We start from the raw sequence: 288358 nt of genomic DNA, 5'->3' as shown, positions 1-288358 counted from the left end.
CAGGTTACAGGTTGCCCTGAGGTGTTTATTTCTTCAGAGTAGCTGGGTAGGGCCTAGAGCACCCATAGCCTCCAGGTATGGATAACCACAGTCTTTTCTGTGACACCATGTATGCTGTAAAAATACCATTATTTTCTGTGTCTGATCACATGAAATCGGTTGAAAAGCATTGTTCTATAAGTCCAGCCAGAAAAGAGAACTACTTCACCCTCAAGCTTCCTTGCTAAAACCCAATCAGTCCAATCAGCCTGACCTGGAAAAACAGAAAATTCGGAAAGAGGAAAGATTGAGACTGAAGCCTGAAAGATCTTTCTTAAAATTTGGGGGCCTTTGTTGTTTAAGAGTCCTGAGTTAGGGAATACTTAGGGGAACATAATAAGTCCCATCTCACCTGACCATTAGTTTTGAGAGGAATCCCAAGGTAGACTGAGTGGCAGCAGAGTTGGTAGAAGGAGGAGAATAAACAGTCCCTAGCATTTAGTTAAGGAAGTAAAGGAGAATAAATAAGGGAAGTTGGCCTAAAACTGGGAAAGTCCTCTAAGGACTTAAAGGTAAGCTACTCAGGCAACCATCTCCCCAACCAAAAAAATCAGTCCCACTATTTAAACTGCTCTTGAATGAGAGACATCCAAAGAAGGAATTCAAGTCACATAACCAAGAGGTAGAAGGAGTTTGGAATAATCCTAAATTGAAGAACATATACAGTGGATCAGAATAAGAAAAATAATCTGCGTGAACAGTTAATTCTTGATTACTCACACTAATGAATATGAAGTAGGCAGATTTAACCAAAAACAAGATTAAAAAAAATTGTCCATGTTTGATTTTTATGTTTCAATTTTTAAACTGTTTTATGTAAATCTGTACTCCTTAAAATACACACACACACACACACACACATCTGAAGCAGGGTCTCACTCTGTCACCCAGGCTACAGTGTAGCACAATTTCAGTTCATTGCAGCCTCGACTTCCCAGGTTGAAACGATCCTCTCACCTCAGCCTCCCAAGTAGCTGGGACTACAGGCATGCACCACCATGCCTGGGTAATTTTTGTATTTTTTGATAGAGACAGGGTTTCACCATTTTTCTCAGGCTGTTATCAAACTCCTTTACTCCTGGTCTCGATCCACCCTCCTCGGCCTCCCAAAGTGCTAGGAGAACAGACGTGAGCTACCACACCTGACCGTGTATTCCTTAAATATATTTTTATGAACTGACAAAGTAAAGTGCTCCTGTAATATGTTCAATATTTAGTGAAACTATATAACCATGGCATTAAAAATTATCTTAATCCACAAAAAATATGTACGGATAACTAAAATAATTTTGCTTTCATACAAGCATTTCTTTAATATGTATGTTTTAGAATTAGTAGAGTATCTGTACTACCAAATGTGCTGGTATTTTAAGCCCCTGAGCTGTCATAAATTTTTAGAATACATTGGGAAGGCATAGACCAAGCCTGTCTGCTCATAATTGGGCTCAGAGCAAAACCCCTCAGGTAATATCTTTCAAAATATTTCTGTTCACAGTCCCTGTGGCATTTGATGAGTCAATTTGAGTTGTGGCTCCCACAGATTTCAAGACCGTAAAGAAAGAAGCATACATCTATATATTTATTTAATCATTATTCAGGCAAGAACAAATCACCCTTCCCAATTCTCTGTAAAGGACTTTTATTTTTGATACTATGGAAGGTTTCATTCAAAGTAGACTATAACAAAGCCTATCAGAGGCATTTTCATCTCTTCTTATAGTATCAAATATAGAATGAATTAAGTATGAACTGAATCAATTATATTTTTTGGTTCAGTGATATAGAAAAGCATTGCTTTTTTTAAAAAAAAAAAAAAAAGTAATTCCTATGGAAAGCTTTCACTCTTTGTGAAAGATGCATAGGTTTGGAGTTCCCAATTATTCTACCCATGGCATAATACTGGACAGGTCACTTCTACATCTCACTGAACTTCCTGAAAAGTAGCTGCCATATCTAAAAAGCTATTAAAAATAATGTTTATTTATTTAGCATTTATTATGCACTAGCCTCTGTGCCTTACATTAGATCCTTTAATTAAGCGATTACCTTCCATTAGATCCTTTAATTAAGTCTCAATTTTAACATATAAAATGTGTACAAATAAATGGGATATTGTAAATTACTAAACAAGGACAAGATTTGTAATGTAATAATATAATAAGGAAAAATGGACATTTTAGGACTATAATCCAAAGTGCTTGAGAGGGCAGTCTACCCTTGGAAAATTTGCTGACCTTAAATATCAAATGTCCTTTTTTCACATTTAGCATGTTCTGTGCCCTTGTGCATGATATGCAGTTATTCTGCACTTAATAAAACAATGTTACTGTTCTTGAACTATTTCACAATTTATAGAGAGGATTATGATATATTATCTGTTAACTAATTTCGCTATGAATGGGTGTAGTAGGCAGAATAATTTCATCACCTTAAAAATGACGACCTCCAAATCCAGAACCTGTGATTATGTTAGGTTCCATGGCAAAGTGGAATTAAGGTTTTAGATAGAATTAAGGTGGTTAATCAACTGACTTTGAGATACTGTGATTAATGTGGATTATCCAGGTGAGCCCAATGAAATCATAAGTGTCCTTAAATGGGAATCTGTGAGGCTGAAGACTCAGAATTAGAGAGAGGGCATCTTGAGAGAGAGATTCGATCGGCCCTTCCTGGCTTTGCTGACATCGTGATTTTAGCCCAGTGAGGCCTATTTCAGACATGTGACTTCCAAAACTATGAGATTAATAATATGTGTTGTTTTAAACCACTGAATTTGTCATAATTTCTTAGATGAGCAATAGGAAGCCGATACAACGTTGTTCTCCAGTATATCATTTATGTTTGAATTAGACATTATGCAGTAAGAATAGATAAATTACTAAATATATTACAAAATACGATGTCTTAAACTAACCTAACAATTATATTTATTATATGTTTTCCTTAAAAGAAAAATAATATAATATTGTGGAGATTATAACCTATAGAGATAAAACCCATGCTAAAGCCAGTACAAAACATAGAGGAAAATAAAATTGCACTGTTGGGGACAATGTTATTTATAAGTACACTATAATACGTTCAATATGCACATCGCAAACCCAAGAACAGTGGTTCTCAAACTCAATGGTCTCAGAAATACTTTGCATCTTTAAAAATTAGCACGTGCCTGAAAGCCCTTTTGTTTAGCTGGGTAATATCTCTTAATATTTACCTAATTAAAAATTAAAACTTGGAAACTTTTAAACACAAGCAGAGACTCCATTAGCTGTCAGGGCAATGAGATCGTCGCACATCATGCAGACCCTGGAAAAACTACTGTACACTCATAAGAGAAAATGAATTTTAAAAGACAAAATACCTCTAGTGTCATTACAAAAATATTTTTAACTCCTTGAACCCATAAAAGGATACAAAGGACCTCCAGGGACCCCAACATGATACTTCCTAGCATCAATAAACTTTAAAATAATCATATTTACAAACAAAACTGGTATAACTATTAATAAGGAGGATAAAACAGAATACTAAGAAGTATTCAAATAACTCAAGAAAGGGCAGAAAAAAACTTTTATGAAACAAATACAAAAAAAGTAAGATAATAGATTTCAAGCCAAGCATATTGATATACTAAAAACAAATAGTCAAAAGACTCCAGTTAAAAGGCAGACATGGTTGGGCGTGGTGGCCCATGCCTGTAATCCCAGCACTTTGGGAGGCTGAGGTGGGTGGATCACGAAGTCCGGGGATGAGACCATCCTGGCTAACACGGTGAAATCCCATCTCTACTAAAAATACAAAAAGTTAGCCAGGCATGGTGGCATGCGCCTACAGTCCCAGCAACTGGGGAGGCTGAGGCAGGAGAATCGCTTGAACCTGGGAGGCGGAGGTTGCAGTGAGCCGAGATCGCGCCACTGCACTCCAGTCTGGGTGACAGAGCGAGGCTCCATCTCAAAAAAAAAAAAAAGGCAGACATTGGGAGAAGCACTTCTGATACTGGTGGAGGCTCTTGACTAGGAGTTGTCCAGGTTCTTGTCGTGTTGAAAAAAGAATTGAAGAAAATGCACAAACAAAGCAATGAAAGAATGAAACAACAAAAGCACAGATTTACTGAAGTGAAAGTACACTCTATTGCGTGGGGGCAGGCTTGAGCAAGCAGCTTAAGAGCTCTGGTTGCAAATCTTCTGGGGTTTAAATACCCTTTAGAGGTTTCCTGTAGGTTACACCCTATGTAAATGAAGAGTTGGCTCATGATCAATCAGAGGTTGAAGTGAAGGCTCAGCTTCTGACCAATCAGAGGCTGAAGTAAAGTTACACCCTATTGCAAATGAAGACTTGGCCTGTGACCAATCAGAAGCTGAAGACTCCTTGTCTCCAAACCCTATTCTCCTGCCTCACTTCCTAAATGGTGAAGTTAGAACTTTGCCTCCGTAAATCCAATCCTCCATAAAACAACAGGAAAACGGGGGAAAAAAGGTCTTTGTAAACTTTTGCAGAAATCCTAAATTAACCAAAGTCTTGCAAAGGCTACTGTATATTTAAGAAAATGGCTGAATCTCAGTAAGAATAGTAAGCTTTGTAACTTTTTAACTTGCCCTATACTCCATCCACCTCTCCCAAGCTCCGTGGCATACTTGAAAACCAGCAGACTCACAACCATGGTACTTGTAAAAATCAGCAGTATACCAGTCACTGGAGGGGACAGAACAGTTTTGGAATTAACAACAACAAAGCTGCATCCCCAGAGATCTGTTACTAGTTGACCTGTCAGGCAGGTCTCTGACAAAACTAGATTCATAGGACATGTCTTTACTTGACCTCAGAATATACAGTGGCAATTGCTTAACATTGCAGCTGCCTGAGACAGAGATCCCATTTGGAGTAAACAAGAGACTGGTCCAAAAACTGAAAAAGAGGCCAGGTGCGGTGACTCAAACCTATAATCCCAGCACTTTGGAAGGACAAGGTGGGATGATTGCTTGAGCGCAGGAGTTCAAGACCAGCCTGGGCAACAGAGTGAGACTTTATCTCTATTAAAAATAAAAATAAAATTAGCTGGGCTTGGGGGCATGTGCCTGTAGTCCCAGCTACTCGGGAGCCTAAGGCTTCTTGAGCCCAAGTGATCAAAGCTGCAGTGAGCTAGGATTGCACCACTGCACTCCAGCCTGGGCAACAGAGCAAGACCCTGTCTCAAAAAAAAATAATAAGTTAAAAAAAAAAACTGAAAAGGAAAATTAGGGAAATGAGATATACACAGAAGACTTGCTTTGAAAAGCTCTGTCATATTCTTGGAGCTGTAAAAGGCCACATGCATATGCAGAATTGTGCACATGCCCAGGTACAATCTGCAGAGGCCCTAATCTCTCATTTTTGTTTGACCCTGAGGATCTGAGAAAGCAGGAAGTTAAAATGAAAGCAGAGTTTTTAACTGATGGAGAATTGAAATTATGCCCCAACATATACATAAAGCCCTGGCAAAGGGAGAGAGATATATTGGTTCAAGGCATTTAAAAAGAAGTCTTGACCCATACATCACCTGATAACTAGCTAATGAAGTAGAAATTTCATAAATATAGACTTTAGATAATTATCACAGCAAAGTCATAACCGAAGAGCAACAGTAAATGATGGAGAGGGAAGAATATGAGTTACCATATTAACAGTACCATGAAAATGTACACTTGTCAACAAAAAAATTGTCAGGTGAAGAAATCAGGAAAGTGTGGATTGTAAACAAGGGGAAAAAGCAATCAATAGAAACTGCCCCTGAGGAAGCCCAGATATTAGACTTGCTATACAAAGGCTTTAAATCACCCATTATAAATATATTCAAAGAACTAAAAGAAGTGATGTTTCAAGAATTAAAGAAACTTTCCCCCCACTTCCTGGCTGCCTAAGGATTGACTGCCATCACAAACAAAACAGTAACTATTTCCACGAGGAAGTTCATGACCTATCAACTACTTCAGAGGAAACAAATGGGCATCAATGTCCTTCACCCTGGGAAGGCAACAGTACCTAAGACAGAAATTTGGGGGAAGCGAGCCAAAATGTACAATACCACACTGGATGTCATCTTTGAATTTGGATTCATAACCTATTTTAGTGGTGGCAAGACAACTGGCTTTGGCATGATTTCTTGGATTATGCAAAGAAAAATGAACTCAAACATAGACTTGCAAGACATGGCCTGTATGAGAAGAAGACCTTAAGAAAAACAGCGAAAGAAATGCAAGAACAGAATGAAGAAAGTCAGGGGGACTGCAAAGGCCAATGTTGGTGCCAGCAAACAGTGAGCTAGAGCAGGAGTATAGATTCTGCAATGACTAATGACTTTATCTGTGCTGACTGCATAGAGTTTTCACAAAAGGATTAATAAACTGAAAAAAAATTAAGAATTAAAGAAAAATATGAAAACAATGTTTCTCACCCCCCAAAATATTAAGATATTATTTAAAAACACAAAAAACAAAAAAATTATTGAAATGTACAAAATCTGAAATAAAAAATTCATGAGAAAGGCTCAAAAACAGATTAGAACTAGAAGAAAAAAAATCAGTAAATTGCAGATATGTCAAATGAGATTGTATAGTATGAGAAACAGAAAAAATAATTAGGAAAAAGTTAACTTCATTTAGCCAGGGATACAAGTATGGTTCAACATACATGAGTCAATAAATGTGATATATAACATTAACAGAACCAAAGAAAAAAAACCATATTACATTTCAATAGATACTAAAAAAGCATGTGATAAAATTCAACATCCCTTCCTTCATGGAAAAAAAAAACCCCAACAAACTGGGTATAGAAAAAACATACCCCAAAATGATAAAGGCCATATATGACCAACCTGCAGCTAACATCATACTAAACGGGGAAAAATTGAAAGCTTTCATCTACAATCTGGAAAAAGACAAGGATGTCCACTTTCACTACTCCTATTCAACATAGTACTGGAAACCTTAGCCAGAGCAGTTATGCAAGAGAAAGAAAGACAGGGCATCCAAATTGGAAAGGAAAAAGTCAAATTATACTTGTTTGCAGAACCATGATCTTATATTTAGGAACATAGAAGATCGAATACAGTAAAGTTGCAGGATACAAAATCAACATACAAAAAATCAGTAGCATTTATATATGCAGTGAACAATCTGAAAAAGAAATCAAGAAAACAATCGCATTCACAATAGTTACCAAACAAAAAAACAAAGAATAAATTTAAGCAAAGAAGTAAAAAAAGTCTACAAAGAAAACTGTAAAACACTGGTGAAAGAAATTCAAGAGCACACCAAAAAATGAAAAGATATTCCATGCTAATGAATTAGAAGAATATTGTCAAAATGTCCATACTACCCAAAGTGATCTATAGATTCAATGCAATCCCCGTTAAAATACCAGTGACATTTTTTACAGAAATAGAAAAAAATTGTATGAAACCACAAAAAGATCCTTAATACTCAAAGCAATCTTGAACTTTCAAAGAAAAGAAAGAAAACCAAAGAAAGAAATCAAAGAAAGAAAACCAAAGCTGGAGGCATCCCACTGTCTGACTTCAAAATATACTATTAATACAAAATATAATATTAACACAAAGCTATAGTAGCAAAAACAGCATGGTACTAAAATAAAAACAGGTACTAACATAAAAACAAATAGACTGATGGAACAGAATAGAGAAGCCAGAAATAATCCACATATCTACAGTGAACTCATTTTCAACAAAGGTGCCAAAAACATACATTGGGAAAAGGACATTATCTTCAATAAAAGGTGCTAGGAAGACTGGATAACCACATGCAAAATGAAACCAGATTCCAATCTCTCACCATATACAAAGTCAAATCAAAATAGATTAAAGAATTAAATGTAAGACATGAAACTACTAGAAGAAAACATTGGGGAACGCTTCAGAACACTGATCTGGACACAAGATTTTTTTTAATTTTTTTTTTTTTTTTTTGAGACAGAGTCTTGCTCTGTTGCCCAGGCTGCAGTGCAGTGGCATGATCCCAGCTCACTGCAACCTCTGCCTCCCAGGTTCAAGCAATTCTCCTGCCTCAGCCTCCTAAGTACTTGGGATTACAGGCATGCACCACCACGCCCAGGTAATTTTTGTATTTTTTGGTAGAGACAGGGTTTCACCATGTTGGCCAGGCTGGTCTCAAACTCCTGACCTCATGATCCACCCACCTCAGCCTTCCAAAGTGCTGGAATTACAGGCATGAGCCACTGTGCCCAGCTGGGCCAAGATTTTTTGGATAAGACCCCTGAAACACGGGCAACAAAAGCAAAAACAGACAAATTGGATTATATCAAGCTAAAAAACTTCTGCACAGCAAAGGAAACAATCAAGAGTGAAGAGTCAACCTGAGGAATGGGAAAAAATATTTGCAAACTATTCATTTGATAAGGGATTAATAACTAGAATATATAAGGAACTCAGTAGCAAAAAAGCAAATACAATCCAATTTTAAAATGAACAAATGATTTGACAGGCATTTCTCAAAAGAATACATGCAACTGATCAACTCCACTAATCACTGAAGAAATGTAAATCAGAATCACAGTGAGATATTATCTCACCCCAGTTAGAATGGCTATTTTCAAAATGACAAAAGATAACTGTTGGTAAAGATGCAGAGAAAGAAAACTTATACACTCCTGAGGGAAATGTAAATTAGTACAGCCATTATGAAAAAAGTATGGTGGCTGCTCAAAAAAAACTAAAAATAGTACTACCATCTGATCCACCAATCTTGCTGCTGGGTATATTTGCAAAAGAAAGAAAATCAGTATGTTGAGGAGATATCTGCACTCCCACATTTATTGCAGCACTATTCACAATAGTCGAAATATGAAATCAACCTAAGTGTCCATCAATGGATGAATGGATAAAAAAGGGGTGGTGTGTATAAACAATCAAGTAGTATTCAGCCATAAAAAAATGAAATCCTATCATTTGATACAACATGAATAGAATTGGAGGATATTATAATAAATAAAATAAGCCAGGCACAGAAAGACAAGTATCACTTGTTCTCACTCACATGTAAGAGCTAAACAAACAAACAAAAATTAATCTCATAAGAGGTAGAGAGTAGAATGGCAGTTACAAGGGTGTGAGAAGCATAGAAAAGAGAGGAAAATGGCTGGGCATGGTGACTCAATTGCCTGTAATCTCAGCACTTTGGGAGGCCAAGGTGGGCAGATCACAAGGTCAGGAGATCGAGACCATCCTGGCTAACACAGTGAAACCCCGTCTCCACTAAAAATACAAAAAATTAGCCGGGCATGGTGGTGGGTACCTGTAGTCCCAGCTACTCGGGAGGCTGAGGCAGGAGAATGGTGTGAACCCAGGAGGCAGTGCTTGCAGTGAGCTGAGATCACGCCACTGCACTCCAGCCGGGGCGACAGAGCAAGACTCCATCTCAAGAAAAATAAAAAAGAAAAAAAAAAGAAAAGAGAGGAAAATGAAGAGAAGTTGGCTAACAAGTACAAAATTACAGAGAGAAGGAATATGTTCTAGTGTTCTATAACACAGTAGTGTAAATACATTTAACAATAGTTTATTATATATTTCAAAGTAGCTAGAAGAGATTTGGAATGTTCCCAACACAAGAAATGATTAATGCTTGAGGTGATAAATATCCCACTTACCCAAATGTGATCATTATACATTGTATGCATGTGTCAAAATACCATATGTAACCCAGAAATATGGGTAATCATTATGTATCCATTTTAAAAAATTAACTTTATTTAGAACCTTAGAGACCTGCAGGACACCATGAAGCCCACCAACATACACATTATAGGAGTTCCAGAAGAAAAAAGAAGAGAAAAAGAAAGATTATTTGAAGACATAATTCCCATAATTTCTAAATTTGATTTTTAAAAATTAAACTGTGTATTCAAGAAGCGCAACAAATTCCAAGTAAAATAAACCCAAAAGAGATCCATGCCTAACCGTATCATGGTCAAACTGTTGAAAGACAAAGAAATAGCCTTCAAAGCAGGAAAACAGCTCATTACATACAAAAGATTCCTTTTTTTTTTTTTTCAGACAGAGTTTCGCTCTGTCGCCCAGGCTAGAGTGCAATGGTGACATCTCGGCTCACTGCAAGCTCCACCTCCCAGGTTCACGCCATTCTCCTGCCTCAGCCTCCAGAGTAGCTTGGACTACAGGCGCCCACCACCATGCCCGGCTAATTTTTTTTTTTTTTTTTTTTTTTGTATTTTTAGTAGAGACGGGGTTTCACCGTGTTAGCTAGGATGGTCTTGATCTCCTGACCTCGTGATCTACCTGCCTCGGCCTCCCAAAGTGCTGGGATTACAGGAATGAGCCACTGCACCCGACCAGGATTCATAATAAGATTAACACCTGACTTCTCATCAGAAATCTCAGAGGACAGAACAAAACTGGCAACAGCTTTCCAATATTTGGGTTAATGCTGAAAGATCACCCAGGACAGTTATTCCAAAACTTTAGCTTTCAAAATGTCTGCTATTCCATGTTTATAGGAGCACGCAGTTGTAGGCAGTCATGTAGCTAAGGGACATTTTAAGGACCTAGGATGCTTCTACCACTAGCATAAGAGGAAATCATATATATATACACATATAATGTATATATATTATGTATATATATGACATTATGTATGTGTGTGTATACACACACACACAAAATGTACTTGTGAGGCAGGACAATAGGGTCTAGAGACAGGAAGCCTTTACTTTAGTCTCCAATTTGTCGCAGGCCAAGTCTTCATTTCCATAGGGCGTAACTTCACTTCAGCCTCTGACTGGTCAGGGGCCAAGCCTTCACTTCAGCCTCCAATTGGTTGAGGGCCAAGTTTTCATTTGCGTAAGGTATAACTTCATTTCAGAGTCCGACTGGTCACATGCCAAGTCTTCATTACCTATGGTGTAAAAAATAGCAAATCTCTAAAGGGTACTTAAACCCCAGAAGATGTGCACCTGGGACTCTTGGCTTGTTCAAGCCTGCTCCCACCCTATGGAGTATACTTTCACACTTCAACAAATCTATGCTTTTGTCTCCCATTGCTGTGTTTGGTATTTTGTCCAATTCGTTGTCCAATAAACCAAGAGCCTGGATAACTCATAGTCAAGACCTTCCACTGGTAACAGTTACATTTACTAAACACATTTCTCTTGCCTCAATTAAGGGCTAGAGTCTGCTGCCAGGGCCCATTTAGAGTATTTTCCACAATGATGATGATATTAGTAGGGATGATGTCATCATTACAGTCAGGGCTAATATTACTAACACTTAAGGACAGGACCACACTTAACTAAATCCCTCCCAGTGATTGCAGTAGAATCCTCAGGGGAGATTAGGAAATGATGTTATAAACTGCCATACATTATATAGACAAGTACAGGTTCTCAATATCTTCCCCCATCTCCTCATGTCAGGGGAGTAAAGAAAACTTAAGCAAGGCCCCTCCTCCAAATGATACAACCTACCCCCTATGACTCCCAACCCAGCCAGATGTCCCCAGACAGATTAGAAGAAAAAAAATCCCTTTTATAAACTGAGAAACAGTGACAGTAGGAGCAGAAGCAAATTCTTCATTCTTTACCATCAACTAAAAGATGGCAGAAGAAAAACTGCTATAAAATGTGAAGCCTCTTTCCAGAGTTTTAAAATTTCTTTTCTATTTAAAACAACTTATGTTTTTAAGGTAAAGAGAACATCAAACAAACTGCATGTTTTAAATGCTGTTGAAATGGTTTTTAATATCCTTTATTGTCCTTACTGGTTGCTATTTTGTAGAATAAGTAACAACTCTGACAAGTTTTATAGGAGTTTTAAAACACATTTTAAAATATTGAACTTCTTTTTTTTTTTTTTTTAATAAGATAGAGATGAGGCCTCGCTATGTTGTCTAAAATGCTCTTGAACTCCTGACCTCAAGTGATTCTACCACCTCAGCCTTGCAAAGTGCTGGAATTACAGGTATGAGCCACTGCACCCAGCCTCGGCCTTCTATTTTTATGTTTAAGATTTCCATAAACCTTTTTTTTAAAAAAGCGAGAGCCAGGTAACAAGTATGGGGAAAAAACTGTGCCTTATATCAACAATTTTGCTAATGTTAGGCTGAAAGATGGTGGATGCCTAGAGTTTAAATTATGTTTAATCAAAATCAATATTTCTCAAAAAAAAAGAAAAAAATATGTTAACAAAGAATTTGATACCCAGCAAAACTATCCTTCAAAAAAAAAGGGAGAAATTAAGATACTTCCATATAAACAAAAACTGTGAGGATTTATCACTAGCAGACCTGTCGTGCAAGAAATACTAAAGGGAATCCTTCATGCTAAACTAAAATGATACTAGAAAGTAACTTGAATCTATACAAAGAAATAAAGAGTACTGGCAAAGATAACTACATAGATAAATATAAGAGGCAATATAAATATATTTTTGTAACTCTCTCCTCTTCTCATATTAAAAGACAACTATGTGAAGCAATAATTATAAAGCTATGCTGATGGGCTGATAAAATATAATGATGTAATGTGTATGACAAAAAGAGTACAAAGAAGTACAGGGAGACAAGCTACACTGGAGCACACATAGATGTGTTTTGAAACTTAGTTGGTAGTAAGCCAAACTAGATTCTTGTAAATTAAGAGGTTATTTGTTATTCCCAAGGAAACCATAAAGAAAATGACTTTTTAAAATATATTAAAGAAACAATGGAGGGTTAAATGGCACAGTAGAAAATTTCTCTCTCAGTTCAGGTTACTATAACAGAATACCACAGACTATGTAGTTTAAATACTAGAAATTTATTTCTCACAATCTGAAGTCTGGAAGGTTTGAGATCAGGGTGCCAGCATGATGGAATTCTGGAGACAGCCCTCTTCCTGGTTCACAGATGGCCATCTTTTTGCTGTGTTCTCACATGTCAGATAGTAGAGAGAGAGTGCAAGCTTTATTTTGTAAAAATTAACAAACTTATTATGAGTTATTTGGCAGTTGTTAAGGGACCTAAAATCACCTGAACAATTTCAGAAAATAAAAACAAAGATGAATGCTATCGGAGAAACCCCACCCCCGATATTCAACATGGGTTCTTTTCTATTTCCCTAAGCATTGGCTGGTCTGAGACATAAAGAGAAAGAGTACAAAAGAGAGAGATTTTAAAGCTGGGTGTCCGGGGGAGACATCACATGTCGGCAGGTTCCATGATGCCCCCCAACCATAAAACCAGCAAGTTTTTATTAGCGATTTTCAAAAGGGGAGGGAGAGTACAAATAGGGTGTGGGTCACAGAGATCACATGCTTCAAAAGGTAATAAAATATCACAAAGCAAATGGAGGCAGGGCGAGATCACAGGACCACAGGACAGGGCGAAATTAAAATTGCTAATGAAGTTTCGGGCACACATTGTCACTGATAACATCTTATCAGGAGACAGGGTTTGAGAGCAGACAACCAGTCTACCAAAATTTATTAGGCGGGAATTTCCTCATCCTAATAAGCCTGGGAGCACTATGGGAGACTGGGGCTTATTTCATCCCTTTGTCTATGACCGTAAAAGACAGCCATCCCCAAAGAGGCCATTTTAGAGGCCTACCCTTGGGGTGCATTCTCTTTCTCAGGGATGTTCCTCACTGAGAAAAAGAATTCAGTGATAGGTCTCCTATTTGCTTTTGAAAGAAGAGAAATATGGATCTGTTCTGCCTGGCTCACCTGCAGTCAGAGTTTAAGGTTATCTCCCTTGCTCCCTGAACATTGCTGTTATCCTGTTCTTTTTTCGAGGTGCCCAGATTTCATATTGTTCAAGCACACATGCTCTACAAACAATTTGTGCAGTTAACGCAATCATCACAGGGTCCTGAGGCGACATACATCCTTCTCAGCTTACGAAGATGACAGGATTAAGAGAGTAAAGACAAGCATAGGAAATCACAAGGGTATTGACTGGGGAAGTGATGTCTCCCATGAAATCTTCATAATTTATGTTCAGAGACTGCAGTAAAGACAGGTGTAAGAAATTATAAAAGTATTAATTTGGGGAACTAATAAATGTCCATGAAATCTTCACAATTTATGTTCTTCTGCCACGGCTTCAACCGGTCCCTCCGTTTGGGGTCCCTAACGTCCTGCAACAAATACAACTCTATTTCAAGTACAAAACAGACCAATGAATTTTAACAGAATACGCACAAAAAAAATCACTGATAAGGTTTCAGATTACATACCAGAATACACCCTTTAAAAAGCTACCACTTGTACATAATTCCATTGAGAAAGAACAGTCTCGTGAAGAAATGGTCCTGAGCAACTGAATACCCATGTACACAAGAATGAAGGTGACTTTTACCTAATACCATATGTAAACATTAACAAAGACCTATATTTAAGAGCTAAAATTGGCCAGGTATGGTGGCTCAAGCCTGTAATTCCAGCATTTTGGGAGGCCGATGCGGGCAGGTGGCTTGAGCCCAGGAGTTCGAGACTAGACTTCAACAATCCAAACTTCAGTTTTCTTATCCTTCTCTATTGCATACTTTTTATTTCATTAATATCTACCCTTATCTTTGTTTGTTTTTTTGAGAGACAGTCTCAAAAAATGTGTGGTGTGTATAAACAATCAAGTAGTAGTCAGCCATAAAATTGTCACCCAGGCTGGAGTGCAATGGTGCGATCTTGGCTCATTGCAACCTCCACCTCCCAAGTTCAAGCAATTCTCCTGCCTCAGCCTCCCAAATAACTGGGATTACAGGTGCAGCCACACCTACACCCACACCCACACTCAGCTAATTTTTGTATTTTTAGTAGAGATGGAGTTTCACAATGCTGGCCAGGCTGGTCTTGAACTCCTGACCTCAGGTGATCCACCTGCCTCAGCCTCCCAAAGTGCTGGGATTACAGGCATGAGCCTCCATGCCCAGCTGATCCTTATCTTTATTATTTCATTTCTTCCACTTTTCTTGGGTTTACCATCCTGGGTTTGGGGAGGTTTTTGTTTTTTAGTTTGTTTTTTGTCCTTTCAAATGTATCTTCCTTTTTTTAACTTTTGTTTAGGTACATGTGCAGGTTTGATATGTAGGTAAACTGTGTATCACAGGGTTTTGGTGTGCAAATAATTTCATCACCTGGGTAATAAACATAGTACCCAATAGGTATTTTTTTTTCCATTCCGTCTCTCTCCTCCCACCTTTCATACTCTGGTAGGCCCCAGTGTCTGTTGTTCCCATCCTAGTATCCTTGTGTTCCCATTTTATAGCTCCCCCTAATAACATGTGGTATTTGGTTTTCTATTCCTGTGTTACATTGCTTAGGATAATAGCCTCCATGGCTCCATCCACATTGCTGCAAAGGACATAATCTCATTCTTTTTTATGGCTACATAGTATTCTGTGGTCTATATGTACCACATTTTCTTTATCCAGTCTATCACTAATGAGCATTTATCATTAATGAGCATTTCCATCTCTTTGCTATTGTAAAAGATGTGCTACAATGAATATACATCTGCATGTGTCTTTCTGATAGAATAATTTAGACTCCATTGGGTATACAATCAATAATGGGATTGCTGGGTTGAATGATAGTTCTGTTTGAAGTTCTTTGAGGAATCACCATACTGCTTTCCATAATGGCTGAACCAATTTACACTCCCACAACAGTGTATAAGCATTCCCTTTTCTCCACCAACTTGCCAGTACCTCTTTTCACTTTTTCACAAAAGCCATTCTGATTGTTGTGAGATGGTATCTCATTGTGGTTTTGATTTGCATTTATCTAATGATTAGTGATGTTGGGCATTTTTCATACACTTGTTGGCCACATGTATCTCTTCCTTTGAAAAGTGTCTGTTCATGTCCTTTGCCTACTTGTTAATGGGGTTGTTGTTTTCTTGTAAATTTGTTTAAGTTCCTTACAGATGTTGGATCTTAGTCCTTCATTGGATGCATAGTTGGCAAACATTTTCTCCCATTCTGTAGGTTGTCTGTTTACACTGTTGATAGTTTCTTTTGATGGGAAAAAGCTCTTTAGTTTAATTAGATCCTAATTGTCAATTTTTGTTTTTGTTACAATTGCTTTTGGCATCTTCGTCATGAAATCTTTGCCCCATTCCTATGTCCAGAATGGCATTTCCTAGGTGATCTGCCAGAATTTTTAAGGTTTTAGGTTTTACATTTAAGTCTTTCATTGATTTTGAGTTGATTTTTGTAAGCGGTGTAAGATAGAGGGCCAGTTTCAAATTTTTCCGTATGGCTAGGCAGTTATCCCAGCAACATTTATTGACTAGGGACTCTTTTTTTTCCCCATTGTTTGTTTTTGTCAGCTTTGTCGAAGACCAAATGATTGTATGTGTGTGGGATTATTTCTGAGCTCTCTATTCTGTTCCACTGGTTTATGTGTCTGTTTTTGTACCAGTACCATGCTGTTTTGGTTACTGTGACCCTTCAGTATAGTTTGAAATTGGATAATGTGATAACTCTAGCTTTGTTCTTGTTGCTTACAATTGGCTTGGCTATTTGAGTTCCTTTTTGGTTCCATCTGGGTTTTTAAATAGTGGGATTTTTTCTTTTTTTTTCCTTTTTTTTTTTTTCCCAGAAACAGGGTTTCACTGTGTTGCCTAGGCAGGCTCTCAAACTCCTGAGCTCAAGCAACCCACTGGCCTTGGCCTCCCAAAGTGCTGGAATTACAGGTGTGAGCCACCATCTGTTTTCTAATTCTATGAAGAATGTCACTGGTAGTTTGAAAGAAATAGCAATGAATCCTCTAAATTGCTTTGGCAGTATGGCCATTTTCACAGTATTGATTCTTCTAATCCATAAGCACAAAATGTTTTTCCATTTGTTTGTGTCATCTCTGATTTGGGTAGTGTTTTTTAATTCTCATTGTAGAGATCTCTTACCTCCCTGCTTAACTGTATTCCTAGGTATTTTATTCTTTTTGTGGCAGTTGTAACTGAGATTGCATTTCTGATCTGGCTGTCAGCTGGGATGTTGTGGGAGGAATGCTACAGATTTTTCTGTTGATTTTGTATCCTGAAACTTTGCTGAAGTCGTTTATCAGATCAAGTAGTTTTTGGGCAGAGACTATTGAGTTTTCTAGATATAGAATCATGTGGCCAGGCATGGTGGCTCACGCCTGTAATCCCAGCACTTAGAGAGGCCAAGGCAGGCAGATCACGAGGTTAGGAGTTCAAGACCAGTCTGGCCAACATCGTGAAACCCCAAATCTACTAAAAACACAAAAATTAGCTGGGCATGGTGGTGTGCACCTGCAGTCCCAGCTACTCAGGAAGCTGAGGCAGGAGAATCACTTGAAACCAGGAGGCAGAGGCTGCAGCGAGCCGAGATCGTGCCCCTGCACTCCACCCTGGGCAACAGAGCGAGACTCCATCTCAAAAAGGAAAAAAAAAAATCATGTCATCTACAAACAAGAGTAGTCTGACTTCCTCTCTTCCTATTTGGATGCCTATTATTTCTTTCTCTTATCTGATTGCACTGGCCAGGACTTCCAATATTGTGTTGAACAGGAGTGGTGAAACAGGGCATCCTTGTCTTTTGCTGGTTTTCAGGGGGAAATATTTTCAGCTTTTGCCCATTCAGTTCACTGTGTCTCAAGATGGCTATTGTTTTTAAGTATGTTCCTTTACTGCCTACCTTATTGAGGATTTTTGACATAAAGGAATAATGAATTTTATAGAAAGCCTTTTCTGCATCTATTAATCATGTGATACTTGTTTTTAATTCTTTTTTACTTTTATTTTATTTTATTTTTTTGAGACATAGTGTTGCTCTTATTGCCCAGGCTAGAGTGCAATGGCACAATCTCAGCTCACAGCAAACTCCACCTCCCGGGTTCAAGCAATTCTCCTACCTCAGCCTCCCAAGAGCTGGGATTACAGGTGTCTGCCACCATACCCAGCTAATTTTTTGTATTTTTAGAAGAGACGAGGTTTCACCATGTTGGCCAGGCTGGTCTTGAACTCCTGACCTTAGGTAATCCATCTGCCTCAGCCTCCCAAAGTGCCGGGGTTACAGGCATAAGCCACCATGCCTGGACTGTTTTTAATTCTTTTTCTGTGATTCATCAAATTTATCAATTTGCATATGTTGAACCAACCTTGCATCCTAGGGATTAAGCCTAATTCATTGTGGTGGATTAGTTTTTTGATGTGTTGTTGGATTTGGCTTGCTAGTAATCTGTTAAGGATATTTGCATGAATTTTCATCAAGGATATTGGCCTGAAGTTTGTTTTTTTTATTTGTTTGTTTTTGTTTTTGTTTTTGTTTTTGTCATATCTCTGCCAGGTTTTAGTACTCAGGAAAATGCTGGCCTCATACAGTGAGTTGGGGAGGAGTCCTTCCTCCTCACGTTTTTGGAATAGTTTCAGTAGTAAAGGCACCAGCTCTTCATTATACATTAGGTAGAATCTGGCTGTGAATCCTTCTGATCTTGGGCTTTTTTGTTATTATTGATAGGCTTTTTATAACTGATTCAATTTTGGAACTCATTATTGATCTGTTCAGGGATTCAATTTTTTACTGGTCCATTCTTGGAAGGTTGTATGTGTCCAGGAATATATCCATTTCTTCTAAGTTTTCTAGTTTGTGTGTTTACAGGTGTTCACAGTAGTGTCTGATGCTGTTTGTATTTCTATAGGATGAGTGGTAATGTCCCATTTGTCATTTCTAATTGTGTTGATTTGGATCTTCCCTCTTGTTTTCTTTATTAATCTACCCAGCAGTCTATTGATCTTACTAATTTTTTCAAACAGCCAATTCCTGGATTCATTGCTCTTTTCTGTGGTTTTTCATATATCAATTTGCTTCAGTTCAGCTCTGACTTTGGTGATTTCTCACATTCTGCTAGCTTTGGCATTGGTTGCTCTTGCTACTCTAGTTCTTCTAGTTGTGATGTTAGGTTGTTAATTTGAGATCTCTCTAACCATTTGATGTGGGCATTTAGTGCTATAAACTTCTCTCTTAACACTGACTTAGCTGTGTCCAAGAGGTTCTGATATGCTTTATCTTTGTTCTCAGAAGTTTCAAAGAATGTCTTGATTTCTGCCTTAATTGTTTAGCCAAAATTCACTCAGGAGGAGGTTAATTTCCATATACTGGTATGGTTTTGAGTCATTTTCTTAGTATTAATTTTTATTTTTATTGTGCTGTGGTCCAAGAGTGTGATTGGGATGATTTCATTTTTTTGAATTTGCTGAGTATTATTTTACGTACAATTGTGTGATCAATTTTAGAGTATGTCCCGTGTGACAATGAGAAGAATGTATATTCTGTTGTTTGGGGGTGGAGAGTTCTATAGCCGTCTATTAGGTCCATTTGGTCAAGTGTTCACTTCAGGTCCTCAATATCTTTCTTAATTTTCTGACTCAATGATCTAATACTGTCAGTGGGGTGTTGATGTCTCCCAACATTTTTGTGTGGGTATCTAAGTCTCTTTGTAGGTCTCCAAGAACTTGCTTAATGAATCTGGTCACTCCTGTGTTGGGTGCATATATATTTAGGATAGTTAGGTCTTCTTGCTGAATTGAACGCTTTACCATTATGTAATGTCTTTCTTTGTCTTCTTTGATATGTTTGGTTTAAAGTCTATTTTGTCTGAAATTACGGTGGCAACTCCTGCTTTTTTCATGATTTCCATTTGCTTGGTAGTGTTTCTCCATCCTTTTATTTTGAGCCAATAGGATATCATTGTGTGTGAGGAAGGTCTCTTGCAGAGAGTATACCATTGGGTCTCCCTTTTGTTTTGTTTTGTTTTTGAGAGAGGGTCTTACTCTGTCACCTAGGCTGGAATGCAGTGGTAAGATCTCGGCTTACTGCAGCCTCAACTTCCTAGGCTCCTACCTCAGTCCCTAAAATAGCTGGGACCACAGCCACATGCCACAATGCCCAGCTTAATTTTTCTATTTTTTTGTAGGGACAGGGTTTCACCATGTTGCCCAGACTAGTCTTGAACTCCTAAGCTCAAGCAATCTGCCCACAGGATCAAATCTGCAGACTCAATCTGCGCATATCAATACTAACCTTGAATATAAATGGGCTAAAGGCCCGAATTAAAAGGCACTTGTGTTGTTAACTGGTTGTTATATAGACTTGTTTGTGCCTTATAGTGTCACTGGTCTGTGTACTTAAGTGCATTTTCATAGTCATTACCAGTCAGGCTGGTAATGGTCATTCCTTTCAATATTTGGTGCTCCTTTCAGGGCTTCTTGTAAGGCAGGTCTGGTGGTAACAAGTTCCCTCAGCATCTACTTGAATGAAAAGGATCTTATTTCTCCTTCACATATGAAGCATAGTTTGGCAGGATACAAAATTATTGGTTTAATTTTTTTTAAAGAAGTTTGAATATAGGCCACTAATCTCTTCTGTCTTGTAGTGTGTTGCTGGTGAAAGGTCCACTGTTAGCCTAATGGGGTTCCCTTTGTAGGTGATTTGCTCCTTCTCCTTAGCTGCCTTTAACATTTTTTTCTTGTATTTCAGTCTTGGAGAATCTGATGATCATGTGTTTTGGGAATGGTCTTCTTGTGTAATAACTCATGGGGGTTCTCTGCATTTCCTGGATTTGAATGCTGGCCTCTCTAGAAAGGCTGGGGGAGTTTTCATAAATGAAATCTTAAGATATGTTTTCCAAGCTGCAAGCAAGTGTGCTTTCTCCTCATCTCTTTCAGGGATGCCAGTCGCTCATAGATTTGGTCTCACTACACAAACATGGATTTCTTAGAGGTTTTGTTCATTCTCTTTTACTTTTTTTCCTTTATTATTATCTGAGTGAATTATTTCAGAGAGCCAGTCTTTGAGCTCGGAGATTCTTTTTTCAGCTCGGTCTATTCTGCTGTTAGTACTTCCAATTGCATTATGCAATTCTTATCGTCTGTTTTTCAGCTCTATCAGATCAGTTTGGTTCTTTTTCATAATAACTATTTCATCTCTGAGCACTTGCATCATTTTATTGTGATTCTTAGCTTCCTTGAAATGGGTTTTGACATTTTCCTGAATCTCAAGTATCTTATTGTTTAATATAACATCTTCAAATTGATACTGAGGTAATTGATTTTTAGTTTTTCTTCTTTTCTAATGTGTGCACTTAATGCTATCATTTTCTTCCTGATCACTGCTTTGGCTGCATCACACAAGTTTTAATACATTATATTTTTGTTATGACCCAGTTCAAAATATTTCCTAATTTCCACTGTGAATTCTTCTTTGACCCTTGGTTATTTCAAAATACATTAAAAATTTTTCGGGCCGGGCGCGGTGGCTCAAGCCTGTAATCCCAGCACTTTGGGAGGCCGAGACGGGTGGATCACGAGGTCGGGAGATCGAGACCATCCTGGCTAACACGGTGAAACCCCGTCTCTACTAAAAAAATACAAAAAACTAGCCGGGCGAGGTGGCGAGCGCCTGTAGTCCCAGCTACTCAGGAGGCTGAGGCAGGAGAATGGCGTGAACCCGGGAGGCGGAGCTTGCAGTGAGCTGAGATCCGGCCACTGCACTCCAGCCTGGGCGACAGAGCGAGACTCTGTCTCCAAAAAAAAAAAAAAAAAAAAAAAAAAATTTTCAAATACATTTTGAAAATGTTGTGGGCTGGGCATGGTGACTCATGCCTATAATCACTTTGGGAGGCCAAGACAGGAGGATTGCTTGGGCCCATGAGCATTTTTTTTTTCAACTAACTGGGCATGGTGGCATGTGCCTGTGGTCCCAGCTACTTGGGAGGGTGAGGTGGGAGGATCATTTATGCCCAAGAGTTCAAGGCTATGGTGAGATCTGACTGTACCACTGCACTCCAGCCTGGGTGGCAGAGCAAGACCCTGTCTCAAAAATAAATGTTACGAAACAATTTCTAGTTATGGTGCTGGTAACTGATTCCTGGCTTAACTGCACTAGGGAAGGGACGCAAAAATTCTATATGCATTTAATCCTTTACAATTTGCAAAACTTGCCTTATGGTCTACCATATATCCAATTTTTGTAAATGTTCCACATTTGCTCAAAATGTATGTTTAGTCCACAGTTGTTTGGGGTATGTGTGTGAGATAGAGAGAGAGACAGACAGAAAGTGAAAGAGATGCCAAGTTTATTAGTTGGGTTGTTTAAATATTCTATATGGTTTTAATTTTTTGTCTGCTTATTTTATCAATTACCAAAAAAAAAAAAACCTTCATTAAAATATCTTACAACAATGATTGGTACTAGGTACAAATTAGGAATTGTTAGGTATCCCAGTAAACTAAACCTTTTATCATTACAAAATGTCCTTTAGTATCTCTTGCTATGCATCTTGATCCAACGTCTACTTTGTTATACCACCTTTCTTTGTTTAGTGTTTGCATGATGTATCTTTTTCATCATTTTTACTTTCAACTTTTCTTTACTCTTTAATGTTGTTTGCTTTGGTTTGTTTGAGACGGAATCTTGCTCTGTCACCCAGGCTTGTGGAGCTGCCCAAGGCCTTGGGAGCCCACCCCTTGTATCAGCAGGCCTTGCATGTCAGACATGGAGTCAAAGGAGATTATTTCAGAGCTTTAAGATTCAGTGACTGCCCTGCTGGGTTTCAGACTTCCATGGAGACTGTAGCCCCTTTATATCAGCCAATTCTCCCATTTGGAATGAGAGCATTTACCCAATGCCTGTATACCCACTGTATCTTGGAAGTAACTAAATTGTTTTTTATTTTACAGGCTTGTAAGTGGAAGGGACTTGCCTTGTCTCATATGAGACTTTGGACTTGGACTTTTGAGTTCATGCTGGAATGAGTTAAGACTTTAAGGAACCATTGGGAAGGCATGATTGTGTTCTGAAACATGAGAAGGACATGAGGGTTAAGGGGTGCTGGGGTGGAATTATATGGTTTGGCTCTGCGTCCCCAACTAAATCTCATATTGATTTGTAATTCCCACTTTCAGAGGAGGGACCTGGTTGGAGGTGACTGGATCATGGGGGCGGATTTCCCCCTTGCTGTTCTTGTGATAAGCAGTGAGTTCTCATGAGATCTGATGGTTTAAAAATGTGGCACTTCCCCTTTCTCTCTCTCTCTCCTGTCATCAAGTGAATATGTGCATGCTTCCCCCTTTGCCTTCTGTTGTGACTGTAAGTTTCCCAAGGCCTCACCTAGTCTTGACTCCTCTATAGCCTGAAAAACTGTGAGTCAATTAAACCTCTTTTCATTATAAACTACCTAGTCCCAGGTAGCTCTTTATAGCAATGTGAAAATGGACTAATATACTTGGTTAGCAGTATTCTTAGGTATTTTATTCTTTTCATAGCAATTGTGAATGGGATTGCATTCCTGATTTGGCTCTCAGCTTGACTGTTGAAAGCTGGAGGCATCATGCTACCCAACTTCAACCTATACCACAGGGCTACAGTAACCAAAATAGCATAGTGCTGGTACAAAAACAGACACATGGACCAATAAAACAGAATCGAGAGCTCAGAAATAAGCTGCATACCTAACATCCATCTGGTCTTCAACAGCTGACAAAAATAAACAATGGGGAAAGAAATATCTGTTCAATAAACACATCTGACAAAAGTCAAATATCCAGCATCTACAAGGAACTTAAACAAATTTACAAGGAAAAAACAACCCCATTAAAAAGTGGGCAAAGGACATGAACAGACACTTCTCAAAAGGGAACATACACACAGCCAACAAGCATATAAAAAAAGCTCACCATCACTGATCACTAGAGAAATGGAAACCAAAACCACAATGAGATCCCATCTCACACCAGTGAGAATGACTATGGTGAAAATGTCAAAAATAACAGGTGCTGGTGAGGCTGTGGAGAAAAAGGAGAGCTTATACGCTGTTGGTGGGAGTAGAAATTAGTTCAAACACTGTGGAAAGTAATGTGGCAATTCATCAAAGAGCTAAGAACAGAGCCACCATTAGACCCGGCAATCCCATGAATGGGTATATACCTAAAGGAATATAAATCATAAAGACATGTACACATATATATTCATAGCAGCAGAAGTTACAATAGAAATGATAGGGAATCAACCTAAATGCCCATCAATGACAGATAAAGATAATGTGAAACATATACACCATGAAATACTAGGCAGTCATAAAAAAGGATGAGATTATGCCCTTTGCAGCAACAAAGCCAAATACCACATGTTCTCACTTATAAGTGGAAACTAAATGATGAGAACACATACACACATAGAGGGGAATGACACTGGAGCCTACCAGAGGGTAAAGGGTGGGAGGAGGGAGAAGATCCAGAAAAATAACTAATGAGTACTAAGCTTAATACCTGGGTGATGAAATAACCTTACAACAAACCCCCCATGACTTGAGTTTACCTATTTAACAAACCTGCACATGTATCCCTGAACTTAAAATAAAAGTTTAAAAAAACTCATTCCATTATAGAGAATATAAATATTAATATAGCAATCTTTAAATCCACTATAACACTGTTTGCTATTATCCAAGTCTCTTATTGTTCCTTTGTGTTTCTTCTCATGTGTTCTTTAGATTATTTTATTATTTATGATTATACAGTCTTATATGATTCTTTTTTTTTTTTTTCCTTTTGAGATGGAATCTCCATCTGTCACCCAGGCTGGAATGCAGTGGCACAATCTCAGCTCACTGCAACCTCCGCCTCTCAGGTTCAAGCGATTCTCCTGCCTCAGTCTAAGTAACTGGGATTACAATCATGAACTACCATGCCCGGCTACTTTTTTGTATGTTTAGTAGAGACGGGGTTTCACCATGTTGGTCAGGCTGGTATTGAACTCTTGACCTTGTGATCCTCCCACCACAGCCTCCCTAAGTACTGGGATTACAGGCGTGAGCTACCATGTCTTTTTTTGAGACAGAGTCTTGCTGACATGCCCAGGCTGGAGTGCAATGGCGCGATCTCAGCTCACTTCAAACTCTGCCTCCTGGGTTCAAGTGATTCTCCTGTCTCAGCCTCCTCAGTAGTCGGGACTATAGGCGTGCACCACCGCGCCCAGCTAATTTTTGTATTTTTAGTAGAGATGCGGTGTGACCATATTGGCCAGGCTGGTCTCCAACTCCTCACCTCAGTGACCCGCCCACCTTGGCTTCCCAAAGTGCTGGGATTACAAGTGTGAGCCACCACACCGAGCCAACATTCTTACATGATTCTCTTAGTGGTTTTCCCAGAGATTACAACATGCCTTCTGGACCACTTGAGTTGAATATAAGTTAGAAGTTTTACTACTTACTACGATAATGAAAGGAAGTTAGAATACTTAACTCCATTTGCCCCCTTACCAAAGTTACATATTATTTTGTCACAAATGTTAATACTCATAAGCCCATAAGAGTTTATTTAGTGTTTATTTGAATTTGTGCATATACATTATCCTTAATGCTCTTCATTTCTTCTTGCATCTCTAAACTTCCATTTTTGATCATTTTTTTCTGTCTAAAGAACATTCTTTTGTATTTCCTTTCTTGAGTGTCTGCCAGTGACTGGTTTCTGCTTTTGAAAAATACCTTAATTCTGCCTTGTAATTTGGAACATTTTCCACTAAATACAGAATATCATGTTTGCATTTATTTCATTTTAGCAAGTTGAAGATAGATTCCTATTGTAACCGCCTGGATATCATCTGACAGTCCTATTGTGGCTCCTTTTTTGGTAATATGTCTATTTTTTTCCTTTGGATAGCGTTAAGATTTTCTGTCTTTGGTTTAAAGTAGATTTATTGTGGCTTTTCTAAGTGTGAATTTTATTCTGCTTGGTGGTAACAGTTTTTCCTGAATCTGTTACTTAATTCTTTTGTCAGTTTTGAAAAAATTCTAAACCAAGTATCCTTTTATGTTGTTTCTACTCTATTTTAAAATCTCTATTCTTCTGGTACCCCACTATACATACATAGATTTTTCAACATATCCAATATGTTTCATTTATTTTTTTCAGTGTTCTTTATCATTTTATCTGTGGTTGCTTTGATATAGATTTTTTTTTGAACTATCATCTAGTTCTTCACTTTTCTCTTCAACTAGGTTGACTCATTTTAAAATCCATTCATTGAGCTCTCAATTTCCATTAATGTAGTTTTCATTTCTACAATTTCCAATGGACTGTTTATTGACACTTTTAGTCCCTGCTGAAAATCTCTATCTTGTCTTTAATCCCTTGAAAATAATTATCTTAATTGTTTTACAAATATATATCTGATAAATTCATTATCTGAACTTTATATTCATCTCTTTCTATTGCCTATTGTTTCTCTCGTTGTTTGGTAACATGTCTTTTGTGTGCATGGTTATTTTTGATGGAGCAGAACATATTGCATATGAAAAATCGCAACAATTATTTGAGACTCTGCGTGATATTATTTTCCTGTACAGAGGATTTACTTTTGCTTCTGGAAGGCAGCTAGTCATCCAGGGACACTAACAATGCTTTATCCTAGTGCTTTAAAGCTTTTGGCCTCAAGAACACTTTGCCTCTTTAAAGTTATTGAAGACCTCAAGTAGTTTTTTTTTTTCTTCTTCTTCATGGGTTCCATCAATATTACCAAAATAGAAATTAAAAGATACTTTATTTATTTTTTTATTTTGAGACAGAGTCGCGCTCTGTCACCGCGGCTGGGGTGCAGTGGCATGATCTCCGCTCACTGCAACCTTCGCATCCCACTTTGAAGCGATTCTCCTGCCTCGGCTTCCTGAGTAGCTGGGATTACAGGTGCCTGTCACCACACCCAGCTAATTTTTGTATTTTTAGTAGAGATGGGGTTTCACCATCTTGCTCAGGTGCTCTTGAACTCCTGACCTCAAGTGTTCTACCTGCCTCAGCCTCCCAAAGTGCTGAGATTACAGGTGTGAGCCACCACGCCCAATCTGATATATTACTTACTAATTAATGAAAAAATAAACTCATTGTATATTGGCATGTTTAACACATTTCTATTAAAAAAACCTGTATTTTCCAAAATTTTAAAAAAATAGTGAAAAGAGTAACATTGCAAATCTCTTCAATGTCTAACTTAATAGAATACAGATGAATTCTCTTATCTGCCTCTATATTCAAATGGCTAAAATGTTACTTTGGTTGAAATATGGGGGAAAAATCTAGCCTCATAAAGATATATATGAGGAAAGAGAGGAGTATTATTTAAATAGCCTTTTTAGATAACTTCAGATCAATCATCCAATGATATCAAATCACTGGATATTCCTTGATACTAGACCAACACTCAAAAAGTGGTAGTTTCTTTAAGTTAAAATGTATAACCTAGTTTCAGTGGGGTCAAGATGGCCAATTAGAAGCAGCTACAGTGCTTTGTACTCACGGAGAGTATAAGGGTCAGAGAAAGCAGAAAGAAACATGAAAATGGCTCAACAGACAAAGACAGGTTTCTTTTGGAGAATAAACCAGAGACAGGCTTCTGGCTGATTTAGGTCAGGAGCATTCTCTCTTACAGACTAAGGGTATTTAAGGGTTTAAGGAGGAAGAGCTTATCGCAGGCTCGGAATGTTTCTGGAAGGGAGTTTAACTCAGGACTGGAATGTTTTTGGTCAGAGACGTCTTTGTGGTTTATGGTCATGCTAACATTAGGCATTAGGCTGAGTGTTTGGGGCTGAATTGAGGCGGTTTTTTAATCAAAGGGAACTTAAAATGCTGCTGTTTGTCCAAGACGGCAATGCTCCTGCTCTGTCAGAGAGGAATGAAAGGGGTGAGTAAATACAGCACCTTCAACTGAAACATCCAGGTACTCACATTGGGACTGATCAGGGAAACAACTCGACCCACGGAGAACAGAGAAAAGCAGGGCAAGGTGACAGTCTACCCAGGAGCTACACACAGCCAAGGGAACCCCTGGCCCCAGCCGGAGCGGCGAGTGAATGTGTGACCCCAGGAAATCACACTTCTCCCATGGATCTTTGCAACCCTTGGATGAGGAGACCCCCTCGTAAACCCACTCCACTAGGGCCTGGGGGTCCGACACAATGTTGTCTGGAGCCTCAGCAAAGCAACTGCTCAGGCAGTCACAAAGACCCAGGAGCTTCACATATTCCAGCCCTGGGATCTCCAGCAAAAATGACTGCAACTCAGGCAAGGTAGGAGGTCGGTACATACCCCTAGGAAGAGGACTGAATCCAGGGACCCTCATTTCCACAACACTTCATAAGACTGACTGGCTTGGAATTCCAGCTAGCCACCGGCAACAGGGTAGCCCCTGCCTGGGACAGAACAGAGCCAGGGCTGGGTGGGGGCAGGGGCGGGGGGTGGGGACGGACTGCCATCTTTGCTATTGGAGATTCAACAGTTCCAGCATGCCTATGGGCTTTGGAGAGCCCAAACAGTCCAGACAAGAAAGGGATCCCCCAACACAGCACAGCTGCTTTACCAAAACATGGCCTGGCTGCTTATTTAAGCAGGACCCCCATCCAATTCCTCCTCAAGGGGCAGGAGCTCCTAGCTCGGTCCTTCAGCCACCTCGCCCATATTCTACAGACAGCTCTGCTCTCTCCCTAGGATGGAGCGCCTGGGGGAAGGGGTGGGCCACCACCTTTGTTGTTTGGACCACACAGCTATTCCAGCCTGCCAGCTTTGGGGAGTCCAAATGGTACAGACAGGAAGGGACCCCCCAGCACAGCACAACTGTTTTCCCAAAGTATAACCAGGCTGCTTCCTTAAGTGGGACCCCAATTCATTCCTCCTCACTGGGCAGGACCTCACAGCTGGGGCCTCCAGCCTCCCTTGCCCATATTCTATGGACAGAGTTTTGATTTCTCCTTGGGACAGAGTGCCTGGGAGGAGGGGCAGGCTGCCACCTTTGCTGTTTGGGCAACTCGGCTACTCCAGCCTGTGGGATCTGGAGGGTCCAAGCCAACTGAAGCATAGGTGGTTCCCTAGCACAGCACGGCTGTTTTGTCAGTGTGTGGCCAGACTGGTTCTTAAGTAAAACCCTGATCCATTCCTCCTCGCTGGGCAGGTCCTCCCAGCTGGGGCCTCCAGCTACCCCCCACCAGTGTTCTATAGTGAACAGAGTTCTAATGTCCCCCGGGGATGGAGAGCCTGGAGGGCAAGGAGGGTCACTACCTTTGCTGCATAGGCACCTCAGCTGATCCAGCCTGCAGTCCTTAGAGAGCCCAAACTGATCAGAGGCTGAAGGGATCACCCAGCGCAACACAACTATTCTACCAAAAAGCAGCCAGACTGCTTCTTTAAATGGATCCTTGATCTTGTTCCTCCTGACTGGGTGAGACCTCCCAACTGGGGTCTCCAGTCACCTCCTACAGGTGCATTTGGGTGGGCAACAGGTCAGTACCCCCCTATACAATGGAGCTTCCAGAGGGAAGGGATAGGCTGCCACCTCAATGGTTTCATAGCTTTCACTGGTGATACCTCCAGGTACTGGAAAAACCGAGGTGACTAGAGTCTGGAGCAGACCACCAGTAAATTGCAGCAGCCCTACAGAAGAGGGGCCAGACTATTAAAAGAAAAATAAACAAACAGCAACAATACAAAAACCCTATCCAAAAGTCAACAACCTCAAATATCGAAGGTCAATAAGCCCACAAAGATGAGAAAGAATCAGCACAAAAAACACTTAAAACTCAAAAAGCCAGAGTGCCCTCTTTCATCCAAATGACCACAACACCTCTCCAGCAAGGGTTCTGAACTGGGCTGAGGCCGAGATGGCTGAAATGACAGAAACAGGCTTCAGAATGTGGATAAAAACGAACTTCAGTGAGCTAAAGGAGCATGTTGCAACCCAAGGCAAGGAAGCCAAGAATCATGATAAACAATGCAAGAGTCGACAGCCAAAATAGCCAGAATAGAGACGAATATAATTGACCTGATAGAGCTGAAAAACACACTACAAGAACTTTACAATGCAATCACAAGTATTAACAGCAGAATAGACCAAGTGGAGAAAAGAATCTCCGAGCTTGAAGACTGTCCTTCTGAAACAAGACAGGTAGACAAGAATAGAGAAAAAAGAATAAAAAGCAATGAACAAAACCTCCAAGAAATATCGGCTTGTAAAGAGACCAAATCTACAACTGACTGGGGTACCTGAAAGAGATGGGAAGAATGGAATCAACATGGAAAACCTATTTTATGATATCATCCAGGAGAACTTCCCCAACCTAGCTAGACAGGCCAAAATTCAAATTCAGGAAATCCAGAGAACTCCAATAAGATATTCCTTGACAAGATCATCCCCAACACACACAATCATCAGATTCTCCAAGGTCGAAATGAAAGAAAAAATGTTAAGGGCAGCCAGAGAGAAAAAATGGGTCATCTACAAAGGGAAGCCCATCAGACTAACAGTGGACCTCTCTTAGCACAACTCTTACAAGCCAGAAGGGATTGGGGGCAAATATTCAACATTCTTAAAGAAAAGAAATTCCAGGCCAGGCGAGGTGCTCACATCTGTAATCCCAGCACTTTGGGAAGCTGAGGTGGGCAGACCACTTGAGGCCAGGAGTTCGAGACCAGTCTGGCCAACATGGTGAAAGCCTATCTCTACCAAAAAATACAAAAATTAGGCGGGCATGGTGGCACACTGCCTGTACCCCCAGTTACTTGGGAGGATGAAGTGGGAGAATCGCTTGAATCTGGGAGGTGGAGGTTGCAGTGAGCTGAGATTGCGCCACTGCACTCTAGCCTGAGTGACAGAGTGAGACCCTGTCTCCAAAAAAAAAACTCCAGCCCAGAATTTCATATCTGACCGAACTAAGCTTTAGAAGCAAAGGAGAAATAAGGGAAGGGAAAAATCGTTACCAGCCACTACAAAAACATACTGAAGTACACAGACCAGTGACACCATGAGGCAACCACACGAACAAGTCTGCAAAATAACCAGCTAGCATCATGATGACAAGGAAAAAAAGAAAAAAGAAAAAAAGAAAAAAAAAAAAAAAGCAGGGGTTGCAATCCTAGTTTCTGACAAAACAGACTTTAAAGATCAAACAAGATAAAGGAGGGTATTACGTAATGATAAATGGTTCAATTCAACAAGAAGACCTAACTATCCTAAATATATATATACACCTAATACAAGAACACCCAGATTCATAAAGCAAGTTATTAGAGACCTTCAGAGACTTTATCTCCCATGCAATAATAGTGGGACACTTTAACACCTCACTGACAATAGTAGACAGATCAGCAAGACAGAAAATTTACAAAGATATTCAGTTCCATAAAATATGGAAAAAATCCAAAATCTGAAACATTTCTGGTCCCAAGCATTTTGGATAAGGAATACTCAACCTATAGAATAATTTTAATGCCACTGCCTTGATTTATATTAAGGTTTCAGTAGTTTCACCCACCATTGCTTTTGCACTGTCAATGCAAATATCTGCACAGTGAAAAGGGCAAGTACTGTCTTAATATTTTTACTATAGTTTTGTCATTGTGAACCCCTTGAAAGTTTTTGAGTACCTCCAAAAATGTGTGGGCCACAGTTTGCAAACTATGGCTTTATTCCAATTATGCATTGAGATTATTTAAAACTGGGTATTAGTCCCTGTGAGAATAGGTCTATTTTTTTTGAAGAGGCTAAATTTTATTTAAGAAATTGTGTATACCAATAACTAAAATCATTTTTAAAGGCACTCTGATGAAACTGCATTTTTCAGCCTTACAGGACACCCTGGACAGTTTTTACTCTAGATTTCAATGTCATCCCACCCTGCTTCTTCCTTCACCAATACTGAAGGAAGTTCATTTTGCTCCCTGCCAGTCACACAGGCAGATAGGAGAGGCAGGTATGGCCTTTGTTTTCAATAGTTCTTGATTCTTTGATGTGAAGTGCAGTAGCACAGTCATTTAAACTCAATCCCACTTCTCTGCATCTTATAAAGTAAAACAGCTAAAAGGAGTAAAATAAGAAGGCAATGCTTGTGGGATGTAGTGTATATTGGCAGCACAGTCCTCATTACTATTTACATAATTGTTTCTCCTGTTTAATCATTTCTTTTGAAGGCAGTGGATTTTAGTCTTGTTTTTGTTCTCTTCGATTTATCAATCTCAGACATATTGGGTTTGTCACACATGGTCAGAGAAGAAGCAGAGTAAGTTGCATGAGTGAGTAGAGGCTGGTCTGTGCAGTGACCACAGCCAAGTGTAGAATAGGTCTATTTTTGGTTCAATCCTGCTTCTGAGCTGTGGCTCTTTGGGTTCTAAACAAAAACTTAGACATTTACCATCACCCCATACCTTGATAGGCTTTGAACTCCAAATGTCTGTGAAAGGTCTGCTTTACTTCTCACTTAACCTTCTGGATTTACCTACTTTTCTTTATCTTGGTATCACAAACTCTCATTCCTTGTTAGCTCTTTAGAGTCAGCATATACATTTAAAAAAAAATTTTTAGACTAGTATTTCTAGTTGTTTTCAATGGGAGATTTGGTCCAAACTATCAAAACTGCAATTGCTTGCAGCTTCTAGGCATTAAACTGTTTCTTATGGTTTTTGTTAACTATAAAAATAAACAATGCTTGTGGTAAAAAAATAATAATAATACAGATATACAGTTTAAAATGGTAACTTCTCTGTCCCTACCATGTCGTCCCATTTTCTAATTCCTGGCCTCCTGCAAAGAAATGCACTTTCACAAATTTGGGGTAAGTACTTCCACTCTTTTCTCTATACATTTATATACATATATTTTTACAAATACACATTTTTTAAAGTATAAATGAGTTCATGCTACATTTTTACTTTTCCTAATTTCTCTCTTACAGAGTAATCTTTACTTTTTAGTTAACTCAATGATAAATAACAATAATTAACATTTTTTAAGTGGTTACTCTGTGTCACGCAGAGTCATGGGTGCATTAATGGATTATTTCATTTGTTCTTCACTACAGTCTTGTGAAGATAAGTGTCGTTACCATTTTACAGGTCAGAAAACTGAGTTTCAGTGAAGTGAAATATACCTACTCAAAGGTACACAGCCGATATATTTTAGTGTGGATGTTAAACCTGAATGTGTTAATTAAACTTTGTCAACATTTTAATGCTATCATATTTCTGAAGTGTATACTATCATGCAGTGTAACATTTACAAAATATCTTCTAATGGTATAAACATGCTCTATACCAAGGTCAGTTTCCTGGTTTTGACATTTTACTGTATCAGATGTAACAAATTGCAGAAACTAAGTGTAGGGTATAAGGGGCCATTCTGTACTGTCCTGTCAAATTTCTGTGTGTCTATAATTATTTAGAAAATAAAGAGTCACTAAAAACTTACATAGGGTATGATTCCATTTAGGTAAAATTTTTGAAATGGCAAAATTATAGAGAGGCACAATAGATTAGTGGTTGCCAGAGATGGTAGAGGGGGAGAGAGATGTGTATGTCTTGTAAGTCAACACCACAGATCTTTGTGGTTGTGAAAGAGCTCTGTATCTTGATTATGATAGTCATTATACCAATCTATACATGATAAATTGCATAGGCCTCCCCACCACACACACATAGTTGTGTATATAAAATGGGCAAAATCTGAAAAAAAACTGTGCATTACACCAATGTCAGTTTCCTGGTTTTGTTACCATATTATATGTATGTAAAATATTACCATTGGAGGAAATGGGGTGAAGGGTATAGGAGACCTCTTCTTACTATATTTGAAACTTCCTGTCAATCTATAACTATTTCAAAATAAAAAGGAAACATAATTTAACAAGTACACCAAAACACTCCTCAAAAAACCACTTCGGACAAATGTTGGTTTATCATATTGTAAAGTAACCAGTTAGAGTGAATTGTTTTCATTAGGAATTACTGGTTTTTTGCAGTCAAACCAAACTTGTCAAGACTGTAATACTGAAGAAAAGCAATGGAGGGGCAATAAGTACAAATTGCTTCAAGAGTCAACTAAAGGCCAGGTGTGGTGGCTCACACCTGTAATCCCAGTACTTTGGGAGGTCAAGGCAGGAGGATTGCTTGAGACCAGGACTTTGAGACCAGCTTGGGCAACATAGGGAAACCACGTCTCTATGTGGAAAAAAAAAAAAAAAAAAAAATTTTTTTAAGTCAATTAAAGTTCTGAGTTAGGTATTTGGAATTCAGGTAATCAAATTTTCCTCTTTGGAGAAAATTATTCTTTTTTTGGTTAGGGTTGATTTCACCAACTTTAAGATCCTCCCCAGTGGAAAACTGCATATATTAAACAACACATGGAAAGCAATAATAGCTAAACTTACCTGGCTATTACTACCCACCAGGCACCATTTTATGTAATTATGCCCATAAACACATATTAAGCTCAGAATACTCTGCTGCAGATGTTTTAATATTCCCATTTTATTGATAAGGAGAAAGCAACAGAGTTGCTTCACAGGAATGTAGCAAGTTGTAAAGAGTTTCTGCTATAGCTAAATTTCTAGACATCTTTTAAGTCTCATACTTTGGGTTTTTACAAAATTTCTCCAATGAAAAGAATATTATCTTAATTATTGTCATTAGCATTAGTTTGATGGACTATTTGCTTTATTTAATGGACCATTTGCTCATCTGCTCTATTTTGCTCACGAGGCAGAAAATATAAGAAGCAACAATATTTTGAAAAGTGTGCTTTCTTTCCTTGGGTTCAAATAACAAGAGTTAACCTGAGAGAGAGAAAGAATAGGAAATTTGGAATTTGAAACCAAAGGGAAGGAACTGATATTTAACTTACCACAGTTTCTCCAACATGTTTGCGATAACAAAAATAGCTGATCTCTGAAGACCTCAGAAGCCCTAATCTTTGATATTATTTTTGTAACTCCAGTGCCATGACACCATCCCTGGGGCAACACGGTAGTGGGGAAACGGAGATATGCGTCAGACATGAAAGGCAGGGGAAGAATGCCGTCAACTCATAGGCACTGCTGGGGTAACACAGGCTGGCAAGCGCGAGGACATCCGGAGGCCGCCAAAGGCTCAAGGACTTCCCGGAAGCAGCCGAAGCGCGGGCGCAGGGACTTCCGGGAGGCAGCTAGTGGCGCATGTGCTAGCGCTTCCGGGCGGTAGCGCGCTGTGTTGTTGGCGGCTCCCAGCCTGCCTCAGCTGCAGCAGCGGGAAGCTCAGCGTCAAGCCCTTGTAGTCCTGTGCGATGGCATCGCGATACGACAGGGCGATCACTGTCTTCTCCCCAGACGGACACCTTTTTCAAGTTGAATATGCCCAGGAAGCGGTGAAGAAAGGATCCACCGCGGTGAGGAAGCGACTCCCGGACTATTCCTCCCTCTGACCAGTCAGGCCATCGTTACTCCACCCCTCCATCCTAGGAGCTCGAGAGAGGAGATTCCCACACTTGTGAAAATTACTTTGTTCTTTTTATTTAGGGAGACAGACTTTTGAGAATTGGGCTAGAAGTGGCAGAGTAAAAGTTGGTAGATTTCCCCGATCTCTGCTGTTCAACTCCTCCTCTTTAATGGTAGCTACAGATGCAAAACTAGGGGTGTGTGTGTGTGTGTGTGTGTGTATGTTATGTGTTAATGCTGTGACTGACAATAGGGAAATAAAAAGCTTCTAATGTGTAACAGCTATCTGAATGCTCGTGGTCCAGTTCCTCGGTAGTTCAGAGACCCCTGAACTGTTAAAAGTTAACAGTTGCTTCATGTTAGGAACTATTTTTTAATAACAATTAAGATAAAAATAAAAATTGGCCACACCTGCCCCCAAATATGGACTAAATCAATATAAAATTAAAACTCTTGTTGACGAAGAAATGATTAAAAACACAGTTCAAATACACGCGTTAAAAATATCCCAAAATTGCCAGGCGCGGTGGCTCACGCCTGTAATCCCAGCACTTTGGGAGGCCGAGGAGGGCGGATGACCTGAGGTCGGGAGTTTGAGACCAGCCTGACCTACATGGAGAAACCCCGTCTTCACAAACTTGTCCTAATATTTCGCAGCCTTTTAGAGGCTCAAAAGCCCAAAAACTTCCACTTTTTTGTCCACTTAAAAAAAATGTTGAAGTTCCTTGAGAGATTATACCCTACCTTAAGCTTAGATTTATGTATCCACATTACTGAAAAACTTAACAAATACTCAGGGTAGGAGTAATACTGCTGCCAAGTTTTAACTACATTCAATAATTTTAGTGATTTATAAAAATTAAAGAGGACAAAAGTGCCCTAGTGACACAAGATCTATTATCCCAAATCTTCTAAGTCCTCGCCTATGAATTAAAAGGATCGGATATTTTTATTCTCTCGATTTCATGAGCATGTTTGTTGTGTACTTTGGAAATTGAGCCAGTAGCTATGAGAATACACAGTATGTTTCTAAGTCTAGCAGTGTCTGTATTTTCTGACTTTCTTTGTTAAAGAAGGAAATAATTCACTTTCATTATAAATCTAACAGATGTAAGTGGCAAAAAAAAAAAAAACAACACTAGAAGAAGAATCGTTTTAAAAGTATTTTTCTATTTAATTGGGCCCACCAGTTTTGCTTCTGTTTTACAAGTAATTTTTTTAGAATTATAAATTTAAGGAAAGCCTGATGTAGCTTAAACCAAAAGGGTACCATTTTGATAAAAACAAAAAGTTATATAATCCCCAGCATAGCATGTAGCATATGGTTAGAAAATAATGCCCAAGTTTTAGAACCTAAAATAAAGGGAGTAATAGGAGAAGACTGGGGTGTAATAAGAAACCACATTGGCTCATTTAACATGTTTTAAGAGTGCTGTAGAACTGATTGATGGTTCCTTTGTAATGAGCGGTAAAAGGGTAAGGATATAAAAATACCTATAGTGGGCATTTTTAAAGATACATTGGAAGAATGAGACACTTTTGTCTTAGAATTCTGAAATTATAATTTGCATGTTTGCATGGAGTTATTCATTGTGTTTCCTTGAGAGTGCTATGACCTTTTACATAGGGTAAAGTTTTTTAATGGCACTTGATTATTAAAACATGTCACAAAATATTCTATCTAGAAGTGCAGATTGATGTTATGAGTTATAAATAAGCCGAGGTTGACTAGCTTTGACCAGTATGTAGATGTGATATTATTTAGTAATGTAAGAGTTATATGGGCCACAATAAAGGCTTTGTGTTCTACTTCCTTGTTGATGATTATCTGATAGCAAGAAAGGAGACAAGAGACTTGTTTTCTTTTTGCTTTAGTTCCCTTTTCTGTAAATGCAAATTTGTTTGAATAACATTTTGCAGAAGTAATACCTTTCTTCTTAGGGAAAAGAAATGAATCTTTCACAATATTCCCGTGAAAACGGTAAGATTTATTATCATTCCTCGTTTTGTCCTTTCTGTGACCCCAAACTGTTATTAGCTCTGTATTTCCTACTTTATCTAATCTCAGCTCCACAATCTAGCCATCAAAGTCTTCCATAATCCTATCCACCCTCTTAATTTCGGAGGCAGCTTCTTGGCTTCACTAATAGGTGTTGCTGCCTACAGAAAGGGGAGAGAGGAAAGGGGAAACACCTTTCTTTCTGCTGCTCTGCATCTTATTTATCCTTTAATAATCTCTGCACATTTGTGCTCTATAATGAAGCCTTCTCTGATCCACTCCAGTCATCTTGGATCTTTGTCTTTTCTGAATTTATAATCTGTACCACAGAATATTGTACAGTATTTACTATTTGACCTGATATTTTCTTTAATTTCAGGTATATTTAATAGTCTCACACCAACTGGATAGTAAGATCTCTGAAGATCTAGACAGTATAATTCCTTTTTCTATTTCTACTACACAATATACAGTAGAGGGGCTAAGAAGGCAGTAACTAACATTTAAGAAATACTTTTACCAGGCATTTTGTATATATTATCTAACATTAGGTACAATGTTTAATCCCCTTTTATTATATGTGAAACTATGATTCAGAAGCATATATAGCTTGCTGAAAGTACCCAGCTGGAGAGCGATGGAACTCATATTTGTAATTATTTTGTTCTAGTTCCAAAGCCCCTGCTCCTTGCATTGTAGCATGAAATTTGTTCAATAAATGTTTATATATTAATTAGCTTCCATTATCATGAATGTAGAAATCAGATATGTATCATCTAAGGCAATTAACTTCGTGAAGCTTCAGTTTCTGTAATAGTAAAATAGGTATCAAAATAGCACTTGCGGCTGGGCATGGTGGCTGATGCCTGTAATCCTAGCACTTTGGGAGGCTGAGGCAAGTGAATCACTGGAGATCAGGAGTTCGAGACCAGCCTGGCCAACATGGTGAAACCCCATCTCTACTAAAAATACAAAAAATTAGCTGTGCATGGAGGCACGTGCCTGTATTCCCAGCTACTTAGGAGACTGAGGTGGGACAATTGCTTGAACCCAGGAAGCGGAGGTTGCATGAGCCGAGATTGTACCAGTGTACTCCAGCCTGAGTGACAGAGTGAGAATCTGTCTCAAAAACAAACCAAAAAAAAAAAAATTGCACTTGCTTCATAGAGTTGATGTGAGAGTTGAATGAGGTAATAATGCATGTGAAGCATCTTAAACAGAATCTGGTTCAAAGAAAGTACTTAATAAATTGTAGCTATTATTATTTACTATTATTTGTTTTCTCTTTTTTTTCCATTTTGTCTGCAGTGCTTCTCACACATTCATTTATTATTTCAAGACATTTTGTGTTGAATACTTACATATGCTAAATGTGATGCTAGGTCACGTACAAGATAGATAGCATCACATACAAGATAGATTTGATCCCTGTCCTCAGAGAGCCTACTATCTATCGGGAAAGTTAGATAATTACATAAATAGTCCTAACAAAACCTGAATGAGTATTAGGGTATGAGGCATTATGGGAACCCCAGGTGTTGGAGAGGCCCCTCTGAAGAAATAATACTTAAGTGGACGTCTGAAAGATGAGAGGTTGTCAAGTGAAGAAGTGGAAGGAGAAAGAGTGAAGAGTATTTTTGACAAAGGAAATAGCTTGTGGGAAGGCAAGTAGAAAAAGACAGCTATGTTCTATGAACTGAAAGGCATTCAGAATTGTTGAAGCAATGGAAAAATAGAAATAGATGAAGCTAGAACCTGGTGCCAGATCATGGAATGCCTTTAAACCATGTAAGTGAGGATACACTGAATGAGAGACCTTGAAATGTTTTGATGTGGCTATTGTCAGTCTCCAGATTATTGCTTTTCTGTTATTCTATTAACAGACTACATTTGTCCAACAACAGAGATACTCACATGACCTAGGTAGAATCATTCGTAATTTCTATCTTCCTGGCCACAATGATGAGCATGTCACTCAAATCTAGCCAATGATAAGTTCACCCTTAACAACTCTTCTGACTAGAGACAGTGGTAGCTTTTATTCTCTGGGAGAATTGATGGGATGTGAGTCCAAGGTTCCTGGTGGCCATGCTTTTACTATACAGAGAAACGCTTTCCACATTAGGAAAGCAAAAAGCCAATATGCAAAGAGTGCATATTAAAGTCCCTAGATCCTTTTGTCTCATGTCTAGCTCTGTGCTATGTTGATTTGCTTAGTGACAAATGGTCCCTATATAAGCTTTAAGTAAAGGAATGCCACATTCAGACTTTTTCTTCTCCTCCTCCTCTTCTTCTTCTTCCTCTTCTTCCTCTTCCTCTTCCTCATTTTATTTTCCAAATATTTCTCAGGCTACCTATTACCTGTGGTCAGTGAATTGGATGAAATCAAGACTAGAGACAGGGAGACCAGTTAGGATTCTATGGAAATAGTCTAGATGAAAGATAATAACTAGCTTTTACTAGACTTGGGGAGAAAGTGAAAATAAGGCAGCTTCCAGAAAAACATTAAGCGGTATACTTATTACAATTTGATGGTTATATGGATGGTGTTGACAGAGGTATAGGAGAAGGAGGAATAAAAGTTGGTGTCCCTGTTTCTGGAGTTATAAATTGTTGTCTTGTGACCAATAAATTTAATTTGATTTATTTCAGTTGTGAGAATATTTTGAGATTTTTGTTTTAGTCCTAATATATATTAAATTGTTACAATATCCCATGGCTTGTTAAGAAGGCATATTCCCTATAAAGTTTAACATTTGTTCATTTGATGAGGATAGGATATGGAAGGAGGATGGCTGATTTGAAATATAATGGTTAAGATAATATAATGATATTATATTATACATTATATTTATTATACATTATATTTATTATGATATAATAAATATAATGGATAAATTGATAAGAAATTAGAGAACAATAAAAATGGTACTGCCATTTACTTAGCGAATGTAAAGCACTAAGTTTTGGGGGAAGATAACTGTTTTGGACCTGCTGAGGTTGAGGTGCTTATGGAAACTGCAGCAGACAGACTTTAAAATGGCCTCCAGTGATCCCCACCTTCTGGTGCTCATGCCCGTGTATCCTTGTATAACCTTCCTCCCTTAGATGTGGGCTGAACTTAGTGACTTGCTTTTAAGAATGGAATAGGTGAAAGTGACGAATGTCACATCAGGGATTAGGTTGCAAAGAAACGGCGACTTCATTTTGTTCACCCTTACTTGCTGTTTTCCTCGCTTACTCTGGTGAAACCCAGCGCCATGTTGAGTTGCCCTCTGCAGGGCCCAATGAGGCAAGGAACTGAAGGAAACGTTTGTTCAAAATCTGGTACAGAACTGAGGTCCTTAGTCCAACAGCCCAGGGGAACTGAATCACATGGCCAACAACCATGTGAGTGAGCGTGGAAATGGGTCCTTCCCCAGTCAAGCCCAGAGGTGTGTGCAGCACTGGTAGACAACTTGATTGCAGCCTTATGAGAGATCCTGAGCCAGAGGCCTTAGCTAAACTGTGTCCTGATTCCTGAACAGAGACTGTGAGGCAGCTGAAAAATACATGTTTGACATTTGAGAGGTTGATCTTAGCTGGAAATAATAATTTTGAAGTTCATTTTTTTTCTCCCCTATTAAAAACCTATATTGAAGGTCAAGTAAATGCATACTCTTGAGTACCCTTCTGTGTTCAATAAGACTATAGACTGTGCAGAGGATAGTCTGCAACTGAACCTTGAGGGAACTTAATGTCCTGTGTAATTAACTTGACTAAACTCTGAGAGAAGAGGGATAGAAACCAGGCTGTTATGGGCTGAGGGATGATGACAATATTTGGCTTAAAGGGCTTGAAAGAAAAAAAGTGAGATTAAAGAGGAATGGTCTTAAAATTTTAAGATAAAAGAGATTAACATAGGTTTCTGTTTGTTGAACTTCTCACTTTGTTCGCATGGTGTTTTCCTGATCTGGCTTGTTTGTCTCTGTACTCTTGTAGCTTACTGAGCTTTTAAAAGATTGTTACTTTTTAATTCTTTGTCAAGAAATTCATAGATCTCCAAACTTTATTTTGTTCCTTTGGTAGTATCATGTTTCTCTGATTGTTTATGATTCTTGTGGCCTGGCATGGATGTCTGCACATTTGAAAAAGTAAGTTCCTCTTCAGATTAGCTTCAGCAGGAAAAGTTCTTCACGATTTGGTCCATCCGGAGATTTGGGGTGGGCCTGCCACTAGAGTCCTTTGGCAGGCTGGCCTGATGCCTAGGTCAGCAGGCAGGCTGACTTGGCACCAGAGGTGCGAGCCTTGCACCAGGGCTCACTGGGGTGGGCCTGGAACCTGAGTCCACAGAAGCAGACCTAGAGCTTGGATCCATGGGGTCCATGGTAAAGTCAGATACTCACGTTACTCTCCTTACCACACATGGATGGTGTCTCTCTCTGCACTGTGTTGCTGGGCCTTGAAGGACAGGTGATGTGGATAATGTGAATTGTCTTTCCCACTCTCTTCAAAGTGTCTTTTTATATTTCTGTACTTTGGTCACTCACCTGGATTCTTTTGTTCTTAGGGAGTATTTTCACACATAGTAGTACAAACTGGTATTTCTGCTGGGAGATGGGCATGGGACACTCCTATTCTGTCATCTTGCTGATGTCACTCCCCTAATTTTTGTGATGAATATATTGTTTTGAGATTTTGGCATCAGCCTTCATAAATGAGGAATTATTGGTTCTTTTATTTATTTAGAAAATGTTGTATTTGCCAGATTTTAACGTTGTTAAATAGTTTTACTAAAGGGTTAGGAACATCCCCACTTTCATCTGCATCATAGAAAAATTTAAATAGCACAGGAATTACTCGTAACAAAATTAGCAATAATTCATCCATGAACTCTCTAGGTCTGACACTTGATTTGAAGATTAGTTCTTTTCTGAAATTATCACGTTTGTTAGTGAAACAGAGTTTTCTGTCTTTTCTTGAATCAATATGGTCAGTTTAAAATTTTTCTACTCTGTAATTTCTTTTAATCAGATTTTCAAATTTATTAACTTAAGGTTATAATTTTTAAATTGTTACTTTTCCACACTTGTATGTGTTTCTTTCACTCTATTCCCTTCCTGATGAGATTAACTGAGAGATATATTTTAATTATTTGCTTAAAATAACCAACTCTTGGTATTATTTATCAGTTTTATTGTTTTCTCCGTAACCATTAATTTTTGCTTTTTTCTTTTTTTTTCCCTTAAGCTTAGCTGCAGTATTTTTATCCCTTTTTGTACTTATTGATTTAATTCATTTTAATATTTTTTCTTACTTGATTAAAAAAGTAAAATTATAAATTCTCTCCTGAACATAATTTTGACCGCACTCAAAATACTTCGATATTAACATATTCATTATCAACATTTTCTAGTCTGTATTGGTACTTTTAATTTCTTTACTAAGTCAAAAATTATTTATGAGAGTTAGAAATTGTTGTCATGTGACCAATAAATTTAATTTTATTTATTTCAATTGTAAGAATATTTTGAGATTTTTATTTTAGTCCTAATATATATTAAATTGTTACAATATCCCGTGACTTGTTAAGAAGGCATATTCCCTATAAAGTTTAGCACTTGTTCATTTGATGAGGATAGGATACGGAGGGAGGATAGCTGATTTGAAATATGATGGTTAAGAAAGCGTTCTTGGATAAATTGGTAAGAAATAAGAGAACAATAAGAACAAAAGCCTAGTTCTTTTTTTTTTCTTTTTTCTGTTTCTTTTTTTTTTTTTTTGAGAAAGAGGCAGTGGCGTGATCACGGTTCACTGCCTTGAACTCCCAGGCTCAAGTGATTCTCCCATCCCACCTCAGCCTGCTGAGTAGCTGGAACTACAGGTGCGCATCACCATGCTCAGCTAATTTTTTTATATTTTGTAGAGATGGAATCCCACTATGTTGCCCAGACTGGTCTGAAACTCCTAGGCTCAAGCAATCCTCCCACCTCAGCCTTCCAAAATGCTGGGATTATAGGCATGAGCCACCACACTCGGCCAGGCCTAGTGCTATATTTAATCTATTCTGTATTTTCATTTCAATAATGCTAATTTATAACACATTTTATATAGTGATATTGTACAAAGCAATTATAAACACCAATACCTATGCCAAAATTTTTAGATTACCCCTATAATACAGGACCAAAATTCTAAACTTTCCTCTAAAAAATAGGAGAGAAAAAGGAGCAATAGTCTTCCTACTTGTTTTCTTCTTGTTTGAATAGAGGCTTTCTAGGCCGGGCGCGGTGGCTCACACCTGTAATCCCAGCACTTTGGAAGGCTGAGGCGGGTGGATCACGAGGTCAGGAGATGGAGACCATCCTGGCTAACACAGTGAAACCCCATCTCTACTAAAAATACAAAAAATTAGCCGGATGTGGTGGTGGGTGCCTGTAGTCCCAGCTACTCGCGAGGCTGGGGCAGGAGAGTGGCGTGAACCCAGGAGGCGGAGCTTGCAGTGAGCCCAGATCGTGCCACTGCACTCCAGCCTGGGCGACAGAGAGAGACTCTGTCTCAAAAAAAAAAAAAGAATAGAGGCTTTCTTTATCAGTAATGAGTAATGTTGGGTAAGGACATTTGGTCTTTCTCTTGGCTGCTTGTGGCCCCTGTCTTAACTTAGATTATTTGGGCAGCTAAAACAAAAGACAATAGGCAGCATACTTTATAAACAACAGACATTTATTTCTCACAGTTCTAAAGACTGGGAAATCCAAGATCAAGGCTGATTCAGTGTCTGGAGAGTACCCATTTCCTAGTTCATAGTTAGAACTTTCTTGCTGTGTCCTCACATGGTGGAAAGGGCAAACAAGCTCTCTTGGGCCTCTTTAATAAGGGCACGAATCCCACTCCACTGTCGTGATCTAATCACCTCCCAAAAGCCCTACCTCCTGATAGTATCACCTTAGGGGTTAGGATGTCAACATATGAATTTGGGGGGGATATAAACATTCAGACTACAGCAACTCAATCCCTATCCCTCCAAATTGTGAAAACTTTTACAGAATTTTATCTATTTAACTTTCTTTACTACTATTAATACTACCAGCACTGGTACTGCCGCCTTTATAAAGAATCCACATGGATTCCTGGCATCTTCTTTCATTTTGCTTAATTTTGCACTATATAGCGGATTCTCAAATGACATTGTTTTGTTCAACATTCTTTTGTTATAACATTGATGAGAAAAAAAAAATGGATTCCCACCAAAGGCCACTCTATATGGAGTTTGTTAGTCTTCCCCATGTCTACATGGGTTTTCTCCAAGTACTCCAATTTCCTCCAACATCCCAAAGATGTGTGTGTTAGGTTAATTGATGTGTCTAAATTGTCCCGGTCTGAGTGAGTGTGTGTATGAGCACAGCCTATGATGGAATGGTATCCTGTCTGTGGTTGGTTCCTGCCCTGTACCCTGAACTGCTGCGATAGGCTGCAGCCACCTGTGATCCTGAACTTGGATAAGCAGATTGGTCTTATTCATTTTGGTCTTCTGTGTTCCCTTTTCCCATAAAATGAATGAATGAATACAAATTATTATAAAATAAAAATTTATAAAGTATATAATAATCATACAGATGCACAACAGTAAACAGGTATGAAAGCACTTAGTGAGCTTGTCATAGACCTTATTGTTTGTTTTTAAACTGAATGGTGGTAGGAGATGCTCCTTAAAATTTTTGCTTTGCAAACGTTTATTCTTTGATTTAACCCACCACCACTGTGACTGCTGTCACTCATGGATTCATCAAAAATTGGATAAATTATTATCATACTTTTTTTTTTTTGAGCTTGAGTCTCACTCTGTTGCCCAGGCTGGAGTGCAGTGGTGCAATCTCTGCTCACTGCAAGCTCCGCTTCCTGGGTTCAAGCGATTGTTCTGCCTCAGCTTCCCGAGTTGCTGGGACTACAGGCACCTGCCGCCATGCCCGGCTAATTTTTGTATTTTTAATAGAGACAGGGTTTCACCATGTTGGCCAGGCTGGTCTCAAATTCCAGACCTCAAGTCGTCCCCCTGCCTCAGCCTCCCAAAGTGCTAGGATTATAGGTGTGAGCCACCGCACCCAGCCTTGTCATATTTGTTTTTATTAGTGTTTCTTAAATGTATATACAGCTCACAGTTATTTCAGTGTTTAATATTAGAGGTGTTTTAGGTCTTTGTTTAGAAGTTTGGTGATGTTTTTGTGACCAGAAATATTTCATATGAATCTAACTCCTGTTTATATTAATTAGGAGTGATAAAATTGGTTTCATTATACATCATTTCTTTATAGTTGCAATTTTCAAGAACCTGTCAATGACATTAAGTGAGGACTTACTGTATTTAGATAGCGCTTTTTCAGGTATATTGTATGAGATTAGGACACTCATAATTTCAGCACTGGTGGTATTTCCTTTGCAATTTCTACCTATTTGTCTTCTTTGCTTTGAGTCTGGGGAATGTATCTCCAATAAACCTATACATATGCAGCTGTTTTCTAGAAGGTTACTTTTCTTGTTTTTATTGAATGCTTAAGGAGAAGTCATTTCCCCTAAGTCATATGTTAGAATAACTTGGTTTTATATTTAAAACTGACATCTGAATATATATATGTATTTTCATGACTTGACAGGTCGGAATTCGAGGTACCAACATAGTTGTTCTTGGAGTAGAAAAAAAATCTGTTGCCAAGCTTCAAGATGAAAGAACTGTGAGGAAAATTTGTGCCCTTGATGACCATGTCTGCATGGCTTTTGCAGGTACTTATGGACCTACAATATGATGCATAGTGTCTTACTGTAGTAGGGCAATACAGTTACCTCAGTGCTGCAGTTGTGCTATATTTATAAAACGTGTGGAGCTGTTCTACAAACAATATATCCTATGTTTTAAAGCAAATACTAACTTTGTAAACCAGGATTTTTGATAAAGTACAAATGTTAAAAGATATATATGACTTTACTTCAAAATTTAGGTAGCTATTTTCTTTTCAAAACTTTTTATTTTGAAATAATTACAGATTTAGAAGAAGCTACCCAAAACATAGAAAGTCACCTTTACACAGTTTCCCTAAATGGTAACATCTTTAAAAACAGTAAATTGAAATTTGGTGAGAGCGTATTCAGATTTTGCCAGTTTTACATGCATTCACTTCCATGTTCATGTACATGTGTACAGTTTTTTTGTATTTGTTTTTGTTTTTGAGGCAGAGTTTCACTCTAATTGCCCAGGCTGGAGTGCAATGGCACGATCTCGGCTTACTGCAACCTCCGCCTCCCTTGTTCAAGCGATTCTCCTGCCTCAGCCTCCCGAGTAGCTGGGATTACAGGCATGCATCACCACACCCGGCTAATTTTGTATTTTTAGTGGAGATGGGATTTCTCCAAGTTGGTCAGGCAGGTCTCGAACTCCCAACCTCAGGTGATCCACCTGCCACAGTCTCCCAAATTGCTGAGATTACAGGCATGAGCCACCACACCTGGCCTGTGTGTGCAGTTTTATTACAGTAACCACATATGTAGATTCATGTAGTCATCACTACAGTCAAGATACATAACTCTTCCATCACCACAAGGCTACCTCATGCTATTTCTTCTCACCATCTCTACTTTCTGGAAACTACTCTCTATTCTGTATCTCTATAATTTTGTCATTTTGAGAATGTTATATGGATAAAGTCATATAATATATAACCCTTTCAGATTAATCTTTTTTATTCAGCATAATTCCCTTGCAGTTCATGCAAGTTGTTGCATATATCCATTCCTTTTTATTACTGAGTAGTATTCCATGGAATAAAGGCACCAGTGGGTTTGTTAACTCTTCTACTGAGGGAATTTGAGTTACTTCCAATTTTTGACTGTTATAAATAAAGCCTCTATGAATATTTTTGTACAGATTTTTGAGTGAGAGTAGGATTTCATTTCTCTGGGACAAATTCCTAAGAGTATAGTTGCTGGATTATATGATAATCCATGCTTAGTTTTATGAAACACTGCCCGTCCAGAGTGGTTATACTATTTTAAATTCCAACTAGCAATATATGAGTGATTCATTTGCTCTGTGTTATTGGCATTTCATATTGTTGCTTTTCTTCATTTTTTTATATTCTTATACATGTGTAGTGATATCTAATTGTAAGTTTAATTTTTATTTCCCTCATGGCTAATAATTTTGAACTTATTTTTTATGTGCTTATTTGCCTCTATACAGCAAATAAGACATGCCTCTTGTCTTTTTTTTTTTTTTTTTTTTTTTTGCTCATTTTCTAATTGGGTTTTTTTTAACTGTAATTTTATATTGAAGTTTAACAACCTCATTCAAGCCATGCATGATGGTGCACATCTGTAATTGCACCTACTCAGGAGGTCAAGGCAGAAGAATTACTTGAGCTTAGAAATTTGAGTTCCGCCTGGGCAACAGAGCAAGATAATCTCTCTTAAAAAATAAAAAAATAAAATAAAAACTTCATTCAGAAAAACAAAAATGGCTTTATTATACTGTCTTTAAAAAGGAGTTATCTTTTCACAAAACAAGTCTTAATAAATATAACAACACTGAAACATCCAGGCATGGTGACTCACGCCTATAATCCCAAGATTTTGGAAGGCTGAGGCAGGCAGATCATTTGAGCCCAAAAGTTCGAGCCAATCTGAGCAACGTGGTGAAACCTCATCTCTAAAAAAATACAAAAATTAGCTGGGCATGGTGGCGTGTGCCTGTAGTCCCAGCTATTTTGGAGACTGAGCTGGGAAGATCCATTGAACCCAGCAGATTGAGGCTGCAGTGAGCTATGATCACACCACTGTATTCCAGTCCAGGCAACAGAGTGAGACCCTGTGTATTAGTCCCTTCTTGCATTGCTATAAAGAAACACCTGAAAAACAACAACAACAAAAAAGAAATACCTGAGACTGGGTAACTTACAAAGAAAAGATATTTAATTGACTCACAGTTCCACGGGCTGTACAGGAAGCATAGCAGCTTCTGCTTCTGGGGAGGCCTCAGAAAGCTTTCAATCATGGTAGAAGGCAAAGGGGGAGTGAGACATCTCACATGGCCAGAGCAGGAAGAAGAGAGAGAGAAGGGAGAGGTGCCAAATACTTGTAAATGATCAGATCTCGTTAGAACTCTATCACAAGAACATCTTTGGGGGATAGTGCTAAGCTAGTCATGAGAAACCACCCCCATGAGCCAATCACCTTACACCAGGCCCCATCTCCAACATTGGGGATTACAGTTGAACATGAGATTTGGGTGGGTACAGAGATCTAAACCATATCACCCTGTCTCAAAAAAAAAGAAAAAAAAAAAAAAGATTGAAACCATACAGAGTATTTTTTCTGATCAAAATGGAATGGAACTAGAAATTAATAGCAGAAGGAAGACTTGAAAATCCACAAACAAGTGGAAGTTAAGCAATATATTCCTAAATCACCCATGGGGCAGTGAAAAAAAAAATCACAAGGGAAATTAACAGATAACTTGAGAGAAAGGCAAATAAAAGCACAACCTATCAAAACTTGGGGAACGTATTGAATGTAGTGCTAACAGAAAAATTTATAACCATAAACACTTACATTAAAAAAGAAAGATCTCAATTCAACAACCTGCCTTTATACTTTAAAACTAGGAAAATAAGAATAAACTAAGTTTAAAGCTAGTAGAAAGAAGTAATAAATCCCTGATGACTCCTTCCCATAGATTGTATATCATATTGTCTGTTAGCATGTAGTGTTTTCAGTTACTTTCTACTGTTATAAAATACTGTGGTACTAAATTTGAGAAAAAGAAGCATAAAGACCAGGACATAGATAAATAACAGAATAGAAAAACAAAAGAGAAAAATAACAAAACCAAGAGTTTGTTCTTTGAAAAGATAAACAAAACTGACAACTCTTTAGCTAGACTGTCTAAGAAAAGAAGAGAGAAGACACAAGTAAAATGAGAAATGAAGAAGGGGACATTAGTGCCAGTTTTACAGTTTTAATTCTTAAAAACAATTTTAAGAGAGTACTGTGAACAACTGTACATGGACAGAATTCCTTACAAATTACCTTGCTCAATAAGATATATTAATAGAATCTGAGCAGACACAATAAGACATTGAATCAGTTATCAAAAACCTCCCAACAAAGAAAAGTCTGGGATCTAACGACTTCACCAGTGAATTCTACCAAACGTTTTAATGAAGAATTAATAGCAGTCCTTCTCAAACTCTTCCAAAAAATTAAGAAGTAAACACTTCCAAGTTTATTCTATGAAGTCAATATTAACATGATGCCAAAGCCAAAGACATTACAAGAAAAGAAAACTGTAGACAAATATCCCTTATGAGCAGTGAGCAAAAATCCTCAACGAACTACTAGCAAACCAAATTCAGAACAATAAAATAATAATACATCATGACCAATTTGGATCTATTCCTGGAGTGTAAGGATGGTTCAACATATGAAGATCAATCAATGTAATGTACCACATTAGCAGAAGGAAAGAAAAAAGCTATATAATTATATCAATAACATAGAAAATGCATTTGACAAAATTTAACATTCTTTCTTGGTAATGGTGCCCAACAAACTAGAAATAAAAGGAAGTCACCACAACATAATTCAGGCTATCTATGTAAAAAATTCACAGCTGACATCATACTCAGTTGTGAAAGATTGAAAACTTTCCTTCTAGAAACAGAAAGAAGATAAGGATGCCCACTTTTACCACTGCTATTCAACATAGTAATGAAAGTCTTAGCCAGAGCACTTAGGAAAGAAAAATAAATAAAGGTATCCAAATTGGGAAGGAAGAAAAATCATCTCTATTCACAGAAGACATGATCTTATATAGAAAACTAAAGATTCCACCAAAAACGTTGCAAATAATAAAGAAATAGAGCAAATTTGTAGGACACAAAATCAACACCCCAGAGTAATTTCTTTCTTTTTCTTTTTAATTTGAGATAGGGTATCACTCTGTCACCCAGCCTGAAGCACAGTGGCATCATCATAGCTCACTGCAGCCTTGAACACCTGGACTCAAGCAACCCTCCCACCTCAGCTTCCTGAATAGTTGGGACTGCAGGTGTGTGCCATTGCACCTGGCAATTTTTTAATTTTTATTTTTGTAGAGGCAGGATCTCACTATGTTGCCCAGGCTGGTCTCAAACTCTTGGCTTCAAGTGATCCTCCCAGCTCAGCCTCCCAAAGTGTTACAATAAAGGTGGGAGTCACCACACCAAGCCCCAAATCATTTCTATGTACTGACAATGAACTGTCAGGAAAGGAAATTAAAAAAAACAATTCTGTTTACAATAGTATCAAAAAGAATAAAATACTTATTGGGAATGAATTTAAGGAGGTAAAAGATTTGTACTCTGAAAAATGCAAAACATTGCTGAAAGAAATTGAAAAAGACACAAATGGAAAGATATCCCCCATTAATGGATTGGAAGACTCAGGATTATTAACATGTCAATACTATCCAAAGCAGTTTAGATTCAGTGTCATCCCTAACAAAATTCCAATAATTTTTTAAATAAAAAAGAATTATAACATTCATATGGAATGACAAAACAATTTTGAAAGAGAAGAGCAATCTTGGAGGTCTCACATGTCTTGTTTTTGAAATCTACTACAAAGATACAGTAGGCAAAACAGTTTCATGACTGGCTTAATGAAAGACATGTAACTAATGGAATTGAATAAGAGAGCGTAGTAATAAATCCTTGCATATATGATACGGTCAAATGACTTTTATCAAGGATGCCAAGACTGCTCAGTGGGGGAAAAGACAATCTTTCAAACAAATGGTGCAGGGGAAACTGAGTATTCGCATAAAAAGAATGAAGTAGGACCCTGCCTAACATCACATACAAAAATTAACTCAAAATGAATGGAAGACCCAAACATAAGAGCTAAAACTATAAAGCATAGTGGGAAAGCTTCATGAGATTAGATTTGGAAATGATTTCTTGAATATGACACTAAAAGTACAGGTGAAAAAACAAGTCGGACTACAAAAAAATTATTTCCTGTACCATGTGGAACTCCACTTAGTAGCAGAAATTTTACATTATGATTGTATCCTCCATATAAAATTGTGGCACGGGTTGAACATACCCAATTGGAAAATCCAAAATGTTCCAAAATCTGAAAATTTTTGAGCACCAACATGATGCTCAAAGGAAATGCTCATTGGAGCCTTTTGGATTTTTGACTTTCAGATTAGGGATGCCCAACCAGTAAGTATAACGCAAATATTCCAAAACTTGGAAAAACATCTGAAGCACTTCTGATCCCAAGCATTTTCAGATGAGGGATGAGGGATACTCAACCTGTACATATTTAAGAGCACTAGAGTGAATACTCATTTTTTTCTGTAGATTGTTCATTTTTAAGCAAAGTGAAATTGTAATTCTAAATGTAAATTTTAATTTGATTCCTTTTTTTTTTTTTCCCAGAGACAGGGTTTCACTTTGTCACCCCCAGTAGGAGTACAGTGGCATGATCGTAGCTCACTGCAGCTTTAAACTCCTGGGCTCAAGCAATCCCCCTGCCTCAGCCTCCCAAGTAGCTAGGACTACAGGCATGTGCCAGCATGCCCTGCTAGCTTTTTGATTTTTTTGTAGAAACAGGGTCTCTCTGCATTGCCCAGGCTAGTCTCAAACACCTGGCCTCAAGCAAGTCTCCTGACTCATTAAATGTAAATTTTAATTGTAATTTGTTAAGATAGAATTTGTTCTCTGCTAGCCAATTAATAATAATCTTGCTACTTATTAAAAACAGATGTACACATAACTATGTTGCTCATATACTTTGACAAATTTATCACTATTTTTTCCTTGAATCAGTTATATTACTACTTTCCTAAGTATGTTACTTTTGTTTCCTCAGGCTTGGATGATTTACATTGTAAAGGGGAAATACATATTCTGTTTGATCATATTTCAAATTGAGTGACGTTTTCATCCATAGGAAAACCTATAAATACATATTCTGTTTGATCGTATTTCAAATTGAGTGACGTTTTCATCCATAGGAAAGACTAAATCAGTGTCTTACCATTTCTTTCTCATCGATAACATTTGCAAAGGGAAAAAGAGAATCAGTTTCTCTTCATTTAACTGAGTATCTGATTACAATTTCTACCCAACCTACGAGTGATGATTAAGAGTAGCATATTCATATTAACTATCTTCAGGGACTGAAGATTCTTCCAGGTTTGTAGAAACAGGATTAGAAATGGTGTGGAAGGGAAACAAGAATTTGTGACAGCAAAAGACCGGTAATTTTGTTAGAAATGACTACGCTTCCAAGATTTTGTGAATGCACTTTCTCGGCAGTTTAGTTAGTATTAAGAGAGTAGGGAAAGAAACAAAATGGACGTGGAAAAGTCAGATGCTGAAGTTTAATACAAATGTTTGCAACCTTGCATCAGTTAAAGTTCATGGTCAGTTTGTTACTCTTTTGATAAAAACTCTTTGTCTCCTTACAGAAGTGTTGAGAATTAATCACATGATAGTTTGGTATTGCAAGAGCAAGGTCAAGTGTTTTCTATTTTAACATTCTTCATTTTCAAACTCTTGGTTTTAGACAAAACACTGAGAAGTGACATGTCACAGTTGTGTTAATGGAGTTTGAATTCAGGGAATATATATTTGATAATTAAGTAATATTCTTGTTTTCATAAAAGAAATCAAGTTTACCATTAGTGTGTAAACTAGTATTCTTTAAAACATCTTATATAAAAAACAAATAAGAATGGATCAACTTAAATCTTGAAATAAATCAGAATGTAGTACACAGGACACTTTATCTTACAAATATTTTTAAATTAGCATGTATTGAGAAAAGGATAAGAAAGATTTCATTGTGGCTAAAATCCATTTGACAAGGAAAAATGTATTGTAAAAAATATGTTTTTGTAGTTTTTGTGAAGTTTTGACAATTTTTATAGGACTTACTGCTGATGCTAGAGTAGTAATAAACAGAGCCCGTGTGGAGTGCCAGAGCCATAAGCTTACAGTTGAGGACCCAGTCACTGTAGAATATATAACTCGCTTCATAGCAACTTTAAAGCAGGTAAGCTAATATTCTAACATACTTTGTCAAGCTCTCTCCTTTTTCATCATTTTAAGTCCTATCATAGAAGTACTACAGTTATTCCAACCACGTGGTCTATTAATCTATTAAATTTCTTATTCCTCACAATTACTTTATATTCATATTTTTATTCCAGTAAAATGGATTGATTTAATCACTAGAAATCTTGATCAGTATTAATTCTGGGAATTATATTCAAATTAAAAAAAAAACAGTAAGTCTGATCTTTTAAGGAGATTTCTATGCTTCTGGAGATTAATACAAAGTGTTCTTTAAAGTTTTCCAGAGAAGTACCCTTTTTCTTTCTTTTCTTTTCTTTTCTTTTTTTTTTTTTTTTTTTTTTGAGACAGGGTCTTACTTTGTTGCCCAGGCTGGAGTGCAGTGGTGTGATCTTGGCCCACTGCAGCCTCGACCTTCTGGGCTTAAGCAATCCTCCCACCTAAGCCTCCTGAGTAGCTGGGACCATAGGCATATGACACCATGCCCAGCTATTTTTTGTAGTTTTTGTACAGATGGGGTTTTGCTATATTGCCTGGATTGGTCTTGAATTCCTGAGCTCAAGCAGTCCACCTGCCTTGACCTCCCAAAGTGCTGGGATTATAAGTACAAGCCACGGTGTCTGGCTTCACCTACAACTTTACTGTGGTTTGAATGTGTCCCCAAAAAAGTTTGGGTTAGAAACTTAATCCCTGATGTTACAATGTTGAGAGGTGGGGACTAATGAGAGGAGTTTAGGGTTTCACCATCATAAATGGATTAATACCAATTATAAAAGAGCTTAAGGCTGCAAGTTCAATCTCTCGCTCTCTCTCTCTCATCTCTCTTGCCCTTTCACCTTCTGTGATGGGATGACATGGCATGGCATGAAAGCCCTGGCTAGATGTAGCCTTGTCAGTCTTGGACTACTCAACTTCCAGAACTGTAAGAAGCAAATGTCTATTCTTTATGAATTACCTAGTCTCAGGTGTTCTGGAATGCAGCACAAAATGGACTAAAGCAAAACCTAAGCATAACTGATCAGATATGATTTCTCCTCAATCCATGCATAAATACATAGCTTAACAGTGAGTATAATCATGATATCTAAACTGTTTTTTTACTAATTTTAAATATATTTTATATATGAAACATTGTCTTTTTAGTTATTATTCTAACTATGTAATACTGTTTCTAGTTGCTATGTCATAATTTAGTTACATTGTTCCTGGTTTCTTTCATTTTTCTTCTCTCTCTTATTCTCTCTCTGCTACTGTAATGATAATACTCTTTCCCACAGCTTTTGTTTTTATTTTTGGAATTATGTTGTTAAATTTTTTTAGTATAGGATTACTAGATTAAAAATTGTAATTGGTTTTAAGATTTGTTTTTTATGTGGCTAAATTGCTTCTTATAAAGATTGAGACTATTTTTATTGTGCAGCTAGCAATGCATAAATGTACCCTTGAAGAATCATGAACATTAGATTTTCATTTTTCTTTTATTTTGCAAATAAGTATCATGTAGTACTCTAACAGTTGTTTTAATTTGTGTCTTATAATTGGTGATGAGGTTGAACTATTTTTCCACCTGTTGGTTTGCTGATTTCATTTCTCCTTTTGTAAGCTATCTTTTCATATGTACTCAAGTGGTTAAGAGTATGCCTTCAGGAGCCAGAATTTTGGAGTTTACATCCTGGATTTGCTACTTTTTAGTTAATGCCTTGGGCAAACTATTTTCCTACTTTACCTTTAATTTTTTTTTATTGGTAAAATGAGCATTACAATAATATGAACTTTGTTAACTTGCATTATGGAGTAAATGATTTAAGACATTTTAGGTATTTAGAACACTTCTTGGCATGAGTTTTACCATTTTTATTTTATTTTATTTTATTTTATTTTTATTTTTTGAGACAAATGCCTGCTCTGTCGCCCAGGCTGGACTGCAGTGGCCTGATTTCGGCTCCCTGCAACCTCTGCCTCCCAGGTTCAAGCAATGCTCATACCTCAGCCTCCTGCGTAGCTAGGATTACTGACACATGCTACCACAACTGTCTAACTTTTGTTTTTTTTGTAGAGACAGGGTTTCACATGTTGGCCAGGCTGGTCTCGAACTCCTGAGCTCAAGTGATCTGCCCGCCTCAGCCTCCCAAAGTCCTGGGATTATATGTGTGAGCTACAACACCTGGCCAAATTTTACCATTTGTTTTCATAGAGATTTTTAATAAACTCATTATGTATCCTTTATATGTAAGTTTTAACTTATTAGCTTATTAAAAAATTGCCCTATTTTGGTTTCTTGAAATTTGTTAATGCAGGTTGCAAGGAAGTCCAACATTACGTTATTCTACTTATTTTATTTGCTTTGATTTTCCTAATCATTAAAAAGACATTCACCAAATACAAGGAACAGAACATTGTATACACAAAATTCCCAATTGTAGTTTTTAGGTTTTCTTCCAGAAATATCAAGGCTATGCAGAGTGTATTTACGGAAACATAGTCATGTGAATGGAATTACCACTGAGAAGGCCTGGGGCTCTCCGGCAGAAGATCGATATCTCATATGCACCTTTTGTAGTTTTGGTTTTTTTGTTTTTTTACTTGTTTTTTGTTTGTTTTGAGATGGAGTCTCACTCTGTCACCAGGCTGGAGTGAAGTGGTGCAGTCTTCTCAGCTCACTGCAACCTCCGACTCCCTGGTTCAAGCGATTCTCCTGCCTCAGCCTCCTGAGTAGCTGGGATTACAGGCACGTGCCACTACGCCAAGCTAGTTTTTGTATTTTTAGTAGACACGGGGTTTCACCATGTTGGCCAGGATGATCTCGTTCTCCTGACCTTGTGATCCACCCGCCTCAGCCTCCTGAAGTGTTGAGATTACAGGTGTGAGCCACCGCCCGTGGCCTACTTTTTCATCTTAAGAAAATGATTCATTAGGCTAGGCACAGTGGCTTATGCCTGTAATCCCAGCACTTTGGGAGGCCAAGGTGGGCAGATCACTTGAGCCCAGAGCCCAGGAGTTCAAGGCCTGGGCAACATGGTGAAACCTCATCTCTACAAAAAATAGCTCTATAAAAAATAGCTGGATATGGTGGTGCACACCTGTAACCCCAGCTATACTTGGGAGGCTGACACAGGAGAATCGCTTGAACCCAGGAGGCAGAGGTTGCAGTGAGCCAAGATCATACCACTGTACTCCAGCCTGGGTGACAGAGTGAGGCGCTGTCAAAAGAAAAGAAAAGAAAAGAAAAGGGTTCCTTAAGGAAATAAAAGAGTCTTCCCTCTAAGGTATATTTACAACAGCTACTTTATACCTAGGTGTGAACTAGGACATTAGGAAGTAGTCAAAGCAATTTTGGGCAAAAAGAATAAAACTGGTGGCATCACACTACCTGAAATCAAAATGTATTCAGAGATATAGTAACCAAAATAGCATGGTGCTTTTGTGAAAAGCAGACACATCAGCCAATGGAACAGAATAGAGAACTCAGAAATAAATCTACATACATTCAACTGATTTTCAGTAGGGATGCCAGAAACGTACATTGGAGAATGGACAACCACTTCAATAAACGGAGCTGGGAAAACTGGATATGCAGAAAAAATGAAATGAAACCTCTGTCTCTCTCTCACCATATACAAAAGTCTACTTAAAATGGACTAAAGACTTTAATGTATGATCCAAAACTATAAATCTACTAGAAGAAAATATAGAGGAAATGCTTTAGGACCTTGGGCTAGGCAAAGATTTTTATGGATAAGACTTTAAAAGCACAGGCACCAAAGACAAAATTATTTGCAAAATATTCATTTGACAAGGGATTAGTATCTAGAATGTACAAGGAACTAAAAACAACTGAAAACCAAACAAACCCAAATAATCTTCCTGAAAAAAATGGGCAAATGAACTGAATAGACGTTTCTCAAAAGAAGAAATACAAATGACCAACATGTATATGAAAAAAAATCACTAATCATCAAATAAATGCTACTCAAAACCACAGTGATGTCATCTCACCTCAGTTAGAATGGCTATTATCAAAAAGACAAAAAATAAATGCTGGCAAGAATACAGAGAAAGGGGAACTCCTGTACACTGTTGGTAGAAATGTAAATTAATACACACATTATGGAAAATAGTATGGAGGCTCCTCAGAAAACTATTAGTAGAAGTAGAACTATCCTATAATCCCACAATCCCACTACTGGGTATTCATCCAAAGGTAAAGGAATCAGTATATCCAAGAGATGTACACACCCCTGTGTTTATCACAGCAGTATTTACAACAGGCAAGATATAGAACCAGCCTAAACATTCATCAACAGATAAATGGATAAAGAAAATGTGGCATAGAAACACAATTGAATACTACTTAGCCATAAAAAAGAATGAAATTCTGTCATTCATTATAATGTGAATGAGCCTAGAGGACATTGTGTTATGTAAAATAAGTCATGCAGAGGGAGACAAATACTGCGTGTCCTTATTCATATGTGGACACTAAAAAAGTTGTGTTTGTAGAAATAGAGAATAGAATACTGTGTGTGTGTGTGTGTATATATATATAAAATATATACATCTATAACAAATATATAATATATATAAATAAAATATACACACACAGTATGCTATATAGAGTGTATATATGTATCTATATATATATTTAAAATATACACATACACAGAGTATGCTACTCTATGTAGATTTTGTTTTTGTTTTTTTGAGACAGGATCTCACTCTGTCACCCAGGCTGGAGTGCAGTGGCATGATCTCGTCTCACTGAAGCCTCAACCTCCTAGGCTCAAGTGATCCTCCCACCTCAGCCTCCTGAGTAGCTGGTACCACAGATGCACACTACCATGCCTGGCTAATTTTTTATTTTTGTAGAGACAGGGTTTCCCTATGTTGCCCAGGCTGGTCACGAACTGTTGGGCTCAAGCGATCTGCCTACCTTGGCCTCCCAAAGTGCTGCAGGCATAAGCCACTGCATCCAACCTAAAAATAAATATATATATTTTAAAATACATATAATAAAATTGGAAAATAAGAAAATGGATATGATATATAGACAAGACCATGAAGAAGGCTGATGTTAAGCTATTTCAAGCCACAGTTACATACAGTTATATACAGCCACAGAATTATTTATAGTTATATAAAGTTGCCTAAAAATTTAATCCTTAGACCGGGCGCGGTGGCTCATACCTGTAATCCTAGCACTTTGGGAGGCCAAGGCAGGCAGATCCCCTGAGGTTAGGAGTTCGAGACCAGCCTGGCCAACATGGTGAAACCCTGTCTCTCAAAAAAAAAAAAAAATTAGTCCTTAGCTTTCTGTCAGGAATACTTCTTTGCATGACTTTTGGCGCACAAGTCTCAGTGTGAATTCTACTCCTTAGAGCACAAATTCCAGGAAGTTCCCTGCCACTAAAGTAAAAAGACATACAATTGGTTTCCAGTGACCCATTGTCTGTGAGGAAACAGCATGCTCTTCTTCAGGATAAACAAAGGTTTTCTTGTCTTGGGAATGAAAGAAATGTTTTACTTGGGTTTTTAATTAGAGATAACCTAGGATATAGTGAACAGAATGTCCTTGATAAAAGTAGTGTCAAGTAACAATACTTGATTATAATAGTAACATTTATAATGTCCCTCAAGGTAAGCCGAGGACGTTTCCAAAGCACAGCTTATTGAAATCAACTTTACTAAGAACCAAAATGTATGGCACAGGTCTCTGCTATATTAGAGATTACAGTCTAGTGATGTTACCAAATATATACAAAGCAACAAGAAAGCGATTTTAAGAATATATATAGGCCGGGCCTGGTGGCTCATGTCTGTAATCCCAGCACTTTGGGAGGCCAAGGTGGGCAGATCACGAGGTCAGGAGATCGAGACCATCCTGGCTAACATGGTGAAACCCCATCTCTACTAAAAATACAAAAAAAAAAAAAAAAAAAATTAGCCTGGTGTGGTGGTGGGAGCCTGTAGTCCCAGCTACTCAGGAGGCTGAGGCAGGAGAATGGCGTGAACCTGGGAGCGGAGGTTGCAGTGAGCCGAGATCACGCCACTGCACTCCAGCCTGGGGGACAGAGCAAGACTCCATCTCAAAAAAAAAAAAAAAAAAAAGACTGTATGTAAATAAGCCTATGATTTTATTGTATAGACTGTGTAGCATAATTTTTTAAAATTTTATCATGAATTGAGATTGCTCCAGAAAGGGTCAGGAAAAAGATCATTAGTATATGTAAAATAAGAATTAGGGAAGTGGATCATTTGGGCAGCAATGCTTTATTATTAGAATTTTTATTTTGTAAGTAATAAAATTTACTAAATTTAATTCTAAAAATACATTTTATTTTTCTAGAAATATACCCAAAGCAATGGACGAAGACCTTTTGGTATTTCTGCCTTAATTGTAGGTTTTGATGATGATGGTATCCCAAGATTATATCAGACAGATCCTTCTGGTACTTATCATGCTTGGAAGGTGAGTCATGAATTTATTAATACTTTTTTTAGAAGTTTAGTAAATATTCAATGTAAATGCTTTATTGCTTTGAGAGACATGACAAAATTATTTTGCATTAAATATTGATGTTGGTACGAACTTTATAAATGTAACTATTCAGCTCATCAGAAACTACAATGATTTTGGTTGGATAAAGAAACACCTTAATTTTGTAAGCGCAAGGTCTTTTGAAAAGATGTGACCAAAGTAAGTGTTTATAAGTGGTCAAGTAAGAGAAATATCCAGTTCCTATTTATTATTATTACAAATTAATATTGTACCATGTAGATGCTTGCTTCAAGCAGAAATAATCTTTCTACTTTTAACAAAGAATTAGATGGACATTTAAATTCCTACTGAAATATTTAATGCATCTTCTCCATTCTAGGAGAGTCAGAGCACCCTAAACTATGAATCTATACTCATGTGCTAGTAGGTAGCAATGATCTCTGTATAATTCCTAGCATATAGTTTGTTTTCTGGATAAGTTGTTATTCTTGTTTTGACACCCAACTACAGTAATGACTTTGTTTAATGGTACACTCAAATCCAATACAAAAGTATAGGGCTCAGCCAGGCATGGTAGTACACACCCATGGTTCCAGATACTTAGGAGGCTGAGACAGGGGGATTGCTGGAGTCCAGAATTTTGAGGTTACAGTGAGCTATTATTGTGTCTCTGCACTCCAGCCCAGGCGGCAGAGCAGGACCCTGTCTGAAAAACACCAACCAAACAAACCGCCCCCTGCCCCCGGCAAAAAACACTGCTAGAGCCCAGAGAAACCTAGCTTCTAGGAGCGAATTTTTGTACATTCCTATATATAAGAATAAGACTATACTACAGAATCCAATATAAGTGATTTTGACTTTATTAAAAGTTAAATACCCATATTTTTAATAGTTTTCTAGAAAGTTGATTTTACTCTTATTAAGAGCCAAATAAATTAGTGGAGAAATATTGCCATGGTCTTTATGCTTGTGTTAAAGAAAGAATTTGATTTGTGCTGACCATATTAATAAGATACTATTTTATAAACTGTTAACCAGGTAGTAAAGCAGTGAATTATTCTTACAACAAATATCAGAATACTTATGTCAGTGGAACGTATCCTTTTAATCTGCCTGAGTAATCTAATTAGTAATCAGAAGGTATAGATTTACATGATGAAGTATCAGACATTTTTTTCCTGTCAACTAGAGATCTCTTACCTATACTAGATTTCTTGTCTCCTAAATCTGTGCCCTAAACAAACCAAGTTACTACACTCAATCTTTAAATATTTTGAAGCCTGCCATCTTCTGTTTGCATTTATCATTACATCATTACCCTTTATTTCTGTAACATAACACAACATTTTCCAGGTTTACATAATTTTTCTGTTTTAATTTGATTGCTTCTTGGGGACGTACATAGAAGAATTTTATTTTATCTCAGTCAGTTAGGAAAATTATGGAATTTTTTAGTTGTTGAGAATTTTGTTGATCATCTTGGTCTGAAACTCTGCTCTGCTCCGGTGTCTTCAGTTCTCATGGTGGGACAGGAGGATATGAGCACTGTGCCCTCGCTTGCATACATGTGGATACCCCACTGTCTACATTTTATGAAGTGCACTTTCTTATGGGATTTTGGTTGAAGGAAATATTATGCAGCTTTTAAAAAAATCATCTTTAACAAAAAACATTTGAAAACCTTTTTTATTTTATGTATTTGGCAACTGAGATTTAGGGGTTAAGTGATTTTTGTTGCTATTGTTAAGTTTACCTTCCCAGCCTGGTGTGGTAGCTCACTTCTGTAATCCCAGCACTTTGGGCAGCCAAGGCAAAAGGATTACTTGAATGCAGGAGTTTGAGACCACCCTGGACAATGTAATAAGACCCCACTTCTACGAAAACAATTTTAAAAATTAGCCAGGCATTGGTGGTGCACACCTGTGGTCCCAACTACTTTGGAGGCTAACGTGGAAGGATCACTTCAGCCCAGGAGTTTGAAGCTCCAGTGAGCTAGGATCATACCACTGCACTCCAACCTGAGTGACAGAGCGAGACCCTGTCTCAAAACAAAAAAGTTCACATTCCTAGTTAATAGCAATATTGAATTAGAACTCAGAGTGTTCTATTTATTTCATTCTATGTTGTTTGCATTACATCATGCTACTTCTGACTTAGCATTTTCAGGCCAAATTTTTTACGTCAAATTATTTTCTGTGCGTGTTATATAAATTCTAATATCCATTCTTGGAAGGTGGAATACAATCTTCTGACTTGATTCCACTTCTGGGAACTGTAACATTTTAACTATGAGATCAAGTTTTTCTTTTTTTGTTTGTGTCTGTGTTTTATTTTTTATGTCTGTTTGTTTTTTACTCTGACATACTATACCAAGTAACCTGGTAAAATGTTGCAATAGACTGTTGAGAACACAGCTATGGTACTGACCATAGTTTGCAATGCTATTTTGTAGGCTTATGAGGTACAGGTAGCGGAAAAGATAGAATGGGTAGGAGAAATAGGAAGTTATAAATGTAAACACTGGCCACATGACCTGTCGCAGAAATGAGAATAGAAATAGCCAATACCAGCACTTGGGTTTTTTGAGGTTCTCTATCTGGCATGTAACACAAATTTTATTTATGAAGACTAGGCCTTTAATGATCCTGCCCTAATGGGTAATAGTGCCTTCCATTAACTTTTTTCACTTTACAGGGGAATGCTAAGAGAAGCCTCCAGAAAATCCTTTGAATTTTAGATACCTCCTCCCTGGTCTTATTGTATAATGGTAACTTTATTCCCATTGATAATGAAAACAAATTATACTGTCGTTACAGTAACCCCTTATTTGCCTGTTGGTTCAATAACATGAGGAGTCCAAATCGGCTAAGTGGCAATCTTAGCTCATAGTTCAGTGAACTTATTATGTCCCCTGATAGAAACATCCTCCCCACTTATCTCCCTTTCTTTTCCTTGGGAACTAGAACCTTGAAACTAGCAGAACCAAGTGGGGACAAAAGACAAAGACTTACAAGTGGGCCATTAAGGGTATTCATGAGGGCCGGGTGCGGTGGCCCACGCCTCTAATCCCAGCACTTTGGGAGGCCGAGGCGAGCGGATCACGAGGTCAGGAGATGGAGACCATCCTGGCTAACACGGTGAAACCCCGTCTCTACTAAAAATACAAAAAATTAGCTGGGCTTGGTGGCCGGCGCCTATAGTCCCAGCTACTCCGGAGGCTGAGGCAGGAGAGTGGCGTGAACCCGGGAGGCAGAGCTTGCAGTGAGTCGAGATCACGCCACTGCACTCCGGCCTGGGCGACAGAGCGAGAGTCCGTCTCAAAAAAAAAAAAGAGTATTCATGAGACACATCTATTCCTTAGTTCCTAGATTTGTGGGCATGTGAAAAATGAATTACTAGTTTATGGCTCAGGGTACATACAGGATCTTATAGAACAGAACCCTTGCCCTGTAAGATGTCACACAGCTGCTGCTGTAACTGAGTCTTCATAGCCTATTCTAGAATTCTGTCAGGCTGGCTAATTCAAGGTGATGAGAGAACATAGTAAAACCAATGAATCTCATGAACATAAGACAATTCCCCTACTTCCTCACAATCAGTTCCTTGCTCAGAGGCTATATTTTCTAGGATACTGTGATGGTGAAGAAAGCTATTCAGGTCAGCTAAAGTGGTGCATGGCAGTAGTCCTAGCTACTTGAGAAGCTGAGGCAGGAGAATGACTTGAGCCCAGGAGTTCCAGGCTGTAGTGCACTATGATCATGCCTGCAAATAGCCACTGCACTGCAGCCTGGACAACATAGACTGTTTCTAAAAAAATGAAAGGAAGTATTCAGTTAAGTCCACAGGTGGGAGAGCTGACAGAAGCACTTGGCACAAGTAGGGGAAACTTATATCCTGAGTAAGTTTCTCTTTCATTGAGGGCAAGCTGCTGCCCTTTCCATGGCAGAAAAGTCCAACAAACTCAGTCAGCGCTGTTGACAGGTTGCCATGAAGCTCCTCCAGTATCCAGATAAAAAAACAGGGGTACAGTAAGGAAACACTCATTTTTAGATTTTTTTTGTTTATACATTTTTATATTGAAGAAGATATTTTAAAATTTTTGGCAGATAAAAATTGTATATATTTATGGTTGTAAGTGTGATGCTTCGATATGTGTATACATTGTGGCATGATTTAAATCAAGCTAATTAGTATACCCATCATCTCACGTACTTATTTTTGTGATGAGAATATTTAAAATCTAGTCTCTTTAAGCAATTTTCAATATACAGTACATTATTACTAACCATAATCACCCTGCTATGCAGTAGATCTCCAGAATTTCTTTCTCTTAACTGAAACTTTGTACCCTTGAACTAACAACTTCCCATCCCCTTTCCCTCCTCCACCCTCCCCTGTTAACCACCATTCTGTTCTCTGCTTCTATGAGTTCAGTTTTTTTAGGTTCTACATATAAGTGAGATCATAAAGTATTTGTCTTTCTGTGCTTGGCTTAAAAGAAATTTTTAAAATAGAGTAACAGGTTCTGGTGCTTGACCAATTACATTAAATTAAATTAACAAAAAACTCTCCTACTGTAAACATCTGCAATACTAAATGATTACTAACATTTTTAATGCATAGCTAAAGACAAAAATAAAATCCTAAAGGTCCAGAAATAAGGAACTGAATACCAGAGTAATAAGCATGTGAATTGATAACTCTGTACATAGTGATATTATAGTGCAGGATTCCCAAAGATTATTCATCATCAAAAGTATAAAATATATAAACAGCCCATCATTTAACAAGTATTCAGTCTATAAACACTGAATTTTTGTTACATATTAAATACTGTTCTGGGTTATGGGAATATAGAGGTGAACTCAACAGATGAAAATTCCTGCCCCTATGAAAAAGGGAGGAGGACAGACAATATAAAAATCTGACAATATAAAAGGTGGTATATATATATATGCTGTGAGTAAACTAAGACAACAAGGTTAGGAGGATTGAGAGTGACTGGTATATACAAGGTGGTCAGGGAAGGTCCCTTTGCAAAGGAGACATTTGAACGGAGACCTAAAGAAAGTGAAGGAGCAAGCCAGCCAGTTATTTGCTTTGGTGTTCCAAACACAGAAACAAAAGGGCAAAATCCCAAGGCAGTAGCATGTTCCATATTTATAAAAAATAGCAACTAGGCTATTATAGCTAGATTTCTATGCTAGAGCATACAGGCTAAGCATCTATAATCCAAAAATTAGAAATCTGAAATGCTTCAAAATCTCAAACTTTTTGAGCACCAACATGACTATGCTACAGCAAGTCAACAACAAATACAGTGGTAAGAAATGAAGTATTCAGGGGTAGGGGGCTAGATCTTATAGGACTAGAAAGTCTTGGATAGGTCTTACAATATTAAAAAAAAAAACTGATGTAGAAAGCCATTTGAAGTTTTTACATATTGGAATAACACAATCTGATTTATACTTTTAATGTGTCTCTCTAGCTGCTATATTGAGAATAGATGGTAGGGAACTTAGGGTAGAAGCAGGGAGATAAGTTACAGGCTATGTTCAGTAATCCAGGCAAGAACTGATTTAGTTTAGAGGCATTGGGCCAGGGAAAGGTTGGGAAGGACCAAGCATCGTCTACAAAGGAGAAGAACTCAGAGACCAGTGTTCTGGATCCCAAGCAAAAACAGTATTTGAAGAAAGAGTTATCAATTTACTCAATTTCATCAAGTAAAAAGAGGACTGTGAAATGAATGAATTTAGCGATGTGCAGGTCATTGGTGACCTTGACAAGAACAGCTTGGATGGAGTGATGGTGATGAAAGCATGATGGAGTGGATTTAGAAGAAAAAGGCTCATACCTGTAATTCCAGCACTTTGGGAGGCCAAGGTGGGAGGATCACTTGAGGCCAGGAGCTCAAGACCAGCCTGGGCAATATAGTGAGAGCTCGTCTCTACAAAATTAAAAATAAATAAATAATAAAAGAAAAGCGGAGAGGGAAGATCAAGAATCATTAAGGAGTTCTAAAACCATCAAGTGAAAGATGGCTGGGAAAAGGATATTCACGTGGTGCCACATATTACTTGTTAATCACAAAGTTGTGGCAGACACCACCATCACCATCAAACTTAGCATCTCCTATAAAAGGATAAACTGGCATTGTATGCCTCCTGCTCTGATGCAATGGAAAAGAAATAACATGACCTTAGTAGTAGTATTGCCATTGGATTTAACCTAAACCTGATTGAGGGAACAGTCAGCTGAATCTCAGTTGTACGGCATTCTACAAGATATTTCAAAAATGTTAATGTTAATGAAAAACAAAATAAAGGCATGGAAACTTTTCTAGTTTAAAGGACACTAAAGAATTAATGCAATCCATGATTTTTGACTGTATACTGGATGTGGGAAAAACAGATGCAAAGGACATTTTGAGGACAACCAGAGACTTAAATATGGACTGTATATTAGATAATGTTGTGTCTGTTTTAAATTTTGGGGGTGTGATGATTATAATGTAATTATATAAGAGAACAACTTTGTAGGGTTTTGTGGCGGGGGGAGTTGTTGGGGTTTTTTTTGGTTTGTTTGTTTTTTTTTTTTTTTTGAGATGGAATCTCTGTCACCCAGGCTGGAGTGCAGTGGTACCATCTCAGCTCACTGCAGCCTCCACCTCCCAGGTTCAAGCGATTCTCCTGCCTCAGCCTCCCAAGTAGCTGGGATTACAGGTGCCTGCCACCATGCCAAATTAATTTTTAGGAGAGATGGGGTTTCACGCTGTTGGCCAGGCTGGTCTGGAACTCCCGACCTCAAGCAATCCACCCACCTTGGCCTCCCAAAGTGCTGGGATTACAAGGGTGAGCCACCGTGCCTGACCGAGAACAACCTTGTTTTAATGAGATAGATGCTGAAATATTTAAGGATGAAATATAATGACATCTGCAACTTCAGCATTGAAGTGTGTGTGTGTGCATGTGCACGTGTGCACACATGAACTCATGCCTGTATCTGAATTGAGAGAAGTAAAGCAGATACCTCAAAATGTTAGTAGTTCATGAATCCAAGCAAAGAGTGTGGTGTTAGTTGTTTGTTGTACTTTACACTTTTCGTAAATTTAAATTTTTCCAAAATAAAAAATTGAAGAAAAGGAAATAGGAAGTAAAAATAGTGCTTTTAAGAAGTTTGGCTATAAAGGGGAGCAGACAAACGAACAGTAGCTAGAGGAGAATATAGGTTCAAGGGAAGTTTTTTCCCCCCAAGATTGACAGAGCTATAGGATTCCTTCATTCAACAACAGTATTAAGCTCTTACTATGTACTAGGCACTCTTCTGGACACTGGGGATAGCGGTGATAAAAAAAAAAAAAAATTCTCTACATTTTAGAGATTAGAGAAAGATAAGCAAAACATACGGTTTTTAGATGGAATTAGAATCTACCCAGATGATTCATTTGACCTGCCTGATTTGGTACCCATTGTTTAAATCTGAAGAACTATGGCCAGGCGTGGTGGCTCACACCTGTAATCCCAGCACTTTGGGAGGCCGAGGCGGGTGGATCACCTGAGGTCAGGAGTTCGAGACCAGCCTGGCCAACATGGTGAAACACCATCTCTACTAAAAAAAAAAAAAAAAATACAAAAAATTAGCCGGGCCTGGTGGTGCATGCATGTAATCCCAGCTACTTGGGAGGCTGAGACAGGAGAATTGCTTGAACCCGGGAGGTGGAGATTGCAGTAAGTCAAATTCGTGCCTTTGCATTCCAGCCTGGGCAACAGAGTGAGACTCTGTCTCAAAAAAAAAAAAAAGAAGAAAAGAAAAACTGCAACGTTATGAACTTTCAAACAGGTCTGTGTGGAATCCTTATTGTGTATGAGTTGCTTGGCTTTATATGCTTAAAGTCTTTGGCCAAATATGATATAAAGTAAAAAGTGGCAGATTTCAAAATGTGATCTGCAAACCCCTGACCCATTAGGTAAAAACTGTTTTCCTAATTATACTGAGACAATATTTTCCATGTTCACTGCATGGACACATACACTGATGACATAAAAGTCATCATGGATAAAATTGCTGGTATCTCGGTACCCAGCTGTGTTAGCTCTCACTTTTTTCTTTACCACCATACATTTGCAGTTAAAAACTCAAAAAATTTGACTTTCACATGAATTCTATTTGATGAAACTGTAAGGATTGTTAGTTTTATCAAATCTTGACTCAGGTATATATCTTTTAACATTCTGTGTGATGAAATGGAAGTAGTCATAAACATGTTTGCTGCAGGTACAGTGAATGTCTCGAGGAAAAGCAGTTTTGTGATTGTTTGACTTGCAAGCTAAAACAGCCCATTTTTTATGGAACTTTATTTTTACTTGACAAAACAATAAATAACCATGGTTATTAGGACTTGGAGATTTGGCAGGACATATTCTCAAGGATGAGCAAACTGAGCCTGTTACTTTAAGGAAACAACTAACAGTTGTTGCCAATGATAAAATTCAAGTTTTCAAGCAAAAATTATAATTTTGGAAAACATGTATTTGCCACAATGAGTCTGAGAGTTTCTTTGTGAAAAATTAATAAGCATGATTATTTAATGTTTTAGAAATCACATGGGTCAACATTTAGAAGATCTGCATAATTCAGTAAACTAGTTTTCCAAATGAGCAAGCATGATATTACAAAATCTTGCAAGATAAAATACCTATTCAAAGCAAACATTATGTAGGTTTTACCAGTCCCTATTGACTATTAGAAATTAAAACTGAGAAATTTTAAAATACTAATTTATTGTAAAATAATAAAAAACCAAGAGACTTTAATATAACAGTAAAAAAGTTTATTTATGTGGTTGCAGATTTTAATTTGCAATTAACTACCACCTGTTGAGTGGAATATCCACACTTTTCTGAGAAGGGCATTAAAATATTCCTCCCTTTTCTAACTATATATTTGTGTAAGGTTATACTTCAGCCATAATAACATATTGTAATATGTTGAATGCAAAACAGATAAAAGAATTCAGCTTTCATGAAGCCAGAGAGTAAATATATTTACAAGACAAATATATTGTAGACGGTAAGTATATTTGTACCACTCTTCTCAAAAAAATAGTTTTGTTTTAGGAAATATGATTTTTTCCAAAAACATGTTTATATTAACATGTGTTGTAGATGGAATTGGGCCCCCCAAAATGCATACATTGAACCCCTAACCCCAAAAAATTGGGCCTTCAGGGAGATAATTAAAGTTAAATGAGGTTGTAAGGATGGGACCCTAATCCCATGGAATTGATGTCCGTATAAGAAGAGACAGAGACAACAGAGAGCTCTGTCTTTTGCACGAACATGCGGGTATGTACACAAGAAGAAAGGCCTTGTGAGGACACAATGAGGAAGCAGCCATCTGCAAGCTAGGAAGAGAGCCCCCACCACAAACCAAAATTGCTAGCACCTTGACCTTGGACTTCTAGCCTCTAGAACTTTGAGAAAGTAAATTTCTGTGGTTTAAGCCACCTGGTCTGTGGTATTTTGTTGTGATATACCAAGCAGACTAATATAACGTGTAATGGGCTTATTTTTAAATGAATTAATTTTTTAAAAATTTTTCTTAGTTTCAGTTTCTAATTACTGCATCTGGGATCTGATTTTACACCACTTACACACTGATAAAATTCGCCTGCTGCTGTTTCATGGATACTGGCAGAAGACAGAAGACCCTCTGGGTCAGAAACAAAAGACCTTATTACTCATGGCACATCAAACAGCATGAGCATCAGCATATTTGCATAGATTCCCTTTATCCCCAAGACCCACGGAGTTGATGTAATATGGCCTGGTTGAATGCTGTGCACAAAGTTGGTTTGCTTCACAGCTAAGGAACATCAAGCATGGAGAGTCTCCTGGTTTTATAGCAAGCAGTAAGCTAGCCTGCCCTTTATCTGAGGAAAGACATCTTTGTCTCAGGATTACCAGCTGCATAGACAACCCTGAAAAACAGAGGCTTGTCTGGGAGCCCAAGGCACGCGATATCTCTCAAGAATAATACAATAAATACCAAAAAGTATAACACAAACAAAAGCACTTTGGAGTTCTCAATAATTTTTAAGAGTATAAATTGCTGATCTGTAGCAGGGATCAGAAAACTTCTTATACGGCCAGATGGTAAATATTTTAGCCATGTAGGCATTGCAATCTCTGTTGCAACTACTAAACTTTCCCATAGTAGCATAAACTAGAAATAGACCAGAAATAGATTTACATAAATAAATGGGCATTGTGATGTACAAATAATGCTTCGTTTACAAAAGCAGGGAACTGACTTGCAGGCTATAATTTTCTGACTCCTAGGCTATATATAGCATTGGTTTATATGTGTGTAGCAATGTGATACTAACCTTATAGAGGAGGTTTCCTGAGCACAGGGTTAAGCTGCGTGTGGAAATAATTGGTCTTAGGGTCCAGTTGAGAAGCCATAAGCCACTTGGGATATCCAATCCATTATTATGTAATAATACATCAATTTAAAAAGTACTCTGACGTTCTCTTAAAAAAGAGAAGCCTCTGTTGGTCACACTTTGCTTCCAACTACCACCCCATTTCGCAGCAAACAGCATGCATTTCATGATGGTGCCAGTTTCTCATGCCTGTGAAGTGCCGTTGGTGGCACAGAGGAAGCAGATGGATACGATGGGTCTTCTTAGTGATAGCCAAGAAACCCTGAACCTGGGGAATCTACCGCTTTTGTAATAGGCAGTGAACAAGCTTCTTTTTCTGCAGAAAGATGTGACCTTATTCCTCAAGGTTGTTGGCTACTAATACAGTCCTGAGGAATAGCGCCGTCAAGAGTGGTCAAGGCCAAGTGTTCTTGGCACAGCCAGAAAGAATGTGCGCTCTAATTGTCAACAGTGTGATTCTGTTAAAATTTAAGTCAGATCAGGTCACTCCTCTGTTCAAAATCCCCTCTTGCCTCCCAAGTAAGTCAGAGTAAAAACCAAAGCCCTTACAGTGGTCTAACTTTATCTGGCCCCCACCTTAACTCTCCAACCCAAAGCTTATTAACTCCTCCATTGCTTTCGTACTCAGCCACGCTGGCCTCTTTACTGTTCTTCAAAGGCCAGACATGTACCTTCCTCAGGGCTTTTATCTTTTGTTCTTCCTTATTGTTTCCTCTGCCCAGAGCTTGCATGGTATCTGCATGGCTACCATCCTCACCCTCTGAGTGAAGCCCCTCCTAACTGGCCTTTCTTCCTATCTTGGCTTTACTTCTCTCCTAACAACTAACGTACTGTTTATTTTACATATTTCCTTGTTTACCTTGTTTATTATCTATTGCTCCCCCTCTAAGCTTTAAGGTCTTTGAGTGCGGGGATTTTTGTCTACTTTTTTTTTTTTTTTTTTTTTTTGAGACAGAGTTTCGCTCTTGTTACCCAGGCTGGAATGCAATGGCATGATCTGGGCTCACTGCAACCTCCACCTCCCAGGTTCAAGTGATTCTCCTGCCTCAGCCTCCCGAGTAGCTGGGATTACAGGCATGCACCACCATGCCCAGCTAATTTGGTATTTTTAGTAGAGATGGGGTTTCTTCATGTTGGTCAGGCTGGTCTCAAACCCCTGACCTCAGGTGATACACCCCCCTTGGCCTCCCGAAGTGCTGGGATTACAAGTGTGAGCCACTGCACCCGGCCTTTTGTCTACTTTTTATACTGTTGACACACAAGTGCTTAGAATTGAACCTTGTATACAAGGTGGCCATACGTATTTAACAAATAAATGAATACTAGATAATAACATAATGCCGTCTACTTGATTCTCAGCTAGAAATCTTCTCTCCCTTTGAACTTTTGAGGCATTAGTAATTCTTACAGCTTTTTAGAATTGTTTCATTTCTTCTCTTGACAAACAATTTAGTAAGGGAAGTTTGTGTTTTAAGCATTCAAGGTTCATTTTACAGCAAACACTAATCCTACATTTTAGAGTGAAAACATAATATTTATAGCATTCAGATCATGAAATGATGCCTCTAAATGCCTACTTTGACTATAATCCTATTTTACTGATTTTTCAAAATAATATTTTATAGACATTTAGTGGCAGGAATTGAATATGTTCTTGCTTATTAGTTCTAAGATATTGGTATTTAAGTGTGTATCTAAGAAGTTGTACACATTTTTAAAAATATTCTTCCTGGCCGGGCGCGGTGGCTCAAGCCTGTAATCCCAGCACTTTGGGAGGCCGAGACGGGTGGATCACGAGGTCAGGAGATCGAGACCATCCTGGTGAACACAGTGAAACCCCGTCTCTACTAAAACTACAAAAAACTAGCCAGGCGAGGTGGCGGGCGCCTGTAGTCCCAGCTACTCGGGAGGCTGAGGCAGGAGAATGGCGTGAACCCGGGAGGCAGAGCTTGCAGTGAGCTGAGATCAGGCCACTGCACTCCAGCCTGGGCGACAGAGCCAGACTCCGTCTCAAAAAAAAAAAAAAAAAAAAAAAAAAAAAAAAAAAAAAAAAAAAAAAATATTCTTCCTTTCACTTACAATATAGCTTGTAGATTTGTAGGAATGCCAGTCTGGCCATTAGCACTAAAATTTTAGATTTAAAACTTTGTTTCAGTTTACTATGTATTTCTTGAAAAGCTTGCACTTTTTAAGTTTTTAAATAAAATTAGCTCTTAAAGAACATTGATGAAAACTGGCATCTAATATGCTGTGCATTGAAGTGGTTACTTAATTTAAAAGCTATTCTGGCCGGGCGCGGTGGCTCAAGCCTGTAATCCCAGCACTTTGGGAGGCCGAGACGGGCGGATCACGAGTTCAGGAGATCGAGACCATCCTGGCTAACACGGTGAAACCCCGTCTCTACTAAAATACAAAAAAAAAAAATTAGCCAGGCGAGGTGGCGGGCGCCTGTACTCCCAGCTACTCGGGAGGCTGAGGCAGGAGAATGGCGTGAACCCGGGAGGCGGGGCTTGCAGTGAGCTGAGATCCGGCCATTGCACTCCAGCCTGGGCAACAGAGCTAGACTCCATCTCAAAAAAAAAAAAAAAAAAAAAGCTATTCTATGCTATTTTAAGGAGACCCACATGCACAGACTTAAGCCCCACCCTGATTAATGATGTTAATGATTAAGGGGCATGTTTTGCTCTTGTCAGTATGGGCCATAATGTTTCAAAATGGTAAGAACGTTAACTATGTTGTATACTTCCAAGCAGTGTTTCTCAAAGTGCATTTGTTTTAATGTCAACAGGTATTAGGTAAACAAGCTCTCTAGCTAAGTAATTTTTTTAGCTATTTAAAGAAATTTAGTAAGTTTTGTTACCAAAGTACATCTGGATCTGCTAAAAAGCATTTAAATATTCTAGAAGCAGGTAAAATAGTAGTCCCCAAGATTACTTGAATGTAGAGCCCTGTGATCATAGATCCTTTCTCTACTCTGATGTTTTGTGGGATTCACTTTGGAAAATGCTGCCATAAAAACTTAGAACCTCAGGGTTGAAAAGACTTTAAAGACTGTTTAATATATTCATCCAATTTATTGTTTCTGACAACACTTGACCAGTTTTGCCTTCTTTTTATATTTCAAAAATAATGGAAATTGTGATTTATTTATTGTGAGTAGAGTTTTTTGTTCATTTCCCCATCTCTTTTTCTTAGTGTGGGAGAGCGCACTGAAGATTTACTCTGGAAGTTAGCAAGCCTTCAGATGAGAAAAGCTGATTTGCACTTGTCAGCAGAGACCTTGTCCTTCCTTAGGGTCACAGAGCCTCATGGGAAGATTATTATCTTTTAGGATATATATTAGGAAGTGCCATTTTTATAAGCATTTGTTGAAGGGAAGGGATCAGGATTGGGCAGAGGGAGACATTGGACTGCATTGTAGTCGCAGTAAAGGCTTCAGTTGACACCATGGAGTGCTCTGGATCTGTAGTGGCTCATCAGAGCTGTTCTAATTTGGGGTGAAAGGACTGCACATTGATACTCTTCATCACTCAGTCAGTGTAGGCTGGCCCTGGAAGAGCACATGACCTTCCCTGAGGGAGCTCTTGTTAACCAGGGAACCTTCCCAAGAGAGGTAAGAGCTAAGGGCTGTCTGCCATTACCACTTCCAGTAGCCACAGGAATAAGGTTTTTGTTTCTGGAGGTGTATGGGGCAGTGTGTCACAGGATGCACTTCCGAGATCTGTCAGTGAGGTTGTTTTTGTCTCCTAACAACAAAGACCTGATGATTCTTAACACACAGGATTGATTTTTCTCACATAATGAGAAGTCTGAAAGTAGGCAGATGCTGTATTTGTCTCTTTTAGTCTTAGTCTTTTTCCATGCTCTCAGGATGGCTGCTAGAGCTCTAGCCAATATGTCTGCATTCTAGGAAGCAAAGATTCCTAGGAGCTTCACCTAGTGACTTCCACTTGTGTATACCTATTTGTAAGAGAAGCTAGAAAGTGACATTTTTCAGCAGTCACATTGCCTAGAGTTCTGTCACAAAGGAAGAATGGATATTAGGGTTGTCAGCTAATAGTCTTTGCTGTAGAAAATCATCATTAATCTGAGAAGGCAGGTAGGAAAAGCATTGCAAAACTACCAGAGTCATTATTGAAGTGGATTGGGGTGGGTGATGGGGCAAGGGAGGGTGGGGATATGAGTGTGGCAAGAACAGGCTAGATTTTAGAAAACAAGTCGGGTGGGTAAGAGTTTAAAATTTTGACATTAAGAATTGGAAAAAGTGGATAGGAAAGTCACCAGAAATGTGCAGGGTAACCTTAAAGGCCCAATGAAGTTTTGGATAAACCGCTACCTGAAGCCACTAACTGTGTACTTCCTCTCTGGGTAGTAACTAGTTATCAAAAAACAAACAAACAAACAAAAAAACCTAGCAGCAAATAGACTTCAAAGTCACGCCAGGCTGAAGGCTTTACCTATGATCTTGGTGAAATTTCAAGGCCACAAAATTTAATTTAGAAGTTTCAACAACTACTTATATTAATCATCTGAAATATAATGGCATAGAAAAAGTTATATGAAGTAAAAAGAATCTTTTGCTAACCAGAATAGTATATTGTTATATAATGTAATATAAATGGTGTGTTTTCATATTTATGTCCTAAAATCTCCTTTGAGATCTCTTTCCCATAATCATAATACTAAACAGTTGGCCAGGCATGGTGGCTCACCTGTAATCTCAGCACTTTGGGAGGCCGAGGCAGGCAGATCACCTAAAGTCGGGAGTTCGAGACCAGCCTGGCCAACATGGTGAAACCCCATCTCTACTAAAAATTAAAAAATTAGCCAGGCATGGTGGCAGACATCTATAATCCCAGCTACTTGGGAGGCTGAGGCAGGAGAATTGCCTGAGCCCAGGAGGCAGAGGTTGCAGTGAACCAAGATCACACCATTGCACTCCAGCCTGGGTGACAGAGCGAGACTCTGTCTCAAAAAAAGAAAATAATAATAATAATAATAAACAGTTATAACTGAGACATTCCCCCATTTAATGCCAGTGAAAGGATAGGCCTTTCTGTTTATTCCTTTTACTCTGTAATCATCCTAGGAAAGGGGCATGTGGCAGCATAATGTATCAAGTTAAAAGCTTGGCTTGTTGATTCAGACCACAGTTTCAAAGCTTAGCTCTTCTGCTTACTCTCTGTATGATCTTAGTCAAGATTACTTGAGTCAGTAATTCACAAACAGCTGATTTTGTCCCACCTAAGAGACATTTGACAATGTCTTTGACAAGAGATATGTTTGGTTGTCACAACTGGGGTGGGAGTTGCTGCTGGCATTTAGTTTGTGGAGCCAGCTAAAAATCCCACAGTACACAGGACAGCCCTCACAACAGAATTAACTGGCCCAAAATGTGAACAGTGCTGATATTGAGAAACCATATTTAAACCTTTCCAAGCCTCCATTTCTACATCCAAGAATTGGGGTTAGTAACAGTACCTATTTAATCATTTTCGTGATGGTTAAATGAGATAATCCATGTAAAGTGCCTGACACATAAGTGTTCTGTTAATATAAAATTTAAAATCTTATTATCATCATTATTATCATCACGAGTACTAATCTGGATATTTAGGCTGAATTAAAACAATATGCAGCCTTCTACCTATGGCCATGCAGCCAGGAAAATCCATTTGCATTTTTCCTTCATCTGATGAAAATGTGTAAAGACCAAAGAAAAGAGGAATAGAATAGACGCCCTTCTTGCTTAAGAGTCAAAGAAGATAATGAATCAATTAGGTTACCACTATACTTATTCTAAAATCTACAAAAATGATGCTCAGCCCAACTTAGGGAAAAAGCTTTCTTCGTGTTGATGTCGTTTTTTCCCCTCTCTTTGCTTTCTTCTTTTTGTACCATGTTGTAAAGTTATAGCTTCTTGCCTCTCCACATCTTTTCAAGTTTCTACTTTTTAAAATCCTTTCTGAGCCAGGCACAGTGGCTCATGCCTGTAATCCCAGCACTTTGGGAGGCCAAACTGGGAAGATCACATGAGTCCAGGAGTTTGAGACCAGCCTGGGCAACATAGCGAGACCCTGTCTCTAAAAAAAATTCTTTTTTAAATTAGCCAAGTGTGGTGCCACATACCAATAGTCCCAGCTACTTGAGAGTCTGAGGTAGGAAGATACCTTGAGCCCAGAAGGCCAAGGCTACAGTGAGCAGTGATCATACCACTGTACTCCAGCCTGGGCCACAAAGTGAGACCCTGTTTCAAAAAATATGTAAATAAAATAATTTCTGGTTATCAAGGATTTGGGAGACATTATACTGATAGAAAGCATTAGCCAGGACAAAGCATTGGTATATTTAAAAGAAAAGGTTGGCCAGATATTGTGGCTCACGCCTGTAATCCCAACACTTTGGGAGGCTGAGAGAGGAGGCTCACTTGAGGCCAGGAGTTTGAGAACAGCCTGGGCAACATAGCAAGACTACCAAAAAAATAATCAGCTGAATGTGGTGACGCATACCTGTAGTCCCAGCTGCTCAGGAGGTTCAGGTAGGAAAATCACTTCAGCCCAGAAGATCAAAGCTGCAGTGAGCTATAATTATGCCACTACTGCACTCCAGCCTGGGCAACAGAGTGAGATCCCATCTCTAAAACAAACAAAAAAAAGGAAAATAAAAACCATGCCACCATTACAGACTATTCTGATAGCAACCAAATGAGCTACTGAAATGTTTGCTACGTTTTCAGATCTATAATTTTCATTTGGTAATTTTATTAAGGTATACTGGAGTAAACTCTAAACCTCTAAATTTAGTAACCATAACTTCATTCATACTGCAATGATATTTATAAATTAACTTTTGTTTTTCAAGGCAAATGCAATAGGCCGAAGTGCTAAAACTGTTCGAGAATTTCTAGAAAAGAATTACACAGAAGATGCCATAGCAAGTGACAATGAAGCTATCAAGTTAGCAATAAAAGCTTTGCTAGAAGTAAGTGATCTAATAAAGCATATTCAGGAAATCATGAATTTTTTTTCTCATCCATTTTTGTTTATTAAACACAAAATTTGCTGAAATAATTCTAATAGCATACTTGTTCTACATTAGGTTGTACAGTCTGGTGGAAAAAACATTGAACTTGCTATAATAAGAAGAAATCAACCTTTGAAGGTAAGTCATTAACCAAAGAGGAAAAAGTATCTGTAGTATAAAGTATTTTGACAAAAGTTAAAAGGTTGTTGGCCTCTAGGCTTCCGATATAATGTTGTCCTTCATTAATGTCAAATAACCTCCACTCATTTCTGACTGTCTACTGGTTTTTTGTTTGTTTGTTTTTTCTGTGTTTTTTTTTTTAATAGAGACAGGGTTTCACCATGTTGCCCAGGCCGGTCTCTAACTCCTAGAATCAAGTGATCAGCACGCCTTGGCCTCCCAAAGTGCTGGGATTACAAGTGTGAGCCACCGCACTCGTCCTGTCTACTGATTTTTATGTATTCCCATTACTTTACATTTGAAAGTGCCTTGAGCGTCTTGTGAGACTTAAAGTTTAATACCTAGCATGATAACCTTTCCATATTTCTTTGTGCCAAGTCTAATGTTATTGTATATATAATGTCTGTCAGCCATTGTGGGTGAAAACTGCTGGACTACAAAATAAAATATTCAGGATATTGTGATAGAGGACCCACTGGCTAAAGAGCATTTGAAATGTAGTTCACTATTGTTCATTAGGTAGAACCAACCATGCAATATAGTTTGCCAACTAGCTCTCTTCAGCTGAGATTGTACAAAAGCATTCAAAATTTGGGAAACTATATTAGAAATGTACTTAAAGGATTGTTTTATACTCAAACATGGCAGTGTATGCCTGTAATCCCAGCTACTTGGGAGACTGAGGTGGGAGGATCACGTGAAGTCAGGAGTTCAAGACCAGCCTTGGCAACATAACAAGACCCCCGTCTCTATAGAAAAAAATAATAATAATAATAATTAAATTTTAAAAAAAGATTGTTGCCGGACGCGGTGGCTCACACCTGTAATCTCAGCACTTTGGGAGGCTGAGGCGGATGGATCACGTGAGGTCAGGAGTTCAAAACTAACCTGACAAACACGGTGAAACCCCGTCTCTACTAAAAATACAAAAAAATTAGCTGGGTGTGGTGACAGACGCCTGTAATCCCAGCTGCTTGGGAGGCTGAGGCAGGAAAATCACTTGAACCCAGAAGGCAGAAGTTGCAGTGAGCCGAGATTATGCCAGTGATCTGGGCAACAGACCAAGATTCCATCTCAAAAAAAATTTTTTTTTAAAGATTGTTTTACATGTATCTTTTCTTTGGTTTTAAGGAAAATATTTCAAGTAGTATTAAAATTAGTACCATCTGGAGCAGTGAGTTTTTTGTCTGTTTCTGTTTTTGTTTTTGTCATCGTGGTTGCTTTGACATCAATTTCCTACCTTTTATTATTCAGCTAACAGATGGGATATGAGGATAAGACAGCAACAAAGTTTCAATAAATAAGAGAAATGGGGATAGGATGGTGGAGCATGCCCCTGCAGAGCCCCACATAAATCACAGGGTGCTGAGCACGGAGTGTGGAAATGGGTTTTATCCAGGTTTTTGTCACCTGTGCTGCTAAGAGCCCAGGGACAATGCAGCAACACCATAGGGGTACAGAAACCACTGAGGCCAGAGTTTGCCTGTTCCGCTCCATAATATACCTGTGCGTGTACACATAGACATACACACACACACACACACACACAGAGTTATACACGTATTTTTGCTTATCAGTGGTAGAATGGTATGCTTACTGACAGCAGCGTTATACTGTCTTCCACATGATACTTTAGGATAGGCTGTGTAGGGAACAGAACACATGCTTTGGAGTTGGTAGACTAGGATTAAGTTCCAGCAGATACATTTGTTTAACAATATGACCTTGAGCAAGTTGCTCTGATCTTCAGCTTTCAGTTTTCTTCCCTATAACATGAGTCTAATGATAACTTCATCAAAGGGCTGTTGTCATAAGTAAATGAAATGGTGTGAGATAGTAGTATCCTTTCTAGTAGGTGCTCATTAAATGGTGTTTTACAGATTGGAGGTTTGTGGCAACCCTGTGTTGAACAAGTCTATCAATGCCATTTGTCTAACAGCCTGTGCTTACTTTTTGTCTCTGTCATGGTTTTGGTAATTCTCAGAATATTTCAGACTTTTTAATTATTACTATTATATATATAATATAGTAACAATGTAATTTTTATGTAATGGTGATCCATGATCAGTGATCTTTGATATTACTGTGCTAATTGTTTTGGGGTACCGTGAACTGCACCCATGTAAAACAGTGAGTGAGCTTAATGAATAAATGTTGCATGTGTTCTGACTGCTCCACTGACCAGCCATTTACCCGTGTCTCTCCCTCTCCTCAGCCCTCCTATTAACTGAGGCATAACAATGTTGAAAATAGACCAGTTAATAACCCTATAAGGGCCTCTAAGTGTTCAAGTGAAAGGAAGAGTCTCATGTCTGTCATATGAGTTTTAAATTAAAAAACTAGACTTGTTAAGCTTAGTGAGGAAGGCATGTCGAAAGCCAAGACAGGTAGAAAGCTAGGCCTCTTGTGCAACTTATTCAAATTGTGAATGCAAATGAAAAGTACTTAAGAAAATTAAAAGTACTTAAAGAAAATTTAAAGTGCTACTGCAAGTGAACACATGAATGATAAGAAACTGAAACAACCAGGCCAGGCGTGGTGGCACGCACCTGGCCAACATGGCAAAACCTGTCTCTACTAAAAATACAAAATTTAACCATGTGTAGTGGCACGCACCTGTAATCCCAGCTACTCTGCAGGCTGAGGCAGAAGAATCGCTTGAACCTGGGAGGCAGAGGTTGCAGTGAGCTGAGATAGCACCACTGCACTCCAGCCTGGGCAACAGAGTGAGACTCCATCTTAAAAAAAAAACAAACCAGCCTTGTTACTGATATGGAGGTTTTAGTGGCCTGGCTGAAGATCAGACCAGCCGCAACATTTCTCTAAGCCAAAGCCTAATCCAGAGCAAAGTCCTAACTTTCTTCAATTCTATCAAAGCTGAGAGGGGTGAGGAAGCTGCAGAAGAAAAGGTTGGAGCTAACAGAGGTTGGTAGGTTGGAGCTAACAGAGGCTGGTTCATGAGGTTTAATGAAAGAAGCCACCTTCATAACATAAAGGTGCAAGGTGAAGCAGCAAGTACTGATGGAGAAGCTACAGCAAGTTATCCAGAAGATCTAGCTAAGACATTTATCTTCAGTGAAGGTGGTTATACTAAACAACAGATTTTCAATGTAGATGAAACACCTTTCTGCTGGAAGAAGACACCATCTTTGATAGCTAGAGAGGAGAAATCACCTCACTGCCCGGCTTCACGGGACAGACTGTCTTGTTAAGGGATAATGCAGCTGGTAACTTTAAGTGGAAGCCAGTGCTCATTTACAATCAATGGACGGCAGCACATCTATTTACAGCATAGTATACTGAATATTTTAAGCCCACTATTGAGACCTAACACTCAAAAAAAAGATTCCTTTCAAAATGTTACTGCTTATTCACAGTCCACCTAGTCACCCAGTAGCTCTGATGAACATGTACAAGGAAATTAATGTTTTAGTGCCTACAAACACATCCTTTCTGCAGCATGTGGATCAAGGAATAATTTTGACTTTCAAGTCTTATTATTTAAGGAATATGGCCAGGCATAGTGGCTCACACGTGTACTCTCAACACTTTGGGAGGCCAAGGCAGAAGGATTGCTAGAGGCTAGAGGTTTGAGATCAGCCCAGGCAACATAGTTAGACTGGGTCTCTACCAACATTGGCTGGGCACAGTAGCTGATGCCTGTAATCCCAGCACTTTGGGAGGCTGAGGCGGGCAGATCACTTGAGATCAGGAGTTCAAGACCAGCCTGGCCAACATGATGAAACCTCGTCTCTACCACAAATACAAAAATTAGCTATGTCGTGGGGGGAATCTGTAATCCCAGCTACACAGGAGACTGAGGCAGGAGAACTGCTTGAACTCAGGAGGTGGTGGTTGCAGTGAGCCAAGATCGTGCCACTGCACTTCAGTCTGGCTGACAGAGTGAGACTCTGTCTCAAAAAAACAACAACAAAAAAAGTCCCGGCACAGTGGCTCATGCCTGTAATCCCAGCACTTTGGGAGACTGAGGTGGGTGGATTGCTTGAGGTCAGGAGTTCAAGACCAGCCTGACCAACATGGTGAAACCCTATCTCTACTAGAAATACAAAAATTAGCCAGTCATGGTAGTGGGCATCTGTAATCTCAGCTACTCAGGAGGCTAAGGCAGGATAATCGCTTGAACCCTGGAGGCAGAGTTTGCAGTGAGCCAAGATTGTACCATTGTACTCCAGCCTGGGTGACAGAGCAAGAAAAAAAAAACTAAAACAAACCAAAAAAAAAAAAAATTAAAAAAACAAAAATATCAACATTAACAGGAGTTTAGAATAAGTTGATTCCAACCCTCATGGATGACTTTCAGGAGTTCAAGACTTTAGTGGAGGAAGTCACTGCAGATGTGGTACAAATAGCTAGAGAACTAAAATTAGAAGTGGAGCCTGAATATGCAACTGAATTGGTGCAATCTCGTGATAAAACAGATGATAAGTTGCTTCTTAAAGATTAGAAAAGAATGTGGTTTCTTGGATGAAATCTACTCCTGGTTATGATGCTATAAACATTGTTGAAATAACAACAAAAAATTTAGAGTATTATATAAACTCAGTTGCTAAAGCAGTGACTTGGTTTGAGAAGATTGACTCCAGTTTTGAAAAGTTCAGTTGTGAGTAAAATGCTGTCAAACAGCATCTCATGCTACAAAGAAATTTTTTGTGAAAGGAAGAGTCTATCGATGTGGCAAACTTCATTGTTGTCTTATTTTAGGAAATTGCCACAGCCACTTCAACCTTCAGCAACCACTAACTACCTTGATGAGTCAGCACCATCATCATCAAGACAAGACCCCACCAGCGAAAAGATTACTACTTGCTGGAGCCTTACATGATTGTTAGCATTTTTTAGCAATAAAGTATTTTTAAATTAAGATATGTTGATTTTTTTGGACATAATGCTATTGCACACTTAATAGACTACGGTATAGTGTAAACATAACTTTAATATGCACTGGGAAACCAAAACATTCATGTGACTCAATATTTGCCTTACTGCTGTGGTCCCGAACCAAACCCACAATTTTTCCAAGGTATGCCTGTATGTGTATTCATAAACAGAGAATATCAATGTGTAGTCAGTTTTAGTCATTTATTCTGGCTTAAAGCAGCTACTGTGTCTTTTTACCTTAGATTAAAATTTTTAAAGAATGTAAAGAATGTTATGTAAAGCTTGTCATTTTCTACAACTATTAAACAAAAAATTTACCTTTCACTGTAATGTTAGGCCACCAAAATATGAAGAGAAGTGAGTTTGTCAGTAGTAATATTAAGCACTTTCTCCTTCCTCTATTCCTTCTCACCTGGTTTTCGAAAATCTGTTAGAAGTTGTTTTTGGCGGCCGGGCACAGTGGCTCATGCCTGTAATCCCAGTACTTTGGGGGTCCGAGGCGGGTGGATCACCTGAGGTCAGGAGTTCGAGACCAGCCTGGCCATCATGGTAAAACCCTATCTCTACTAAAAATACTAAACATTAGCCGGGCGTGGTCGTGGGTGCCTGTAATTTCAGCTATTCAGGAGGCTGAGGCAAGAGAATTGCTTGAACCAGGAGACAGATGTTGCAGTGAGCCGAGATCGTGCCATTGCACTCCGGCCTGGGCAACAAGAGCAAAACTCCATCTAAATAAAATAAATAAATAAATAAATAAAAGTTGTTTTAGGCAGACATTTGAAAATAGTTTCTACTGAAAATTGAAAATTCTCATTGGAAAAAAATTAGTTCCCATTGACCTGAGGACAAATTAAAGTAAGCAGAGGTTAATGTGTTAGAACAAACGCTTTTGTCTACAAGTTAAAACAAAACAAAAAAACTCCAACTCATAGTGACTTAAACAACAAGAAATCGTTTTATTTCACAGATGAAAGTATACACCTGCTCCAGACATAGTGTGTTTAACAACACGATGATGTCCTCTTGGATCTAGATTTGTCCTGTCCCTCCACTCTGCAATTTTCAATATTGGCTTCATCCTAAAGTTAGTTTGTTCTACTAAGGTTGATTCCTCTCATGACCACCAGAGGCAATCAGAATGATTTATTTTCCTGTTAATCTCTTATGGGAGAGGGAGAACTTCCCTAACTTTGGAATGTAAGTCCCTGCCTTTAATCTGATTGGAAGACTGAAGACATCCTCAGAACAGTCTCCAGAAGATTCTGTTTGCTGGTTGGCTAAATGCTAAGCAATGGTATAGAATGGATGTTTGGGTAATCAACCATAATGTATTCTCTAGGAAGTTTTTCAATGTCTTCAGAGTCTGAAATTGCTTAACTGAAAATTATTTTAAAATAGACTTGCATCTGGTTTTAAACCAATTTTGCCAAATTTCGACATACATAGAAATCGTCTCAATTATGTTTCTTTACAGAGTTTTAATTTGTGGATCTTGAATAACTTTGATAGATTCCACATGAAAATATTATAAATCCTATTGCATTCTCAATTTTGATAAATCTTTGTGTGGGATACAGTTCAGTGAAGTGATCAAAAGTGGAGCTATGGCTGGGCATGGTGGCTCATGCCTATAAGCCCAGCACTTTGGGACACTGATGTGGGTGGATCTCGAGGTCAGGAGTTCAAGATCAGCCTGACCAACATAGTGAAACCCCATCTCTGCTAAAAATACACACACACACACACAAATTAGCTGAGTGTGTTGGCGGGCACCTGTAGTCCCAGCTACTTGGGAGGCTGAGGCAGGAGAATCACTTGAACCTGGGAGGCAGAAGTTGCAGTGAGCCAAGATCACGCCACTGCACTCCAGCCTGGGCAACACAGTGAGACTCTGTCACAAAAAAAAAAAAAAAAAGTGAGGCTCTAGAGCTACCCTAGTTCAAATTCTAGCTCTACCATTTCCCAGTATAAACAAATTACTTCTCTGTTTCTGTTTTCTTATCTGTGGATTAATAGCCTTTCCACATATGGTTATGATGAGTACTGTATTATTAAATTAGAAAAACACATAAGATATAAGAAATGTACTGAGTAGTATAAACCTTTATTTTTTGATCCTTCTTCTTAAGCTGATTTTAGCGGTGGACTGGTTTCCTAGTTATTCTCTGACCTGTCCTTGGCAATTCCAGTTGTATCTAAGTTACTAAGAAGTAAATAGTATTTACTAAATATGAAAAACATGAAATCTCTTAATTTTACAAATGTACTTCTTAAATCACTGACTATGAGCTGAAATTTTAACACTTTGACAGGAAATAGTTTGACTTAAGCTATATAAGTAGACTTCTACAACTTCAGTTTCTGGCATTATGCTGGATTAGGTAATATAAAAACTCTTCTGCTGTAAAACACCAGGACAATCCTAGATGAAATATAACTAGTTCTTTAAAGACATAACTGAGCTTCTGCAAGAACTAAAAGAAAATCCCCAGGGACCAAAAATGAAAAGTACACTGAAAGCCAGAGGTAAACATTTGAACTAAACTGCCCTGGAGAAGGATACTTGTCTTCCCTAGCCTAGGAAGTTGGATATAAACACCTACTTGGGGCCAGGAATCAGTAGAAAGGTAGAACTTTAAACATTATCTCATTTGATGCCAGGATTCTTCCATGAAAAGATGGACCAGGCTGGGCAGGGTGGTTCATGCCTGTAATCCCACTTTGGGAGGCCAAGGCAGGCAGATCACCTGAGGTCAGCAGTTTGAGATTAGCCTGGCCAATGTGGTAAAAACCCATCTCTACTAAAAATACAAAAAATTAGCTGGGTGTGGTGGTGTGCACCTGTAGTCCCAGCTACTCAGGGAGCTGAGGCAGGAGAATCGCTTGAGCTAGGGTGACAGAGGTCACAGTGAGCTGAGATCACACCACTGCACTCTGGCCTGGGCGACAGAGTAAGATGCTGCTTCAAAAAAAGTGAGATCTGAGCAGTGGCTCACACCTGGAATGCCAGCATTTTGGGAGACTGAGGCAGGAGGATAAGTCCTTATTTATCAATAATAACATTGAATGTAAGTGAACTAAACTCTCCAATCAAAAGATATAGAACGACTGAATGGATTTAAAAAAAAAAAAAAAGACCCAATGATCTGTTGACTATGAAAAACATACTTCACCTATAAAGATAACCATAGACTGAAAATAAAGAGATGGAAAAAGATATTTCATGCCAATGGAAACCAAAAAAGAGTCAGAGTCGCTATACTTATATCAGAAAAAATAGATTTCAAGACAAAAACTATAAGAAGAGACAAAGAAAGTCACTATATAATGATAAAGGGGTCAGTTCAGCAAGAAGATATAACAGTCTTAAATATATGTGCACCCAACACTGTAGAACCTAGATACATAAAGTAAACATTATTAGAGCTAAAAAGACAGATAGATTCCAATACAATAATAGCTAGAGACTTCAACACCCCATTTTCAGCACTGAACAGATCTTCCAGACAGAAAATCAGCACAGAAACATCAGCCTTAAACCGCACTGTAGACCAAATGTATCTAATAGATACTCACAGAGCATTTCATCCAACAGCTGCAGAATATGCATTCTTCTCCTCAGCACATGGATCATTTTCAAGGACAGACCATATTTAGGTCACAAAATAAGCCTTAAAATATTTAAAAAATTGAAATAATATCAAGCATCTTCTCTGACCACAGTGGGGAAAAAAAACTAGAAATCAATAACTAGAGGAATTTTGGAAACTATACAAATACATGGAAATTAAACAATATGCTCCTGAATGACCAGTGAGTCAATGAAGAAATTAAGAAGAAAATTGAACATTTTCTTGAAACAAATGATAATGAAAACCTAACGTATCAAAACATATGGAATACAGTGAAACCATTACTAAGAAGGAGGTTTATAGCTATAAGTACACACATCAAAAAAGAAAGGACACCAAAAAAAAAAAAATAGGTGTTCCATGTTCATGGATTGAAAGAATCAATGTTTTTAAAATGTCCATACTACCCAAAGTAATCTACAGATTCAATGCAATCCCTACCAAAATACCAATGATATTCTTCACAGAAATATAAAAAATAAAATAAAATCTATATAGAACCTCAAAAGACCCAGAAGAGCTAAAGCTCAAAGCTGCCCTAAGCAAAAAGCACAAAACTGAAGAAATCATATTGCCTGACTTCAAATTATGCTACAGAGCTATGGTATCCAGAACAGCATGGTTCTGGCATAAAGACAGACACATAGATTAATTAAACAAAATAGAGATCCCAGAAACAAATCTACGTATCTATAGTGAACTCATTTTCGACAGAGGTGCTAAGAACATACACTGGGAAAAAGTCTCTTCAATAAAGGGTGCTGGGAAAACTGGATATCTATATGCAGAAGAATGAAACTAGACCCCTATCTCTCACCATATACAAAAATCAAATAAGAATGGATTAAAGACTTAAGCCTGTGACCTCAATCTATAAAACCACTACAAGAAAACATTGGAGAAAATCCCCAGGACACTGGTCTGGGCAAAAAATTCTTGGGTAGTACCCTACAAACACAAGCAACCAAAGCAAAAATGGACAAATAGGATCACATCAAGTTAAAGAACTTCTGCACAGCAAAGCAAACAATCAACAAAGTGAGGTGATAGCCCACAGAATGGGAGAAAATATTTGCAAGTTTACCCTCTGACAAGGCTTTAATAACCAGAATGTATAAAGAGCTCAAACAACTCTATAAGAGAAAAAACAATAATCTGATCAAAAAATGGGCAAAGGATTTGAATAGACTTTTCTCAAAAGAAGACATGCAAATGGCAAACAGGCATATAAAAAGGTCCTTGGGCTGAGCTCTTGCTTGTAATCCCAGCACTTTGGGAGGCCAAGGCGGGAGGATCCCTTGAGCCTAGGAGTTTCAGACCAGCCTGGACAACACAATGAGACCTTGTCTCTATAAATATAATAATTTAAAAATTAGCCTGGTGTGGTGGCGTGCTCCTGTGCTCCCAGCTACTTGGGACGCTGAGGTGGGAGGATCACTTGAACCTGGGAGGTCGAGGCTGCAGTGAGCCACAGTTGTGTCACTGTACTCCATCCTGGGCAACAGAGCAAGACCCCATCTCCAAAAAAAAAAAAGGTGATAAACATCATTGATCATCAGAGAAATGCAAATCAAAACTACAATAAAATATCATCTCACCCCAGTTAAAATGGCTTATATCTAATAGACAAGCTATAGCAAATGCTGGCAAGGATGTGGAGAAAAGGGATCCCTCATACACTGTTGGTGGGAATGTAAATTAGCACAACCACTATGAAGAATAATAGTTTGGAGATTCCTCAAAAAACATAAAATAAAAGTACCATGTGGTCCAGCAATCCACTACTGGGTATATACCCAAAAGAAAGGAAATCGGTATATTGAAGAAATAGCTGCACTCCCATGCTAATTGCAGAACTGTTCACAATAGCCAAGATTTGGAAGCAACCTTAGGGTCCATCAACAGATGAACGTATGAAGACAATGTGGTACTTATACACAATGAAGTACTGTTCTGCCACAAAAAAATAATGAGATCCTGTCATTTGCAATAACATGGATGGAAGTGGAGATCATTATGTTAAATAAGGCAGGCACAGAAAGACATTGCATGTTTTCACTCATTTGTGGAATCTAAAAATCAAAACAATTGAACTCATGGAGATACAGAGTAGAAGGATGGTTACTAGAGGCTGGAAAGGGTAGTGGGGGGCAGGGGCAGGTGGGGATGGTTAATAGGTACAAAAAAATAGAATTTATAAGACCTAGTATTTGATAGCACAACAGGGTAACTATAGTCAATAACAATTTAATTGTACATTTGAAGATAACTAAAAGAGTATAATCAGATTGTTTGTAACACAAAGGATAAATGCTTGAGGGGATAGATACCCCATTCTCCATGATGTGGTTATTATGCATCGCATGCCTGTATCAAAATATCTCATGTACCCCATAATATATATACCTACTATATACTCAAAAAATGAAAAATAATTTTTTGAAAAGGCTTTTTCAGGCTAGGTGCAGTGGCTCGTGCCTGTAATCCCAGCACTCTGGGAGGCCGAGACAGGCAAATTGATTGAGCCCAGGAGTTTGAGACCAGCCTGGGCAACATGGCGAAACCCTGTCTCTATGAAAAATACAAAAGTTAGCCAGGCGTGGTGGTTCACACCTGTAGCCCCAGCTACTCCAGCTGCTGAGGCAGTAGGATCGCTTGAGCCCGGGCGGCAGAGGTTGCAGTGAGCTGTGATCATGCCGCTGTACTTCAGCATCAGGCAACAGAGCAAGACCCTGTCTCAAAAAGGAAAAATAAAATGAAAGATGCTTTTTCAAAGGAGGAAATTAGTTCTTCCCCAAGTAATACCACACCACTTTATTCAGGTTTTTATTGTAATGATCTATTTATATGCCAGTTTTTTTCCACTAAACTGTGAACTCCTTAATAGCAGGTAAGAATTATATTCTTCCACTTTACTTTCAGAACCCATGGAACTCCCAGTAATTGCTTGATGGGTAAATTCATTTCATAAACGTTCATTTCATAAAACGTTCAATTAACATATTTTATGTAGATTATTGACAAATACAGATTTTCTGACACACATCTTTATAGGTGAGATGGAAAGAGTTCTGGAGTTGAAATAAGAATCAGAGACCTAATCTTTAATCCTTCTTTAACCTTTGGTCAAATATAATTCAGCTTTGTGAATCTACATTTTCTTATATATAAATTCTAGTGATGGACTAATTACTAAAATCCTTCACATCTCCAACATCTTTGAAAACTTGCCTTTCCATGAAGTTGATCATTTATCAATTTAATAGATACCTCTTTTTGGTATTAAGATCATTACATTTAGATTTTTGTATTCACTGAAGTTAATAATTGCTGTCTTGGCCAGGCGTGGTGGCTCAGGCCTATAATCCCAGCACTTTGGGAGGCTGAGGCGGGCAGATCATTTGAGGTCAGGAGTTCAAGACCAGCCTGGTCAACATGGCAAAACCCCGTCTGTACTGAAAATGCAAATCTATCTACTAAAAATACAAAAATTAGCCAAGAGTGGTGACACACACCTGTACTCCCAGCTACTCAGGAGACTGAGGTGGGAGAATCGCTTGAACCCGACAGGCAGAGGTTGCAATCACATCACTGCAGTCCAGCCTGGGCGACAGGGAGAGACCCTGTCTGAAAAAAAAAAAGACAAAGAAATTGGCAACCTGGCCGGGCGCGGTGGCTCAAGCCTGTAATCCCAGCACTTTGGGAGGCCGAGACAGGCGGATCACGAGGTCAGGAGTTCGAGACCATCCTGGCTAACACGGTGAAACCCCGTCTCTACTAAAAAATACAAAAAACTAGCCGGGCGAGGTGGCGGGCGCCTGTAGTCCCGGCTACTCGGGAGGCTGAGGCAGGAGAATGGCGTAAAAACCCGGGAGGCAGAGCTTGCAGTGAGCTGAGATCCGGCCACTGCACTCCAGCCTGGGCGACACAGCGAGACTCCGTCTCAAAAAAAAAAAAAAAAAAAAAAAGAAATTGGCAACCTGGTGTCGAACCCCTGACCTCAAGTGATCCGCCCAACTTGGCCTCCCAAAGTGCTGGGATTACAGGCATAAGCCACCAGGCCTGGCCAATAATTGCTGTCTTATAGCCACAAGCATGTAACCTTGGATCTACTTGTGAACAGTACAACAGAAAATCAAACTACACTGCAAATTCTTACAAAAATAAAACCTTTTTTGCTTTCTACTTACAGGACATAAAGTAGCGTAAATTATCTTTTCCCATCTCATTTGGCTATTCTATAAACTGATCAAATCATTAAACCCTATCAGAGAATCACACAGTAGGGTGCAGTTTGGAGAGTTAAATGAGTCTTTGTTCATGAATAAAATTAAGCCTCGCATTAAAATGTTTTTGGAGCTACATGCACATATAGGAATATAATGCAGTATCGCTTTTTGCCCCACTTTCTTTTTTAGCACAGTGATAGTAGAAATGTCAGAGATCTGGCTTTGCCCGTAATTGTTATTGCTCTTAGACTTTTAAAATGCTTCATTGTATATTTGAAGTTACAAAATATAAAGTTATACATAGAAAATATAAATTTATTAAATATTGGAATTCTTCATATTGTAAATATTTAGATATTATTTGTATAATTGACATTTGATCTTTAAATTTTTTTCTCTTTTCAGATGTTTAGTGCAAAAGAAGTTGAATTATACGTAACTGAAATAGAAAAGGAAAAGGAAGAAGCAGAGAAGAAAAAATCAAAGAAATCTGTCTAATTCTTAGGATGACCACTGGGAACTCTTAATGTTTTGTTTTATTTTACTGCCTGAGGTTGTTTAGTGAAATTTTAGAGGAAAACAGTTACTTTGAAGCATTACATGTAGTACTCGTGTGATGTTTGGAAAATGCCAGATTGGTGGCTGTCTTCATTCTACTACATAGTCAAACATAGGTTTATGTGAAGATTTGCTTTGAAAGGGAATTTCAGTAATTGTTGAGAGCAGTCATAATTCCACATAAGCCTGAGACTCTATAATTTGTCCAGTGTCTTACTTATCTTCATATATGCAAATATAATTTTTAAAAATTTTTAATTAAAAAATTTAATAATTTGGTGATGTTTGAGTATTGACTATCAGTTAAGGACATAGCTATTCCAAATAAACTAAATATAATATGGAGTTGCATTTCTCAAAGAATGACAAAAGCATCCTTATTTAAGAACTGATGAGTTCTTAAAATTTTGTCAGAGCCTTCTTCATTTTACAATATTTCATTATTTTTGTTTTACCTTTTTCATTTTACAAGTTGCAATATACTGTTTTGTTCATGGAACAAATGTAGGCCGAATTCAAACATGCAATTAAAGTATGAGAAGAGCTTCTAAGGGCATCTTAACAGGATGCTACATGAAAATAAGGAAATAAATTAATACATGTAACTTTTAGTTTAGATTTTTATTTTATCTCAAGTATGTCCAGTGTGTTTGGTTTGTTACATGTTCCATGAAATATCTGAGTATTGGTATTGTGGTAGGCTTATTGGGGGAACAAGAAAAATATAAAAAGTGATCTCTGCCCACAGAGGATTTAATCCAAATGGTCCACAAAAGGAATGTGCTTAATTCTTATAGTGAGTTTATATTTTTGAAAATAAAGGCTAGTAAATATTCTTTCTATTGTTTTAATTAATTGTTTATTTATTTCAGAGGTGAGGTCTCACTATGTTGCCCAGGCTGGTCTCAAACTCCTGGCTTCAAGCAATCCTCCTACCTCCATCACCCAAAGTGCTGGGATTACAGGCTGAGCCACTGCACCCGGTCTTAACGTTCTTTTTTGAAAACAAGGAAAGAGGTTGAGATTTTGCAGAGGAATGAAAATAGTAGGGGAAGGCCAGGCGTGGTGGCTTATACCTGTAATCCCAGCACTTTGGGAGGCTGAGGCTGGCGTATCACCGGAGGCCAGGAGTTCAGAACCAGCCTGGCCAACATGGCAAAACCCCGGGTGGGTTGGGGTTGGTTTGGGGATGAAACTGTTCCACCTTAGATCATCAGGTTCTCATAAGGAGCCCGCAATCCCTCGCACTTGCAGTTCACAACAGGGTTCACACTCCGATGAGAATTTTGTTTGTTTGGTTGTTTGTTTGTTTGTTTGTTTGTTTGAGACAAGTCTCGCTCTGTCACCCAGACTGGAGTCAGTGGCGCAATCTCGGTTCTCTGCAACCTCCGCCTCTTGGGTTCAAGTGATTCTCCTGCCTCAGCCTCTTAAGCAGCTGGAACTACAGGCATGTGCTATCACGACCAGCTAATTTTTGTATTTTTAGTAGAGACGGGGATTTTGCCATGTTGGCCAGGCTGGTCTTGAACTCCTGGCCTCAGGTGATCCACCCACCTCGGCCTCCCAAAGTGCTGGGATTACGGATGTGAGTCACCGTGCCTGACCTCCTATAAGAATTGTTACTGCTGCCGCTGATCTCACGGGAGACAGAGCTCAGGTGGTAATGCTCGCTCCCCGCATACCCCACTCACCTCCTGCTGTGCAGCCGGGTTCCTAACAGGCCACGAACTGGTACTAACCCACGGCCCTGGGGTTGGGGACCCGCAATCTAAGGGATATGGTTGCAATTCCATCCCTTATTTTTTTACTTGACAAGTACTCATACAATACCACAGTCACTGCATGCCAGACACTGTTTAGATTTCTTTGCAAATATTAACATTTAATTATCTTAACAACTCTGAGACAAGTTTTACAATTTATGCCCATGGTGCTGATGCTTATAGTGCTTTGCCACCACAAGTGTCCATCAGAATGGAAACATTTTTCATTGCTCACCAATCTCTCCCTCACAAGGATGTATCATGAGAAGGAAGAGGTTTTTTTGAATCTCACTAGCTTTATTACTCCTGTGACTCAGTTCTTCTTAGTTATCAGAGTCTAATTGGGTTTAGCTCAGCTGATTTATTCTACTTTGGAAATCATAGCATTGTTTTGGTCAGGTTTCACTGATCCGTACAAAATGATTTTCTGTTTAATATGAAGTTCTTTTGTTTGTTTGGTGTTTTGTTTGTTTTTAGATGAGGGCTCTGTCACCCAGGCTGCAGTAGAGTGATGCCACCTTGGCTCACTGCAACTTCTGCCTCTTAGGTTCAAGCAATCCTCCCACCTCAGGCTCCTGAGTAGCTGGGACTACAGGTGCTTGCCACCACACCCTGTTAATTTTTTGTATTTTTAAAATAGAGACAGGGTTTTACCATGTTGCCCAGGCTGGACTCGAACTCCTGAAATCAAGAGATCCACCTAACTCGGCCTCCCAAAGTGCTGGGATTACAGGCATGAGCCACTGTGACCATACCTAATGTGAAGTGTGAACCAAAAAAAAAAAAAAAAATTCAAACGTTATTGCTATTTAAAACGTTACTTTGGCCAGGCACGATGGCTCATGCCTATAATCCCAGCACTTTGGGAGGCCAAGGCGGGTGGATCACCTGAGGTCAGGAGTTCACAACTAGCCTGACAAACGTGGTGAAGCCCTGTCTCTACTAAAAATACCAAAAAAAAAAAAAAAAAAATTAGCCTTGGCCGGGTGCAGTGGCTCACACCTGTAATCCCAGCACATTGGGAGGCCATGGCGGGTGGATCACCTGAAGTCAGGAGTTCGAGACCAGCCTGACAAACATGGAGAAACCCTGTCTCTACTAATAATACAAAATTAGCCAGGTGTGGTGGCACATGCCTGTAATCCCAACTACTATGGAGGGTGAGGCAAGAGAATCTCTTGAACCTGGGAGGCGGAAGTTGTGGTGAGCCGAGATTGTGCCATTGCATTCCAAACCTGGGCAACAAGAGTGAAACTTCACCTCGGAAAAAAAAAAAAAAAAAAAGCCGGATGTGGTGGCACATGCCTGTAATCCCAGCTATTCAGGAGGCTGAGGCAGGAGAATAGCTTGAACCCAGGAGGTAGAGGTTGCAGTGAGCCGAGATTGCACCACTGCACTCCAGTCTGGGCAAAATGAGCGAAACTCCATCTGAAAAAAAAATGTTACTTTTACTGGCCAGGCAAAGTGGCTCATGCCTATAGTCCCGGCACTTTGGGAGGCCGAGGTGGGCAGATCGCTTGAGGTCAGGAGTTCAAGACCAGCCTGACCAACGTGGTGAAACCTCATCTCTACTAAAAATACAAAAAAATCAGGCAGGCGTGGTGCATGCCTGTAGTCCCAGCTACTCAGGAGGCTGAGGTAGGAGAATTGCTTGAACATAGGAGGTGGAGGTTGCAATGAACTGAGATTGTGCCACTGTACTACAGCCTGGGTGAATAAACGAGACTCTGTCTCAAAAAATAAAATAAGACAGGGTGCAGTGGCTCACACCTGTAATCCAGCACTTTGGGAGGCTGACACGGGTGGATTACCTGAGGTCAGGAGGTCAACACCAGCCTGGCCAACATGGCAAAACCCCATCTCTACTAAAAATTCAAAAAATTAGCTGGGCATGGTGGCGGATGCCTGTAATCCCAGCTACTTGGGAGGCTGAGGCAGGATAATCGCTTGAACCCGGGAGGCAGAGGTTGCAGTGAGCCAAGATCGCACCACTGCACTCTAGCATGGGCTACAGAGTGAGACTCTGTCTCAAAAATTAATTAACTAATTTAAATGTTACTTTTATTTTACCAAGAGAAAATCCCCCAATATTCAAGTACTTTATGTTTTTTCTCTCTCATGTTGCCACGGTGAGATGATCACAAACATTTGATTTTAGAAATTACCTAAACAACTTATCTTTCCAGCATTAGATTATGGTTAAGTAGGTAGACAGAAAAATCTGTCACTACAGGTATGGAAATGCTGGATAACATCTAACAAATATGCTTTTAAATGCATAGGTAAGGCCAGGTGCAATGGATCACACCTGTAATCCCAGCACTTTGGGAGGCCAAGACAAGAGGATCACTTGAGGCGAGGAGTTTGAGACCAGCCTGGGTAACATGGTGAGACTCTCATCTGCAAAAAAAAAATGTGAAAATTAGCTGGGTGTGGTGGTGCGCATCTGTAGCTCCAGCTACTTGGGAGGCTGAGACAGGAGGATCACTTGAGCCCAAGAAGTGGCTGCAGTGAGCCATGATCCTGCCACTGTACTCCAGTTCTGGGCAACAGAGTGAGACCCTGTCTCAAAAAAATTGTAAATACATACAGACGTACATACATATATACGTGCATAGGTAAACTCACAAGAAGGGATGGGAAATCAGGGACTGAAAACAGAAAGATATGAAAATCAGAGAAGGCATGTGAGCAGTTGCTGGTGCTGCTGTGGATACGGTTGTGTCGGCACAGGGAATAAGCATAATAGAGACTAGAAACACCCCGATGCTTACTGGATACTTGGTTTATGGCAGTTAGCATTGCATATCAGTGGGCAAAGGATAAGCTCTTCAATAAACAATGATAGGACAACTGGTTATTCATTTGAAAAGAAAGAAAATTGAACCTCTGGCTGTGCGCAGTGGCTCATGGCTATAATCGCAGCACTTTAGGAGGCCGAGGTAGATGGATCATCTGTGGTCAGGAGTTCGAGACCAGCCTGGCCAACATGGCGAAACCCCATCTCTACTAAAACTACAAAAATTAGCCGGGTTTGGTGGCAGGTGCTTGGAATCCCAGCTACTGGGGGGGCTGAGGCAGGGGAATCACTTGAACCCGGGAGGCGGAAGCTGCAGTGAGCTGAGATGGCGCCATTGCACTCCAGCCTGGGCGACAGAGCAAGACTCTGTCTCCAAAAAAAAAAAGGAAAGGGCCGGGCGCGGTGGCTCACACCTGTAATCCCAGCACTTTGGCAGGCCAAGGCGGGCGGATCACGAGGTCAGGAGATTGAGACCATCCTGGCTAACATGGTGAAATCCCGTCTCTACTAAAAATACAAAAAATTAGCCAGGTGTGGTGGCGGGCACCAGTAGTCCCAGCTACTCAGGAGGCTGAGGCAGGAGAATGGCGTGAACCCTGGAGGCGGAGCTTGCCATGTGCTGAGATCAAGCCACTGCACTCCAGCTTGGGCGACAGAGCGAGACTCCGTCTCAAAAAAAAAAAAAAAAAAATTTTAACCTGTACTTAATACTATTTTTAAAAGTCAATTTCAGGTGGATTAAAGACCTAAATATAAAAAATTAAACTTTAAAACTTTAGAAGACAATATAGAAAAATATCTTTAAGATCCTGGAGGTAAGGATAGATTGTCTAAACAAGATGAAAGGTGTCAATACTTAAGGAAAAGATTGATAATTTAACTACCTAAAAATTAATGTAAATTTTTCTACATCGAAAGAGACCATAAAGCAAGTGAAAAGACAGGCTACAAATAGGAGATGTTTGTAACACATATAAATGACAAAAGATGTGTGTCTGGAATTATATAAAGAGCTGTTGATTGAAAAGAATATGCTGTACAACAGAAAAATGACTCATGCCTGTAAACAGTTCACCTCTAACAGTTCAAATGTTATTCCTATTTAAAATGTTACTTTTACTCATTTTACTGAGAGAAAATCCCCAACACTCAAGTACTTTATGTTTTTTCTCTCTCATATCCCCAAGGTGAGATCATCACAAATACTCAGTTTTAGGAATTACCTTAACAACTCATCTTTGCAGCATTAGATTATGGTTAAGTAGGTAGAAAAAACTTTCACTACAGGTATAGAAATGCTGGATAAGATCTAACAAATATCCTTTTAAATGCATAGGTAAGGCCAGGTGCAGTGCCTCACACCTGTAATCCCAGCATGTTTAGAGGCCAAGGCAGGAGAAGAAAAAACCTAAATGATTTTCTCTTATGAGGATCCTATTAAATATTAAATGATGTTCTACCAGACTAATAAAGGAAATGTATATTTATACCTAGGGTGAGATACTATTTTACAGCCATCAGATTGACAAAAATTAAAATGACCGTATAAAGTGTTTGTGAGCATGTGGAGCCAAAAGAACTCTTTATCTATTGCTGTTAGAATTGTAGACTAGGACAACTGCTTTTGGCAGCCTGTGAGTGATACCTGGCAAAGTCAAAGGGGTATGTGCCTTTTAGCTAGCAATCCGGCTCCCAGATATGTAAGGCTACAGAAATTTGCAAACTATCTCACACAACAACACGACAACAGTTAATACAAAAGACTCCTTGTGATCCCCAAATATGCGGGAATTTTCTCATCACCAGCAATCAAGCAATCAATTCTGCAGCAAACATCAGTTAGGCGTCCTTCAATTCCATTCCTACACTATCTACCTGGAAACAATATCAGATCCCACAGGTTGAGGGCTCAATCCCCAAGACTGCCCCCTCACCCCGTTCAGATACCCGTTGCAGTCCAGGCCTCCATAACTTCTGACCAACCCGTCAGTTGCGGTTCCTGCAGCCCTCTCTTTGGGTTCCATTAATTTGCTAGAGTGGCTCACAGAACTCAGGGAAACGCTTCCTTACATTTACCGATTTGTTACTAAGTATATTTTAAGTATATTTAAGTATATTTTAAAGGATAAAGAACCAGATGAAGAGATACATAAGATGAGGGCTGGGTACAGCGACTCACAGCTGTAATCCCAGCACTTCCAGAGGCTGAGGCAGGCAGATCACTTGAAGTCAGAAGTTCGTGACCAGCCTGGGCAATATAGGGAAACCCCCGTCTCTACTGAAAATGCAAAAAATTAACTGGGTGTGGTGGCACAGACTTGTAATCCCAGCTACTCAGGATGCTGAGGCACAAGAATCACTTGAAACCGGGAGGCTGAGGCTACAGTAAGCTGAGATCACACCACTGCACTCCAGCCTGGGTGACAGAGCAAAACTGTCTCCAAAAAAAAAAAAAAAAAAGGCCAGGTGCAGGGGCTCACTCCTGTAATCCCAACACTTTGAGAGGCTGAAGCAGGTGGATTACCTGAGGTCAGGAGTTCAAGACCAGCCTGACCTATGTGGTGACACCATGTCTCTACTAAAAATACAAAAATTAGCTGGGCGTGATGATGGGCACCTGTAATCTCAGGTACTTGGGAGGCTGAGGCAGAAGAATAGCTTGAACCTGGCAGTAAGCCGAGATCGTGCCATTGATTGCACTCCCCGCCCCAGCTGACAGAGCGAGACTCCATCTCAAAAAAATAAAAAAAGAGAGAGACACATAGGATGAGGTCTGGGGGAAGGGACGTGTACCATCTAGGAACCTCCATGTGTTCAGCTACCCGGAAGCTCTCCAAACCCTATTATTTTGGGGTTTTATGGAGGCTTTATTACATAGGCATGATTGATTAAACGGTTGGCCATGGTGATCAATTTAATCTTCAGCCCCCTCCCCTTCCTGGAGGTCATGTGGTAGGTCAGAAAGTCCCAATCCTCTCAGCCTGCCTAGGTCTTTCTGGTGACCAGCTCCCATCCTAAAGCTGCCTAAGAGCTGCTAGCCATCAGTTAATCACTAGCACACAAAAAGATACCACTGTGGAGAGTCCAAAGATTTTAGGAGTTGTACTCTAGAAAAGGAGATGAAGCCGGGCGCGGTGGCTCACGCCTGTAATCCCAGCACTTTGGGAGGCCGAGGCTGGCGGATCACAAGGTCAGGAGATCGAGACCATGGTGAAACCCTGTCTCTACTAAAAATAGAAAAAATTAGCCGGGCGCAGTGGCGGGCGCCTGTAGTCCCAGCTACTCGGGAGGCTGAGGCAGGAGAATGGCGTGAACCCGGGAGGCGGAGCTTGCAGTGAGCCGAGATCGCGCCACTGCACTCCAGCTTGGGTGACAGAGTGAGACTCCGTCTCAAAAAAAAAAAAAAAAAAAAAAGGAGATGAAGACCAAATATTTGACAGTATCACAGGAGGCATTCAGACACATAGCACCTACTTTGGAGGCTGAGGTGGGAGGATCACTTGAGCCCAAGAGATGAATACTGCAGTGAGCCAAGATCCCATTATTATGCTACAACCTGGGTGACAGAATGAGACATCTGTCTCAAAAATAAAAATAACAAAATCCCAATATAGTTGTGCTTTTCATTTTTCTTACTGTATAGGTGATGTTGAGCATCTTTATGTTTGTGTGAAAGCCTTTGAATTCTCCTTCTGTTAGTGATTGATCTCATTTGTTTAATTTTCCTGTGAGTTTTTGGTTTTTTTCCTTACTGATTTGTAAGAGCTTCTTCTTTTTTTTTTTTTTTTAATCCCTTTCTTTGTAAGAGCATTTTATTTGGGAAATTACCCTTTTGCCTATGTATTAAGGTAATGCTAGCTACTATAATAGATGAACCTACATAATAGAAGCTTATTTCTCAATATCAAATCCTATTGCTGATAGAACTCCTCTAAGTCAAAATCTAAGAAATGCTCTCCTTCCATTTAGTGGCTCTGCCATTTTCTTTCTTTCTTTCTTTCTTTTTTGAAATGGAGCCTCCCTCTGTTGCCCAGGCTGAAGTGCATTGGCGCAATCTCAGCTCACTGCAACCTCTGCCTCCCTGGTTCAAGCAATTCTCCTGCCTCAGCCTCCTGAGTAGCTGGTACTACAGGCACCGACCACCACGCCGGGCTAATTTTTTTTTTTCTTTCTTTCAGACGGAGTCTCTTGCTGTTGCCCAGGCTGGAGTGCAGTGGCGCGATCTCGGCTCACTGCAAGCTCCGCCTCTCGGGTTCACGCCATTCTCCTGCCTCAGCCTCCCAAGTCGCTGGGACTACAGGCGCCCGCCACCGCGCCCGGTGATGTTTCTGTATTTTTTGTAGAGACGGGATTTCACCGCATTAGCCAGGATGGTCTCCATCTCCTGACGTCGTGATCCGCCCGCGTTGGCCTGCCAAAGTGCTGGGATTACAGGCATGAGCCATCGCTCCCGGCTCTGCCATTTTCAAACACTCACGAGATTTCTGTGTCTATCTGCATTAAGCCACCAGATAGGAAAAGAGTTTGGAGGATCAATTGTGACTTAAAACAAACAAACAACAACAAAAACAAAAACAGCAAGTTAAAGAGAGAAGGGAACATCCTCAACATAATACAGTGCATTTTGGCAAGCCCAAAACTAACATCATACTCAATGGTGAAAAACTAAAAGCTTTTCCTATAAAATAAAGGATGCCTACTTTTGCCACTTTTATTCATCATAGTATACGAAAGAAGGAAGAAGAAAGAAGGAGAAGAAGAGGAAGAGGAGGAGGAAGAGGAAGAGGATTTTGATGATGAGGAAACTGAGGAAAAAGTGCCAGTGAATAAATATATATGAGATACTTCTGCCAAGAATGCACAAAATTCAAAACAGAATGGCAAAGATTTCTGCCAAGAATGCATAAAATTCAAATCAAAATGGCAAAGACTCAAAAACCATCAACACCAAGATCAAAAAGACAAGAAGCTTTCAAAAAAACAGGAAAAAAAAAACCTCCTAAAACACCAGAAAACCTAGTTCTGTAAAAGACATTAAAGCAAAAATGCAGATATAGAAAAAGGTGGTTCTCTTTCCAAAGTCGAAGCCAAGTGCATCAATTATGTGAAGAATTGCTTCCAGAAGACTGACCAGGAGGCTATTCAAGATCTCTGGCAGTGGAGGAAGCCTCTTTAAGAAAATAGTTTAAACAGTTTTTTTTATAAGTTTTCCATCTTATTTCACTTTTGTTAACAGTTGATATTTGGCTGTCCTTTTATAATGCAGAATGAGAACTTTCCCTACTGCATTAATAAATGTTGTCCAGGTTCCATTGCCAAGAATGTGTTGTCCAAAATTCCTGTTTAATTTTTGTTGTTGTTGTTGGTTTGTTTGTTTTTTGAGACGGAGTCTCGCCCTGTCGCCCAGGCTGGAGTGCAATGACGCCATCTTGGCTCACTCAACCTCTACCTCCTGAGTTCAAACTATTTTCCTGCCTCAGCCTCCTGAATAGCTGGGATTATAGGCACCCACCACCACACCCAGCTAATTTTTGTATTTTTAGTAGAGACAGGGTTACACCATGTTGGCAAGGCTGGTCTTGAACTCCTGACCTCGTCATCCGCCCGCCTCGGCCTCCCAAAGTGTTGGGATTACAAGCATGAGCCACGTGCCCAGCCTAGTTTTTAAAGATGGAACTCCAGCCTTTACTTGGTTTTAAGTATGTATGGAATATTATGATAGGACATAGTAGTAGTGGGGATCAGACATGGAAATGGTGGGGAGACAAAATTATACATATGAAATAAACTCAGTATTTTAATAAAGTAGCACATTTTCTATTGAAAAAAAAAAAGTTCCCCAAATAACATTTAGTTGGTGAAATACAATCCTTTCTATGAAATACATAAAACAGGTGAGCGATCATGCATGTGAGGTTGGCCTGGCTGCACTAGGAATTCAGGGACAATTCAAGGCCATCTAATTCAGGCATGGTACTTGCATTTTGCTGCATCATGTTTTCTCTATGCCTATTTCAGTTGAGATCTTTTGGTTGAAAGAAACAAAGGTTAACTCAAGTGACCTCAAGGACACAAGGAAATAAAGGTTCTTGTGAAGAAATACAAAACTGGGAACTGCGGCATTGTTTTGCCTGCTAGGAACTGGCAACCCTAGCAACCCTAGGAATGTCAGCATCAAGAGCTTTTGTATCTTAGCTGTATTATTGAAGCAATAGCTGGATTAGTTCCTTTCTACACATCTGTTCTGTTCTTCTCTCTTTACCATATCTGACTTTGTCAGCCTCGTTTTATTTCTTTAACTTATTTCCTATGCGAACTCATAGCTTCTTCTTTTTATAACTTTCTGACATGTACATGTGCATTACGGTCTCTGTAGCTTCTATTTAAATTTTGATCATGTAGTTTCAGCTTTTTTTTTTTTTTTTTTTTGAGACAGAATCTCACTGTGTTGCCCAGTCTGGAGTGCAATGGCACCATCTTGGCTCACTGCAACCTCTGCCTCCCAGGTTCAAGTGATTCTCCTGCCTCGGGCTCCTGAGTAGCCAGGATTACAGGCTCCTGCCACCAAGTCAGCTGATTTTTTTGTATTTTTAGTAGAGACAGGGTTTCACCTTGTTGGACAGGCTGGTCTGGAACTCTTGACCTCAGGTAAGCCGCCCACCTCGGCCTCCCAAAGTGCTGAGATTACAGGTGTGAGCCACAAAACCCAGCCAACCTTTCATAGTTAACTTTCCTCCTCTTTCCGAAGTCTCCAGTTCCAATTCTGCAAAGAGTAAATGTGCTTAGACCGGCTGATATTTTTTGTTTCAGGGTCACTGTGGTCAGTCAAAGGATTGGCTGTCCTTGGGACTGCATCCTGTTGTTTGTCCAGACAGCAGTGAGAGCAGTATAGGGTCAAGTGGTCCCAGCTGGGGATGTCTTTTGTGTCACTAAAACAGTTCTCTTGCAAGGGACTGTGGATGGGGCAGGCATCGTGACTTACTTGTGTACACACATGCTTCTCTCGTTGAAAAGACTTTTCTCTTTTTTTTTTTTTTTTTTGAGACAAGGTCTCACTATGCCACCCATGTTGAAATGCAGTGGCATGATCACACAATACTACAGCCTCAACCTCCTGGGCTCAAGCAATCCTCCCACTTCAGCCCACTTCAGTAGTCAAATAGGACTACAGGTGCGCACCACATGCCCAGCTAATTTTGTTTATTTTCTGTAGAGACAAGTTTTCACTATGTTGTCCAGGCTCGTCTCTAGCTCCTGGACTCAAGTGATTCTCCTGCCTTGGCCTCCCAAAGTGCTGGGATTACAGGAGTGAGCTACCATGCCTGACCCTGGAAAGACTTTTTTTCCTCTTCTTTTTATGAAGCTGACTGTGGAAATGTCTCATGACTCACCACAGTAATTTTCCTCCAAGGTGCCTATTCTCAGGCTCAGTTAGAGGCCTTACCTCTTTATTGTAACCTGTATCACATTGTCTAGTAATCCCATCATCTTTGTGTCTCCTGTTAGATTGTGAGCGTCTCACACTCGGATCTGTAACCTTACAGTCTGTGGCCTCAGTGTATGATGACTAAAAAAGCAAGCTTTAACTTGATTGAAGTATTAGGCAGGGAGTATTATTCACTCCCTGAAGAAAAAGAAGGGAGTGGGGACGGATTATTCTTTTTGACAGTATTGACAGTAAAGGTGTGCAGCCCAGTGACTCATGCCTGTAATCCCAGCACTTTGGGAGACTGAGGCGGGCAGATCACCTGAGGTCAGGAGTTCGAGACCAGCCTGGCCGACATGACGAAACCCCATCTCTATTAAAAATACAAACATTAGCTGGGCTTGGTGGGGCGTGCCTGTGATCCCAGCTACTCGGGAGGCTGAGGCAAGAGAATCACTTGAACCTGGGGGTCGGAGGTTGCAGTTAGCTGAGAACGTGCCATTGTACTCCAGCCTGGGTGACAAGAGTGAAACTCTGTCTCAAAAAAAAAAAAAAAAAAGGTTATCCTTATTAAGAACTGGCTTTTGGCCAGGTGCAGTGGCTCACGCTTGTAATCCCAGCACTTTGGGAGGCCAAGGCAGGCAGATCATCTGAGGTCAGGGGGTTCGAGACCAGCCTGGCCAACATGGCGAAACCCCATCTCTATTAAAATACAAAGATTAACTGGGCGTGTTGGCACACACCTGTAATCCCCGCTACCTGGGAGGCTGAGGTAGGCGAATCACTTGAACCCAGGAAATGGAGGTTGCAGTGTGCTGAGATCATGCCACTGCACTCCAGCCTGGGTAACAGCGTGAGACTCTGTCTCAAAAAGCAAACAAACAACAACTGGCTTTGGTGGGAAAATGTATGCTATTTGGCAAAGGAGCAGCCTCAGCAGTTTCCCAAAGCTTATCTTCCTAAAACTCCTTGTGCAATGTCATTTAATCAAATGTTCCCGGTTGGTGAAATTTGTAAAACATTGCCTTAAAGAAAGTAAAGCAGGCTGGGTGTGGTGGCTCATGCCTCTAGTTCCAGCTACTCTAAAGGCTGAAGTCAGAAGACGGCTTGAGCCCAAGACTTCCAGGCTGCACTAAGCCACCCAGCCTGGTCCATAGAGTGAGATCTTGTCTCAAAAAACAAAGCAAAGTAAAGCAGTTTTCTTTACTGCAGAGGTTATCAAAATGTGGTCTATCTACCCCCAGGTGTCTGAGTCCATTTCATGAAGTACATGAGGGTCTTAATTATTTTCATATAATACTAAGATGTTTGCTTTTTTCACTGTGTGGAAAAAACACTATGTGGTATTATACTTCTACTGACGGCATAAAGGCAATAGTGGTTTATATTGCTGGAGCTTTAGAACAGCAAGGTAGTGACACTGTGATGGTTAGTTTCATTATTATTATTATTTATTTATTTACTTTTTTTTTTTTTTTGAGACAGAGTCTTGCTCTGTCACCCAGACTGGAGTGCAATGGCATGATCTCAGCTCACTGCAACCTCCGCCTCCTGTGTTCATGCGATTCTCTGCCTCAGCCTCCTGAGTAGCTGGGATTACAGACATGTGCCACCACGCCCGGCTAATTTTGTATTTTTAGTAGAAATGGGGTTTCTCCATGTTGGTCAGGCTGGTCTCGAACTCCTGACCTCAGGTGATCTGCCCACATCGGCCTCCCAAAGTGCTGGAATTACAGGCGTGAGCCACCATGCCCAGCCCATTATTACTATTTTGAGACAAAGTCTTGCTTTGTTGTTCAGGCTGCAGTGCAGCGGCGTAATCACGACTCATTGTAGCCTTGACATCCTAGGCTCAAGCAATCCTCCTGCCTCAGCACCTCCACGCACCTACTGCCCCCACCCACATCCACCTTCAACAACTGCTGTGACTACAGGTGCGTGCCACCAAACCCAGCTAATTTTTAAAAAATTTTTTGTGGAGACGGGGTTTCATTATGTTGCCCAGACTGGTCTTGAACTCCTGGGCTCAAGTGATCCACTCACCTAGGCCTCCGAAAGAGCTGGGATTATAGGCTTGAGCCACCACGCCCAGCAATGGTTAATTTTAGATGTCGGCCGGGCGCGGTGGCTCACGCCTGTAATCCCAGCACTTTGGGAGGCCGAGACGGGCGGATCACGAGGTCAGGAGATCGAGACCATCCTGGCTAACACGGTGAAACCCCGTCTCTACTAAAAAATACAAAAAAACTAGCCGGGCGAGGTGGCGGGCGCCTGTAGTCCCAGCTACTCGGGAGGCTGAGGCAGGAGAATGGCGTGAACCTGGGGGGCGGAGCTTGCAGTGAGCTGAGATCCGGCCACTGCACTCCAGCCTGGGCGACAGAGCGAGACTCCGTCTCAAAAAAAAAAAAAAAAAAAAAAAATTTTAGATGTCAATTTGGCTAGGTGAAGGGAAGCCAAAATAGCTGATACACCATTTTTTATGGGTGTGTCTGTGAGCTGTTTCTGGAAAGAGATTAGCATTTGAATCAGTGGATTGAGTAAAGAAGATCTGTTCTCACCAATGTGGGTGGACACCATTCAACGGGCTGCAAATCAGATAGAACAAAAAGGCAGAGGAAAGGTGAATTAACTCTCCTCTGGAACTGGGACACTCTTCCGCTCCTGCCTTGGACATCTGAATTCCCAGTTATTGGGTCTTTGGACTCTGGGACTTGCAGCAGCAGCATCCCCAGGTTCTCAGGCCTTCAGCCTTAGATGGAGAGTTAACCCATTCTGAGGCCAGCTTGCAGGTGGCTATCATGGGACTTCTCATAGTTGTGTGAGCCAATTCCCCTAATAAATCCCTTCTTATCTATCTTTGATCTATCTATCTATCTACCTATCCAGCTATCTATATGTTATTGGTTCTTTCTCTCTGCAGAAACCTAATGCAGACACCAAACTTTCCAGTAGTACTGCATATTGTACGTGTATAGTAGTAATCGTATTATTTACTGCCAACTACTCAGTTTAAAAAGAGGCAGTTTTACTTTAAAATGTTCTCGATGAAGCAGTAAAAAATCATATCTTTTAAATATTCTGTGCAATATAGTGGGGAGCACACATAAAATAGTTCTACTCTTTACCACAATAAGATGATTGATATGAGGAAAGGCCTGTGTGTGATTGTGGGAATTGCCATCTGAACTAACCACTTTTTCATGAACCGCTGTTTCTTACTTGAAAGAACAACCAACAAACTATTTTTGCTCATACTTGGTTACGTGGCAAACATTGACTCAAAAATGAAAATAATGAAACTCACTGTTAAGAAAACAACTGATGGCATTTATTGCCAATGACAAGGTTCAAGATTTTAAGCAAAAATTAGAATTTTGGGAGACTTCTGTATACAACTGTGAGACTGACAGCTTCCCAAGACATAAAGCTGATGAGACCGATGGTGTTATTGAGAAAAATAAATTTTTGGTATTGTATAATGAAATATGTCAACCTTTGGAAGATCTGAATAACTCAGTGAATCAATATTTTCCGAAGACATGCAGAATTCAATAAAACCATGCATGAGTAAAAGATCCAATCAGAGGTCTAATGTAATCAATGAACTCCAATGTGACAAAGTATGAAAAGTTAATAGATAGGATTTCAATTTCTGTACTGGAACTCACCTTGAAGAAACTACCACTTGTCAAGCTTTGGTGTAACATAAGGAAGAATATCATCCACAACGATCTGAAAAGGCTGTTAAAATACTCTTTCTTTTTCTAACTACCTTACTGGTGTGAGGCCACATTATCTTCAAATACTTGAACCAAAATAATATATTGCAACAGAGTAAATGCAGAATCAAGATGCAAAATCCAGCTGTCTTCTACCAAGCCAGACATTAAAGATATTTGCAACAATGTCACTCTTTCACTGTTTTTTTTTTTAAATTATAGTTATTTTTAATTAAAAATATTTATAAGGCTGGTTGTGGTGGCTCACATCAGTAATCTCAACACTTTGAGAGGCAGAGGCGAGAGGATTGCTTTAGTTCAATCGTTCGAGACCACCCTGGGCAACATGGTGCAACCCCATCTCTACAAATAATATGAAAAAACGAAAAAAAATTAATCAGGCGTGGTGGCACACACCTGTAGTTCCCGCTACTTGGGAGGCTGAGGAAGGAGAATCACTTCAGCCCAGGAGTTAGAGGCTGCAGTGAGCTATGATTGCACCACACTGCATTCCAGCCTAGGTGACAGAGCCTGTCAGAAAAACAAAAACAAAAACAAAAAACAGATTAAAAAAAAACAAGGCTGGGCATGGTGGCTCATGCCTGTAATCCCAGCACTTTGGGAGGCCGAGGTGGGCGGGTCAAGAAGTCAGGAGTTCAAGACCAGTCCAGCCAGCATAGTGAAACCCCATCTCTACTAAAAATACAAAAAATCAGCCGAGTATGGTGGTGTGTGCTTGTAATCCCAGCTACTCGGGAGGCTGAGGCAGGAGAATCAGGTGAATCCAGGAGGCGGAGGTTGCAGTGAACTGAGATTGTGCCATTGCACTCCAGCCTGGGTGACGCTGCAAGACTCCGTCTGAAACAAACAAACAAACAAACAAAAATTAAACATATTTTTTGTGAAATGTTATAAAATATTGGTAGTGTGTGTGCTAGTTATCAATTTCTTGTCTCTCAGCTATAAAGCCACCTTCCTTTGCTGTCCTTTGTAATAGTGGAGCCTAGACCCTGTCCTGATAACATTTCTTTGCCCACTGGTGAAATGTGAAGTTGCGTCAACAGAAGTCACTGAAGTGTTTCATAGAGTGAGAGCAGTAGGTAGCTACTTGGCTTCTGGATTCTGGTACTCCATTATTATTTATTATTTAGTGCACATGAACCCCACTTACTCCCTCCAGCCAGCTTTCTCCATCTTCAATGGCTTTATAGACCTGCAATGGGCCATTATGTCTGGCAAATTTCTTCAGTCAGCCGGCTAGTATTCCAGGCTCTTTTCAAGAGGTCTAATCCTCAGCCCTGGGGAATGGCCCTCTGCCAGTCCTTGGTTTTACTTATTGTCCACTCTCCCTCTGGAGGGAGTATGTGCCTTTTTGCACCTGCCACTTCTTGATGCCTCAGGCTCCTCTTCTACCCTGTTTAGAGTTAATTGCCATCTACTAGCTAATCTTTTTTTTTTTCTTTTTAAATACAAAGTCTCACTCTGTTGCCCAGGCTGGAGTGTAGTGGCACGATCTCAGCTTACTGCAACCTCTGCCTCCCGGGTTCAACCAATTCTCATGCTTAGCTGGGATTATGGGTATGCGCCACCATGCCTGGCTAATTTTTGTATTTTTAGTAGAGAGGGGGTTTCGCCATGTTGGGTAGGCTGGTCTTGAACTGCTGACCTCAAGTGATCCGCCCACCTTGGCCTCCCAAAGTGCTGGGATTATAGGCGTGAGCCACCGTGCCCAGCTACCAGCTAACACTTCTTTATATTAAAATATCGCTCTTTAGATAACTAACGCAATAACTGTCTCCTGACTGGATCCTAGCTATAGAACATGTAATGAGGCTTGTATAGTTATTTTAAAACAAACTAATTAAAAATTTATACGTTTCTCAGTTTTAATTTCTAACATGGTAAATAGTGATAGATATAGTCCATATAAAGAAAATATTTAACGCTTTTAAAAGTGTAAAAATAGGCCTGGTATGGTGGCTCATGCCTGTAATCCCAACACTTTGGGAGGCCACGACAGGTGGATTAGGTCAAGAGTTCTAGACCAGCCGGGCCAACATGGTGAAACCCCATCTCTACTAAAAATACAACAAAAATATAGCCAGGCGTGGTGGCTCCTGCCTGTAATACTAGCTACTCGGGAGACTGAGGCAGAAGAATTGCTTGACCCCGGGAGGCAGAGGTTGCAGTGAACCGAGATCGCGCCACTGCACTCCAGCCTGGGTGATAGAGTGAGACTCCACATCTAAACAAATAAATATGTTTTAAAATAAATAAATAAAAGTGTAAAATTTTCACGAGATGAAAAAGTTTGAGGGGCGGGTCCAGTGGCTCATGCTTGTAATCCCAGCACTTTGGGAGGCTGAGGTGGGAGCTTTGCTTAGGCAAGCCAAGGAGTTCAAGACCAGCCCGGGCAACAAGGTGAGACCTTGTCTCTCTTAAAAATAATAATAAAAAATAAAAATGTTGAGAACTGCCGCTTTACTGCAAGTCTTCTCTGAGGCTTTGATACACTAAAGCACATTGCAAATCTGAATTTAAACCCAAGTCTAATATATATAAAGCTGTAGGAGGCAGTGAGGTTGACAACTTGTAAGTCTTGAAAACTTGAAATCTTTCTTTTTCCTGGTTCAGAAGTTCCTCTTTAAAAAATAGAAGAAAGAGGCCGGGCGCGGTGGCTCAAGCCTGTAATCCCAGCACTTTGGGAGGCCGAGACGGGTGGATCACGAGGTCAGGAGATCGAGACCATCCTGGATAACACGGTGAAACCCCGTCTCTACTAAGAAATACAAAAAACTAGCCGGGCGCGGTGGCGGCGCCTGTAGTCCCAGCTACTCGGGAGGCTGAGGCCGGAGAATGGCGTGAACCCGGGAGGCGGAGCTTGCAGTGAGCTGAGATCCGGCCACTGCACTCCAGCCTGGGTGACAGAGCGAGACTCCGTCTCAAAAAAAAAAAAAAAAAAATAGAAGAAAGAGATCACACCTTATCAGATAACAATGTAATTAAAATGTAATATATTTGCTGGAATTACTTGACCGTGAAGGGAAGATATAATGGAAAGCTTGTTGATGCTTAAAAGATGAAGTGTCTCTGGAGAGCAGTAGCTGGGAAAAAATAAAAGAGAGGTGATGGTAGGTGAGAGATTTTAGCCCAGTTACAATGAAACCTCACAGTAGTGTGTCAGAAACTGCAAGTTAAACAGTAAAATAACCCAGGCCCTTTTGTTAAGGAACTTATGGTGTCCTGGGAAGACAGGGAAGTAATGAATATACCAGGAAGTAATGAATATACACAATGAAGGACATTTGTTGGGAAGAGGGTCAAGGAAGACTTTCCTGGGAAAAGCTCTTCCGCTACCTCATTGCCTGGCAAGAGGCGCATGGTGTCATGAGGAGATCAGTGTGGGAAGACAGGGGTAGCTAGAGTGACGCCAAGCAGAGGTCACATCTCAGGACGGAACTTCTATTCTATATTAGGATTTTACTCTTGAGGCATTGGAAGCGTGTGGTAGGGTGTCTGAGGGGGCCATAAAAAGTTTTTTGTTTGTTTGTTTTGTAGAGACAGGGTCTTGCTATGTTGCCCAGGCTGGTCCCCAACTCCTGGGCTCAAGGAATCCTTCTGCCCCGGCCTCCCAAAGTGCTAGAATTACAGGCATGCACCATGATGCTTGGCCAGAAAGTTTTTACCTACGGAAGAACAATTAAATGTTTCTTTTAGAGAGGCAAACAAACAATTAAACCACTTGAGAAACTACTGTATCAAGAACAAGACTAAGAAGCATGTTATTGTTATTATTCAACATTTTTCTGGAGCTGTAACTAATCAATACAATAATACTACAAAAACACATAATCTACAAATTTATTCATTCAAGGCTGGGCGTGGTGGCTTATGCCTATAATCTCAGCACTTTGGGAGGCCGAGGCGGGTGGATCACCTGAGGTCAGGAGTTCGAGACCAGCCTGACTAACATAGTGAAACCCCATCTCTATTGAAAATACAAAATTAGCCAGGCGTGTAATTAGCTGGGCGTGGTGGTGGATGCCTCTAATCCCAGCTACTGCAGAGGCTGAGGCAGGAGAATCACTTGATCCCAGGAAGTGGAGGCTGCAGCGAGCTGAGATTGTGCCATTGCACTCCAGCTTGGGGAACAAGGGCAAAACTTCGTCTCAAAAAAAAAAAAAAAAAAAAAAATTCAGTCAGCCAGCAAATATTTATTAAGCACTTACTATGGGCCATGCACTGTAAGAATACAGCAATCAGCAATGAACAGCAGTAAGAAGATCCCTAGCTTCAGAAATAATCATTCTGGAAGAGAAAAAGTTGAAATCCTACTGGTCTGTCAGCATTTCATCTAGTAACTCTTTCATCTTGGCTTCCTGACTTCACTCCTTTTGCTTGTTTTCACCCGCCTCTGCAGCCTCTCCTACTTCACTAGTTCCCTTTATTGACTTCTTTTTCTATGCTACTGCTAAATGCTGAGGTTTGATGTGGGTTCTTCTCTCTTCCCCACACCTTTTCTTTGTTAGTGATAACACTCAATCCCATCACTTTAAGTAACATCTATACTGTGTCAGGAAGTGCGGGCATCGGGGTAACGTAAAACCTAGACTGCATTTCACTTTCAAGTTCCTTTTGATCTTTCCCATCAGAGCTGTTTCACCTCTAGTCTTCCCCGTCACTGTGAATAAAATCATGAAATCACCCTCCACCCAAGTTCTTAAGCAGGAAATGTTGGAGACGTTCATAACTGTTCACTCCCTCAGCTACTTTATTTAATCTACCGCTAAGATCCATAGGTTTTTACCTCTGTGGATTGTGCTTTTTGCACTGCAGTTTTGCATTGTTGAAATGTGCCATCTGAGTCAGGTGTGGTGGCTCATACCTGTAATCCCAGCACTTTGGGAGGCTGAGGCTGACACTTTGGGAGGCTGGGGCCAGGAGTTTGAGACCAGCCTGGACCACATGGCAAAATCCCATCTCTACTAAAAAGACAAAAATTAGCCAGGTGTGGTGATACACACCTGAAATCTCAGCTACTTGGGAGGCTGAGGCAGGAGGATCACTTGAACCTGGGAGGCGGAGGCTACAGTGAGCCGAGATTATGCCACTGCACTCCAGCCTGGATGACAGAGCAAGACTCCATCTCAAAAAAAAAATTTTTTTTTTAGTCAGATTCTCATCCTGTTGCCCAGGTTGGAGTACAGTGGTGTGATCTTGGCTCACTGCAGCCTCAACCTCCCTGACTCAAGCGATCCTCCTGCCTCAGCTTCCTTAGTAGCTGGGACTACAGGCACACGCCACCACACTTGGCTAACTTTTTTAAAGTTTATTGTAGAGATAGGGTTTTACTATCTTGCCCACGTTGGTCTCGAACTCCTGAGCTCAAGTGATCCGCCCACCTTGGCCTCCTAAAGTGCTGAGAATGTAGGCATGATCCACCGCACTCTGCCGAAAACCATTTCTTCTAGTAGAATGGTAACTGACAATGTAAAAGAAATGAGTTAGAAAAATCACTATTTTGCAGCGATCATAGTGATAATTAATTCAGCTAAGAGTCATGAATGGATACTAAACTTAATAGGTGAAATCTTAATGAAGAACAGGATATTTTCATAGTTGCAAATATGTTTCACATGTTTATTATTAATTACAGAGAGGAAAAAATATCACTTTACATAAGAATCCTGGCAGATATCATCACGAATAAATGGCTACGTTTAGTGTAAACGATGGTAAGATAGACCTACATCTTATGTCTCCTAATGTGATACAAAAGTCATAACATCATTTATATAGTATCCTGTCAAAATGCATAACTTCAGCTGGGCATGGTGGCTCATGCCAATAATCCCAGCACTTTAGGAGGCTGAGGAAGGAGGATCACTTGAGTCCAGGAGTTTGAGAACAGCCTGGGCAACATAGCAAAACCCTATCTCTTACATTAAAAAAAAAAAAAAAATTAACTGGGCATAGTGGTGCACAACTGTCGTCCCAGCTACTTGGGTGGCTGAGGTAAGAGGATCGCTTGAACCTGTGAGGTCAAAGCTGCAGTGAGCCATTATTGTGCCACTCTACTCCAGCCTGAAAGACAGAGCAAGTGAGATCCTGTCTCTTAAAAAAAAAAAAAAAAACAGTCTGGCGGGTGACTCACACCTGCAATCCCAGCACTTTGAGAGACTGAGGTGGGCAGATAACCTGAGGTCAGCAGTTCAAGATCAGCCTGTCCAACATGGTGAAACCCCTTCTCGACCAAAAATATAAAAAATTATCTGGGTGTGGTGGTACACTCCTGTAATCCCAGCTACTCGGGAGGCTGAGGCAGGAGAATCACTTGAACCCAGGAGGTGGAGGTTGCAGTGAGCCAAGATTGTGCCGCTGCACTTCAGCCTGGGCGACAGAGCTAAACTCCGTTAAAAAAAAAAAAAAAAAAAAAAGATGTATATATTATCGAAGTATTTAGGGGTAAGGGAAGGGGCATATCACAACTTATTTAAAAGTAGTTCAGGATCAAAGGTGTGTATAGAATTGGTTCTCATTATTTAAGGTAGTTATGTTCTTTAAAGGCACAACTAACACTGAATTAGCCAACACTGAACTGCTGCTCCTACAGGAAATAGAGTTAAGCTCCTTCGAGCCTCTAGTCATGACATTTTTGACCACTGACCAATACCTGACCTTATTTCATGTGTGTTTCTGTTTAAAGACACTTTATTCAATATAGATTGTTGATTCATTAACATTGAACTAAGTCAACAGCACTGTAACTCATGCTTGAAGAAGCTTCTCTAACGTGTGCGTTATCTCTCTGTAAGCGTAGCTTCTTTGCACTTAGGAACACTAAACAGCTCTTCAACACTTTGCCTGGGGGCTGTTTTATACAGCAAAATCACCAACAGAAAGCACAAAAATGTGAAAAACATGCACTAAGTAGACTACCAAAAAAAGGCACTTGTTTACAGTATAAGAGTGAAAATAAGAGGCAGAGTGTTACCTTTTTCAGTCTCAGCTGGAAATATGCGGATCAGGCAACTCAAATTTGTATTGCTCTGTGCATATCTACAAAACATAGCAAAAGTGCTTTGATGGATGATTGATTTGGGGGTCATGAATAAATTTTAGCAAGTAGACAAATTCACAAATACAGAATCTACAAATAATGAGGACTGAAGGTATGTGTGTTTGTGTGTGTGTATACACATACATACAGACACATATATACACACGGAAAGAGAGAGCAAGAGCAAGTGGTAAAACAAATCAAAATGTTAAGCATTAGTGAACCTGGGTGAAGGATATGTGAGAGTTGTAAGTAGTATTTACTTTTTGTGAGACAAAAATATAAAGAACCTGGCACTAAATAGACTGCAAAAAAGGACACTTGTTTGCAGGGTCTCACTTTGTCACCCAAGCTGGAGTGCAGTAGTACGATCAGGGCTCACTGTAACTGATACCTCCTAGGCTCAAGTGATCCTTCCAACTCAGCCTCCTGAGTAGCTGGAGCTATAGGCACGTGCCACCACATCCAGCTAATTTTTAAAATGTTTTGCTATGTTGCCCAGGCTGGTCTCAAACTCCTGGGTTCAAGCAATCCTCCCGCCTTAGCCTCTCAAAGTGCTGGGATTACAGGTGTGAGCCATTGTGCCTAGCTGCAAGTAGGACTTCTTGCAACTCTTCTCTAAATTTGAAATTATTTGAAATGAAAAGTTTAGAAATTCAATAAATTCATATTACTCCTCAGCTTAAAATATTTAAATTGCTTTCATGTGCACATCACACATCCTTTAAGATCCTGAAGAGTTCAGGCCCTTATCTGCCTCTCCAACATAATTCAGGCCACTGTCCCTCCAGCTTACTCTGACCAGTCTCAGAGGCTTTCTTTTAATTCCTGGAACACTTCCCTAGCTCCGTATCTAAATTAGATCCTGTTTATTATTTTCTTTCAAAGCACAGCATTTATCACAATTTGTAATTATACATGCAAACAATTATGTGTTCTTGTTTAATAAATGTTATGTATAAAATAATAATTATGAAGACATTTTAGAAATGGGGAATTATTTAGGTGACCTGATTTAAATGTTTAGGCATGGAAAATTATTTAGGTAGAGTTAAGTTCTACATTACAAACAAAATTATTCATACACTGCACAGAGTAGCAAACATAAAATGGACAAGAATTAGAAATAATATGCAAATGCTTGATGTGATGGTTCATGCCTATAATCCTAGCACTTTGAGAGGCCTCAAACAGGAGGATTGCTTGAGGCCAGGAGTTCGAGACCAGCTTGGGCAACAAAACAAGAGCCCCGCTGTCTGTACAAAAATAATAAAAATGAATGAAGTACTATACAAAAATGAGAATTCAGGAATAATGATGGAATTATAAACAGATGAAAATTAGTAAGTTTTTTAGGCTGCTTTTAGTAAGAGAGAAAAATAATACCACTTCAAAGACTGATTAATTACAATGTTAATGCTAAACAAATATTTTAAATAAAAATCTCTGGCCAGCCATGGTGGTTTGGCCCTGTAATCCCAACACTTTGGGAGGCCAAGGCAGGAGGATCATTTGAGGTCAGAAGTTTGAGACCAGCCTGGGTAACATGAGATACTGTGTCTACAAACCAAACCAAAAAATTAGGTGGATGTGGTGGTGTGAACCCTGTAGTCCCAGCTATTTGGGAGGCTGAGGTGGGTGATTGCTTGAACCCAGGATTTTGAGGGTGGAGTGAGCTATCATGGCACTACTGTTCTCCAGCCTAAGAGACAGAGAAAGACTCTGCGTCTAAAAAATAAAATAAAATAAAATAAAAAATTGACTAGAGTATAGAATGAAGAAGGAGCAAGGCTGGTGGTGTGGAGGGAACCCAGTTAGAATAATTCAAGTGAGCATTCTTGGGTATGAATTAAGAGAGTGGCAGTGGGAATGAGAGACTGATGGATTCTGGGGATATTACAGATTTGATTAAGAGATTGACAGGATCTAATGACTGATTGAAACAAGTGAAGAATGGGAAAAACTCAAGGTCTTTTTTTTTTTTTTTTGAGACAGTATCCCTCTGTCGCCCAGGCTGGAGTGCAGTGGTTCGATTTCGGATCACTGCAACCTCTGCCTCCTGCGTTCAAGCAATTCTCCCTGTCTCAGCCTTCGGAGTAGCTGGGATTACAGGTTCCTGCCACCACGCCCCACTAAATTTTGTATATTTAGTAGAGCCGGGGTTTGGCCACGTTGGCCAGGCCGATCTCCAACTCTTGACCTCAGGTGATCCGCCCTCCTAGGCCTCCTAAAGTGCTGGGATTACAGGCGTGAGCCACCGCGCCTAACCTCAAGGTCAATTCTTTTTTTTGAGACGGAGTCTCGCTCTGTCGCCCAGGCTGGAGTGCAGTGGCGCAGTCTCAGCTCACTGCAAGCTCTGCCTTCCGGGTTCACGCCATTCTCCTGCCTCAGCCTCCTGAGTAGCTGGATTGCAGGCGCCCGCCACCACGCCAGGCTAATTTTGGTCAATTCTTAATTTTACATTTTGGGTCACTGGAGGGAGGTTGATCTAGTTCACTGAAATAGGGACCATAGGAGAAAAAGCAGGTTTGAAGGTGAGATATACTCGGCTTTCTGTATCCTTGGGCTGCATATCTGCAGATTCAACCAAGTGCGGGTTGAAATCTGCATACATGGAGAGGCAACTGCTGACCGTTTAGGTTGAACTTGTGGGACACCCAGGTGCAGACACTAGGCAGTTGTTTGTACAGGTCTTGAGGCCAGGAGAGAAATCTGGGGTCAAAGATACAGGAAGTCAAAAACATATAGATAGAAATTAAGCCATGGAAGTAAATGTCATCACCCAAGAAAAATATAGACTGAGAAAAGAAAGCTGAAATATTTAAACCCCTATTACTATATGAAGAATTGTAGGAGGCACCAGGGGTACACAGACAGGACAAAATTTCTGTCTCTGAGGTGCTAAAGCTTGGGAGTGGGATAGGAAAGGGTCAGATAAGTGCTTTTTGTCAGGTATCTACTAAGCATTCGGTTCTCTCTTCTCCTCCTCAAATTAACATGACACAGCCCACTAAACTATGGGAGAGGATAGGCAAGAAAAACTTGAATAACAATAGAATGAGTGCTATGATAATGTGCTATGGGATGGGGAAGAGAGGCTTAGGTTATTGACTTTTGAAGTCAGATAGGAATTGGCCAGGTAGAACATGGGGAAGGTCTTTGAAGAAAAGTAAAATAATATATGCAAAGTCATGAAGTCAAGAGAGACCTTGGGATATTGGCAAAATTCCAGTACTTCCCTATGCTGCCATTACAAGGTGCCCATGGCTACATGGCAGAGTAGAATTGATTGGACAATTTAATAGGTGCCAGATCATAATGAACATTGTATGCCATGCTACTTGAGATTTTATCCTGTGGGCAACAGGTGGATATTAAGAAGTGGTATGTAGGAGAGTTGTAAAATTAGATTTGCATTTTAGGAAGATTGTCCTAGAAACAGTGGGACACATAGATTGGTTTGGAGGAAGGGAGAATGATCAGAAAGGAATTTACACAAGTTCCCACCACCACAAATATCCATCTACCAGTGTCTATGGCCAAGAACTGTGCCTTCCCTTCTCTTGCTGTAGATGAATGGTCTATGGCTCTTATCGAAGCTCAACCCCTCCACTTGTGCACCTAGATTAAAAAAAAATTTTTTTAGAGATGGGGGTCTCACTATGTTGCACCAGCTACAGTGCAGTTGCTAATCACAGGCAGAATTATAGTGCACTACAACCTCAAAGTCCTCAAGTGATCCTCTACCTCAGCTTCCCAAGGAGCTGGGACTACAGGCGCACATTTGTGCACTAGATTTTATCCCTTTTTTTGCCTTCAAGGACATGGTTCCAACAATTCAAATATTCCTCTTTATTCCTCTATCAGCAGTTTTCCCTCCCTACTGGAACACTGTCATCAGCATACAAACATGTAGTTATTGCAAAGAAAATCTCTTTCTTGACCTCATCTCTTCTCCCATGGCCCCATTTTTTTCTCCCTTACTTTGCATTATAACTTTACATTTCCATCCATTCTTTCATGATCGTGCCCTAAATAGGCTTTCATGCCCACATTCCACAGGACTACTCTTGTCAAGGTTACCAGTGACGCCCACATCGTGTTGCTCTATTGAACAGGCACTCCCTAGTCCTCATTTTATTTGGCCTATCTGCTGCATTTGATACAGTTGATCACTCTCTTCTCTAAAGTTAACTTTTTTGTTTTTTTTTGAGACAGAGTCTTACTGTGTTACAGGCTGGAGTGCAGTGGCGCGATCTTGGCTCACTGAAACCTCTGCCTCCTGGGTTTAAGGGATTCTGTGCCTCTGCCTCCCAAGTAGCTGGCACTACAGGCACATGCCAACACATCAGGCTAATTTTTGTATTTTTTGTAAAGATGGGGTTTTGCCATGTTGCCCAGGCTCTTCTTAAACTCCTGGCCTCAAGTGACCCACCCGCCTCGGCCTCCCAAAGTGTTGGTATTACAAGCATGAGTCACTGTGCCCAGCCTGACTGATGTATTCTTTATTGCCAAGCTTATAGTAAGCACTCAATAAATGTTACATAGATGAATGACTGAAGGTAGGTAGAGAGGAGAGGCTTTTGAAAATAATATAATTCAAGAAAATTGGTGTTATAATACAAAGTATAAAGTTCAGTGTTTGCAGAATCTTTTTTTTTTTTTTTTTTTTTTTTTTTTTTTTTTTTTTTTGAGACAGAATTTCGCTCTGTCACCCAGGCTGGAGTGCAGTGGCCGGATCTCAGCTCACTGCAAGCTCCGCCTCCCGGGTTTAGGCCATTCTCCTGCCTCAGACTCCCGAGTAGCTGGGACTACAGGCGCCCGCCACCTCGCCCGGCTAGTTTTTTGTATTTTTTTTAGTAGAGACGGGGTTTCACCGTGTTATCCAGGATGGTCTCGATCTCCTGACCTCGTGATCCGCCCGTCTCGGCCTCCCAAAGTGCTGGGATTACAGGCTTGAGCCACCGCGCCCAGCCGGCAGAATCTTTTACAAAATAAATATTATTTTGGGGATTTTTGGCTCTTGAACAGTCTTATTACTTTTTCCACACTTAATGCGAAGTGAAAAGAAATGATTACACACTGAGAAAATAGCCTGTCTTCTTAGGTTAAGACAGTATTTGTAATAAGCTTCTGCTTGGCCTAGCTTCAGCAAGCTACCATACTTGTCCAGGTTCATGAGATCCATTAAAGGTACTTGGATGCTATGTTGAGGAGACTGGAGAGTATTTAGCTGTGCTTACAGATTTCAATTCTCACTAAGAATATATATTTTAAGAAAAAGTTTGTCTTAATTTTTGATTATGCAAATATGACACATTTACTGCAGGAAAATTTAAAAATGCAGAGAGACAAAAATTATCACTTAGAATGTCTCTAAATAGAAATATCTTCCATTAATAGTTTTGTGTGTAATCTAATTTTTTATGAGAATCTGTTTATTGGCTAATAATTGTTTTTTTCTTTTTCTTATCTTTTTTTTTTCTTTTGAGATGGAGTCTTGCCCTGTCACCCAGGCTAGAGTGCAGCAGTGCGATCTCAGCTCACTGCAACCTCCGTCTTCCAGGTTCAAGCGATTCTCCCACCTCAGCCTCCCAAGTAGCTGGGATTACAAGCACACACCACCACACCCAGCTAATTTTTGTATTTTTTTTTTTTTTTTTTGAGACGGAGTCTCGCGCTGTGTCACCCAGGCTGGAGTGCAGTGGCGCCATCTCGGCTCACTGCAAGCTCCGCCTCCCAGGTTCACGCCATTCTCCTGCCTCAGCCTCCGAGTAGCTGGGACTACAGGCGCCCGCCACCACGCCCGGCTAGTTTTTTGTATTTTTAGTAGAGACGGGGTTTCACCATGTTAGCCAGGATGGTCTTGATCTCCTGACCTTGTGATCCACCCGCCTCGGCCTCCCAAAGTGCTGGGATTACAGGCTTGAGCCACCGCGCCCGGCCTAATTTTTGTATTTTTGATAGAGACGGGGTTTCACCATGTTGGCCAGGCTGGTCTTGAACTCCTGGCCTCAAGCAATCCTCCTGCTTGAGATCTCTCAAAGTGCTAGGATTAGAGGCAGGAACCACCACATCAGGAATTTGCATATTATAAACAATTATAAGAAAAATGTGAGGCTCACGCCTGTAATCCCAGCACTTTGGGAGGCTGAGGCAGGAGGATCACTTGAGTCCAAGAATTTGAAATCAGCCTTGGCAACATGTTGCCAAAATTACTTTTGCACCAACATAATAGTTAGACCCTTGTCTTTGCAAAACAAACAAACAAGCAAAATTAGCTAGGCATGGTGGCCTGTGGTCCCCAGCCACTTGGGAGGCTGAGGTGAAAGGATTTCTTGAGCCCAGGAGGTTGAAGCTGCAAGTGAGCCATGATGCCCTCACTGAACTACCCTGGGTGACAGAGACAGGGATACCCTGTTCTCCCTTGCACAACCCCACACCCACCCCGCCCTGCCCTGCCGAAACACACACACACACACGTACTCACACACACACATACTCACACACGCCAGAGAGAGAGAGAGAGAGAGAGAGAGGAGAGAGAAATGCATAAGGTTAACTTTATGAAAACATATAGTTCCCCAACCAAGTCTCTTTGTAATTTGATGGTGGAGGCTAATTACCTACCTAATTACACAAAGTATGTGAGTTGAGGGTGGGGGTCTAGTGGAAATTTAGAAAGGGAGAGTCCTCGAAACAAACTTTGATCCTTCCGTACCCAAGTAACGATTGAAACATACTATATGGAGGGGAAAAGAAATCAGGGATAATTTGCCCATTTAATGAAGAACATATCTAAGATTCAAATACACTACACTATTTTGCTTCACTGAAAATGTTGCATAACTTCATTCAATTCATGACCTTAGCAAATATTTATTAAATGCCTTTTATGCTCAGGGCATTTTGCCAAGGGCACTGTGGGATACATGATTAATCAGACGTTTTTGGAGTAATGGAAAGAGATGCACTTTGGCATCATACTGACGAGTTCGAATTCCAGCTTCTTGGAAATATTACTCTTTTAACTGCAGTTTTTAAGTTTGTAAAATGAAGCAGTTAGAAAAAGGAAATGCATCTTTCACAGGAGGTGCTCAATAAATTGAGTTTTTCTCTCCCCAACTCCACTTTGAGGCATCTGCTAGAAGGTAAGTGATCAGGGAATTCACCATAGAAAGGGAGGGAGTGTGATTGATTTGGGTCATGAGATGGATTTAGACTCGTCAAGAAGTGAGAGACAGGACAGGTGGTAAGTGTGTGGACTTTACTAGATCTTGTGAGTAGATCTTATCTAAACGTGCCGGCACACGTTTACAGAGAGGTAGAAAAGCAGGAGCTGTAACTGTCAGGTTGCCTGCTATTTTAGTTCACTTGGGCTTCTATAATGAAATATCATAAACTGGGTAGCTTATAAAAAGAGAAGTTTATGTCCCATAATTCCAGAGTTGGGAAGTTCAAGATCAAGGCAGATGCGGTATCTGAGAGTCTTACTTCCTAGATAGCAGTCTCTTTACTAAAACCACACATACTGGAAGGGGTAAGGGATCTTTCTGAGGTTTCTTCTTCTTCAAAAAAAATTTATTTATTTAATATATTTAACTGACAAATAATAATTGTATGTATTTATGAGGTATCATGTGATGTTTTCATGTGTCATGAAATAATTAAATCAAACTGACATATTCATCACTTTAACATGATTTGTCCTGAATGGAATCCCATTCATGAGGGCTCCGCCCTTATGATCTAACCACCTTTAAAGGCCCCACCCTCTAATACTATCAACTTCAGCTTTAGCATTTTAACAGTCAGTTGAGGGTATAATCCCAACACTTTGGGAGGCCCAGGCAGGAGTTCAGGAATTGGAGACCAGCCTGAACAACATAAGGAGACCCCGTTTTTGCTAGGCACAGTGGCGCTCCCCTGTAGTTCCAGCTACTCGGCAGTCTGAGGTAGGAGAATAGGAGGATCACTTGAGCCCAGGAGGTGGAGGCTGCAATCAGCCAATGGTGCCACTGCACTCCAGCCTGGGTGACAGAGTTAGATCCTGTTTCCAAAACAAAACAAAACAAAACAAGAAACACAACAACATTCAGATCATAGCATCTGCCTACTTGTAAAATCTCCTTTCAGTGCAGTGTCGGTTCGTACAAACATACAATATTATGACTTTAGCTTGAAATTAAGGCATCTTCTCTGACTGCATTACAAAGAAGCAAGTTTTTTCATATCGATTCAGTCAACACCTTTTATTTATCCAGATAATGTCTAGGATCGCACTTAATATCTAAGTGCTAGAATCTAATTATATAGGTATCAAAAAGCATTAGGTTTTGAAGACAGACACACAATTTTAATGTTTCGAGGTGACAGAGACATCTACAGCAGCACCAGAGAAGAAAAGATTTTCCATTTAAGATTTTAGGCAGTTTAACTCTAAAATGTGAAAATAGGCACATCTCACACACTATAAAACTATACACCATTTTAATTTTTACAACGTCAATTCTAGTAGAGACGGGGTTTCACCGTGTTAGCCAGGATGGTCTCGATCTCCTGACCTCGTGATCTGCCTGTCTCGGCCTCCCAAAGTGCTGGAATTACAGGCGTGAGCCACCGCGCCTGGCCTTCAACGTCAATTCTAATTACTAATTTTAGCAACGCTTCAGTAACGCTTCAGTGTGAAGACACCAGAGAAAACCAGTGAAAATGCGTGATTGAATTCTTATTGAGTCACTCTTCTCGGAAATCAGTCCTCCCCATTTTCTCCTTAAAAAATAGAATCCTGGAGATAGTCTAGTCCTGGCTTTTCGAGGAACAAACAACGGGGGACACAGAGAAACACGGATGCCGCAGTTTTCTAAGTGCGGCTTGCCCCTCCCACGTGATAGGTTTCTGGTATCGCCCCTCCTTGCTGGGGATTCAGGGGAAAATTCTAACGCTCCGTGGAGCCGTCCCCAGTGACGTCACGGGCGCGGCTCCGCTCCTTGACCAATCACGCGGCTGGATCCCGGGGAAGCCCGGGGCGGCGGCGGCGGCCTGGGCGCGTGCGCGAGGTCTCCGCGTGGCTATATAAACATGGCTGGCGTGGCCGCGCGGAGGGGCCGTGCCAAACGCGCGTAGGGGTCTATGGGCGCTCTGTGTTCGTAGTTTTGAAATTTCTGGCGGGGGAGCCGCTGCGCAGAGTAAGGCTCGAGGTGCGAGCTACGACCTTCCGGGAGCCGCACGTCCAGGCTCCGCAGCAGCGGGACCCGAGCGTGAGGCGCCGGGCTGAGGCAGCGCACGTGTGAGCGCCGCTGAGGAAGCTGCGAGAGGTCGGGCGGGTGTCGCTCCGGGGGCAGCCCAGGCTCGCGCGGACGGGAGGAAGGTCCGGGACGCGCGTGTCCTGCCGGGCAGCCGGCGCCCGTCACTGGTTTCGCTGCTGCGGCCCCCGCGCCTCTCCCCAGCGATGCTGTGGAGCCCGAACCGCACCGGAGTCGGCTGCCACGCGCCAAGCCTCCCCTCACCTCTGCTCCTGGAACCGCAGCGCCGCAGCTGCTGCTGAGCCCCTGGGGGATGCCCGCCGGCCTCACCGAACCCGCCGGCGCCGCTTCCCCGGCTGCTGTGAGCGCCTCGGGGACCGTGACCATGGCCCCGGCCGGGGCGCTGCCGGTGCGAGTGGAGAGCACTCCTGTGGCCCTGGGCGCCGTGACTAAGGCTCCTGTCAGCGTCTGCGTGGAGCCCACGGCGTCCCAGCCCCTGCAGTCCCCCGTGGGGACCCTGGTGACCAAAGTGGCTCCGGTCAGCGCCCCTCCTAAACTCAGCAGCGGCCCTAGGCTGCCTGCTCCTCAGATAGTCGCCGTGAAAACCCCCAACACCACGACGATCCAGTTTCCTGCTAATTTGCAGCTTCCTCCAGGTATGTTGATCACCCTTTCCAGCCTCGTCTGTCGGTCCAGCTGGCGGTGATGGGAAAAGTCGTAGCCCCAGATTGCTCCTAAAAAAACCTCTGAGCCACGGGAACGTTTCATAATCTTGACTTTACAGTGAACACATTCTTTTTTGTGTCATTACTGCGTGGTTTTTCTTTTCATATTTAAGGAAAGAATCTTTTCACCTAAGTCACACAGTAAAAAGCTATATCAAACTAATTTTCGGGGGAGGGCTTTCAGGCACTGACTCTTAGGTGGGGGAGATAATATAGCTAAAGTTAATTTCCATGTGGAGGAAGGACCAGTTTGTACCGTGGATTTCCATACGCTTAGATGTCGAAGTGCGTTGTACTTATTTTATTAATTATGAATGAATGAATGAACGAATGAGGTATGGTTTCGCTCTGTTGCCCAGTCTGGAGTGCAGTGACGCGATCACGGCTCACTGGAACCTCGAACTCCTGGGCCCAATCGATCCTCCCGCCTTGGCCTCCCAAAGTGCTGGGATTGCAGGCGTGAGCCACCGGGCACGGCCTAACGGTGAAGTTCTTGTGTATTAAAACTGAAAGAGATTTTTAAATTTAACCAAGTCAGAATAGTTTTACCGCTTTCTAGTACCAAGTACGAATAATGCTGTTCCTGCACAATCTTTAAATGTCTTAATGATTCTAACTTTCAATTAGCAGAATCCCTGACTGGGAACACGTGCCACAGTTGACAAACAGATCAGAGTCACGCAATTGTTACAGTTGCAATTGAAGCTGTCCGATGAATGCTACTGTTAATGAGTCACTACTTTCTATCCTAAGGCTTTTTACTCTGTTGCGCTGTATTTCATGATTTCTATAAAGGTTTTGCTTTGTGATAATTTACATATTGTAAATATGCTGAATGATTTTGGGGTGTTCAGTCTTTACTGAAAGTCTCTTGGAATTTGCTTTCTATTAATTTTGTTTAGCAGTTATTGGAACTCTGACCTGCAAAGATGGTAAAAAAAAAAAAAAAAAGGGGAAGCATTGATTCAAAAGATTCTATAACCCTTAATAAAATGGCAGGGGTCCTTTTTGTATGTAATATTGTTGTTAGTCATACACGTTGTGAATAGATTATGTTTTTCACTTTTTATGAAGTTCTATTTCAGTTTTATATGGTATACAAGGTATGTAAAACTGTTAAGGCAGTGTTACAGCAGTGTGCAGCACCTAATACATTATTTGGCAGTTCTAAATTGTTATTCTACGTTGTTATTCTGCATATATGTTTATAAATTAGTTCTGAATGTGTTAGAATGAAATCACCGCCTAATTTGTTAAACTGTAAATCCTATCTAGTCACTGAAGTTTATTTATAAATAATCAAAAAAAAAAAAAAAAGTATTAAGAAAGAACTGTCGGAAAGGCTAAGGCACGAGAATTGCTTGAACCTGGGAGGTGGAGGTTGCAGTAAGCCAAGATACCTTGCCAGTGCACTCCAGCCTGGGCAACAGAGCGAAACTCTGTCCCTCCCCATCCCTTCCCACCCCCCACAAAGAAAGAACTGTCAAGAGTGAAAACTTTCTGGTAAGTGAGAGTGAATCACTTACTGGAGGATTGGGGCCTTACCATGCTAAGCACTTTTAACAAATTATTTATATTCTTTTATTTGTTGGTCATAATAGACAGGTAGCAAATAAGGAAAGAGGTATCTAAGAGTAAATAATTTGTCCAATGCCAGGCAACCCATAGGTGTCAGGGGGAGTTTTAGCTCAGGTCTGTTTAACTCTATTCTTTCCACAACTCTATGCTTATTTTTTACTTGTATGTGTATGGTATGCGTCATTGAGTGTCAGTAATGAAAGGTGATTCAGAGAACTTTAGATTCCAGTCTTTCATTTTATATACCAAGGAACCAAAACTGAAACTTGGCAGAGTTAAATAGTAGCAAACTAGGACCGTAGTCTAATTATATTCATGGCACTGTATTAAATCATTGCATGCTATTTACCTCTGAGAAACCCCTACAAAAGAGAGAAAGAAGATAATTTGTCTTTAGGAATTGGTCGTTATAGAGGAAGTGGGATTTTGCTTTTGGGAATTTCTGCTGACATGTGGCAGAAGGGTGTACTAATTACATCTGTGCTCTTATTGGGCAGGATAAGACAAACAATAATTGAAGAATGAAATGGAAAGACTGATTAAAGTAACTTTTTAAAAACGTTATGAATCTTGTACTATTTCTTTTCTTTCTTTCTTTTTTTTTTTTTTTTTTTCCTGAGACAGAGTGTCACTCTGTTGCCCAGGCTGGAGTGCAGTCGCATGATCTAGGCTTACTGCAACCTCTGCCTCCCAGGTTCAAGTGATTCTCCCGTCTCAGCCTCTCGAGTAGCTGGGATTATAGGCACACACCACCAGGCTCAGCTAATTTCTATATTTTTAGTAGAGATAGGGTTATACCATGTTGGCTAGGCTGGTCTCGAACTCCTGACCTCAAGTGATCTGCCTGCTTTGGCCTCTCAAAGTATTGGGATTACAGGCGTGAGCCACTGCGCCGGCCTGAATCTCGTACTATTTCTTTTGCATACCAAGAATTAGTGCTTGATTACACAAGGGTGCTTATATATGTCAGTTCCTCATTTTCCAAGATAATCAATACTTTAAGTATTTGATTCTCTTTACTTCAGAATTTCATCTATGAACAGAACTGGTTTAAAATATATATATATATATATATATATATATATATATATATATATATATATATATGTGCACCACAGGTTTTTCTAGGGAGCAGGAACTGGAAATAAAAAGTATGCACAAGAGGGTGTTTGAGGAAATATTAATAAAAGGTTTGCAGTAATTTCTTCAATCTTCTCTTTTGTGAACGTGGGGTTTTAGGCTGAACTGTGGTTCTTTCTCTTCTTGATATTCTTCATCTTGTCTATCACCTGTTTGAGAATGATAAGCAAGGACTTGATTCCTTCTTTTAGGTCATCAACTGGGATAAATTCCGCATGATAGTTGTACTGTGCAAAGGTGTGAAAGTTACTTATGAAGCACTGAGGTCCCTTTTCGTCAGCCTGTCTTCATGCTGAGACAGGGCATAGAATTTACATCTCTTCCCAACTTAGAGATCCAGTCCTTGGATAAGTTCTTTGTTTCCACTCTGTCTTTATCAAAGGGATACAGTGTACATGATCACCACCTCCACAGTTGTCACAGTGCTGCTGGGCTTCATGAAATGAGGGGTATTCTTTTCAGTGTTCACACACCATCCACTGGTTGATTTTTAGACTGTAGAGTCAGCATAAAGTGATAGTGGCCGTGGCGTTATTCTGTCAGTAGTCAGCCCTCAGGAGAAAGTGCTGGTGCTCCTCTCCTAAGGCTCTTCCTCAAGGTGAGGTTAGGTTCTGCTACGTTTCCATTTGGGTGCCATGCTTTCACCCTCATAGTACTCCCACACTTTGTTTTCTTTTTGATTACAAGGTCCACAGAAGCAGGGACTCTCTGTCACTGTTATTCTCAGGGCCTAGTAAGTTGCACACAGAGAAGGCACTTAAGTATTTGAATGTAGGCATATGTGGAGAGAGTAGGGGGCAATAGGTCTGTAGCCCCTAAGGGATTCTGAGGGCCATCACACACATCAGTGTGTTGAGTTTTGATTTCTTTGCTTATTCTACTTACAAAAGCAGTATATATTCATGTGAAAATCACTAAAATGTAATTTCCACTTCAAAGTATTATAATTAACAAACTTGTGGTGTGTTTTTTTTGCCTTTTTTTTTTTTTTTTTTTTTTTTTTTGACGGAGTTTCGCTCCTGTTGCCCAGGCTGGAGTGCAATGGTGCAATTTGGCTCACCACAACCTTTGCCTCCCGGGTTCAAGCGATTCTCCTGCCTCAGCCTCCCGAGCACCTGGGATTACAGGCATGCGCCACCACGCTCGGCTAATTTTTGTATTTTTAGTAGAGATGAGATTTCTTTATATTGGTCAGGCTGGTCTTGAACTCCCGACCTCAAGTTATCTGCCTGCCTCGACCTCCCAAAATGCTGAGATTACAAGTGTGAGCTGCCCAGCCACTTGTTTTTTTTGGAGACAGAGTCTCACTCTGTTGCCCAGGTTGGAGTGCAGTGGCACGATCTCAGCTCACTGCAACCTCTGCCTCCCAGGTTCAAGCAATTCTCATGTCTTAGCTGCCAAGTAGCTGGGATTACAGGTGTGTGCCACCACACCAGGCTAATTTTTTTCTTTTTAGTAGAGACAGGATTTTGCTATGTTGGCCAGGCTGATCTTTGAATTCCTGGCCTCAAGTGATGTGCTGATCTCAGCCTCCCAAACTGCTGAGACTACAGGCATGAGCCCCTGTGCCCGGCCTATTGTGTCTTTTAAGTGTTAGTGTGTCTGGAGTTGGTTCCTTCTGGTGGGTTTGTGATCTCGCTGACTTCAAGAATGAAGCTATGACCTTCGTGGTGAGTGTTACAGCTCTTACAGATGGCACAGACCCAAAGAGTGAGCAGTAGCAAGGTTTATTTTGAAGAGCGAAAGAACATAGCTTCCACAGCGTGGAAGGGGACCCGAGCAGGTTGCCGCCACTGCTGGCTGGGGTGGCCAGCTTTTATTCCCTTATTGGCCCCTCCCATGTTCTGTTTCTTTCCTATCAGAGTGCCCTTTTTTCAGTTATCCCTGTGATTCGCTACTTCTAGGATCCTGCTGATTGGTGCATTTTGCATTTTACAGAGTGCTGATTGGTGCCTTTTACAGAACTGATTGGTGCATTTTACAGAGCGCTGATTGGTGCATTTTACAATCCTCTTGCTAGCTACAGAGCGCTGATTGGTGTGTTTTTACAGAGCACTGATTGGTGCATTTTACAATCCTCTTGTAAGACAGAAAAGTTATCCAAGTCCGCACTTGACCTAGGAAGTCCAGCAGGCTTCACCTCTCAATCCCCCCTCTAAACAGGACACCCCAACTGCTGTTGGGAATTGGGCAATGACCGCTCTAGTTACTTCCTGCTGGATAGGGGCGAAAAAGGGGCCCTGCAGTTGTAGTGTCCTTCAGAGGTGAACTCTCTAGGCCAGTCAAAGGGCCAGTGGGTTGGTCCAGGGGTCCTCAGTAGAAGTTGTGAGTTGAGCTCATTTGGGGTTCCATTTGTAAGACCATCTGTAGCTTGATGACCTCGATCCTGGAGGAAACAAATTGACAAGGAGGTTAAAAACACAGGTCCCGAAGGCGAGTAATAGCAAGATGGCTGTCACAGGACCTAGAAAGGGGAGAAGCCATGTCGCCCAACTCCAGAGTTTGGGATGAGTTTGAAAGGCATTGTTTGATTTCAGAAGCCTTTTCCTGTAAATGCTGGGTGGCATCTCATACTGGTTAGTATAAAAGCAACACTTCCCCTAAGAAGGTGCAAAGTCCTCATTTCTCAGTAGTGAGGAGGTCTAGGCCTCAGTGGTTTTGGAGAGTCACTGCTGCCAAAGAGTCTATTTGGGATTGTAGAGTAAGGATAGATTTTGTTATTGTTTGCAAACTGTCTGAGAAATCCTTTGAGAGTGTGTGGTAGTAGGATAATGAAGTAGATAAACTGGCTATTCTGGTTCCTGTAGCGGTGGCCATTCCTAACCCTATAAGTAGCGGTATTAGTTGTATGGCCCTGCGCTGACGGACTTGAGTTTTGAGGGGCACTGATAGGGTCTGATTTTCTGGGGCAATGTCAATGTTGGGACTTAGAAAGACTAAGCTGCAGGTGCCTGTCTAGTTGGGAGGCAGATATAGGTTGAAGATCCACATAAGAATAATATGGCTTGGCTGGGTAGACAGAACTGGTTGTGTATGTTAAAAAGGTATATGAATTTGTTGTTTTCGTTTTCCCATACTCCTAAAGTACTTGCCAAGGTAGCTCCGGTGAGTGGCTGGAAAGGGGTGTTGGGAGCAAACTGAGTGGCTCCCTGTGTTCTATTTTCCCACTGGAGAAAAAACTATTTTGTATCTACTAGGAAGCATTCAAGAGAGTAATTGAAAGAGGAGATGAGAAGGCATTCACTAGTGGTGGGGGCGCTGCTGCAGGGGGTCCAGAGGTGAATGGTCATGCAGGGAGTATGTTTGCCATTACAAAACCTGAACTGTTTGTTAAGCAGGGAGGAAGTGATGATTTTGGGAGGCCCTGAGAAGCAGACAAACCATCTGAATGGAGCTGTTTGGGTGACTTGGAAGTTGCTATGATCAGTTGGGGCTTGAAGTTGTAGGGTGTAATTATGCTGATGGGATAGTAGGTGCCCCAGGGCCAGGCCTGATAACAGGTTGCGCTGGATGCATAAAGGGGCTTGGAAAGTTAAGATGGTATTTGTGGTTACAGGGCCGTGTATGGGCTTTTAATTGCTCGTGTGAATTATTTCATGAATTAGGACTTTAACCACTTCCTCAGCCTTCTCTGTCTTGCAGTGGAAGGCTTCTGTCCAATTTATAAAGGTATCAGCACAGATCAACAAGTATTGAAATCCCCTTGACTTAGGCATATGGGTGAAGTCTGACTGCCAGTCCTCTCCAGAATAGTGTCCTATTCTTTGTTCCCCCAGAGGGGCCTTATGATGGACCAAGGGATTATTCCTTTGGCACACCTCACAGACTTTGACTACTTGCTGGATGGTCTGGAGGAGATTTGGCCCTGTAAATAGGGATTTGGCTATTTGATGAGTGTTCTCAATACCTATATGAAAAGTTTGGTGGAGGGTCTTAAGTATTTTCCACTGGCTCACTTTGGGTATGAATACCTTTCCCCCTTCTGTCATTAACCACCCCGAGGGGAGAAAACTGTGCCCCGGTGAAAGTCCCCATTCTGTTTCAGTCGGAGAATACTGGGGCTTAATCTCTTGGAGAGGGTTGTTCCATACCAAGGGTCCTTCCATAGGTATTCCTAACAGGAGGTTCTGCCTGGCAGCAGTTTTGGCCTCAGAGTCTGCCCGATGGTTTCCTTCTGCCTTTTTTCCTTCCCCTTTTTGATGGCTTTGGCAGTGTAAGACTGCCACCTCCCTGGGTTTTTGCATTGCGTGCAATAACTTCATGATTTCCTTGAGGTATTTAATGGGGGTTCCCTCAGAGGTTAGGAACTCCCTTTCTTTCCATATTGCAGCATGGCCATGTAGGATTAGATAAGCATACTTGCTATCTGTATACACATTTATTCTTTTTTCCTTTCCCAGTTCTAAGGCTCAGGTAAGTGCCGCTAGTTCTGCTAGCTGGGTGCTGGTCCCTTGGGGAAGAGGCTTACTTTCAAGTACTGTTACATCACTAACTGTGGCATAACTTGCCCTTCGTATCCCATTCTCCACAAATGGACTTCGTCGATATATAGGTTAAGGTCAGGATTAGCTAAGGGGACTTAAAAGAGATCCTCTTGGGCAGCATAGGTCTGGGCCACAATTTGTTGGCAGTCATGCTCGATTGGTTCTCCATCCTCTGGGAGAAAAGTAGCAGGGTTGAGGGCTGCACACATACATATTTGAAGCACTGGTCCCTTAAGGAGTAGCGCCTGATATCTAAGCGGGCAGTTGTCTGATAGCCATAAACTTCCTTTGGCACCTAGTATGCCATTTACATCATGAGTAGTACAGACAGTGAGATCCTTTCCTTGTATTATTTTGATAGCCTCTGATACTAAGATGGTCACCACCACAGCTACCTGTAAACAGTGAGACCAGTCTTTTAGTACTACATCAATTTCCATACTTAGGTGTGCCACTGGTTGTGAGATTGTCCCATGAGTTTGAGTAAGTGCTCCAAGAGCTATTCCCACTCTCTGTGGCATATAAAGAGCAGCTTTGTCCTGTGGGAAGGCTTAAGGCTGGAGCTTGTTCTAGGGCCTGCTTTAAGGTTTTGAAGGCTATTTTTGCCTCTGGTTCCCATTCTACTAGATACAGTATTTGCCCTCTGGGTCTCCTTGATTAGTGTATGGAGTGGCCTGGCCATCTTGCTGTAGCCGGGGATCTGTAGTTGGCAAAAGCTGGTGATCCCACGGAACCCCTGCAACTGTTTTAATGTCCTAGGGCAAGGATAAGCCAGTATAGGTTGTATTCGTTCCTTGCTGAGGGCCCTGGTTGCTCTGGCTAAGATTAGGCTTAGATATTTGACTTGTTGTAGGCAGAGCTGGGCCTTCAATTTAGACGCCTTGTACCCTTGCTTAGCTAGAAAGTTCAAGAGATCTAGAGTAGCCTGCTGGCATGAGGCTTCTGAACTGGTAGCCAAAAGTAAATCATCCACATACTGAAGGACCAGAGTGCCCGGACTTGAGAAGTGGCCTAGGTCTTGTGCCAGTGCCTGACCAAACAGATGAGGGGTATCCCTAAACCGTTGAGGCAAGACTGTCCACATAAGTTGGGATGTGTGGTCTGTGGGATCCTCAAAGGCAAAGAGAAACTGGGAGTCAGAGTGCAGGGGAATACAGAAGAAGGCATCCTTGAGGTCCACAACAGTGAACCATTCTGCTTCCTCTGGTATTTGAGAGAGCAGGGTATAGGGGTTGGGTACAACTGCATATAGAGGAATTACTGCCTCATTGATGAGTCTAAGATCTTGCACTAGTCTCCACTGACTGTTTGGTTTTTGTACTCCTAGAATTGTGGTGTTGCAGGGACTGCTGCATTTTCTTACGAAGCCTTGAGCTTTTAAATGTCTAACAATATCCTGTAATCCTTTATGAGCTTCAGGCCTTAAGGGATATTGCCTTTGATAAGGAAAAGTGGTGGGGTCTTTTAGCCTGATTTGGACTGAGTGGCATTTTTTGTCCTTCAAATTGTCCTTCCAATGCCCAGATTTCAGGGTTGATTCCCTCCTCAAGTAGGGGACAACAAATGGGTAACTGGTTTCCCATATTCATGCAGATAATAACTCCAGCTTTGGCTAATATGTCCCTCCCTAATAAGGGTGTGGGACTTTCAGGCATAACAAGAAAGGCGTGTGAAAAGAGCAAAGTCTCCCAATTACAACTGAGCAGGTGGGAGTAATACCTGGTTACAGGCTCTCCCAGGATTCCTCAGATGGTAATGGACCTTGAGGTTGGCTGCCTGGGGCAGGAGATTAACACTGAGAAGGCTGCGCTGGTGTCCAGGAGGAAGTCAATTTCCTGGTCCTTGATGGTTAAATTTACCGGGGCTCAGTGAGGTTGATGATGTGAGCTGGTGCTTGCCCTGAGCACCCTGAGTCCTGTTGTTGGGTCATCTGGTTGGGGGCTCCTGTCTCAGAGAACCTTTGTTTTCTAGGGCAGTGTGCCTTCCAGGGATTGCCTTGGCATAGTGGACATGGGTGAGGGGGCAGCTTGTTTCTCATTGGACAATGTTTTTTACAGTGTCCTTGCAAACCACACTGATAACAAGCCCTACCGGGTTATTGCCCTGCTCCATTTTCTGTCCTCCGTGAACCATCAAGGTTTGTTTGTCTGAGGGCCATGACTAAAGCTGCGGCCTTTCTCTTATCTCGCTTTTCCTTTTCGTCCTGTTCCTCTTGGTCCCTATTATAGAACACTGAGGTTGCCAGGTTTAATAATGCCTCCAGATTTTGTTCAGGGCCCAGGGGTTGCTTTTGGAGCTTTCTCCTGATATCTGCAGCTGATTGCATAATAAACTTACCTTTGAGGATGAATTAACCCTCGAGGGAGTTGGGTGACAGGGGAGTATATTTTCTTTAAGGCCTCCCATAGCTGCTTTCGGAAGGCAGTAAGATTTTCTTCCTTTTCTGGAATTATGGTGGACATCATTGAATAATTCATGGGCTTTTTCCTAATTCTCCTTAGTCCTTCTAGAACACGGGTCAACAGATGTTTGTGATTCCAGACCCCATGATCTGAGTCTAGATCCCAGTGGGGATCCATACTGGGGATGGCTTGCTGACCGGTAGGGAATTTGTCCCTTTCTTTGGCTGTCATTCTATCATTTACTTGACTAAGAGACCAGGTATCTCCAAACTCTCGGGCTGCAGCTAAAGCACATTCTTCTTATTAAAGGCCAGGGTTTGATCTAACAATAGCATGACATCTCTCCAAGTGAAGTTGAAGGTTTGCCCTAGACCCTGTAGGACATCTGTATACCTATCAGGATTATCTGAAAACTTCCCCAGGTCTACCTTCATCTGCTTTAAATCAGAGAGGGAGAAGGGACATGTACCTGGGTTGGGCCAAATTCCCCTCCCCCTACAGCTTGAAGGGGACATAACCGATAGCCTGGGGGTTTTTGCGGTCCCTTGGAGATTTCTTGCTGTTTCCTTCTGGGTGGGGGAGATAAGAGGAGGCTTATCATTAATAGGAAGGGGAGCTGTAGGGAGGCTAGGATATGGAGGTAAGCTGAGAGGTCCTCCTGTGGGATGTGGATTGCAAGCTTTGCATAGTTGTGGATTATCCTTCAATGAAAAGAAAGCTTGAACATAAGGTGTTTCACTCCATTTGCCTTCCCTCTTACAGAAAAGGTCAAACTGCAGGATAGTATTGTAATTTATACTTCCCTCAGTTGGCCATTTTTCCCCATCAGAGAGAGAATATTGGGGCCAGGCGTAGTGCAGAAAAAAATAAGCCACTTCTTTTTCAGGGTTTTTGGGTCAAATTGGTTCCAATGGCTTAGGATACATTTTAAGGGTGAGCCTGTTGATGCCTGAGTGTTTTCCGTCTGAAAGAAAAAACCGCCCATGTATTTTTTTTTTTTCTCCCCCTACCCAAGACCCACACGGTCCCTGGACCCTGCTGTTTGGAATAGTTGCGCTCACCGAAGCAACAGCGGAAACACTGGTTTTCCTCCTAGACCACAAAGGGGACCAAGGAAGGTTGGATTTAGTGGCATTCTCGAAAACCTGTACCCTTGCCTTTTCTCTTAGACCACAAAGAGGACCAAGAAAAATCGGATTTAGTGGCCTTTACTGACACATTCTCGAAAACCTGTTAGAGTCCTAAGCATTTTCTCTTGTTGGTATTGGGACCTTACTCTTGTCCTATAAAGATGATATGCCTCAAAATGGAGTGGAGGGTCATACCCCGAGGGAGGGAAGGGATCTCCAGGGTTGGAAGAGTGACGCTTTTTGTCCTCTCTTCTTATCATATGAATAGGAAGGATATAATTTCTGAGGCTCCCCATATCCTAGCTTCGGAAATAGCCTTTGTTAGGTCTGCTAGTCTGAGGAGGGATCTTAAAATTCCAGATAGTCCCCCCTCTGTGAAGGGGCTTTGGGCAAAAATTATGTCTTTGATCGGTGAGCCTGTGTGTCTAAAGAAGGGAACAGAGTCCTGAAATTAATTATTTATTATGAACAATGAACTAATATTTATACCTTTTTTAAATTACACTTTAAGTTCTAGGGTACATGTGTGCAGGTTTGTTACTCACACATACATATGCCATGTTGATGTGCTGCACCCATTAACTCGTCATTTATATTAGGTATATCTCCTAATGCTATCCCTCCCACCTCCTTCCACTCCACGACAGGTCCCAGTGTGTAATGTTCTCCATCCTGTGTCCAAGGGTTCTCATTGTTTAATTCCCACCTATGAATGAGAATATGCAGTGTTTGGTTTTCTGTCCTCATGAAATTTTGCTCAGAATGATGGTTTCCAGCTTCATCCATGTCCCTACAAAGGACATGAACTCATCCTTTTTTATGACTGCATAGTATTCCATGGTGGATATGTGCCACATTTTCTTAATCTGGTCTATCATTGATGGACATTTGGATTGGTTCCAAGTTTTTGCTATTGTGAATAGTGCCGCAATAAACATAACGTGTGCATGTGTCTATATAGCAGCATGATTTATAATCCTTTGAGTATATACCCAGTAATGGGAAGACTGGGTCAATGGTATTTCTAGTTCTAGATCCTTGAGGAATCGCCACACTGTCTTCCACAATGGTTGAACTAGTTTACAGTTCCACCAACAGTGTAAAAGTGTTCCTATTTCTCCACATCCTCTCCAGCACCTGTTGTTTCCTGACTTTTTGATGATCGCCATTCTAACTGCTGTGAGATGGTATCTCATTGTGGTTTTGATTTGCATTTCTTTGATGGCCAGTGATGATGAGCATTTTTTCATGTGTCTGTTGGCTGCATAAATGTCTTCTTTTGAGAAGTGTCTGTTCATATCCTTTGCCCACTTTTTGGTGGGGTTGTTTGATTTTTTTCTTGTAAATTTATTTTAAGTTCTTTGTAGATTCTGGATATTAGCCCTTTGTCAGATGGGTAGATTGTGAAAATTTTCTCCCATTCTGTAGGTTCACTCTGATGGTAGTTTCTTTTGCTGTGCAGAAACTCTTTAATTAGATTCCATTTGTCAATTTTGGCTTTTGTTGCCATTGCTTTTGGTGTTTTAGACATGAAGTCCTTGCCCATGCCTATGTCCTGAATGGTATTGCCTAGGTTTTCTTCTAGGGTTTTTATGGTTTTAAGTCTTTAATCCATCTTGAATTAATTTTTGTATAAGGTGTAAGGAAGGGATCCAATTTCAGCTTTCTACATATGGCTAGCCAGTTTTCTCAGCACCATTTATTAAATAGGGAATCCTTTCCCCATTTCTTTTTTTGGTCAGGTTTGTCAAAGATCAGATGATTGTAGATGTGTGGTATTATTTCTGAGGGCTCTGTTCTGTTCCATTGGTCTGTATCTCTGTTTTGGTACCAGTACCATGCTGTTTTGGTTACTGTAGCCTTGTAGTATAGTTTGAAGTCAGGTAGCATGATGCCTCCAGCTTTGTTCTTTTGGCTTAGGATTGTCTTGGCAATGCGGGCTCTTTTTTAGTTCCATATGAACTTTAAAGTAGTTTTTCCAATTCTGTGAAGAAAGTCACTGGTAGCTTGATGGGGATGGAATTGAATCTACAAATTACTTTGGGCAGTATGACCATTTTCATGATATTGATTCTTCCTATCCATGAGCATGGAATGTTCTTCCATTTGTTTGTATCCTCTTTTATTTCACTGAGCAGTGGTTTGTAGTTCTCCTCGAAGAGGTCCTTCACATCCCTTGTAAGTTGGATTCCTAGTATTTTATTCTCCTTGAAGCAATTGTGAATGGGAGTTCACTCACGATTTGGCTGTCTGTCTGTTACTGGTATATAGGAATGCTTGTGATTTTTGCACATTGATTTTGTATCCTAAGACTTTGCTGAAGTTGCTTATCAGCTTAAGGAGATTTTGGGCTGAGACGATGGAGTTTTCTAAATATACGATCATGTCATCTGCAAACAGGGACAATTTGACTTCCTCTTTTCCTAATTGAATACCCTTTATTTCTTTCTCTTGCCTGATTGCTCTGGCCAGAACTTCCAACACTGTGTTGAATAGGAGTGGTGAGAGAGGGCATCCCTGTCTTGTGCCAGTTTTCAAAGGGAATGCTTCCAGTTTTTGCCCATTCAGTATGGTATTGGCTGTGGGTTTGTTATAAATAGCTCTTATTATTTTGAGATACATCCCATCAATACCTCTCAATACAATTATTGAGAGATTTTAGCATGAAGGACTTTTGAAATTTAAGGTCTTTTCTGCATCTATTGAGATAATCATATGGTTTTTGTCTTTGGTTCTGTTTATATGCTGGATTACGTTTATTGATTGGCGTATGTTGAACCAGCCTTGCATCCCAGGGATGAAACCAACTTGATCGTGGTGGATAAGCTTTTTGATGTGCTGCTGGATTCGGTTTGCCAGTATTTTATTGAGGATTTCTGCATTGATGTTCATCAGGGATATTGGTCTAAAATTCTCTTTTTTTGTTGAGTCTCTGCCAGGCTTTGGTATCAGGATAATGCTGGTCTCATAAAATGCGTTAGGGAGGATTCCGTCTTTTTCTGTTGATTGGAATAGTTTCAGAAGGAATGGTGCCAGCTCCTCTTTGTACCTCTGGTAGAATTCAGCTGTGAATCCGTCTGGTCCTGGACTTTTTTTGGTTGGTAGGCTATTAATTATTGCCTCAATTTCAGAGCCTGTTATTGGTCTATTCAGGGATTCAACTTCCTGGTTTAGTCTTGGGAGGGTGTATGTGTCCAGGAATTTATCCATTTCTTCTGGATTTTCTAGTTTATTTGTGTAGAGGTGTTTATAGTATTTTCTGATGGTAGTTTGTATTTCTGTGGGATCGGTGGTGATATACCCTTTATCATTTTTTATTGCATCTATTTGATTCTTCTCTCTTTTCTTCTTTATTAGTCTTGCTAGAGGTCTCTCAATTTTGTTGATCTTTTCAGAAAACCAGCTCCTGGATTCATCGATTTTTTGAAGGGTTTTTTGTGTCTCTATCTCCTTCAGTTCAGCTCTGATCTTACTTATTTCTTGCCTTCTGCTAGCTTTTGAACGTGTTTGCTCTTGCTTCTCTAGTTCTTTTAATTGTGATGTTAGGGTGTGGTGTCAATGTTAGATCTTTCCTGCTTTCTCTTGTGGGCATTTAGTGCTATAAATTTCCCTCTACACACTGCTTTAAATGTGTCCCAGAGATTCTGGTATGTTGTGTCTTTGTTCTTCTTAGTTTCAAAGAACATCTTTATTTCTGCCTTCATTTCGTTATGCACCCAGTAGTCATTCAGGAGCAGGTTGTTCAGTTTCCATGTAGTTGAGCGGTTTTGATTGAGTTTCTTAATCCTGAGTTCTAGTTTGATTGCACTGTAGTCTGCGAGACAGTTTGTTATAATTTCTGTTCTTTTACATTTGCTGAGGAGTGCTTTACTTCCAACTATGTGGTCAATTTTGGAATAAGTGTGATGTGTGTATGCTGTTCATTTGGGTTAGAGAGTTCTGTAGATGTCTATCAGGTCCGCTTAATGCAGAACTGAGTTCAATTCCTGGATATCCTTGTTAACGTTCTGTCTTGTTGATCTGTCTGATGTTGACAGTGGGGTGTTAAAGTTTCCCATTATTATTGTGTGGGAGTCAAAGTCTCTTTGTAGGTCTCTAAGGACTTGCTTTATGAATCTGGGTGTTCCTGTATTGGGTGCATATATATTTAGGTTAGCTCTTCTTGTTTAATTGATCCCTTTACCATTATGTAATGGCCTTCTTTGTCTCTTTTGATCTTTGTTGGTTTAAAGTCTGTTTTATCAGAGACTAGGATTGCAACCCCTGCCTTTTTTTGTTTTCTATTTGCTTGGTAGATCTTCCTGCATCCCATTATTTTGAGCCTATGTGTGTCTCTGCATGTGAGATGGGTCTCCTGAATACAACAAACTGATGGTCTTGACTCTTTATCTAATTTGCCAGTCTCTGTCTTTTCATTGGAGCATTTAGCCCATTTACATTTAAGGTTAATACTGTTATGTGTGAACTTGATCCTTTCGTGATGTTAGCTAGTTATTTTGCTCGTTAGTTGATGCAGTTTCTTCCTTGCATCGATGGTCTTTAAAATGTGGCATGTTTTTGCAGTGGCTGGTACCGGTTTTTCCTTTCCATGTTTAGTGCTTCCTTCAGGAGCTCTTGTAGGGCAGGCCTGGTGGTGACAAAATCTCTCAGCATTGCTTGTGTGTAAAGGATTTTATTTCTCCTTCACTTAGGAAGCTTAGTTTAGTTGGATATGAAATTCTGGGTTGAAAATTCCTTTCTTTAAAAATGTCGAATATTGGCCCCCACTCTCTTCTGGCTTGTAGGGTTTCTGCCGAGAGATCCACTGTTATTCTGATGGGCTTCCCTTTTTGGGTAACCCGACCTTTCTCTCTGGCTGCCCTTAACATTTTTTCCTTCATTTCAACTTTGGTGAATCTGACAATTATGTGTCTTGGAGTTGCTCTTCTCGAGGAGTATCTTGGTGGCATTCTCTGTATTTCCTGAATTTGAATGTTGATCTGCCTTGCTAGGTTGGGGAAGTTCTCCTGGATAATATCCTGCAGAGTGTTTTCTCACTTGGTTCCATTCTCCTCGTCACTTTCAGGTACACCAATCAGACATAGATTTGGTCTTTTCACATAGTCCCATATTTCTCAGAGGCCTTGTTCATTTCTTTTTACTATTTTTTTCTCTAAACTTCTCTTCTGGCTTCATTTTATTCATTTGATTTTTAATCACTGATAGTCTTTCTACCACTTGATTGAATCAGCTACTGAAGCCTGTGCATGCGTCACATAGTTCTTGTGCCATGGTTTTCAGCTCCACCAGGTCGTTTATGGTCTTCTCTACGCTGTATATTCTAGTTAGCCACTCATGTAATCGTTTTTCAAGGTTTTTGGGTTCTTTGTGATGGGTTCGAACATCCTCCTTTAGCTCAAAGAAGTTTGTTATTACTGATCGCCTGAAGCCTCCTTCTCTCAACTCGTCAAAGTCATTCTCTGTCCAGCTTCGTTCCGTTGCTGGCGAGGAGCTGCATTCCTTTGGAGGAGAAGAGGTGCTCTGAATTTTAGAATTTTCAGCTCTTCTGCTCTAGTTTCTCCCCATCTTTGTGGTTTTATCTACCTTTGGTCTTTGATGATGGTGACGTACATATGGGGTTTTGGTGTGGATGTGCTTTCTGTTTGTTAGTTTTCTTTCTAACAGTCAGGACCCTCAGCTGCAGGTCTGTTGGAGTTTGCTGGAGGTCCACTGCAGACCCTGTTTGCCTGAGTATCACCAGTGGAGGTTGCAGAATGGCAAATATTGCAGAACGGCAAATGTTGCTGCCTGATCCTTCCTCTGGAAGCTCCGTCTCAGAGGGGCACACAGCTGTATGAGGTTTCAGTCGGCCCCTACTGGGAAGTGCCTCTGAGTTAGGCTACTCGGGGATCAGGGACCCACTTGAGGAGGCAGTCTGTCTGCTCTCAGATCTCAGACTCCGTGCTAGGAGAACCACTACTCTCTTCAAAGCTGTCAGACAGGGACGTTTAAGTCTGCAGAAGTTTCTGATACCTTTTGTTCCACCATGCCCTGCCCCCAGAGGTGGAGTCTACAGAGGCAGGTGGGCCTCCTTGAGCTGTGGTGGGCTCCTCCCAGTTCAAGTTTCCCGGCCGCTTTGTTTACCTACTCATACCTCAGCAATGGCAAACGCCCCTCCCCCAGCCTTGCTGCTGCCTGACAGTTTGATCTCAGACTGCTGTACTAGCAGTGAGTGAGGCTGCATGGCGTGGGGACCTCTGAGCCAGGCACGGGATAAAATCCCCTGGTGTGCTGTTTGCTAAGACTGTTGGAAAAAACACAGTATTAGGGTGGGAGTGTCCCAATTTTCCAGGTACGGTGTGTCACAGCTTCCCTTGGATTCCTGGGAAAGGGAATTCCCCTACCCCTTTCGCTTCCCGGGTGAGGCAATGCCCCCCCAGCTTCAGCTCACATGCCATGGGCTGCACCCACTGTCCAACAAGCCCCAGTGAGATGAACCTGGTACGTCAGTTGGAAATGCAGAAATCACTGGTCTTATACATCACTCACCCTGGGAGCTGTAGACTGGGGCTGTTCCTATTTGGCCGTCTCGGAACCTCCCCCCAAAATTTATACTAGCAATCATTCTTATAAGAGAAACTGGAAGAGCACCAGGGACAGGTAGTGATTTTTAGAAGCGGGACTAGCCTCGGAGAAGAGAGGTGGGAGGAAGTTTTTCTCATAGGTGTTAGGACCCATGAGGCAAGGGTCAGGATAGATTGGATAGATGGGCTAGTCTTGCTTGGGCTACGTAACTTTGAGAGTTCCACTCATGGCTGTAGGGTCAACCACCTTTTTGTGGGGATCCCAGAGCTGGATGTCTTTCCTCTCTGTCAACCCTTGGCTCAGCCCAGAAGTACAGGAAAAGTGGAAGCTGGTTCCAGGCAAACCAACGCTCTCAACTCCAAAGAGTCTGGAGTTGTTAGAGAGCCCTTTCCCAGAAAACCTGACACTGAGTCTTTAGTCCTGTGGCCACGCTAGTCACTTTTAACTGGCCAACAGGTGCCCAGTGTTTAGCCCTCGAATTCTAAGGAAAAATGGGACAGAATAGCAAGCAAAAGGTGTCTGATGGTACTCACCACATGGCGATACCCTGAATGAGTCCCCAAGATGTGTCCAGAGTTGGTTCCTTCTAGCGGGTTCATGGTCTCGCTGACTTCAAGAATGAAGCTGTAGACCTTCGCGGTGAGTGTTACAGCTTAAAGATGGCACAGATCCATAGAGTGAGCGGTAGCAAGGTTTATTGTGAAGAGTGAAAGAACAAAGCTTCTACAGTGTGGAAGGGGACCTGAGCGGGTTGCCGCTGCTGGGTGGGGTGGCCAACTTTTATTCCCTCATTGGCCCCTCCTATGTTCCATTTCTGCTGTATCAGAGTGCCCTTTTTTTCAATCTTCCCTGCAATTGGCTACTTATAGGATCCTGCTGATTGGTGCATTTTGCAGAGTGCTGATTGGTGCATTTTATAGAACGCTGATTGGTGCATTTTACAACCCTCTTGCTAGCTACAGAGCACTGATATGTGCATTTTTGCAGAGCACTGATTGGTGCATTTTACTGTCCTCTTGTAAGACAGAAAAGTTCTCCAAATCCGCACTTGACCCAGGAAGTCCAGATGGCTTCACCTCTCATTAGTACCTATAACTGCTTCATTTTTTCAACTGCATAGTAGTCCACTGTATTGACATAATATTGTTTTTTGTCCACTTGCCTATTTGCAGGCATTGATACTATTTGAACTACTTTCTGCTGTTACAAATGATGCTGTGATAAACGTCTTTGCATGTATATTTTTGTGCAGTTTGGAAACGTGGATTTTTATAGGATAAATTGCTAGAAGTGGAATTGTTGGTTCAAATGGAAATATTTCAATAGGCATTGCTCAATTCTGCTCTCCAAATACTGTTTAAATATGTAGTCAACAGTATTAATACTTAATTTTAGAAAACTACCCATGGAATCTAAGAAGTCATTTTTCAGACATTAATTAATGGTAAGAGTTTATGAGCGTTGTTATTGAGGGGGAAGGTAGGATTTGAGTGTAGAGATATGTAGGCTGGATGATATTACCAGTGTAAGGATTTGTTACTTACTGAATGACTATGGTTAAGAAGGCTTTTGTTACCTTGAAGTAAACTAGGTATATGATACATAGTTGCCTAGAAGGTTCAGTCCAAGACCACAGAATAAGGCCTAGATGGTATGCCAATCAAGTTTGTAGATAATAATGGGCTCGGAGGGTTGGCTTTTTGTGGAATGTAATAGAGTATAGCAACATAGGAGAGAACATTGGTCCTGGAGTTTGAATCCCAGCTCTACCACTTGATAGCTTTGTAATCTTGGGCAAGTTATTAATCTCATTGTTTTTGTGTTTTTATTTATTTATTTATTTATTTATTTATTTATTTATTTATTTATTTTTAGATGGAGTCTCACTCTGTCGCCTAGGCTGGAGCACAGTGGTGCGATCTCGGCTCACTGCAACCTCCGCCTCCTGGGTTCAAGCGATTCTCCCTGCCTCAGCCTCCCGAGTAGCTGGGACAACAGGCACACCACACCTGGCTAATTTTTTACTTTTAGTAGAGATGGGGTTTCACCATGTTGGCCACGCTGGTCTTGAACTCCTGACCTCAGTTGATCCACCCGCCTCAGCCTCCCAAAGTGCTGGGATTACAGGTGTGAGCCACCGCACCCAGCCTAATCTCATTCTTTTTTTTGTGTGTGTGTGTTTTGAGACAGAGTTTTGCTCTTGTTGCCCAGGTTGGAGTGCAATGGCGTGATTTCACCTCACTGCAACCCCACCCCCACCCCACCTGGGTTCAAGTGGTTCTCCTGCCTCAGCCTCCTGAGTAGCTGGGATTAAGGCATGTGCCACCATGCCCAGTTAATTTTATATTTTTAGTAGACATGGAGTTTCTCCATGTTGGTCAGGCTGGTCTTGAACTCCTCATCTTAGGTGATCCACCTGCCTTGGCCTCCCAAAGTGCTGGGATTAGAGGTGTGAGCCACCATGCCTGGCCTAATCTCATTCTTAATGTTAGCTATATTGTTTCTAAAATATGGTTAATACCTTCTTAAAAATATCATAAGTGTTAAATAAAATAAGTATACAGAGTCTGCATATCGCAGAACTCTGAGGAACACCATTTATGTGGAATACAATGTTGTACAGCAGAAATGTCATGAATATTTAAGGTACTTATACAGCATTTGGTGATAGGTACTCTGTGGTTGCTATTTAGCTAACATGTATGAGAATAACACCAAATTCTCAGCAGTCTAAAAGCACGGGTCTTTAAGTTACCTCAGTGCCTACCTATCCCTATTTTTTAAATTAAAATGATGATGCTTATTGTAGAAAATTTGGAAAACAGAAAAATTACACAAAAATATTACCCCCCCCCCCAAAGTTTTGAGTGTATTTTAAAACTCTTCTTTAAAAAAAAAAAAAAGACAGGGCTGGGCATGGTGACTCACACCTTGTAATCCCAGCACTTTGGGAGGCCGAGGCAGGCAGATCACTTGTGGTCAGGAGTTCAAGACCAGCCTCGCCAACATAGCAAAATCTTGTCTCTACTGAAAGTACAAAAACAAGCCAGGCATTGTGGGGCATACCTCTAATCCCAGGTACTCAGGAGACTGAGGCACGAGAATCACTTGAGCCCAGATGTATGCAGTGAGCCGAGAGTGTGCCTCTGCACTCCAGCCTGGGCAACAGAACAAGACTCTGTCTCAAAAAAAAAAAAAAAAAAAAAAAAAAAAGAAAAAATTGAGACAGGGTCTTGCTCTGTCACCCAGACTGGAGTGCATTAGTACAATCAGGGCTTACTTCAGCCTGACTTCCCTAGCACAAGCAATTCTCCAATGTCACCCACCTGAGTAACTGGGACTACAGATGTGCCTCACTATGCCCAGCTAATTTTTTTTTTTTTTTTTTGGTACATTTGGGATCTCACTGTTTCCCAGGCTGGCCTTGAACTCCTGGGCTCAGGCGACCTTCCTGTGTTGGCCTCCTAAAGTGCTGGGATTACAGGCGTGAACCACTGCACCTGGCCCCTAATCTCTTTAAATGTCATCTTTATTGAGGTAAAATTTTTGTTAAAAAAGAGGAACCTAGGCTGGGCGTGGTGGCTCACGCCTGTAATCCCAGCACTTTGGGAGGCCGAGGTGGGTGTATCATGAGGTCAGGAGATCAAGACCATCCTGGCCAACATGCTGAAACACCGTCTCTACTAAAAATACAAAAATTAGCTGGGCATGGTGGCGCATGCCTGTAATCCCAGCTACTCTGGAGGCTGAGGCAGGAGGATTGCTTGAACCAGGGAGTTGGAGGTTGCAGTGAGCCGAGATCGCGCAACTGCACTCCAACCTGGTGACAGAGCAAGACTCCGTATCAAAAAGAAAAAAAGAGGAACCTGGCTTGGCAGGTTGGCTCATGCCTGTAATCCCAGTGAGGAAAGAGAGAAACCCTCTCATATTGTTTTATACTCAGTACCTGTTTTAAGAAAAAACAATGAAGTAAAACCAAAGACAGGCAGCCCGGCGCCAGGCCTGGAACCAGGCCTAGGTCTGCCTGGCCTAATCCTAGTAGTTAAAAATCAATTTATGACTTAGAAACCGATGTTCCTGACATTGTATGGAAGAACATTGTAAAACTCCCGGCCCTGTTCTGTTTCTTTCTGACTACCAGTGCATGAAACCCCTGTCACGTATCCCCTAGACTGCTCAATCAATCACAGTCCTTTCATATGAAGTCTTTAGTGTTGTGAGCCCTTAAAAGGGACAGAAATTGTGTACTCGGGGAGCTCCGATTTTAAGGCAATAGCTTGCTGATGATCCCAATTGAATAAAGCCCTTCCTTCTACAACTCGGTGTCAGAGAGGTTTTGCCTACGGCTCGTCCAGCTGCACCAGCACTTTGGAAGGCCAAGGCAGGTGGATTACTTGAGGTCAGGAGTTCGAGACCAGCCAGGCCAACATGGCAAAACCTGGCCTCTACTAAAAATACACAAAAGTTAGCCAGGTATTGTGGTGCATGCCTGTAGTCTGAGCTACTTGGGAGGCTGAGGCATGAGAATCGCTTGAACCTGGCAGCAGAGGTTATAGTGATCCAAGATTGTGCCACTGCACTCCAGCCTGGGCAACAGAGCAAAACTCTCTCTCAAAAAAAAAAAAAAAGGAGCCCATTTACAGTGAAATGAGTGTTGAAACATTTAATAAAGGTGTAGCACCAATGAAATTAAGATATGGAACATTTAATTCCCAAAATATTTTTGTCTCTTTGGAAAAAAAAAATGTGTGCACACTTTGTCTACTTTTACATACTTGGAATTCTGTGATATCACTTTTATATCCTGATATTCACTTATTATATGGTGATGACTTTCTATATTATGAACTCAGCACTTTAATTTTTTTTTTTTTTTGAGACAGAGTCTCATTCTTTCTTTCACCCAGGCTGGAGTGCAGTGGTGTGACCTCAGCTCACTACAACCTCCACCTCCTGGGTTCAGGCAATTCTCCTGCCCTAGCCTCCTGAGTAGCTGGGATTACAGGCGCATGCTACCACGCCTGGCTCATTTTTGTATTTTTAATAGAGATAGGGTTTCACCATGTTGGCCAGGCTGGTCTCAAACCCCTGGCCTTCTGTGATCTGCCTGCCTTGGCCTCCCAAAGTGCTGGAATTACAGGCATGAGCCACTGCAGCCGGCCAGTTATTTTGGTTGGTTTGTTTTTGAAACACGGTCTCACTCTGTCCCGTAGGCTGGAGTGCAGTGGCTCGAACATGGCTCACTGCAGTCTCAAACTCCTGAGCTCACGTGTTCCTTGTCTCAGCCTCCCAAGTAGCTGGGACCACAGGCAGGCACCACCAGGCTTGGCTAATTATAAAAATTTTGGGGCCGGGCGCTGTGGCTCACCCCTGTAATCCCAGCACTGTGGGAGGCTAAGGCAGGTGGAACATGAGGTCAGAAGATCGAGACCGTCCTAGCTAACACGATGAAACCCCGTCTCTACTAAAAATACAAAAAATTAGCCGGGCGTGATGGTGGGCGCCTGTAGTCCCAGCTACTTGGGAGGCTGAGGCAGGAGAATAGCGTGAACCTGGGAGGCGGAGCTTGCATTGAGCCGAGATCATGCCACTGCAGTCCAGCCTGGGTGACAGTGAGACTCCATCTCAAAAATTTTTTTTTTTTTTTTGTAGAGATGGGGTTTCACCATTTTTTCCAGGCTGGTTTTGAACTCCTGAGCTAAAACGATCCACCCACCTCAGCCTCCCAAAGTGCTGAGATTACCAACATGATCAGTGCTAATTATATCCTGGATTCTATGCTAAGTGCCATAGATGCAATAGTAAATAGGGTAGATATTCTGTGGGTTTAGTTTTTGTCTAACAAACTTGTTTTTGTAAAATAATACATACATATAAAGAAACCCAAAAAATACGGAAAGTAAAAAGAAGAAAGTAAAAATCACCTGAAATCCAACAACCTACCCTTAAAAAATGAAATTGAATAGAGATAAATAGAAGCTCAATTTTGGCAAATCAGCTGTGTAAATGGAGGATAGGGGAGATATACCATAACTAATAGCATGACCTGGGATATAAACTTCTTCATTGCTTTAATTTTTTCTTTTATTTATTCACTTCAGGAAATGAGGGAAATTTAAGTGACCTTAAGCTCTTAGTAAGGAAAACTTTGACGTGAAAAATGGAAGAAATTTGGCCTGTAGTGCCTGAGGAAGGAGACAACTTAGCATATGTTAGCCACATCTAAGTGTTTCTAGTCCTATGGAAATGAGAGTGGGCTTATTTTGTGTGGATATTAATGGGAGGCACGTTTGGTTCCATATTGAGGAAGGACTTATATTCCTGGTCTGCTTGTGAAAGAGTGACACAAACAAATCTCCATTTTCCTAATCCTGGACTATTTGAAAAGAGGCTAAAAGCTGACTAGTGAGGCATTTTGTATATGTATTAATTTGTAATAGATAGATTTGTAAGGATCTGCTATTTTTTCAGGGGCAGTATTTACAAATGCTGTGAATGTGGAGACATCAGAGAACCTCCATTCAGATCAGCTTGCCATCAAGAAATTGGCATTTTGGGATGTTGGGATGTAGCAGTTCACTGGGCTGAAGGGTCGAGTATCTAAATCATGTACCAAGTAGAGAGTGGACACTGGACCACGTTACACTTTAATAGTTTGATATTTATAGAGGAAAGGTGCTATGTAATCTAATATATGATTACACACTGTCAACATGCCAGTAGAATAAACAGGCAATTTTTTTATGATTGGAAAAAGTGAGTCTCAGATATTTATCAGGATTGGATTCAAAGAGACTTAGTCACTGGTCTTCAGAGAAGAAACTAACATTCAGTTTCCCTTTGTTTTTAAGTGCTCTCTATTATATTTTTGCTTCTCATTGGAATTGGGCCTTTGAGATAAATAATTGGTTAAGGTTGCAAAAGGAGTGTTTTGCATCTTGAAAACACTTTGGTCTGAAGATGAGCTGGTTATTTTATTCTCAGCATTGTCTGTCTACAGCTATTCTAATATTGCCTCCTAGTGATGTTTTCAGTACTTAGTTGAAGAAAAGTTTGAATTGTGGACCTCTTGGCATTAATAGCTACCTGCTAAAAAAGTCAAAAATCCTCTCACATATATTGTCTCATTTGGTTCCTTTAACAATCCAGTGAGGTAGGTCTGAGGTTTACCCATTCATGAACATGGATATCTTTTCATTTATTTAGATCTTCTGTTATTACTTTTAACATACATTTTTCAATGTGTTTTTCACATGTTGAAAGTAATTAAAGTATGAAGACATTTCGTAGTTTTCATAGTGTTAGTTTTGTGCTTTGTTAAATTTATCTTTAAAGTATATTTATTCTTTTTGATGCTATTGTGAATAGAATCATTTTCTTAATTTCATTTATGGTTATTCATTGCAAGTGTATAAAAATACAGTTGATTATTGAATATTGATCTTGTATCCTGCTACCATGCTAAATTGATTAATTCTAATAGTTTTTTAGAGGGTTCATTAGGATTTTCTATATATAGTAGTTCCTCTTCCCTTATCTAATGGTCTCATTTACCCATGGTAACTGCCTCCAAAAATATTGAGTGGAAAATCCCAGAAATAAACAATTTGTTTTAAATTGTGTGCTATTCTGAGTATTGTGATGAAATCTGTCTCCATCCTGCTGCATCCTGCCTGAAATGTGAATCATCCCGTTGTCCAGTGTATTGATGCTCTGTATACTTACCTGCCTGTTAGTTACTTATTAGCCCTCTTGACTGTTACAGTACACAGTATTACAGTGTTTGTGTTCAGGTAACCCTATTTTAATTAATAAGAGCCCCATAGCTTACAAGAGTGGTGATGCTGGTGGCATATTTTTAAATTATATTTTACTATTATTTATCCTATTTTATTATTAGTGTTGCAAATATGTTACTGTGTGTAATTTATAAATTAAATTTTATCATAGGTATGTATATATAGAAAAAACATAATATGTAGGGTTCCATATTGTCTGAGGTTTTAGGCATCCACTGAGATTGTGGAATCTTATGAGATCATGCCATCTGTAAATAGTTTTACTCCTTCCCTTCTGCTTTGAATGCCTTTTATTTCATTTTCTTGCCCGGTTCCCCTTGGTGGAACGCTGAGTATAATGTTGAACAAAAATAGTGATTGTGCGCGTCCTTGTCTTATCCTTCATCTTAGATATCCTTGTCTTATTCCTGATGTTAGGGAGAAATTCAGACTTTCACAATAAGTATGATGTTATCTGTGGGTTTTCTGTAAATCCATTTATCAGGTTGAGGAAATTTCTGTTTCTCTTTTTTTGGGGGTCTTTTTATCTGAAAGAAATTCATGTTGAATTTTGTCAAATGCTTGTTCTGCATCTGTTGAGATGATCATGTGATTTTTGTCTTTCATTCTATCGATAGGGTGTTTTATAGTAGTTAATGTTTGGATACTAAACCACCCTTGCATTCTTGAAATAATTATCACTTGGTCATGGCATATAATGCATATAAAATATTGCTGGATTCATTTTGCTAGTACTTGGTCGAGAATTTTTGTATCTATATCCATAAGGGATGGCCTTTGGTTTTCTTATGATGTCCTTGTCTGTTTTTGGTATCATTAATACTGACCTTATGGAATGAGTTGAGACATGTTCCCCACTTTCTTATTTTTTGGAAAACTTTGTGAAGGATTAACATTAAATTTTCTTTTAAATGTTTGGTAGAATTGACCAGTAAAGTCATCTGGACCTGGGCTTTTCTTGCAGATACTCTTTTGATTCGATATCTTCATTCATTAGAGGCCTATTCAGGTTGTCTGTTTTTCTCTTGAGTCAGTTTCAGTAGTTTATGTGTTTCTAGGAATTTGTTTCGTCTAAATTGTCTAATTTATTAGTTTATAATTGTTTACAGTCTTCCCTTATAATCCTTATTTGTATAATAATACTTATGCCCCCCTCCTGATTTTATTTTGTTAATTTATTTTTTTGAGATGGAGTTGCGCTCTGTTGCCCAGGCTGTAGTGCAGTGGCATGATCTTAGCTCACTACAACCTCTGCCTCCTGGGTTCAAGTGATTTTTCTGCCTCAGCCTCCTGAGTAGCTGGGACTACAGGCATGTGCCACCATGCCCGGCTAATTTTTTTGTATTTTTAGTAGAGATGGGGTTTCATCATGTTGGCCAGGCTGGTCTTGAGCTCCTGACCTCAGATGGTCTGCCTGCGTTGGCCTCCCAAAGCGCTGGGATTACAGACCTGAGCCACCATGCCTGGCCTCACACCTGATTTGAATAGTTTGAGTCTTTTTGTTATTCTTAGTCATTCTAGATAAAGGTTTGTCAGTTTTGTTTATTTTTTTTCCCAAGGAACCATCTTTTGGTTTTGTTGATTTTTCTCAGTTGTTTTTCTGTTCTGTATTTACCCCTGCTCTTAATCTTTATTATTTCTTTTCTTCTGCTTGCTTTCGTTTTTATTTTGCTCTTCGTTTACCAGTGTCTTAAGGGGAAAGGTTGTTAGTGATTTGAGATATTTCTTCCTTTTTAAGACAGGCATTTATTAGCTGTACATTTTTCTGTAAATAGTGCTTTAGTTACGTCACATAGATTTTGGTATGTTGTATCTTCATTTTCATTCATCTCAAAGTATTTTCTAGTTTCCTTTGTGATTTTCTCATTGACCCATTGGTTACTTGGAAATGTGTTTATTATGCACGTATTTGTGAGCTACCCCACTTTTTTTTTTCTGTCACTGTTTTCTAATTTCATTCCATTGTAGGTGGAGACCATACATTGTATTAGGTTGGTGCGAAAGTAATTGTGTTTTTTTGCCATTACTTTCAGTGGCAAACTGTGATTACTTTTGCATCAACCTAATATAATTTCAATTTTTAAAAGTTTATTGGGGTTTGTTTTGTGTCCTAGTATATGGTCTGTCTTGGAGAATGTTTTGCATACACTTAAGAATGCTATTTTTGTTAGGTGAAGCACTCCATAGATGTGAGTTAGGTTTAGTTGGTTTGTAGTTTTTTCAAGTGTTTGATTTCCTTGCTGCTTTTCTGTTTAGTTCTATTCTTCATTGAAAGTGGGGCATTGCAGTGTCCAAGCAATTGTTGAATTATTTTTCCTTTTATCACTTTTTGCTTCATATATTTTAGGCTCTGTGTGTGATGTATATGTGCTTAAAATGTTACATCGTGTTGATCTGTTAGCCCCAGCATTACAAAATGCCCTTCTTTATCTTTTGTTTAAAGTCTATTTTGATATTAGTATGGCCACTACAGCTTTCTTGTGGTTGCTATTTGTATGATGTCTTTTATTTTCAACTCTTTTATATCTTTGAGTCTAATGTATGTCTCTTGTAGGCAGCATATAGCTGAATTTTGTTTTTTGTCCCACCCAACACTTTCTGCCTTTTGATTGGATTATTTTGTACATTCACATTTACATTTAATGTTACTATAGTTGGACTTAGGCCAGCCATTTACTTTTGTTTCCTATATGTTTCTTTTACTTTTTCCTCTATACTTTTCCGGCTTTCTTTTGTATTAAGCAAATATTCCCTAGGGTAACACTTATCCTTTGTAATTTTTTCAACATGTTTTTGTTTTTCTTAGAGGTTGCTTTAGGGCTTACAAGATGAATCTCATTGGAATCTCCTTCATGTGTATATTAACTTATTTCAGTGAGACAAAGAAGCCCTCTCTTTAAGCTCATTTCCGGCTTTCCTCTGCTTGTGTGTTTGTGAGTGTGTGTGTATGTAATTATTACTTTATACCTTGCATCTAGTTATATCACAAACCCAGCTATACTTTATTATAATGATTATGTTACATAATTTTATGTATTTTAAAGAAACTGAGGCAGGGTGCAGTGGCTCATGCCTGTAATCCCAGCACTTTGGGAGGCCGAGGCGGGCAGATCACGAGGTCAGGAGATCGAGACCATCCTGGCCAACATGGTGAAACCCCAACTCTACTAAAAATACAAAAATTAGCTGGGCCTGGTGGCGTGTGCCTGTAATCCCAGCTACTCAGAAGACTGAGGCAGGAGAATCACTTGAACCAGGGAGTTGGAGGTTGCAGTGAGCCGAGAAGACTGCACCACTGCACTCCAGCCTGGTGATGGAGCAAGACTTCATCTCAAAAAAAAACAAAAAACAAAAAAGCTGAGGGAAGGAGAGAGCAAGGACATGTTTATATCATTTGTTACATTACCTTATTTGTCTTTTCTGGATTTTCTTCATTTGTTCCTTTGCTTCTGAGCTACCATCTGAAGTACCTTTCTTAGTACAATACAGCTTTTCTTCCACCTATTTCCTCTGTGCTTCTATTTGTAACAGTTTTACATTCCTATATGTTAAATTTCCAAAGATATAATTCTATACATATTGTTCTATACAATAGTTTTTTAAAACCAATTACGAAAGGAGAAGTAATAATGCATTCATACTGCCAAATTACATAGTTACCAGTGCTCTTTGTTTTTTCCATGTGAATTTGAATTACTGCCTTGGTCACTTGTTTTCAGCCTGAAGAACTTCATTTAGTGTTTTTTGTATGGACTGTCTGCTACTAATGAATCTTCTCAGTTTAAATTTTTTTTTTTTTAATTGTTTTGGAGACAGGGTCTTGCTCTGTCGCCTGTGCTGGAGTGCTGTGGTGTGATTATAGCTCACTGCAACCTTGAATTCTTGGGCTCGAGTGATCCACCTCAACCTCTCAAGTAGCTGGGATTACAGGTGTGCACCACCACACCGGGCTACCTTTTAAACTTTTTTATCTTTTTAATTTTAGAGATGGGGTCTTGCTTTGTTGTCCAGTCTGGTCTCAAACTCCTGGACTTAAGCAGTCCTTCTGCTTCAGCCTCCCAAAGTGCTGAGATTACAAGTGTAAGTCACTGTGCCAGCCTGTTTTTAAATTTTAAATGTCTTTGCCTTCCTTTTTTCTTTGTTTTTGAACATTTTTACTACTATGTGTCTTGGTGTGGCTCTCTTTGCACTTACCTTACTTGGGGTTTCTTGAGCTACTTTGATGTCTGTATTATTTTCCTTCAAATTTGGGAAGCTTTCAGCTGTTATTTCTTTGATTTTTTTTTTTTTTTTTTCCTGTTCCTTTCTCTCTCTCTTCTCTTTCTGGTACTCAAATTATGCCTATGTTGGTGTCTTTAATGGTGTTCCATGTTTTCTGAGAATCTGTTTATGTTTCATCATTCTTTTTGTTCTTTGGATTGCATAATTTCTATAGATTTATCTCCAAGTTTGCTGATCTTTCTTTTGCCAGTTCAGGTTTACTTTTGAATCTCTTGTGAATTTGTTACTATAGTGACAGAGGTTCTGTTTTTTAAAAATAATATTTATCTCTAGTGATACTATAGATGTATTACACCTTCCTTTACTTCTTTAAGTATGGTTCCTTTTATTCATTTGAATATACTTATAATTGTTACTCTGACATTTATTAAATCTGACATCTAGTCTGCCTCACCGGTGGTTTTTGTTGCCTGCTTTTCCCTGTGTTTATGTCGCACTTTTCTGTTTCTTTACATGTCATAGTTGTTAACGATAGTGTAGCAACTCTTAATACTGGTCCCCACTCCATTGGGTGTGTTACTGTTTTTTGATTTTTTAAAAATGTCTATGTGGACTGTTTTAGTGAGGTCTCCTTTTGCTACAATCAGCAGCTGCTGATGTTGCTTTTTAGAGGGCACATCCTTGAACATGAGCACTGTCATCCTTAGCAGGACTCTCTGTCTCTTTGTCTCATGTCTCTGTTAAGCTGTCTGCTTATGCTGGTATCACATCTGGCTATTAGGATCCACTCATTGCCAGCTGATTGCCCTGTTGTTTTCAACATTGCCCTAGAGCCTAACTTGTTCCACAGTCTGATCCAATTAAATTTGGGCTCCTTTACAGAGGTAATTTTTTTAGGCCAGTGTTTGAGGTTTATTCTGACCCAAGGAGGACCCTTCTTAGTTGTTTCTTTGGTTTTCTTTGGTAAACTAGTAGACTTATGGTTTAGCTTGTATGTCTCATGAAGCTACAGCCTCCTCTTAATTGCTACTTTGTATTTGAGGGTGCCTTTAGCCTTGAACTTCTCCACTCTGTTTAACGTAAAGACATTTCATTTAGGGAGATATTGGGAGCAGAGGTCGGGACTGTGGCTTTCTTCTCTCTGAGTAATGTCCCTGCTCTAGGAATAGGGTACTGGGTGTGGGCAGTACTCAGGTCTTTTCTGCTCACCTCTCTCAACATGGAACCTCCACCTTATGAAAGAGCTGAGATGAGACACTTGAGTTCTAAGTGTTCCAGTGTGCTGTCCTTGAAGGACAGATTTCCTTTTATGAATGGGAATGGGTGAAAGAAGGGAGACTTGAACCTCTAGGATGCACCTGTCTCAAGTTTATCCTCTTCAGTATGTAGCTGGGATGGGGGTGAGGATTGGTAGATGAGAAATGCAACTGACCTGCTCCTCCCAGGAAGATAACATACATAGCCTTAGATTGGGAGGTTAGGAGAGAGGGAGCCCTGCCTGTGTTCTTGGCCACACTCCCTGGAATGGAATTTCTGTCATGTTGAGGTGAGAAGGGAAAGAGGGGAGTTGGTTGCAGCTCAAAGGCCACATACTCTTGTTATTCTTACTGAGTTTTAGCAGATCTCCAATAACTGTAGTCATTTTCTGTATGCCTTAGGACAGTTTCCAAACGCTTTTTTTTTGAGACAGAATCTCTGTGTCGCCCAGGCTGAAGTGCAGTGGCACGATCTCGACTCACTGTAATCTCCGCCTCTCAGGTTCAAGTGATTCTCATGCTTCAACCTCCTGAGTAGTAGCTGGGATTACAGGTGCCTGCCACCACACTCGGCTGATTTTTGTCTTTTTCAGTAGAGACGGGGATTCACAATGTTTGCCAGGCTGGTCTCAAACTCCTGGCCTCAAGTGATCTGCCTGCCTTGGCCTCCCAAAGTGCTGGGATTACAAGTGTGAGCTACCATGCCTGGCCAGTTTCCAAAAACTTTGAATGGTTGTTTTATAAAAATAATTTTCACCAGTTACGCCTATTTTACTGGGGAACAGGGTTGTAGAGATCCTCTTGCCACCATTCTGAAAATGGAACTCCAGCTATGAATATTTTTGTTTGTGCCTCCTTTTTACACAAAAGACTTTTTAAAAAAGATTTTATTTATATTAAGACACAGTGTTGTGCTGTGTCACCTAGGCGGAAGCGCAGTGGCACCATCATAGCTTGCTGCATCCTTGAACTTTTGGGCTCAAGTGAGCCTCCTGCCTCAGTCTGTTGAGTAGCTGGGATTACAGGCACACACCCACTGCATTTGGCTAATTAAAAAATTTTTTTTTGTAGAGACAGGGTCTCACTTTGTTGCCCAGGGTAGTCTCAAGCCCCAGGTCTCAAGAGATCTTCCTGCCTTAGCCTGCCAAAGTGTTGGGATTACAGGCATGAGCCACCAAGCCTGGCCAAGAATTACTTTAGGTTAGAAATACTGAGTTACAGGATACGCAAATGGAAATAAATTTTGCACAGTCATGTAAAATTGAAGAAAGTAGTTGTACCAAATTGTACTGCCACCACCAAGATACTAGAATTCCTGTTGATACACTTTTCTCTAACCCTTGGTATTGCCATTGGTCATCTTAATCTTTGCTCGTCTATGTAGATAGGAAGTGATATTTCAGTGTGGTCTTAATTTACCTTTCCCTGTCCTTGGCGTCTGTGTTTCTTTTGTGCATTTTGGATACTCATCCTTTGAATATATGTGAACCAAAATTTTACTTCATTACCTGATGGTGTCTTTTGCTGAGTAACAGTTTTTACTTTTAATATAGTTGAGTTTATCAAACTTTAAGAAATTCTTCCCTATCCCAATTTCAGAAAGTCCTTTCTCTCTCTCTCTCTCTCTCTCTCTCTCGACAGGTTCTTGCTCTGTGTCCCAGGCTGGAGTGTAGGCACGATCATAGCTCACTGCAGCCTCGAGCTCCTGGGCTCAAGCTGTCCTTCTGCCTCAGCGATTGTCCCAAGTAGCTGGGACTACAGGCATGCAGAAAGATAATTTTCTACGTTGTCTAAGAGTTTAAAAATCTTTACCTTTTACTTTTATATTCTTAATGCACCTGGTTTTTGTGAATATGTGTGAAATAGGCATCTGAAAGGTCAACCTAAAAGAAAGAAGCTGAGGCAAAATTAATATAGTGAGTTTGTTTGGGCCAGCGTTGAGTACAGCTTCCCAGGACACACAAATTGTCTTGGGGAGTGCCTTTGTAACAAACAGGTTTTTAAAAGCAAAAAAGGGGATAAAGAGTGGGTTGATTAAAACGTTACTTGTCAGCCAGGTGTGGTGGCTCACACCTGGAATCCAGCACTTTGGGAGGCTGAGGTGGGAGGATCACTTGAGGTCAGGAGTTTGAGACCAGCCTGGCCAACATAGCAAAACCCCATCTCTAGTAAAAATATAAAAAAATTAGCCGGGCATGGTTATGCATGCCTGTAATCCCAGCTACTTGGGAGGGTGAGTCAGGAGAATCTCTTGAACCCGGGAGGCAGAGGTTGCAGTGAGCCCAGTGAGCCACCTAGGCGACAGAGCGAGACTCTTCTCAAAAAAAAAAAAAAAAAAGAGTTACTTGTCAGGAATCCTCATTGGTTTGCAGAAATAACATTGATTGGTTATACCTTGTTGAACTATAGAGTGTGGTTTATGTTATCTGGCATGTGGCGTTGTTAGGTTACTTTAAAGTTACTTGTGGCTACAGCAAGCAGTTTCAAGAGAGGATTGATTACATAGCAAAGGGGAGTAAGACCTAATTGCTGTCTCATTTTAATGCCTCTCTGGGGGAGATAATTTTAAAGGGCTCACATTTATATATATTTTTCTTTCTCAAATTTTATCTTTTCCATATAGACCAGCTAATTGACCAGCCCCACTTACTGAATAGTCTCTCCTTTCCTCATGAATCTACAGAGCCTTTTAGGAAAATGTGATATGACATATCTGCATGAGTTGATTTGGGGGTTCTCTATTCTATTCCAGTGGTCAGCTTATTCAGTCTTATGCCGTTAACCCCACCATCTTAATTACTGTAGCTTTATAGATAGTTTTGATGTCATGAAGGAAAAGTGTTTTGCTTTCTTCAGGAACATCTCATTGTATTCATAGATTTTACATTTTTAAATAGCTTGGAGTAAAAACATTTGTTCATTTTTGTATATAAGTAGCAGACATGAAATTCACTATGTACTGAAGACATCATTTTAAAGTGTTGAAAGAAATGGGAGAAGAAAATATGTGATGGTTATGCTGTATTTATTGGCTCAGAGGTCACTTTTTTTTCCTTTTTTAAATATAGGAACCGTGTTGATTAAAAGTAACAGTGGTCAGTTGATGTTGGTATCTCCTCAGCAAGCTGTAACAAGAGCCGAGACGACAAGTAACATAACCTCAAGGCCAGCAGTACCAGCGAATCCTCAAACAGTCAAAATCTGTACAGTGCCGGTAATATACCGTAAATATTTTTCATCTTTCTTTCTCAGCTGTAATTTTCATATAAATGTTGTGTATATGTTTGCTAGTAAACAATAATGTAAGACATGATTCTGCTTAGCTTTTTAAGTCAGCTTCCCTTGAGTATGTCAATTTAATAAAGATTTTTGGTTTTGTCCTCTGATAATTGCCAAAATAGTAAATTCAGTCTTCATATTCAGATTTTATGTCCTCAAAGGAATGTTCAGAGGGTTCTTTCCATCTTGTTTTTTTTTTTTTTTTTTTGAGACGGAGTCTCGCTCTGTCATCCAGGCTGGAGTGCAGTGGCCGGATCTCAGCTCACTGCAAGCTCCGCCTCCCGGGTTTACGCCATTCTCCTGCCTCAGCCTCCCGAGTAGCTGGGACTACAGGCGCCCGCCACCTCGCCCGGCTAGTTTTTTGTATTTTTTAGTAGAGACGGGGTTTCACCGTGTTATCCAGGACGGTCTCAATCTCCGGACCTCGTGATCCGCCCGTCTCGGCCTCCCTAAGTGCTGGGATTACAGGCTTGAGCCACCGTGCCCGGCCTTTCCATCTTTTTTGAGACAGGGTCTCACTATGTCTCCCAGGCTGGAGTATAGTTGCGTGAACATGGCTCAATTGGTTCACTGCAGCCTCAAGCTCCCGAGCTCAGGTAATGCCTGAGGCTCCCATGTAGCTGGGACCACAACTGCATACCACCATGCCCGCCTAATTTTACTTTTTGCAGAGACAGTGTGTCACTTTGTTGCTCAGGCTGCTCTTGAACTTTTGGGCTCGTGACAATCCTCTTGCCTTGGCCTCCCAAAGTGCTGGGATTACAGATGTGAGCCACCGCACCTGGCCTATTTGCATCTTAAATGGAAAGAATATAATAGTTCTGCCTCCCGAGTAGCTGGGATTACAGGTGCCTGCCACCACGCCCAACTAATTTTTGTGTTTTCAGTAGAGACACGGTTTTGCCATGCTAGCCAGGCTGGTTTTGAACTCCTGACCTCAGGTGATCTGCCTTCCTCAGCCTCAAAGTGCTGGGATTACAGGTGTAAGCCACTGTGCTTACCCTGTTCTGCTTTAATTTTAATTTTTGATAAAATAGTAATTTTTTTTTTTGAGACAGAGTTTCGCTCTTGTTAGCTAGGTTGGAGTGCAATGTCACGATCTCGGCTCACTGCAGCCTCCGCCTCCAAGGTTCAAGTGATTCTCCTGCCTCAGCCTCCTGAGTAGCTGGGATTACAGGCATGTACCACCACACCTGGCTAATTTTGTATTTTTCGTAGAGATGGGGTTTCTCCATGTTGGTCAGGCTGGTCTCGAACTCCTGGCCTCAGGTGATCTGCCCACCTTGGCCTCCCAAAGTGCTGGGATTACAGGTGTGAGTCACGGTACCTGGCCTATAGTATTCATTTTTATTTGTATCTTATAGAAATTATCTTTAAGAAGTACAGATATCTGCTGCATTTCATTAACTTGGCATTGTTAGAACCACTTATTTTACATTCATGGTGATCTTTGTAGATAACTGAAGCTTATCGTGTTTGATAGAGTTAAAAACATTTTTATGGAGCCGGGCGCGGTGGCTCATGCCTGTAATCCCAGCACTTTGGGAGGCCGAGGTGGATGGATCACGAGATCAGGAGATCGAGACCATCCTGGCTAACACGGTGAAACCCTGTCTCTACTAAAAATACAAAATATTTACCCTGGCATGGTGGTGGGCGCCTATAATCCCAGCTACTCGGGAGGCTGAGGTAGGAGAATGGCGTGAACCCAGGAAGCAGAGCTTGCAGTGAGCCGAGATCACACCACTCTACCTCAACCTGGGTGACAGAGAGAGACTCTGTCTCCAAAAAAAAAAAATATATATATATATATTTTTTTAAATGGGTATTTTACTTAAATAAAAAATGCTGAATGTAGTTTAGCATTTTATTGATGACTCAGGCTCATTGTAATGACAGATTGCATTGTTTTTTGTTGTAATAATCATTCTCTGCCAGTTTTTTTCATTTTTGTGCCCTACTAATTTGATTCTAGGTCCTGAAACAGTCATTTTCTCTGTTACCATATCTGTCAATAATAGCTACTCCTTCCCTTTGTATTTTGGTTTAACGACTGTGGGTTGAGAATAGAGGTTAGCAGGTTTTTGTTTATAATTAAATATTACATAAGAATCTATATTTTTTCTGTATGAACCAGAGTCAAGATTAATATTTTAATGTTGAATACTGTAATATTTATTTAGTTTGAAATTTCAGATAAATGGGTTATTTATTGAATCAGTTGCCACCTTAGAAATATGAAATGAGTGTCATCTGGGCAGCTGATCAGTTCAGTTAGGTTTGTAGTACAGAATGTGCATAAAACACATAAGGTTATAATGCCAGTCATAACAAATACATTTGCTGTCATAAAGTGTTCTAATGTTCACTATAGTACTGATTTTAAATTACTAACGCTAATGACTTTGTGTTATCTTGCTCCCCTCCACCGCCAAGAACTCTAGCTCACAATTAATCAAGAAAGTGGCAGTGACACCTGTTAAAAAATTGGCACAAATAGGAACTACTGTGGTAACCACTGTTCCGAAGCCTTCCTCAGTACAAGTAAGTTGTACTGGCCATTCGTGCACTGGTTATTCTCTTAACTTTAAAAAAAAAAATCATTTAGTTATTTCCTGTTAGATATATAAGTTACTATGTGACATTGAAGATAGCAATTCAGTGATATATGATGGCACTTATCAAACTGGGAACTGTTGGAGGTATGGGAAACAAGATAAACATGGTGTATATTCTTGGAATACTAGTTTTACTTAAGTGTATTAAATTAATACAAATCTGCCTAATAGCCATGTGTTGCAGTATCTGGAAGCAGGTGCTGAGATGAAATTTGGGATATATAGGGATAAATACCCATGGAAGGAAAGGAGAGTAGGTAAGAGTTTGAACTAGATGCAGGCCCAATAAAGCCTTAGCCAACCTAGTGGAGAACTTTGGAGCATATATGGCCTGTCAGCATTGTCCCACTATGGGCTAACATGTTTGGCTGGGTTTAATTCCTACTCTCTGTTCAGTCATTGCATGTGGACTTCCCTGGGAAAGTTACCTTTGGGCAAGGTGATCCTCTGCAGCTGAGGGAAGCCTGAGGGAACTGATAAATGGAGGCTGTCTAATATCATTCCTAGCAGCTAGTTAGGACAGTACATATCACTCCTTGTCGTGGTTCGTCACAGGCTACTCCTTGCATCACTTGGATCTGTTTCTTCATACATGTTGGAGATCAGCTGTTCTGGGATTCTCATGGTTTTCTTCTTTGGGGAAACAAAGAGGAGGTTAATACGATGAACTACAGTCCCTACTGCTGCAGCTGGTTTCTGGTGGCACCTGATACTAATTATTACCCTCTTCCACTCTCCCTTCCTAGATTCTGTTCACCCTCAACTACCAGCTATACTGGTCTTCATTAACTTAAGTGATAACGTGACCAGACCCTCATCCCTGAGGGATCTGTGGTCTTAATAACCATCTTCATTTGAGGTCAGGGTTGCTACATTTGTCTATTTATCATTACAATTGGGCAAGGAAATATAAGGAGGTGAATAAGATTAAGTGAATCTTCTGAATCACATGGATTCACCACACATACTTCTTTTTGCCTCCATTGTGTAATAGCGACCCTACCTCCTCCAGATGATGGGAGTCAGTTATTCTTCCGAAGATAATTACTCTTCTCTTTCCTGCTGGATCATGGTTATAAGGAACCAGAGTGCAGCCATAGTGTCTATTTTATTTTATTTTATTTTATTTATTTTTGAGGACAGAGTCTTGCTGTATCGCCCAGGCTGGAGCACAGTGGTGCGATCTTGGCTCACTACAACCCCTACCCCCTGGGTTCCAGTGATTCTCCTGCCTCAGCCTCCCAAGTAGCTGGGATTATAGGCATGTGCCACCACGCCCAGCCGATTTTTTATATTTTTAGTAGGGACGGGGTTTCACCATGTTGGTCAGACTGGTCTTGAACTCCTGACCAAGTAATCCATCTACCTCAGCCTCCCAACGTCCTGGGATTACAGGCATGAGCCACCACACCCAACTCTTAGTGTCTGTTTTTAGTGTCTGTAGGAACTCTTGCTTTGTCCTCTGGTGGAAGTGTTTGCTTCCTGTGGGCAGAAATGGGAAACAAAATGTCCTCCGGTGAGTCTTTGTTGTGAGTGATGATAAGTGGGGCCATTCATGCTGCTTCTCCTTAATTCCTTGATCTATGGGTTTGTCCTATTGGGGACATAGTACCATATGGAAATTTTTGATTCAATTAGTATGCTGAGTCTTGGAGGATGGAATCCCATATTCATAGAGTATTGCCTCTATGTTTGTACTTCACCTGTACCTCTTGCAGGCTGTTCTAAAATTTTACTAGACTCCTGGTTTCTGAGTCAAGATACGTGATAAAACCAGTGGATCCAATAGTCCTGGGACTATGCATCTTCTTGGAGCATGCTATGTGGAATCCCATGCTAGCGGATCAGACCCTCTTTTGGTGTTACAAACTTTAACCATACTGCTCACATTGTTTTCTTCTAACAGAGATGATGAGCAGTGAATCTGATTTTAAACATAGTATTTTTCTACTAATACCATTTGTTGGCACTTAACATGCTTGACACTTTTTTAGGTGCCTTACATTCATCATCTCGTTTCATCCTTGTGACTGTACTGTAAGAAAGTGCTATCTCCATTTTATACGAAGATTAAGAAGCTTGCCTGATTTCTGCTAGTATGTGGCAGAGTGAGGATTTGAGCCTTTATCTGACTCTGGAAACTGTTCTTAATGACCTATGTACTGATTATCTCAAAACCTACTGTATTTTTTTTCCTTAGGATAAATTCTAAGGAGATTATTGAGCCAAATAATATAAATTTAGGCCTATTGATAGCTACTATTATATTGTTTTATGAAGAAGTTAACCACTTTAGACTATCAGTACTTCGAGTATATCAGTTTTTCATTGGATATAGTTCTTAAAGATTCAGTACATAAATAACACCACAGGTTAAAAAAATATATTGCAGAGAGAAAACATACTTAGCAACATGATCTTAGATACTTAAGATTGCCATTTGTACATTATGGCTCTTCAGGACACAGAGAGCAAATTATGTTGTGCTGGGATAACTGAAGGAACTCCACTACACTACTTCTTCAGGGCCCTTTTGGGAGCCAGTTTAGTGGTAAAGTGTGTTTCTTGGATATTACTTCTTAGAGTGTATCAGGGATTCTCCACATCCATGGACTTTAATCTGTCCCCTGCCAGCTACAGCCACAATTCTATTTCTGTGCTCTCTAAATATTCGTTGAAGTCTTAATAGTTCTAGAACGTGAATGCTTGTGTTCATTTACTTAGTAATCATAGTCAGTGAACACTAATTATATTTGTAGTTTTTAAAAAAATTACTTTATTTAAAAAAATAGAGATGAGGTCTTGCTCTGTTGCCCAGGCTGTTCTTGAACTACTGGGGCTCAGGCAAATCCTCCTGCCTCTGCCTTGCAAAATGCTGGGATTATAAGGATCAGCCATTGCACCCAGCCTATATTAGTAGTTTTTATAAAAGAGACAACCTGGAGTCTGTGAATTCAGATGAGGGGGAAAATCTTTACTAAGCTTTAACTAAAACTTAGAATTTCTTTCAGCTATGAATGTAGGCTTCAAACTATGGAACCATGCAGTATTACATTGTGTTAGTACATACCTGTGACTTTGTCACAATAGAAATAATTGAAATTTGTGTGTTTCCTCATGTCCATAGGTATCTTAAAATGCTCATGCTAATCTGTCATTGATGTTTTTGTGTGAAGCATTTATTTTTCCTAATTTAGGTTGATGCATATTTTAAGTTGGGCTACTCCTTAGTGGTAGCCTAGAGCAGTGGAAATTAGTAAAGAATGAAGTTAATGATACCTGTCCACTTTAAGGGATAAGCCTCTCAGTTTTAGGCATGGAAATAAGGAGCTAGAACTTAAAAATGAGAGAAGATACAACTCCTTGTACTTGATTGTCAGACTGTAAAGGCAAATGTGTGTGTTAAGAAATTTTGGAAGTGTTTTCCTATTAGGCTTAGTCTAATAAATATAACACAAGGACTAGTTAGAAATCTTGTGTTCACTTTTATGTTGTATTTGATGAAGATGTAGTTTGGCTCATTGTTAGGTTGGAATCTAATGTGCAAATGAGTAGTATTTCTAATTAAATATGAACATACCTAAAGTGATTGCTCTTTCAGACAGGTACAGAAAATGACCCTCCTTAAAATGCTATTTCATCTTCTCAATTTCCATACAACTCATTTTATTGGCTCTGTGTAGAATTGATTTTCACACGTTTATTTCACATATACTTCAGTCCGTTTTCCTCCTGTCCTCAAAACATGCCTAGTCAGTCAGTGCAGCTTTGCAAAGCATTGAAGTTACTATTGGCTGGTCTATTGAGTCAAAGGCAGAGTTGTGATTGATTTTAAGACACTTTGGGCTGGGCATGGTGGGTCACACCTGTAATCCCAGCACTTTGGGAGGCCTAGACGGGTGGATCACCTGAGATCAGGAGTTCGAGACCAGCTTGGCCATCATGGTGAAACCCTGTCTCTACTAAGAATTCAAAAATGAGCCGGGTGTAGTGGTGGGCGCCTGTAATCCCAGCTATTGAGGAGGCTGAGGCAGGAGAATCGTTTGAACCAGGGAGTTGGAGATTACAGTGAGCCGAGATCGCACCACTGCACTTCAGCCTGGGTGACAGAGCAACACTGCGTCTCAAACAAAACAAAACAAAACAAAAACACTTCGAAGGATGAGGGGAAATGGAATTTATTAGGCAAAAAGGAAAAAAAAACTCAGCAAAGCCAGAGGGGTTCCCGTTAACAGGCCCCCATCTCACAAATTGAATCTCGGGGTCACCACACAGGAACAGGAGAGGCCAGGCTCCTCCCCCTTGCAAAGGGTGTGATCTTCCCGAGGCTCCACCCCTCCTCCCAGTGGGCAGGCGTGTGGGCGATTCTTCTGGGACCTTCACCGTGTCTACCGGGTTGCGTCTATCAAGATCATCAGGCATTAGATTCTCACGAGGAGAGTGCAGTTTAAATCGCCTGCATGCCCAGTTCATCAGAGGGTTCCCGCTGCTATGAGATTGTAATGGCGCTGCTGATCTGACAGGAGGCAAAGCTCAGGCAATAAGGCTCACTTGCCTCTGTGTGTCCCTGTTCTTAACAGGCCACAGACCCATACCTGCCCGCGGCACGGGGGTTGGGGATCGCTGTGGTGAGATACAAGTAGTAGCTATACTAGAAAGTGTTATGAAGGACCGATTTTTTTTTTTTTTACCGGAGACAGGATAAAAAGAATTCCATAAATGTCCGCTCTTCTTACAAATGATAGGACGTTTTTTCCTAAACTCACATTTCAGTTGGACTTTAGCTTGCTTCCTGAGGGAGGGGGACAGTACGCCCCCATGGAACCTCTCCCATCAGTCCTCAGAGGTGATCATAACCACCAGCTAAAATTCCAGATTACACTTTCTTAATTATGGAGAGAGTTAATGACTGATTATAAGACAGACTAAAGAAAGAGGCTTATTTACTGTACAGAAAACTAAAAATGTATTAGAAAATCTCTGCAAGAATTTAGAAGACACTGCGTGGTCGTTGTCTCTGGAGAGCAGGACTAAGGATATGAAAAGGAGGGCGACTTCCTTTTGAATGTTGCCTTTGAGGCTCTATCTATATTTAACAAAATTGTATTAAGGTGTAATTTTTAATTTTTTCTCTTTTGTTAAAAACTTTATTGTTAGTTCTAGTCCTCATCATTAATCAGTAATTTAAAAATCTTATTAAAGTTTTTGCCAGATGAGCTTTTAGTTTACTTTTCTTCTATTATCCTTATTCAGTATTGAAATATGTTACAGCCTTTGTCATAAAATGAACTGAACAGCTTTCCTTATTCTGTTTTTCTGGAACATGTTGTCTAAGACAGGAGTTAGGCAAAAATGTGGAAAAATCACATGGAAAGTATCTGAGTCTGGAGACTTGAGGGAGGGAGGTCTTTTTGGTTATCATTTCGATATCTTTTATTTGTCTATTCTAGTTTCTGTGTTTTGTGCTAATTTTGTCACTTCATGTTTTTCCAAAAACCCTTTTGGTTTTGTTTCCAATGTATTAGTATATGGTATTTAATATTTTTATTATGCATTAATATGAAATATACATGCAAACAAAAGACTACACGTAATATGTACACATATGTAATATGTTTGCTGTTGAAAAAAATAATAGTAAAATGAAGGCCCATATTACCCCAAACCCACCTTAGGGCTACCATGTGTCCCCACCCCTCTCCTGTCAATTCTCAGCATTTTAAATGTTCTTCCCGTTTGTAAAGGAAATTTTTCCTGGAGACAGGGTCTTGTTATGTTGCCCAGACTGGTCTCAAACTCCTGTCCTCAGGCAATCCTCCTGGCTCAGCCTTCCAAAGTGCTGGTGTTGTAAGTGTGAGCCACTGCACTTGTCCTCCTTCCCATTTGTTACCCTCAGAACATTCTTGTCTAGTATATGTTCCAGTCTCTCTAATGTGGGAGATTTTGTTGTACATTCAAATTCACCTATCTTGACTATTATAGAAGGAAGTTTTCTTGAAGTTGATAGAAACTTGACCTTTTAGAGTTGCATGCTTGTAGAACATAGACATTTAAATTAAATGATGGTGCATTGTTCAGTTTTCTGTGTGAATTGTATGTAAATACTATTCCTATTTCCTGATCCCAAACTTTTATTATGTTCTTAACTTTTAGTGTTTGTCTTTAAAATAAGATTGTTGCTTTATCTCAATGTGATTTTCTAAATTACTACCTGACTTGTGATTTCTTGTATGAGGTTTTTGTCCTGTAGGTGGTGCTAGAGTCACATCTCATTTTGATAGAAGGTAGAGGAAACAACTGAAATTCTTTTCAGTGTGAACATACCACATTTTGTAATATTCTTCATGCTTACTTTAATGGTCTACATAAAAGCAGTTTATCTGAATGTTAGATAATAAGTAGATTGCTTTGCTCTGTTCTTAAGAAAAAGCAGAGTATTCTATGTTCTCATAAAGACTTTCAAATACTTCTTGGGGTGTTAATAATATTTTTTGAGGACTTATTTGCTTTAGCACTGTTTTTCACAAAAAATCCTAGGACAGCAGGTACCGTTGCTATCCCTGTTTTTGCAGAGAGTAATCAGGATTAGCAGGATTAAGTAACTTGCCTGCAGTCAACACTTGGTTGGTGGTAATGAAATAGTAGATAAATGTGGTGAGAATGAAACCCTGATCTGCTAGACTCAAGAGTTCCTAGAACTGTGTTATATTACCTTAGACTAGTAGAGCATAACATAAAACCACAGATGTCAAAATTAACTTGTCTGATGAGTGTGAAATGAGACACCCACTAATGTGTCATAGTAATACATGCCTAAATATTTAATACCTTTAATTTCAGTCTGTGACTGTGCCAACCAGTGTCGTCACAGTTACTCCTGGAAAGCCGTTGAATACTGTAACTACCCTGAAGCCTTCAAGTTTGGGAGCATCATCCACTCCTTCAAATGAGCCCAATCTTAAAGCAGAGAACTCAGCAGCTGTTCAGGTTAATCTTTCTCCGGTAAGCTCTTACTTGCACCTTATATAAATCTTGTTCCTTGCAAGATTTTTTGAATTGTTTGCTCACTAACACTTGTGTTTGCTTATATTTACATTTTCATATTTAGACAATGCTAGAAAATGTGAAGAAATGCAAGAACTTCCTTGCAATGTTAATAAAACTAGCATGTAGTGGATCACAGTCCCCAGAAATGGGACAAAATGTGAAGAAGCTGGTGGAACAACTTTTGGTAAGTAGTGCTATAAAATCCTGCAGGTTCTGGTAGAATCCATATAACATGTTTTAATTGGGAAATGCATATTTTTAAATGATATTTATTTAAATTAATTAATTAATTTTTTTGAGACAGAGTCTTGCTCTGTTGCCCAAGCTGGAGTGCAGTGGCGTGATCTCGACTCACTGCAACCTCTGCCTCCTGGGTTCAAACGATTCTCGTGCCTCAGCTTCTCGAGTAGGTGGGATTACAGGTGTGCACCACCACACTCTGCTAATTTTTGTATTTTTAGTAGAGACGGAGTTTTGCCATGTTGGCCAGGCTGGTCTCAAACTCCCTGGCTTCAAGTGATGCACTCGCCCTGACTTCCCAAAGTGCTGGGATTACAGGCATGAGCCACCAAGCCCGGCCTGAGATTTATTTTAAATGTAGTTCTTGATAAATTTTGTTTTTTGCCTCTTGAAAGCTTTGTAAAGATTATTAATCTTGGCTAGATAAACCTATTGTATATTTCTTTTTAAAATTTACCTTTTTAAAAATTGTTTATGTTTAAGATATGCAACATGATGTTTTGATATATATATTATTTCTGTACATCAGTCTTGCCTCCCTTACCATACAGAGGGCCTCGGAGAGAAGGTTCATTATTTAGTCAATAGGAAATTGTTGTTAGAATTATGAAATCTTGCCTGGGTGCAGTGGCTTATGTCTGTAATCCCAGCACTTTGGGAGGCCGAGGCAGGTGGATCGTCTGAGGTCAGGTGTTTGAGACCAGACTGGCCAACATGGTAAAATAAAACCTTGTCTCTACTAAAAATACAAAAATTAGCCAGGTGTGGTGGCACATGGCTGTAATCCCAGCTACTTGGGAGGCTGAGGCAGGAGAATCGCTTGAACCTGGGAGGCGGAGGTTGCAGTAAGCTGAGATTGCACCACTGCACCCTAGCCTGGGCAGCAGAGCAAGACTCTGTCTCCAAAAAAAAAAAAAAAAAAAAAGGAATTATGAAATCTCAGAAAGCCAGGCTATCAATAGATAACGAAATTCAGTTCTCATATGTCCGATAGACATGAAGCTTTGGGACCACAAAAGTTAGTTAATGCTCTTAGGCCTCACTTTCCTTATCTATAAGATTCTCATCTTACAGATGAGAATGTTAAACATGATGATCATTGATATTTTTATGAATGCCAAGGTGCTATGTCTTTTAGCCACCAAATTATATGCCTTTGGTTTCTTATGTCCTCTTTCAGGTAAAATATATAGGTACACTAAAAAGAGTGAAGGTGGAAGTTAGCAAATATTTCATGTTATATGCTTAAGGCATGCTGAGGACGTAACAGACAAATGGATTTGGATTTTTTGAACTACTATAATATACAGATTTCTCTCACCACATAATTAGAATTATATTTTTCACATAAAAATTGTCCTTTTTTCCCCAGTAGAAAATGTGTATATTTCAATTATTATACAGCAAAAACAAGCATAGTTTATAAATATTAAAATACCTTCTTTACTACTGTTTTTAATGCTGCCTGTAAGATGTTAGAAATAAAGCACACTTGAAATGGTTAGTTTTTCATTTGGGAAGATGTTTTTATTTCGGATGTCTAAAATACGTCATACTAACAAATTTTTAATTCAACTTTGGGGTGTCTTTTTAAAAGTAAACATTGAGCTTTTGATCTTCCTTTTTCAAGGTTTGCTAGTTTTGAAAGGGGATATGATGACTTGTTTCTCTGAAATGGAATACTCTAGATGAATAGACATGATGGAAAGGAACACATATCCCATAAAATATTAAAGACTTTTTAACCACAAAATATGGGTGAATTTTATGGACAGATAGGAGCAGTTAGGAATTAATCAAATATTGCCTCTGGTTTTAAGATCTGTTTACTTTAGAATGACTAAACAGCAGTTCTAAAATAATTTGGTTTCAGGATACCTTTATATTCTGAAAACTTGAGGACTCCCCAAGGCATTTTGTTTTTGTGGGGTTAACATTAAAACTGAAAAATGTTCAACATTTTTGTATTAAATAATTTTTTTTTGAGGTAAGGTCTTACTCTGTCACCCAGGCTGGAGTGCAGTGGCATGAACAAGGCTCCCTGCTGTCCTGACCCTCCTGGGATCAAGCAGTCCTACCACCTCAACCTCCCAGGTAACTGGGACCACTGACATGTGCCACCACTCCTGGCTCATTTTTTAAACTTTTTTGTAGAGACAGGGTCTTGCTATGTTGCCCAGGCTGATCTCAAACTCCTGAGCTCAAGTAATCGTCCCACCTCGGCCTGGCAAAGTGCTAGGATTACAGACCGTAGGATTACAGACCTGGCAAAGTGCTAGGATTACAGAGCCACCGTGCCCAGCTTGTTTATTAAAAAAAAACAGTAAACCCATTAAGCGTTAACATAACTAGCATTTAAGTGAAAACCGAGTTTCCAAAACAACAACAAAATTGAATGAAAGAGTGGCATTGCTGTACCAATTTTGCAAATCTCCTTAGTGGCTGACCTAATGGAAAACAGCTGGATTCTCATATGTTCTTCTGCATTTAGTCTGTTTTGTGATGTGTTATTTTTTTGGAAGTATTTGAAGAATATCTGGTCTTGTGAAGAGAGGTGGTTGGAATAGTGATTATCTTATTAAAATAGCTTTTCTCCGGATCATGGTGGATACAAATATTAGCTTAGTGAAAAAGGCTTTCTCTCCAAGATATTAGTATTAATGGAAAATAATGTAGACCACACATACTCCTGAAATGCTTAATAGTGTAAGCAGTGTGTAAAGTTCCTCAGTTCTTTGGAACTGCTGTTATGGATTTACAGTGTCATTCTGAAAATAGTCTTGCAGATCCATAGCCAATATCATACTGAATGAGCAAAAGCTTGAACCATTTCCCTTGAGAATTGGAACAAGACAAGGTCTCACCATTCCTATTTAACATAATACTGGAAGTTCTAGCGAGAGCAGTCAGGCAAGAGAAAGAAATAAAAGGCCTCCAGATAGGAAAAAAAGGAGTAAAACTCTGTCTTCACTGATGATATGATTCTATGCCTAGAAAATCCTAAAGACTCTGCCAAAAGGATTCTAGAACTGATAAACGACTTTAGTAAAGTTTCAGGGTATAAAATCAGTGTTCAAAAATCAGTAGCATTTCTATACATCAAAAACGTTCTAGCTAAGAGCCAAATCAAGAGCACAGTCCCATTTACAATAGCCACACACACAAAAATGAAGTACCTGGGAATATAGCTAACCAAGGAGGTGAAAGATCTCTACAAGGAGAAATACAAAACACTGCTGAAAATTCATGCTTATGGATTGAAAGAATTGATATCATTAAAATAGCCATACTGCCCAAAGCAATTTACAGATTCAGTGTTATTCCTGTCAAACTATAAATGTCATTTTTCACAGAATTAGAGAAAACTATTTTAAAATTCATATAGGACCGAAAAAGAGCCTGAATAGCCAAAATAATTCTAAGCAAAAAGAACAAAGCCAAGTGGCATCACATTACCTGACTTCAAACTATGCTATAAGGCTACAGTGACCCAAACAGCATGGCACTGATACAAAAATAGACACATAGAACAATTGAACAGAATAGAGAACCCAGAAATAAAGCTGCACACCTACAACTATCTAATCTTTGATAGTGTTGACAAAAATAAGTAATGGGGCCTGGCCACAGTGGCTCATGCCTGTTATAATCCCAGCACTTTGGGAGGCTAAGGCAGGCGGATCACTTGCGGTCAGGAGGTTGAGACCAGTATGGCCAACATGGCGAAACCCCATCTCTACTAAAAATATATAAAAATAAGCTGGGTGTGGTGGCATATGCCTATAGTCCCAGCTACTCAGGAGGCCGAGGCAGGGGAATTGCCTGAACCCAGGAGGGGGAGGTTGCAGTGGGCCAAGATCTTGCCACTGCACTACAGCCTAGGTGACACAGTGAGACTCCATCTAAAAAAAAAAAGTAGTGGGAAAAGGACTGATTCTTCAAATGGTGCTGGGATAACTGGTTATCTATGTGCAGAAGAATGAAACTGGACCCCTACTTTTCACCATATATAAAAATTAACTTGAGATGGATTAAAGATTTAAATGTAAGACCTCAAATTGTAAAAGTCCTAGAAGAAAACCCAGGAAATATCCTTCCTGACATTGGCCTTGGCAAAGGATTTGTGGCTAACTCTCCAAAAGAAGTTGCAACGAAAACAAAAAATGACAAGTGGAACCTAACTAAACTAAGAGCTTCTGCACAGCAGAAGATACTGTCAACATAGTAAACAGACCACCTACAGAATGGAAGAAAATATTTGCGAACTATATATCTGACAAAGGTCTAATATACAGAAAAAATCAGAAACTTAAACAAAAATCAACAAGAAAAAAACAACCCCATTAAAAAATGGGTAAAGGACATGAACAGACACTTCTGAAAAGAAGACATACAAGCAGCCAACAAACATGAAAAGATGCTCATCATCACTAATCATCAGAGAAATGCAAATCAGAACCACAGTGAGATACCATCTCATGCTAGTCAAAATGGCTGTTATTAAGAAGTGGAAAAACAGATGCTGGTGGGGCTGTGGAGAAAAGCGAACACTTATACGCTGTTGGTGGGAATGTAAATTAATTTGGCCATTGTGGAAAACAGTTTGAAGATTTCTTAAAGAACTAAAAATAGAACTACCATTTGACCCAGCAATGCCATCACTGGGTATATATCCAAGGGAAAATAAATCATTCTATAAAAAAAATACGCTCTTGTATGTTTATTGCAGCACTACTCAGAACAGCCAAGACATGGAATCAGCAGAGGTGTTCATTGACAGTGGGATGGATAAATAAAAAGTGGTACATATACACCATGGAATACTACACAGCCATAAAAAAGATCAAGATCATGTCTTTTGTAGCAGCATAAATGGCCATTATCCTAAGCAAATTAATGCAGGAATAGAAAACCAGATACTACATGTTCTCATTTATAAGTGGGAGCTAAACATTAAGTACACATGGACATAAAGATGGGAACAATAAACACTGAGAACTACTAGAAAGTGGGAGTGAGGGGGCGTGAGGGCTGAAAAACTACCTCCCAGATAACTGTGCTCACTACCTGGGTGACGAGTGTACCTGGTACACTACCTGTACCCCAAACTTGTACCTCCTGATTCTAAAATAAAAGCTGAATTTTTTTTTTTTAAATCTAAGGTCATAGTTACCTTTACTTGAATGCTCCTTCCATGACTTCATGAAGAACAAACCAGATGTTCTCTGTCACCACACAATTACAATCTTTATTAAGTATAAAATATGTCCTAGTAGGCAAAATTTTAAAAACTATATTTTATACCTTTGAAAAGAATAAGATAATTCAGTCAGCTACATCTTACACATTATCACTGGTGTCAGGGTATTTTGGAAATACTTCTACTAATTCTGGAAATGTTGTCCCTGACTCTTGTGTGCAAAGAACAGCAGTGAGCTAGCAGATTAATTTCCAGATTGTTTTAGAGAACTTAAACATCAAGGTCTCCAAACTGAATAACTTCCTGTTCCCTACCCTAAGAAATTTAAGACACCTGTGCCTTCACTTCTTAATTGTTCTTAACAGATTGTAATAATGTAGTATTACTCGGCCTGTCAGCTCTTCTCTTTGCTTCCTGGGATCTTTAAAAGAAAAAAAAAATCACCCCTTCATTGTATTCTGTATGAATAAACATCTCTATTATTTATGCTTACACATTTCATAGCTGGCATGAAAAAAAGCCTGTATTTAATTGACTTTATCATTTGTGAAAAGTTTGCTATATTTACAATCATGAATTATATACTTTGTCTCTTTTAAAATATTTGTAGATTTAAAATTGTGTTTCTCCCATCCCTCAGGATGCAAAAATTGAAGCAGAAGAATTTACTAGGAAACTGTATGTTGAACTCAAGTCTTCACCTCAGCCTCACCTGGTTCCTTTTCTTAAGGTAGAGTTATGTTTCACTTAGAAGAAATAATTTGGATTAGATTACTCTAAAATAATTAAAAACTGGACTATTTCAATATGACAGCAGTTGAATATGAAGATACTGACAGTGTGGGAGAAACCTGAGTTTGTTTTTTTTTGTAAGTGTTTTTGTAAGCTGTAAAGCATATTCATAGTATTCTTTTAATTTGAACACTTTGAAAAAAGAGAAGGAACATTTTATTCATGAACATAAGTTCATGATTATATTGTTTAATGCTTGTATAAGAATATACAGATATACCACAGAGATATTGCAGGTTTGGTTTCAGACCACCATAAGAAAGCTAGTATCACAATAAAGTGAGTCATATAAAATTTTTGGTTTCCAAATGCATATAAAACTTTTTATGGTATGCTTTATTAGGTTTATAATAGCATTATATTTGAAAAAACAATTACACAGGTGAATTAAAAAATACTTTATTGCTAAAAAGTGCTGACAATCATCTGAACCTTCAGTAAGTTATAATATTTTGATGGTGAAGAGTCTTACCTCAATGTTGATGGCTTTTGTCTGGTCAAGGTGGTGGTCACTGAAGGTGGTCACACCCAGCTGTGGCAATGTCTTAAATTAAGACAACAGTGCAATTTGTGTCATCAGTTGATCCTTCCCTTCACAAAAGATTTCTCTGTAGCATGCAGTGCTGTCTGATAGCATTTCACACACAGCAGAACTTCTTTCAAAATTGGAGTCAATTCTCTGATACCCTGCCATTGCTTTATTAACTAAGTTGTTGTCATATTCTAAATTCTTTGTTACCATCCTAACAACATTTATAACATTTGGCCAGGGGTAGCTTCCATTTCAAGAAACCACTTTCTTTGCTCATCTGTAAGAAGCAACTCCTCATCTCTTCCAGTTTTATCATGAGATTGCAGCAATTCAGTCACATCTTCAGGTTCCACTTCTAACTGTGGTTCTCTTGCTGTTTCTGCCATATCTGCAGTGACTTCCTCCACTGAAGTTCTGAACCCCTCAAAGTCATCCATGAGGATGGGGATCCACTTCTTATAAACTCCTGTTAGTGTTGATATTTTGATCTCCTGCCATGACTCACAAATATACTTAATGGCATCTAGAATGGTGAATCTTTTCCAGAAAGTTTTCAGTTGACTTTGCCCCCAAATTGATCAGAGGAATCACTGTCTGTGACAGCTGTAGTCTTACAAAATCTATTTCTTAAATAATACTTGAAAGTAAAAATTACTCCTTGATGTATGTGGACTGCAGAATGGATGTGTTAGCAGACAGGAAACCAATATTGATCTCCTTGTACATCTCCATCAGAATTTTCGGGTGACGAGGTGTATTGTCAATGAGTGGTAATATTTTGAAAAGAATTGCCCCCCCCCCCCCGCCTGAGCAGTAGTTCTCAACAGTGGGCTTAAATATTCAGTAAACCATGCTGTGGATAGATGTGCTGTCATCCATACTTTGTTCATTGATAGAGCACAGGCAGAGTAGATATAGCATAATTCTTAAGAGTCCTAGGATTTTTGGAATAGTAAATGAGCATTGGCTTCCACTTGAAGTCACCAGCTACATTAGCCCCTAACAAGTAAGTCAGCCTGTCCTTTGAAGCCTTGAAGCCATGCGTTGACTTTTCCTCAGCAAAAAGCTATGAAAGACCTAGCTTCCTTCAATAGAAGGTTGTTTTTGTCTCCATTGGAAATCTGTTGTTGGCCAGGCGTGGTGGCTCATGCCTGTAATCCCAGCACTTTGGGAGGCTGAGGTGGGCAGATCACCTGAGGTTAGGAGTTTGAGACCAGCCTGGCCAACATGGAGAAACCCTAACTCTACTGAAAAAAGTTAAAAAATTAGCTGGGCATGGTAGCGCACGCCTGTAGTCCCAGCTACTTGGGAGGCCGAGGCAGGATAATTGCTTGAACCCGGAAGACAGAGGTTGCAGTGAGCCAAGATCGTGCCATTGCACTGTAGCCTGGGTGACAAGAGCGAGACTCCGTCTCAAAAAAAAAAAAAAAAAAAAAAAAAAGCTAGATCTTCTGTATGATTTGCTGCAGTTTCTGCATCAGTACCTGCAGCTTTACCTTGCACTTTCATGTTAGTTATCAAGAGAGCTTCTTTCCTTAAACCTCATGAGCCAGCCTCTCCTAACTTCATACTTTTCTTCTGTAGCTTCCTCATTTTTCAGCCTTTATAGAATTGAAGAGTTAGTGCTATACTCTGGTTTAGACTTTTGCTTAAGGGAATGTTGTGGCTGGTTTGATCTTCTGTCCACACCACTCAAACTTTCCATGTCACCAATAAGGCTGTTTCGTTTTCTTACCATTTATGTGTCACATGGGTAGCTCTTTGAAGTTCCTTTAAGAACTTTTCCTTTGCATTCACAACTTGGCTGTTTGATACAAGAGCCCTAGCTTTCCATCTCTGCTGGCTAAACAAATGAAAACTCCAGGGATGAAAAGGCAGAGCCTACTAGTTTTTAGTTTGAACTGCCTTTACTCTTTAAGTAGGATACAGAGATGGATGCTGACAGTCTGAAAGTGTGCTTGGGTGGGTGTGGTGGCTCACACCTGTAATCCCAGCACTTTGGGAGGCTGAGGTTGGCGAATCACCTGAGGCAAGGAGATGGAGACCAGCCTGACCAACACGGTTGTCTCTACTAAAAAATACAAAAATTAGCCAGTGGTGGCATGTGCCTGTAGTCCCCGCTACTCTGGAGGCTGGAGAATCACTTGAACTTGGGAGGCAGAGGTTGCAGAGAGCTGAGATCGCACCACTGCACTCCAGCCTGGGCAACAGAGTGAGACTCCATCTCAATAAAAAAAAAAAAAAAAAGAAAATATGCTAGCTCGATTCTTTCAGATCATAAAATTCACTTTGTATTTAATTTTGTTTTGATTTAAAGATATTTCTTTGTTTTTATTAAAAAAAAATTTTTTTTTGAGATGAGGTTTTGCTCTGTCACCCAGGCTGGGGTGTAGTCATGTGATCACAGCTCTCTGCGACTTCAACCTCCCGGGCCCAAGTGATCCTCCCACCTCAGCCCCTGCAGCAGCTGGGACTACAGGCATGCACCACTATGCCCTGCTAGTTTTTGTATTTTTTGTAGGGACAGGGTTTTACCATGTTGCCCAGGCTTTTAAAGACTATTTCTTCCTTTCCTTTTTTTTTTTTGAGATGGGTTTTACTCTGCCACGCAGGCTGGAGTGCAGTGGCATGATCTCAGCTTACTGCAACCTCTACCTCCCGAGTAGCTGGGACTACAGGTGTGTGCCCACCATGCCTGACTAATTTTTGTTTATTTTGTATAGATGGGGTTTTGTCATGTTGCCTAGGCTGATCTCAAACTCCTGGCCTCAAGTGATTGCTTGCTTTGGACTCCCAGAGTGCTGGGATTACAGGCATGAGCCACTGCACCTATTTCTATCCAAAGTTTGAAAGTTACTTAATGAAGAGACCTAGATTCTGCTGTGGTTTAAATAAACTTACAAATGCTGAAGTTGTTAATGATCTATTATAGGGTTTAGATGATTATAGAAAAGTATCATACATGTTGTACCAAATTGATATTGAGGGAATACAAATAAGTTTAATACTGAGATATAGTAATTTCATATTGGAAAACAAGCACTTTTGAGCTTCAAATTGATTGTATCCTGGATATTGACAGGATATAAGTAAGTGATACCAGCTGTCTTCAACTGAAATACTTGATACACTTTTGATTGGTTTTAAGTTGTAAAGGTATGAAATACCACATTTTGTTTTACACGTAGCTGATTTGTTAGCAGTGTTTTTTTCCATTCCTCTACATTTCCAGAAAAGCGTGGTTGCCTTACGACAACTTCTGCCTAACTCCCAGAGCTTCATCCAGCAATGTGTTCAGCAGACCTCTAGTGAGATCGTCATTGCTACCTGTACTACAACAGTAACAACTTCTCCTGTGGTGACAACAACAGTGTCCTCAAGCCAGTCTGAAAAGTCCTTTATTGTTTCTGGAGCAACAGCACCCAGAACTGTGTCAGTGCAAGCTTTGAACCCACTTGCTGGTCCAGTGGGAGCAAAAGCTGGAGTTGTGACACTTCATTCTGTGGGCCCAGCTGCTGCAACAGGAGGAACAACAGCTGGAACTGTTTTGCTTCAGACTTCAAAACCACTTGTGACATCTGTACCAAACACAGTGACCACGGTCTCACTGCAACCTGAAAAGCCAGTTGTCTCTGGAACAGCAGTAACACTGTCCCTTCCAGCAGTAACTTTTGGAGAAACTTCAGGTGCAGCTATTTGTCTTCCATCTGTGAAACCTGTTGTTACTTCTGCTGGGACCACATCTGACAAGCCTGTTATTGGGACTCCAATTCAAATCAAACTTGCCCAGCCAGGCCCTGTCCTTTCACAACCAGCTGGGATTCCACAGGCAGTTCAAGTCAAGCAACTAGTGAGTAACATTTTGTTTCTTCCTCAGTTATTTATTTTGAAAATTTTGAACATTCAGAAAACTGGTAAGACTAGTAAAAAAACTGGGAAGACTGTATACTGTTTACGGGTTTGACCAATTAAAATTTTTTTTTTTTTTTTTTTTTTTTACCTCATTTGCTTTGTTTTCCTCTTTCTACTCACACCTATAAACACGCATGTAAGTCTTTTTTTTGTTTTGTTTTGTTTAAGATAGAGTCTCACTCTGTCGCCCAGGCTGGAGTGCAGTGGCAGTGGCACAATCTTGGCTCACTGTAACCTCCGCCTCCCAGGTTCAGGCAATTCTCATGCCTCATCCTCCTGAGTAGCTCGGATTACCGGTGTGCACCACCGTGCTGGCTAATTTTTGTATTTTTGTTAGAGATGGAGTTTCTCCATGTTGGCCAGGCTAGTCTTGAACTCCTGGCCTTAAGTGATCCACCCGCCTTGGCCTTCCAAAGCACTGGGATTACAAACAGGCATGAGCCACCACACCCAGCAGCAAACACATAAGTCTTTTTTTTTTTTTTTTTTTTTTTGAGACGGAGTCTCGCTCTGTCGCCCAGGCTGGAATGCAGTGGCCGGATCTCAGCTCACTGCAAGCTCCGCCTCCCGGGTTTACGCCATTCTCCTGCCTCAGCCTCCCGAGTAGCTGGGACTACAGGCGCCCGCCACCTTGCCCGGCTAGTTTTTTGTATTTTTTAGTAGAGACGGGGTTTCACCGGGTTAGCCAGGATGGTCTCGATCTGCTGACCTCGTGATCCGCCCGTCTCGGCCTCCCAAAGTGCTGGGATTACAGGCTTGAGCCACCGCGCCCGGCCAACACATAAGTCTTTACTGAACCATCTGAGAGTGGTTGCAAAAATTATGACAATGCACAGTGTATGTATCTCCTAAAAGGTTTTTTTTTTTGTAAAACATAACCGCAACATACCTATTGTCACACACAGGAAATTAATATTGGTACAGTATTTCTGTAATTGTCCCAATAACGTCTTTTAACTTTTATTTTTTTGTAGAGAGAGGGTCTTGCCATGTTGCCCAGGCTCTTGGCCTCAAGTGATCCTCTCGACTTCGACCTCCTAAAGTGTTGGGATTATAGGCAGGAGCCACTGTACCCGGCTCATTTAATCTAGAATACTTTTCTAGCTTTTTGTGGTTGTTCATTATATTGTAGTGTTTTAAGTGCCCAGAATATCTGCAGAATATTCCTTTGTTTTGTCTGATTGTTGTGTTTTTTTTCCTCAACTTACTAGGTTGGGAGGTTCTTGGGTGAAAGAAGGAAATTTTAGCTGTTTGTCGGTTAGTGTTTAGAATGTTCTTCTTAATTTAAGAAAAGATAAGTTTTACCAAAAAACTATGAAAGTATTGTTAACTCATGGGGGATACTACATGGTGCATTAATTAAAATCATAATGTTTTTAGTAAAGTTCTTCCCTATCTTCTATGATAACAGAGCTTGCTCTTCTTTTGGTGAATGTCCTTTTTCTCTTTTGTAATGCTTTGCATTAGAGGCTGTGTTTTAAATCTCTGTTCTGGTTCATTCTGCTTCTTGTGTAGCCTTTCCAGCCTTGTTTGTGTTATCAGAATAAGAAGTATCTGAGTGATTGCCATCTGAGGCAACAGGGCAGCCTTGGACATAGAACGAAAGGGGTTGATCAGTGACCAGAATTGGAGAGTAGTTGAACTCTTGAGCAGACAGGGTGATGGTCATTTTCTGGGCACTAATCTTTTCTCATCCCTTCCCACTCTGCATCTCATTTTCGAATGGAGAAATGTAACTGCCTTGCAGGATTTCTCTTGGATGCCTGAATTTAATCTCAGAGATGAAACAACATTTTTAGAAGCAATGATTCTTAAACATTGTTCTGGGCAGCCAGGTTGGAGAACCACTGGAATAGAGGAGTTGCCCCAAGGAAAGGCCTCTTTTTGGTAGTACTGAACAGAATTGAAATCCTCTTTATGTGTCATAATTGATTCTTGAATCAATGCTAATCTTTATTGAGCATCTATAGCATATAGGTCCCTAGGGTGAAATAATACTTTATAGCTACATAGTTTTAAAATCATGTCATTATGTGCTATGGATTTTAAAATAATTTTATGATAAAAAGGTTGGGAGAAAACTAAGAATCCAGAAATTCTGAGCCGACTCATCCAGTAACAGTCAAGTGGCCGGGCATGGCAGCTCATGCCTATAATCTCAGCACTTTGGGAGGCCAAGGTGGGCAGATCACCTGAGGTCAGGAGTTTGAGACCAGCCTGCCCAACACGGTGAAGCCCCATCTCTACTAAAAATACAAAAATTAGCCGAGTGTGGTGGCGGGCACCTGTAATCCCAGCTACTTGGGAGGCTGAGGAAGGAGAACAACTTGAACCCGGGAGGCAGAGGTTGCAGTGAACCGAGATCGTGCCACAGCACTCCAGCCTGGGTGACAATAGCAAAACTCCGTCTCAAAAAAACAAAAGCAAAACAAAACAAAAAACAGTCAAGTAATGCATCTCAGACTAGAACCCAGATGATCTCTCCATTACGGTATGGTGCTCTTAGAACTTCTCGGTTTCTGGAATGTCCTGAAGCAGGAGCTGTCTCATGATAGTATCTTGATAGCATTTTTGTTTGTAGGTTTGACTTGTTATACATTATAAATCATTTCAATAAAGAAATAATGCAAAAAAATCTGATGGTAAATTTTAGGGTTTTTTTTACTTCCTACCCTACCTTCATTTTTAATAATTTAATTTTCCCTGTGAATTCTACTTTCTTGTTTGTCCTTTGTTTCAAGTTTAGCCAGTAAATTTGATGTTAGTATTTACACCTACCTGTTTAAAGTGGCAAGAGCCCAAGTGGCCAGACACTGAAGATGGATTGTAATTTATTTCACAACAGATTTACCTGGAGCAAAACAACATAAACCATTCTATATGGTAATGCCATAGAGAGGATTGAACTAGGGCATTCTTTCAAACAAACTAAGTTAGAAAATTAATATTACTCGAGTTTGAAAGTTAATTAAGGAATATCATCATTGAATCCATTATAAACCATAGTCCAATTTAATCCTAGTTCTAAGTGAGGAGAAAAACACTCATGTTGCTATAAAATAACATTCCATGCAGCTTATAAGAAATATAGCAAATAATCATTTAAAATATAAGAATTGCTGCACTGGATCAAATCTGGGGTTAATCTAACTCCATATGGTCTGAAGAATACATACATTTCTTTTAATAATCATAGATTTAAAAATTCCTTTTTAATGTTCCTCATTTGTGTGTGTGTGTGTGTGTGTGTGTGTGTGTGTGTGTGTGTTTGAGACAATGTCTCACTTCTGTCACCCAGGTTAGAGTGCATGATCATGGCTCACTGCAGTCTTGACTTTCCGGGCTCAGATGATCTTGCCACCTCAGCCTCCTGACTAGCTGGGACTGCAGGAGCAGGCCATCACACCCAGCTAATTTTCTTGTGTTTTTAGTAGAGACAGGGTTTCGCCATGTTGCCCAGGCTGGTCTCGAACTCCTGAGCTGAAATGATCTGCTTAGTACCGTGGTTTTGTGTGGTACTTTCTTTGAAAGAACATTAATGAATTCTCTTACATTATCACTCATTTTGTTTTTCCTAGCAGATGTTCAGGAGTATGCCTCCCATATTTTTGTTAGACTAGACACATATATTGTCCCAGGTGTTAGAGTCATTAAGATGAGAAGTGATGGGGATAGAAGGTTGTTAAGTCCCAACTCAAAACTTTGTGTTATATTTTTGTGTCCCCATCAACAATGATATGAACACTAACTGGTGTCAGCCTAAATAACAAAGAGATTCTTTAAAAGAATAGGATATGTAATTGGAAATGGAGCATTGCAGTTGGAATACAGGTACTGTAAGTAAACTGTGTGTATTCAGGGAGATAAAGGAAGACAAAGGTTTTTTTTAATTTTTAATTTTTAAAGACTCAGGGTTTCATTTTGTTGCCTAGCCTGAAGTGCAGTGGTGCCATCGTGGCTCACTGCAGCCTCCATCTCCTGGGCTCAAGCAATCCTCCTTCCTCAGCCTCCTGAGTAGCTAGGACTACAGGTGCATGCCATCATGCCTGGCTAATTAAAAACTTTTTATTTTGGTTAGAGACAGGGTCTTGCTATATTGCCCAGTCAAGTCTCAAAATCCTGGCCTCAAGCAGTCTTCCTGAGTAAAGGAGGACAGATTTTAAAAGGAAAAATGAGAAGAATTACATAGTTGTTTTGAAATTATTATCCTTGACTACAAAGCTCAGTAACAAGGGTGACACCAGTCCAGGTTTAAATAGGCAGTTGCTGAGCAGATGATGTCCTTGCAGAAGTATTTTTTGTGTACCGTTGCTATGGCCTTTGTGCAAGGTTGTGGTTTTGGCGGTCTATTGGGATAGTTTTTGTGATTAGGCATACAAGCATGAGAACCCTCTCTTTTTAGTCTTCCTTCCCTAGCTCTATTTGTTAGAGTTTTGTTTTTTGTTTTCTTTCAAATACAAGTGACTTCATTTTGATTCTGACAACTTTCACACTGCTAAACAATTTTTGAATATTACTGTCTTTCGTAATTAAAATACTGACTGGAATACCTAATAAGGAGCATCAAGAAGGACAGAGCAGATAACCAGAAAATAAGCTGGGAGTGTTTCTCTTGAGTTTCAGTCTGAATGCATAAAATGGTACCTGTATATTACTTTGTATAATTTAAGCCTGATCCTTAGAACTACAGTACATGAATATGATCTCAGCTTCATTGAAATGTATCATTTTTAAAAGAGTTCTTGTCTGTTCTCAAAGAATAAAGGCAATTGAATTATTCTGACTAATATTTCTTCTCTAGGGACATTAGTTACTGTATGATTACTTACCAGGACATGTTGTGTTTCTTGTTACTTTTTTAAAGTAATACACATAAGTTGAATAAATTGAACTTCAAAAATTCTGTTTAGAACTCTTTTGGCAAGACCATGGCACATTTATATTTGCCATATATGAGTCTAAGTTCACTATCAATAGCTGGCTCAAATACATGATGACTGTTTTCCTACCTGTTTTGTTTTGTCTTAAAAAAACAGCGTCTCACTCTGTCACCCAGGCTGGAGTGCAGTGGTGCAATCTCGGCTCACTGCAGCCTCCGCCTCCTGCTTTCAAGCGATGGTTTAAGAAAATAATTTAGTCTGGGTGCGCTGGCTCACACGCCCTGTGTGATCCCCGCTGGGATTACAGGTGTAATCCCAGCACTTTGGGAGGCTGAGGTGGGCGGATCACTTGAGGTCAGGAGTTCGAGACCAGCCTGGCTAACATAGTGAAACCTAGTCTCTACTAAAAATACAAAAATTAGCCAGGCATGGTGGCGCATGCCTGTAATCCCAGCTACTCAGGAGGCTGAGGCATGAGAATCACTTGAACCTGGGAGGCAGAGGTTTGCAGTGAGCCAAGGTGGTGCCACTGCACTGCAGCCTGGGTGACAGAGCAATATTCTCTCTTAAAAAAAAAAAAAAAGAAAAGAAAAGAAAATACTTTGTTAAAATGGCACATAAAAAGTCCTTATCTTTTAAAGATATATTTGGAAATATTTATGGATAAAGCGATATATCTGAGATTTGCCTTAAAATAATTAAGAGTGGCAGGGAAGTGGATAGGGGTGTAGATGGAAACAAGATTGATCAAGAATTAATCATTGTTGAAGCTGGGTAATGATATAGGTGGTTTTGTTTTATCCTGTCTATTTTTATATGTGCTTTAAATTTTTCACTGTAATTAACAATTGGAAATAGATTTATAGGGAGATTTAAATTGAGCATGGTGAAATAAAATTTTAAATTCCATTTTAAAAATAATGTATGTGAAATAGTAATGTTTTTTACTTTTGAACAGGATAATTTTGCTTCGTACAAATTTAAAGTAGGCATTCTTGTTATGTTAAGATAAAGGTATATTTATGGCTGGGTGAACACAGTCTGTTGTTTAAACCTGAAATCTTATCATTTTCTAAAGCCTTAAGTTGAACGACTATATTGATAGTTCTCATTGTTTCAGGTAGTTCAGCAGCCTTCAGGAGGCAATGAAAAGCAAGTGACCACACTTTCACATTCCTCAACATTGACCATTCAGAAATGTGGACAGAAGACGATGCCAGTGAATACCGTAATACCTACCAGTCAGTTTCCTCCAGGTAGATGCTGGTCCATCTTAGTCCCATCACGCTGGGTTAGAACGTAGAGGGGTTTTGTATAACATTTTTGTTGCTATGTTAAGTGAAGACAGGCTTGGTCTTTTAAAGTTGGCACCTATTGAAAGAAAACAGAAAGATAATGATTAGATTTCTCTCCCCAGACAGAGTCTTGCTCTGTTGCCCAGGCTGGAGTACAGTGGCACAATCTCAGCTCAGTGAACCTCTACCTCCCAGGTTTAATCAGTTCTCGTGTTCTCAGCCTCCTGAGTAGCTGGGATTACATGCGTGCACCACCACAGCTGGCTAATTTTTGTAGTTTTAGTAGAGACTGGGTTTTACCAGGTTGGCCAAGCTGGTCTCAAACTCCTGATCTCAAGTGGTCGATCCACCAACCTTGGCCTCCCAAAGTGCTGGGATTACAGGCGTGAGCCACTGCGCCCAGCTATGATTACATTTCTTTTTACACACATGTAAACTTTTTAGGGTTATCTGTTGTTTTGGAATTAAAAAAAACAACTATTCATGGTATTCTGTAATTTGATAAAACAATCTATTAGTAAATAAGGACTTATTTAACTTATAAAATTTGCTATAGAATATTTCTTCTTAAAATGTAGTTCTTTCTCTACATACATACTTGTATGCATGTACATCCATACATATGTGTGGAAATCAGTCTTACCCAAGTCAGGTAGACTGGGAAATCAGTCTTACCAATGTCAGGTAGAGCTTTATGTATTTTAAAAATACACCAATAGAAGCAGTGTATTATTAACATGTTTCAGGTGCTTTTACTTCATGATATTTTTGTAATACTGCTAATTCCATAGACTATCTAAAAAGAAATGGAAAGATTCTTATTTTATACGATTATTTCTTATTCAGGGAATAAATTCATTGTCATGTTTGAATTTAAGCATAGTTCTAAGGAAACTTGGAATTTTCTTTGATTATTCTATATATATTAAAAACTGTTGTCCTGGATTTTTCCTAATATGACATGATTGCTTTTTTTGTATTCTATTTTTTTCTTGTTTTGTTTTTATAGCTTCCATTCTAAAGCAAATTACTCTGCCTGGAAATAAAATTCTGTCGCTTCAAGCATCTCCTACTCAGAAAAATAAAATAAAAGAGAATGGAACATCATGCTTCCGGTAAGAAAATAAATAGTTAAATTTGGTTTAAGGAAGTAATATTTTTTAAAAAAGGAGAGATGACAGGATAATACCTTAATAAAATAGATATACTGATGCCTTTTTACAAAGCTAACAGCATTTTATTGAGTATAATTTATAAACAATAAAGTGCACAACTATTAAATGTATAGCTCAGTGAATTTTGTCAAATATATATACCTGTGTAATCATCATGCCGATCAAGATACTGAACATATTCATCACCTTTATGCACCTTTGAAATCAATTACCCTTATCCCTTGCCTCTGGCAGCTACTGTTCTTATGTCCATCATGATAGATCATTTTTGTCTATTCTTGAACTTCACATAAATGGAGTTTTACGTTATCATGTACCCTTTTGCATCAGACTTTTTAACTCAGCATGTTTTTTTAGATCATCTGTGTCATTTTGAATATTAGACGATGGTTTTTTTGCATTGCCGAGAAGCATTTTATTTTATGAAATTAAATTTGATCTTTTTTGCTATTGATGGACATTTGGGTGGTTTCCAGTTTTTCTGATGATAATATAATAGCTTCACGTACAGAATTTTGCGTGAACATATGCTTTTGCTATCTAGAAATATGACTGATGAGTCATTAGATAAGTGTAAACTTTGGTAAGGAAATTACCAAATTCTTTATCAAAATGACTGTGTCATTTTGCATTTCTGTCATTGATGATGAGTGTTGCAGTTCCTGTCCAACTTTGTGAGCAGTTGGTAATTCTCAGTTCTTTTGATTTTTTAAAATCCATTTTAATAGGTGTATAAGTGGTTATTATTGTGGTTTTAGTTTGCATTTTTCTAATGGCTAAAGATGTTGATCATCTGTTTTTGTGCTTATTTGTTATTTATATATCTTTGGTGAAGTGTGTGTTTAAATTTTTGGCCCGTTTTTGTTTCTTATGTTGGTTTCTTATGATCAAGAGTTTTTAAGAGTTTATATATGTATAAACAAATGTTATACAAATGTTATATTTGTATATATATTTATATACAATATATACAATTTTATACAATAAAAATATATATTGTATATATATTTTATATATACAAATATATAAAGCAAATTTTTATATACATTCCTTTTTGCATTTTTATATATACAAATATGTGAAAAAATATATACAAACATAACATGTGTATATATATTTGTATAATATGTTTTTAGATGAATATTTATATTAAAAATATATTTATATATACACAAATATAACATTTGTATATATAGAAATTATGCAGTTAAAGTGGGGGAAAGCAGAGAAAATAGAACATGTACACAATAGTTTTTATACAGGTAATAGATGGGAATTAAAGGATGACGATTAAGAGAAAGGGCAAGCCTGAAACTGGAGATCTTCTGAAACAAAGCATAGGAGAAAATCTTTGTAACCTTGGGTTACACACATTTCTTAGATAACACATGAAAAGAGCGATCTACAAGAGGAAAAATTAATGAACTGGAATTCAGAAAATTAAAAAACTTTTGTTCTGTGAAAGACACTGTCAAGGAAATGAATAAACATGCCACAAGGAAAATATTTCCAAATTGTTTATCTGGCAAACACTTGGATCTTAAATATATATAATATATATTATATATATGTATATATTAAATATATATATTTTAATTGCATAATTTATATATATTTTAATATAACATTTGTATAAAATTTGTACCTTAATCTTCCTTCCTCATCCCTGTGTACATTTTATTTGTAGGTCTACTTTTATATACATATATTAAAATGTTCACCTTCAGTCTTTTTTTCTGACATGTTCTGTCATCTCTTGGTTGAACTTGAATGAAGTTTATCTGCTGGTAAATTCCTCAGAAAAGGCTCATGGGTGTAGAATTCCCTAAGTCGTTAGTCCCTAACGTTTTTGGCACCAGGGACTGATTTCATGGAAGTCAATTTTTCCACAGACCAGGATTGAGGGGGAGGGGATAGTTTCAAGATGAAACTATTCCACTTCAGATCATCAGGTATTAGATTCTCATAAGGAGTGCACAACCTAGATCTCTCAAATGTGCAGTTCACAGTAGGGTTTGTGCTCCTATGAGAATCTAATGCTACCGCTGATCTGACAGGAGGTGGAGCTCAGGCAGTAATGCTCGCTTGTGCACCTCTCACCTCTTCCTGTGCAGTCCAGTTTCTGGGGACCCCTGTCCTAAATTGTTGTATGTTAAAACTATTTTTCAGTGTCTTTGATACTTGAAGAACAGCTTGGCTGGCTGTGAAATCAACACTTTCTGTATTACACTTTTTTAAAATGTTGCCCCATCATTGTCTTGTTAAACCTTTGATTTATGGGAACACCTTTTTAGCATTTCCTGACTTGGGATGTATTTAGTGTTATGCCCACCACTGGGTCTGCCCTGTCTCTGTTTTCTGCAGGTTTTTTTTTTTTTTCCCCCATCTCTTTTTGCCTATAGCAAGCCTTGAGGCACGGGGTGGGGTGGGGTGGGGAGGGGGAGATGAGATTGAGAAAACGAAAAAGTTTGCATGGGATTTGTTGTTTTTTCCCTTTATAGTTTGAAGTTTGGGTATTCTGGAAGACAGTAATCTAGGCAGTCATCATCATACTCCAGTTTAATGACGCGACATAAAGCTAAACCCATGTACCAACTATCACTGTCAGGATACATGGAATATTTTCAGTACCCCAAAAAGGTTCCTTTGCATTCCTTATCACCCGGTCCCCACATTACACCTCAGATTCTGGACAACCGTTGATCTGCTTTCTATCATTGTAGATTGGATTTGGATTTGTCCTTCTAGAGTTTTGCGTAAGTGGCATCTGTCAAAGTCAAATTAAAAATGTAGAGGTAGGCTGGGCACAGTGGCTCATGCCTGTAATCCCAGCACTTTGGGAGGCCGAGGCAGGTGGATCACTTGATGTCAGGAGTTCGAGACCAGCCTGGCTAACATGGGGAAACTCTGTCTCTACTAACAATACAAAAATTAGCAGGGTATGGTGGTGCACGTCTGTAGTCTCAGCTACTTGGGATGCTGAGACAGGAGAATCAGTTGAACCCTGGGAGATTGCAGTGAGCTGAGATTGTGCCACTGCACTCCAGCCTGGGAGACAGAGCGAGTCTCTTGTCTCATTTTTAAAAAAAAATGTAGAAGTGAATCTCTAAATTTAACATTTTATTTGGGAAGAAAGAATTGCAGTTCAAAGCATACACACAGACCAGATAGTCTCTGGTATGTCCGAAGAACAAAGAGAAGGCTGGAGGTTAAAAAAGAGACATGACATGAATTGCTCTTTGAGAAAATTCATTGGCACTGTTAAGGTTCTGGGAAGCTGGTCAGCTCTGATTGACATGTGAAGGTGGCAGGAAAAATAGTTCTGGGTTGCAACAAGTTGTCTCAGCAGTTGTAGATTAAACTGGTCTCAGGTTACAACAGGCAGTTTCAGCAGCTGGACTCACAGAGAATTACATTTCTAGAGCAATGTTTTGTGCCCTGCTTGCTTTCCCCCCCTGCTTCTCTACTCTGTTTTAGTTGGGTATGACATGGGTGACCCAATTCATATCATCAATTTTCACACATCATACAGTTCATATTCTTGTGTCTGGCTTCTTTTGCTAGCATAATGTGTTAGATATACAACATGTTGTATGTATCAATAGTTGCATTTTTTATTGCTGAGTAATATTATAGAGGTATATTGCTTTTGTTTGCACTGAATTTTCACTTTATCTGTGGATGGATATTTGGGTTTTTTACAGTTTTTGGTAATGATAAAGCTTGCTGGGAACACTTGTGTCTGTATCTTTGTATGGACATAGATTTTCTTTGGTATAAATACATAGGAACAGAATTGCTGAGTCATATGGTAGGTATATAAGCATATGTTTAACTCTGAGAAGCCACCACACTATTTTCCTAAATGGTTATACCATTTTTCCATTCCCACCAACAAAGTATGAGATTTTGTTCTAGTTGCTTCACATCCTTGCTAACAATTCATACTGCAGTTTTACTTTGTCTCTGCCCCCCTCAATTTTAGCCATTCTGGTTTGGTATGTAGTTGTAGCTCATTGTGACTTTAATTTGCATTTCCTTAGTGACTAATGATGTTGCATGTTGCATGTCCTCACTGCCCATTTATGCAACTTCTTTTGTGAAATATCTGTTCAAATATTTTGACTGTTGTTTTATTTGTTTGTTTATGTATTTATTTATTTATTTGGAGACGGAGTCTCGCTCTGTTGCCCAGGCTGCCAGGCTGGAGTTCAGTGGCAGGATCTTGGCTCACTGCAAGCTCTGCCTCCCGGGTTCGCGCCATTCTGCCGCCTCAGCCTCCCGAGCAGCTGGAACTACAGGCACCTGCCACCACACTCGGCTAATTTTGTTTTTGTATTTTTAGTAGAGACGGGTTTTCACCATGTTAGCCAGGATGGTCTTGATCTCCTGACCTTGTGATCCGCCCTTCTCGGCCTCCCAAAGTGTTGGGATTACAGGCGTGAGCCACTGTGCCTGGCCTGTTTTTGTTTTATTTTAAGAAACAAGGTCTTGCTCTGTTGCCTAGGCTGGGGTGCAGAGGTGCAGTCCTAGCTCACTGCATCCTCAGACTCCTGAGCTTAAGTGACCCACCTGCCTCAGGCTCTCAAGTAGCTAGGACTACAGGTGTACATTACCATGCCCAAGTAATTTTTTTTTTTAATTTCCATGTTTTGTAGAGACAAGGGATTTCACTATGTTTCTCAGGCTGTTCTTGAACTCCTGGCCTCATGAGATCCTCCCACCTCAGCCTCCCAAACTGCTGGGATTACAGGCATGAGCCACCATGCCCAGCCTATTGCCTTTTTTTTTTTTGAGACGAAGTTTTCCTCTTGTTGCCCAGGCCGGAGTGCAATGGCATGATCTTGGGCTCACCGCAACCTCCACCTCCTGGGTTCAAGCGATTCTCCTGTCTGAGCCCCCCGAGTAGCTAGGATTACAGGTATGTGCCACCATGCGCAGCTAATTTTGTATTTTTAGTAGAGACAACGGGGTTTCTCCATGTTGGTCAGGCTGGTCTCGAACTCCTGACCTCAGGTGATCTGCCTGCCTCGTCCTCCCAAAGTGCTGGGATTATAGGCCTGAGCCACCGTGCCCAGCCTTTTTTTTTTTTTTTTTTTTTTAAGACACAGCGCTCTACATGTTCAGAGAAACTTCTCTGGTAAAGAACTGTAGAAATGATCCCCGAAAGTATAGTCTTCCCTATTGCCTGTTTTTAAACTGAGTGCTTTTGTCGTGAGCTTTTTCTGCATCTATTTAAGGTGGTCATTGATTTTTCTTATTATTCTAGGATTGTGAATTACACTGATTTTTAAATTTTTGAATGTTCTTGCATTCCTGGGGTATTAGCCTTTTCTTTTATTGCTGCATTGATTAATGTTTTGTAAGGGTTTTGTGTTGATATTCATGAGGGATTTGGTCTATAGTTTTTTGTTCTTACAGTGTGTTTGCCAGGATTTGGTATCTGTGATTATATTAGCTTAAAAAAAATGAGTAATAAAGTCCTTCCCCCTCCTTTGTTTTGAGCTTTTGTGTAGAATTGACATGATTTCTTCCTTGAATGTATGAATGAATTTACCATTGAAACTAGATAGGCCTGTTGTTTTCTTTGGGAGAATGTTTTTCGACAAAGTCATTTTCATTGATAGATAGAGAGGTATTTAGATTTTCTATTTCATCTTAATGCCAGTTTCATGAAGTTGTATTTTTTTTAAAGTTTTTGTACATTTCATCTTGATTTTCAGATTTATCAGCAAGAAATTGTTCCTAATACTTTTCTTAGGAATGTGTATAGATGCTTTAATGGTAGTCTAGTGTATGCATTTTTCAAGGATTTTATTTTTGTAGTTGACTTTTTCAGGCATGAAATTGTTAATTTTATTTCTTTATCCTTTTAATGTCTATAAAATATGTAGTCTCCCTCTTTTTATTAGTAGGCTTTTATCAGTTTTGTTAATTTTCTTGTTGTTGAGACGGAGTCTCACTCTGTTGCCCAGATTAGACTGCAGTAGCACAATCATGGCTACTGTCACCTCAAACTCCTGGGCTCAAGCCATCTTCCCGGCTCAGCCACATGAACAGCTGGGACTACAGGTGCGCATCACCATGCCCAGCTAATTTTTTTAATTTTTATTTTTTTGTAACGATGAGGTTTCACTATGTTGCCCATGCTGGTCTTGAACTCTTGGGCCCAAGCAGTCCTCCCGCCTTGGCCTCCCAAAGTGCTGGGATTATAGGCATGAGTCACCAAGCCTGGCTTGTTTTCTAATGTAAACATTTATCATTATTATTATTATTATTAATGTAAGCATTTAAAATTATACATTTCTTCATTTGAGCTGAGGCTACAAGATAAAAACAACAACAACAACAAAAAATCCTATCAATTTCTCCCTAAATACTGATTTAGCACCCAACTGATAACAGGATTTTTTTTTTTTTTTTTTTTGGCGTTCCATTCATGTCAAGATAGTTTTCTTTTTTTAATTTACTGGTACAACTATTTGGTGCTTTTCTGGAATATTTTGTTTGTTTTCTAATGTAGTTTTGTGATCAGAGAACATATTCTTGAACATATAATTTCAATTTTATTAAATTTATTGAGACTCCTCAGTGTGTCTAATTTTGATTACTATCTCGTGAACACTTGGGAGAAAATATATATTATTCAGTTTGGGGAAGTAGTTTTTTGTTGTCTACATCAGTTTGGTGAAGGTGGGTGACAGTGTTCACATCTTCTATATCCTGGGCTTTTATTTTTTGGTTTTATTTTTCAGACTGTTTCTATCACTTATTTAGAGTGGGTATTAAAATCTCCAATTCTGACTTTTTTTTTCTTTGTTTGTTTTTCCTTTAGTTCTGTCGATTTTTATATTATGTATTTGAAGCTCTGTTATCAGGACATCTCAAGCCACTAGTCATGTGGCTGCATAGACTAGGGAGTACTTTTAGACCAAAAGACATAAACTCACAAATTTTACCCATTATTGTTCCCAGCATCCAAGGGTTGACTGACCTCTATTTTCTGCCTGCTTTTATTAAGTCTCCAAATGATTGTCTTTTAAAAACTGTTATTTTGTAATTGTTATTGATCAAGCTATTGTGGTATTACTAGAATCCATGACCATTATTTCTTTTTTAATGGATTATTGTCCTATGGTATAATTATCTATTTTTGCCTCTATGTTCTTGAACAGTTAATTGTAGTTATTTTATTGTGTGCATGTGTGGTTTTCTTTGGTTGTTGTCGTTTCTCTGTTTTCCGCTTTTTTTTTTTTTTTGAGACAGTCTTGCTCTTTTGCCCAGGTTGAAGTACAGTGGCACAATCATAGCTCACTGCAGCCTTGAACTCCTAGGCGCCAGTGATGCTCCTGCCTCAGCCTCCCAAGTAGCTGGGACTACAGGCACATGCTACCATGCCTAGCTAACTTTTTTTTTTTTTTTAGTTTTCATAGAGGTAGGGTCTTGCTATGTCTCCCAGGCCGGTCTTGAACTACAGGTCTTGAGTGATCCTCCTGACTCAGCCTTCCAAAGCACTGGGATTATAGACTTGAGCCGCCACACCCTGCCACTTGTGGTTATTTTAAAGTCAAATGCTTAATATTTCCAATGTCCGGGTTACCTGTGACTCTGTTTCTGTTATCTGCCTTTTTAATCCTGTTTCTTTGCTGCACTTGGTAATATTTAATTAAGTGTCAGATCTGTATGAAAAAAATTGGTAAATGCCTCACTTATTTGTAGGATCATGGTCCATTCATCCCTCAAGTTCTGGAAGCCTTGGACCTCAACTTCCTGTCTCTCTCTCCTCATGAGATTGCCTAATGCTCTGTTGGCTTTTCTGCCTCTTATCAGCTGCTGTCTCTGGCTTCTTAGTGTCTTGTTCCACATCAAGAATCAGCATGTGCCCAGAGGAAAAACAACATGGAGAAAATTGGGGTTACTTCAGTGAGGTTCTCTTCTCTCAGGGCTGTCGTCCCTCAAGACCTGGCTCCCTTGGCAGCTCTGATGCCTTCAAATAAACTTAAAATTGTTCTGGCTTTATTAGTTTCTTGTCCTCAAAACAATTGTCTGATATGAGTAATGGTCTGTAACAGAAGCAGAAGTCCTTTTGTAATTCTTTATACTTTTTTATGTTACAAATATCTACTAGAGTTAGTGTTTTGCAATTTACTTTCTTTTACGGTTTATTTTGATGAGCAGAAATTCTTAATTTTAAAGTTGTTGAATTTGGCAGTTTCTTTTATGATTAATACTTATGCCTTCTTTAAGAGATCCTTCTGGAGATCACAAAGATAGTCTCCTATATTGTCTTCTAAAAGGTTTGAAGTTTCATATTAAATTTTTTTTTTTTTTGAGAAATGATCTCTGTCACCTAGGCTGGTGTACATTGAGTGGCACTATTGTGCCTCACTGCAACCTCAATTTCCTGGGCTCAAACAAGCCTCCAGAGTAGCTAAGACAACAGGTACACGCCACAACAGTCGGCTAGTTTTAAAATTTTTTTGTAGAGATGGGGGTCTTGCTTTGTTGTCCAGGCTGGTCTCGAACTGGTAGCCTCAAGTGATCCTTCTGCCTCATCCTCCCAGAGTGCTGGGATTACAGGTGTGAGCCATCATGCTCAGCCTATTTGAATATCTTTTTGTCTTCAGGAGTTAAAATTTGGTTTTTGTTTTTTCCTATGGTTTGGAGGTTTAGGGATCCTAATTCACTTTTCCCCATATAGGAAACCACTCGTTCCAGCAGCATTATTGAACAATTTGTCCTTCCTCAGTGATCTGTAATGTCTCCTATGTCATATACATATGGGTCTTCTCTTTATCTTTCTTTTTTGTAAATGCCTCTAATCAAGTTATTTTTTATCTCTATTTTCTTTTATTGGCTAATTTTAAAATTTCCGATAGCATACAGTTAGTTTACTATAATTTCAAAAGAAGTTTTATATTTGGTAATGCATATTTTCTACCTACTTCTCCTTCTCTTTTATTTCCTTTTCTTCCTCCACTTTCATACTCCCTTTCCCCTCTCTTGATTTCCTTGGCTCTACTTGAGCTTTTGCTCTTCCCTATAAATTTAACAATCAACTTGTTAAATTCCACCAGTAATCTGTTAGAATTTGAATTGGCATGGCCTGAGTCCATAGGCACACTGTCTTCCAGCTGATTTATTATAATTTGGATCCTTCTATGAACATGATTTATATCTTCATTATATATACCCTTTTAAATATCTTTCAATAAAGTAGTATAATTTTATTTATACAGATTCTGCACGATTTGTTGCATTTATCTGTTAGGTTTATTCCTAGATACCTTATCTTTTTTGTTGGTATTGTATTTTGGTAACTGCCTTTTCTTTTATTAGCATAGAGAAATTCAGGACTTAAAAAAAATCATATACCCAACAGCCTTGTTACTATTTCTAATAATTTCTAGATGATTTTAGATTATTTTATAGACAATGTCAAGATTGAGATTAGAATTATAGGTTGACTGTTTTTGTCTTTTTGCTTTGAAGATGTTAGTTAGTCCATTGTTTTTGGGTGTTCATATAAAATATATGTTCACATTTAAAGATACGGATGCAAGGAAGTATCCTTGAGTCAAGCTACAGGGAAACATTAATACATTTGGAATTCCAGTGACTTCAAACATAGGATGATGAAATAGTAAGTGTTAAAAACTAGTATAAAGTATTTAAAAATAAAATACGGAATCTCAAAATGGCGCAAGAAGCAATTTATTTTAAAAAATAACTGCAAATACTTGAAAAAGAACCAAATAGGACTTTTAGGAGTAAAAAACGTAGTCAATAAATCTAAAACTTTGTTGTACAGGTACATCAGATTAAACCTGAGGGTCTAAACTGAGTTTGCTTTCTTCCAGAGAGGATTTGTGACTGTTTCTAGTAGACTCAGGGATTGCTATTGACTTGGAACCACTTTAGTCTTGTTCCAGGGAACCTGACTTACCCAGGAGCCTCAGATTTTCCCGCTGTAATCAAGAACTAGTGCTAGCCACAGTCATATGCCCTTGAGGCAGTTCTTCCTTTAGGCTATGCTCATTGCTTACTTTTTTTATTTTTTATTTTTTGAGATGGAGTCTTGCTTTGTTGTCCAGGCTGGAGTGCAGTGGCGCGATCTCGGCTCACTGCAAGCTCCGCCTCCCGGGTTCATGCCATTCTCCTGCCTCAGCCTCCCGAGTAGCTGGGACTACAGGTGCCCGCCACCACGCCTGGCTAATTTTTTGTATTTTTAGTAGAGACGGGGTTTCACCGTGTTGGCAAGGATGGTTTTGATCTCCTGACCTCATGATCCGCCCGCCTAGGCCTCCAAAAGTGCTAGGATTACAGGCGTGAGCCACCGCGCCCAGCCTCATTGCTTGTTTATACTGACACCTTTTTTTTGACAGGTCCTGTGAACCAAACAATGGAATGAAAATGTCTTATGCTGTGTAATTGCTCCTCAGTAAATCTAGTCCACTTACTGCCTGAAGCAAAAATGTCACTGTTAGTATTTTCTTTGGGAAATTTCTGACTTGTTACTTTCGCTTATTTATCTGTTGACTACTTATTGCTTTCCAGGCTTATGTACATATGCTGGACAGTAGTAATTCTTTGATGTATATATTGTAAGTATTTTTCTCCTAGTTTTTTGTTTAACTTGGAAATTTGTTTTTAGTGTTTCATATATGGAAATTTTAAATTACAGTATAAAGTTTAGCAGTCTCTTTATGGCTTTTGAATTCTAATGTATCCTTTCGTATTATGAGCCCAGAATGATGTGCTTCTGTATCTTCTTCTAAGATATCTGTATGCACTTACCTCAAATATAGATATTTACCTTTACATCTTCAATAATTCTTGATTTTGTTTTTGTAAATGTGTGAGGCAGAGATTATATTTTCCTCAAATGAATTGTCTCAGCAATAGTAAAGAGTTCATCATCTTTACCTTTCTTATTTGTAATGCCACCTTTATCTTATAGTGAATTCCCATTTATAAAAGGGCAAATTTCATTTTAGTAATATGTTTTTGTTTTATTTTATTTTATTTTTTGAGAAATTTTTTGAGATACAGTTTCAACTCCGTTTTATTTTTTGAGATACAGTTTCACTCTGTTGCCCAGGCTGTGGCACGATCTCGGCTCACCACAACCTACACCTTGCCGGGTTCAAGCGATTCTCGTGCCTCAGCTTCTCGAGTAGCTGGAACTACAGGTGCGTGCCACCACACTCAGCTTATTTTTGTATTTTTAGTAGAGAAGGGGTTTTGCCATATTGGCCAGGCCGGTTTCAAACTCCCGACCTCAGGTGATCCACCTGCCTTGGCCTCCCAAATATTTGTTTTATTTTGATGTTACTATTTTGGTGTTTTCCATTGTTAAAACATCTTTATTTATTTTTCTAGCCTATAGTTAAAATAAGTCCTTTTTGTATATTCCTTTTTATCGAAGGTATTTTAATTTTACTCATTATTTTTCTCTTGTGCATGAATTTTAGAATTAGCATGAATTTTAGAGTCAGCATGGCAGTTCCATGAAGTTTGTATCGAATTGTGTGATTAGGTTAATTTGGGTCGTGGGGGCCGAGAATTGGCTTAAACATTTTTCTTTTTATGATATAGAAGATTCCCATCTGAAATTATTTAAAAATTTAATATTTGTTAGAATTTGGTAAGGTTGTAGGTAACAGAAAAACTGAAAAGCCATTGCATAAGCAAGTTATCTTTCATATTCAGAAAAACTGAATTGCAAGGATCACAGTCTGTGGTGTTGGGGATCCGTGCTCCTTGTTTGCCTCCTTTCTGTTCTACAGACACACTAGTCATGGTCCCACTGTACAGTTTTATTTATATATTATTTTCTTTAATGTTTTTAATGTTTAATTTTTGGGGGTACATAGGTGTATATTAATGGGGTACATGAGATTTTGATAAAACCCACTGTACAGTTTTCTGTGTGGTATGCACTGAAAGCTGTCCCTCGGTCTTCATATGACATGGTCTTTCATATTTCAAATCTACCTCCTTAGAGAGGTAAATTTTGCTTGACCAACCAATATAAAGTAGCTTCCACAGTCATATCTGCTGTCTTGAAGTACTTATCTAAAATTATTTTGTTCATTCATTTGTTTACCCTTGCCTCCGTGTATTTCCCACTTCTTAATTGTCTATGAAAGCTTATAATAATGGTTGTTTACCACTGTATGTATACCGAGTGTTTGGAACAATGCCTGTTTCATAATAATCACTCAAATATTTGTTGAAATGGTGAATTTTGAAAAAGGAGTATTTATAATCTCAGCTATTTCTTAGATATTTTTGTACAAAGATACACTTTTCATTTTTGTACAGTACTTTCTAGTAATTCACAATCACACATGGCTTTATATATATCTTTTCATAGTGATTTTTTTAAAATTTAATTTTGCTTCCATGGATACTTACTATCACTTCAGTTATTTATTTATTGTTTTTGAGACGGAGTCTCACTCTGTCTCCCAGGCTGGAGTGCAGTGGCATGATCTCGGCTCACTACAAGCTCCGCCTCCTGGGTTCAGGCCATTCTCCTGCCTCAGCCTCCTAAATAGCTGGGACTACAGGCGCCTGTCACCACGCCCGGCTAGTTTTTTATATATTTTTTTAGTAGAGACGGAGTTTCACAGTGTTAACCAGGATGGTCTTGATCTCCTGACCTCGTGATCCACCTGCCTCGGCCTCCCAAAGTGCTGGGATTACAGGCGTGAGCCACTGTGCCTGGCCCTACTTCAGTTGCTTTTTAAATGAAACTGTTAATAGACCCTCGATGTTGGCTCTTTTGTTAAAGAAGAAGAAATAGTAGTGAATAGTATTAGCTCTTATCTTGACCAAACTGTATGACATTTAATAATACAGAATGATATTTTCATAGTTTTTCAAAACTATTTTGTTAACTTATACTTTTTGGGGGGATTCATTTGTGACTTTTTCTGCTAAGAAGATTCTGTTTTCTATTCTGCTTGACAGTATAGCTGGGGCGAATATGGGAAGCTGTATTGTGCTTAAACACTAGAGGGTGCCAGAGATTCATGTCGTTTCCATCATACTTCAGAATCAGAAGTGGCAAACAGGATAGTACCTCTGCATGTTTGCATAACTGTATTTCAACTGAAGATGTGATGATAATAAGGAATTAATATCAATATTTTTATGTGATAATTTATTTTAAGTCCTTATATTTTAGAGATACATAATAAAATGTTTATGGATAATATGTATATATTATATCTGGTAGTGAAGGTGTTCTAACAACTAGGGGCTTTAGTGTGATTTTTACTACTTTAGAAAGACACTCTTGGAAAATAATATAGGACCAGATTATGTGCTATTTGCATAGATGATATTACTCTACCAATTTTAATGTCCATTTTTTCCCTACTACAGGAATTAGATTCTCTAGTGTATATTAGCTTATTTTAACTTTCATCATATATAATTCATTGTTTCATGTGTTACGAGTCTGTTTGTCCTTGTGTGTGCTCACGCCTGTAATCCCAGCACTTTGGGAGGCTGAGGTGGGAAGATCACCTGAGGTCAGGTGACCAGCCTGACCAACATGGCGAAACTCCATCTCTACTGAAAATACAAAAATGAGCCAGGTGTGGTGGTGCGCCTGTGGTCCCAGCTACTTGGGAGGCTGAGGCAGGGAGAACTCGGGTGGCAGAGGATGCAGTGAGCCGAGATGGAGCCATTGCACTCCAGCCAAAAACAAACAAAACAAACAAACAAAAAACCCCCAGATTAGCTGGGCATGGTGGCGCATGCCTGTAATGCCAGCTACTTGGGAGGCTGAGGCAGGAGAATCACCTGAGCTCTGGGAGTGAAGGCTACAGAAAGCTGAGATTGCACCACTGGAGTCCATCCTGGGTGTCTTAATAAAAAGGAGAGAGAAAAAAAGAAATGAGGTTGTTGAACAAAACGTGTATCTATTACCATGAGTTTGACAGCTTTCCAGTAGTTGTATTTTCTGATCTGATTGGTTGAGATACATGTAATTTTGGATTATGTATTAGAATCTAAATTTGGAAGAACTGTATAACTCTGTGAACCAGTATTTTCCATATTACCAATGAATGATGTTGCACAGCCATGCCTGAGTAACAGATCCCATTCAAAATGCAGGAGGACCAGTGGATTTTAAAAAGATTTGTAAAAATAGAAGGTAGTACCACTCTTGTTCTATTTTAAAATTTTGGTATGTTAATTTTCATTAAAGTATGTTATTTATGGTGATATATATTTGTTATTTTTTAAATGAATAAATAAAACCAATTTTTAGTTTCTGATGCAGTTTTAGTTTCTAATACAGTTTTCATACAAAATTACATGAGAGGGTCATTTTCACTCCCATTTTACAGATAAAAGGGGATTGATGAATAGAAGTGGGAAGAAACTTGTCCATGGTCATCCTATTAATAATATTTATTTATTTATTTATTTATTTATTTATTTGAGATGAAGTCTCACTCTGTAGCCCAGGCTGGAGTGGAGTGGCATGATCTCAGTGCACTGCAACCTCTGCCTCCCGGGTTCAAGCAATTCTCCTGCCTCAGCCTCCCGAGTAGCTGGGACTAGAGGCATGCAACCACGCCCAGCTCGTTTTTGTATTTTTAGTAGAGACGGGGTTTCACCATATTGGCCAGGTTGTTGCTGAACCCCTGACCTCAGGAGACCCGCCCACCTCGGGCTCCCAAAGTGCTGGGATTACAGGTGTGAACCACTGCACCCAGCCATCCTATTATTAATGGTCAGAACAGGTACTGAAACCTTGACCTCTTTAGAATCAGTATTAATTTTTATAAAGCAGTATTTTTCTTAGTGTGGTCCTTAGACCATTTGTATCATGATCATCTAAGTGTGCCTGATAGAAAACTCCAAATCCCTGGTCTCCATCATAGGCCTACCAAATGAGAATCATGTGTACTGTTTGGATGTGTGTTTGACATTGAGACCTGCATCTTAAATATACTTTCTAGGTGTTTCCTAAAAACACTGTTGTTTGAGAAGTACCGCAGTATGCTACGCTACATTTGAGTTAATAAGAAGAGAGGGAAATTCCCATGAGAAAAACAACTTTAAAGCATAGAAGAAGGAATAAGCAGGATATTGTGTGAATTTACTGACTCACTGGTAGAGAGGCTGTGCTTGAGAGAGGTGAAAAAAGAATATCGAAGGCAAACTTATTTTATTACAGATTTAGTAATCTAAGGAAATAACTAGATCTTAAAATAAATTTTTGTGTGTGTGTGTGTGTGTGTGTGTGTATATATATATATATATATATTTTTTTTTTTTTCTTCGAGACAGAGTCTTGCTCTGTCGCCCAGGCTGGAGTGCAGTGGCGTGATCTCAGCTCACTGCAAGCTCCGCCTCCCAAGTTCATACCATTCTCCTGCCTCAGCCTCCCGAGTAGCTGGGACTACAGGCGCCTGCCACCATGCCCAACTAATTTTTTGTATTTTTAGTAGAGATGGGGTTTCACCACGTGATCCAGAATGGTCTCAATCTCCTGACCTTGTGATCCGCCCTCCTTGGCCTCCCAAAGTGGTGGGATTACAGACGTGAGCCACAACGCCCCGCCATTTTGTTTATATTTTAAAAACTCATTTATTTGACTAGGTAATGTGAACATTTTACACAAAAGTCATAAGGTACAAAAAGGTATGCAATGGGAAAAGTGAGGGTTCCCCTCACTTCTTTATCCCCCTGTTACCCAGGTTCCCAGCCTAGAGCCAACCAGTTACCACTTTTTTTTAGTTTCTTATGTATTGTTCTAAGTATAGTATTTTTTTTTCTTGGGTCCAGTGTACTTTATTGATGGTACAGGAGAAGATGGAGCCCCCCAGATATAGTATTCACACAGATGGTAATATATAATACATACATAATGTTTTGCTTTTTTTTTTTTTAAACCACTTAATAGTAATCTCGGAGACTGTCTCATCAGTACATATTCACTGTGATTTTGATATTTTTAACAAAGTTCCATAATGATGGACATTTAGGTTGTTTCCATCATTTCATAAGTGGAATGAATGGTAGAGTACTCTGGGGACAGCTGATGGACTTTTAACCATCTTGGATGAAAAGAAAGATGTCTGTTTTCATTTCTTTGTCTTTCATTGCAGAGGATTTATGGACGACTTGGTGTAACTCCAAATGCCTCTTGGTGTTTCTCATTTGCCAGAATGAGAGAGGGAAAGTTGGGACCTAGAAGACAAAGTTACTTCTGATTCATCCTTCTGTTATTAAATATACATTGGTGGTTAGAGACACTATAATTACTTTCAAAAGCTTACAGGGAAAGATAGCCATTCTTCACTTCTCTTGATTGGATGAATTAAGTAAAGTAATGCCGTTAGTTACAAGGAGAGACCTCTAATTCTTTTGCTCTCTGAAACCTCTCTTTTCCCCCTCCCCCGCCTCAAACACACACACACACACACACACACACACACACACACACACACACACACAACACCTAAAACCTCTAACTTCTTTTTTCTATTAGAGATGAAGATGACATCAATGATGTGACTTCTATGGCAGGGGTCAACCTTAATGAAGAAAATGCCTGCATCTTAGCAACAAACTCTGAATTGGTTGGCACACTCATTCAGTCATGTAAAGATGAACCATTTCTTTTTATTGGAGCTCTACAAAAGAGAATTTTAGACATCGGTAAGTGTAGAGTTATGATTATTGACCTGATAGACATGTCTGTTTGAGGGAAAATATTATCAAAAGAGACAATCTGGGTTGGTTGTCCTGGAACTCTGAGACTTAAATAAGATTCTAGAAATCAAGATTTCATGGGCTTTACAGAAAGAAGTAGTTTATTTTAAAAATTATTAATATAACATGGTTTTGGGTTTGGTTAATATTTTACTCATATTTCTTAATGGAGGAATAGTTGAATGTATTTTTGCATGAATATGTAATATAGTATACTATTTTTTTTCCATCCTATTCCTTCCATAGTTGGACTTTTGGCATATATGTGTACTAATGCACACTTATGTTACATGTTTGTGTTTATGAAATACAGGGACATCCAAAGAAAGTAACTCCCTTTCCCTTTTCTTAACCTTGAAATTTAAACCCATTCTTACTTTAAAAGAACTAGATTAGAGTCTTAGGGTCCTCTCTAGGTCCAGGACTAGTTGTTAGATGGCTGCAGTATGAAAGAAAATGTAAGAAAACACGGCCAGACACAGTGTCTCATGCCTGTAATCCTGGCACTTTCGGAGGCCAAGGTGGGCGGATCACCTGAGGTCAGGAGTTCGAGACTAGCCTGGCCAACATGGTGAAACCTTGTCTCTACTAAAAATACAGAAAATTAGCCCGGTGTGGTGGAGTGCCCCTGTAGTCTCAGCTACTCAGGAGGCTGAGGCACGAGAATCACTTGAACCCAGGAGGCGTCTTCACCTGTGTCAAATTTTGGGGGCCAGTACTAATGAACTTCAAATATACTTAAGTAAGACCTTTATATTTTATAATGAAGGCTTGATACAAAAATGTGAAGGTTTCTGATTTTTATAGACCTATGGTATAAGAACTACGAAGTTCGTTATTATTACAATTTTTAGGTCTACTTCACAGGTACTCAGTAAATAAATACTTTAGCTATTGTATGCTATATAAATGACCAGGGTTTTCTTTTTTTTTTTTCCCTCAAGATGGAGTCTCATTCTTGTCACCCAGGCTGGAGTGCAGTGGCGCCATCTTGGCTTACTGCAACCTCTGCTTCCCAGGTTCAAGTGATTCTCCTGCCTCAGCCTCTTGAGTAGCTGGGATTACAGGTGCCCACCACCATGCCCAGCTAATTTTGGAATTTTTAGTAGAGACGGGGTTATGCCCTGTTAGCCAGGCTGGTCTTGAGCTCCTCACTTCAGGTGATCCACCCATCTCCCAAAGTGCTGGGATTACAGGTGTGAGCCACCATGCCTGGCCTACATTTCTAATTTAAATCGCGAATACATTATTATGAAAAACTAGAGCTTTCAAGCCCAGAAGAGCTGATTGTAAAATGTGTTTGTTTTCTCTTTGTTCGTGTTTCCCTCCCTCCCTGTCTTCCTTCATTCCTTCACTTCTTCCATTTTCTTCTTTGCATATGTATTTTGTATTACATAGAAACCAGTTCCTTAATTTGGGAACAAGTCTCATCTCTAAACCTTCCTGTGATGGCTTGGGAAATCTATTGGTAGCTTAACTCCTTATTGCCATATAATTATCTAGTGCTTTGGTGAAATATAAATAGATACTTAGTTTTATCAGTTACCCTCCCTTCCAACTTTTTTTTTTTTTTTTTTTGGAGACTGAGTTTCATTCTTGTCACCCAGGCTGCAGTGCAGTGGCGCAATCTTGGCTCACTGTAACCTCCGCCTCCTGGGTTCAAGCGATTCTCCTGCCTCAACCTCCCGAGTAGCTGGGATTACAGGCGCCCACTACCATGCCTGGCTAATTTTTTGTATTTTTAGTAGAGATGGGGTTTCACCATTTTGGCCAGGCTGGTCTCGAACTCCTGACATCAGGTCATCCAAAATGCTGGCCTCCCAAAATGCTGGAGTTACAGTCATGAGCCACTGTGCCCAGCCTCCTTCCAAATTTTATTTCCAGTTTGGTTTAAACCTTGATTATAAAATAGAAAATTTTTTGGCATTAAAAGCATTTTTGATCACTTAGGACAGGGATAAGCAACTTTTTCCTTCAAAGGGCAGATAATATTTGCCACTTTTGTAGGTTATATGGTTTCTGTCACAATTGCTCAATTAGGCTGTCATAGTACAAAAGCAGCCATAGACAATATGTAAACAAATGGATACAGTTATCGTCTTAGTCATGTTGGATTGCTGTAACAAAATACCATAAATTGGATGGCTTAAACAGCAAATGTTTATTTCTCATAGTTCTGGAGGTTGGCCATTTGAGATCAGGGTGCTAGCACGGTTGGATTCTTGGTGAAGGCCTTCTTTCTGGTATTCAGACAGCCATCTTGCTTGTTTTCACATGGCAGAAGGAAAACTAGCTAGCTCTCTGGTCTCTTCTTAGGGTGAAGGCAGTACCTTTATGACCTAATTGTCTCCCAAAGGCGCCAATTCCAAATACCATCTCACTGGCATTAGAGCTTCAACATGAATGACTTTTGGGGAGATGCAAACATTTAGTCCATGCAACTGTATCCCCATAAAACTTCACTTACAAAGAGTGAACAGATTTGGCCTGTTAGTCATAGTTTGGTGACCTCTAATTTAACACAATAAGGGAATAACTATTTGCATTTTTACTTCTTTTTTTTAAATTATTTTTGGGATGTGGTCTTGCTCTGTTGCCCAGGCTGGAGTGCAGTGGTGCTATCACAACTCACTGCAGCCCCAACTTCCCAGGCTCAAATGATCCTCCTGCCTCAACCTTTTGAAGTAGCTGGGACTACAGGCGCGCACTACTAAATCTGGCTAATTTTTGTATTTTTCTGTAGAGACAGGGTCTCACTATGTTGCCCAGGTTGATCTTGAACTCCTGGGCTTAAATCATTTTCAGTTTTTAGTGATGAAGTACAAACTTGTCAATTAATATGGAAAACTTCAAGAATTCTTACTTCTGAATTATCTAAGCCTTTTTTTTTTTTTTTTTAAAGTAAGGTCATAGAGTGAATGCAGTTACATATTTTTAGGGATGTTTTCCATTTATAATAAAATTCTGTCCTTGTAGAATGGTTCAGAACCAAGGCTATTTCTTAAAAATAGAAATTACAAATTTACCCAAAGATTTTGTTTTTGGAAAAAGGATTTTTCTACTTGAATAGTGTTAACAGATAAAATGGCAGTGTTTTTTTTTTTTTTTTTTTTCCTAATTACTTAAATTGCACAGACATTCAGTAAAATCACATAACCGGTGTGCAAGCACCAACTAGATCTTAATCAGTTTTGTTGATTTTGTTAAAAAGGGTGTTTTGTTTTAAAATGGGAATTTTTCTACAGTATTTTACTTTGTAATTTTTAAGTTGTATTTTATTACCAGTTTAATGAAGACATTACAACATTTGCTTGTTCCCTAAACCCTAGAATTGTTTAATCTCAGCACTTGTTTATTTCTAATATTTAAAAGATATGTATATTTTTATGTTGGATGAATTACCTCTGTTTTATGAGTATATATGAAATTATTTTCAGAGGTTCCTCTTCAAACACTAAGGTGCCTTGTACCTGTAATCCCAGCACTTTGGGATTTTTGAGTCAGGTGGATTGCTTGAGCCCAGAAGCTAGAGACCAGCCTGGGCAACATAGTGAGACCCAATCTCTTCAAAAACCTAAAGAAATTAGCTAGGCCTGTTGGCACATGCCTGTGCTTCTAGCTACTCAGCAGGCTGAGGTGGGAGGATTGCCTGAGCCTGGAAGGTTGAAGTTGCAGTGGGCTGTGATTGTTCCACTGCATTCCAGCCTGGTTGACAGAGTGAGACCCTGTCTCAAAAATAATAATAATAGGCCGGGTGTGGTGGCTTACACCTGTAATCCCAGCACTTTGGGAAGCTGAGGTGGGCAGATCACTTGAGATCAGGAGTTTGAGACTAGCCTGGCCAACATGGTGAAACCCCAACTCTACTAAAAATACAAAAAAAAAAAAAAATCAGCCAGGTGTGATGGCGCACGCCTGTAAGTAATCCCAGCTACTTGGGAGGCTGAGGAAGGAGAGTTGCTTGAACCTGGGAGGCAGAGGTTGCAGTGAGCGGAGATTGCACCGCTGCACTCCAGCCTGGATGACAGAGCAAGACTCCATCTCAAAAAATAAAAAAAATAAAATAAAAATAATATAAAAAATAAGATTGTACTTTTTCTTTTATAGAAGACCCCACTATTTGTTTATGCTGAGGGTTTTATTTTAATTTTTATTTTTTTCGAGACGCAGTTTTACTCATGTTGCCCAGGCTGGAGTGCAATGGTGTGATCTTGGCTCACTTCAACTTCTGCCTCCCAGGTACAAGCGATTCTCCTGTCTCAGCCTCCCATGTAGCTCGGATTTCAGGCATGCACCACCACGTCCAGCTATTTTTTTTGTATTTAGTAGAGACAGGGTTTCACCATGTTAGTCAGGCTGGTCTTGAACTCCTGACCTCAGGTGATCCACCTGCCTTGCCCTCCCAAAGTGCTGGGGTTATAGGCGTGTGCCACCATGCCTGGCCTATGCTGAGGGTTTTATTAAAGTAGAGTTGACTTTGTAGAATTTTTTTCCCTGCCTGAATCTGAGATTAGAGAGGAATTCAGCTTTGTTACAAGTAATGACTTACATTTTGAAGGGCTGGTTTAGGAGAAGTTGATTAATTTTGTATCTTCCTATTTGCTTTCATTATATAATATCAAAGAATGTATTTGGGTTGTTGACTTTTAATTCAAGCATATTTTTTTCTGTAGTTCACCCTTTGATGAGAATATGAGTATATTTCAGATAAATTAAAATATAAAATCAAACTATAATATTTTAAAAATTCATGTGTATATGTTGAAAACAATCACAGCAGTGCTTTTTAAAAAGCCCATTTAAAATAGATTACCTAATTGCCTGTATCTTTAGATTTAGGCCTTTGTTGATGTAAGTGGTTTCACTGGGCTGAGAAGTACTATTTAAATACTGATAAGGTTGATTTATAAATGAACTTCTGACTCTGAGTATGTGGTCCAAATTGTTTTCCTGAAACTTTCTTGCTAGTTAGCAGAAGGAAGAAGTTTGGTTTATTCATGGAAAGGAAATCTAGTGAGAGAGAAGTTATTCAGCTAGGTAGGTGAAACGATGAGGTTTTGAACCCATTTGAACTTGTAAATTGACTACTAAGTGGATATATCAGAACATCAGTTAGTGCAAAGTAAGCATGATTGGTAATAGACAAAAGGAATATAGGTATGTCTTGTAGACAAGGCATTAACAGAGACTCACAATCTGAATTCATTTAAATAAATGTCATAAATTGTTAACAGTGTCAAACAGGGCGAAATGTAATTTTCTATTTTTTTAATTACTAAAATTAACAGAATATGGTACTAATTTCTGCAGTTACCGTTTTCCTCCCTGAACAGTAGACTTGATTTGTGTTCTTATTAACTTTGTCCTATAAATGACCTTGCAAGGAGAATGATTCTAGAGGCTAAGTGAAACAATGTCTATATTTTCTAAGGCTTCAGGCTAGGTTTTATTAATGTAATGTCTAAGATCTTTGAAGTTGTGACTTTACTAGGAAAATCATAATCTCCAAACCTTTATTCATAATGGGTATGACTTCCAGGGGGAACAGAATACCTGCTGTGCTAATTATTTCAATTATCAGCCACTACTAAAACACGTAATGGATTTTCTCTGCTTCCGCAGGTAAAAAGCATGACATTACAGAACTTAACTCTGATGCTGTGAACTTGATCTCCCATGCAACACAGGAACGACTACGAGGCCTTCTAGAAAAACTGACTACAATTGCTCAGCATCGAATGACTACTTACAAGGTAAAGGAAATCGTTAAAGAAGTATAAACTCTCGAGTGTTATAGGTAGTCTTTTGGGTGTGGATTGATATTCTAAACACATTTTTAAAGGAATGGTTGAGACTTGTATTTCGTATTAGTAGAAAAATCAAAGTCTCATTCTTGTCTTATTTAGATATGCTTACATGACAAATACAATCAAAATGGAATTCAGAATGATATTAAAAGCTTCTATGTCACTGTAGATTGAAATATGTATCTGTTCTGCCCGAGGCTTCTCTTTCTTAAGCGTTTGGTGGGGAAGGAAAGCTACGTTAGAATGGAATATCGGCTGCTGTGTCCTCTTCAGTGTTCCGCACTCTCCTAGCGTTCATGTTCCTTTTTTTTTTGCCTTTCAGTTTTGCAGAGATTTATTTATTTTAAAATAAATTTTATTGTATATATTAATATTTAAGGTATACAACGTGTTATAAGATACACATATATAGTAAAATTATTACTATTTAGTTGAACAAATTAACATTTTCATTATCTCAAATATACCCATTTTCTCCCCTGTGGCAAGAGCAGCTATAATCTACTCATTTAGCAGAAATCCTGAAAACAATATATTACTAACTATAGTCCTTATGTTCTACGTTAGATGTTTCCACTTGTTCATCCTCTGTTCCTTTTAATAAGTTAAATGATTGCATTGAGTGCTCATATTGATGCTACTTAGTGTTATTGGTTACTTTTATTAAAAAAACTAAATGCAGGAATAGCTTGTATCCCTAGTGGTAGGAACCAAATGACTTGCTGTTATCAAGGTAAAAGCACTTCATGTAGTGTTGAAGGAGAGCGAATATATTGGGTGATTAGGGATGAAAAGAGAAGGTAACGGGAGATGAAAATAAATAAATAAATAAGATAACTGTTTCTCTTTTTTCAAGAAATGTTTATAGCTAGATTTTGAACAAGATGGTATATAGGTAACCTTAAGAGATTTTGAATCTGAAAGAATAGTCATTGCCATGATATCCTAGTCAAAGGTTAAGGGAAACTAGGAAATTGTCAGCTACTACACCACCAGTAAGTTCCCTGGAGGAATCATATTATTATTTTTTTCCTTTCTGCTTCATTTAGAATGTTGGAAAAACTACATATGATTGCTGAGGTCCTCATTTGCATAAATCTTTGTGAAAATTTGCTGGACTGACTTAGGAATATGTGATCAACAGGATAAACAGCTATGACAAAAACAAAACATTAATATCAGTATTTTGTAATTCCTAGAAACACATAAAAATAAAGATATTAATTTTGTGTTTCTAGGAATTTTTTCATTTCGCCTAGGTTATCTAATTTGTTGGCATAGGACTGTTAATAATACTTTCTTGTAACCTTTTATTTCTGTAAGGTCAATAGTAATGATCTCCCTTACATTACTGATTTTTGTTATTTGCATCTTCTCTCTTTTTCTTCTTTGCTAGTAATGTGAATGATGTGTTGATTTTGTTGAGCTTTTCAAAGAAGCAACTTTTGGTTTTATTAATTTTCTCTTTCATTTATCTATTTTTGATTTCATTTAGCTCCACTCTAGTTTTTATATCATTTTGTTCTTTCTAAGCTTCAGGCTTAGTTTGCTCCTTTTTTTTTTTAGTTTCATAAGATGTAAAGTTAGGTCTTTTATTTGAGATCTTTCTTTTATAATGTAGGCATTTACTGCTATACATTTCCCTCTGAGTACTGCTTTCACTGCATTCCATAAATTTTGGTATGTTGTGTTGTCGTTTTCATTTATCTTTAAATATTTTCTCATTTCTTTTGAGATTTATTGATGCTTTGTGACTGTTTAAGAGTATGTTGTTTAATGTCCAAATATTTGGGAATTTTCCAGTTTTCCTTTGTTGTTGGTTTCTAGCTGCATTCAGTTGTGGTCAGAGAAGATACTTGGTATGAATCATTCATTTAAAATTTATTAAGGCTTGTTTTATGACTTAACATACATTGTATCCTGGAGAATGTTTCATGTGCACTTGAGAAGAATGTGTATTCTGCTCTTGTTTCATAGATGTCTGATAGATATAGTTGGTTTATCCAACTGTTTCCTTAAGTCCTCTGTTTCCTTATTGACCATCCATCTGGATGTTCTATTCATTATTGAAAGTGCGGTATTAAAATCTTCAAGTATTGTGGAACTCTTTTTTTCTTTTTGTTTTAGAGACAGGGTCTCACTCTGTCACCCAGGCTGGAGTGCAGTGGTGCAATCATAGGTCATTGCAACCTCGAACTCCTGGGCTCAAGCCACCCTCCCACCGCAGGCCACCCTCCCACCTCAGCTTCTCCAGTAGCTAAGACTAACAGGCATGTGCCACCATCCCAACTGTTTTTTTTTTTGAAACTGGGACTCACTATGTTGCCCATGCTGTGGAACTGTTTTTAAAACAAAATTCTGTCAATGTTTGTTTGCTTCGTATATTTGAGAACTCTGGTTTGATGTGTGTATCTTCTTGATGAATTGACCTTTTTATCAATATATAATAATTTCTTTGTCTCTTTTAACAGTTTTGTACTTAAAGTCTATACTGTCTGATATTACTTTCTTTTGTTACTTGCATGGAATATCTTTTTCCATCCTTTCACTTTCAACATACTGATACGGTTTCAACTAAACTGTAGACAGCATATAGTTTGATCATTTTTTAAAATTCATTCTGCTAGTCTCTTTGAAGAGCTTAATCTATTTACATTTAAAATGTAATTACTGATAAGAAGTAACTTCTATTTTGCTATTTGTTTTCTGTATGCCTTATAAGTTTTGTGTTCCTCACTTCCTCTGCTTCTTATGTTTAATTGATTGTTTTTGTTTTGTTCCATCTTGATCCCCTTCTCATTTCGTTTTGGATGTATTTAGATATCTTCTTAGCCATTACCATAGAGATTACAATTAACATCCTAAATCTACAATCTAGTTTGGATTGTTATCAGCTTAGCTTTAATTTTGTGCTGTGGGAAAATTATAGACATATTTTTGACTTATTACTTTAACTTTTTAAACTATCTTACAGTTTTTCAAACTTGTATTCTCCCTACTTCTGCCTTAATCACACTGCTGTTTCAGAGATACATGAATACCTTTTTCAGTAGGGATGGGGTTTCGCCATGTTGGCCAGGCTGGTCTCAAACTCCTGGCCTCAAGCAATCCACCCGCCTTGACCTCCCAAAGTGTTGGGATTACAAGTGTGAGTCACCGTGCCTGGCCACATGAGTACATCTTGATTTATAGTAGGCAGTTTCTATATAAAACATAATAAGTATAATTTACAATGGAATAGAATTTTTTAAAGTAATATTTATTGAATGGCATTCAAAGCTCTATTGTGTATAGCTTTCAGCTGGAATTCTTTTGTTGTGTATCAGTAGCATATTTCCAAACATTTAGTTGTAGTAGGCAAAATGGATAGTATCTGCCCCACCTAGAAGACCTCACTAAGTTAGCTTAAAGCTAACACCTCCTTAACTTGCTGTCTTGTATACTACCTATTCTGACTGATTTTCCTGAGCTTTCCTTTTCCTACACTCATTCGTTAATACAGCTGATGCCACTGTCTACCTTTGCATATATAGAAAATAACAAAATATTATCAGCCCTTTTAAGTCAAAATAATTATCATTTGGTTATATTTGGATTCATTTTGAAATAACTGTTATTTTTTAATCTTTGTTTGTAATAATCTTTATGTCCCAGCTTTATCCCTGTCCTTGTATTTCAGTTCATCCCTGATAGGATTTATTTTTATCTGTACAGTGTAGGAAATTCTACCCCATAGATTTTATAAAAGTGAGTTACTGTTATTAAAAAAGTGAAATCCCCCCATCTCTTTCCACTCTGGAACATCCATTTACTTTTGATAATCTTTCACCTGGTTTGATATAATTCTTTAATCATTAGTCATAAACTGAGATCTAAGTAAATAAGTAGAAAGTGACTTGTAGTACAGAGCTTTTGATCTGGGTACCAGGTGTTTTCCCACTGAAGATATATTATAGTCGCCTGTATGCCTGTGGCCATGGAGAAGCTTCATTCAGAGTTTTCCAGTTGAAAGGTATATACTGGTTGCTTTAGATGGGATTCATTTGATGGTGCTGATATCATTTGGTCTGGGTCATTACATTTTCATGGCTAAACCATTTAATAGGCAGTGACCTTAACATTGTAAAGCCCTACTCTGTTGGTGCGTGAAGTCTTCAGGTAGGCCAGCTAGGTATACAGGAAGCAACATAAGATTGGGGTTACTGTTGTTTAAATAAGGTTATAGACTTAATATGAATAGGGAAGGCACTCATTTGTTTATAGACTTAATGTGAATAGGGAAGGCACTTAATATGAATAGGGAAGGCACTCATTTTGATATGGAAGAGAAAAGGATGCGAACGTCAGAGGTCGTTGTATATGAGTCGGGGGAGAGAGAGGAAGGAATCTTAGCATGGGAATATGATTGGGCTAAAATTTAAAAAGTCTGTGCCCCTTTTTAATTTAGTATTTGCTGTCCCTTTTAAATTAAATCCCATCATTAAACTATTTCCAGAGTGTCTAAACACAAAAATGGTAAAGATTAAGTATTTAAGAAACCACTGGTTATTATATTTAACCTCTATGGTTAGCTTATAATGTATTCCATATTCTATCTTGTGTTATTTAACTTAAAAAACAGTTGAGAATTCTTTTTGTATTAAACATGAAGTAAAATAAGTAGCACTAATATATCCTTGTTCCTTAAACTATGTAATACTCTTTTGATCTAGTTAAATACTAACAATAAAAATTTAATTTAAAAAGAATCTTGGGCATATGAAATCCCTCAGTCCCAGTTAATTGAATCAGCCATAAGCAGGGGGATAAAACAAAGATAGGAATGGTGTGGTACTCATGATTTCCAGGCCAGGCACTGACTGTTGTTTAAAGACCTTCAATTTTTCTACTATACAGTTTCTCTTGAATATCTGAATTATTGAGATGAGTAGATGGCAAGATGTCTTAAACATTGATTAGAAAGTTCTCCCTGTCCCATCACCTCCCCTAACCCCATCCCCCACTCCTGCCTATACACACTCATAGAGGAGAAAGAGGCAGCTATATAGGTGAAGAAAATTAGAAAATATTTAGGTGGGAAAGCACTGTTTTACACACACAGAATAAATTGAGCAATTTGTATTTTATCATTTTGTGGAATAATTAAGACAATTTACATGTCTGTTATGGCTCTCATTTATAAATTGTATACTAAATTTCTTTGACCACAGCTTCTGTCCAAATTCACACCTCTGAGTAATCCTCAAAATAGCATTTCAAGATTTTAATGTTTGCCATCTTCACTTGGGTTGTATTTTGATAGAAGTTATATTCGGTTGTCAAGGTTAAACCAATCTAACCATGGTAACCAAGGTGATAACTTTCATCTTTGGTGTATTTTTCAGTGAGGTGATTGTTTCTTGCTTTTTGTCTTTCACAAAACTAAGATTTAATTACTTATATTAATTTCTGCTGAGGTAGATAATAATCTTAAAGATTTAGGTTACTGGTGAATAGAACACTCTTTAGTTTCTACTTCCTATTGTTGGAAGGATCTGCTTGGCTTAATTCCTCCCCCGGCACCCTGCAATGATGTTTACTAGCAAAGTTCTTTGAAACATAACTGGTTAATCATCTCTCAAATTTTAAGGATGATTAAAGTTTCTTTTCTGGTGGAGTGGGTATGGGGGGATGTTTGCTTAATAGAAACAAAATCATTACCTTCTGAAAGTTTAGCTTCCTATTTATGTTGGTATTCCTGTCTTTAGCAGGTTTATGCAGTACCTAATGTAGAATGTGCGGCCCACGATCAAGACTTTCTGTTTTCTTTTTTTTTCCCAGGCAAGTGAAAATTACATCCTGTGTAGTGATACCAGGTCACAGCTCAAATTTCTTGAAAAGCTGGATCAACTGGAGAAGCAGAGAAAGGATTTAGAAGAAAGAGAAATGTTACTTAAGGCAGCCAAGGTAAGGGCCAGTGTGATTTATGAGTGAACGTGGCCTGGCAGTGTGGTCAGAGGTGGCTTTATCATTGGTTGACTGTCTTGGTTTTATTAGGCCTTTAGATTTCTCTAGAGGATTTCCTAAAATGAAATTACTAACAGGATGTCTCACAGCCAGGATGGTGTGGTGGCTTTCAGTTCATTTAGTTTAATGAATCATAATCTTTTGTCTTCTCACATTTCCTATGTGCTCTCCCTATCCTCAACCCCAGGTGAAATGTTTTGTAAAATTTCAGGGTCTTTTTAGGAATCCAATTGAATACATGCCAAGTTGAAGTTAAGAGAGGAAAATTTGGAAAGTAGACAGGAAGGTGATGGGTAAAATTAGTAATTTGGAACAAAATACAGGCTGGGTGGAAATAGAGTAAAAGAGTGGTGAGGCTTATTTATTTTATTTTATTTTTGGAGACAGAGTCTTGCGCTGTTACCCAGGCTGAAATGCAGTGGCATGATCTCGGCTTACTGCAACCTCTGCCTCCTGGGTTTAAGCAGTTCTCTGCCTCAACCTCCTGAGTAGCTGGGACTACAGGTACCTGCAACCATGCCTGGCTAATTGTTTGTGTGTGTGTGTGTGTGTGTGTGTGTGTGTGTGTGTGTGTTTTAGTAGAGACAGGGTTTCACCATGTTGGCCAGGTTGGTCTTGGAACTCCTGACCTCGGGTGATCCACCTTCCTCGGCCTCCCAAAGTGCTGGGATTACAGGCGTGAGCCACCGCCTGGCCGAGGCTATTTATTTCCCTTCTCCCTTATTTAAACATTTACCTGGGCTGTTAGTGTCAGATGAGGGAAAAGCTAATTCCACTACAGTTTCCATTTTGAAGCTCCACATTTCTTCATAGGCTTGGGGCCCTTATGAGAAATCTTAAAGGCTGAGCACTGGCGTCTTAATTTTTGTTTTAAGCACATTTGTTTTAATTTCTAGTGTTGCTGATAGCTTCCCTTTTTAGAGTATTTGTTCCTAATCACACAGCAATTGCTTTTTTAAAAACTAATTCATTTTGAGGCCAGGCACAGTGGCTCATGTCTATAATCCCAGCACTTTGGGAGGCTGAGGTGGGTGGATCACGAGGTCAGGAGATTGAGACCATCCTGGCCAACATGGTGAAACCCCATCTCTACTAAAAATATAAATATTAGCCGGGTGTGATGGTGCATGCCTGTAGTCTCAGCTACTCGGGAGGCTGAGGCAGGGGAATCGCTTGAACCCCGGAAGGCGGAGATTGCAGTGAGCTGAGATTGCGCCACTACGCTACAGCCTGGTGACAGAGCAAGACTCCATCTCCAATAAATAAATAAATAAATCAAACCAAAAAAAAAAAAACTGATTTATTTTGAAATTATTTAATACAGAAAAAGTTGCCAAAACTGTACAAAGTACTCTCAGCCCCCTTTTCCAGATTCCCCCAATTTTAACATTTTACTGCATTTGCTTCATCTCTACCCTTTTTGTTTTATTTTTTGTTTTTTGAGACAGTCTCATTCTGTAGCTCAAGCTAGAGTGCAGTGGCACGATCTCGACTCACTGCAACCTTTGCCTCCCAGCCTCCAGCAATTCTCCTACCTAAGCCTCCTGAGTAGCTAGGACTATAGGCGCTCACCACCATGCCCAGCGAATTTTTTTGTATATTAGTAGAGACGGGGTTTCAGCATGTTGCCCAGGGTGGTCTCCAACTCCTGAGCTTGATCTGCCTGCCTCAGCCTTCCAAAGTGCTGAGATTACAGGAATGAGCCACCGCATCTGGCCTTATCTCTACCCTTTTCATTACCCTTTCTATACACACAATCATTAATCCTCTCCCTCTGTTCCTCTCTTCTTCCCTTCCCCACTTTCTCTCTTCCTCCCTTTCTTTCTTCCTCTCCCCTCCTACCTTTCTTTCCTCTTTCTCTTTCTCTTTCCTTTTGTTTTTCTTTTTCTTTTTGAGACAGTCTCACTCTGTCACTAGGCTGGAGTACAGTGGCTTGCTGCAGCGTTCACCTCTCAAGCTCAAGCAATCCTCCCACCTCAGCTTCTTAAGTAGCTGGGACTACAGGCACACCACCATGCCTGGCTAAATTTTGATTTTTTTGTAGAGACAGGATCTCCCTACAGTGCTCAAGCTGGTCTCAAACTCCTAGACTCAAGCAGTCCTCCTGCCTCAGCCTCCCAAGGTGCTGGAATTACAGGCATGAGACACTGTGCCCAGCCATTTTTCTTTTCTTAAGTTTTTTGAAAGTAGTCTTCAGACATCATGTACCCCCACTCCTGAACATTTTCATATGTAACACTGTCATCTAATGCACAGCACCCATTCTGATTTCACTAGCTGGCTCAACCATGTCTCTCTTTCATGGTCCGTTTTCCCATTCAGGAATTTGTGTTTCATATAGTTGTCATCTCGTTTCAGATTCTTTTAGGGTTTCTCAGTCTTTCTCTTTTATGCCCTTGACAGTTGTCAATAGTATAAGCCTAACTTTCTGTAAGATGACCTTCAACCAGGGCTCGTTTGATATTTCCTTATGATTTGACTTGGGTCAAGCATGCTTGGCAGGAATGCACAGAAATGCTACACTCTTCCAAGCTGATCATATCAAAAGGGTCATATTGGTACCTACTAGTTCTCTCCATTTTAAACTTGCCGTCTCCCACACTTCTCGTTTTTTATTTTTATTTTTTTGAGACAGGGTCTCGCTTTGTTGCCCAGACTAGAGTGCAGTGGTGTGATCACTGCTCACTGCAGCCTTGACCTCTTGGGCTTAAGCAATCCTCCCATCTTAGCCCCCCAAGTAGTTGGGACTACAGGCACATGCCACCACACCTGGATAAATTTTTTAGTTTTTTTAGAGATAGAGTCTCACTATATTGCCCAGCCTCATTTTTCCCTTTGTAATCAATTAGTTTTTCCTAGGAAGGCGTTCTAAGATCATGCCAATATCCAGTTCCTCATCAAACCTCTATTTGTTAACCATAGCATCTGTTGTGATGTCTGCCTAAATCAGCTACCTCTGTCATGGTTGTAAAATGTCAAATCTTTATTCCCATCAACTCTCCTCCTTTTATTAGCACCCTACCATGTGGAAGAGCTTTCTTTCTTTATTCATATTAGTATGGGCTCATGATTTCTCTTTGTCTTACTAGGTTGTAATTCATTACTGTCATTTATTTTGTTGCTCAAATTGCCCCTGAGTGGGAGACCCTTCCAGCTGGCCCTTCTATCCCTTAGTCATCCATCTTCTGTCCCTCCATCCATCACTCACTGAGCATGTCCTCACTTTCAGGCACAAGGCACTCCGGGCCCAGCTTATACTTTTCATGCTTTAGCCCTGAAATCAGCCATTTCTCTAAGAAGCCTGCCTTCTTTTCAGTTGAGGATAACATTCAGAAACCAACCTTAGGTCATACAGTATACTCATTGCTAAAAGGGTGTCATTACATGTAGGCCCTTCTCAGTGGACAGATCTAGGAAATGTATATATGGTATGTGTATATGTACACATATTTATATATACACACAAATGTCCATCTGTAACTATTTCTATATCTGTGTATGTATTATAAAACCGTGAGTTCATATGGATACCTGCAACTCCAATCCAGTGCCTCAGAGTTCTTTCTACCCTTAATCTCTCCCTGTTTGTAAAAACGTTCTCCAGTCTTGAGAAACTTGGCTCCCATTATCCTTGATATATTTAACTTATGTTCTCTATCAGTTATTTAATCGATGTGACTAATCTCTCAACTAGCCATGCTGGCTGACTCCTCTGTCTGCTACTACTAAATTCCCCACCCCATTTCATTGTCTGTGTAATTGGCCACCACGCTCACAGACCTATTCCTTGATGAGACCTCCACTCCCTCACCACCTTGTATTCTTCCCCACTGGCCTATACTTTCACATGCCCCAGCTCCCCGTAAGGGTATGGGGCACCACAGCCTTGTCACTGTGCTACTTCCTGCTGTCCCACATACTCAGTCCCCACATTGACACCCACTGCACTGGGAAGAGCAGCAAGATGGGACAGAAAGATGCTCTTTCTTGAGCCTTCATGTGTTATAAGTAAGCACTTAGTCATTGTAATGAGGTGGATTATTGGTATTTTATTTCCACTTACTGTGTTGTAAACAAGGTCATAAACTATTAAATGCTAGTTTAGTTATTATTGGCTATAATAATGTATTATACTTGCTCTTTATCTCCTTTGGCTTTTCCTTCTTTACCAGACGTCTAAATGTTGGATTTAGTAGCCTTCAATCCTATGCCACCTTCTCTGTCTTCATTCCCTCTTAAGTTTGTATCTCCATTTCAGCGTGCATTACGAAAATCTGGACTCATACCATTAACTCCCTACTTGACATGACTTCATTGGCTAATAGTTACTTCAAAATTAATATGTCCAAAACAGCTCCTGTTATTCCTCCCCCCTAAATACCTTTTACTCTTATAGATTTTCTTGACTCAATAAATGACACCACCGTCTTCCCAGACATTCAAGCTGAAAAACATAGGCATCATCTTTAACTCTATTCTGTGTCTCGTCTCTCCCCACATCCAAACCACCTCCTATATTATTTCTAAAATGTATCCAACTTTTCTTCATCACTATTGTCATTACTCTAGTCTAATTCATCTTTCACTTGGACTTTTATACTATCTTCTAAGTAACCTTCTTTTCCTTCTACAATCCATTCTTCTATTTCTCCTACTATGGTCAGAATGTTTTTATAACAAATCATGTGTGTCTCTTTTGCTTAAAAGCTTTCAGTGGCTTCCTGTTGCACTTAAAATGTAAACTTCCTACCAAATTTTAAAAGGCCTTATGTTATTTGGCACCCACCTGCCTCTCTGAGCTTGCCTTGTCACCTACTCTGCTCCAGGCACACTGACCTTTCTGATCCTTGAATGTGCCAAACTTGTGCCCAACTTAGGATATTAGACTTCTAACTAGGCATGTTGAATTGACCATTGAGTTCTCTTCCCCTAAATCTGCTTTTTCTTAGATCTCTACACTCTTAGAAAGTTGCAGTTACCATCCTCCAAGATGCTTGGGCCAAAATCCCAGGAGTCATCCTTGATTCCTCTCTTTACTTCATCACCGACATCCATCCTGTCAACAAATCTGATCAGTTTTACCTGCAAAGATATGTTTAGAATGCAACCATTTATTATCTTCTGTGCTTTGATGCTAGTCCACGCTGCCCTTATCTTTCCAGTCAGCCTCTTCTTCACAACAGTTGTTTTAGGGCAGTCTACAAATTGCTCTGTGTGCCTTTGCGTTCAATCTTGGATCCCTACAGTGCATTCTCTACAGAGTGGCCAGAGCCTTTTTTTTTTTTTTTAAAGTGTTACATCAGTGGCATCTCACCCCTGTGCTCCTAACATGCCAGTGGATTTTTGTTGTTGTTGTTGTTTTCGAGATGGAGTTTTGCTGTTGTTGCCCAGCCCAGGCTAGAGTGCAATGGCGTGGTCTTGGCTCACTCCTACCTCCGCCTCCCGAGTTCAAGCATTTCTCCTGCCTCAGCTTCCCGAGTAGCTGGGATTACAGGCACCCGCCACCATGCCTGGCTACTTTTTGTATTTTTAGTAGAGACGGGGTTTCACCATGTTGGCCAGGGTGGTCTGGAACTCCTGACCTTTGGTGATCTGCCTGCCTCAGCCTCCCAAAGTGCTGAGATTACAGGCGTGAGCCACCGTGCCCAGCCCAGTGGATTGTTTTTATAGCTAGAATTAAACCCCCAATTCCTTATCATGGCCTACAAGGCAACACATGATCTCCAGCCTTTCTCTTTCAACTTTTTTCTATGCTTCAACCACATGGGCCATCTTTCTTTCCTCGAGTATGTTCTCATTTTAAGGCTTTAGAAATTACTGTCCCTTCTGCTTGGAATGTTTTCCTCCAGATCTTTGCATGACTACATCTTTTTTGTCATTTAGATCTCTACTCAAATATCACTTCTCATAGATGTCTTCCTTACCATCCTAGCTAAAGAAGTACACACCACACTTCTCTTTCCATCACATTATTCTATTTTCTTTATTTTTGTTTTTAATTTGATTTTTAAATTATATATATTTTATTTTTAAATTGTTATTATTATTATCTTTTTTTTTTTTTGGAGATAGGGTCTTGCTCTGTTACCCAGGCTGGAGTGCAATGGCCCCATCTCAGCTCACTGCAACCTCTGCCTCCTGGGTTCAAACGATTCTTGGGTCTCAGCCTCCCAAGTAGCTGAGACTACAGATGCATGCCACCATGCCCAAATTAAATTTATTTTATTTTGAAACAGGGTCTCATTCAGTTGCCCAGGCTGGAATGCAGTGGCATGATAATAGTTCTCTGCAGGCCTTGATCTCCCAGGCTCAAGCAGTCTACCCACCCACCTCAGCCTGCCGAGTAGCTGGGACTGTAGGCACGAGTCACTACGCCTGGCTAATTTTTTTAATTTTTAGTAGAAATGGGGTCTTGCTGCATTACACAGGCTGGTCTTGAACTTGAGCTCAAACAGTTCTCCCACCTTGGCCTCCCAAAGTACTGGGATTACAGATGTGAGCCACTGCCTCTGGCCTATTTAATTTCCTTTACAGCACTTAACAGTGTCAGCAATTATTTGTTTTGTATTTTTGCCCATCACTAATATTTTGCATATCATAATGTGTTTCATTTTAATAAAATTATTTATTTTTCTCTTCTTAAAATGTAAGTTACTTGAGTTACTACAGTTCCTTTATCATCTGTCTCCAAGGGCTAGAACAGTGGCACACAGAGTAGAATCTGTACTATGGATGACCAGTATAAATATTGGATGACTGACAAAGGCTTGATACCGAAATGTGCCCATTTTATGTTGGGGCAAAATATTATATACACACCCACATATATGTATATACATAATGCATATTTTAATATAAATACATATATACACAGACTCATTCTCTGGTGAGACTATAACTAGAATAATAAAAGGGTTTATCGTTGGCTTGAAATGAAATTTTCTTAGTAGATTGGGAACTAAAATGAAGAAAAATTTTACGAGCTTTGGGTTGAATTTTGTGTAGATATTTAAGATTTTTGAAATTAGTAGGCACTCAAATTAAAGATTGTCTCTTATATTTTCCTTTAACCAAAGGTTCTGGTAAATCAATAAATGTATCAGGTAAACTTAGTAAATATGAAAATACTTTTAGCTTTTATTTAGTTAGCTATCTAGTTAATAGGTTAGTTAGCTAAGGTTGCATTTTATGGAACAAATATTCAGATTTATAAGCAGTAAATAACTTTGTCATGATGAGAAAAAAGAATATGCATATCCTAAACATGTTTTCCAGTAGACTGATGTTCATGGTGTCAGAAATAAAGTTCCTTACCCTTTGTTCCATCATAGCTTGATATATAGAAAGCAACTCTCTTTTTATGCCAGTCCTGTACTATGGAAGGCGACATCCAATAAACAATTATTGAACATGGTGCACAGCATTCTATTAAGTGCTATAGAGGACCCAAAGATGATAAGATATTTTTATTAAATTACTGAGATGTATTTTCTACTTACAGTTTTAGAAATTATACCTTTAAAGAGAGAGATTTCGTTCAAGGTTAGTCAGGTTCTTGATTTTAGTAGTCCTTGAAATACCGTGTGTTTTCCCAAATGGCTTCACCTGAAGATCAGCCAGTATTGATTGTTTTTATTCATTTAAACCAACAATTTTTCTTTTTTTCTTTTCCTTCATCTGTACCACCAATTTTTTAGTTTTCAGTGTTCCTACAAGAACAACGTCATGCCTCAACTGGACCTGACTGACATTGTTAGCATCATTTTCAGTATAAGCTTCCTCCAGGCTAGAACTGCAGCAGCCAGCCCAGATGATGAGGGGGCGGGGGAAACCAGGGTGGGAGTGCAGCTAGACTGGATTGAGGCATTTTCCCCTGGAGCTAAGATATTCAATCACAAGAGAAAATTGTCGTTTATTAAATATTTAATGGCAGCTTTGGTGTTTAGATACTAGTAATTTCTACTAAAATTTTCTTTTCCTTTGATAGAGTCGTTCTAATAAAGAAGATCCAGAACAGCTGAGATTAAAGCAGAAAGCCAAAGAGGTAGGACTTTCAAGTTACCATGCTTGTCTTTGTGTTTGAGGGAAGGTTGGCAGCTCTCTCCTGGCAATTAGGTCAGGGTTTATTTTGCTGTTGCATACCATTTGCAGAAGCCTTGGGGAAGGACAGGAACTGCTAAAGGCAAGGGCAGTACTTCAAATGAGGTCAATGAGTTATGTGCTCTCTTTTTAAAATTTATTTTCAAGGCTTAGGCCTGTCTCGAAATGGGTCTTTGTAAACTACAGCAGTATACTTAGAGGAATATAATGTGAGGTTTAAAAAAAAAAGAAACTTTTGAGATTTAGCATCTGGGATTGTACAATAGGCTACATTTTTCCAGGGTAATTGTTCGTTTTGTAAATCTGATACTGCTTATAATTCTTTGGCTGGGAGGCGGTACTGGGATTTAGTTTTAAATGGAAAATGCCTCTGGCTTTTAATTTTCTAGGCCCAGCAGTTTTCTGTTCTGGAATGGAGCCCTTGTTTCACACAGTTCATGTTTAGCTGCAGGGGTTTTAGTTTATAGCTTAGACTGGTTAAGCTTTTACTCCCAGAGGCCTCTGCATAGCAACTGTAGAAATCAACAAATAAGTTCATTTATGTCTGCAGCCTCCTCTCAGTAGCTGACTTTTTACATTTCCCAATATCCATTTCCTGACTTTTCTAGCCCCAGAGAAAAAAGCTCCACTAATTGGAGCTTATTTTAATTGAGCCTTAATATTGGATCTCACTGGAGTTGCCCCCAGAGCTGCTGAGAACAGAATGAAATGAAAGTACCTAAGGTTGAAGATGCGGTGTGTGTATGGGTGTGTGTGTGAAATTTTTCACTTGACCTACAGATTCTTTTCCCTCCTGAATAAATCATCAAACCTGTTCACATTTCTGATTAAGGATCTGACAGCAGACGATAATAAAGACAATTGAGGTGTGAGACGTGTGATATGGAGCTGAAGAAATTGGTTTCTATAGTTACTTCACTGATTTCATGCAATTTTTAAGGATCTTTGTGCTAAATAAGAGTGATTTTTCTGAGCAACCTTTTCCCTTAACTGTGCCTCTTGAACTATGAAATCTGTTGTTGCTTAACATTGCTGCAGTTGGCTCCTAGGTGCCAGCAGCAGCAGGTTATTTATGAATGTTTTAAAGGCCCTTATTGTTTGGATTGATGTAGGAATTGAGGCAAAACAAGTGGAAATCTAGTAAGATTCTTACAATCAATGTGGTGTGTTTTCATTAACAGAGAGAAGGAAAATACTTGAACTCTGGATGGAGGGATTTCAGGATTGGGACAGGGAACGCTGGAAAGGGAGAAGGCTTTAAAAAGTTGAAAGGAGAAACATTTTATTTTCAGCAACAAAATATTCCTCATACTGATGTCTTTCCAGTGGAAAATATATCTAAAAATATTAGTATGAGAACTGTACCGATAATTCTCTTTAAGCAAACCTGGCATGCAGATATTAGGGATGGGCAACCTAACGTTGCTCTGAATCATGGGTATCCCACCTTGTTTTAATTAAGGACTGACTAGATGCTTATCTTCTAATTGCATTCCCTTTTTGGAAAATATGCAACAGAAAGCTTACCCTTTTAACCTTACCCTGTCTGTCCCTCCTTCGTAAACCTTCATAAGCATCTGAATCTTAGATTAATTTTTCCTTCGACTTTGTATGGGATGGTTTTGTTTTTGTTTGCGTTTTATTTTAGTATGTTGTTTAATAATTCCCTAAGGGATGAATAGGTGGACAACATTTTTCAAAGAAAACTGTGAGAGGAAATGTACCAAAAAAATGCCTCTCTTAATGAGAACAGGTGGTAGCAAACCTGTGTTTTTCTCTTCCTTTGCACCTCCATTTATTTCTTTTTCCAAGCAAGATTAAAGGAACTCAATGTAACTTCTTTCCAAAATATTTTGAAAGTTTTCTAGTTGCTTCCTATCATAAATCCTCTTTGATCAAAAAAAGGAATCAAATACATTGGCCCCCTTCCAAGAACAGAGCCACTCTGTATTGCAAATGTTTGGTGAAAGTCAAATATTGTCATTTTTGTCATCCTTCTGACCCCTCGAGTTCTTAATAACTTGAGTGTTCTAAGGGGCTCTAGTTCAGAATCAAATACACAGTGATAGTGTATTTTGTTTGATTGCATAAATATTGACCTTTTTTTTTTTTTTTTTTTATGAGATGGAGTCTTGCTTTGTCACCCAGGCTGGAGTGCAGTGGCATGATCTCAGCTCAGGCAACCTCTGCCTCCCAGGTTTAGGTGATTCTCTGGCCTCAGCCTCCCGAGTAGCTGGGATTAGAGGCACGTGCCGCTGCATCCAGCTAATTTTTGTATTTTTAGTAGAGATGGGGTTTCACCATGTTGGCCAGGCTGGTCTGAAACTCCTGAACTCAGGTGATCTACCTGCCTCAGCCTCCCAAAGGGCTGGAATTACAGGAGTGAGCCACCGTGCCTGGCTGACCATATCTTAATAGAGAGTTGGAGTGCTTGCTTGTATGGTAATTTGTGAGGTTAGCATTTAGGATGCATTAATCACTATCATGCTGGTATAAACTATGATGCTTTGGTGTATGAATTTTTGGTATTTGGCTATCTGAGAAGTTTTCTTTGTTCACTCATGAATTTTTTTTTTTTTAGCACAACAGCCTTATGCTTGCTTGATTTAGAACTGATTTGTTTTCCCTTTCAAACCTACCTACCAGGCTTGTCATAGAAAAAAGATTACTGGCTATCTTATAAATGCAGAACTTCGAAGAACTGTTTACAGAAGCTATAGGTTTTCTTTATGCTGAGAAATGTTTCAGCAATGATATTTCTCATATAAATATTAAAAATCACAATCTGAATCCCCTTCATTCATAATCTTATCCATATTTGCTTTCAACTGACTAGAATTCTTAAGCCATGTGTAGTGACTTACACCTGTAATCCTGTCACTTTGGGAGGCTGACGTGGGCGGATCACCTGAGCTTAAGAGTTCAAGACCAGCCTGGGCAACATGGTGAAACCCTGTCTTTACTAAAAATACGAAAAATTAGCTGGACTTGGTGGCGCACACCTGTAATCCCAGTTACTTGGGAGTCTGAGACATAAGAATCGCTTGAATCTGGGTAGCAGAGGTTGCAGTGAGCTGACATGGTGCCACTGAACTGACTCCAGCCTGGGTGACAGAGTGAGACTCTGTCTCAGAAAAAAGTAACTAGAATTTTTTTTTTTCTTTTTTTTTTTTGTGAGACGGAATTTCACTCTTGTTGCCCAGGCTAGAGTGCAAGGGCACGATCTTGGCTCACTGCAACCTCTGCCTCCCAGGTTCAAGAGAGTCTCCTGCCTCAGCCTCCCGAGTAGCTGAGATTACAGGCATGTGCCACCACGCCTGACTAATTTTGTATTTTTGGTAGAGATAGGGTTTCTCCATGTTGGTCGGGCTGGTTTTGAACTCCCGACTTCAGGTGATCCTCCTGCCTCAGCCTCCCAAAGTGCTGGGATTACAGGCATGAGCTACTGCACCCGGATCATTTCTCCTGTAGTTTTTCTTTCCTCTGGTAAAGTTTTAGAGGCTCTTCATCTTTGCATTCCAGATGTAAGGACAAATTGTGTTAAACTGGACAGGTTTTTAAAAAGTATCAAATAATTTCCTTTCATTCTTCCTATCGACTTCTTCTGATTTTGTCATTCTTATTTGGCACTTAAAAACAGACTGCCTTTGGATTGGCCTCCAACCCAGTCTTATTCCATTGAAGAAGTTCCTGCTGCATGGTGCTCCTATTGACCTGACAGGTTTTCTGTCTATTTGAAAACCAGCTGATATGTCTGTGGATATTCCTGTAATTCAAACGTTTTATTTTCAACTTAGAGACTGTCTTCTTTCCCTTTCTCTGTTGCCTGAAAAAACATAAGCATCCTTTCTCTTTTTCTCGCTATTATAACTTTATATTTTCTATACTAGCCCTTTCAAATTCTGAAATTTTTATGATTTTTCTAGATACTTTTCCTAAAATATAAGTACTGGCATTCTTCCATTTTGCCATCTCTTCGTGAAAGTTTTTTTAGTTGGTTTTTTTTTGTTTTTGTTTTTGAGAAGGGTCTCACTCTGTCACCCAGGCTGGAGTGCAGTGACGCAATCTGAGCTCACTGCAGCTTTGACCTCCCGGGCTCAAGCGCTCCTCCTACCTCAGCCTACCAAGTATTTGAGACCACAGGCACATGCCACCACACCTGGCTAATTTTTAAAATTTTTTGGAGAGTCGGGGTCTCCCAGTGTTGTCTAGGCTGATCTCGATCTTGTGACCTGAAGATTTGGCCTCTTGAACTGCCATAGTTCATTTATCATCCAATTATCATTCATTAGGTTCTCTTGGAACCATGAAAGCCTCACTAGTTTCCTTCTGCCTCAGCCTCCGTAAGTTCTGGGATTACAGGCGTGAGTGACTGTGCCCTGCTGAATTTTTTTTTTAATACATGGATTACTAATTGCTAAACTCTAACTTCAGACAAGCAGGCATATTTTTATTTAATGCAGCCGCAAACTTGTATGATATGTGTGTTATGTGTCCTAGGTTAAAATCTAGCCCTCACTTTTTTCTTTTCTTAGCACATCATACAGAATTTTGTAGAGCTATTTGTCTGAATTTGCAGTTCAAACATTTTGATTTGATTGTTGTATATTTTGTGACCCTTATTTCCTTTTGAATTTCTTCTTTCTCCTTTGGGAAATGTGAGGTTCAATGCATCTGTGCAGAGTGAGACAAAGAATTCATTTATTTTCTTTTTACCAATTCCTAGCATTCCACTTTGATTTGTTATCAGATGGTGAGGGAGAAAAAAGGAAATCAAGACCTAATGGTATATTTGCTTCACAATGTAACCTGTAGGAACTGGGAAAAAGAATAAATACTAAATGACTAAAATGTAGACCAGATTAGAAGCCTTGTATCCTAAAGTTTTTGGGATTTTTGTTTATAGAAAATATAGGTTATACAAACTGTTGGTACAATTCATCATAAAACATTGTACAATAAATAAAATACTGAATCATAAGGCTCATTACTGATTAGAAAATATTTAGGCGTGAGAACAGCACAGTATATTTTTAAAATGAAATTTGAAAATATATGAAGTCAATGAAAGGTGATAGTTAGGCAAACTATTAAATTATATCAGTTTGTATTTAGACTTCATGCAAGTTCTACTTGGCCAGAACTCATAGAGTACTGGACAGGGACAAATGAAACTTGTCACAAAAAGTACATTCTAGCAGTCAAATTAATACAGCAAGAGGACGACATTCTTAAAATGACAAGTTATAAAGAACTTGTGTATGACAGCAGAGAAACAGATTGAAAGGTTTCACAGCACTGATAGTGTAGGACAGTGGTTCTCAAACGTTGACATGCATAAAATTATCTGGAGAGCTTGTTAAAATACAGATTGCTAGGTCCCACAACCAGAGTTTATAATACTGTAGTAGGTCTAGGATAGGACCTGAAAATGGGATTTCCAATAAATTACCAGATGTTGCTGCTTTTGCTGCTGCTGCTCTGCACTGAGAACCATTAATCTAGGGTGAGAAAGAAGGGGGTCTTTAAAATTTGTCACTTTTATTTTCCCACTAACTAAATGGTCAAAATACTGTGATTTGGGAATCTGAGATTTGGCCTCTTGAACTGTCATAGTTCATTTATCATCCAGTTATCATTCATTAGGTTCTCTTGGAACCATGAAAGCCTCACTAGGTTTCCTTCATGGATATTTTTACAAGATAACTTTAATGGTAGTATTTCTTTACTGGTATACCTTAAATGGAAAAGAAAATATCAGAGATCCAGAAAAAAAGATTGCATGCATACTTTTTTTTTGATGTGTAGGATCTGTGTGTTTTGAGAGACTTACTACTCTCTTAGTAGAAAGATGCCTATTTGAAAAAATATAGCATTGAACTGGGAGTAAAGTATCTTGGATTCTAGATTCAGCCTGCCATTATCGAGAGCTTGCTTTGGGGAAAGTTACTTTAATTCTTTGAACTTACCTCTGTTTCCTTGTATTTAAAATGAATTTAACAATTCCCGCTCTGCTTATATTACAAGATTGTCATAATTTAGGGGAAGGCGAGGCATAAAAGAAAAAAACAGTAGCTTATAAACATTAACTGTAGGAACATTTAAGGTAGATGTCATTGAGCTCTTAGACTTAAGTTTGAGATAGACCATGAATATGTTATTTCTTTCTTTCCAGAGGACTAAAAAGAAAATGAGAAGAAAAAAGAGTGTAAGGGTGACAACTGAAAAAAATTTTTTTGTAATACAGAATTACTGTAGCACATTAATATTTTACACAATTTATAAATCAAATGTTATTGGTTTAAGTTAAAGAGAGAAGGTGGCTAATTGAGATTATGAGGAATATACTTTTTTTTTTTTCCAGGAAGGTAGGGATGAATGAGTAGTGTTGACCAACAAGGCACCAGAGTTTACATATCAAATTCCAGGAATCTCAGATGTTCTGGACAGTGCCCTGGTATTGTAATAACCAGCCTTAGTGGTTGGGAGAAAAAAAAAAAGATTCTAAACTGTTTGATTTGGTGGAATGACTGCTAATAATTGTCTTTGAGGGCTTAAAAAAGATCTTGTATTTCGGTTGTGGTATCCTTGAAGTTAAGGTGGAATGGTGATTTTTTAAAAATTTGCAACTTGCTTTTTGGTTCCCTTGACTTAAGATTCAGCTGTTAATGTTTAGGAGTTGGTTTTTTTTTTTTTTTTCCTGTTTGTTTTGTTTATTTTAGCATTTAACCTTACATTCCCTGGTAAACTTGTTCTTTTAAGTAATGATTCAGATGTAATTATAATCTTTGTTAAGAATTTTAGAGTTTGATCCATGAAATTTTCCAAAGTGTATCTAATTCAATTTAAAGTTTTACTATTTAAAACGTTTCCACTGTTTGGTGTTAGGGTTTTATTGTTACCTCTGTGTGTACTTAACTTTCATTGTGAAATCTAAGCAAGACGTTTTTCTTAGTTCTTTGTATCCTGAGTTCAAAACCTGGTGTGATATACTTTGTTTCTCTTATTTGTTTAGATTTTTTCATACATTCCTATTCGGTGATGTGATTATTTTCATTGCTACTAACACTTTCCTTAAGCAGAGAAGGAAACACATTTTTTGATTTCCCATATTGTCTATGTCATGACTATCTAGATAAATTTGGTTCTTCCTGTTAAATGTGTCCCTGTTCCTGTCCAGCCTGTCAGCTGACATGAAACTTGGTTTATTCATTCTTCAGCTAGGGCCTCTGATTCTGCTTAATCTTTTGGTTTCTGTTTTCAATAGTTTTTAATTTTCCTTTTGTTCTTGAAAATTACGTGCTTAGCATCAAGAAGTACCTCTATTGAACTTTACCTCTGAGAACTTGTGTGATCTTCAAAGTAATTTCTTAATGTTTTTTGGGTCTTGATTAAAGGCTGTACTAACATGAGTTGTACTTATAAATGAAGAGATGAGTACTTAACACCAGAAATAAAATAATCTTCAATTACTGTTGCTTAGTTGCCTTCTAGGGCACTATCTTGAATTTTAGAGACTGCTACTTCCTATCATAGAGACTGTGAAAAGAGAAATGAAGGCTTCTGCCTTTTTCATTACCCATAAAGGAAATAGTGAGCATATTCTTAAAAGAGAACCTCCCAAACCTGTTTGGTCTCTTTGGAACAAGGTGTTTGTTGCTGGTATTGGTGAGCAAGCAAGCTTACATTTTATTAAACAAAGGCTAGTTGGTATGTAATATAACAGAAACCAATTGTCAGAATTCTGGCTAAACAGTCTTTAAAGAGTTCCAGTTAAGATGGAGTAAAAACACTTCATATTTTCTCTCCCACTGAATACAGCTATAAAATCTGGACAGAATGCTTGGAGCAGCTATTTGAGGACATTGAAAGTTAAATAGTAAACAGATTGGGGAAGAAGATAAGAATTCAAAATACTATTTGAACTGGTGGTGAGGTTGCCACCCTCCATCCCTTACCCCCATTCTTCCTACTGCTTGATTCTAGACCTGGATACAGTCACAGAAGTGAGTGGGAAAGTGGGCTGAATCCCCAGCTGTCTGGCCAGGAGGGGCTCCAGGGAACCCGAAATTACTGGGAAGATGACAGAGAGGGAAGAGCTCAGGAAAGCAACCCCATGGATTGTGTTAAACTCCTAGACGTACTCCTGAACTACACATTTGCCATATGTGGATCTTATTCTAATGAGCATACCAAAGCCTGTAAGAACTGGACCAACAAACCACCACCAGATCCCAGATTGACCACTGGGGGATGCACAGGGCAGATCCAGATAACATTGCGAAAGCTTTGAAAACTGAGCTGACGTAGCCACAGACCACAGAAGTCACATTGGAACCTGTGGCTTGAACCTGTGTTGATTGCATGCTAAAACAAAGGTATTAACATTCTCCAAAGGATATCTAGAATACCCAGAGCATCATAACATAATACAGTTGACATAGGTTTGAAGTGTACAAGTCCACTTATGTGGATTTTTTTCAACCACTTGTGGATGGAAAATACACTATTTGCAGGATGCGAAACCCATGTATGTGGAGGGGCTGACTTTTCATATACACAAGTTCTGCAGGGCCAACTGAGAACTGAATATACATGGATTTTGGTGTACTTCGGCATCCTGGAATCAGTCCTCCATGTATACCAAGGGACGACTGTATTCAAAATATTCAGGATACAATACAAAATCACTTGACATGAAGAACCAAGAATATCTCAACTCCCATAGGAAGGGACAATCAACAGGTACCAGCCCCAAGATAACATAGATGTTGGAATTATCTGACAGACACTTAAACTACTATAAAAATGTTCCAAGAAGCAAATTATAAACACTCTTGAAATGATTGGAGAAATAGAAACTCCTAGCAAAGGGCTAGAAAATATAAAGAATAAAGTTATAAAATGGAAATTTAGGAACTGAAAATGACAATAACCAAAATAAAACACATTCAGCTGAATGAGCTGAATAGCAGGATAGAAATGACAAGAGTCAATTAACCCAGTCAATAAACCCAGGTTCAACTCACATCATAATCAATCTCTGAAAACTATATAGATGTAGAAAATAAAAATTTTGAAAATAACCAAAGAAAAGGACACATGTCAATAAAAGAACAATAATTGCAATAACTAGATTTCTCATTAGAAAGCAAATAGAAAAACTTTTTTTTTTTTAAAGAAAAAGGGAGGAAAAAATGAGATCAGAAGAAAGTAGAGGAAAAGGAACTGTAAACTTAAAATCTTATATATCATGAAAATATCCTGCAGGAATGAAGGTGAAATAAAGAAATTTTCTGGTGAAGGAAAAGGAAGAAAATTCACTGCCAACAGAGTTGCTATAAGACAATTAAGGATATTATTCACAATGAAGTCAGATGATACCAAAGGGAAACTGAACTTCAGGAATGAAGAAAGCACAACAGAAATGGAAAGCATAATAGACTATACTGCTTTTGAATTAAAGTATGTTTAAGTAAAAGCAGATTTGAGGACTGACATTGGCGAGATGACTGACTAGAGATGCCTGGTGCTTGTCTCTTCTACAAAAAAGGACTGAGGCAATGAATAAACAGATAGGATTTGACTAGAATGTCAGAGAGAGCGCTGGAGTGCAGTGGGTGAATGGAGACACACCTGTAAATGATTGGAAATCCAGGAGGGCAGCATGAGGGTACCTAGCATCTGCAGTCCTGTCTTCCCCACCTGGGTTGGATCTAGAGTCAAGAGAGACTTCCCATTGCAGGGAAAAGGCAATCAGAATAACCTAGCCAGTCCCTGTTGCCACCACAAACACATACAGTCCTTACTACAGGAGAACCCCACAGTCCTCAAAAGCCGTGAACCCAGTTTGGAGAGCTACCGTGAATTCACACAGCCGCATTGCCCTGAATTAGGAACACCAAGGTCAGCACTCCCAAGCTTCCATCCAGCCACTGTGAGCCAATGTGCTGCAGCACAGCACCATCTTGAGAACAGGGCCACTTATGGAGTGTTGCCTCCACAAGGAGTCAGTAGGCACTGCACCTCTCCAGCACTGGGGCTCCATCTTCATTGCACCAAGCCCACACTCATGACTCTGAGTGCCAAAACCCCAGCAGCGTGGAGCCTGGGCCCAGGATTGGCTGTCACTGGTCCTGCACAGAAGAGAAGCCAACTCATGCTGCCCTCACTTCCAGCTAGAGGAATAGTCTGGCAGTCCCACCCAAGGCGAACCTGTTCTTGAGCTGGCCAAACTGCTGCATGCCCGCCCCTTAGTGGGAGAGGCCTTCAAAGCCTCTGAGCAGCTGACAGGCGTGTATGTTAGTGGTGTAGCTACCTTCCTGTGCTCAGAGCTTGAGAAACAGCCCTGCAGTGTCCTACCGTCCACAGATAAGCATCTGGTCTGCCCAACAGCCCTGCGCCCACAATCAGGGTCTGCAAAGCTGCTCCACTGGCAGCCACACTCAAAGGCCTGCTGAACAACCGTGAGCCCACATCTTGGGCCTGAGAGACTGAGCCATCCTCACCAGACATGCCTTTAGGCCAGTCAGGCAGCTGTGCACCTGTGTTTTCAGCAAGAGTAACAGCCCTGTGGGCTGCTTCTTGCAGGCATGTCCTCGGGCCAGCTGAGCAACCATGTGTATGTCCTCCTGCCCAGAATAAGAGCCCTGTAGCCCAAATCCAAGCACCGAGTTGGTGGACCCACCATTTGTATGTATATGCCTCTGACCTGAGAAACAGCCCAGTGAGCCCACACCCAGCAAAACTGCACCACCTCCACCACAAACTCAGCCCAGGCCACTGAGACATTTGCATATGTCACTAGTATGGATTACAGCCGAAGAAACTACACTACTGTGTCTACCTAGAACTCAACAAACGGACACCCCAACACCCATTCATACGAGTAAGTCTTTCTCTGTGAAACCTACTCTATAAAATTGGAAGAGGCGACTTCTCTACCACATGAATGGAAATCAGTGTAGGGATACATCAAACGTGAAAAACCACAGATAAATATCCATGAAAAGGAACACAATAATTTTCCAACAACAGAGGCTAATCATAGGGAAGTATATAAAATGCTAGAAAAAGAATTCAGAATAATAATCTTAAGTAAACTCTGTGAGATACAGAATACTGATGAATATTCAGTGAAATCAGGAAAACGATTCACAATTTGAATAGAGAAAATTTTATTTTTATTTGTGTCTTTTTTAGAGACAAGGTTTTATTTACCCAGGCTGGAGTGCAGTGTTTTGAGCATAGCTTACTGTAACTTTGAAGTTCTGGGCTCAAGCCATCCTCCCACCTCAGCTTCCTGAGTATCTGAGACTAGAAGCATGTGCCACCATGCTCCAGCTAAGTGAATGAGAAATTTAATAACAAGATAGATATCATAATAGAGAACCAAACAGAAATCCTACAGCTGTAGAATTCAATGAATGAAATAAAAAATACAGTTGAGACCTTCAACAATACACTACACCAAGCAGAAAAAAGAATTTTTGAACTTGAAGAGATTGAATCTACACAGGCAGACCAAAAAAAAAAAAAAAAAAAAACCAAAAACAAAAGAAAAGAAAAGAAAAAGAAAGCTACAGGATTTATGGGACACCATGAAGCAAACAAATATTCACATTATGGGCATTCCGGAAGGAGAAAAGAAGTGAAAAGATGTAGAAAACATATTTAATGAAATAATAGCTGAAAATTTCTCAAGTATTTGGAGAGAGACATCCAGGTTCAGGAAGCTGGAAGAACCCCAGGTGGATTCATCCCAAACAAGTCCTCTCCTAGGTGCATTATAGTCAAATTGTCAAGTCAAAGTCAATTCTAAAAGCAGTAAAGGAAAAATGTCTATTCACAAATAAAGGTACTCTTATCAGATTAACAGTAGATTTCTCAGCAGAAACTATACAGGCTAGGAGAGAATGGGATACTATATTCAAAGTACTGAAAGGGAAAATTTTAAAAAACTGCCAACCAAGAATATATATATGTGTGTGTGTGTGTGTATATATATATATATATTTTATATATAACTTTATATATATACTTTTTGGTTTTTTTTTGAGATGGAGGCTCGTTCTGTCGCCCAGGCTGAAGTGCAGTGGCATAATCTCAGCTCACTGCAACCTCTGCCTCCCAGGTTCATGCCGTTCTCCTGCCTCAGCCTCCCAAGTAGCTGGGACTAGAGGCGCCCACTACCATGCCCGGCTAATTTTTTGTATTTTCAGTAGAGATGGGGTTTCACCGTGTTAGCCAGGATGGTCTCTATCTCCTGACCTTGTGATCTGCCCGCCTCTGCCTCCCAAAGTGCTGGGATTACAGGCATGAGCCATCACGCCTGGCCCAGCCAAGAATATTATACCCAGCAAAACTATCCTTCAGAAATGAAGGAGAAATAAAATGTCTCACAGATAATCAAAAAATAAGGGAATTCATCACCATTAGACCAGCCTGACAAGAGATACTCAGGAGTTTTACATTTGAAAGTGAAGAAATGACAACCACCATCATGAAAGCATGTGAAGCTATAAAACTCACTGGTAGAACCAATACAGAAAAGAGAAAGAGAGAGGAATCAAACCTTATCACTACAGAAAAAGATCCACCTACACAAATAAACACTAAAAGATGAAGAAAGGAACAATGGATATACAAAACAACCAGAAAACAATCAATAAAATGACAGCAATAAGTCTGCACCTATCAGTAATAATCCTGTGTGTAAACAGATTAAGTTCCCCATTTAAAAGATACAGACTAGTCAAATGGTTAAATAAACAAGACTCAACTGTAAGGTGCCGACGATAAATTCACTTCAGCTGTAAAGTCATACATAGACTGAAAGTGAAGAACAGAAAAAGACATTTCCACAAACAGAAACGAAAAGCTAGCAGGAGTAGCTATACTTACATGAGACAAAACAGACTTAAAGTCAAAATGGTAAAGAGACAAAGACATTATACAATAAGGGATTAATTTGGCAAGAACATATAACAATTGTGAATACATATGTGTACCCCACACTGGACCACTGAGATATATAAAGTAAATATTATTAGATCTAAAGGGAAAGATGGACCCCAATACAATAATAGTTGGAGACTTCAACATTCCATTCTTAGCATTGGACAGATCATGTAGACAGAAAATCAACGAAGAAACGTTAGATTTAAACTGTACCATAGACCAACTGGACTTAGCAGGCATTTATGGAACATTTCACCCAACAGCTGCAGAATACATATTCTTTCCAGAAGTACATGGAATATTCTCCAGTATTGACCATATGTTAGGACACAAAACAAGCCTCAAACATTTTAAAATGTCAAAATCATATCCTAAGTATCTTACCTGACCACTATGGAATAAAAGTAGAAATAAGAGGAATATTCAAAACTGTACAATTAAGCAACAGTCTCCTGGACAACCAATGAGTGAAGGGAGAAATTTCCAGGCCTTACTAACCATCAGGTAATTCATACTGGAGAGAAACCTTATGAATGGAATGAATGTAACAAGGTCTCTAGTTATGTCATATATTTGAAAGGCATCTGAGAAGTCATACTGGAGAGAAGCCTTACAGATGTAATAACTGTGGAAAAGTCTTTACTGAGTGTGCAAGCCATACTAAACATCATGTAATCCATCTGGAGATAAACCTTACAAATGTGGCTGTGGGAAATTTTGTCTACTGTAGTCATACCTCACTAGATATTAGTCCATCCATACTGGAGAGACACCTTACAAATGTAATAAGTGTGTCAGTGCCTTTAGTGAGCATTCAAGCATTACTAAATATCAGGTAATCCATAGGGGAGAAAAACCATACAAATATAATGAAAGTGATAAGTGCTTGTCTTGGCAACCAAACTTCAGCAGACATCAGATAATCCATACTGAAGAGAAACCTTACAACTGCAATGAATGTGGCAAGATCTTCAGTCGAAATTTACACCATGCACAGCATCAGAGAACTTACACTTGAGAGAAAGCTTCCAAATGTAATGAGTGTGGCAAATCCTTTATAATTTGTTTAAGCATTAATCTACCTCAGAGCGGCCATACTAAAGAGAAACCCCGTAACTGTAATATATGTGGCAGTGGCTTCTTCCAGGCCTCAAAACTCTAGGCACCTATATATATGTCTTTGAGTTAACCAGATAAACAATGTGCATGCTAAGACCTTGACCCAAGGATCAAAACTGTTCAATAACAAAGGATTTTTACAGGTTTGTAACATGATTATATTGCATGATGCTGAAGTTTGGGTTACGATTGATCCCAGCTCCCGCGTAGTGAGAATAGTACCCAGTAGTTAGTTTTTCAACACTTTTTCCTCTGTTCCTTCTTTCCCATTCCAAAAGTCCCCAGTGTCTATTGTTGCCATCTCAAAGGATTCTTATTGACTACCAATGCAATAAATGCATACAGCTCTTTGTTTAAAAAAAAAAAAAATCAGTAGTGTTCCTTACACAATGAACTAGCTGAAAAAACAAAATCAAGAAGGCAATCCCTGCCAAACAAACAAACAAAACCACCTTGAAATAATTTAACCCAGGAGATGAAAGAACTCTGCAAGGAAAATGATAAAGCACTAATGAAAGAAACTGAAGAAGATACAAGCAAATGTACAAACATCTCATGCTCATGGATCAGAAGAATTAATACTGTTTTTTTCTTTTTCTTTTTTTTTTTTTTTTTTTTTTTGAGACGAGTCTCGCTTTGTCATCCAGGCTGGAGTGCAGTGGCGTGATCTCGGCTCACTGCAAGCTCCGTCTCCCGGGTTCACGCCATTCTCCTGCCTCAGCCTCCCGAGTAGCTGGGACTACAGGCACCATGCCCGGCTAATTTTTTGTATTTTTAGTAGAGACAGGGTTTCACTGTGTTAGCCAGGATGGTCTTGATCTCCTGACCTTGTGATCCACCTGCCTCGGCCTCCCAAAGTGCTGGGATTACAGGCGTGAGCCACTGTGCCCGGCCAAATTAATATTGTTAAAACGACCATACTACCCAAGGCAATCAACAGATTCAATGCAATGTCTATCAAAATACCAAGGGCATTCTTCACAGAAATAGGAAAAATAAATTTGAAAATTCATATGGAACTGCAAAAGACCTCAAATAGCCAAAGCCATCATGAGCAAAAAGAACAAAGCTGGAGGCATGACACTACCAGACTTCAAAATATACTGCAAAACTGTAGCCACCAAAATAGCATGCGACTGGCTTAAAAACAAAAACATAAACATAGACCAATGGAACAGAATAGGGAATCCAAAAGTTAATCAAGGTGTCTACAGCCAACATATTTTTGACAAAGGTGCCAGGAACATACACTGGGGAAAGCATGTTCTCCTCGAAAATATGGTGCTGGGAAAATGGATATCCATATGCAGAAGAGTAAATGTAGACCTCCGCCTCTTACCCTATTAAAAAATCAAGTCAAAATGGTTCAAAGATCTAAGTGTAAAACCTGAAACTATAAAGCTACTAGAAGAAAACAGAGGAAATGCTTCAGGACATATTTTATGTCAGGAAAATATTTTATGACTAAGACCTCAAAAGTGCATGTAACAAAAGCAAAAATGGATTATGTTAAATGAAAAACTTTTGCATAGCAAAGGAAACAATCCACAGAGTAAAAAAAAATAGACTACAGAATGGGGAGAAATATTTACAAACTATTTATCTGATAGTGGATTAATATCCAGAATATACAAAGAACTCAAGCATCTCAACAGCAAAAAAAATCAGTCTGATTAACAGATTGGCAAATGAGCCAGGTGCAATGGATTATGCCTGTACTCTCAACACTTCCGAAGGAAGAGGTAGGAGGATCACTTGGAGCCAGGAGTTTGAGATCAGCCTGGGCAACCTAGTGAGACCCCATCTCTACAGAAAATTTAAAACTGAAGGTTAGCCATGTATGGTGGCATAGGCCTGTTGTCCTAGCTACTTGGAAGGCGTAAGTAGTGTGATCACTTGAGCCTAGGAGGTTGAGGCTGCTGTGAGCCATGATCATGGTACTACATTCTATCCTGGGTAATAGAGTGAGACCCTGTCTCTAGAAAAAAAAAAATTAAAAACAAACAAATGAGCAAATGATCAGAATAGACATTTCTCAGAAGAAGACATGCAAACAGCCAACAGGTATAGGAAGAAATGTTCTATGCCACTAATCATCAGAGAAATGAAAATTAAAACCACAACTAGATATCATTCGACCCCAGTGAAGATGGCTGTTACCAAAAAGACAAAAAATGAGAAATGCTATCGAGGATCCAGGGAAAAGGGAATTCGGTGAGAATGTAAACTAGTATAGCCACTGTGGAGAATGGCATGGAGGTTCCTCTTAAAACTACAAATAGAACTACCGTATGATCCAGCAATCCCAGTACTGAGAAAGGAAAAGCAATCAGTATGTCACAGAGACATCTGTACTCCCATGTTCATTTCAGCACTATACGTATTAATAATTGCCAATATACAGAATCAACCCAGGTGCTCAACACCAGATGAATGGATAAAGAAAATGTGCCATATATACACAGTAGAATACTATTCAGCTATAAAAAAGAATGATATCTTGTCATTTATGACAACATGGATGGAACCTGGAGGACATATGTTAAGTATTCCAGGAAAAATTAAACACTGTATGTTTTCGCTGATATGTGAAAATTAAAAGTTGGTCTCATAGAAGTAAAAAGGAGAACAGAGAATAGTAGAGGATGGAAAAGGGGATAAGGAAAGATTTGTTAAAGGCTACAAAATTACAGCTAGATAGGAGAAATAAGTTCTACAGCACTGTAGGATGACTATAGTTAATAATACATAGTTTCAAGTAGCTACAAGGAGGCTAATAAATGTTCTTAACATAAAAATATAAATATTTGAGGTGACGGATATACTAATTACCCTCATCTGATCACTGTATATTTATTGCAATATCACTAAGTACCCATAAATATGTACAATTATGTGTCAGACTTAGTAAAAATTAAATTAATATTCAGTAATCAGCTATAGTTTTAAACACCAGCAACAAACAAAATAAATAAGATATTAAAGGATCATAAATCTAACATATGCAAATAAAGGTTTAATGAAATATATATGATTGATGTAAAAAATGATGATTGGTGAAATTCATTAAAGATAAATTGAGATTCACCATATGTATGGATTAGAAAAATTAACACCAGAGATTTTCAATGTATGTACATGTAATATATAAGACAACTACAGCAAAATATGGAGGATAAAGAGCCATATATATGGCCAAGGCTTTTATATTCCACTTGAAGTGGTAAAATATTGATGCTGAGCAGACTGAAAATTTAAATATGTATATTGTAATCCCTAGAGCCACCACTAAAATTGATATAAAACACTTAGAGTTAATATAAAATACAGTAGATAAATTAAAATGTTAAAAAGTTTGAAATAATTCCAAATAGAAAAAGGGAAACAGAGAAATGAAAAACAGAGGGCACATACAGAAAACAAAATGATAGACCTAAATCTAATAATTAATTGTTACATGACGTGTAAATGATTCAAATGTACCAATTAAAAGATAGAGACTCTCAGGGTGGATTAAAAATCTGTAATGGAACTTGAAGCAACTCAAATCACAGGTAATGATATAGGTAAGCTAAAGTAACAAGATGGGAGAAAATGCTTACATTAGAAAAGAAGAAAGACCTCAAATCAATAATTTAAACTTCCTTGAGAAACTGGAATAGGAAGAGCAATATAGACCCAAACCAAGCAGAAGGAAGCACATATCTTTGAGTACTCATCAATGACTTTAGAAAAAAGTTCCCAAAAACTGCTTCTTCGATCAACAATATCAACAACTTTTCGTAAGACTGAGAAAGGAAAAAACAAAGAAGAGAAATCTCTAATATTGCTCTGTTGCCCAGGCTGTAATGCAGTGGTGAGATGTCAGCTCACTGCAACTCCCATCCTCCAGAGTTGAGATCCCATAAGCCCAGGAGGTAAAGGTTGCAGTAAGATGAGATCGCATCACTGCACTCCAGCCTAGACAACAGAGTGAGACCCTGTCCCCCCGCCGCACCCCTCTCCCCAAAAGCAAATATAGCACATAACTTTGCAGAAGTTTGGCAACTTAGATAGATTAAATGACCAATACCTCGAAAAGCACAAACTATCAAAACTTAGCCAAGATGATATGGTTCTGTAATCTTTTTTATTTTTTTTAGTTCTGTAATTATTAAACAAATTGAATTTGTAATTAAAACCTTCTAAGAGAGATACCGGCACAGATTTTTAGTAAATTCTACCAAACATTTACAGAAGAATTAATACCACTTCTACACAGCCTCTTCCAGAAAATGGAAGAGACAGAAAGACTTCCAGTTCATTTTATGAGGTCATTGTTGCCCTAACAGTTAAACCCACAAAGATGTTACAAAACAAGAAAACTGCAGGCTAATATCACTTATGAACATAGATATAAACATCCCAAACAAAATGTTAGCAAATCACATCTAAGATTTGATATAAAAAGATTTGATATAAATCTTTTGATTTGTTTAGATTTGATATAAAAAGAATGTATTGATATTTGACATATAAAAGAATAATATACCATGACTATGTATATTATATTCCAGAAATGAAAAGCTGCTTTAATATTTGAAAATCAGTCAATATAATCTAACATATTAATAGTCTAAGAAACACCATGTGATCCTATCAATTAATTTAGAAATATGTTTGATAAAATTTAAAATCCATTAATGACTGAAAACTCTCGGGAATCTAAGAATAGAAGAGACTTCCTTGGCTGGACATGATGGCTCATGCCTGTAATCCCGGCACTTTGGGAGGCCAAGGCCGGTGGATAGCTTGAGACTGGGAGTTCAAGACCAGCCTGGGCAACATAGCGAGATTCCTGTCTCTATTAAAGTAAGAAATTTTAAAAAGGAAGAGGTTTCCTCAGGCTGATAAAGGATAGCTTTAAAAACCCTGCTAATATCGTTCTTAATGGTGACTGAATGCTTTCTTCCAGTGATTAGGAAAAAGGCAAAGATACTTGCTTTTACCACTACTATTCAGCATTATAGTTTAAGTCCTTATCAGTACAACGAGGCAGGAAAGACAAATAGATTGGAGACATGGAAATAAAGTAGCTTGTCCTTTAATTCTTTTAAGTGTGTTTTCCATAGAGCAAAAGTTTTAAATTTTGATGCAGTCCAATTTGCCAGTTTTTTCTCTTATAGATATACATTGGGTGTCATGTTCAAGGACTCTTTGCTGGACCCCAAGTCATGTTCTCCTATGGTTTTTTCCTGTACACTTTTATAGTTTTACATTTGTATTTTAAGTTATTTTTTTGTATAAGGTGTGAGGTTTGGATCCAGACTGATTTTTAAAAATTTTTTTTGCACGTGAATATTCAATTGTTCCAACAACATTTGATGTTTGTTTGAGATGGAGTCGGACTCTGTTGCCCAAGTTGGAGTGCACTGGCACGATCTCGTCTGACTACAGCCTCCACTTCTTGGGTTCAAGCAATTCTCCTGCCTCAGCCTCCCAAGTAGCTGGGATTACAGGCGTGCCCACCATGCCCAGCTACTTTTTGTATTTTTAGTAGAGACGGGGTTTTAACCATGTTGGCCAGGCTGGTGTCAAACTCCTGACCTCAAGTGATCCGCTCACCTTGAACTCTCAAAATATTGGGATTACAGGCATGAGCCGCAGCGCCCAGCCCCACACTTCTGTGTAAAAGACTATGCCAGACACTAAAGTGGTAAGAATAGACTTTAATCAGCTGCTGCCTTTCCATAGAGGCTGGAAGACGGGGCCTTATCGTCAGATGTTGGATGGAACAAATAGTAAATTCTTCTGGCAATCTTGAGTTTTTTCAGTTAGGCTCTGTAAGGAAGTTAAGGCCATCCTACAATGGTGGCCTTGAGCTGTTAGAAACTGTGTTAATGTTTTTTAGGCCAAGGTTCAGGCCTAGTTTAAAAGAGGATTCAGAAGTTTAGTCAAGGAGAGAATTTTTGTCATTTCTCAACTGCATTCCTTTCCCACCTGGCTAAAAATCAATTGGCCATATTTATATACATCTTATTTGTGGATTCTCTGTTTTGTTCTGTTAACCTATTTGTCTGTCCCTTTGCCAGTATTACATTATTTTGATTACTGTAGCCTTACAAGAAGTCTTAAAATTGCATGGGGTTATTCTTCCAATTTTGTCCTTCTTAAAAAAATGATTTTAGCTATTCTAGTTCGTTTTTCTTTCCATATAAACTTTAGAATCAACTTATCCATATCTACAACAAAATTTTATTAGAATTGTGTTAAGTCTGTGGATAAATTTGGAGAGAATTGAAATCTTTGTTGAGTCTTACAAGCCTGGACACCGCATGTCTCTCTATTTATTTATTTATTTATTTATTTATTTATTTATTTATTCATTTATTATTTCTTTCATAGGCATTTCGTGATTTATAGCGTAGAAATACCTGTGTGTGTTAGATTTATATCTCAGTATTTCATTTGTGAGAGAGCAATTATAAATGACATTTAAAAATTTAAGTTTCCAATTGTACCTTAATGGTGTTTAAAACTTACTTATTGCACGTGTCAACCTTGCATCTTGTAATATTGCTAAACTCACTTATCAGTCTTAGGAGGATTTTTTTATATATAGATAACTTAGGGTTTTCTGGATACATAATCATATCATTTGCAATCCTGTTTCCACAGGCAAGCCTCTAACTCAATGGCTATTTTTATTGAACTGAGGTTACTATTGTAGTCTTTATTCTCGATAAATGCCAGTTTTGCATTAATGCTCAGAACTTCCTCCTTTTCTGGTTAAAAGTACCTGGTTTTACTCTTTTGTGCTTGCCAAGATACATTGGTTTTGAGAAAGCTTGTTATAAATACAGGGCCAATGAAAACTATGGTCGGTTTCCATTTTTGTTAGATTTTTGCAAAATTTTCTGAAATTTTGTGTGAGAGACTTCAGAAAACCAAAATATAATTTGCAGAATGGGAGAAAATGTTACACTACACATAGGGGAATTTGAAGACAGTGGTCAGTTTAAAAATCTTTTATTTGGTGTGGCTATCTTTTAGATGCCATTTCTCTACAGGGAAGGACTTTAAAATATAGCTTGTTTGATTTGTACTGCAGGGTAGATTAACTAAAATCATTATTTTGTCACCTGGAAGTTCTGAATTGTGGCAGCATTAGACTCTAAAACTGTATTTTTTAGTAAAAAGGCCAGCAGCAACAAAAGATATTTTAGAACTTATGAAAACACTTTTCTAACAGTTTATTTATATAAACACAAAGTTTAAAAGGATTTCTGTCCTGTAATTTGTGGAGCAAGTGGAAAATGGTTCTTAGTTCATTTTCTTTGATTAATGGTTGTCTTAGTTCATTCGGGCTGTTATAATGAAATATCTTAGACTGGGTAGCTTATAAACAACAGAATTTTGTTTCTCACAGTTCTAGAGGCTAGGAAGTCCAAGATCAAGGTGCCAGCAGATTCGGTGTCTGGTTAGAGCCTACTTTTACTTGACTATGTTCTCACCTGGTGGAAGGGGCGAGGGGTTTCTCTTAAGTCTCTTTTATAAGGATACTAAGTCTCCACTCTCATAATTTAATCACCTTCCAGGGGCCCCATCTCTTAATAGCAGTCACCCTGGGTGTTAGGATTTCAACATTAGAAGTTTGGAGGGATACAGACGTTCAGAACGTAGCAATTATTTTCTGCTTTACTAAAGATTCAGTTACCTTTTCAGTTATTCATTCTTTCCCCTAATATTAAAACAATTTGAAGTAATCTTAAAGTGGAATTTATGTACTTGGCATCTCCTTAAGACTGACCATTTCACCACAAACTACTTTTTGTTTTCAACCTGCTCTATTTTTAAACACGTGCTAAAAAATTTTGGTTAGTACTCTTTTGAAAGAATATTCTCAATATATGTATAGGGTTTCTCAACAGGTTACTTTCAGTTGACTGTCTTGATCTTGTTTGAATATGTGACTGTCAGCCGGCCCCAGATTCTTTCCTCTTTTCCCTCCATAGTATGAATAATAACATTTTGATGGGAACTGAACATTATTCCTCTCTTCTGAAAAAGCTTAGGGATTTATCTAGTGGTGTTCTATTTTGACTTTCTCACCTTGGTGTTATTATTATTATTATTATTATTTTTTAAATAGAATACCTAATTTGACACTCAGTTGCCTCAATGAAATAATGCAGTTTCTGCCTTTTAATAGGACATCTTTCATGCACACCCCTGTATAGTTTTACCCACATACGAAAACATTATACCCTATAGAGTTGGGCATTCTTGATTAAGTATGACGAAAGGTGTACAACAAAACAGTACTAAATCACTTTAGAATTTTGCCATGAAGATTATAGAGTAAATTGAAGACTTTTGTTTGCAAATGAGAAAGTGTGATGTACTAAAGAGGTTTTTAATGAGAGCATTTTGCTCCACGTGCTGTTTCCACCACTTACTACTTGTGTGGTGCCTTTTATGAAGTTGCACTAACCTCTTAGAGCCTTACTGTCTCCATTAATAAAAATAGGATGATGTATAATTTTTATATTATAGTAATCACCTTTCAATATGATTGTGAGAGTTAAGAAAGTGCCTTGTAAATTATATAGCATAGTAGAACTATGTGCTATAATGTACAAAAACTGTCTTTATTTTAAAGTAAAGTAAATTTAGTCTGAAATAGTTGACTATAGTTTGACCAATCTCTCTCTTACTGTTCAACTTACTCTTCAGGCATTTCTCATCTGTGGTTATACTGGGAGAAATTAAGCTTTAGATGCCTTTCTTCTTTTCTGTACTTCTCCTTTACCTGAGGTCTGCCTCTTCCATATAGAGATTAAGAACTAAAGAGTTTGTTGGAGTAAAAGAATCAGAAAATGTGCCCTTGGCTGTTATGGGAATCTAATGTTTATTTTATATTGTAACTTTATTTGGTGAATGCAGAAATAGGCTTAGTAATCAGTTTCTTTTTCCCTCTGAGCATGAATGTGTATAAACATTGATTTTTTTTCCTTCTGTCTTCTAGTTACAGCAATTGGAACTTGCACAGATACAGCATAGAGATGCTAATCTCACAGCTCTTGCAGCTATTGGACCAAGGAAGAAGAGACCACTAGAATCTGGAATTGAGGTATTGAAATAATGTTCATTATTTTATTTTTAATGTCAAGAAAGCAAGCCAAAAAGAAGCAAAGACTTAAAAATAGTTTACCCTGTTATGCACGTTGTTGCTGCCAGACACTTCTTAAAATTCATCTTTTCCAATTTTATAAAATCTTAATTTTTGCCAGGTTTTAAAGATGTGTATAACCTTGAACTTGTTACTTATTTCATACTTTTTCTTCCCCCATCTCCAGTCATATTGAGTCTTCCAGTATTTAATTTTTTTTATTTCTGTACATTGTTTCTAGTGTTTTTATGCAATCATGTTCCCTCTGTCTAAATCTGGCTAATCTTGTGAGACTGAATCTGCCCCCTTATTTCTTCCATAAACCCTGACTCTTCATTCCCATACCAGCTTCTCTTTTTCTGAGTACATGTGTTTGCATGGCATTAATTGTTTCCTTGTATGAACATTTTCTCTTCTGTTAGATTATAAACTTTTTGAGCAAGGACTATAATATTAGTCTTTTGTATTCCCCATAGAATAGGCCCATGTCTATTCAATAAATAACCTTAATTATTTGGTTAACACCAAGTAAAGGATCTTACTTACATCTTCAGAGTAATTATTTAAGATAATATTAGGGGCGGGCGTGGTGGCTGACGCCTGTAATCCCAGCACTTTGGGAGGCCAAGGCGGGGCGGATCATGAGGTCAGGAGATCGAGACCATCCTGGCTAACACAGTGAATCCCCGTCTCTACTAAAAACATAAAAAATTAGCCGGGCGTGGTGGCGGGCATCTGTGGTCCGAGCTACTCAGGAGGCTGAGGCAGGAGAATGGTGTGAACCCAGGAGGCGGAGCTTGCAATGAGCCGAGATTGCACCACTGCACTCCAGCCTGGGCAACAGAGTGAGACTCCATCTCAAAAAAAAAAAAAAAAAAAAAAGATAATATTAGCCTTTTGGCTTTAGGAGCAATCATTAGGGCTGAGATAGAGGTATACTAAGGGCTCTGAGATAAGGTCAGCAATAAAAGAGCCATAGCTCATCTTATACTTCTCTATAGAATTTAAATCTTCTTTGAGGCAAACTTCCTACCAATGTTGATCCTGAACATTGGTAGTTTCTAAATGAACGCCACTCACCTTAATAGATGAAAGATTTTAAAATTCTAGTTCTTTTTCATTTTAAATGTAACGTGAAATATTCTCCCCCTCTCCTGCCTCACCGGATGTAACCACTGTTAAGCTTTTCGCATATCCTTCCAGGAATTTGTTATGAATATGGGCACATATATGACATGCATTCACAAATCTACATGTGTGGTTTTGTTTTTAGTTAAATGTGATCAAACTGTACCTATTATTATGCCCTTAATATTTTCCCCCTTTCCACAGTCTACCTCATGTAATTTACTTCCATACTTCTTAAGGGTGTATGACATTACTGTATTTAAACCATAATTTATTCAACCAACCCTCCAGTGGACATTTAGGTTGCTTCCAGGTTTTTGCCTTTATTGCCTCAGATAACATTTTTGTACTTACATTGTTGTGTGCTTGTACAATGTAAGTACAGGCAAAATTCATAGAAATGGAATTCCTGACTTAAAGGGTATGAACATTAGGAAAAACTCTATGGGAAAAAATTCAAATATATACAAAGGTAGAGAAAGCAGTATAATGAACCCTCATATGGTTGTGAAAGTTAAAAAAGGACTTTGTAAATTATATAACATAGTAGAACTGTGTCTTACTGCCTCTATTTTAAAGTAATTTTCTTTATATCTGAAATGGTTGACTGTAGCTTGACCAATCTCTCTCATACTATTCAACTTATTCTTCAAGTATTTCTTATCTGTGCTTATACTGTTATATATAGCACTACCCTGCTCCAGCGACCATCAATTATTTTTTTTATGTATGTATGTATGTATGTATGTATGTATGTATGTATGTAGAGATAGGTCTTGTTCTGTCACCCATGATGGAGTGGCACAATCTTGGCTCACTGCAGCCTTAACTTTCCGGGCTCAAGCAATCATGTCACCTCTCACCCACCCAAGTAGCTGAGCTACAGGCACACACCACCATGCCTGGCTAATTTTTTTTTCTTTTTTTTTGGTAGAGACGGAGTTTTGCCATGTTGCCCAGCTTGGTCTCGAACTCCTGAGCTCAAGCAATTCACCCGCCCTGGCCTCCCAAAGTGCTAGGATTGCAGGTGTGAGCCACCTCACCTGGATAGGACCATCAATATATGCTTAATCTTGTTTCATTTTATGTGCACCAACTTTCTTAGATTAAAATTTTCATCCCTTGGATTATTTTAAAGTCATTCCCACACTCAGCATTATTTAATGCATAAATATTATTTGTTGCTCATGATTTTTATTAACTATTTAAAAATTACCCTCTAAGTTGAATCAGTTTTTATATTCATTAATGTGCCTATCTCACCACACTCCCATTAACACTGGGAACTATCTTTGCCATCTCATGACTGAAAATGCAAGTTTTTATAGAGTGTTAAGTTATGAGTAAGTTGAGCAACTTTTCATGTATAAATAGGCATTTTCAATTTTTCTTTTTCCCATGGAGTTGTATTTTTCAATCTATTAAGGAAATAGAACAACTCATTTTCCCTAGCCCCATTTTCTTTTTTTTCTATTTATTTATTTATTTACTTACTTTATTTTTATTTTTTATTATACTTTATGTTCTAGGGTACATGTGCACAACATGCAGGTTTGTTACATATGTATACATGTGCCATGTTGGTGTGCTGCATCCATTAACTCGTCATTTACATTAGGTATATCTCCTAATGCTATCCCTCCCCCCTTCCCCCACCCCACAACAGGCCCCAGTGTGTGATGTTCCCCTTCCTGTGTCCAAGTGATCTCATTGTTCAGTTCCCACCTATGAGTGAAAATATGCAGTGTTTGGTTTTCTGTTCTTGCGATAGTTTGCTGAGAATGATGCTTTCCAGCTGCATCCATGTCCCTACAAAGGACATGAACTCATCCTTTTTTATGGCTGCATAGTATTCCATGGTGTATATGTGCCACATTTTCTTAATCCAGTCTGTCATTGATGGACATTTGGGTTGGTTCCAAGTCTTTGCTATTGTGAATAGTGCCGCAATACACATACGTGTGCATGTGTCTTTATAGCAGCATGATTTATAATCCTTTGGGTATATACCCAGTAGTGGGATGACTGGGTCACATGGTATTTCTAGTTCTAGATCCTTGAGGAATCGACACACTGTCTTCCACAATGGTTGAACTAGTTTACAGTCCCACCAACAGCGTAAAAGTGTTCCTAGTTCTCCACATCCTCTCCAGCACCTGTTGTTTCCTGACATTTTAATGATCGCCATTCTAACTGGTGTGAGATGGTATCTCACTGTGGTTTTGATTTGCATTTCTCTGATGGCCGGTGATGATGAGCATTTTTTCATGTGTCTGTTGACTGCATAAATTTCTTCTTTTGAGAAGTGTTCATATACTTGGCCCACTTTTCGATGGGGTTGCTTGTTTTTTTCTTGTAAATTTGTTTGAGTTCTTTGTAGATTCTGGATATTAGCCCTTTGTCAGATGAGTAGATTACAAAAATTTTCTCCCATTCTGTAGGTTGCCTGTTCACTCTGATGGTAGTTTCTTTTGCTGTGCAGAAGCTCTTTAGTTTAATTAGATCCCATTTGTCAATTTTGGCTTTTGTTGCCATTGCTTTTGGTGTTTTAGACATGAAGTCCTTGCCCATTCCTATGTCCTGAATGGTATTGCCTAGGTTTTCTTCTAGGGTTTTTATGGTTTTAGGTCTAACATTTAAGTCTCTAATCCATCTTGAATTAATTTTTGTATAAGGAGTAAGGAGGGGATCCAGTTTCAGCTTTCTACTTACGGCTAGCCAGTTTTCCTAGCACCGTTTATTAAATAGAGAACCCTTTCCCCATTTCTTGTTTTTGTCAGGTTTGTCAAAGATCAGATGGCTGTAGATGTGTGGTATTATTTCTGAGGGCTCTGTTCTGTTCCATTGGTCTATATCTCTGTTTTGGTACCAGTACCATGCTGTTTTGGTTACTGTAGCCTTGTAGTATAGTTTGAAGTCAGGTAGTGTGATGCCTCCAGCTTTGTTCTTTTGACTTAGATTATTGTCTTGGCAATGCGGCCTCTTTTTTGGTTCCATATGACCTTTAAAGTAGTTTTTTCCAATTCTGTGAAGAAAGTCATTGGTAGCTTAATGGGGACGACATTGAATCTATAAATTACCTTGGGCAGTATGACCATTTTCACAATATTGATTCTTCCTATCCATGAGCATGGAATGTTCTTCCATTTGTGTCCTCTTTTATTTCATTGAGCAGTGGTTTGTAGTTCTCCTTGAAAGAGGTCCTTCACATCCCCTGTAAGTTGGATTCCTAGTTATGTTATTCTCTTTGAAGCTATTGTGAATGGGAGTTCATTTATGATTTGGCTCTCTGTTTGTCTGTTATTGGTGTATAAGAATGCTTCTGATTTTTGCACATTGATTTTGTATCCTGAGACTTTGCAGAAGTTGCTTATCAGCTTAAGGAGATTTTGGTACCTTGCCCTATTTTCTTTCAGTTTGTCTGGACTTCATTCATCTGAAAGTTTTATTTTTTCTTTAAAGAATGCCACAGTCTTTCATTTTTTATTTTTGTCTTTTGGGTTTATATTCTATTTAGAAGGCCCTTTCTTAGTTAGAATTATGTGCTACTACTTTTATCATTTCACTTTTTTTTTTTTTTGAGATGGAGTCTCGCTCTGTTGCCTAGGCTGGAGTGCAGTGGCGCGATCTCGGCTCACTGCAAGCTTTGCCTCCCGGGTTCACGCCATTCTCCTGCCTCAGCCTCCCGAGTAGCTGGGACTACAGGTGCCCACCACCACACCTGGCTAATTTTTGTGGTTTTTTTTGTATTTTTAGTAAGCATAAATCTTTGATTCATAATGAACTCAAGTAAGAGTTGACGTGTGGATTTAGCTTTAGTCCCTCAGTCCTCTCTCATTTTCCCTTAGGCTAGCTAATTGTCCCAACACCATTTATTCAATAATTCTTTCCCTGCTAATTTGAAATGCTACCTTTATCACACACAATTGTATATGAAAAATACAGGTTCTCATATGTATTTGGGTCTGTTTCTGTATACTCTGAACCAGAGTTATCTAATAGAACTTTGTATGATTTTGAAAATGTTTGTGTCTGCAGTGTCCTGAATAGCCAGATATGGCTGTTGAGATCTTGAAATGTGGCTAGTGAGAGTAGAGTAAATTTTTAATTTTTTAGTTTAATATAAATTTTAATAGTCATATGCTGCTAGTGGCCACTATATTGGGCAGCACTGCAGGACTGCCCAATATAGTAGCCCTGTATAGTTCTGTTTATGACTATTTATATATTAGTATCAAACATGTTTTTAACCATCTTATTTTTATGTGTATAATTAAGTAGTGTTAAACACATTCACATTTTGAAAAGACCTCCAAAACCTTTTCATCTTGTAAAACTAAAATTCTGTACCCGGTAAACAATTCCACATTTCTCCACCAGCCTCTGGTAACCACCATTCTACTTTCTGTTTCTATGAGTTTAATTACTTAAGTACTTGAGGTTAATTTTAATTTTTTTTTTTTTTTTTTTTTTTGTAGAGACAAGGGTCTCTCTATGTTGCCCAGGCTGGCCTTGAACTCCTGGCCTCAAACAGTCCTCCCACTTCTGCCTCCCAAAGTGCTGGAATTATAGGCATGAACCATACTGTTGGCCCCAAATCTTAATGTAATATGTTTAAAAGTATGGAAAAACTGACCAGGCATGATGGTTCACACCTGTAATCCCAGCACATTGGGAGGCTGAGGTGGGCAGATTACTTGAGGTCAGGAGTTTGAGACCAGCCTGCCCAACATGGTGAAACCGTGTCTCTACTAAAAATACAAAAAGTAGCTGGGCATGGTGGCACATGCCTGTAGTCCCAGCTACTTGGGGGGTTGAGGCAGGAGAATCACTTGAACCTGGGAGGCAGAGGTTGCTGTGAGCTGAGATCATATCACTCCATTCCAGCCTGGGCGACAGAGTGAGACTCTATCTCAAAAAAAAAAAAAAAGGTATGGAAAAACTAGTTCAGCACAGAACTTATCTTTCTACTAGAAACAACTCTACTGAGTTGTTCTAGTACAGAAAAACTCACTGCCCTTTGTTTTTGGTCCATTTGTATATGATGTGTATAAATATTTTATTTAAATTGGGGTGTGCTATTTCATCATTACGTATATTCCTATAAATATGCCTTGTTAGCATACATTTTCTTTTGTGGCAAGAATAGTTATTTGTAACTTTTTTTTCCTCCATATATTTATAATATTATAATTCCTTTGAGAGTGAATTATAGGCATGTCTAAGTTCCTGACTTACTTATCTACCATAGTAACGTTATACAACACATTCTGTTAAATGTCTGCTTTGTGAAGAATCATCAGAGCACATGGGATAAGTACATGTGCTTTGAACTCAGAAAAATCTGGGTTTGCTTCTTGACTTTGTTAAGCTTTGTAACCTTGGATGAATTCTTTAAACCCCATACCTCTCTTATCCCCACCTGTAAAATGGGCATATTGCCTGTCTTAAGGATTGGTTTATGTGAAGCACTTAATTAGTGCCTGGCCTCAAATAAGTGCTTAATGAATTGTCATATTTGTAATCGTAGTAATAATGCCATTATTTCAGCTTTTAATAGTATTTTATCAGTAGCATTAATGGCCCGTAGTGAATTTGAAATGTTAATCATTAATCTCTTCTGAGCATCAATTATTATTCTCATTTGAATTTGTCACAAATTTTAGAGAATACTTTCTAATTTAAAATAAACAGAGATTTTTAGGTGTTTTTATTTATTATGTGTTTTAATCTGAGAAAATCCATTGGTTAGGGAAAAAACTGAATGTGCTATTTGTGTTCAAAACAATGATAAAAACCATTATGTGATTTCTCTACAATAAAATGCAAAATTATTTAATTTTTAGTTTCAAATCAGATGTTTACTAACTTGGATATGTATATATTGAATTGTCTGTCACTTGGTGCTTCTTTAGTTTTGAGAACTCAGGCATGCATATTTTCGCCTGTACTTCCTGGACTTTAAGCTGAGATACTGGTCAGATACTTTTAAGTATAATCAGTCCTTTGTATCTGTGGGTTCTGTCCACATCTGTGTATTCAGCCAACTGCAGATCAAAATTATTCGGAGGAAAAAACACCACATAATAAAAAATAACACTACAACAATTAAAAACTAGACTGAGTTTAAAAATACAGTCTTACACTATTTATATAGCATTTACGATGTATTATTTAGTGTAAGTAATCCAGAAGTGATTTCAAGTTTACGGTAAGATGTGCGTAGGTTACATGCAAATATTATGCCATTTTATATCAGGGACTTGAGTGTCTTTGGTTTTTGGTATCTATATCTTGGTGCCAGTCCCCCAAGGATACCAAGGGATGACTATAATGTCAACTTGAATTGAAAATATATGTTTCTTTAATCAGCTGGTGACATTTTTAGTACAATTCTTATTTTGAAATTAGCTGAACACTAGTTTCCTTGTTGTTGATTTTTTATTCATGTGTTTTAACTTTAAAGGCATTTTTCTTTTCAAAATGAGAGACAGGCTGTGTGCAGTGGCTCATGCCTGTAATCCCAGCATTTTGAGAGACTGAGGAGGGTGGGTCACAAAACCCTGTCTCTACAAAAAAAAAGAAAAGAAAAGAAAAAAAAAACACAGTGCCTGGTGGTGTGCGCCTGTAGTTCCAGCTATTTGGGGGGTTTAGGAGGGAGGATAGCTTGGCCCAGAAGGTCAAGGCTGCAATGAGCTGTGATCAGGCCACTGCACTCCAGCCTGGGTGACACAGCAAGACCCTGCCTAAGAAAAAAATAAAAGAAAAAAGGAGAGGAGAGGAGAGAGCCCTATTGCATGCTCTTTCAACATTTAGGTAAACTGCTGATTTGCATTAGTTACAATTGTTAAAAACCCTTTATTCACTTGCTTTATTTCTTCACAAATAACACAAAAATGATGTATGAAACCATTTTTACTTTCAATATTCTGTACTCTGGAAACAAAGGCTTTGCTTTTTGTTTGCTTCTTTCTTTATCAATGGGAACCTGAAATCTTAACATGTTTGAGTTAAATTCTTTAGAATCAGCATATAATCCCAGAGGGAAGTGGGAGTAGAATCTAGTTCTTCAGAGGGTAACTCTTTAGTTTTAATGCAGGTTTTTTCCTACTAAAAGGGAGCACTCTGAGTTGGGAAGACTGAATGGAATGATGGTAGTTTTTTTAAAAATGTAACATTTAAAAACATAGCGCTTTAGCATTTGAAGATTACCTTTATTGTTGCTAAGAGATTGGAGAAATTAGTTTTAGACCTTTGTCCTTGAGTATTTTTTGTTATGATAAAGCAAAACTTTTCTCATTAAACATGATCTATTTGTATAATTTATATATTAACCTAGCCTTTGGAAATTTACACTTGATATTCTCTGAAGTCTTGGTAAAATTGAATAGCATCTGCCACTATCTCCTCATGTTATCCTGACAAAAGAGCAGCAAGTATCAATTACAATTTTGAATAAAGATATTTATACCATAAGCTTATTGGCTAGTGGGTCACAGGGGGGTGGAGAAATAGTTAAAATGTACTATTTGGGAGTGCTTTGAAATGTGTCCTTTACTTTTACTTCTGTGGCTTGAAGTTATATGTATGAGATTAGTTTTTAAATTAATGTAGGCCATACAGATATTGATACAGTAAAATAAAACCTACTTTAAGATTTTTAGAGTATTTGTATGTGTGTGTTATGTATGTGTATTACATCGGTGATGTGTTTGGGGTTCTTTGGAATTTTAAAACATTAATCAATTTACTTCCTGTGTTAATTAGAGGTCCTTGGATTAGAAAGGATCTCTTTTCCCCCATTAGCTATACTTTCAAATATTTTGCATGCCTTATTAATGATCCAACAAGAATAACAATGTTTATTTATTTATTTATTTATTTATTTTTGAGACGGAGTCTCGCCCTGTCGCCCAGGCTGGAGTGCAGTGGCGCGATCTCGCTCACTGCAAGCTCCGCCTCCCAGGTTCATGCCATTCTCCTGCCTCAGCCTCCCGAGTAGCTGGGACTACAGGCGCCTGCCACCACGCCTGGCTAATTTTTTTTTCAAAGATAAGTTGTACTTTAACCGTACATAATACCATGTCTAAAAAATTGTACAAAATCAATTTTTGGAGCTATGAAAGTATACTAAATGAATCTGATTTTCAGCAGGCAGCAGAAGCTTCCTGCTTGTAACCAAAAAGTAAGTCTGAGAAGCTAGAAGGGAGTGTCTTGTAGAGGAGGGATGGTACTGGAGAGGGGTCTGTCCATGAACAGTAGGAACTCTGATGGTTGACGTGTGTTATGGTAAGAGTGAAAAAGCAGGAGGCAGAGTGAGACGGAGTCCATAGCTTTGTCATCTTCAGAGAACGTGGTAATAGTGATTTGTGGACTTAATTATTTTCTACACTATTTTCTTTCCATGAATCCTTCAGTATGTAGTAAGATAGGGCTTCCAAAGCATCAGTCTTGTGGTGGTCTTCTCGAACTCAGTGCTGTACATAGTTCTTTGACTGTACCTGATAGAATGTTTTTGGTTTTGTCTTTTTTGAGATGGGGTCTTGCTTTATCACCCAGGCTGGAGAGCAGTGGTGCAATCTCCACTCACTGCAACCTCCACCTCCCAGGCTCACACCATCCTCCCACCTCAACCTCCTGAGTTACTGGAACCACAGGCACATGCCACCTCACCTGATGCCACTGCTGATTTGCATTAGTCACAATTGTTAACAACCCTTTATTCACTTGCTTTGTTTCTTCACAAATAACACAAAAATGATATATGATCATCATTTTTGATGATCATCAAAAAATTACAGAATTTTTTGTATTTTTAGTTGCGACCAAGTTTCACCATGTTACCCAGGCTGGTCTCAAATTCCTGAACTCAGATGATCTGCTGCCTCGGCCTCCTAAAGTACTTGGATTACAGCTGTGAGCCACTGCGCCTGGCCTATTATTTTATTTTTATTTCTTAACTTCTTTATTTCCACTCATTTTATAAAGGAAGAGTTATAGAATTATTAAAACCAGATCTCTTTGGATTGTAATATTTCGAGTAGATTTGAGGAATAACTTCCTGACAGTGTTTAAACTAGCATGAATTTACCTAAGTGTACAATCTCCAACATGTTTTCCAACGCCAACATTTTATGAAATATATGTAAAAATGTGGAATGCTTCATGAATTTGCTTGTTATCTTGTGCAGGGGCCATGCTAATCTTCTCTGTATCATTCCAGTTTTAGTATATGTGCTGCCAAAGTGAGCACACCAGCATTCTTTAAGTTTCTCTAAAATGATGTGGAATCTCCCTAGAAGAGTAATAAAATAAGGTAGATTGCTCAATCAACAAATGATTATTGATTTAGGGGGAAAGGAAGGGGGATCTCCTATGTCTCCCATGCTTTTAAGATAGTACTGCTTAAAGCAAGGGATATAGATAGCTTTTTATTTGAGAGGAGGGAATGTTTAACTATTTTCACATTTAAAATGTCCAAGTGGTATAGAAGAGTATTTGTCCCTTGTAAGGAAACAATAGAAGAATATTTAAAACAGCTTTTCCTTGGATATTCTTTCTGAAAATTTCCATGCATATATTAGGTTAAACCATATGAACTTGCCTTTTTTTTAGGTGAACAGTTGTTAATTAAGTATTGGCAGTTTCAGATAGTTCAACCTAATACAATCATTTTATATATGTGCTTTTAAAATATATATGTAATAATCACAGTTTACCTTTATTGCAATTAGAATGTATTATCTTCCTTAGTCCTCATAATTCCTCTGTAAGATCATACTATTGTTTTCCTCAAATGAAAAAATTGTGATATAGAGAGGATTAGTTGCTTACCCGAAGTTCTATAATTAGTAAGTAGAAGAACCCAAGTACATGTCCAAAGAAATGTGTACTTTTAAGTACTATAATGGGATCATCCTAAAAGCACTATTCTATAATTTGTGGGACAATGTGTCTTGGACATTAATAGGATTCTCCAGAAGGAGCATAACAGTAGGATATACATATATACATGTATGTACAGGGATATTAAAAATGAGAATTGGCTTACATGATTATGGAAGCTGAGAAGTCTCACGCTATGCTGTCTACAGCCTGGAGACCCAGGTAAGTTGTTGGTATAATTCTGTCTGAATGTGAAGTCCTGAGAAACAGGGGAGCCAGTGGTATGGTGTAACTCTCAGTCCAAGGCGGAAGGCCTGAGAATGGGGATGGGGAATTAACTGGAGGTGGGTCACTGGTGTAAATACTGGAATGAGAACCTGGAGCTCTGATGTCTGAAGGCAGAAGATGCATGTACGAGCTCTAGAAGAGAGAGTGAGTTTGCCCTTTCTTTACCTTTTCGTTCTATCCAAGCCCTCAACTGATTGGGTCATGCATCCTTATATTGGTAAGGGTGGTTCTTTATTCAGTCTACTGATTCAAATGCTAATCTCTTCCCAAAACACTCTTATAGACACACAGAAACAATGTTTTGCCAGCTATCTGGGTAACCCTTAGCCCAGTCAAGTTGGCACATAAAATTAACCATCATAGACATTTTCCCATACTGGTACATATCCATTGATAGACATTTAGAATATTTTCATTTTTTTATTATAAATAATGAGCATCCTGTTTTATCTTCATGTAATCATTTGTTTTACAGGATTGATTTCTAGAAGTGGAACTTCTAGGTCCATGGATATGCACAAAATTTAATAGACACTCATAATGCTTACCAAAAGCATTCCAAAAGTTTCCACTGCTGATTGAGTGCCTGTTTCTCCATTTTCTTGCTAGTGATAGATATGATCAATCATTTAAGAATGTTTGTCACTGCAATTTTTTATTTATTGCATCTCTACTATTCCTTTGTGCTCTCTTCAAAGGTCAAAGTTCTGTTTTTACATGGAAAAATGGTGTAGAAGTGTTGAACAACCTCTAAAATAACCTATATGAGAAATACTTAGATTTTAAAACATTTATTTAAGTATTAAAATCATTTAGGGATAGTTTTTTTTTATAACTTAGAAATATGTACATTTTCAAATAGAGAACCAGGTTGAATTCTTATGGATATTTAAATGATCTTAAGTAGGTGTCATTTTCTTTACCATATTTGCTAGTTTTCATCATTTGAGGATAGGGTTAGATTATAATTGAAATACTAAGCCAGAAATTATTTTGGAAAACCCAAAGGCTTAAAACCTTTTGGGGACAAACAGTATTTCTTAAAGATAATTGTCTGTTTCTTGTTGTTGTCACAGGTGATTCTTCCCTCTGAAAAGGTACATAAGTAATTTAACTAAAAGTCTATTCACATGAAAGGCCCAGCTTTAATTTGCATTTCCTTAAGGGGTACAGGTAGCAATCACTCTTCACCTCCATTCCCTTCCACTAGGTTACAGGGGACCGTAGTTTTCTGAAGGGTTCCTTATTTATTTATAGCTGACTTATTAGACGTTTAAACAGATTTATTATCATCTAACTCTTTTGATAAATACATAGATTCAGCAGAATTTAGAACGTGCTGTTACCTTAGACAAAGCAGCTCCTTATATTTTAAGATTTTTTTTTTTTTTTACATTCTGTTTTATTCACACTTCATGAACAAATCTGCCTTGCTATTCATAAATGACCTAAACATAAATCTGAATTTTAGTTGGGTCTTTAAAATTTTCCAGACTTAAAAGTTGACTGTTTGTCTGCTATCTTTATGGACTTACTGTGAAATATGTTAAACTGCATATTATTGGCTTATTGTTTCTTCACAAGTCCCACATAAATGAGAGGCTGAAAACATATATTAACAAAAATAATGAAGAAAGGAGAAAAATGGCAGTAAGGGTATTCAGTAGAATTTGAAAGTTGATTCAAACTAGTGACTAGAGGCATTCATTCTGAGAAAAATAACTAGCCTAAGAGAGGAGAGAGGAAGCCTGAAATACTAATAGTCAGGTGCATGACTTCTAAATAGCAGCAGATTGGCAAGGATCACCTGATATTTGAGGGAAAACCTTTATGTGAAAGATAAAAGGGAGAATATGGAAGAAAAGGCATGAAGCAGAAGGAAACTGAAAAAGGGAAAAGAAAGGAAATGGAATATTTTGCAACCATTACACTAGACTAGAAGGCTATTTGAAAGAAAAGCAGTTGGGGAAAATGAAATACCCTGTTGGAAATGTAAGGTATAGTGAAAGAAATAAGCAATGATAGAAGAGTTAGAAGTTAAAACTCGGGACTGCTCCAAGAAAGTTGTTTGTTTTTAAGACAAAGATGGTGTGCCGGACTTGTATTGTGTCATACTAGCTAAGCTGGAACTGTTTCCCAGATTTCTTTTTTCTTTTGCATTGTTAGCAAGGGCCGTGAAGCATTTTGACTTTGAAAGGTAAATGTGAAATTGCAGACATATTCTTATGCTTAGAAGATCAGGGAGAGGACAACAGATGCTGTTGCAGCTCAAAGGCGTTGCTGGCATGGGCTGGCATAGGCATTGCCCAGCAGCTGGGCTCCTTAGCTCCTCTTCTCTTTTGGCTCCTCTGAACCCTGGGCCAGACCTAGCACTAGATGCAGAGTTACAGCTGAACATGAACTGTTTAACTAGGTTAACAATTACACCTGGCCAAATCTCTGGTAATGCCATATTTTGTATCATTTCTAGTCTTCTCTGGTCAAATGCTAACTAATACAGGGCTTTGTACCATTGGTAGCTGCAGAGGACTAGCACCTTAAAATATGGTTCTCTGGTCTAATCAGATCTAACAGCAATAATGATCCTGTCTCTAGTGGCAAAAGGGACACTGGTGGTCTGTGGCATGCAGTGGCAAAACAGTTAATTATCACTTGTAGACAGTAGAAATTAAATGCCCTTGGAAGGCAAGGCTTTGGGAGAAGAAGTATTTATTACCACATAACATTTTAGTGACAATAATAATGAGATAGATTGGTTCCTTCAAAATATACTGGAGAACTTAAGGAAGAAAAGGGCTGTAAATTCTGAGCTCAGAGTCCACATAAGGGAGTGAAATAATCTGTGATTGCCCTAAAAGAAATCCTTATCTCTTGTAGCCAAAGGCAGAGATTTCTAGACACCAAATCCAAAGTCTTTTCCTGCAGGTGGCTGAATTACAGTGCAAACTGAACTTCCAGTCTTGTAAGATCTCTTGGGTTAAAGTGTACATTTGTTGGGAAAGAGTGGAAAATTGGGATGAGAGATATGAGCAGATTCCGATGAAACTGGGTACCTTGAACTCCTCAGTTCTAATTCTATTGAACCTCCCTTTCCAGTCCTTCTACCCCTGTCTGTCTGAAGGAGGTTAGTCTCCTGTAGCACCCGTATTGGCTTCCCTTAAGGAAATTGCCTTAACATGAGACTACTGGTCTTCCTCAGGACCTATCCTCACCACCTCTCATTGCTTCTATACCTAGAATTAGCCTCAAGTTCCAGCAGCCCCCAGAGAATGAGGTACTAAGTGTCACCCATAATAAGCCAGGATGCGATGCACACTGAGTGAAGCACCTGATTTTGCCTGCAGTTACCTGAGGGGATGGTGTGGGAATGGATCCTAAGGGTGTAGGTTCAGAGTAGAAGGAATGTAAAGTTGGATCAGGCTGAAGTTATTGATATGGACTCACCAATAGAGATACTAGACAGAAGATATTAGATGAGAGAGAAGGCTAGGAGTGGCTTTAACAGTTTATTCAGTTGGTTGACTTAAAGCTAGATCAGAAGGTGGCCTGAAAGTGAAATTGAGATAGATGATAGAACTTTATTTATATATTATAAATATTTGTATCCAAAGGCTTGGAGAAATTGGGATGCTAGAGTGGATTTATCATGTAGGTCCTGATCACACATGCGGGTCCAGAGGATATTCATTTTATCAAAGCTATGAGAAATTAGGAATTCTCAAAAAAAGACCCAATTAAAATTCAGATTTATGTTTAGGTCATTATATGAATAAGTGAGGCAGATTTGTTCATGAAGCTTGAACAAAACAGAATGTTAAAAAAAAATCTTAAAATGTAAGGAGCTGCTTTGTCTAAAGTAACAGCATGCTCTAAATTCTACTGAATTGACATCATATTTATAAAAAGTGTTAGATGACAATAAATCTGTTTAAACATTTAACAAGTCAGCTATAATAAGTAAATAAGGAACTCTTCAAAAAACTGTGGTCCCCTGTAGCCCGGTGGAAGAGAATGGAGGTAAAGACCTGTGCCCCTAATTCTTACAGTTTCCTTATTTCTCTATTCATGAGGGGAGCCTCACCACCCTTGAGGAGCTCTGTTGGCTATTCGCTTTAAGTTAGTAATGACAGGGGAACTGCTGACCTCAAACTAGGCTCCTGGAATTCATTGGGAATGATAGGATCCCAGGTGGCAGTGGCAAGTAGTGTCATTTAATTGCTGAAGACAAGGTGAGTGTGGTTACTGTAATAGTCCACAAAGTCAGTGCAGTAATCAGAATAGTCTGAGCTGCAGAGATCTTTGATATTGGCTAGGTGATCATGGTATCCCTGGAACGGAAATAGATGGGAATCTATTTAGTCTTCCTTGATTTGTATAAACATATAAGCTCTAGGTCTGATAAACAGATACGTGACTTCGATGATCTCAATAAAGAATTATACACCCACAACCAGTCCCCAGATTTAAGCCAGTTTACAGACACCAATACCTTTGAATGAAGGAAAAGCCAGGTTCTCTTGAGGAAAGACCCTGCCTCACAGTGAGAAATTCTACTGTGAATTTATTTCTAGCCTTTCCTCAGAGGGCCTGCAGCCATTTGCCAGGTGATTGTGCACTGGGGAAGGGGAAATAATTAGACACTTTAGGGATTGGTAGACACTGGAGCTCAGTGTATAGGAAATCTAGGAGACCCAAAACACCATTGTTTTCCATTAGTTAATGGAGTTTTGGCATAGGTTTACCTCACAATGGACCCTGAACCCACAGCATGGTTATTTCCACATTCCTGGAATGGGGAATTGGAATAGACATACTCAGCAACTAACAGAGTTCCCACACTGGTTTCCTGACCCATGGGAGTGAGAGAAAGTAAAATGGAAGCCACTAGAATGGTGTCTACCTACCAAAATAGTAAACTGTTTCCTGGAGGAGTTGCAGAGCTACCATAAAGGATTTGAAAAATGCAAGAGTGGTGATTCTTACTACATTCCCATTCCCCTTGCCTGTTTGTCTTCGGAGAATGACAGTGGATTACCATAAACTTAATCAAGGTGATTTCAATTGCAGGTATTTTTTCCAGATGTGCTTTTGTTGCTAGAGCAAATCTATACAAATCCTGACTTTTGGTATGCAGATATTGATCTGGCATACACTTCTTTTCTGTATACCTATTAGTAAAGACCATCAGAATCAGTTTACTTTTGACTGGCAAGGTTTGCATTACACTCTTAGTAACCTACCTCAAGGCTGTATTAAGCCTTATGACGTATTAAGTCGTATGCAAAGGACCTGGATAGCTTCTTCCTTCCACATATTTTGCCTATCCGTTATATTAGTACCATGCTGATTGACCTGGTGATCAAAAAGTAACAACACCTCTTGACAGTTTAGTAAGCTGTGTGCATACCAGAGGGTGAGCAATGAGTCCCACAGAAATGTAGGGGCCTACTATCTTGGTGAACTTTCTAGGCCTTCAGTAGTTTGGAGCTTGTTGAGAAACGCTTTCCAAGGAAAGACAACTTGTGTCAGCCCCTCTCCCTTCACAAAGAGAGAGACACGTTTGGATTTTAAAGGCAACATGCACCTCATTTAATCTGAAGCGGGGATTGACCCCCTTTCTGTGAGCCTTGCTCCGCCTTATTGCCCTAGTCAGGAGCTCCAAAGCTTCCCCTCTTCTCTTACATTTAGTGTGTGGAATCTGTCCTCCCACTTTCTCTTAGTGTTTTGTCTCCAGTGGGCTTTTCACTGTCAGCTCTTCCCAGGTCCCCTTCCTGTTATTGTCACGCATACCTTTTGATTCCTCAGATTGGTGATTTCTCTTAGCTCCTGCCTTCCTCTTTAATGTAAATTTTTAAATTTAAAATGTTTATATTAAAATCAATGTATGTATATTGTAGAAAATATGAAAAGAAATTAAACGTTATCTAAAAAAAATGTATTGCCAATTGCTTTCCTCTTAAAGTGAACTAGTTTACATTCCTACCAGTGTTGTATGAAAGTGTTTATTAGGATCTCAATACTGGATATTATTATTTTAAAAAAATAATCCATGATGGCATTTGTCATCTCTCAGACTTTTGAATTGAATTGGTAATCTTTCCATCCTTTATTTAGGAGTTGTAATATACTTGTTGAGATGGCATTTGTATTCATTCATTCATTCATTCATTTATTCATTTATTCATTCCTCCCTCCCTTTGTTCAACTAGCGTTACTAAGTGCGATGGCTAGGTCTCAGCTTCCTTGGAATTTAGTAGTCCAAACAGTTAGCTTTCTTTATCATAGCAGTGCTCGATTTATGCCACTATGGCCTTTTCCACCTTAACACAAAGCATGATTAGGAATGTATGAGGGCAGTCCATAATGCACCTTGTTAGCATGGTGGCCATGATAGCCAGCCATAGATACTTGTTGTTAAACTGAAAATTATGTTTATTATTAGCAAAATACTGAGCTCACAGAATTTAAGATTCCCATGTCTTCCTCAAGTATTTTTAGTGTTGCATTCCACTGTCCTATTAAGTATTCCAGTTACTATTCTTCCCAGGGCAAATTGTGTGTTGATGGTGTTTTATATGTAATATTTGAGGCTTTACATGGTATTTTTTCTTCAAATCACTTTAATTATAGTTAGCCTAATCATGAGCTTATGCTAAGAAAGTTTTTTTTTTTTAAAGACTGTCCAGCTTTAAGATAATTTCTATGAGTTTTTGAAACACTCCGTCTGCCTGCTTCTTCTGTAATTTAGAGTACCGTTACTCTCCTTACGTTGTAGTGTTCTCACAGGTCCAGTTATATTGTTATTATTCTATAATGTTGTACCTGTCTCTTTCTGCCTTTATGCAGCTCTTTGGTTTACACTTCAGTGACTATGAGAAGCATGAATTGCCTGTTATATAGGATTGCCTATAATAAGTATCAGTCAGGTCCTAGAGGGTTTTCCAAAGTGATCAATGAGTGCTGATTAACAACAAACCAATGTTTATGGGAAAAGTGGTTGGTAACTCTATTACCTTTCCGTAGTTTAAATGATGGTTAATTTCTCTGTGAAATTTGTCCCAGTTAGATGTTCAGATTTTCAATGAACGTTACCCACAATACTGAGTTTACATGAAAAACAATGAATTGTTTAAGTATACCTTATAATGATATTTAGTGTACCCTATTTAGCTTCTGTTTACATATGCATTTTTCTCAAGAATTCCATGAAATATTGAAGGAAAAGTAAACATAGGTTGATTTTCAAGTGTTTATTTGAACGTGTTTTGGCTTGTCAGGTGTGTGCCAACTTCTTTTTTCATCGAGATATAATTTATGTACAATAAATTCACTTTTGTAAAGTGCCCAATCCAGCTCTTTTTAGTATATTCAGAAGACTGCGTAATCATCCCCACTATTTAATCCCAGAACATTTTCATTACCCTGCAAAGACATAGCTTGTTTCTTTAGCCATTAGCAGTCATCCTGTCAGTTCCTGACAACCACTAATCTACTTTTCTGTCTGTAAGGATTCACCTATTGTAGGCATTCATATAAACGGAATCATATAACATGTGGCCTTTTGTATCTGGCTTCTTTCACTTAGCATAATGTTTTCATGGTCTGCCTGTATTGTAGCATGTATCAATACTTCATTCTTGTTTTTGATTGAATAATATTCCATTGTATGAATATGCATTTTGTTTATTCATCAGCTGATGGACATTTGGTTGTTTATACTTTTTGCTATTATGAGTAATGCTGCTATGTACATTCATATACAACTTCTTAGGTGGTCATATATTTTCATTTATCTTGGGTATGTCCCTAAGAGTAGAACGTCTGGGTCATATGGTGACTATGTTTGATGTTTTTGGGAACTGCCAAACTGCTTTCCATAGCAACTACATGATTTGACTTTTCCATCCACAATGCACAAGGGTTCTACTTTCTCCACATCCTTGCCAACACTTGTTATTGTCTTTTTAAAATTTTTATTATTGTCATTCTAATGTGTGTAGAAGTAGTATCTCCTTGTGGTTTTGCTTTGCATTTTCCTGAAGACTAATGATGTTGAGCATCTTTTCATGTGCTTTAGACTGTTTGTACATCGACTTTCTAAAAATAAGTTCAATTTATCATTTTTTTCTTTGGTTACTTGTATTTAGTTGTCATATCCAAAAACACCATTATTTAATCCAGTGTCACAATAATTTATATCTATATTTTCTTCTAGGAGTTTTATAGTTTTAGTTCTTACATTTACGTATTTGATCCACTTTGAGTTAATATTTGTATATGGCATGAGGTCGGGGCCCAAATTCATTCTTTTGTGTGTGGCTATCCAGCTGTCCAGGCATCATTTTTTGAAAACATTATTCTTTCCCCATTGCATGATCTCAACAGCCTTGTCAAAACTCAGTTGATAGTAGATATGTAGAATTATTTCTAGGCTCTCAATTCTATTTGATCCATCTATGTATCTGTCCTTACACCAGTACCACACTGTCTTGATTACTATAACTTTGTAGTTAATTTTGAAATTGGGAAGTGTGAGTCTATTTGTTTTCAAGATCATTTTGACTATTATGGGTCCTTTATATTTTCATGTGTATTTTAGGATCAGCTTGTTAGCTTCAACCAGAAAAAAAGGTAGACAGTATTTTGATATGAATTGCATTGAATATATATAGACAAATTTGGGTAGTATTGCCAACTCAGCAATATTAAATAGTCTTTTCATTGATATTCTTCAGTTTCTTTTGACAGTGTTTATAGTTTTCAGTGAACAAGTCTTGTACCACTAGTTAAAATTTTTTTCCTAAATATTATTCTTTTTGATGCTGTTGTACATAGCATTGGTTTCTTAATTTTATTTTTGGATTGTGCATTGTCAGTGTATAGAACTACTATGTAGTTTTGTACATTGATTTTTTTTTTTTATCCTGCAGCCTTGCTGAATTCGTTTATTCTAATAATTTTTTGTGAGTTTCTTGGGATTTTCTATATACAAGATCATGTCATATGCAAATAGTGGTAGTTGTATTTCTTTCACTTCTGGATGCCTTGTTATTTCATTTTCTTGCCTAGTTGTCTTGGCTAGAACCTCCAGTACTAGTTGAATAGAAATGGTGGAGCAGACATCCTTTTTTATGTCAGAATTTAGGGGAAAAGAGTTCAGTCTTTGACCAGTAAGTGTGATGTTAGCTGTGGGTTTCTCACAGATGCTTTTTTTTTTTTTTTTAAGGTTGAGGAAGTTTGCCTTCTATATTTATGGTTTGTTTAGTCTTTTTATCATGAAAGAACGTTAAGTTTTTTCAAATGCTTTTTCTGCCTCTTTTGAGATGATTGTGCTTTTTTTTCTTTATCTATAGAAGGTATATTACATTGATTGATTTTTATGTATTGAACGCACCTTGTATTCCTGGGATAAATCCCACTTGGTTATTGGTGTATAGCACTTTTTATATACTATTAGTTTCTGCTTGCCAGTATTTCATTGAAGAGTTTTGCATCCATATTCATAAGGAATAATAGTCTGCAGTGGTTTTTTCATGATGTCTTTAGCTTGTTTAGGTATCAGGGTAATACCATCCTTGGAGAATGGATTAGAAAGTGTTTCCTCCTCTCATTTTTTGTAGAAGAGTTTGTGAAGTATTGGTGTTAATTCTTCTTTAAATGTTTGATAGATTTCAATAGTGAAGCCATCTGGCCCTGTGCTCTTCTTTGGGAAAACTTTATTAATTACGAATTCAGTCTCTTCTTCTAGGATCATGTGCCAGTTTAATTCATCTTCTGCTTCTTAGCACTAGGCATGTATGTGGTCCTGTATCCATTTTTATTATTTGTTCTTCTCCTCAGTGTTCCTTCTTAATTCTGCATGTATGAGTAGATGCTAGAAGCCTAACAAACCTTGTCATTAAATGGTCATGTTGTGTTTTTATTGCAACAAGTTTAAATAGTAAAACCATCTGCTGGCTTTAACTTTGTGTTATTCAAGGAGATTTAGTTGTTTGCTACTACTCTTCTGGCACAAACAACACCATGGGAATACCCAGGTGTTTGGTTGTTGTTTTGTTGTTTTAACCCAGTATTATACGTAAATGGGCCATTCACAGGGTCTGTTCATGACAGGTCATGTTCTAGATTTATTACTCCTCTCAGTAGTTTGCTAATGTTATTTCTTGTGTGTTATAGTTTGTTGCTGTTGACAGTGCTTTCAGTGATTGTATTTGGCTTCCCTCATTAGGGATTTCAACAAAATCAGTTATTCTTCATCGTCCCAAACTGGTATTACATATAGCAAACAAAAGCATGTACATTTGTCCTTGGAAATTAAGTAGGTAAAGGTAATTGTTAGTTAAATTGTTAGTTTAGGAAATAAAATGGCAAGGTAGATTAAGTCTAGTAATTAGATTTTTTTAAAAATGCTGCTTATATGTGTTTTTGACCATTAGCTTATAGACTGTTCTCAACTGTACTCCTATGGGGTGTTTGGAAATGTGTGAAGTGGTGGTGTTTTGACACAGTGATTCAGTGAAGGGTGGGGTGGGTTGTGTGCTACTGGCATTTTGTGGCTTGGGGCCAGTGATACTAAACATTTCACAGCGTGAGAGGGCAAATTCACTTAATTTAGCTTACCCAGAATTCTAATAATATCCCCATTAAGAAACACTGATACATAAATTTCTCAAGCATTTCAGTAATATTTGTAATATTGAGTTACCATGCTCTAGGATCTTATAGTATCTTTCAGGTAACTTTTGAAATTTACAAACATCTTTTCACATAAGTGTTGGAGTAAACATTTCTTTGTCTACTTTCTCTGTAGCTATTATAATGTTTGTGATGTAGAATTCCAGCTTGACAAACTTCTCATACGTCTATACCAAAGTACACCAGATCATAGGAAAGAGTAACCATGTTCCTTTGGGGAAGTCTTCAGGAAGGGTTGACTTTGACATCTCAATTTTAAGTTATAAATTTAAATTAACTTTGCATTTGCTTTTCAGATTGAGGTATAATTTATATACAATAGACTGTATTGATTTTAATTGTAACCACTATCCCAGATCAAGATATAAAACATTTGTATGATCCCCAGAAAGTTCTATTATGCCTTTTACCACCTCCAATCCCCTCTGCAATTACTGATCTAATTTCTGTTACCATGGCTTAATCTTTCCTGTTTCAGAACTTTGTAGAATTCGAAACCATACGATAATGTAGTCTTGTTTCTGAATTATTTCACTCATAATGTTTTTGAGATTGATTCACATTATACATATCAGTAGTATATGCTTTTTAGTGCTGAGTTGTCTTCTGTTTTATAAATGCTCCATAATTTGTTTATTCAATGTTACTGGGCTGTTTTCAATATTTGGCTGGATGGATAAAGCTGCTTTATCCATACAAAGCTGCATTCTTGTAAAAGTCATTTTGTGGCCTATGTTTTCATTCCTCTTTGATAAATACTTAGGAGTACTACTGTTGGATCATAGGATAGGTATATATTTAATCTTAAGAGACTCTAAACTCTTTTTCAGATGGTTGTACCATTTCACACTCCCTTTAGCAATGTACTTTTATTTTTATAATGGTGCCTTTTGGAGGAGCAGAAGGTTTTAATTTTGACAAAGTCCAATTTATCATCATTTTCTTTTATAATTAGTACTTGCTGTATCCTAAAAAAATCTTTGTGTACCCCATGTTATGAAGATTTACCCTGTGTTTTCCTGGAAGCTTTATAACTTTAACTTTTATGTTATAGGTCTTTGATCTATCTTGATTTAATATTTGTGTCTGGTGTGAAGTCGGGGGTTGAAGTTTATTTTTTCACATACAGGTATCCTGTTACTCTACCCCATTTATTAAAAAAGGCTTTCCCCATTGCATCACTTTATAGCTTATGTTGAAAACCAATTAACTATGTATGTGGACATATCTATACACATACACTATTCTGTTTGTTTATTTTTCTCTATTTATGCCATACTACAATCTCTCTTGTAACAGTTTAGAAATCAGATAGTGTGAGTGCTGCAGCTTTGTCCTTTTTTAAAACAAGGTTATTTGGGGCTATTCTGTATCCTTTGTATCTTCATATGAATTTTTAGAATCATTTTGTCATTCTTACAAAAATGTCTAGGTATTCTTTATTAGGATGGCATTGAATCCATAGATCAATTTGCAGAGAATTTACATCTTAACAATATTGAGGCTTCCAATATTGTTCCACTTAATTCTGTCACCTTTATCTGCAATGTTTTAGTTTTCCATGCACAAGTCTTTGACATCTTTTATCCATTTATACATAGGTATAATTTTTTTATGCTATTGTATTTTCAAAATTATATACGTTCCAATTGTTTGTTGCTAACATATCAAAGTAAAGTTGATATTGACATAGATCTTGTATCCTCCATTCTACTAAATTCAGTTAATTGTTCTAGAGGTTTTTTGGAATAAATGTCTTAAGATTTGCTAAGCAAATCATGCTGTCCACAAATAAAATTAAGAGTACGTCTTCCTTTCCAATCTTTATGCTTTTTATTTTCTTTTCTTGCCTTAGAGCACTGGCTAACATCCCCATTACTATGTTTAATAGAAGTGGTGAGAGTAGACATCCTTTCCTTATTCCTGATCTTAGAGGGAAAGCATCCAGTATTTCACTCTCAATATGATATTAGCTGTAGGTTTTACATAGAGGAAATTTCTTTTCTTCCTGGCTGACTGAAAGCTTTTACTATAGTGGGTATTGAATATTGTCAAGGCTCATACAAATTTATTTGATTATTTAATTTTCATATGAGTTTTCTCTTAGTCTCTCAATTTGGTTTTAAATTAAATTTAAATTATCTTAATTTGGTTTTCTCTTTCTTTCAATTTATTCTCTTACGCTGATATCTTAATTTTAACTAACTTTTTTTTTTTGAGATGGAGTTTCACTCTTGTCGCCCAGGCTGGAGTGCAGTGGTGCAATCTCAGCTCACTGCAGCCTCCGCCTCACGGGTTCAAGCAATTCTCATGCTTTAGCCTCTTGAGTAGTTGGGATTACAGGCATGCACTACCACACCCAGCTAATTTTTGTATTTTTAGTAGAGATGGGATTTCACCATGTTGGCCAGGCTGGTCTTGAACTTCTGACCTCAGGTGATCCACCCACTTCAGCCTCCCAAAGTGCTGGAATTACAGGCCTGAGTCACTGTACCCAGACAATTTTAACTAACCTTTTAATCCTGGGATAAATCCCACTTGGTCATAATATACAATTGATTTTACATGTTACTAGATTCAATTTGTTATTCATTTAGTCTGTTGAGGATTTTTGCATCTATGTTCATGAATAATACTGATCTGTAATTTTCTTTTGTCGTAACGTCCTTGTTAACTTGCTTTGAATTGTGCTCATGTAATATGCTGGGAAGTATCCCTTCTTCCTGCCATTTTTGTTCGAAAAAGTTTGTGTAGAAATGGAGTTACTTTCTCTTTAAATGTGTGATAGAATTTATCAGTGAAGCCATCTGGACCAGGAATTTTCTAGGCTGGGAAAACTCAGTGTTGGATTTTCTTTCTTTTGGTATTAGCTTTTGAAAATTGTGTTTTTCAGATAATTTTTACACTCATCTAAGTTGCTGGAATTGTTTACATGAAATGATTAACCATGTCTTCTTTTAATGTCTGTAGTGATGTTATCCTTTCTTTCATTTCTGATATTGATAATTTGTGTTTTTTCACTTTTTCCTGATCAGTCTAGATAAGGGTTTACAAATTGTATTAATCCTTTCCAAATACTAACTTACAGCTTTCATTTTTTCAAAAAATTTGTCTGTTTTCTATTGTATTGATTTCTACTCCTATTATTTCTATTATTTTCCTTTCTTCTATTTATATTGAGTTCTTTTTCCAGCCTCTTAAGGTGGAAGCCTGTAATTGACCTTACACATTTCTACGTTTAAAGCTATACAATTCCATTAGTTTTCTACTTTAGCCTTACCCCTACAGATTTAGATATGTTGTGTTTTTATTATCAACTTTGAAAATATTCCCTTACTTCCATCCTGGTTTCTTTTTTGACCTACAGATTATTTAAAAGTGTGGTGTTTAATTTCCAAATGTTTGGTGTTTTCATTGTGGTCAGAGAACATAGCCTGATTTTAGTCCTTTACGTTTACTAAGGGCTTGCATGGTTTATCTTGATGAATACTGAATGTCTTTCTTGTGAATTGCCTCCTTTTGTCCTTGCGAATTGATCTTCCTTTCTAGTAATATTCCTTGTCTTGAAGTCTGCTTTGTTTTTTTAAAGTTTTATTTTAGTGCTTTGCTTGATACTGTTATAGCCATGTCAGCTTTCTCACCCTTAGTATTTACATAGTTTATCTTTTCTCCTTTGGTTTACTTCCACCTTATCTGTGTCTTTATTTAAAGCAGGTCTCTTATAAATAACATATAATTGAGTTTTGATTTTTTTACCAGAATGAAAATTCATTTGGAGTGTTTGGTTCAATGTTTAATGTAAATACTGCTGTGACTGGATTTAAGTCCATTGTCTTGCTATTCGTTTTTAAATTTCCCAGTTTTTTCTCCTTTTCTGCCATCTTTTGAGTTAATCAAGCAGTATTTTAGTATTCTGTGCTACGTTGTCTGTTTCCTTTTTAGTTAATAGTCTTATTTATATACTTATTTCTTGAGACAGAGTCTTGCTCTGTTGCCCAGGCTGGAGTGCAGTGGCACAATGATTGCTCATTATAGCCTCAACCTCCCAGGTTCAAGCGATCCTCCCATCTCAGCCTCTGGAGTAACTGGGACCACAGGTGCATGCCACCACGCCTGGCTGATTTTAGTATTTTTAGTAGAGGTGGGGTTTCACCATGTTGCCCAGGCTGGTCTTGAGCTCCTGGGCTCAAGTGAGCTGCCTGCATCGGCCTCCCAAAGTGCTGGGGTAACAGGCATGAGCCACTGTGTCCAGCCCTTTTATTTTGTTTAATGGTTGCTGTGACTCTGTTCAAAGGTACAATGTGCACCCTTAACTGACTGCACTCGGCTTTGGAGTAATACCACTTCACACAGAATGGAAGAGTCTTTTGAAACCAAGTAATTTGGCTGAGCGTGGCGGCTCACTTCTGTAATCCCAGCACTTTGCGAGTCCTAGGCAGGCGGATCACCTGAGATCGGGAGTTGGAGACCAGCCTGACCAACATGGAGAAACCCTGTCTCTACTAAAAGTACAAAATTAGCTGGGCATGGTCACACATGCCTGTGGGTCCCAGCTACTTGGGAGACTGAGGCAGGAGAATCACTTGAACCTGGGAGGCAAAGGTTGCAGTGAGCTGAGATCACACCATTGTATTCCAGCCTGGGCAACAAGAGCGAAACTCTGCCTCTAAATAAATAAATAAATAAATAAATAAAAAACGAAACCAAGTCGTTAATTATACACACCCTCCATCCTTTGTGCTATTGTTGTCACCTACTTTACTGCTATGTATGTTGTAACCTTCCTAGTATGTTATTATTAATGGTCATATATCTTTTAAATAATTTATGAAAAGAAAATGTTTTTTATATTTCCAATTTCTAATGCTTTTTTTTATAAATTCATATTTTATTCTAGAGTCATTTTTCTATCAGCCTGTATGCAACTCATCAACTCTAGAATTACTAGAGTTTTAAACAAAACTATTATTAATACATGTAAAGATATTGATAAATTCAACTTTAGTTTTGAGGCACAACAACCCTTATTATATTGTAGCTTTTATTTATATTCACAATTCTCCAAAGAAAAATCAAAGCTAGTTCTTAAAAAATGTTACCTAGCAGTCCTTTGAAGAAATTTTAAGAAAATAAGAGGTAAAACTTATCTCCGGACATAGTTTATGTGAGTTTTCAGAGGGCTTTGCAAGTGTCTTAATAAAAGTTTAAAGAAAATAACCAGTGGCACCAAGATGGCCGAATAGGAAAAGCTCCAGCCTCCAGCTCCCAGCGTGAGCAACACAGAAGACGGGTGATTTTTGCATTTCCAACTGAGGTACTGGGTTCATCTCACTGGGGCATGTTGGACAGTGGGTGCAGCCCAATGAGCAAGAGCCAAAGCAGGAGGAAGTGCAAGGGGGAAGGGAATTCCCTTTCCCAGCCAAGGGAAACTGTGACACACAAAACCTGGAAAATCGGGTCACTCCCACCCTAATACTGCGCTTTACCAAGGGTCTTAGCAAACGGCACATCAGGAGATTATATCCCGCGCCCGGCTCGGAGGGTCCCACGCCCATGGAGCCTCCCTCATTGCTAGCACAGCAGTCTGAGATCTAACTGCAAGGTAGCAGCGAGGCTGGGGGAGGGGCGCCTGCTGTTACTGAGGCCTAGTAGGTAAACAAAGCAGCCGGGAAGCTCAAACTGGTTGGAGCCCACCACAGCTCAAGGAGGCCTACCTGCCTCTGTAGACTCCACCTCTGGGGACAGGGCATAGCCAAACAAAAGGCAGCAGAAACCTCTGCAGATGTAAATGTCCCTGTCTGACAGCTTTGAAGAGAGTAGTGGTTCTCCCAGAATGGAGTTTGAGATCTGAGAACGGACAGACTGCCTGCTCAAGTGGGTCCCTGACCCCTGAGTAGCCTAACTGGGAGACAGCCCCGACCAGGGGCAGACTGATACCTCATACCTCACACGACCAGGTACACCTCTGAGATGAAACTTCCAGAGGAACGATCAACATTTGCTGTTCAGTAATATTCACTCTTGTGCAACCTCTGCTGCTGATACCCAGGCAAACAGGGTCTGGAGTAGACCTTGAGCAAACTCCAACAGACCTGCAGCTGAGGGTCCTGACTGTTAGAAGGAAAACTAACAAACAGAAAGGACATCCACACCAAAACCCCATCTGTACATCACCATCATCAAAGACCAAAGGTAGATAGAACCACAAAGATGGGGAAAAAGCAGTGCAGAAAAGCTGAAAATTCTAAACATCAGAATGTCTCTCCCCTTCCAAAGGAATGCAGCTCCTTGCCAGCAACGGAACAAAGCTGGACAGAGAATGACTTTGATGAGTTGAGAGAAGAAGGCTTCAGACGATCAAAATTGTCTGAGCTAAAGGAGGAAGTATGAACCCAGTGCAAATAAATTAAAACCTTGAAAAAAGATTTGACAAATGGCTAACTAGAAAAACCAATGTAGAAAAGTCCTTAAATGACCTGATAGAGATGAAAACCATGACATGAAAACTACGTGACAAATGCATAAGGTTCAGTAACCGACTCGATCAACTGGAAGAAGGGATATCAATGATTAAAGATCAAATGAATGAAATGAAGCAAGAAGAGAAGTTTAGAGAAAAAAGAATAAAAAGAAATGAACAAAGCCTCCAAGAAATATGGGACTATGTGAAAAGACCAAATCTGTGTCTGATTTGTGTACCTGAAAGTGATGGGGAGAATGGAACCGAGTTGGAAAACACTCTGCAGGATATTATCCAAGGAACTTCTCCAACCTAGCAAGGCAGGCCAACATTCAAATTCAGGAAATACAGAGAATGCCACCAAGATACTCCTCGAGAAGAGCAACTCCAAGACACATAATTGTCAGATTCACCAAAGTTGAAATGAAGGAAAAAATGTTAAGGGTAGCCAGAGAGAAAGGTGGGGTTACCCACAAAGGTAAGCCCATGAGACTAACAGCGGATCTCTCGGCAGAAACTCTACAAGCCAGAAGAGAGTGGGGGCCGATATTCGACATTCTTAAAGAAAATAATTTTCAACCCAGAATTTCATATCCAGCTAAACTAAGCTTCCTAAGTGAAGGAGAAATAAAATCCTTTACAGACAAGCAAATGCTGAGAGATTCTGTCACCACCAGGCCTGCCCTACAAGAGCTCCTGAAGGAAGCACTAAATGTGGAGAGGAAAAACCAATACCAGCCACTGCAAAAACATCCCAAAATGTAAAGGCCATCGATGCTAGGAAGAAACTGCATCAACTAACGAGCAAAATAACCAGCTGATATCATAATGACAGGATCAAGTTCACACATAACAGTATTAACCTTAAATGTAAATGGGCTAAATGCTCCAATTAGAAGACAGAGACTGGCAAATTGGATAAAGAATCAAGACCCATCTGTTTGCTGTATTCAGGAGATGCATCTCATGTGCAGAGACACACATAGGCTCAAAATAAAGGGATGGAGGACGATCTACCAAGCAAATGGAAAACAAAAAAAGGCAGGAGTTGCAATCCTAGTCTCTGATAAAACAGACTTTAAACCAAAAAAGATCAAAAGAGACAAAGAAGGCCATTACATAATGGTAAAGGGATCAATTAAACAAGAAGAGTTAACTATCCTAAATATATATGCAACCAATACAGGAACATCCAGATTCATAAAGCAAGTCCTTAGAGACTTACAAAGAGACTTAGACCCCCACACAATAATAATGGGAGACTTTAACACCCCAGTGTCAACATTAGACAGATCAACGAGACAGACAGTTAACAAGGATATCCAAGAATTGAACTCAACTCTGTACCAAGTGGACCTGATAGACATCTACAGAACTCTCCACCCCAAATCAACAGAATATATACATCACACTTATTCCAGAATTGACCACATAGTTGGAAGTAAAGCACTCCTCAGCAAATGTAAAATAACAGAAATTATAACAAACTGTCAGACCACAGTGCAATCAAACTAGAACACAGGACTAAGAAACTCAATCAAAACCACTCAACTACATGGAAACTGAACAGCCTGCTCCTGAATGACTACTGGGTGCATAACGAAATGAAGGCAAAAATAAAGATGTTCTTTGAAACCAGTGAGAACAAAGATACAACATACCAGAATCTCTGGGACACATTTAAAGCAGTGTGTAGAGGGAAATTTATAGCACTAAATTCCCACAAGAGAAAGCAGGAAAGATCTAAAATTGACACCCTAACATCACAATTAAAAGAACTAGAGAAGCAAGAGCAAACACATTCAAAAGCCAGCAGAAGGCAAGAAATAACTAAGATCAGAGCAGAACTGAAGGAGATAGAGACACAAAAAACCCTTCAAAAAATCAGTGTATCCAGGAGCTGGTTTTTTGAAAAGATCAACAAAATTGAGAGACCTCTAGCAAGACTAATAAAGAAGAAAAGAAAGAAGAATCAAATAGATGCAATAAAAAATGATAAAGGGGATATCACCACCGACCCCACAGAAATACAAACTACCATCAGAAAATACTATAAACACCTCTACATAAATAAACTAGAAAATCTAGAAGAAATGGATAAATTCCTGGACACATACACTCTCCCAAGACTAAACCAGGAAGAAGTTGAATCCCTGAATAGACCAATAACAGGCTCTGAAATTGAGACAATAATTAATAGCCTACCAACCAAAAAAAGTCCAGGACCAGATGGATTCACAGCCAAATTCTACCAGAGGTACGAGGAGGAGCTGGTACCATTCCTTCTGAAACTATTCCAATCAATAGAAAAAGAGAGAATCCTCCCTAACTCATTTTATGAGGCCAACATCATCCTGATACCAAAGCCTGGCAGAGACACAACAAAAAAAGAGATTTTTAGACCAATATCCCTGGTGAACATCAATGCAAAAATCCTCAGTAAAATACTGGCAAACCGAATCCAGCACATCAAAAAGCTTATCCACCATGATCAAGTGGGCTTCATCCTTGGGATGCAAGGCTGGTTCAACATACGCAAATCAATAAACGTAATCCAGCATATAAACAGAACCAAAGACAAAAGCCACATGATTATCTCAATAGATGCAGAAAAGGCCTTTGACAAAATTCACCAGCCCTTCATGCTAAAAACTCTCAATAAATTTGGTATTGATGGAACGTATCTCAAAATAATAAGAGCTATTTATGACAAACCCACAGCCAATATCATACTGAATGGGCAAAAACTGGAAGCATTCCCCTTGAAAACTGGCATAAGACAGGGATATGCCCTCTCTCACCACTCCTATTGAATATAGTGTTGGAAGTTCTGGTCAGGGCAGTCAGGCAAGAGAAAGAAATAAAGGGTATTCAATTAGGAAAAGAAGAAGTCAAATTGTCCCTGTTTGCAGATGACATGATTGTTATTTAGAAAACCCGATTGTCTCAGCCCCAAATCTCCTTAAGCTGATAAGCAACTTCAGCAAAGTCTTAGGATGCAAAGTCATAATGTGCAAAAACCACAAGCATTCTTATACACCAATAACAGACAAACAGCCAAATCATGAATGAACTCCCATTCACAATTGCTTTAAAGAGAATAAAATACCTAGGAATCCAACTTACAAGGGATGCGAAGGACCTCTTCAAGGAGAACTACAAACCACTGCTCAGTGAAATAAAAGAGGACACAAACAAATGGAAGAACATTCCATGCCTATGGATAGGAACAATCAATATTGTGAAAATGGTCATACTGCCCAAGGTAATTTGTAGATTCAATTCCATCCCCATCAAGCTACCAGTTACTTTCTTCACAGAATTGGAAAAAACTACTTTCAAGTTCATATGGAACCAAAAAAGAGCCCGCATTGCCAAGACAATCCTAAGCCAAAAGAACAAAGCTGGAGGCATCACACTACCTGACTTCAAACTATACTACAAGGCTACAGTAACCAAAACAGCATGGTACTGGTTCCAAAACAGAGATATAGAACAATGGAACAGAACAGAGCCCTCAGAAATAATACCACACATCTACAACCATCTGATCTTTGACAAACCTGACAAAAACAAGAAATGGGGAAAGGATTCCCTATTTAATAGATGGTGCTGGGAGAACTGGCTAGCCATAAGTAGAAAGCTGAAACTGGATGCCTTCCTTATACCTTATATAAAAATTAATTCAAGATGGATTACAGACTTAAATTTTAGATCTAAAACCATAAAAACCCTAGAAGAAAACCTAGGTAATACCATTCAGGACACAGGCATGGGCAAGGACTTCATGTCTAAAACACCAAAAGGGATGGCAACAAGGGCCAGAGTTGACAAATGGGATCTGATTAAACTGAAGAACTTCTGTACAACAAAAGAAACTACCATCAGAGTGAACAGGCAACCTACAGAATGGGAGAAAATTTTTGCAATCTACTCATCTGACAAAGGGCTAATATCCAGAACCTACAAAGAACTCAAATTTACAAGAAAAAAAACCCAGCCCCATCAAAAAGTGGGCAAAGGGTATGACCAGATACTTCTCAAAAGAAGACATTTATGCAGCCAGCAGACACATGAAAAAATGCTCATCATCACTAGCTGTCAGAGAAATGCAAATCAGAACCACAATGAGATACCATCTCATACCAGTTAGAATGGTGATCATTAAAAAGTCAGGAAACAACAGGTGCTGGAGAGGATGTGGAGAAATAGGAACACTTTTACACTGTTGGTGGGACTGTAAACTAGTTCAACCATTGTAGAAGACAGTGTGGCGATTCCTCAAGGATCTAAAACTAGAGAAATACCATTTGACCCAGCCATCCCACTACTGGGTGTATACCCAAAGGATTATAAATCATGCTGCTATAAAGACATATGCACACGTATGTTTATTGTGGCACTATTCACAATAGCAAAGACTTGGAATCAACTCACATGTCCATCAATGATAGACTGGATTAGGAAAATGTGGCATATATACACCATAGAATACTATGCAGCCATAAAAAAGGATGAGTTCATGTCCTTTGTAGGGACGTGGATGCAGCTGGAAACCATCATTCTCAGCAAACTATTGCAGGAACAGAAGACCAAACACCACTTGTTCTCACTCATAGGTGGGAATTGAACAATGAGAACACTTAGACACAGGAAGGGGAACATCACCCACTGGGCCTGTTATGGGTTGGGGGAGGGGGAAGGGATAGCATTAGGACACATACCTAATGTAAATGACGAGTTAATGGGTGCAGCACACCAACATGGCACATGTATACATACGTAACCTGCACGTTGTGCACATGTACCCTAGAACATAAAGTATAATATATATATATACACACACACACACATATATATATATATAAAGAATAAAATGAAGGTGATAAAGATGAGAGAGCTGTTGCTTCAGAAATTTTGCTTGTTGACCAGCAGAGGGCAGTCAAATTTGAAGCTCAGTATTTTTCTGTCCTGTGTTCCCCTTTAAGGCCTAGAAGCTTGGGTATTTTTAATATAAATTTTCAGTGTTCTTGTTACACTGGGTCAGGTATCCAGGGCACTTTTATTTATTTTTGCTTCGGAAACTTAGAAGATGTTCAGTTGTTTTTTTTTTTTTTTTTTTTTCTGGAGCTGGGTCTTCTTTCTACTCCCTATTCTTCATTGGACCTTGTTTCCTCCTTAAAGCTGAAAAGACTTGAGCCATCCCTTAAGAGCTGCCATGGTGGCATGAGGTTGTGACTTAGTGTAAATCAGGTAGAATCTGAGAATGTCATGAATCTTTGCCTCTTGATTCCTGTATTAAGAAATTCTCAGTTTTTGTGTTTGGTTAACTATTCAGATTCTGGGACACAAATTTTGCTTTTATTAGTCTTAGGATTCAGGGAATTGAATGAAAGAGATTGACTTTTAGTTTCTAGAGACAATATTGATAAGCTTAGTTGATTCTGTACAGCAGCAGGCTCCTCCACTATTTAATTTGAGGAGTGTAAGAAAAACTTGTCACAAAAACTATCCACCTGTCACATGTCTGAAATGCCCATCAGTCTACTTTGGAGCTTTAGGCATTCAAGGCTCCCTTAAAATTCAGAAATTTCACTGAGAGGGACAAGGTAAGTATGGCAGCACAAATTATTTCTCTTGAGTTCAGTAACCAGTGATTTAGTGAAGACTTGAGAGAATAGGACCTGGATAGGAGGGGGATGGGAAAAAAGCTCTGGAGCTAGAATTACACTGTTTTCTGTTTGTAAACCTTCAGTGCCTTCCTACTAACTAGGGACTTCATTATGAGAATAGGGCGAACATTTTTAGAGCATATACCATTCTCATTTAATCTTCACACCAGCCATATGAGATAATTAGTATTACTGTCCCTAGTTTGCAGATTGGGAAACTGAGGCACAGAGAAATTAAGTAATTTGAGATTGCCTATGGAGGAGACAATGAGTGTTTACCACCGTTCGGTTATGTATGTCTTATGCTGCCTAGTACAGTTCCTTGCCCATAGTAGGTTACCAGTAACCCAGATAATTTTGAATGGAATCAGAACATGGACTAGCATGAAGCTACATTACCATGGATGGTGGCTCTTGGGAGGAGAGGCTTGTATGGAGTCACTATAAACCCCAACATGATTCCTGAAGACCCTGGGTTCATAAAGATGTCCTTTCTGCTTCTAATGTGGTAGAGCAGTCATCTAATTTAAGGAAATATGGAAAAAGAAGTAGAAAACCCTTTAAAGGTTATATTTCACAACACCTGCTGTATTAAGTTGAAGGGATAAAAATTGGATTACTAGTTATTTTTAGTAATTTAATATCATTATTAAAATGGTGCTACTTATCTAAAATTGGTAACTGATGATTTTGCATTTTTTCTTGTTAGAGCAATGGAGTTCCTCAAAAGTTTCATTATAAAAACAAGAAACTTAGTTTAGTGGTATAACAAAACAAATTAGGTGAGATAAGTTGTTAGTGGGCTGGGTAACATTAATGGGTAACAATTATCTGGCAATTTTAGAAGATGTTAACATTTAGGTTTGAGTCGGCTTCCTAGGACATCTGTTGTGCACCTGGGAAATGAATTGTTTGTTTCATCTTTCATTTTCATCCAGGAGAAGAATCCAGATTAAGGAATATCTTCATGTAGAAAGTTACATGGGAAAACCTTCTATTTCCAAAATGAACAGTATGCTAACAGTGAGAAGAATAAACAGCCCTTTTTTTTTTTCCTTCTTAAAAACTCTGGGCCCTTAATCACGTTACTATTCTTTGTGATTTCTAATGTGACCAGAAATCAGTCCTAGTCAACTCTGGGGAAAGGACTTGGTGAGGCAGAGGAAAATTAAAACTGATGGTGAAAAAGTAGGTTTGGTTTTTATGGCTGTAAGTTATCTGTGTACTCTCTACCCTCTTAACTGTGGATAATTGAGAGTAGATGGTTATTTTGGCCAGGTCATTGTGATTGACAAGTTACAATTGCGGACTTCGCCAAATCATAAGCTCAGGAATAAAAATGCTACATATTTTGTATTCAGATTCAAGAAAGATTGACTTTCTAGTTAGCTGCTATTTGGGGAAAGAGAATGCTATCACCTTTGTAAAGTTGTGAATCATGAAAGACATTTCTGTTGGGTTACTGAAAATCCCTTGGGGTTTTTTTCATTTATAACATTGCCTCAGGCCCTCTGCTGCATCCTGTTGGAATGACCTTCTTTTCAACTCTGTGCTGGCAGCTGTAATATGGCTCTTTCCCCTGAATCCTTCAGGCTTGTCACATGACAAACATGAACTGTGACCCCTTTGTTCCTTACTCAGATGATTAGGTCTCTTTATTTTTTTTTTCTGTTTGACAATTTTGCCTTATTGTCTTTCCTTTCCCCCCTCTCTTTGCTTCCATGTTAATTTCTTCCTGAGGCAAGGTTTTTGGGGTAGCGATTTAATTTTTTATTGAAATATAGCATCAATATAAAAAGTACACAAGTCATAAGCTCAGCACAATTTTCACAGCATGAACACATTCATGTAGGCAGTAGTTAGATCAAGAAGGAAACATCATCAGAACTCCAGACAACCTCACTCTTCTAATCACTTCTCATCTCCCCCATGAGAACTCACTCTCCTGACTTTTTTTTAGCTTTGTCTGTTTGGGGACTTGGTAGAAATTGAATCATACAGTATGAATTCCTTTGTGTCTGGTTCCTTTCATTGAACATTTTTGTGATACTTTTTCATGTTACCCAGTCATTATTGCTGTGTATCATTCCATGGTATGATTATTCCACAATTTATTGTACTCTTAATGTACTCACTTGGATTGTTTCTAGCTTAGGGCTCTTGTGGATAGTTGTCATCCTTATACAATATCTTTTGATGAACCCATGGCATATTTCTGGGTATTTACATAGATGTGGAATTGCCGAGACATTGTGTCTGTCTAGCCAGTTATTTTACAATTTCATATAAAACACCAAAGTACTGATTTTAGGTAAACTCTTAGAAGATTTATTAACATATAGATACAGTTTTAGTGTAATATATCTAATTTATGGCTAAAGAAATTGCCTCTAGTTAAATGTATTGAAGGTTTTTGTTTTTTTGAGACAGAGTCTCACTCTGTCATCCAGGCTGTAGTGCAGTGGCATGATCTTGGCTCACTTCACCCTCTGCCTCCTGGGTTCAAGCAGTTCTTCCACCTCAGCCTCCCGAGTAAGTGAGCTTACAGACACACACCACCACGCCCGGCTCATTTTTTAATTTTTTTGGTAGAGATGGGGTTTCACCATGTTAGCCAGGCTGGTCTTGAACTCTTGACCTCAAGTGATTTGCTTGCCTTGGCCTAAATATATTGTAGTTTTAAACGGGTTGCTCCTGTAAACAACAAAACTGCCACTCACTGCCAATTATGTGTTTTAGTAACTTTCTTCCTAATATGTACTTTTTATTCAATTTTCTAAACAAAACTGAACTTTTGGTGCCATTCTGCAAAAATCTTATGAAGATATTTTGATGGTAATAATTTACAGTAGTTAAAATTACATCTGAGTTACACCATCTCTGAGTGTTGGTGCTAGCAGAGTGACACGCTAGTGCTTCACTGCCAGGCTTAGCTGAAGTTCCGGAGGCTTACACTTGTACAAATTGCATTCATTACCAAGAACCCTGCAGAAGTAGCGAGAGACTGGCTGTATGCTGTGGATGGGCTCCGGGATAAGTAGCCAAACAATTGTGCAGCTGAGACCGATCTTTTTTTCCTCTTTTAGAATGTGGACTTTCCAGAATTTTTTCCATGGATACTTATAACAGGTTTAACTTAATGAGTATAAAAATATGACTGCGATACCATGTCCCTCAAAAACTGGGTAGTATCTCTTAAACAAGTTTTATTTGTCCATCAGATAAAGTACCCCTAAGTCATGCTGTGAACATGCATGGAATTAAGTTTGACTGATTTTGACCATGGTGTTTTGGAGACCTTAAGAGATTTCCTTCCTCTCCATCAAAACAAAACAAGAAACCCAAAAAGGTGGAAGGAGTAATTAAAATTTAATGGTTATAAAAGGACAGTAACAGAACCAGATTTTCTTCCTATGTTAGGTAAATATCTTTTCTTATGTATGTCTTTTTTTTTTTTTTTTTTTTTTTTTTTGAGACGGAGTCTCGCTCTGTCACCCAGGCTGGAGTACAGTGGCCGGATCTCAGCTCACTGCAAGCTCTGTCTCCCAGGTTTATGCCATTCTCCTGCCTCAGCCTCCCGAGTAGCTGGGACTACAGGCGCCCGCCACCTCGCCCAGCTAGTTTTTTTGTATTTTTAGTAGAGACGGGGTTTCACCGTGTTAGCCAGGATGGTCTCGATCTCCTGACCTTGTGATCCACCCGTCTCGGCCTCCCAAAGTGCTGGGATTACAGGCTTGAGCCACCGCTCCCGGCCTATGTATGTCTTTTGGGTGGATAAAAGACATTTGCCAGTCCTATTGAGACGTTTTTTGAAACAAAGGATTTTGTTTTGAAACAAAGGTAAAAAGAATCAAAGGATTTCATTTGTACAAAATTACCCTTTGAGAGTTCTATGTTTTTCTTTTCTTCCAATTAAAAGTAATAGCATATAGACGTACTGGTAATTCATATTGGTAAACACATTCGGAAAACTGTCTTACTTACAGGAGTGTTGTGTTTTCATCATTTTAAAATGACATTTAGAATTCTTGTTCTGTTTTAAACCGGTACATTCAATTTAGAAAATATTGTGGATATTTTGTTTGATATGTGTTGCTCTGTGAACTCTGCTAAGCCCTAGAGGAGACAGAAACCATAGTCCTTGTTCTCAGAAAGCTTACGGTCTAGTGGGTATGTGGTGGTGGTGGGAGCATATACAAATTACTGTAATACGATGTAAGGTCATTGCCACGGTGAGATTTCCTTGGATGAAGGACAGGTAGACCCATTTGAAATGGGTCTTAAAAGATGGGTAGATTGGCCTAGAATGGCCTCTTTGCGAATCTCTGTCTATTGTGGCTGCAGTTAAGATGCCTTGTAAAGGAGCAATGGGAAGTGAGGCTGGAGAGAAGGAAGCCAGGGTGATGGGTTTATATGTGATATGGTGGATGATACAGCACAGTGGTTAAGATCACTTACTTTATTTTTATTTTTATTATTTTTATTTTTTTGAGACAGAGTCTTGCTCTGTTGTCCAGGCGGGAATGCAGTAGCGCGATCTCAGCTCACTGCAGCCTCCGCCTCCCAGGTTCAACTTTCCTGCCTCAGCCTCCCTAGTAGCTGGGATTACAGGCACATGCCACCACACCCGGCTAATTTTTTTATTTTTAGTAGAGACGGGGTTTCACCATGTTGGCCAGGCTGGTCTTGAACTCCTGACTTCAGGTGAGCTGCCCACCTCGACCTCCCAAAGTGCTGGGATTACAGACGTGAGCTACCGTGCCCAACCAGAGCATTTACTTTAAATCAAATTAGAAACTGAGTCACAGCTCAACTTTGCTATGTGACCTTGAACAGATTGCTTAACCTGTCTAAGCTCAGTTTCCTCATTTGATAAATGGGGGCAGCGCTCATTTAAAACTGGCTGCAATTTTGTATAATAGAAAAGAGATAATATATGAAAAGTGCTCAGTGTGGTTCTCAAGAAGCTGCTCTGGGCAGTGGGGAGCCATTGAAGATTTTGGAACCATGGCCTTGTGGGATCTGAACAATGAAAGGCCTTCATTGTTATTTTCTATTATTGACATACAAAAGACTGCATACTTTTTTTTTTTTTTTTGAGACGGAGTCTCGCTCTATCGCCCAGGCTGGAGTACAGTGGCCGGATCTCAGCTCACCGCAAGCTCCGCCTCCCGGGTTCACGCCATTCTCCTGCCTCAGCCTCCTAAGTAGCTGTGACTACAGGCGTCCGCCACCTCACCCGGCTAGTTTTTTGTATTTTTTTTAGTAGAGACAGGGTTTCACTGTTTTAGCCAGGATGATCTCGATCTCCTGACCTCGTGATCCGCCTGTCTCGGCCTCCCAAAGTGCTGGGATTACAGGTTTGAGGCACCGCGCCCGGCCAAGACTGCATACATTTAAAGTATACATTTGATAGATTTTTATGTATGCATACAGCTATGAAATCATCACCACAATCGAAGTGATAAACACATCTGTTACTCTCAAAAGATTTGTGTAAGGCCTTTAAAGAGGGAAAGGCTGGCCTGCAATGCGCTGGAAAGAATGGAGCCAAGTAGAGCCTGGAAATGGAGAAACCACTTCAGAGGCTATTGCCATGCTGCAGGTGAGAAGGAAGGAAGGAATGAGCTCAGGTGATAGGTTTAGTGGCCATTTGAGGCTGACTGCTGGAGGACAGGGTTAGGTCTTCATCATTCCATTATCTCCAGTACCTAACCCAGTGACCAGGAGGTAGTGGGCTCTTACATGCTAGAATTGACAGGCTTTCCCTCTATGAAAGATTTTTATTTCAAATTGCTTTTCCTTTTATTATTTTTAGGGCTTAAAAGACAACCTTCTTGCTTCTGGGACATCCAGCCTGACAGCCACCAAACAATTGCATCGTCCAAGAATCACGAGAGTCTGCCTCAGGGACTTGATATTTTGTATGGAACAGGAACGGGAGATGAAGTATTCTCGAGCTCTATACCTGGCCCTTCTGAAGTGACCACTCCACTCTCCATCCAGATCCTTGCTATTTACTGCCAAAGAAGACACAAAGAGCATTGTTGCACTGTCCTGAAATTTCAATTTCTGGAAAATAATCACCAACATTGAAAGAGCATTGTTTACAGTTAGAAACTATATTAACTCTTACCTGTCCATCCCATGGGGCTCTTACAGACTCAAATTCATCTTTGTCTTCTTCATAAAATCAGTTATGAAATACACTTTGCACAGAATTCGGCATCTGCCCATCTGTGCATTAAATTAAAGCAAGTTAAGGCCCTGTTTGTTACTACCTGCCTCATCTGCCGAATTGTAGCAGGTGAGGTGTCCTTCCCTAATACAGCATGCATTGAGATGCAGGAGAAAGGAAGAGGTGTAAGAAAATACAAGAATGACTATTTCGTTCTATATTGAACCTGTCCCAAAGTGGTAGGTTTTCTGGGCAGGAATCAGAAGTTGCTTAGCTAACTATGACAGTCACCTTCTGTACATGACAGGCCACAGAGTAGGGCCTGTGGTGACTTTGGTCGGCTGAGTTCCAATGTTGTCAAAACGAGACAAATGGGGATAGATTGTGCCTGGGATTGCTAATTCTCTGCTTCATATCACCATATGCCGTTTCTGGTACCAAGTGAGGGGACGTCCTTATCAGGAAAACCTTAAAATTAAATCTACCAATGTATCTTGTTGAAAAAACGGAAAAGGTGCAAAGTATTAGAAGGAACGTTAAGGCATTGCTTTCAAACTGATGAGGGGAATGTGAAAATGATATCATAAAACAGGAAATGTGCTTCATACGCCCAAGAGGGGAAGAGGTAGAATCGGAACTCCAAAACAATTGGTACATGTTTTGTTGATGAGGAAAAAAAATCACAGCACAACCAAAAAGGAGAATGTACCAGATGTTTTCAAATTATAGTATTTTGAAAGGAAAATGTTATTTTTTGTTTTGTATTGTTTTAAATCCCAAGAAGGATAGTTTTTGTAGTTCCTTCTGTCATAATGTATTTTAGTTATCCTAAGTTTTAAGTGTGTTGGCACATTTAAAAAATCCTAACTGATGATGAGAAATTTTTAACAATAGGACTTTATGTTGGATTCTGTACTTAAAAGGTACTGTCAGTATCTCACTCTTCAGAATATGAGCTCTAAATATGAGAAGCAAGTTATATGTGTTCACCTGAGGAAGAAGCTGATGGACAAAGCAAACCCTCTTTAAAAAAAAGAAAATTCCACGTGTGTGGAATACAGCTGGTGAAAAATAATCACAGTAGTTAGAATCACATACAGAAAAAAATGATTGAATCCTCCAAGAAGGTATTTCGGAAATGGGAAATGCTATACTTATAAGAATTCAGAGGAAAAAAAACCACCTCACGTATGTTATTCTTCATCCTGTTCTTCCCATTGGGACTGTTATGGCCACATTCTACACTATAGTAAATTTTAAATTGGCCACTTTTTTTTTTTGTTTCAGCAAGTTATGTAAAATGCTATAAATTATGTGAATGTTAAAGGAGTACTTTAAGAAGAGATCTTTATCCAAAGTTGTTTTTGTATATTTAAATGCTTACCTTTATTTTTTGTAAAGTGCAGCCTACTCATTTATGTATAATCTTACTGATCAGATGTTTAAAATTATTTCAAATACTTCATTAAAATAATTATTTTATTATAAGAATAACTGCTTAGTCACTGACTTTGAAAACCATTGTCCTTAGTAGTTAGCCCCTGATGTGCTCACATTGCTGGGCTGTGAATTTTTCCTAGCTCGGACTGTGAGTTACTTTGGAGTATGGGCATTTTTGGTTCCAGAAAGTCACTTCAGATCCAAATTGTTGTATCACTTTATTTGACATCGTTGTAAATTTGCAGGCTATTTGATTCACAAAGAAAGCTAAGCATACTCATTACAAAAGCTTTTCTTGCCCATCAGGGTTTTTTACTAAGGTATTTTTCAAAATTTATTTTTAATATTCATTTTTAAACTTTGTCTTGTGAAATATATCTTAAGAAAGAACAAATAAGTGCATCCAAGGTATTCTTCTGTGCAGTTTGCAGAATGGTGGCCTTGGAGTAGATTTGATCTACAAATGCATTCTCCTTGACTCAGACAGTATTGCCAATGTTTTAATTCATAAGAATCTATATTTCCATTTCTTTTGAGAAATTAGAAGATCGGGAATCCCTAGCTGTACCCTGGTGGCAACAATCCATCAGAGCTAACCAGCAGCTGTCTACTTTAGATACACAGGCATAAGTTTACCTTCCCTTGCCTGATTCATTTAGGCATTGGAGTTCATGACCCTTTGCCTTCAATATTTATTTTGCAGCTGGGCCTCACACCTGTAATCCCCAGCACTTAGGGAGGCCGAGGTGGGAGGATTGCTTGAGGCTAAGTTTGAGACAGCCTGGGCAACACAGCAAGACCCACCTCTACAAAAAATGAAGGAATTAGCTGGGTGTGGTTATGTGCACCTGTAGTCCCAGCAACTCAGGAGGGCGAAGCAGGAGAATTGCTTGAGCCCAGGAGATTGAAGCTGCAGTGAGCTATGATCACACCACTGCACGCCAGCCTGGGTGACAGAACAAGATCCCATCTCAAAACAAAATGTGGCCTGGCACGGTGGCTCACGCCTGTAATCCCAGCACTTTGGGAGGCCAAGGTGGGTGGATCACTTGAGGTCAGCAGTTCAAGACCAGCCTGGCCAACGTGGTGAAACCCCATCTCTACTAAAAATACAAAAATTAGCCACTTGGGGTGTTAGGTGCCTGTAATCCCATCTACTGGGGAGGCTGAGGCAGGAGAATCATTTGAACCCGGGAGGGAGAGGTTGCAGTGAGCTGAGATCATGCCATTGCATTCCAGCCTGGGTGACAGAGTGAGACTCCATCTCAAAAGTGTGTGTGTGTGTGTGTGTTTATATACACATATACATGTATTTGTCTTGGGTGATGAACAGCTAAAAAGTACCAGAAATTCTCCATCTGTTTACTTTTTTAAAGCAACTCTACTGAGGTGTATTTTACATTAAAAAATACCCATTTCATATATTTACTTTTATTTGTTTCTATATTTTAGACCCAGGGTCTTACTCTGTCACCTGAGGCTGGAGTGCGGTTGTGTAATGATGGCTCACTGTAACCTTGAATTCTTGGGCTCAGGCGGTCCTCCCACCTCAGCCTCCCAAGTAGCTGGAATTACAGGGTTGTGCCACCACATCCGTCTAATT

At 39.1% G+C, this 288358-nt stretch overlaps 2 protein-coding genes and 1 non-coding gene across 7 annotated transcripts; 2 read left to right on the top strand and 1 right to left on the bottom strand.

Moving 5' to 3' along the window:
* The first annotated feature begins 35033 nt into the window (after positions 1-35033).
* PSMA8 (proteasome 20S subunit alpha 8) lies at positions 35034-91114 on the top strand. The gene is made up of 7 exons (XM_045378174.3): positions 35034-35232; positions 45911-46037; positions 53230-53354; positions 59718-59840; positions 77179-77298; positions 77416-77478; positions 90686-91114. The coding sequence occupies exons 1-7, from the start codon at positions 35131-35133 to the stop codon at positions 90776-90778; spliced, it is 753 nt and encodes a 250-aa protein (XP_045234109.1). The 5' UTR covers positions 35034-35130; the 3' UTR covers positions 90779-91114.
* A 31559-nt stretch (positions 91115-122673) lies between these two features.
* TAF4B (TATA-box binding protein associated factor 4b) lies at positions 122674-286806 on the top strand. Of its 5 annotated transcripts, XM_065533971.2 has the most exons (17): positions 122674-123507; positions 157219-157364; positions 159866-159973; positions 166888-167049; positions 167156-167278; positions 173175-173264; positions 177091-177708; positions 183771-183906; positions 184955-185060; positions 201643-201812; positions 206031-206105; positions 207489-207619; positions 213494-213619; positions 221667-221723; positions 244866-244970; positions 284628-284742; positions 284956-286806. In XM_065533971.2, the coding sequence occupies exons 1-17, from the start codon at positions 123165-123167 to the stop codon at positions 285231-285233; spliced, it is 2889 nt and encodes a 962-aa protein (XP_065390043.1). In that variant the 5' UTR covers positions 122674-123164; the 3' UTR covers positions 285234-286806. The 5 variants fall into 5 exon arrangements, with proteins under 5 accessions (XP_065390043.1, XP_065390044.1, XP_045234246.2 ...); XM_065533972.2 differs by lacking the exon at positions 159866-159973; XM_045378311.3 differs by lacking the exon at positions 206031-206105.
* Positions 255285-255390, bottom strand: LOC123570156 (U6 spliceosomal RNA). Its single transcript, XR_006694148.1, has one exon. It is a non-coding gene; the product is annotated as a U6 spliceosomal RNA (small nuclear RNA).
* Positions 286807-288358: the final 1552 nt, after the last annotated feature.

This window comes from Macaca fascicularis, chromosome 18, assembly GCF_037993035.2.
Source record: "Macaca fascicularis isolate 582-1 chromosome 18, T2T-MFA8v1.1".
NCBI classification, from domain to species: domain Eukaryota; kingdom Metazoa; phylum Chordata; class Mammalia; order Primates; family Cercopithecidae; genus Macaca; species Macaca fascicularis.
This window is presented reverse-complemented; position numbering and strand designations above follow the sequence as displayed.

Coding starts and splice junctions, on each gene's coding strand:
- TAF4B (XM_065533971.2), top strand. CDS start 123,165: ATGCCCGCCGGCCTCACCGAACCCGCCGGCGCCGCTTCCCCGGCTGCT. Junction 167,050..167,155: donor TTCAGGTTAATCTTTCTCCG/GTAAGCTCTTAC, acceptor TTTCATATTTAG/ACAATGCTAGAAAATGTGAA. Junction 221,724..244,865: donor TAAAGCAGAAAGCCAAAGAG/GTAGGACTTTCA, acceptor TCTGTCTTCTAG/TTACAGCAATTGGAACTTGC.
- PSMA8 (XM_045378174.3), top strand. CDS start 35,131: ATGGCATCGCGATACGACAGGGCGATCACTGTCTTCTCCCCAGACGGA. Junction 46,038..53,229: donor TGTCTGCATGGCTTTTGCAG/GTACTTATGGAC, acceptor CAATTTTTATAG/GACTTACTGCTGATGCTAGA. Junction 59,841..77,178: donor GTACTTATCATGCTTGGAAG/GTGAGTCATGAA, acceptor TTGTTTTTCAAG/GCAAATGCAATAGGCCGAAG.